Source organism: Lepidochelys kempii, chromosome 12 (genome assembly GCF_965140285.1).
Source record: "Lepidochelys kempii isolate rLepKem1 chromosome 12, rLepKem1.hap1, whole genome shotgun sequence".
Lineage (NCBI taxonomy): Eukaryota > Metazoa > Chordata > Testudines > Cheloniidae > Lepidochelys > Lepidochelys kempii.
This window is the reverse complement of record NC_136391.1, coordinates 16,760,502-17,038,528: the sequence shown is the minus strand read 5'-3', so window position 1 is coordinate 17,038,528 and position 278,027 is coordinate 16,760,502. Positions and strand designations below refer to the sequence as shown.

Below are 278,027 nucleotides of genomic sequence, written 5' to 3'. Positions count from 1 at the left end.
GAGTTTTTACCAGATTCCAGGAATGGATGTATTTTGCTTTATTGTTCAGTGTCCTAGTCCCAGTGAGGAGAAGAAAAAATATATTAATTTCTCTGGAAGAGGAGATTTTATTAATGGCTTCTGTGTGGTTTTCTTTTTTGGACAATGTTGAGTTTGTCCACAGGAATGATTTGTATATTTACAAAGTGTGAACTAGCAGACTTTTTCTTAATAAAATATTTTTTGCAGTAAAAGTTAGAGAAATTAGTGTTGAAAAATTAACTTGGTGGTATTCTTCAAGAATGCTTTAGTTCAAACAGGAATTAATTCGGGAAAGACCTGTGTTATGCAGGTCATCATTCTGCATCCTACAACTCAGATACCTCTGTGCTAGTCCCCTCCTGTCTGCAGTTTCTGCAGGCAGTGAGAAGCAGTAGCACAACCCATGCTATCCATGCCCCTTCTCCAGCCTTCTGCCAGATCTTCTGCTTCTGCAAAAGCAGTCAAGTGCCTGTTCACTTGGCTCTTGATCTTTCTTTCCATTTTGTTTGGCAGTAGCATGCAGCCTTTCTTTCTTCTCTCTCTTCTGATTCAGATATTGAGCTGTGCAAATATGGAGCTAAATCCAAGCAGTGTTCTGTTTGTGAGGGCAGCTTTTAAAGGCTCTTTGGAAAACTAATTATGCCCTGCCTGTTCTCAGCCAGTTGACACTTGCACTGAATTGGGTAGGCATGTTGGGTATTGTCTCCTCTCCCTCCCCCCATCCACTCAAGAAGCCATGACTTCAGCACAGAAAAGCCCAATCTGGAGACTTTGAGCAGAACAAAAAGGAAAAGAAAAGATATAATAAAAACTAAAAGATATTTTTCCTCTGACTCTGACACCTTATCCCCTACTGAGGAAGGGGAGCTCTTGGGTTCAGATTCTGAGTAGGACATTCAAAAGATGCAACGAAAGTTTTTTTCCCCCTGAGATCATAGAATCCTAGGGATAGAAGGGACTGCAAAGGTCATCTAGTCTAACCTTCCTGTTTGAAACCACGTGCATCCACAGTGTAGATCCAGCCTGAGCAGGCACTAGAGGACAAGCCCAAAGGCAGATACCTACCTTGTAAATCCTTGCTTGAGACAGAAATCCTGCTGCACCCATCCTTTGTGGATGTAATCAGAGAGGAATGGGAAACCCGGATAAGAGTAAATGCATAAGCAGGCATGCACTTAGATATTACAAGTTGCAAGAGCGAAAAAATGCCATTATAAGCATGCCAAAGGTCAATGCTGTAGTGGTATCTCTAGCAAAATATAGGGTAATCCCATTTGAAAGGGATTCTTTCCCAAAAATCCAACTGATAGAAATGTGGAAGCCACTGTCAGAATGGTCTTTTCAGCTTCTTTGGCCATCCATAGAGCATCCCTGATGGCTACGTTCTTTGCAAAAGCCAGTGTCCTGGCTTGATACCCCTAAAGCCATGAAGGACAGAGACTATCCTGATTTTCTGTCTACACTTAAGAAAATTTCTCTAGCAACAGCTTTTAGAGGCAGATGCCACAATGCATGCAATGTGATTTTTCATCCAGAGCCATGGATACAACTCATCAACCAAATGCAACATCTGGCTTTGCTCCTGGAAGGTTGATGTTTGCTCCAACAAATTCTGTGATCATCTAAATTCACAGGCTTTCTCCTCTTTGGATAAAAACTAGACAAAATAGTGGCAGAAAGAGCTGCTAAACTGAAACAGTCGTTCCCCTCCCCTTCCCACTCACTACTTTGAGAAGGGACGACAAACCCAGCAACAGACAAAGATGCTCCTTCCGTCTGCCTCACAAATGTACCAGAGGAAAGAGAGCAGGTATACTGGGGAAATCCCTGGAACTGGGGATCAAGTGAAAAATCCAGAGTGGATCCACCGTCTCTTAAGAGCCCACTATGACAACAAACGATCATGCCTCCTCCCAGGCCTGAATCTAGGAGGTGGAATTTCCCACTTCTCAGGGCAGGTCTACACTAGCAGCGCTACATTGGTGCAGCTGCACCGCTGAAGCACATCTGGTGAAGACACTCTATGCTGACGGGAGAGCACTTTCCCGTCAGCATAAATACTCCACCTCCACAAGAGGCAGAAGCTATGTCAGCAGGAGAGTGTCTCCTGCCAGCATAGTGCCAGTGTGGACAGCACTTCGGTCGCTTTAACTTGGATCGCTCAGGTGGGTGTCTTTTTCAGATCCCTGAGCGACATAAGTTAGATTGACTTAAGTGGTAGCATAGACCTGCCGTAAGGAGAATGGTCTCAGTCAACCACAGACAGGTGGCTGAGGGAGGTAGTGAGTTGTAAATACTCCCTTGAACTCAGGGCCCTGTGCTATTTCTCTTTCATCCAATCCCCTTTCTTGAGTGACCCCATTCAATGTGAGTTGGTGTTAAACAAAATCTCGCATCCTTTTCATAACACAAGAACTAGAGGTCACCAAATGAAATTAATATGCAGTAGGTTTAAAACAAAGGAAGTATTTTTTCACACAACACACAGTCAACCTGCGGAACTCCTTGCCAGGGGATGTTGTAAAGGCCAAGACTATAACAGCGTTCAAAAAGAACTAGGTAAGTTCATGGAGGATAGGTCCATCAATGGCTATTAGGATGGGCAGAGATGGTGTCCCTATCCTCTGTTTGCCAGAAGCTGGGAATGGATGATGGATCACTTCATGATACCTGCTCTGTTCATTCCCTCTGGGGCACCTGGCATTGGCCACTGTCGGGACACAGGATACTGGGCTAGATGGACCTTTGGTCTGACCCAGCATGGCCGTTCTTCTGTTCTTATCTCCTGAACATAGGAGCAATAGTAAGGATTCCTTCAGAAGAAAGATTCTTAGGACTGCTTCATTTTCTTCATTGTCCAGAAGCAAATAGGGGGTGATGGGTATCAGAGCCATCCTGGATCTCAAATGGCTCAACAACTAGATGAAGAAAATGGGATGGAGAGACTAGCATCCCTGTCCCAAGGGACTTCCTCATTTCTGTGGACTTAGCAGATGCATATCTCCACATTCCCATAAAATCATGCCACCACAGACAGCTCAGATTTGCATATGGCACAGTTCACTACCAATACTAAATGATCCTATTTTGCATTTTCATCCTCCAGGGTCTTTGCCAAGATAGGCAGGCTCAGATTTCACGGTAGTCACTTGTATCCCTTCCTAGATGACATCCTGATCAGAGCTCCAACCCAACTAATATTGCACAGTGCCAAAATCAAGATGCTAGATTTGCTTCAAGCACATGGATTTGTGATAAACACCAGGAATTGCTGCTTGACTCACTCCTCAAAAATAGCTCATATGGGAGTGGAAATAGACACTTTTGTGGTAAAGGTGTACCCATCACTGGTCGATTCCACAAGATCCGGAACCTGATATCCATGTTGGTAAAGTGTACAAGGCTGACTGTAGCTCATTGTCTGCAGCTACTTGGCCTCTTGTGTTTGTGTTCAGGAATCACCTCATGAGCAAGTTCCCATATCAGGTGCATTTAGGCCTTTTTCCTGAGAGTATGGAACTGGTCACTGGAAAGCATGGTAATGGTTGCGAACTAGGTGCTGATCTCTCTGTAGTGGTGGACAATCACACAGCACATCTGCAAGGGTCTTCCTATAGGCCTTCCAGACCAGGACGTACAATCAGTGCCAGCCTGACAGGAAGGGGAGTGCACCTGGGGCACAGGAACTGTGCAAGGTGCCTGGAAACCCAGGGAAAGTTACCATAGCAGCATCCTGTTGGAGCTCAGAGCTGTCAAACTAGCCCTACAGATGTTCCAGAGCTACCTAAAGGGTGAATGTGTTCTGGTCCAATCCAGCAGCAGGATCACTGTGGTGTATATCAACAACCAAAGGGAGAACAAGGAGTGTAACTACACACACAAGTGATGGAGATAATGGAATGGGCAGAGAGGACTCTCCCTTCCATGAGAGTAATACAAATGAAAGGAGAGCTGAAACAAAAGGCAGACTGGCTCAGGTGGTGCAGTCAACAACTCGAATGATGTCTGATTCAGGGGGTCTTCACTCTGATTTCATAGGAGTGCAGTCTTCAGCAGCTGACCAGGTTGCCAATCATAAGAAGAAAAACTGGGTAAAGAACTTCACTGTGGAAGCAGACCCCAAATCCCTGGAAAGGGATCCTCTTCACACAGATGGTCACAAGGCCTGCCCGTTCCCCTTCTGGGGAAGGTGGGTGATCCAGAGGATAAAGTGAGAAGAAGCAAAGGCGATAGTGTGAATTCCGCACTGGCTAAGGATACCATGGTTCTCTGAACTGACGTTGGAACTATCATTGCAGCTGCCGTTGAGACCAGACATCTTTTACCCAGGCCCGTTCCTCCATCCAGACCCATCCAAAGACTGGCTACAACCAATAGCCTGGCTATTGAAAGGGAAGCGTTAGCTCGGACTGTCTTCCAAAGTGATTGGAACTTTACTCTCCTGCAGGCGAACTTCTACACTAACAGCCTACTTCTCCATCTGGACTAGGTTTAGCTTATGGTGTTGAGAACACCCAAAATCCCATGGATCCTGCTATCCCAGTTATCCTGGATTTTTCTTCAGGAAGCCATAGACAAGGGATTTCAGCCCAGCTCCGTAGCATATCAGATGTCATCTGTAAGTAGCGTCCTATTTATAAGACCTCCGGTTCCTTGACAGAGAACCCTCAGGTATCCAGATTTCTTAGAGCAGTCAGGCTGGCTAAACCTGTGATTAGACCAAACTTTCCTAGTGTGACCTACCACTGGTGTTAAAAGCCCTAACAACTTACCCTTTTGAGTCACTGACACATCTTCAGTCTACCTATCCTAAAAAACCCATTTTTCTGGTCGCCATCACGTCTGCTACACGAATCTCTGAACTGGCAGCTTATCTATGCAGGAATCCCACTGTGTGTTCCATGACACGGTGGTGCTAAAAATCCCAGAATCGATCTTGCCCACAGGGAATTAATTTTTCCATGCCTCACAGGAGATCATCCTCCATTCTGTCCAAAGCAACAGCCCCAACAGAAAAGCTGTAACACATTTTAGATGTTTGAAGAGCACTGAAGAGCTGTCAAGCACACCAAATCAACAAAATGACCAGGCTCCTTGTTTGTTTCCTTTCATTCAAAGTGCCAAGGGCTCAGGGTATCCAAGCTCTCACTAGATAGATGGATCAAGCTATACATTGCGAGGCATATAAAGCATTAGGTGCTTCTCTACTAGGTGGCATCAAGGCACACACCACAAAATCTATGGCGACCTTGTGGGCAGAAAGAGCTTGCGGTTCCACCACAGAAGTCTGTGGATCAGCAACATGGTGATCGGTTAACACCTTTATTAGATACTATAAAATGGCCTTTCTGTCCTGTGCAGAAACCTCCTTTAGCAGAAGGTGCTGCAGGCAGTGATCTAGTAATAGCACTTTCATTTGGGGCAATTAACTCTAGGGGCTTGTGACACAGGCCCATTGGTGCTAACTGGCAGAAGGCTCACTGTTCTTTGCAAGTAGCTCCTGTCTCAGACCTGACAAACTCACTGCACCTGTTACACCACTTTCATGGTATTTATCCATGAAGGGTAGTATGTGAGGTCTGCTGAAAGCTTGTAACTTATTGATACCCATAATCATTGCAAGATGTGTGTATGGGTAATATTTAAGGAATAATGTAACTATTTTGACAATTATGCCTGCATGGTCTTGGAGTGCAAGTGAGTCACCAGGGAGTTGTATGTCTTGGTGATGGTCTGTTCAAGCAGGAGGGGATTATATAATGTATTGTTTAATTGCCTACTGTTGCAACAACACAGTAGAGTCAATGGAAAAACATCAGAGATATACTAAACCCATGGAAACCACTTGGAAGTGAAGAAGAACAGTATGACAGTGAGGGGATCGCCCTGTCTGTGAGTAAGGACAAAAGGCTGAGTCAGTATATCATGGGGTGGAAAAAGACACTCGAGCCATTTGCTGATTAGGCACCTTGAAACAGTGGGGTGCTTCATGAAAGACTGCCCTGGCTCCTTGGGGCCAGCAAACACTAGTGAAGTTTGGGGTGAGAATCTGTTTGAATCTCTATTCTTAAAATACATTTCCTTTTGTTTTACTATGGTTGAACTCGGGTGTTGTGTGTGATGCAGGAGTGGTGATCTAAGGTAAAACTGGCTAACTGGAGTGAATTGTTCCTTTGAGAATAGAAGATCTGGGACTTCTGAACAGGGCCTGGACACACCAAAGGGACACTTTGAAGGGACTCTGTAGCTAGGGTGCATCTCTTGTCAACAGTCAAGACTGGTATAGCTCAGAAGAGAGTGCTTGAATGGTTGACAGGCTGGTTGTGTTAGGGAGTTAACATTCAGCTGGCACAGACAAGATTCCCTCAGGCTACAGGACAGTGGCAACAAGGTGCCCTGAGAAACATCAGCTTTGGGTGCCCTGAGAAACATCACAGGGCTCTTCCCTATCTCATTCTGTTTTTCTTATCCACCCCTACTTCTGTTCAGTGCTTGCTGCTTCCCATAACTATCATAATAGTGGGAGATGCTGAGCTTGCAAAATGGTAAATTTCTTACCAGATAATTTCCTTCCTGCTGGCAGTATCTTCCACAATTCTACCCTCTCTGGATGGCTTAATAGCCAAGGAACAGTATTTAATTTGGTAGTTACACTTGTAGGCCATAGCCTACTGTACATAATTTATTACTTGGCATTGAAGTTATTGTTACTAATCACATTGTATGACTTTTTACACAGTTTTGTAATGAATCATGTGGCAGCAGGCCAGAAAAGAGGGGCTTGGCTAGCATTGGCTGTGCTATAGGTTTGAACTGCCTCCAGAATCCGCAGATAGGGAAATAGCCAATATGTATCAGAATTATGGGAGATGTTGCTAGCAGAAAGGAAATTATTGAGTAAGAAATCTTACCTTCGAGATCATCACAGTGGCCCCATCTAGCCTTATCTATGAATCTGTTTATAGGCCCCAGCCTTTAAGATAATGCAACTTTGGCCACAAGCCCAGACCCATTTTCTGCCAGGGACTTTGGTTGATGAGCTCCATGCATACAGAAACCCCAACTGCCTTGGTTTCTTCCACGGTCAGCTGGCTGCAATAGCATGGACAGCAAATTCTTGCCTAATTTTTGTCCATACCCTTGGTGCTAGGTTTTGGTTTTGCAGTTCTTAGCTTAACTGTTACTGGGTTTTCAGGTTTTTGTTTTTTCAGTATCTTTCTGTCATTTAAGCCTAGCAGCCTGTTGTGGCCTTTTCAAGGCTTGATTATGGCTAAGCCTGAAAAATTCATGAGGGAAGAGTGTTACTGAGTTCTTGCCTGACCTGCGCTGTCCTGTCTTCTACAGTCTGTGAAGATAGAAAGGGTCATTTCAAACTTAAGAGGCTTTGTCTTCAGGAGCTGGTACCCTGGATATTTAGGGCATTGACAAGTAAGATCTGATAGGCCTAAACTGTAGGATGCTAAATCAGCCTTGGTAACTGTCCATACTATGTAAAAGCCCTTAGACATGGAAAATAACATGGCCCTTACAGGCCCTAGGATAGCAAAAAGTTAATTGCCTGTGGTCCATGAACATTCCCTTCAGAGCCAAAACAACCTACCAGTATTATTCCCAAAACCCCATGGTCATCTAGGGAGGTCAGGTTACACACCTCAGATGTGAACAAGGTGCTTAGCTCTTTCTTAGCCCTGTAGTGTAGACCTGCCCTAAGTCGACCTAAGTTACGTGAATAACATAGCTGGAGTCGATGTACCGTAGGTCGACTAATTGCGGTGTCTGCACCACTCTGGGTCAATGGGAGACTCTCCCATCGACTTACCTTCTGCTTCTCGTTCCGATGGAGTACTGAAGTCAACAGGAGAGTGATCAGTCGTTGATTTAGCGGGTCTTCACTAGACCTGCTAAATTGACCCCTGCGGGACTGATTGCTGCGCTTAGATCCCCTGGTAAGTAGAGAGAAGCTATTAGGCGGGAGTGAATTCCTCAGGAACTCAGAAACTCCTAGATTGTTTGTAACATGATAGTATCCAGAAGTGTTATGGGTTAGGTGGTGTGGCTGCAGCATCAGGATTCCAGGCATATTCAGCTAATGGCAGGTCTCCGTGGCCAGCTGTTAAAATTAATTAATTAATCAAAATCGCATTCCATGTACAATAACATGTAGATCAGCTCCATGTTGTTGTTTTCAGATTTTACAAAACACTCCCTCCTTGTCTTGGCATCAAAGTCTGGTGTTCAGGTCGGAAGGGCAGTTTTATATTGTTTACTCATTGACCCACCTTCAAATTTAGCACTCTTTGCTAATCTCCCAAAGGTGGGGCTCTGGGAAGGCAATTCTTTGAAAGATTACTACTAAGTGATGTTCCTGTGTCTGTTGCTCCCACTGATCTGCACCTCCTCCTTTCTCTGTTAGAATATAATTTACAGACTAGTTGGAAAGGAGCTGAGGCAGTTGGAAGCCATTCCCCTTCCTAGCCTCCCAGAGGTTTCCATGCAGGTGGGGTTTCATGCACCAGCAGTAACTGTTAGCAATTGTTCTGGGCTCACGACCAGAGAGAAGCCCATCTCATAGGTGAACTTCAGTTATTTGGTGTGTAACTTCCTCTTCAGACTGCTGAAGATGGTTTCTGTCATTTAACAGCATTAGACACAAATAAAAAGAAGTAAAATGTATCTAGTTCTGTTTGATTTAATTTTACAATAATAGGCAGGGGAGGTGCTGGATGAATATCTAATGTCACTGATGTTAGAAATACTGTAAAGATGATAAAATATAAGAAGGCCAAGTGTTCACTTGGTGAACTTTAATGACAGCCTTTTCAGAGGCAATCTTACTATTAAATATCCAGACTGAAAATCCACTGATTGATTGGACTTGTGATAAAATAAGGAAATTAGATAATGTTTCCAATTTATATGAGTGGAAAAAGGAAACGCTAATGAAACTCTCATGCCTCCGACGAAGTGGTATTCACCCACGAAAGCTTATGCTCCAATACGTCTGTTAGTCTATAAGGTGCCACAGGACTCTTTGCTGCTTCTAATAATTGAAAATTGTTAGTTGGGGTACCTATCATCTCAGTTTAACTTGGGTTTATGTTTATTTCTTCTCTGAGCATGGCATTTAGTCAGTGAGCAGTCTTCCATATTGTACATGACTGCATTATCAGGACTAAATGTTAAAACAGTTTTGCAGTTACATCCATACGTCAGTTAATTTCAGAATGATATTTAATCAGTTTGGCTTGGATAATATCTGAAAGAAAAATATCTAGAATTGTTACTCCCTTGTTTTGATTAGTCTGTGTCACAGCTCATGGCAGAATTGCACTGAAAAGTTTAAAGCCTTTTACTATATGGGGTTAATTAATGTGCATGCAATTTCTGTTCCTCATCCCATAAGGCTCTGTTCAGATATACTGTTATAAGAAATTAGTATTAAATGCATTATTTACAGCCTCTTTAACCCTTCCTTTGCCTCAAAGTTAAGCTTTAACCACTTGAAAAAGATGTTTTTTAACTTCGGAGGTAGGAGTTTGGAGTCTGTGTCCCTGAGATTGTCTTATGTATGTCTTGCTTCTAATCTCTTTTATCTCTGCATTTATTCACCCACCCTTCTCTCTTTCTCTCTCTGATTCACATAATTGTCACTGCTTGGTATTTACTTTTCAGATACTTCTTCACTTAGTTGGTGGAGGAACATCAACCGAAGTAAGAAGAACAGGAGTACGTGTGGCACATTAGAGACTAACAAATTTATTAGCGCATAAGCTTTCATTTTACTTATCAAATGTATTCATTCCTGTGAATCTATGGCTGAATCATGTTTTTAAATTCTTAAGAGCCGCCATCACCCCTATGAAAGTGTGCTCCTTTCTGAGGTGAGCTTGTGTTCATTTGGGGTTAAAGAGCAGCAAGGCGTGTGAGTTTTCTGAGCCTGGAGTTTGGATTTTAAGTTGTGGCACCCCTGTTCTCACTTTGGCCTCAGCCGTTGTTTAGAGAGACCTGCTTTAGCAATGCAAATATTTCCTAGAAGTGCCCACGATTCAGATGTTAAAGATGCTGAACTCTATCTTATGTCTTAGAAGTTTGATCATAAATGGTGTTTCAATCAGAAGTAATATCACTTGAGTGGGTGTGTAGTTCAGCACAGAATTGGTCCGTAACAGTAAACTTAAGAGAGTTTTTTAATAGTCCGTTTTAATAGTGCTGCCCCTGCATACTGGTAATTTGTGTGGAAACATCCTTATCTGTCTGTTTTGTGTGTGGAACAGTAGCATGGTTTTGAGGTATGAAGACAGAAGAAAAGGTATCCTAATTTAGATAGCACAGAAGAAGAAACACTGTTCCAGAACATGACAAGGAGCTACTATGAAACCAACTACTGTTACCACTAAAAAAAAAAAAAAAATGTACTACTTTCAGAATAGTGTGTTCTGCAGTGTAGTCTGCTCCCTCCAGCCTTTACCTTCCTCAGTCTTTCCCTCTAATATCTGGTAAAATTTCCCCTTTGTCCTTGCAAGACTTGAGCTGCTTGAATTTTTCCTTCCAAAAAGCACTTTTGCTGAGTGAAAATGATCCTTCATGATCCCTTGGACTGCCATTCTAATCCAAGTTGTAAATTACTACTACTTGTAAGCTTTGAGCCCCAATACAAGCTAAAAGAGCTACCTTGTGAATTGCATTGGCAACCCTACAATGGCCTGAGTCTGCAGATCTTTAGTATGTCACAATCATGAGGCAACCAATACAAAAGAGAGGATCATATTTTCCCTGTACTATTAAAATAATTATTTGTACATTCAGACTGCTCTATGACATTTGCATCCATATCTCTGTGGGCCAGGGCCCAAATCTATGTTAAAGGCACAAATGAGGAAGACAGATTGCAGAGGCAGCAGCTTTTGCATTTGATTTCTGCTGATCTTTCATCTTCAAACTGTAGCCCTTCTTCTCGCTCCCCTGTGGAAGACCCTGCTGCCCTCTTCCAAATCTTCCTTGTAAAGATTATCTATGCTTTTCAATGTGTGTCCTATACATCCCCACTACTGTCACTTTTAGATCCTTCATATGTTCCCATCATCACCTGCGGACTACCTGAACAGCGTGCCCTGTCCTTCCACTGCAAGTTAAGATTTTTATAATCGGTAACCCTGAGCCTTGTTTTTGATGCTTCACTGAACCAAAAATGTTTTATTTAATCAAATACTAAATTTGCGTTGTGTTGTTTTTGTTCTAATATTAAAGGTTTGAATGTTAGAAAGTGTGGGTACCTTCTTTTGATTGACTTTTCTTTTTAAATTCTACTGGCAACATAGCAGAAAGAAAAAATAATCTATATGAAAAATGCTATATGCTTTATTATTTGTTCCCTTGTCTGTTAGCATGACTTGTGTACCAAGACGATAACTGGCTACTATATAGAAGGCAATAGAAAACTCACAAGTGGATTTGTGGGATCCAGCAAATTAAAGGACCCCCTGGGAAAGATCAAGGTGTTTTATATTTAGATAGTGCCCTTCATTCCAATTCAGTTATTGTTGGGGTGGAAGGCAGGTTAAAGAGCTGACTAAATAGTTTCAAAATATATACAAATTTTGTGATTTTTTTTTTAAATACTTTGCCAAGTGAGTGAATGGGGTGGAGGAGAAAGTGAATTTAATCCAATGGAGCTGATTACAATTAAATTCCTTTCCTTCCTACTACTATTCAGAGAGTAGGTAAAATGTGCTTTGGGATGCCCCACGAGTGGGGGAAAAAGGAGGGAATGAGAAGGTTCCATGGCAGTTAAGAGTGGCAGTTTGAAGTAGGAGGGGTCTGAAGGAAGTGTAATTGACTGAGGAAAGATCCTGTGAGGCAGGGAGAAAACAATGGGAAGTAGCATAGATTGTGTAAATGTGGAAAATGGAGGAAAGGGTGGACTTGTGTTTTTAAGGGTATGTCTACACTACGGAATAAGGTCGAATTTATAGAAGTCTGTTTTTTAGAAATCGGTTTTATATATTCGAGTGTGTGTGTCCCCACAGAAAATGCTCTAAGTGCATTAAGTGCATTAACTCGGCGGAGTGCTTCCACAGTACCGAGGCTAGAGTCGACTTCCAGAGCGTTGCACTGTGGGTAGCTATCCCACAGTTCCTGCAGTCTCCGCTGCCCATTGGAATTTTGGGTTGAGCTCCCAATGCCTGATGGGGCTAAAACATTGTTGCGGGTGGTTCTGGGTACATATCGTCAGGCCCCCCTTCCCTCCCTCCCTCCGTGAAAGCAAGGGCAGACAATCGTTTCGTACCTTTTTTCCTGAGTTACCTGTGCAGACGCCATACCACGGCAAGCATGGAGCCCGCTCAGGTAACCGTCACCGTATGTCTCCTGGGTGCTGGCAGACGCCATACGGCATTGCTACACAGTAGTAGCAACCCATTGCCTTCTGGCAGCAGACAGTACAGTACGACTGGTAGCTGTCCTCGTCATGTCCGAGGTGCTCCTGGCCACGTCGGCTGGGAGCGCCTGGGCAGACATGGGCACAGGGACTAAATTTGGAGTGACTTGACCAGGTCATTCTCTTTAGTCCTGCAGTCAGTCCTATTGAACCGTCTTATGGTGAGCAGGCAGGCGATACGGATTGCTAGCAGTCCTATTGCATCATCTTCTGCTGGGCAGGCAAGAGATGAGGATGGCTAGCAGTCCTACTGCACCATCTTCTGCTGAGCAGCCATGAGATGTGGATGGCATGCAGTCCTTCTGCACCGTCTGCTGCCAGCCAAAGACGTAAAAGATAGATGGAGTGGATCAAAACAAGAAATAGACCAGATTTGTTTTGTACTCATTTGCTTCCCCCCAACCCCTGTCTAGGGGACTCATTCCTCTAGGTCACACTGCAGTCACTCACAGAGAAGGTGCAGCGAGGTAAATCTAGCCATGTATCAATCAGAGGCCAGGCTAACCTCCTTGTTCCAATAAGAACAATAACTTAGGTGCACCATTTCTTATTGGAACCCTCCGTGAAGTCCTGCCTGAAATACTCCTTGATGTACAGGCACCCCCTTTGTTGATTTTAGCTCCCTGAAGCCAACCCTGTAAGCCGTGTCGTCTGTCGCCCCTCCCTCCATCAGAGCAATGGCAGACAATCGTTCCGCGCCTTTTTTCTGTGCGGACGCCATACCAAGGCAAGCATACCGAGGCCGCTCAGCTCACTTTGGCAATTAGGAGCACATTAAACACCACACGCATTATCCAGCAGTATATGCAGCACCAGAACCTGGCAAAGCGATACCGGGCGAGGAGGCGACGTCAGCGCGGTCACGTGAGTGATCAGGACATGGACACAGATTTCTCTGAAAGCATGGGCCCTGCCAATGCACGCATCATGGTGCTAATGGGGCTGGTTCATGCTGTGGAAAGCCAATTCTGGGCTCGGGAAACAAGCACAGGCTCGTGGGACCACATAGTGTTGCAGGTCTGGGACGATTCCCAGTGGCTGCGAAACTTTCGCATGCGTAAGGGCACTTTCATGGAACTTTGTGACTTGCTTTCCCCTGCCCTGAGGTGCATGAATACCAAGATAAGAGCAGCCCTCACAGTTGAGAAGTGAGTGGCGATAGCCCTGTGGAAGCTTACAACGCCAGACAGCTACCGGTCAGTTGGGAATCAATTTGGAGTGGGCAAATCTACTGTTGGGGCTGCTGTGATGCAAGTAGCCCACACAATCAAAGATCTGCTGATATCAAGGGTAGTGACCCTGGGAAATCTGCAGGTCATAGTGGATGGCTTTGCTGCAATGGGATTCCCTAACTGTGGTGGGGCCATAGACGGAACCCATATCCCTATCTTGGCATCGGAGCACCAAGCTGCCGAGTACATAAACTGCAAGGGGTACTTTTCAATAGTGCTGCAAGCTCTGGTGAATCACAAGGGACGTTTCACCAACATCAACGTGGGATGGCTGGGAAAGGTACATGACGCTTGCATCTTCAGGAACTCTGGTCTGTTTCAAAAGCTGCAGGAAGGGACTTTATTCCCAGACCAGAAAATAACTGTTGGGCATGTTGAAATGCCTATATGTATCCTTGGGGACCCAGCCTACCCCTTAATGCCATGGCTCATGAAGCCGTACACAGGCAGCCTGGACAGTAGTCAGGAGCTATTCAACTACAGGCTGAGCAAGTGCAGAATGGTGGTAGAATGTGCATTTGGACGTTTAAAGGCGCGCTGGCGCAGTTTACTGACTCGCTTAGACCTCAGCGAAACCAATATTTCCACTGTTATTACTGCTTGCTGTGTGCTCCACAATCTCTGTGAGAGTAAGGGGGAGACGTTTATGGCGGGGTGGGAGGTTCAGGCAAATCGCCTGGATGCTGGTTACGCGCAGCCAGACACCAGGGCAGTTAGAAGAGCACAGGAGGGCGCGGTACGCATCAGAGAAGTTTTGAAAACCAGTTTCATGACTGGCCAGGCTACGGTGTGAAAGTTCTGTTTGTTTCTCCTTGATGAAACCCCCCGCCCCTTGGTTCACTCTACTTCCCTGTAAGCTAACCACCCTCCCCTCCTCCCTTCAATCACCGCTTGCAGAGGCAAAGTCATTGTTGCTTCACATTCATGCATTCTTTATTCATTCATCACACAAATAGGGGGATGACTACCAAGGTAGCCCAGGAGGGGTGGTGGAGGAGGGAAGGAAAATGCCACACAGCACTTTAACAGTTTACAACTTCAAAATTTATTGAATGCCAGCCTTCTTTTTTTGGGGCAATCCTCTGTGGCAGAGTGGCTGGTTGGCCGGTCGCCCGCCCACCACGTTCTTGGGCGTCTGGGTGTGGAGGCTATGGAACTTGGGGAGGAGGGTGGTTGGTTACACAGGGGCTGTAGTGGCAGTCTGTGCTCCAGCTGCCTTTGCTGTAGCTCAACCATACACTGGAGCCTACTGGTTTGGTCCTCTAGCAGCCTCAGCATTGAATCCTGCCTCCTCTCATCACGCTGCTGCCACATTTGAGCTTCAGCCCTCTCTTCAGCCCGCCACCTCTCCTCCCGGTCATTTTGTGCTTTCCTGCACTCTGACATTATTTGCCTCCACGCATTCGTCTGTGCTCTGTCAGCGTGGGAGGACAGCATGAGCTCGGAGAACATTTAATCTCGAGTGCGTTTTTTTTTTTTCTTTCTAAGCTTCACTAGCCTCTGGGAAGGAGAAGATCCTGTGATCATTGAAACACATGCAGCTGGTGGAGAAAAAAAAAGGGACAGCGGTATTTAAAAAGACACATTTTATAAAACAGTGGCTACACTCTTTCAGGGTAAACCTTGCTGTTAACATTACATACATAGCACATGTGCTTTCATTACAAGGTCACATTTTGCCTCCCCCCACCGCGTGGCTACCCCCTCCCCCCTCACTGTGGCTAACAGCAGGGAACATTTCTGTTTAGCCATAGGCAAACAGCCCAGCAGGAATGGGCTCCTCTGAGTGTCCCCTGAAGAAAAGCACTCTATTTCAACCAGGTGACCATGAATTATATCTCACTCTCCTGAGGATAACACAGAGAGATAAAGAATGGATGTTGTTTGAACACCAGCAAACATACACTGCAATGCTTTGTTGTACAATGATTCCCGAGTACGTGTTACTGGCCTGGAGTGGTAAAGTGTCCTACCATGAAGGACGCAATAAGGCTGCCCTCCTCAGAAACCTTTTGCAAAGGCTTTGGGAGTACATCCAGGAGAGCCGTGAATGCCAGGGCAAAGTAATCCTTTCACATGCTTGCTTTTAAACCATGTATAGTATTTTAAAAGGTACACTCACCGGAGGTCCCTTCTCTGCCTGCTGGGTCCAGGAGGCAGCCTCGGGTGGGTTCGGGGGGTACTGGCTCCAGGTCCAGGGTGAGAAACAGTTCCTGGCTGTCAGGAAAACCGGTTTCTCCGCTTGCTTGCTGTGAACTATCTACAACCTCATCATTATCATCATCTTCTTCGTCCCCAAAACCTGCTTCCGTATTGCCTCCATCTCCATTGAAGGAGTCAAACAACACGGCTGCGGTAGTCGTGGCTGAACCCCCTAAAATGGCATGCAGCTCATCATAGAAGCGGCATGTTTGGGGCTCTGACCCGGAGTGGCCGTTCGCCTCTCTGGTTTTCTGGTAGGCTTGCCTCAGCTCCTTCAGTTTCATGCGGCACTGCTTCGGGTCCCTGTTATGGCCTCTGTCCTTCATGCCCTGGGAGATTTTGACAAAGGTTTTGGCATTTCGAAAACTGGAACGGGGTTCTGATAGCATGGATTCCTCTCCTCATACAGCGATCAGATCCCGTACCTCCCGTTCGGTCCATGGTGGAGCTCTTTTGCGATTCTGGGACTCCATCATGGTCACCTCTGCTGATGAGCTCTGCATGGTCACCTGCAGCTTGCCACACTGGCGAAACAGGAAATGAGATTCGAAAGTTCGCGGTTCTTTTCCTGTCTACCTGGCCAGTGCATCTGAGTTGAGAGTGCTGTCCAGAGCGGTCACAATGGAGCACTCTGGGATAGCTCCCGGAGGCCAATACCATCTAATTGTGTCCACAGTACCCCAAATTCGAGCCGGCAAGGCCGATTTAAGAGCTAATCCACTTGTCAGGGGTGGAGTAAGGAAATCGATTTTAAGAGCTCTTTAAGTCAAAATAAAGGGCTTCGTCGTGTGGACGGGTGCAGGTTTACATCGATTTAATGCTGCTAAATTCGACCTAAAGTCCTAGTGTAGACCAGGGCTAAGGCACAGGAGTGGATGGGAGGAGTTTGTGTTCCACTCCCAATTTGGACAGTCTTGCTGCTGTGTGACCTTGGGCAAGTCACTCAGCACCCTCTGTTCGTCACTCTCCCTATCTATAGCACCTAGCATATAGAGAGTATGTGTTGTAAAGTATCTTGAAGTGCTCCTCATGTCATAAAAAGAAGAGTACTTGTGGCACCTTAGAGACTAACCAATTTATTTGAGCATAAGCATCCGATGAAGTGAGCTGTAGCTCACGAAAGCTTATGCTCAAATAAATTGGTTAGTCTCTAGGGTGCCACAAGTACTCCTTTTCTTTTTGCGAATACAGACTAACACGGCTGCTACTCTGAAACCTCTCATGTCATAATAATTGACATTGTGAAGTGAGGAAAGAAAGAGGCTTGGAGAAAGAGCACAGAGAGAAACACTCAGAAATCCCCATGAATAGATAAGTGGGTTCCTGTTTCTCTCTGGACAGATGTGTTTGAGCACATTGGCCTAGTACCTGCAGTATACTCATAGTTAGAAGTTCAGTAGTGGGACCTGTTTGCAAGATTCTTTTAAACTGCAAAGCAGAACTCTGTTAATGACTTTGCCTGCTGAGCTCCCCATATGTTTCTTCTGTCAGAAATGATTTAACATTTCAGGAAGGTGACCTTCCATAGTAATCACCTCATAAATACTGAGATTAAAACTGTACTACTTAAATTTTGAAATACAGTTAGCACTTTCCACAACACTGCTTAGAAGCAATGCCTGAAGTGGGCCATGCTATCCTTATTCCCCTATAGTACCTTACTCCAGAATCTGACCCTGAACAGTTAGAATGCTTAGCCGAACAAAATCAACATAGCTTTCCCAGAGCATATCACAATCACCATCCTGGGCAGGTGGTCTGTAATATAGTATATTTCTACTGCTATAAGCCAAGTTTTCCTGTTTTCTCCGAAGCCCTCTGCAGTCTACAAATACAATCACAATTTTGTAACCAGGTCATGATATACTCATTTGACGTAGTTACAACAAAATTGTGTCCACACAGCAGCTTTTATCATAATACAACCAAGTGTCAACTGTACTGGGTTTTCCACAGCTCCCATGCTACTGAGCACTATTTGTATGAGTGCGTTGGGGAAAACCTGGACAACTCTCCCATAGTGCCTCAGCTGCTGCTGCTATTAGAGAAGATTATGGGTGTTCATTCCATGATGTTTCCTCTTGCCCCCCACTTCTCCTATTCAGATTCTGAGACTGATTATATAATCCCCATAATCTTCCCTTCTCACAGATATCAGGTTTATACTTCAGATTACTGAGTCTGTCCGCTTTGGGAGTTTTCTGCTTAAAAGCAAAGCAGGTCAGAAATGCTTATAGAAGACCGAGAAATCAGTGACAAGGGAGCTACATTTCAAGAGGTTTTTGTCCAATTATACTACAGAAGCAAACCACAGAAAAGCCAGTTTCTGGGCTGAGCAGACACAGCTTTACCCCCAGTAGTGGCCAAGAAACCTGAGAATGACAAAGTTCACTTTCAACTCTGGTAACATTTAGAGCATCAAACCACTCCTGTGAAACAGTATCCCTGCTACTATGAATTGCATTAGTAGATGAGAAGCTGCACAGCAGCACTGACTATTGCTCCCTGGCAGAGCTGTTAGGTGTGGGGAATGTGACGCTGTGTTCATGGAACCCAGAACTGTAAGCCACTGTGTTAGCTCTCGGCTTCAGCAAGAGTGTAGTCTGCAAGCTCACGACTCTACCATGTAAAGCCTTTCCTTTGTCTTGCAAGTAACAATACATGAACCCCCCATTCCTGAGTTCCCCAGAGACGTCTGTCTCTAGTGTCCAGTCCCTCTCACTGGCCACTCACAGAATTAGTTAAGTTTGCAGCCTCTAAAGATACACAGCACACATACCATCCTGTTTGTTTAGCTGAGGTTGAAGGTCTTATTTGTAAGGTTATCCATACTGAGATGGTTTACAGTAAAAACTAATCACAAATTTATTCATAAAAAAGAGCTTTACATGATACTCAGCAAGAAAAAACAGGCAGGTATGATTACAAACAAAACAAGATTCACTTTCTTTTTAGCATGTTACAATCTTTATTTAAGCAGTTTTTTCACATCAAATTACCAGCAGCTCTAGCCCTCCAAGGCCAGGGGCTCCGACTTTCACAGTTCCCGTTGTTTGCTAAGTGATGGACAACTAGAATGCCTTTTGGTTCCCCTTATGTTTCCCAAAGTCCATTGTCTCTGCCTCAAGGGCCAGGAAGACTTTCTGGGGGTGCAGACTCTGTCCTCCAGTGTTTTCACTAAACCGTCCTCCATCACTTGTTTGTTTGATTGCTTTGTTTATCTATATATAATTGTACTTTCATTGTCCTCTGCCTGCAGTCAAGCTAGTCATCAGACTGGTCAATTCACATTCCTTTGTCTAGGGCAGGCTTAATTTATGCACCACTTCCAAAACACGTTTTATAAATATATTTCCAGCACACATACAGAATTATTTACAAATAATCCATACATACATCACTCAAAGATATGCCTGACGAGCATGTCACCAGATACTTATGATATCTTAAAAGGTATGTTTTGGATACATATTGTGACAACTGTGTGTTGGAGATAGTGATTGTATTAGGTCTGATATGAGTTACAGTATAATGGGCCCTCTGCCCATGGGCATTTAGGGGCTCTTAGGGTCTTATGGAAGCTCACAGTGAGTGTAATAGAGTTAAGTGAAAAAAGCCATTTTTGATTTCCATGAGGTCATTGTGAACTCAGGATGAAATTGGAGGGATACCTGCTGAAACCTACCCATTCCATAACAAGTTTTGTTAATTCCTTCTCACCAGTAGTACTCAGCACCTTCTATTACAGTCCATGGCCTGGACTGTAATCCATTCTGATTTATATAGGACCTGGCAAGATGACCCTACTACCCCTCCTAGATCCTCACCCTCTGTCATTGATTAGGCAAGTAGTGAGCACAGACTTCAGCTTTTATGCTAAACTCTGTTTTTATTGTTACCCCTCCTGTTAATCTGTTCCATCCACCTATTATGCCCTCATACCTAGTTTGTAAAATCTCTGTGACATGGCCTGTTGCTTTTGTTACTTCTCTGTACAACGCCTAGCAGAATGCGGCTCTGACCTTTATTGAAATTCCAAGGCACTACTGTAATATAAATAACTAGCCAAGTGTACAGTTTGGAGAGTTCATATTTTTTTTTAAATAAACAAAGCGAATAAGAGAGCTTAATATATCACCTACCTGACCACCCCCACTGGCTGCTGCACTTTTGACCTCATAGAAGAGAGAGGTCATGGGGGAGAATGTGTTAGTGACAGTGTAATTTAATTAGGGGAGTGTATTCCATGCATACAGGTCAGGGTGGAAAAAAATGTACGCTTTTCCCACTCACACATCAGCGAAGAGGCTGCTCATTCCTGATGGAGTGACCTAGTGAGATAAGAGACTGGAAAAGTAAGGAGGAGCTAATTTGTAAAGATAAAATATGGATTAGGAGTTGGTTTAAAAGAGGGAATGGCACAACTGAACTGATGAGCTAGGGAGATAATTTTTGAAAGTAACCTTTTAAATTGATTTAAAGTGGGGGCAAGATTACAGTAGTCCAGGCTAAGGAGGACAGGGTTGCACTAGTCCAGACAGGAGATGAAGAGGATGTAGATAAGAACTTTGGTAATCTGGATACAGACAAAGCCAGATCTTAGAGATGTTATGAAGGAAAAAGTGGAATGATTTCGATATGGCCTGCAGTGAGGATCCAGAGAGAGGGCAGAGACTATTGTGGTCTAACATCCTGTATCAAGTCATACAGTCACACAGAGTAGATATATTTCAGATGCCTACTCTGATACCATATTCATTTGCTTGTCAGTTTATGCCTGTCACCAACCCCAGTCTGTCATTTTAGATTGTAAACCCTGCAGCCTGGGGGTTGTCTTTTTATCTGTGTTTGTACAACACTCAGCATAATGCAACTTTGATCCCACCTGAGACCTTTGGGCACTCCCACAATGTGTGTTCTTGATGGCTTCTTCACACAATGCATGGTCCATCTGTGTAGCTCATTGCCATGGGATGGTTTGAAGGCCAAAGTATAACTGGGTTCAAAAAAGCATTAGATAAGTTCATGGAGGATGGGTTCATCCATGGTAATTAGACAAGATGGTCAGGGATACAACCCCATGCTCTGGGAGATCCTAAACCTCTGACTTCCAATAGCTGGGACTAGATGACAGAGGAGGAGGGATCACCCAATATGTTTCCTTGTTCTCTTCATTCCCTCTGAAGCATTTGACATCGGCCACTGTTGGAAGACAGGATACTGGGCTAGATGGACCATTGGTCTGACCCAGTATGGCCGTATGTGTTTAATAATCAGGGATCCTAGAAATCTGCTTAGCACGGTAAAACATGGAATTTGCATTTTTACAGAGAATCTTTAGTTTTTACATTTTGGGGAAAAAAATAAAAACATATACAGTAGAACCCCAATTATCTGATCTAATTAGGATTGGGGTCAGATCAGATAATCAAACATTTGGCTAATCCAGGAGAAATGGTGGGGCTCAGGTTGTCAGCTTAAAAATTGTAAATATATCAATACAGCATTATGTTTAACTGTTGAGTTGGCTAGGGGAACTAAAGTTCAGCGTTTCATTTTAATTATGGAAAATGTGGATTTGGGGTATTTTTTGTTTTGTTTTTTATCACAGAAAATTAGGATCCCAGTTAACAATAAGTAGGCCCACTACCCAAAGGAAAGGAATTCAGGGAAGTGAACTTCCTGCTTCACTCCCCACCCAGTAACAGTAGGGCAGGCAGTACTTGCTGCTTCTCTGCCTCTTCCTCAGTCTGCAAATTGATGCATCCCAGGTTTCACAAATAAGGAATAATTGTCGCCATTGGCTTTCTTTCACAGATGTAAAAATAAACATCAATCAGAAACATTCAAAAAAGTGTTTGTTAAAATACAGTTGACATGTCATGCTTTGACAAATTCAGAAAATGCCTCACTTATGTACATTAAAGTTAAGGCTTTAACTGGTTTAACTGTTCGTTGCTCCAAAAGGCCTAACTTTTAAGCAGTATTGGTTTGTTTGTTTGTAGCATGTGATGTTCTCTCACTTAAGATACAAAAGTGAGAGCAAATTAAAGATGGGATGTGAAGTGAGAGAACACAATATTGTTATAAAAACTATTACATTAACACCAGGATTTGTATGGAATTCTGCAATTCACTGTTATAGTTGTAAATGAAGCGCACACCTTGTGGAATATTGGTATGTTACATAAAAAAACGTACTTGAAAATTCAGTTTCTCTCAATAACTGATTTTCAGGACAGCTATTCTCAGGGGATTTATAAGGAATATAGAGCCTTGTACCTGTTGTTGCAAATTCAAATCCAGTTCAGGGTAGTACTGAGTTATCTGATGGCTCTTTTCTGGCATATGTGAAATGAGCAGTCCACATCATAAAAACCATGACACTTGACTGGAAACCCTTGTGGCAGTCTCAACAGAGGCCAAGGATTGAGGACTGACCTGCTCTCTCACTCTTAGAGGACTTCTGCATCAGGATCAGAGCTAAGGCACATTGATAAGGCTGTGTGGGAAAGCTTTTATTGTCTGTTTTTGTTCTCTGAATGAAACCCTAGGGCTGTCAAGCGAGCTCCTTTCAGAAGTCCTAAAATTCATCCCAAACACCTGAATTCTGCACCAATCAAGAAGTGATTTCTGAAAACTAATTACACTTTAATATCATTTTGCTTCTATATCTTTTCCCCTAATTGGTTTTAATTTTGTCCTGTAATAAACGAGACAAGCAATCAATTACTTTCTGGTAAGGTAGTATGAAATGTCATATGTTTAAGGCCCTACTTAATTCATGATGATATGGAAATTGCAGTGTGACACTGTACCCCATATTCTTCACAGTGATATTATGATATAATTAAGGCATAATTATGATGCAATTTGTACAAGACAGGTTGTGTATCATTGGAAAAGTTATGATTTGCTGAATATCATTATCCTATTTGTATGCATGTATCATTTTTGTATCTGAAATTATGAATATAGACTAGGGATCTGTATTTCAAATGGGCTTCCTCTGGAAAACACCTACAGCCAGCCTTTCAGGTACAACAATGAAGAAGCCAGACGGGGCTGATGGCCCATCAGCAAAGACAATGGACCCTGGAAGAACTTAACCTTCCTGTGAACTTTCAAGACAGCCTGTAAGTAATGGCTGCTATAACTCAGCAAAATATGCAAGGTCATGTGACCAGACCACATATCTCTGGATTCCATCTTGGAATGTCAATATTTTTCCACAAACTGGTCTGGGAACCATGTTTTGAAACAAAGGGGTCCCGCCACATGCTAAAGCTATATAAGGCAGGGAGTGACATCATTGATTGTTCTTCACTCCCCACACAAGAGGACTCCTGGAAATACCTGAACAAAGACTGAACTGGGGAAATTGCTGGACCCAGGCTAAAGGGATTTCTAGCCTGTCTGTGAAGACCTGAGAAACCAAAGCTGTAAAGCTAATGCAGCTTGTGCCTTAAAAATCTACAAGTCTGCTTGTACCATCAGGTAGGGTGAGAATCTGCTAATTCATACCCAATCTATCTAGTATATTAAGCTTCGTTAGCGTTTTTGTTTATTTGTTAGGTAATCTGCTTTGATCTGTCTGTCATTTAAAATCTATCTTTGTAGCCAATACATTTTTTATGTTTTAATCTAAACCAGTGAGTTTGGAGTAAAGTGTGTGGGAATCTTAGCTCAGAGGGGTTGTTGCATATTCCTCTCCACACTGAGGGGGGGAGGAACTCTATGAGCTTGCATTATACAGTTCCATGTGAAGCGCAAGACAATATAATTTTGGATTTATTCTCCAGAGGGGGTGCGTGCCTGGGGAGCTGAGTGTTACATTGGCTTTAGCCTTTCTACTTTTGGTTTGTGCAGTGGCTAGGCAGAGAGCTTGCATGTAACTGCAGCTGAGTTTGTCCCTATCTGTGTGTATCCCAGTGGAAGTGTAAAACCGGGAGCAGGTCAGCTGCATGTCACAGCAGCATAGTTTGAGAGGAAGCCCAGGTTGGTGCATCAGAGGGCTCAGTGGTACCCCAGTTCCAGGTGGCACCTCAGGGGGAACCCATCACATGTAGATCCCGCAATATTAGACTTCCACTGCAATTTTGACAGTGGGAGCCCTGCCATGTGTGGGGCTGACAGTGGGAGCAGGGGGGGTTAGCTAACAGCAGGAGCCCCTGCTCTCAGCCCTGGGTGGCCCACAGTGGAAAATTGCAGAAAAGTAATAATGGACCTTATTACCGCAAATAATGTCCATTATTATTTTTCCATGATTTTCCATGGCTTTTCTGCAACTCAGATGCAATTTTTGGACAATCCTCTCAGGATTCAAGTAGGGTCTTGAATATGTTTAATTTGTATGCTGTTAAATAGTTTCCTGATAGACTGTTATTTTTACATCTTGTTGAAGTTATGTTGATAACTAAAATATATACGTAATCAATCAAGAAAAATATTTATTATAGGAATTTTCACATACAGATCTTTTTGAAAGTTTGGCCTGCGTTCCTTTGCCTGTAATATTAAAGAAAGTTTGACATTGTTAATAGTATTTCAGTGACTCAAGTTGTATAACCGGAGAGCTTTGAGTCAGAGACCCTTCTAATTTGTATGAGAAGCATCTTCTATATAAGGCAAGCAAATCTGAGCTGTTTGTTATGATTTCCATCGAGGAAAGGAGCTACTAGTGGCCTGGAGCAGGAGTGGATGTAGAGCTGGGGGAAGGAAGTCCACTACTTGAGAAACAGTAGGAGAGAGAGACAATGGCATCTTGCTTTAGAAAAGTACCAGGAAAATGATACAATCCAGTAGCCAACACTCTGGCACTGCTGTATTATTTATGACATACAGTGCACCACATTTTATTTAAACGGGAGTTTGGGAGCTCCTTGCATTGTGGGATATAAGTACTGAGATGCCCCAGAATAAATCTCCATCACATCTAAACAGCAGACACCATTTTAAGTATTCTATATACTGTTATAACTTTTGTGATTGCTAAAAGGATTTTGTTACCTCACAGGGGCATTTGTGAAGATAAATCCATGCATGTTTGTGAGGCACTTAATTACTATGGTAATGGGGGGCAGTATAAGTACTTAGATTTATATGGATTGATGGGGATTTCATTGGTGGGAGTTCCATTTTCATGCTACTGATTTGCTAAAAATTCTCCTCTGGGACTAAAACTTTCCATTCTTCAGCTTATCCCTGAGATGAATGGGTTTTTAAAAAAACTTTTAAAGAAAATTATACTAGCAATTTTTGAGTTATTGAAGAGTGAAAAACACTTTCAGCATTTTTATTTATTTAATTATTGCTGTAATTGGTTAACTTAAAAATGGCTGATCCAAAAACAAATTCTGCGTGCTATTTTTGCAAGTAAATAATCTTCGTTGGCAGGTTGGCCTTTTACTAGGTTTGAGGGAGAGGTGGAGAATAAAAATTGTGATTCAAAAGTCATTTCTGAGCATGCTCAGTTGGTTTTTTGTATGGGTTTTTTTGGACACCCTAATGAAGTCTGCTCTCTTTGTGACATCACACTTTTCAGACATCCTGGCCTCACTTTGCCAGGCATAAGGATTAGTGCTGGGACACCTTTCAAATGATGGATTTTAAGTGTTTTATTAAACATACACAACATGGTTTTTCAGAAGATTCAAATATGCCCCAGTCCTGCAAAGACTTAGGGCACATCTACACTTGCCAAGTTACAGTGCCGCTCAGAGAGCGCCAAAGGAAAACCGCTGTTGTGTGTTCACACTGACAGCTGCCTGTGCAATAGCGTGTTCACACTTGCGGTGCTATTCAGAGTGGTACACTCTGGGCAGCTATCCCACAGAGCACTTCTTTCTCTTTTACCGCTAAGACTTGTGGGAAGGCAGAAGGGGTTGCGGGGCATCCTGGGTCCTGTCCCAATGCCCCGTGATGCATTGCTTTGCATCCCAGAAATCCCTGTGCGTCCGTCCGCATTTGGCGCCATATTTCAACGGTTTGTGTACTGCGCACCCTGCCCTGCCTCTTTCTTGCTGCAGGAACGGATCCCGAGCTGTTGACCAGAATGCTACTCGCACTGACCAACATGTCACGAGTGGCAGTGGAGTTATTCCTTAAACTCTAAAGGCAAGAGGAGTGTGACATTGATCTCGCCACATATACTAGCTACAGCATGAGAATGCTTGTGGCATTCACGCAGGTGCTGACCACAGTGGAACGCCTGGGCTTGTGAAACAAGCACTGAGTGGTGGGATCACATTGTGATGCGTGTCTGGGATGACGAGCAGTGGCTGCAGAACTTTCGCAGGAGGAAAGCCACATTCATGGGACTGTGTGATGAGCTCGCCCCAGCCCTGCGGTGCCAGGATACAAGAATGAGAGCTGCCCTGCCGATGGAGAAGCGGGTGGCGATTGCACTGTGGAAGCTGGCTACTCCAAACTGCTACCGATCAGTCACTACCAGTTCGGAGTGGGAAAGTCGACCGTTGGAGTCATGTTGATGGAAGTGTGCAAGGCCATTAATCGCATCCTGCTCCGAAAGACCGTGACTCTGGGCAACGTGCATGAGATTGTGGATGGCTTTGCCCAGATGGGCTTCCCTAACTGCGGAGGGGCGATAGATGGCACACACATTCCAATTCTGGCACCAGATGACCTAGTGACCGAGTACATTAATCGCAAGGGGTATTTCTCAATGGTTCTTCAGGCACTTGTGGATCACCGTGGGCGTTTCACAGACATTACCGCAGGCTGGTCCGGAAAGGTGCATGACACATGCATCTTTTGGAACACTGGCCTGTTCAAGAAGCTGCAAGCAAGGACTTTCTTCCCGGGCCAGAAGATCACCATAGGGGAAGTCGAAATGCCCATCATGATCTGGAGAAACCCTGCCTATCCCTTAATGCTGTGGCTTATGAAGCCATACACGGGTCAATTTGACAGCATCAAATTCTGTTCTGTTCAACAGGCTGAGCAAGTGCAGAATGACTGGAGTGTGCATTTGGCCATTTAAAAGCCCACTGGCAATGCCTGTATGGGAAGCTGGACATGGCCGATGGCACTATTCCTATGCTTAAAGCCGCGTGCTGTATGGTCCATAATATTTGTGAAGGGAAAGGTGAAATCTTCACTCAGGGCTGGACCACAGAGGCTCAGCGCCTGGAGGCTGAGTTTGAACAGCCAGAGACCAGGGCTAATAAAGGGGCACAGCGCAGGGCCATCAGGATCAGGGATGCTTTGAGGCAGCAATTTGAAGCTGAAAGCCACTAATATTTGTTGCTATGCTCAGGATTGCAGTGCTCGTAATGCTAGGAGGTGATTGGTGCACATGATGCAAGAAGGGGCCTTAACATAATAGTATGTTACTTTTCAGCGCTCTTTTTGCTTTCACTTAATAGACTAAAGATTGATTTCAAACAAACAATTCTTTTATTGAAAGACAACAACCAGAGGAGAGAGTCAAATGAAAAAAATCATCAGCAGGGAGCGGAATAGGGGAGGGGGTAATGGAAAACTTCAAGAGGAGGAGGGGTCCTGGGATGGCTACAGATTTATGTATGTCCAGGGATCATACCCAACCTTCTCCTTTGGAGTACGATGCAGCAGGTGCTAGACTTCAGCAGGGCCAAACTGCAGAGGGATGGGTGTTGAGTGCAGTGGGTAGTGGGAGTCCACACTGCTGGACTGTGGGGAGGGAGGAGTGGAATGCTGTGGGTAGAGAGTGGAGCCAGGAGGTTGATAAGTGTGTGTTGGCGGTGTGTATGGAGGGCACATGGGAAAGAGTTTTGCAACAGCGGCTGCAGGGGAGGGCGGGCGCAGAGCTGCTCGGTTTGAAGAGCTAGTATCGCCTGGAGCATGTCTGCTTGGGGCTCCATAACTGTTAAGAGCTGCTCCGTGGCTTCTTTCTGGTGTGCCACGTTCTCCTTTCATTCCCTCTTCTCACTGTCCCACCACTCCTTCAATTCCTTTTTCTCGGTGGCAGAGTGCATCAAAATCTCATGCATAAAGTCCTCCTTAGTTCTTCTTGGATGCTTCCTAATTCTTCGCAACCATTCTGCCGCCGATAAAGAGGGAGATTGTGCTCCCAAGATCATCTCTGTGAAGTTTAAATGCAACATTTTACAGAAGCAGTATTGTTTGCAACACTCAGAACACTGATTCAGTGATTTAATACACAGCCAGTACTCCCACACCTGTCACTAACTGGCTGACCCCAGGCAAGTACACATAAGCCACAAGACCCCCAAAATGGTGAGTAACCGCAGGGGCAGGGTAAATCACTGTTCCCGGACCCTGCTGTACACTAGGACGTGGTTCTTGGGCACTTGGGAAAGTATGCATCCGAGGAAGTGAGCTGTAGCTCACGAAAGCTTATGCTCAAATAAATTGGTTAGTCTCTAAGGTGCCACAAGTACTCCTTTTCTTTTTGAGAATACAGACTAACATGGCTGTTACTCTGAACACTTTTCACAGGCGGTGATCATTATGGAAGATATCTCATTGCTGAGGGTGAGCAGGGAATCAAGGGAGGATCTTCTCCAAGCCTGCGGTTTTCTCCCAGGCCCCTATGCGGCTAGCCTGTGTGCAGCAATGGTCCCTCCCACCCCCCGACAGCACTGTGGTGTGAGAAAGTTACCGTTAATGGGGCAAGAAACAAAGCAGCTCTGCTGAAGAACCTGCGGCAGCGGATTGCCCAGTATCTCCAAGAAAGTTTTCTGGAGCTCTCTGAGGGAGATTCCCGTGAAGTGAGGGAGTGTATCAACAGCCTGTTCTGCTGCTCAAATTAGGCATGAGGTGGGAGACAAGCCTGCTTTCTGCAACCCACTTGCCCCCAACAGCTCTCTTCAGCAATTCACCAAATCAGATCCACTTATCAGAGGCCTCCTCTCCTGTTTGCGCTTTGCCAAGATCTGACTGCTGTGACTGGCTAGGCTCCTCTGGGGTAGAAAAGAGCTCCTGGCTGCATGCATTTCTGGCTTCCCATCCTCTGCCTCTGGTTTACCCCTCCCACTCTTCATCCAAGATTGCCTCCTCCTGGCTCGGTCCACTCTCGACTGGCACGAGCCAATGAGGTATCCACAGGGGCCTTCACAGTGGAGGTGGGGTCACCACTGACTATCACATTCAGCTCTTTGTAGAACTGGCAGCTCGTGGGCACAGTATCTGAGTGGCGGTTTGCCTCTTGTGCCTTGTGGTAGGCGTTCCGCAGCTCCTTCACTTTGCCCCTGCACTGCAGTGTGTCCCACTCATGGCCCTTTTCTATCATGCATCTAGAAATCTGTCCACAGGGATCATAATTCCGACGGCTGAAGTGCAGCTGTGACTGCACAGCCTCCTCTCCCCAAATGCCAGTGAGGACCAGCAGCTCAGCACTGCTTCAAGCGGGGGCTCGCCTGGTGTGTGGAGCAGGCATGGCCACCTGGAAAGATACCCTGAGACCACTGCACACATCACCGAGCAAACAGGAAGGGGACTTTCAAATTTGCAAAGGAAGGTATGGGGTGGGGCTGACGGTTGGTGACCTGAGGGCAGGCCAGTAGAGTTCAAACCAATGGCCAGAGAGGTGAGAACAGGCATTGTGGGACACCTCCCGGAGGCTAACTGCAGCACTGTAATCACCACGGTGTCTACACTGGCACCACAGTGCTCTACCCCCGGTGCAGAAAGCTCTACGCCTCTCATCGGGGTGGAGCGATGCATCTGCGTAGTTTCTGCGCACTAAATGGCTTGGCAGTGTGTACACCTCAGGAGTTACAGTGCTCAGAGCTGCTTTACTGCACACAAACTTGCCAGTGTAGATGGGGCCTTAGGCACATGCATAACTTTACACGTGAGTGTAAACTAAATCAATTTGGCTTCACTGTTTGCAAGATTGGGGTCTAAGCTGCAATTTGTCATTGTTATTGCTTACTGCCCTCTTATGGGTGACCTCAAATAATTTATTTTTCAATTCGGCTTGTGCCCATCTTTTTTTCTTCATCATATGTAAAGAGGCTGGAAGGAGAAGGCAACTTAACAAATAAATAAATAAATAAATCCTGCCTCTTTTTTAATTTTTTAAATAATTGAAATACCAGAAACATCAACTCAGATCTTCTGTGATTTTGTTGCAGAACTTGTTGGGGGTCTCCAAAAATGTATATTGTTAGCGCTTGTACCTTAATTAAAGGGATATTGAGTATTTAAAAATGGCTTCCTTTCACCAAGATGTGCTATGCTCAAGTCCCTACACTAGCTCCCAATCAGTTTGTGATGCCAGTTTAAAGGCCTTGGTCCTAATTTTCAAAGCAGTTAATGCATCAAGCCCCAGCTACATCAGACAAAATATTGATCACAGTAGCTGTGCTCCACTGCAATAATGTGGATTGCAAAGCCCAGGACAAAACATGAGAGCTGGGGACAAAGCATTCTCTGTTGAGGGGATCCAGCTATGGAACAATCTTTTAGAGGATATCATGTGAATCCAGAGTCTAATCATCTTTAGGAAATGTTGCAAAGCCTTCCTCTTTGAGAAAGCCTTTCCAGCGTAAGTGACATTCATAATTTAAACACCCCTTTTATCCCAGACCTCTCACAGCCTTCCCACCAAAAACAAAAAAACCCAAAACCTAACCCAAGCAGAGATCTGAGGGAGAAGTGCCAGTAATTCCATTAAACATCTGATGAAGTGAGCTGTAGCTCACGAAAGCTCATGCTCAAATAAATTGGTTAGTCTCTAAGGTGCCACAAGTACTCCTTTTCTTTTTGCGAATACGGACTAACACGGCTGTTCCTCTGAAACCCATTAAATACACTAAGGACTTTGCTACTGCTACTGATTTTATGTGGAAGGTATTCAAATACTATAATGATCAATGGTAGTATGAAATTCTATGATAGATATTAAGTAAAAAACAAAAACATACAGTTAAGTCTAAGTAAAAACCCTTTCTCCTTCTAATTGCTCAATTTTCATTCTCTTGGCTTTGTGATATTTCTCTCTAATTCTCCAGTCTTTATAGGCCAAGAGAAATTTGGCATCCTAACCATCTTTTAGCCCCCCCCAAACATCTGTAGCACACTATATGTCCAAACTAGACATGTTCACAACTATGCACAGACTTTCCAATACAGTTTGGAGTAGATGCTTTAGGGACCCTATGATAGGAACTGTAGTCTAGAAAACTAGAGGGCAGTTGGTTCTTACTCCCATTCTGTTTCCCAGATTCAGTTATGCACAGCCATAATCTTACAGGTTAGACAAAACTTGAATTTCTAAAGTAAAAATAAACCAGAATAACCTCTCCAAAAAACGTTCAGGCCTTTTTATATGTCATAACAAAACAAAAAAAACCCTATTTCCCTCCCCACTTTTTTGCAGGTCACCTTTAACCCAGTCTTGCAAAGAATGATCTCCAACGAAAAATAACAACAGCAAAGGTGTGAACTCTACTCTATCTCAGGCCTTATCTATGCTAAGAAAATAATCTATTGCTAACAGGTGTCAGCAACAAGGGCAGTTGAACATGGTTTGGACCGTGAAGTAACACTTACAAGGCTTAAGTGAGGGGTCAACTTAATTGCATGGTTGGGACCATTTAATAATAACATGCCTATGCAATGCTCCCTCCCTGCAATTTAGCACTGTAATATTCTGCATCATTAATAAACTGGTTAATTTGTATGTGTTCTTCTGCATGGACTCAGAAGTTTATAGTTCACATGCCATGAGAGGGCCAGATAATTCAATTTCTACCCTCACTGCTGCTGTGTAGTCCCATTTGGCCCTGAGTTCAGATTTGTTATAGTATTTTAGGAAGTAGAAACATAGTGCTTTCAAAAATCCACCAATCTGCATGTATTTTATGGAATTTATTATAACAATTAAAGGAAAAATATAATGAAATAACTATCAAAGCACATCTTCCTGTATTATCAAGAATAGCAGGGTTATAACTCAGTAATGAGACTGGACAATAGGAAGGTAAAAGTAAATATTTTAAAAACGATTAAAAACCTTTAAAACAACAAAATACCTCTCCTTACTAATAAGGTAATCAAACTTTCTTTGTACTATTTATGCAGTTTGTTTACTTTTTACATTTCAATTCCTCTTTGTTTTTAGTCCGATTCACTTTCTCATTTTCAGACACTATTGCACACATGGCGGGGTGATATTTAAATCCAAATCAAGATCTTGATGCTGAGACTGGATCGGCCCACGTGGCCCCCGTCTGCTCAAGGAGCCCCATTGTGCAAAGAACCATTTGGGCGAATCCCAATAGTGCAAGATTAGGCACTATACCTGTTTTCACTGCAATGAAACGTTTCCTGGAGGGCTTCCTGTTCACGGAATCTGATTTGGCACCTGAACGCCCTAACAATTTCGCGGGTCTCGCGTCAGGTCGGAGGATAGTGGTTTAATGTCTGATGACTGAATACTGAGCGGCTCAAAAACACAGCCATGGGGGAGAGGCTGGGAGGGCAGGGGGCCCGGGGTCGGGGGAGAATGGGGGTCGGGGGTAGCGATGGCCTTGCGAGAATGGGGTGAGGGAATGGGAGAATCAACGGGGCTAGGCGCATGAAGATGGGCAGAGCGAAGAGCACCAGGCGGGAGAGGGGAGAGTTGGGGGACGAGGGCTGGGAGGCTGGAGAGTGAGGCGGCAGGGGGGACACAGCCCAGCTTGCTGGAAGGGGGTTTCACGTACTGGAGGGCCCACGAATAACGCAGCTCCCCGCCCCTTGCGGCCGCCACCGCCTCCCCTTTATTACGCGCGGCCCGCAGGCTTGGGGCCCAGGCGGGCCCCGCCTCGCTCGCCGCGAGGGGCGGGGGCTGTGTGGAGCGCAGGCAGGCAGCAGGCAGGCGCAGAGCTGCCTTTCCATAGGAGCCGCCATTAGCGCTGGGACCCGGTGACAGGGTCTTGGCGACGGCGGCCGGCGCGGAGCGGGAGCGGAGGCAGCCGGGGTTGGTCCCCGTTTGATGGATCCCCGGATCGCCTGGTTCCAGCCAGAGCAGCTCGGCCCCTCGAACCGCCTGTGGATGCAGATCTGGGAGACCACGCAGGGGGTCCGCAACCTGTACTTCCAGCAGCAGCGGCTGCAGAGCGCTCCCGCCGGGGTGGGCCCGGCCTCCCCGCCCGGCATGTACCGCGTCCCCCGGATCGACCCCCAGCCCGACTTCCTGCCGCTCGAGAACGCCAACAACCAGCACAACCACAGCCGCCACCAGGCCCCGCCGCCCCCGGGGCCCACCGCCTGGGCCCGGCCTGCACGGGGGGAGCCGCCCGCCGCCTCGGCCTCGGCCGCCGGCAACAAGAGGAAACGTGACAACAAGGCCAGCACCTTCGGGCTCAACTACACCATCCTCCTGGGGCCCCCCGAGCAGAGCGGGGCCCCCGCCCCGGGGGACGGGCCGGCCGCCAGCGACCAGGCCCAGCCGCTCTTCACCGACACCCCTTGGAAGGGGAGGAACTACAGCCCGGGAGTCGTGGGGTAAGCGCCCCCGCGGGGCCCTGTGGGGAGCGGGGCAGGGGGCGATACGGAGCAACTGGGGTGGGGGAGGCCTAGGGGATCCCAAGGGGGCGGAGGGCCCCGCAGGGCCAGGGAAACACCGCACACGTGAGGAGAAGCGACCCGTGTGGGGCCCAGCCGGCCGGCTCTGTGGGGCATCTGCTCCCATGGCGCCGCCTCTCCTTGCCCTGACGGGACGCACATGGGGTGGGAGGGAGAGCAGAGCATGCTCAGTCCCCATCTCCCGCTGTCACAGACACACATCTGTGGGGGTGGGGTGGGGCCTGTTGCAGGCCCTCCTGCTGTCATTGCACAGACACCCATATTGGGGGGGGAGGGGGCACGACTGTTCTATAACCACCTTCTACTGTCACACATCAGGAGCATCTTTCACAGGCATTGCTTCTTGCTGCCGTTGCACAGATGCACGCTCACATGGGAGAGGAAGGGGAGGCATGTTACCTACTCTGGCATCTTCTCTTGCTGTCATTGCCCAGAGGCAATCTCACATTTGGGGGAAGGAAGAGTTATTTCAAAGGCATTTCCTCTTGATCTGTTTTCTCTTACATGCCATGGCAATAGGCTTGTTAGAAATATCTGAGAGAATTATACAAGGAAAAGTGGAGGGGTATATTGCACAACCAACATGCTATACACCAATGAGCAGGAGTCATTGCCTTTTCTGCTCCCAGACATATGCAGGATAGGACTTTTGGGAAGCATATTGTAGATGTGAGGTTAAGGACCCTAGTGGATGGAAACCTTCTAATTTGATTGCAGACATTAGCAGGGGATAGTATCTAATTTCAGAGTATGTAAAGAAAATCTTCAATTACAGCAAAACGTATGCAGTTCTGGAAATGCCCAGGGAGGTGTCTGTATGAATACTAATGTTGCAGACACGCCTATATGCAGGAGAGAAGGATCACCTTGCAGACTCTTCTTGTTGTCACTGCATGCACTCGTGTTGTGGGTTTCACCCTTGGTTTAATTAATGAATGTCTGCAAAGCACTTTGGAGATGGGCGGGGGGAAGGGAAGCTTTAGTATATACATGTTTATTATTTGTAGAAAAGCCCTTCCTAATGTCAGTGTGAGTGCACATACACATGGGAGGGGTGAGGCATATTTCTTAGACATCACCTGTTGTGCGTATGGTACATGGTGGGGAAACTGTGAAACAGCCTGCCGTTGCATGCATGTATGTACACTCGCACCAAGGAGATGAGCATGTTTCTCAGAGTTCTGATTCTTCACATATCTTCTACTAAATGTGAACATGTATTCAAATCCACTTGGTGAGACATTTTGCACCAACCTCTTGCTCTGATTGCTTTTATGTCCTGTTGTATTAATACATCGGTCCATGTACTTCACAGACCTTTCCTTCTGACACTGAATATACTTACACAGAGAGTATATTTTGCTGAGGTCTGATGGTACAGATACAAGAATGTCATTTCTGCAGTGCTCTCCAGCTGACACTGTTTCCCTCTCTGAGAGGCAGAACACACAATCTGGGGGAATGTCCGTGTGTGGTTTATATAGACTTCTTCTAACTCTGTGTAGTGTGCATCTGGATGTCTTGTATAAATTGCCTTCTATGCTGTATATGTATACTTGGTACTCTGTCTAACACAGCCCTCACCATCTGGTGATGGGTGAACATATGGTGGGTGGGGTAGATGAACAAACATCACCTGCTGTCACATTCCCATTTTCTATATGAAGGTGACAGTATTTGCATAGATCCACCTAATGTTGTATGTGTGGGTTTAGGGTGAGAGATCTGGGGAGAACCACTTGAACACTTTTTACTTCACGCACCCATTCACATACTCTCTTAATGGAGATTGTATGGTGATGGATGGCTTCTTCTTCTTCTTCTTCTTTTTTTTTTTAGCTTGTATGTTGCAAAATATAGCATGTGACTTTGGATAATTGTCTTTGTAGTTAGTTGCAAGATAGGAGCATGTCAGTTGGGGAGTGTCTTTGGCTAGTTCAGCGATTTCCCTATTTCAGGTTTCAGAGTAACAGCTGTGTTAGTCTGTATTCGCAAAAAGAAAAGGAGTACTTGTGGCACCTTAGAGACTAACAAATTTGTTTGAGCATAAGCTTTCGTGAGCTACAGCTGCATCTGATGAGGTGAGCTGTAGCACATGAAAGCTTATGCTCAAATAAATTTGTTAGTCTCTAAGGTGCCACAAGTACTCCTTTTCTTTTTCCCTATTTCAGTTCTTTGCACAAAGTGAGGTTTGGTTGCATGGTTCATGTGCTGGATGTGATGTGAATGGCTTTTCCTGAGGCCAAGTTGCACTTACTTTGAGCAGCCAGCTGTTGAGCTCAGGTGTCTTCCAGAGGCTTATTGAGATGGGCCTATATTTTCAGAAATTACTAGTGCTTTTAGGTAGCTCTATTTTTGTGTGCCCATCTTGAAATGTCTCAAAGGACCCTGATTTTCAGAAAGTGGTGAGCATTTGCCTTTTCAAAATTTCAGGGTGTCTCAAGTTGGGCACCTAATATTGCTGGTCACTTCAGAAAATAATAACTGTGTAACCAGAGGCTTCCTACTCTCCTATCAATTCTTGTATTGCCCTCTACTTCTAATTTTAGGCTATTTAGTTAAAATTTTACACTGTAAGGGATCCTGTTTAAAGTTCTGCAGTCCTTACAGAATGAAATCTTCCATAACTGTTGTGAAGAGTTTTAAGTGCTGGATAGTTTTAGCTGGGAATGGACAGTTTTTTAAAAATTATTATTAAATTACTTGGTCAGAACGTGTCAAATGCTTAATTTTGGAAAATAGCTTTCTTTGCGTTTATTTTCTGCTCTGTCATATGTTTAGTTTGAGATGGGAGGGTTTTTTAAAAATATTTTTCTGCTTGTAAATCCAATGTAACTTTTCCCACTATTGAAGATCCAGAAAACAATGGATGAGCTTCAGTGAGATATAAGGAAGTTATTACTTAGGCCTCATGGGTGACATCAATCATAAGAGCAGAGCTCCAGTTGGATAATCGGTGTCACCAGAACCCCCAGATGGAAGTAATGTAACTGCAACTCAGTGCAGATTGTACTTTTTGCTATATGAATTAGGAGAGTTAGTTGGTTTACAATTTAATTGCTAACTAGATCAAAGGTGTTTTAGTTGCTGTCAGGGATTTAAGGAGATGCTGTCAGAGGTATACAGGCTCCATGTTGAACCTGTCCTAAAAATAATTCTTTGTACAAAAGGGTTCCAAGATTGAAAAAAATCACAGTTTCTTATTTTAGCAAAGATAACTCCAGTCAAAGCCTGGCCATTGGGTTTGCTTGTGATTATGGTACACAAATTATTGACATGAAATTAGAAAAGCCCTGACATTGATGTTCTAAAAAAGTATATGTAATTTGAAGGTTTCTGTGTATTTTTCACTTTTGTGTTAGTTTACTTAGTGTGAAGTTATGGAATACATAATCATAATTTTCAGAAAGATTAGATCTGAGTTATTTCCAAAACTCCTTTACTTACACAGTTACCACAGTTGCAATGTGATATTTACATTCCTGATGGGGTGATAACAATTGCATGTGTAACTGTTTGTGCAAAATGGGTGTACAAGTGTGAATACAAACAAACACGTATGGATCTAGGGTTTCAACATTCTGAAAATCAGGTCCATAGTTCTTACCTTCAAGGACAGTATGGGTAGACACTTAATAGTATGTAATAGTGATCACTGAAGTTTAAAAGGCTAAATTAAATTAAACACACATGTTGAAATATTGACAATACTTTGGTACACATATTGTTTATCTCTTAGACAGTCATCATGTTCCATCAGGTATATCTGTGTTTCTGTTTTGATCTTGGATTTGGGTTGAGAAACATAATATTTGTGTTAAAATGTTTTACAGATGTAGTGAGTTTAAATGAATATTAAAATGATACACTTGTGACCTGTAATATTAAGATTCAGAAATTATTGTGGTGTGTCTTCAGTGTACATAATTTCATACAATTTTTTGCATTATCAAGGCTTAAATATTAAGCATTCAAAAGTTAGTCAATTCTAAAAGTTAATGCTGCTCTTGCAGGGTTAAGTGAGCTGTAGTATGCATTCTGAGGTATATGGTATATGTTGCTAATAAACAATAATATATTAAAGCTTGCATTTATCAAAGATAAAGGGAATAGAAAATATCACATGGCCACATTCTTTTATTCGTATTTTCTATGCTCTGGAATCCTTAATTTGGCAATTTCCTAACTGATCCTGTAAATTTCTTGACATTAAAGTGACCTGTGAAATTAACAAGTTGCTTTACACCAAAGATTTACCTTGCATATCTTATCTGCTTTTCAGACTTTGCCAATGGTGATGTTAAAAAGAATAAAATCAAAAACCCGATTGAAAAGTTGTAATCCATATATGTGTGAGATTAGTGGCATATACTTGATACTGGCAAAGACTACTTAAATGAATTTGCTTTGCCACAGTACCCTTAGCAGAGTAGTATATTGTTTTGAGCTATAGTGGCAAAATAGCACTAAAGTAATCTTGGTGATATATATCTTTTTAAAGTATGAAGAAAATTAGATATATGTTTTGTAGATTTCAGTGAGTTCTAATCAAGACAAGCTAAATCTGGAGTTTCTGGCTTATACAGTCTTAAGTGTTTAAAAAAACCACACATTGAAACATATGAGAAGTGTATTTTCCTATGTTAGCATAACTGAAATGTCTCCGCCAACATTTCAGATGCAAAAGAATGGGGGGAGGGAATTAGACTGATCATGGAATTCATTCTGAATTTCAGAGGCTGCTACCACACTGGCGTTCAGTGAAGCCGGTAAAATGTTTACAAAATGAATCTTCTCATCCTTCTAATTCAGTATCTGATGTTATAATACAATGGCATAAGAACTAAGGCAGAGAAAGTAAACGTCTGAGTTGGGCAGAACTGTTAGAGCATATTATACCCATGCTCTACTCTAGATTGACTGAAAATACACTTCTGGATGAAATACAAGTAGCTGGTCTCTATGTATGGTTTAGACTTAAAAAGATAGTGCTCTGTTACAAACGCTGCTCAGTAATGTTTCTCAAAGCTGAAGATTGTGAGCCAAATTTGGACTTCCTCAGTAGCTGTTCTGCGCCTTCAGAATTCACTCTATTCTAAATTCATATAACCCCAAGAGTGGCCACATTTGAGAATGTCTTGCAAGACACATCTTTGTCCAGGCTTTCCACACTCAGTTCTGAAGTTTTGGATGCTTAGTTGACTGGTTAGCTTTTTCCTTTTACACACCAGAGGTTTATGGTGTGTTGCAGGCCTCACCCCACCTATGACTCCTCAGTTGTCTCTCAGCTGATGGTATGAGGGTAGGGACCAGGTACTAGCTTGAAAATCACCTAGTCCTCATAAAAACCAGCAAGTAGCTAAACTGAGGTGGCAAATCGCAGGGAGTAGGATGGGTCCTGCAGGAGTCCCAGGATCAAAGGAAAGAACCCAGTTCATGATTCTCAGGTGGATGGCCTAAAGAGCGTAATCCCACAGGGAGCAGGCTAGAAGGGAACAGAGCAGCTCATCCTCATTCCCAGGCAGACAGCATGCAGAGTGTAATCCTGTTGGGAGTAGATCCGTGAAGAGATACTGCATCAAGGGGAAAAACACATTTGATATATTGAATGTATTGTTTGTTTTGGGCAAATAAAACTGAAGCTGTGAAGAGAAGAGAAGTGAAATTTTGTTGCTGGAGAATGTTCTTAGGTGCACAAGCCAGTGAGTTATATGGCGTATTTGTTCTTTGTTTGGAAATGTTAATGGCTTTCAATTTAAATGATGTTAAATGCAGTCAGGTAAAATGGAGAGTGACATGAAAATGTGAAGCATAGTAACACTATTAAAAGGGAATAGAATCATAGAATATCAGGGTTGGAAGGGGCCTCAGGAGGTCATCTAGTCCAACCCCTTGCTCAAAGCAGGACCAATCCCCAATTAAATCATCCCAGCCAGGGCTTTGTCAAGCCTGACCTTAAAAACTTCTAAGGAAGGAGATTCTACCACCTCCCTAGGTAATGCATTCCAGTGTTTTTCCACCCTCCTAGTGGAAAAAGTTTTTCCTAATATCCAACCTAAACCTCCCCCACTGCAACTTGAGACCATTAGTCCTTGTCCTGTCCTCTTCTACCACTGAGAATAGTCTAGAACCATCCTCTCTGGAACCACCTCTCAGGTAGTTAAAAGCAGCTATCAAATCCCCTCTCATTCTTCTCTTCTGCAGACTAAACAATCCCAGTTCCCTCAGCCTCTCCTCATAAGTCATGTGTTCCAGACCCCTAATCATTTTTCTTGCCCTTCGCTGGACTCTCTCCAATTTATCCACATCCTTCTTGTAGTGCGGGGCCCAAAACTGGACACAGTACTCCAGATGAGGCCTCACCAATGTCGAATAGAGGGGAACGATCACGTCCCTCGATCTGCTCGCTATGCCCCTACTTATACATCCCAAAATGCCATTGGCCTTCTTGGCAACAAGGGCACACTGTTGACTCATATCCAGCTTCTCGTCCACTGTCACCCCTAGGTCCTTTTCCGCAGAACTGCTGCCTAGCTATTCGGTCCCTAGTCTGTAGCTGTGCATTGGGTTCTTCCGTCCTAAGTGCAGGACCTTGCACTTATCCTTATTGAACCTCATCAGATTTCTTTTGGCCCAATCCTCCAATTTGTCTAGGTCCCTCTGTATCCTATCCCTGCCCTCCAGCGTATCAACCACTCCTCCCACTTTAGTATCATCCGCAAATTTGCTGAGAGTGCAATCCACACCATCCTCCAGATCATTTATGAAGATATTGAACAAAACCGGCCCCAGGACCGACCCCTGGGGCACTCCACTTGACACCGGCTGCCAACTAGACATGGAGCCATTGATCACTACCCGTTGAGCCCGACAATCTAGCCAACTTTCTACCCACCTTATAGTGCATTCATCCAGCCCGTACTTCTTTAACTTGCTGACAAGAATACTGTGGGAGACCGTGTCAAAAGCTTTGCTAAAGTCAAGAAACAATACATCCACTGCTTTCCCTTCATCCACAGAACCAGTAATCTCATCATAGAAGGTGATTAGATTAGTCAGGCATGACCTTCCCTTGGTGAATCCATGCTGACTGTTCCTGATCACTTTCCTCTGATGTAAGTGCTTCAGGATTGATTCCTTGAGGACCTGCTCCATGATTTTTCCGGGGACTGAGGTGAGGCTGACTGGCCTGTAGTTCCCAGGATCCTCCTTCTTCCCTTTTTTAAAGATTGGCACTACATTAGCCTTTTTCCAGTCATCTGGGACTTCCCCCGTTCTCCACGAGTTTTCAAAGATAATGGCCAATGGCTCTGCAATCACAGCCACCAATTCCTTTAGCGCTCTCGGATGCAACTCGTCTGGCCCCATGGATTTGTGCACGTCCAGCTTTTCTTAATAGTCCCTAACCACCTCTTTCTTCACAGAGGGCTGGCCATCTACTCCCCATGTTGTGATGCCCAGCGCAGCAATCTGGGAGCTGTCCTTGTTAGTGAAGACAGAGGCAAAAAAAGCATTTTTTTTAGCTCTAGACCATAGAAGAAATGATGATTAGAATTCAGACCTTCCTGCTTTCTGTCATAACTGGATAACCCCATCACTGCTGTACTAAAGGATATACCCCAAAATCCCCATAGATGAAGGAATTTTGAACATCTGGTGACATAATTTATGATCCATGATTTCAGAAGATTACTTTGGAAGTTCATTATTATTTATTTTTTGTAGGTGTGCATCCTTTCTTTAGGAAAGGTGACCAGAAGGCTTACAAACTGAATAGTGGGTAGGTGGCTATGATGGCATCATTGATCATAAACAGTTCCATATCTTGTGCAGCTAACGTTTTTAACCAGATGACTTAAAAAGTTGTTGGTGATTAAACATGGTTTGATGTTGGATTAGCTTGCATGTTAGAGGTTTGGAAGTCCTTCATTTTTAGTAGAAAACAAAAATTGTAATAACTTAAAAACCTGTAAACTTTTACAGGTAACTAACTGTTTTTCTCAAATTAAAAGCAGTTGCATTGTTTTGCTGAATGTGTGGAGAAATTGATTTCATAATATGAAAGTTGCAGTTGAATGTACTGCATATGTTTTAATATATGAGAATAAATTGTTTAAACAAATCCACAAGAAATAATTTGAGCTTCGTAGGAAGGCCTCATCCATTTTTGGTAACCTGACAAATATGTATTAAAACGTGAAAATGATGGTGAGGGAAAAGAGCAAGAATGTGTCTGGGTCACAAATCCTTTTCCTTTATACATCTGACAAGATCCACCATCACTTTTGATTTTGTCGCTTCACTGCTATTGGAATTAAAGTGAATTATAGCTTGTTTTGACTGTGTAGATGTCTCAGGGCTTGCCTACACATACAGCACTGCAGCAGCGCAGCTTCACCAGTGCTGCTGTAGGACTTCACTGAAGATACTGCTGTGCCAACAGGAGAGCATCTCCTCTTGGCCTGGTTAATCCACGGGGGAGGTAGGTCGGTATAACTATGTCACTCAGGGGAGTGGATTTTTCACACCCCTAGTGATGTTGTTATACTGATGTAAGTTTTATAGTGTAGACCTGGCCTCAGTCTATTAACTGTCTTTGCAGGAAGTCAAAATCAGAGTTTTGCTCATAACCTCAAGAGGCATGTGGTGGTGGTTCCTCTATTTCAAGAAATGAGATAAAACAATTATGCTTTGGGGCAGGATTCAAAATGTAATGCTAAAGGCAGTTTGAGAGACCTTTTTGAAGTATACTGTAAATATTATATAACAATTTTTTTTGGACATGCAAAATCTTGGAGTGCCAAAATGTTCAACATGTTTATATGGATGACTAAAGGGGACTCTGAGAGCCCTGCAGGTTTCTACATATGCAAAGAAACCATGGTGTTTTTTTGTTGTTGTTGTTCTTGTGAAAAAGTACTTACTTTTTATTTCTGTTTTCATGACTTAGGCATTTCATCCCCTGGGGATGGTTCTAGGTAAGTGGTGTCTTAGTCTAAAAGAACAACAAAACACCAGGCATTACTTTGTTCTTTTTTCAAATAAACTTTTACATATTAAGCAGTGTTTTAAGGGCACCGCTCTTGTGTACTTTGGTGATTCCTCAGACTTCTAAGTGTGGACTTTTTTTTTTTTTTTTTTTCCATAGCAATATATGGTCTGGAAAGGGGTTTTAGGATCTTCATTCCTTGAATCCCTTCACCCTGAATCCTCTCTTACTATCATGTTAGGACTGTATCTTTGTCCTAGTTTTCATATGGCACATTAAGACAAAGTCCAGCTCAAAGCCTGTCATATAATTTCAAACCCAGGCAGCTAAATTAAAATGTACGAACAGGCATACTAATTGCTAAAAATTAAAAATTACCTGATCTTTTTTTAAAGAAAAAGAAACCACTGAAAAATAATTTAACCCATAATCATGTAATATTTAACTCCTATTTAGTTTAGAAATAATAAGGTAAAAGTCAGGACTCACTGGTTCAACTCTGAAGCCTTTTTTAAAGGCATCTAGTAAATTTTAGGAAGATGTACATGTGATTTTTTTTTTAACTGACAAAACATGCAGTTTTGTAATATTTCATACTTGTTTTTAAATGCTTCTTATCCTCCTAATTAACAGAACGAGAATAAATCTTGACTTTTCAACATTGGATAGTTAAATGTGTTCAAAAACAACTAGTGTGCCAAAAAACTGTAGAGTTGGCTTTGATGTTAGCTTTTGTTTACATATGCACATGGTATAGAACTCCTAGCTGTAAGACAACAAAATGAAGACCCTTTATTATATTTAAAAAGCATTATAATAACACCACTTTCTTGTTCTTAATGTGAAAACTGTTGGAGAGCATGTTTTAAATGCATGATGGGTTCTTAAATTAGATAAAGTCTTGTAATCTTAGATGACATGTCTCAAGTAAGAGACAAGGTGATGAGGTAATATCTTTTGTTGGACTAACTTCTGTTGGTGAGAGAGACAAGCTTTCGAGCTTACACAGAGCTCTTCATCCGATCTAGGAAACATACTCCGAGTGTCACAGCTAAATACAGGATGGAACAGTCTCTCTAATATCCTGGGACCTACGTGGCTACAACAGCAGTGCATACATGTCTAACGTAAGTTGGCTGCAGGGAAGGGGAATTTTGTCGTGCCTGAAAATGGTTTTCTTCTGATTTATTTGCATGTTGCTCTGATTTATTGATTAATCTGCATGGTTTAATGTGTCTCTCCTTGGGAGGGTGGGAGGATATCCTGATGACCAGGAGTGCCGCCTTGGCATCCTTTCTCAAGTTAAATAATTTTACAGGAGGAGCAACTTAGACCTTAAATCATCTTGAAACTTGAACCTCCAGTAGCAATCTTTCCCAAGAATACCATGACTCTTCTCACCTTAGAACAGGGTAGATACCCGGACTGAGGCAGAGGAACTCCTACTCCTTAAGGTAGCATTCCTCCGGTTCAGTACAGGAGTACTAGCACTTACACCATCTGTAGTTACCATAAATGTTGTATATTGCTGGGCCATGGTCATGCAGGAGCCTTTGCCCCCGAAAGGTGCTTTCTGGTGACCTAGATGTTAATCCTGTTAGTAAATACATAGCCTGATTAGAGTGAATCTTTAATCCATGGTTTACTGATCACTCTGACCACCCAAGACGTTTCCCTTGGTGCAGTCAAGTGAGCCCTAATGCTTCTGGTACAGGAAAGCCCTTGCTTGGGCAAGGTCACTTTTTAAAACTTGTCACTAGCTTTCGAATCCTTTATGGAGGCTTTAGAAGCAGCCAGTGCTTTCTTGGATGTTTCAAACAAAACACAGTCTATCTTTCTGAACTCTGTAGATGTGTGTGCAACAAATTATCATATACGTGTATCGAGACAACAATTTTGTTTTCTTTCTATGGTTGGTCTAAAATTGATACATAAATTATCTCTGAAAACTGTGTTTAGTTTTCACATGAACTTGGACCTTTATGGTAGAATGACTTTATCCTTGTAGAGTCAGATACTTTTGGTTAACTGAAAATGCATGAAGGTTACTAAAGTACTGAACTCAACCTAATGCAATGGGGAAAACCGTCTTAAGCTGAATAATGATAGAGTGTTGGGTCAACATTTGAGCTAGGCTTAAAACCACTGGATGTACAGCTGGATTTTTCTCTAATTATTTCTCAGGTGTTTTAGTTGGACTGTTGAATTAATGTATTTCGGTGTCTATGCAGAAAACCTCTTATTGACTTAGCTTGATGTTTACTTTGTGGTTTGAACTTCAGTATCTGTTCTTATGGGAAACTTTCTCCCTTGGTATACCTGTTGTGCAACTTGGGCTCCTGCTGCTGCTGCATGACACTACATGCAGTCATCAAGGGCAGAGCCCCACTCTGTTCCTTCTTTCTGCCTGTGATTTTTGTCTCATCTATACCAGAATAGTTACTTCTCTCAACCTTTGTGAACTGTATGTAGTTAGTCTGGTCTTTAGCGTTAAGATAGTAAGTTTTAGCTGTATAAAAATAATTTAAATAATTTTTTTTGGATTTGATTTCCTCTTTTGGAGTTTTCTATTCAAGGTATACCCTGGTCACTGGGTTTCAAGCCTTCTTGCTTCAGTCATGTGCTAGCGAGCGACAGGCACAATAAATGCCTGAAGTGCTTGGGGGAAGCACATGAAGGACCAGTACCATATTTGCAGGGAGTTCAAGCCTTGGACGAAGAAGGGTAGAGAGGATAGGCTGAAATTCCAGCTGGTGGAGGTGATGCTCCAGCTACTCTTGGAGCCATCCTGATCTGACTCTATGCCAAGTACTGTGGCTTCAGTGAGAAGTGATCTCCAGCTTTAGTGGAATTCCAGTACTGTTTTCCCTTGTCTGAAGAGAGGAAGACATACAAAGCTTCCAGAGGGGCACTGGCCAGGGCAAGGTCTCCATCCTCCAAGTCTGGTAAGAGGGTTGAGGGAGTTGAGAAGAGTGCACCTGAAACCTAACCACTCCTCCAAATTGGTGCCAAAGCCTAGTTGGCTCTGGTTCTGCAAGGGGCACTGGCTCAAGCTCGGTCCTGGAGGCAGCACTGTCAACTTTTTTGGCACCACAGCAAGAGACCGACTTGGTGCCAATTGCCCCGGACGCATTTGTGGCAGAAAGAAACCTGCTCTCCCTCTTGGTGCAGGTGTATCCTTCCTTACAGGAGTCTGGTCCCTCAGGACTGCTGCCACTTATGCCTGCAATTCAGCCTCCTGTACCACAGGAGGACAGGAAGCTCCTCGGTACTATCAAAGGGAAACCTGATCACTCCCATCACCCAAGACATTGCCCTTGGTGCCTTTGTGGTGGCATTACTCCATTAAATGCCAGGCTCTCAGCACCAATCCCTGGCACTCACTGGATCAGTCCTGCTGTTGTCAGAGGAAGGGGAACCTTGTTGTTGGACTCAGAGGTGGGATCTTACGTATCACAACTGCAAAGCAGGACCCACTGGTCTCCATACAGATTCTCTCTTCCCACTGTGACGCTTCAAGGGACCTGCCATGGGAATGTGTCCAGAACAATGGTGCCCTGCTCCATATCAGTGTTCATTTTGGAACTCTTAGGGTTTCCCCCCAGCTTCCAGATCTTTCCCACATCATGCATACTCAGTGCCCTCATCTAGATGGGCTTAGTCTACACACTGAGAAGCTCTGTCCACACCGTTTACCACACAATTGCTACTGGCAGCACACAGACATTATCACTGCTGTTGAAGTTGCACTTGATCAGTCCAAGTGTAAATTGTTACATCTCTCAGTACTGTGCCAACTTGTGGATGTAATTGCTGGTTGAACTGCTTCAGCAGTACACTTGCCCGATCCAGTGCAATCTCTCAACGCTCTTGCTTATCCTTCAGTTACAGATTTGGAGGCTTAGAGTACTGGTTCTATCCCATGTCAAGATGACTGCACACAGGCTGAAGAGCAACTGAGGTGGTATTTGGCTGGTCTGTCTTCTGCTCAGCTATCTGCACTAGCTCCTGAGCCCCCAGAGCAGCAGAGGACGAATGGAATGAAAATGATAACTTGTTTGTCTCATGGCATATCAGCTGCAGGGGGGGGAAAAGGGCAAAAACCCAAAGGTTGGTTGGTTAGACATGCACAAATTTTCCAAAGTGTGCGTATTTTATTAAGGTTGCCACAGCTTTCCACTCACTACCTCCAATAGCATCTGAGACCTGAAAAAGAGTAGAAATAGATCACTAACACTACAGTGAGTAACAAAGCTTGCACTCATCTACCGTCTTACTCCTCCCCAAGAAGAAGTACATCTCCCCCTTTCTCCCCATGTCCCAACTGCCTTCAGGGGAAAGGGAAGAGCAATCTTCAGTCCAACCATAAAACCAGAATGGAGAAAAAATAATTGTTATTGAATAAATGAGTGAAATGGAGCATCTTATCTTCTCAAAGCACTGGTGCCTTTGTATTGGCAGTGGTCACCAGATCTTCATGTCCAGATGTGGTCCAGCAGTTTGAACAGATGTGTATGACTTGTTCCTTGTGCACCTGCAACTGTGAGAGTGCAGGAGAGTATATCCCATGACTTTCAGTGCACGTGTGTTTCTCCCCTTGCAGGATAGAAAATCGTGAAGCACCTGTTGGAATAAATAAATAAATGTGAACAGGTGCAATAAGTTTTAGTTTATCGCTGTGTCTACTTTAGGGAGGCTATTGTGGGAAAATACACAGATCTTGCCTACAGATTCCAGGGTTGCTGAATGTGGATATGATGTGCATATCTGTAATACAGACAAACTGCATTGGTGCAAGTTGCAAAAATACAGTTCTCTGCTATCTGTTTTTATATATATTTTCTAATGTGGCTAGCATAGTGGCGCTGAAGTGTTGTCAGATGATTAAGAAGAGGAAAATAATCTTTGCTTTGAGATTAGATTTTAGAGAGGATCGGCTGACTTTACCTGTTATGTATTAACATTGTAAAATATGTCTAAATAGAGCACTGGATGCAAATAATATATGTATGATTAGCAGTTCTCGTGTAATAAACAGTTCCAGTGTGGCTTGTTGGTATCAGAACTTTTGCTTGTAACTTAAATTGCATATGGTGCCTTGTTAGATTTGAAACTTCTTGTAAAATCATCTGATAGCTTTTAATCCTTTATAAAAATCTTTGACTGAACATTTTAATACAGAGAATCCAATTAGTGATTTTATAGGGACTCTTCTGTAGATCACTTTAATATTTCAAAATCTAATGCAGAAAACATTTCATAAAGCTTTGACCATTGCCTTGGTTCTCCAAGTAGCAAAACAGTATATCTGATTTTACTTGAAAAATTTTCATTGGCTACCTGTACAAATAGCTGTTAAAAGGACGTCCTACTGAAATAATTGTTTTCCTGCTAATTAAATGTGAATTATTTGTAAGTTTGCCCTAAATTTACTAAAGCTTAAAAGGATCAAAATTGCTGTGACGGTCTTAGTGCAAAGGCTGAGTCTAGTTTAACTTGCTCCACGAAGTAAATGCCGTCTGATGTTTAGTTTTTTGTTGTGTAATCACAACTCAAAACAGAATTCATTAGTGAAGTTGAGACTAGCAGCATTCGTCAAACTTTTGGTCCTTATATAGCTGTAAAGCAGATCTACTACACAATCATACATGAAGCTGTTTGTTAGTATGGGACAGTATATTTTGAGGTATGACACGCTTTAATTTATGGTAGTAACCATCAAAGCAATAGCATTTTTTAATAGCTTTGGGAAACGGGCTTTGGCATTTTAATTATGAACAGCCTAACCCCAAGACTGTAGTCACTTACTCATTTCCAGTATCCCAATAGACTAGCATATTTTTGAACAATTTTACTACAGATTCCTATCAGCAGAGATTTCACTGGTGCTACATTTGAGATCCCTTTCCTTGAGGGTAACTGGACCTCTCAAGCTAAACCAGTCATTTGTTCTTGTTTAGATATAATACATGCCAGACAGACTTTATGTACACTCTTGTGATCAATAATGAAAACACATCTATCCAGAATCTTTTTATCACTAATCTTGATAAATGGTTTTAAACCACTCCCCCCTTCCTCCCCCACTATAAATGTGGAAATGGCCACTAGAATTTCCTGGCAGAGCTAGATCATTGGAAATGGTTTGAAGGGTGTCTGTGTTCAGGCATAACTGTTGCAGCATAAACTGAAGTAATTGACAAACTGATCACTGCATTGGGTGCCTTCCTCTTGAGCCTCCAAAACAGATATCTGTAGCTTAGTAAGGGTTATTGTTGCTTTTTCTTGAAATAAGAAAAGGAGTACTTGTGGCACCTTTGAGACTAACAAATTTATTTGAGCATAAGCTTTCGTGAGCTACAGCTCACTTCATCGGATGCATCCGATGAAGTGAGCTGTAGCTCACGAAAGCTTATGCTCAGATAAATTTGTTAGTCTTGAAGGTACCACAAGTACTCCTTTTCTTTTTGCGAATACAGACTAACACAGCTGCTACTCTGAAACTTTTTCTTGAAATTTGATGGTGGTTTAAAAGAATCTCTTTAAAGGACACCGTCAGAAGTAATCCCACCCCATCCTCAATCTTGCTCTTTAAAAGAAAAATGTATATGATGTTCCATTCCACCTCCCAAAATAGGGGCAACAAAAATAACTTCCTGAGTGAGAGTTGTAATGTTACAATAGCAGTTCCTCACTTTGGTATCCCATTCTCAATACATACAAGATATAATAGACCTGCGGTGGACATAACCTCTCTAGCCTCAAGGAGTGATAGTGAATCCTCTCTGGGCTTATATAACCACAATAAGCACAAGTACTGCTTTATCTGTACTGGTATAATTTGAAGTATAAAGGTTTGTATACTGATATATATCTATAGCTATTTTTATACTGGAAGGGAAATGAGCAATATGGGCATAAGGCACCTCCTTACCAGTATAGCTGTGTCTACATGCTGGATTCTAATTGTATAACTATTTTGGTGTAAAAAAAAAATATCTCAATCTTAACTGACAGTTTTTATACTTGTACAGAAGCTGCGTGTACTGCACGACGCCCAACTGCAAAACCACCAGGTAGTCTTCAGCTAGGATTTTTAACTGTTCCAGCTCTAGATTTGGAGAGTTGATATTTTTCAGTATCAAGGTAGATCTCTTTTAGAAAGGCATGTCAATTAATGCCCCTGTTCCCCGCCCTCTGACCGCCCCGACCCTTATCCCCACCCCTGCCCCCTGACCTCCACCCCGAACTCTCCTGGCCTCTATCCAACCCCCAGCACTGCCTGGAGCACCGGTGGCTGGCGGCACTACAGCTGCGCTGCCTGGCTGGAGCCAGCCATGCCACTGCGCAGCACCGAGCACCAGGTCAGGCTGGGCTCTGTAGCTGCGCTGCCCAGGAGCTCGCAGCCCCACCACCCAGAGCATTGTGCTGGGGGTGCAGTGAGCTGAGGTGTGGGGGGGGGAGGGGACGGGACAGCAGGGGAGTGGCCAGCAGCTAGCCTCCTGGACCAGGAGCTCAGGGGCTGGGCAGGAGGGTCCTGCGGGCCGGATATGGTCCGCGGGCTGTAGTTTGCCCACCCTTGAGGTACGCCCATATGTTTAGGCGTGTATCTCAGATTGGAATCAAAATGCTGTGCAGTTTTCTTGTTGGCTTTGGAGAGTTAAATGTGAAAGAAGGAAGAAAATGAAGGACCAAGAAGGAAGAAAAGAAAGGACCAAAAAACACCTAATTATGGACTCCGCAATGGAATTTTTCCACTGCTGTATTGAAAGCTTTAAAGATATGTGAAGTTGCATATCATCTACCAAAGAATGTTAGCAGAAGTGATATTGTTTAGATGAAATGATTTTTAGATTTGGTGATCTGTTTTGTTTGAAACATCAGACTACAGAATAAATTTTAAATTTGACTATTGTATAATTGTTTTCTGCGACAAGACTAGTTTTTATACCCATCAAATCTGTGATTAAGGCTACGTTTTAGTCACAGGTATTTTTAGTAAAAGTCATGGACAGGTCAGGGGCAGTAAACAAAAATTCACAGCCCATGATCTGTCCATGACTTGTACTATATACTCCTGACGACAAAATCTTGGGTGCTCTGGGGCTGGGGGCGTCACGGGTGCTGGGGAGGGTCTTGGCATGGCTGGCAAGCTCCCTACCTGGCTCCACACAGCTCCCTGAGAGTGGCAGTATGTCCCTTGGCTCCAAGGCAGAGGCACAGCCAGGGGGACGCCGTGTGTTGCCCCCACCCTGAGCGCCGGCTCTGCAGCCCCCATTGGCCGGGAACTGTGGCCAACAGGAGCTGTGGGGGCAGTTTCTGTGGGTAGAGGCAGCACACAGAGCTGTCTGGCCACGCCTCTGCCTAGGACAGAGCTGAGGGACATGTCACCACTTACGGGGGAGCCCCCCAAGGTAAGTGCTGTCTGAGCCCTCACCTCCTCCTGTGCCCCTACCCCAGACCTGAGCCACCTCCCACACCCAAACTCCTGCTGCTGAGACTGGCCCAGCAGCAGCTGGTGTGGCTGGCTTAGCGGATGCCCAAGCTGCTCAGGCAGCCCCCAGGCCAGCTGCACCGGCAACTGCAGAAGTCACAGATGTCACGGAATCAGTGACCTCCGTGACAGTCTTGCAGCCTTACGTATGATTATTCAGTATTTAATAGAAATTTCTTCTTTTCAAAAAGAAAGCAAGAAAATAAGTTGTGACTTAAGTTTTAAACTCAACTCGGAAATTTTTTCTGAACTCTTTCTAGAAGAGAAAGCAAATATCTTCAAGAATAAGTTTATTCTTATCCTGTCAGTGAAAGATAAGGCTTTTGATTCACTGAAGAAATTTGCCTGCATTCTTGAGTTGAAACAATCCTGAATGTACTAAATGAAGACAACTTTCATCCTGATTGAGGCACAGCTGATTCTAAAATAGTCTGAACAGTACTTCATATCTTTTTCGGAATAAAAATGGTCCTACAGTTCATGTTTTCCCAGGAGTCTTCATTAAAACTCCAGGAATGAGACTTTAGTTCAGATTTTAATCCTGTCTCTCCTTGACACTTGCCAAATGCATACCCATCAAGCAGAATTTTTGCTTATTTTGTTCCTCTACCACTTAATTAGTTGATTTGAAAAGTTCTAAAAAATTGTGAATAATTGACTGGTTCATTTTTATGCTGTTTTGGGGGTCATACTACTTGTTCACTAATATTCATGTGATAGCCAGTATACATGAAAACATACCTGCTACAAATTTGTGAATAATGGCAGCCCCCCTCTTCTGTAGTTAAGAGAGAAATGTTCAGTAGAAAGCAGAAAACATACTGAATAACCAGTCACACACCATGAATAGTAAATAGTTCATCAGCTGTTCACTGACTATCTAGAATAACTTTCAAAGGGCTCCTAAATCAGTTAGGTACCTCCAAAAATTCTACTTGGTCTGGAAACTTAATCATCTGAACTATTAATCAAATAACATTCTGAGCTGTAAGGATTGTGAATCTCTTCTCCCCCAAAATACCATATTGTAGCCTCTAGCTTTCCCATGAAAAACTGGGTTTCCTTTTTGAGGCATCTGATTTTTCACCCATTTAAATCCATAGTAAAACTTCCTTTGATTTCAGTGGATACAGAGTTGAGCCTTTTGTAAAATCATTCTTAAAGGTACAGCTAGTATAAAAATAATTTTTTAAAAATCCTTCCTAACAAATAAATGTCCCAAGAAGGGATTTTAACAAAATTTAAAAACCTAAATTGTGTCTTTAATTGAATATAGGGTTGGCATTCAGTAACAAGGTATTTCTGCTCCTGTGGATATCACATCGCCCCTGGTTGGTTGGTTTTTGTTTTTCCTCCTTATTCTGCACCCCGAGACTTTCAACTGGTCTGCTCTTATTGAGGTCCAGAATGAGATGAGTAAATCTGAATCCGGTTACCAGATTTGCATAACTACTTGAAGCTGAAAATTGATAAGGATATGGCTATTTTCTACAAAGTCAACTTAATCTCTTAACAGGCAGGTTTGAACTTTTGCTCAGCCCCAGGATTCTGGTGAAGAAAAAATACTCCATCTATAATCCATATCTTCAGTCGTTTTTCATGAAAACAGTACAGCCCTTGATGTTCGTGCTAACTTTCACTGATCGCAGTGCTGGATTTACAGTACAATTTTAGTAATAGGTGAATTTCTAATATATGTGAATATAAATCCAATTAAAAATACAGTAAATAGTACTGTGAAGAGTGTTTTATTATGGCTATATAGCCGTTTCTTTGAAGAGAAATGTGTCTGGTTGCACCGCCCCTTCTCTGCCCCCTGCTGGAAGCACTGCCACCTGGAGAAAGAGTGGTCACCTGGAAAAGAAGAGCAGTGAGGTGAGACCACTGAACAGACTGTTTTTTGTTGTGCAGGTTAAAAAGACCAGGCATCTGTTTCTGAGTTGAATTTGAGTTGAACAACTAATTATTACTGCATTAGCAAGGGACTTGCTGCACAAGACTCCTTGCTTCCAATGAGTTTTGACAGTATAACAATTATTATTGCAGTGTAACAATTTCTTTTAAAAACAAAAACAACCAAGGCTTTGTTTTATATCCAAAGTAACTTAATGAATGAAGTGGCAATTAAATAGTAAGAAAATACTGTCATATTGCAAGAACTAATTTGTGGATACTTTTCATCTTTAAGCTAAAGATTTAGAATTCCTCTTGAGACACTTGCAAACAAATTCAGCATTCTCTTTAATAGTCCAGTTAGGGTACATCTACACTGCATGCTGAAAACACCATCCTGGCCACTATGGATGTAGAAGCCTTCTACACCAACATTTCACACACAGATGGACTACAAGCCGTCAGGAACACTATCCCCGATAATGTCACGGCAAACCTGGTGGCTGAACTTTGTGACTTTGTCCTGACCCATAACTATTTCACATTTGGGGACAATGTGTATCTTCAAATCAGCGGCACTGCTAAGGGTACCTGCATGGCCGCACAGTACGCCAACATTTTTATGGCTGACTTAGAACAACGCTTCCTCAGCTCTCTAATGCCCCTCTCGTCCCCTAATGCCCCCTTGCGCTATATTGATGACATCATCATCTGGACCCATGGAAAAGAAGCCCTTGACGAATTCCACCATGATTTCAACAATTTCCATCCCACCATCAACCTGAGCCTGGATCAGTCCACACAAGAGATCCACTTCCTGGACACTACGGCGCTAATAAGCGATGGTCACATAAACACCACCCTATACCGGAAACCTACTGACCGCTGTACTTACCTACATGCCTCCAGCTTTCACCACACGATCCATCGTCTACAGCCAAGCTCTATGATACAACCGCATTTGCTCCAACCCTTCAGACAGAAACAAACACCTACAAGATCTCTATCAAGCATTCTTACAACTACAGTACCCACCTGCTGAAGTGAAGAAACAGATTGACAGAGCCAGAAGAGTACCCAGAAGTTACCTACTACAGACAGGCCCAACAAAGAAAATAACAGAACGCCACTAGCCATCACCTTCAGCCCCCAACTAAAACCTCTCCAGCGCATCATCAAGGATCTACAACCTATCCTGAAGGACGACCCATCACTCTCACAAATCTTGGGAGACAGGCCAGTCCTTACTTACAGACAGCCCCCCAACCTGAAGCAAATACTCACCAGCAACCACACACCACACAACAGAACCACTAACCCAGGAACCTATCCTTGCAACAAAGCCCATTGCCAACTGTGTTCACATATCTATTTAGGGGACACCATCATAGGGCCTAATCACATCAGCCCCGCTATCAGAGGCTCATTCACCTGCACATCTACCAATGTGAGATATGCCATTATGTGCCAGCAATGCCCCTCTGCCATGTATGTTGGCCAGACTGGACAGTCTCTACATAAAAGAATAAATGGACACAAATCAGACGTCAGGAATTATAACATTCAAAAACCAGTCGGAGAACACTTCAATCTCTCTGGTCCCTCAATTACAGACCTAAAAATGGCAATTCTTCAATTTAAAAAAAACTTCAAAAACAGACTCCAATGAGAGACTGCTGAATTGGAATTAATTTGCAAACTGGACACCATTACATTAGGTTTGAATAAAGACTGGGAGTGGATGGGTCATTACACAAAGTAAAACTATTTCCCCATGTTTATTCCTCCCACCCCCCGCCGATTGTTCCTCACACATTCTTGTCAACTGCTGGAAATGGCCCACCTTGATTATCACTACAAAAAGCTTTTTTTTTTTCTCTCCTGCTGGTGATAGCTCACCTTACCTGATCACTCTCGTTACAGTGTGTTTAGTAACACCCATTGTTTCATGTTCTCTATGTATATAAAATCTCCCCACTGTATTTTCCACTGCATGCATCTGATGAAGTGAGCTGTAGCTGACGAAAGCTTATGCTCAAATAAATTGGTTAGTCTCTAAGGTGCCTCAAGTACTCCTTTTCTTTTTGCGAATATAGACTAACACAGCTGCTACTCTGAAACCTGTCGGGAGTCCAGAGCACTTCTGACTTATGGTTGTATCCTTGTGTTACTTAATTTTCTGTCTCTTGGCTTTTTAGCTTGCACCATTAGCAGTTAGCAAAATCAGACATGCTAACGTTTTAGAGGAAAATGGGATGTGGGTATTTTTTTCATAATTTGGTTGGATAAATGACAATGTCAAACAAATACAACTACTTATAGAAGGTCCCTGATCAGGGTCAGGTGATGCATCAAACAGTTGTTGTATATAGATCAGTTGATATTCTGCATATTATTCTGTTTAATATATAGGTGTTCTTACAGAATTGTTGCTACTTGAGTTAATAGGAATGTAATGTCCATTAAGAACTATAGGAGACAAATCTGTAACAAAGTAATCTTATTTTAAAGCATGAGAACCGAACTTTGTCACTCAGTTTACTGTTTACTAATCAAGTAACTGCATTAATAGACTGCTTTTTCCCATAACCTCTGGAAACATTCAATTTATCATTTTTTTCCCCCTTTTTTAAATTACAAACAGGAAGAGTTAAGTTATCGCGCTTTTTTTTAAAATTCTGGCAGACTGACTGTTTAACTAGCATCCTCTTCCTTTGTCACTGCAGGCTGTACTTAACAGTAAATCTGTACATTAATCTCTGTACTCCTGGCCATTAGCTCGGAATCTCAGTAGTAAGTGGTAATGTGACCCAATGACTGAAAAATCAGATGTTACCTAAAAAGCTCTGTTGGCCATGGAGTATTCAGACTAGAGTTCCCCAGTGTGTGCATCTCACAGAAACTTAATTATCATGATAGGGTTATAGTGCTAGAAGAACTTGTAAAATATTACCAACAGACTGAATTGCATCAGGATTTCTAAGAGGAAATATTAGTGGTAGACTAGGAGACCTTTTGAAAAACCAAATGATTAGGTAAGCAAATACCTCTAAGTAGCAGATCACAAACAGTAAATTGAAGGGTGTGTGTTTTGGTCTCATGTTGAAGATTTTTGAGTGAAGAATGCAAGTGGGGAGAGGAGGAAGGAGTAAGACAGTAGGAAGACAAGTTTTATAGTAACAACCAAGTGAACACTGAAAGAGCAGATTTGCTGTTAGAAACACTCTGTAGCACTACCTGAGGAATAGAATGTCATGCATAAGCATGACCTAGTCATGCTAGTGTAAGAGACTAAGAAATTAAACTAATTATACAAAGAACATAGATAAATACTAAGTCAAAAATAAAGAAAATATTTGATCCTCTAATCTCTTGTCAGTTTTAGTAATCTACGATGTTACTTGTAACAGAAGAATATTAAAATGTTTCAGGCGGATGAAATTTGAGTTACGTATCTCTTTAGTCATAATACTTACCGTTCTGTCCCTTTCGGATGTCCTTCATCTATTTCATGACACCTGTGGTATGGCTTCCATTGTGTGTGGGGAGACAGGGGCAGTGGGGGAGGCGAGGAAGACTTTTCACCTCCCATCTGAGGACCTCAATTTTGTAAATCATTCCTCTTGGCAGTCCATCAGAGCTTCCAGGAAAGATGCATTTGTTTTTACAAATAACTTTTTTTTTTTTTAATTTCTCTTTGAAACATCTAGCTGCTATTATAATGGTCACTGTAGGAAACAAGTGAAATAAACTCATCAATCCTATGTCAGGGATTTATTTAATCTTTCAGGAATTCAGTGACTGTTTAAATTTGGTGGTGTTGACAGAGGAAACATGGTGAAAAATGGGCTTTAGTTTTCTGGTTAGTCAGGAGGATGTTGCTACGTGCTAGTGCAAATGGATACACAAATTTCCTGGACTTGTGTAATGAGACTTGTGTTTAAACAGCTATACGAAGCATAATTTATTAAAACCCCACCCAAAATGTGGGGGGGGACTTATTTTAAAATAATGCAGCTGATCAGCTGACTGCCAACTTCATTCTATCCTGTGTTCTGTTGAATGTGTGTACACAACTCCTTTTTAACGGTAATAGGAGAATACAGTGCTTAGTGTGAACATTTCTGCTTAGCAGTGGGCAAACAGGTACGTATAACTGAGATGACTCTAACTACAGACAACTGTTTGTTAGTTCACATTTGTTTAAATGTCTCAGTTGATTTTGTGTGGATTAACAAATCGCTTGTGCTGACACAGGCGATGACTCAGTGGTGACAAGGGACTAACCGAAAAGGTTAGCTAAAAGGCTTTTGTTTAAATATTTGGATACTGTGCGTACTCTGAACTCCTTATTAGACTTTCTTGAAGATTTAAAGCTTTATATATCACGCTGATGTTAACATATTTAGTGGTGCTATTTCTTTCACTTTTAGTGTGAACAAAAACAGCTTTGATTAATTTCCATATTCTTTGGAAACATGATATAAGCATATCCTATATTTTGTAGATTAATGTGTTTGAAATTAAACTTCCATAAATCTGAATTTACTTTTGTTGAAGGCAGACAATAGTTTGTTTAAAATTAATGTTCAGTGTCCTTGAAATATTTCTAAACCATTTGAGATAATAGCAGCCTTTTTAATTTTCTCCCTTTTTTAGTTAACTTTTATCTTTTTTCTTTCTTCAGTCTTCATGAAGAAATCATTGATTTCTTCAAGTACATGTCTCCCAGACCGGAAGAAGAAAGAATGCGAATGGAAGTGGTGAACAGAATAGAAAACGTTATTAAGGAGCTCTGGCCAAATGCAGATGTGAGTAGGACTTGGCATGCTCTGACAAAAAGCTTTGGCTCTGGGTCTTTGTAAACAGCTTTTTTTTATTTGTTACACTATCACTTTTCCCCTGATTACAAAAATAACTTTATGCTCAAATTGTGATATAAAAGATATTCACTATTTCTATGGCACCATACCTGAGCTTAGCACTTTAGATATATATATGAACAAAGGCCCTGGTCAGGGAAGCTAAATTAGACATACTAGCAACAAAGGAAGGGTATGAAATCTAACCAGAAGTATATTTGGGTGTGTGTTACTATGCATCTCATTAGTTCTTGCCTCCCACTCTTAAGTAACGTTTAAAAAAAAAAAAAAGTTAAGGGACGAGTGTAGAAGAACATGACTGATGGGGGAGGCCTACCCGATTGCATTGAGGTGGCTTGTCCTGCTGGAAAAGAGAAGCTTATGTTCATACAGGTATAAGAGATAGTGTAGGAAGGAACATGTGACTTAGATCAGGGTTTCTCAGGACAGGTTTTTTTGGTGGCCTCAGAGTGTGTCCACCAACTCTTGCTCGTGGCCGCTCACACTTTTTCCTAAAATACTTGTTAGCTTTAGGAAAAACAAATAAATATGCACATATACATGTTCAAAATCATTGTAATTTATTTATTGCTAGCTTGTAAGTCTGAGGTTAAAAGTGATATTAACAAACATATAAATATCACTTTTCATAGCGTATTTACTCAGACCCAACAAACCTGGGGACAGATTAAGCCCTGGATTCAGGGGTAGGGGGAGACTACAGGAGCCAGGCGTGATTGGGTTGGGGGAGACAGTTGGGAGCCAGAGCCTGATGCTCCGTAGCCAGAGCCCAAAGCCCTGTGGCCGGAGGATGGAGCCCGAAACTGCATGGCCACAGCCTGGGGCCTGCCACTGTGCAGCCAGAGCCAAAAGCTGGAGCGCGAAGCCCCATGGCCAGAGCCTGCCACGCCACCATCCCAGGGGTGAAGCCCAAAGCCTGAGTCCCACTGCCCCGGGAAGGTGAGTAACTCACCAGCTGCCTGCTTCTCCAGCGTTGTGCCCCAGCTGTCTCCAGAAGGGGAAGGGCCCGATCCCTACTTGTAGCCCTAGCAGCCAGCACCAAGGCAGTGCATCCAGGAGCAACAGTGGTGTAGATGATAGTGTAATGCTGTAGCTCATGACTAAAATTATTGTTGTTGTTGTTCTCATCTTGTAAAATCTTTGCGTGTGCTTTCAGATTTAAACTGTTGACTCTGTTGTTTAATTTTAAATAAAGCATTACTACAATAAATTAACTCCATAGAATGTAATTTAGAAATCCAATATCGTTTCACTTGCCCCAAGGATATTAGTTGGTAGGTGTTTTACTGGGGGAAGCTTGAGTGGTGCCTGGTCTCTGTCCATGGCTCTAGCCAGTGCTATTCACATTAACTTCACATGTAAGTTTGTTTGTTTGGTTTGTTTTTAAAACCCTATAAGTCTCAGATGTGACAAATCTAGATACAGTGTAACTTGAATTTGAAATTAACTAAGATTAACTGTTCTTGTATACTTTGACACCAAAACATATAACCAGTAAGGTATAAACACTATGAACAAGCATGTGCTGAAACCATTTATGAGCACAAACAATAAAATAAAATGTGTTCCCATGAATGAAACTTTAAAACAAGACATGGCACATACATTGTATGCTTCCCCACAGCAATAAAGAAAGGGATAAAAAGTTGATTGGGTAAAACTATGTATCTTAAATTGTAACTTTATTTATAGACTTCAGCAATTGTCATTTGCTCTCTTATTTGAGGGGCATGTGCTTAGAAGGAAACATTCCTAATAAGTGAGATTTGTTCTTGGCATCAACTGGGTTCCACCATGAGAGAGGCTTTAATTACACTGAAACTGAACAACATTTAGTGATTTTAAGTGAAGGCATTTAAAATAAAATAATTTGACAAAGTGAACATTTAAATCTTGCTAGTATTGTATAAACAAAAGTTGTCATACAATGAAATTCAGAGGAAAGCTTGTCACATTATCCTTAACTGTACTTGGATATTACACAGTCCTCTGCGTTGGTCAGAGAACAGTTGACGTTGCATACCTTGTACGATTATGACAATACCATAGTTGGACACAAGATGGGAAGTAGTAAGCTTAAGTCTATTTAAATTGGCAAACATAAGATTCACTGTTTTAAATGTTGGGGTGGGAGGGGAGAAGAATATAAACTGGCTTGCAAAGGGTTCCTATTTTGCATTAATTGTGGGTGTTGTCAGGATTTGTTTTTGTTAGAATAAATACCTCTGGATACATTGCATGGTAAAGGTTCTCTCAGAAACATTAGCATTGTGTTAATGCAGTGGTTTTCAAACTTTTGTGCTGGTGACCCCTTTCACATAGCAAGCTTCTGAGTGTGACATCCCCCTCTCCCCCCAAATTAAAAACACTTTTTTATATATTTAACACCATTATAAATGCTGGAGGCAAAGCAGGGTTTGGGGTGGAGGCTGACAGCTTGCGACCCCCCTTTGGGGTGGAGGCTGACAGCTTGCGACCCCCCCCCCCATGTAATAACCTCGCGACCCACTGAGGGGTCCCAACCCCCAGTTTGAGAACCCCTATGTTAATGTCTGCAAAATCCAAGACCGAAGGAAGAAGTCAGTAAGGCTTGGTCTATGCTAGCAACTTATGTAAAACTGTTGCTCAGGGGTATGGAAAATCCTGTCATACCAGCAATGGTGTTATACCAACCTAACTCCCAGTGTAGTGATGCTTTTCTCTAGTATTATTATTTTTAAAAATAGTTTCTTACACACTTAAGTATTTTAAAATGAGAGATTTGTAATGGAAAAGCTGATGGAGCGAGAACTCTGTCTCAAGCAGCACTTTAATTAGAAATAATATTTATTCTGATACTCTCTTCTATCGTGAATATTTTAGGCCTATTGCTGCATTGCTCTATTTCTAATCTTCTTTTAAAGTTAAAGATGTAAATACTTGACTTTGCCAAACTCCTCTGTTTTATGGTCATGTTAAATATTTCAAAAAGAAAAGGAGGACTTGTGGCACCTTAGAGACTAACAAATTTATTTGAGCATAAGCTTTCGTGAGCTACAGCTCACTTCATCGGATGCATTCAGTAATACCTAAAACTACCAGTGGAGGGTAGCAGTAGTCAAACTTTTACTAGTCACTCGATTAGATAATTTGTTCAGAAATGTAAAAGGTGCATTCTAATGCCCTATTTCTCTGTTACAGGTGCAGATATTTGGAAGTTTTAAAACTGGTTTATATCTACCTACTAGGTTAGTACCTTTCCAGTAACTTCTTATACATTGTTCAGGCATGTTTTGAAATCTCTTCCTCTGCTGTTTACCTTTATCCCCCATTGTTATATGCTGCATTTGTTCCACCCCAGGAACATTATTCTATGCTGAGATAGAATAATGTTCCTGGGGTGGGATATGTACTTGTCATCCTACTGTTTTCCTAACTACTGACTTATATCATGTATTTTGTATCAATATATATATATATATATATTCAAAGCTGACTTGTATACAGGCATTTTTATAGAGTACCTGTTTCAGTGACGTTTAAGATAGTGTCTTTTTTAAAAGACTGCCTCATACTTTAAAATGTCTGACCATCCCTGAAAACTGCTCAAGCCTAAAGGAAAATATTATACTTTTATTCAGCCCTCCCAATCAAATACATTGTAAAAATATAAAGAATGGTTGATTGATTATATGAAATAGGACACATCCACCTGTTTAGATCCTGCTTGCAATAATATAAAATGTGACCCCTTTGATCGTATTATCAAGAATAGATTTAGTTTTGTAATTCAGCCTAATTACAGGATTAAATCAAAGTAAAATTTTAGATTTCTCCCACTTCACTGTGATTTTTCCAGCATGTGATACCTTTTAAACCTGACATTTGAGGTCAAGTATTAAGGTATTGATCATATTAAAAGAGAAGCTGAATCCAATTTCTAGAAGAAGAAATTAAGCCTATTACCTAGTCAGTTTGGTTGACGTAAATGATTGTAGATGTCTTTGCCCATAAAGATAGGGGAATACAGCCTTTTTTAAGAATCCAGGCTTTTTTTTTTTTTTTTTATTTAAAGATGTATACAATGAGCCTAACAAAAGAGGAGGCTATTTTTTAGCTAACCAGTTAAACCAAAAGAACTCTTAAAGCTATCAGCATCTACACTAACCAGATGCTGAAGATGAAGTGTGTCTATTTAGTCCCACTCAAGCTTCTATCACTGAGAAATCTAAAGTAGCTAACAGCGGACTTAGTTAAATCCATTACTAATTTCCATCTACAGAAAGTTCATCAGAAGATCGCATTAAGATCTTGTATTAGGAATATAAAATAATTTTGCCAATTAAAAATGTAAAATATAAGTAAGCTTCAAGCCCTAATGGTTACAGGATAAAGTCCTATCAGCAATTCAAAGGATGTAGTTTATACTTTAAAGACCTTTAAAAACATTTTTTTCCAGGGAACATTTCAGAATGAGTAATTAGTTGATTCCCAAACCTTGCTACAATATTCTTCTCTGTTCACAATTCTTGTTTCTCATCTCCTGTTAGGAGGAAAATGCTTAATAAAATTAGGAACTAAATTAAAGCAACTTCTTCATATAATTAATTGGCTTTGGCTTATGAAGCAACAAGAAAGAAATCAAACTGAGTTGTTAAATTTCTGACAAGTAGGCCTCTCAGAAGCACAGGTCCCCCAAGAAAACATGTTGCCTGCTTAAATTTGGCTTTGTTCTTTCTTCAGACTATTTGGATTAATCAAAAATAGATTAGGTGCTGATAATGCAAGAAAAATATGCATCGTTATTCACTTGTCTAATAGACTTAATCCCCTTGCTGTTCCAGTCTTGATGCTTGGCATTTGTTCTGAGCCCTTCAGTGGTTCAGATTTTGATTACAATTTGTAAAGTTAGTTCTTATTCACTACCAAAACTCCATTGTAAGAATTTAATTGAAATCTTTCTCAACACTTGATGCAGTGGTCAGAGGCACTTCTGTCTTGCTTGCCTTTCTTCCCTGTTTATTGTTGTTGCTCTGGAGCTTGCCTACTTTGCTATTCAGAAGAATTCCAATGCTTGGAGTATTTGATTTAATAAAACAGAATTTAGGCTAGCATGGTATACTTTGCCTCTTCAGTCTACTTTATTAGTCTCTAACAAGCACACCATTTTCTTTTGTTTCTTTAATTTTTTTTATTCATGTTTAGTTACACAGTTAGTCTAGATCTGAGGTTTTTCTGATAAACACCCTTTGCTGGCCTTTTTTGATTCTATTGTTCTAAAATAGAATCCCTTGAATATCCAGTTACTTCAGTGCTGAGGATTAATTAGATAATTATTGTTCATCTGATGGGGGTCAAGTAGTGTTGTCCTGCAGGTAATATGTATTCTCAGAGCGTTAATATATATTCTCAGGGTGTTAATATATTGCTCTCTCTGGCCTGGTGCACACTACAAACATTTGCTGCTTCCAATCTGTATGAGCAATGAGTTTAGCACTCATTTAGCTGCAAGCGTAGATCAGAACAAAATAAGTATTTTTTTTCTGAGACGGTTTTAACCATAGTTTTCTGAAAGGTGCTGAATGGTGCTTGTTCCTGGTCAGTTAAACAGTATATAGTTGGACTGGTGTTAAACCTGTCTGTTGCTAACACTGATTGATTGTGTGCAAATTCTAAAGTTCCTAACGTGGTTTCTGTAAATGTACAAAATTCTAAAATCTGCATGAAAATAACTTCTGAAATAATGTAGATTTTCCCAGTATTTCTCTCTCCCTCCTGCCATAGTTTATTTGGCAAGCCAATTTATTGGTGAATAATCTGTCTAGGCCTAAATCCCTCCCTCTTTACCCAAATCAGGCTGGTCTAGTGATTGGAAAGCAGACCTTTAAACTACAAACCAAAAAAGAAGTTTGGAAAAATATAAAGCTCAGCTTATTCAAAGCCTCCAAAAAAGTTTTCACTGTTTTTAAATTGTAATGACTCTCTTGGACCCTAATAAAATTACACTGTCATCTAGACATCTTTAAATTTTCGATTAGATGCTCATCAAGGCTGTGATTACCGTTGGATGCTATCCTTACTGATTTCTGAAATCTGTTCGTCTGAGGACACTGCTAGTTCATTCACATAAAGAAATAATTGTTTTTCTTTGAAACTTGTAGTGTAATACTGGATAGTTAACAATTAGTGCTGTCAGTTTGATCCACTCCTTTTCATGCACACATCAGAGAAAAATAATCCCCTGCAAATCTCATCTACAGCCCAAACTGGGCTCCTGTGGATCTCCTCTCTCTCCTGCAGCTAAAGATGCTCTGACTGTTTAATTCTAATCAGGACTAGCTATCTTCATATTCAAAGGAAAACTACTGAGACTTAGTTAAAACACCTTAAATAATTAAATACTTACTTAACCTTTTTCAAAACTCTGCTTCAGTATTTATTTAGTGAATAGGTATGTAATCTCTCTTGGTGAAGGGTCCCATCTTTGACGGGGTGGGGAGGAAGCCAGTTTGATGCAGATGAGGCTGGAAAGCAGTTAAAATCCAGAGGTTTCAAAGTTCTATATACTTAGAAATTACACTTATTAACGTAGTCATTACATCAACTGTTTTCATACATTAACAGCTCATAGTTCTTCTGAACACTATTTCCATTGTTTCTTAATGGAAAGGTAGATTCATTTGTCCCACTTCACATTATCAAATTGTCAAGATGGTAGCTTGCTGTCTGATTTTATTATATTTACAGTGTGGTAACTGTGTTGGTCCCAGGCTATGAGAGACACAAGGGTGGGTGAGGTAATATCTTTTATTGGACCAACTTCTCTTGGTGAAAGAGTTCCATCTGAAACCTGAGGTCACCTGAAGAATAGCTCTGTGAAACTCAAAAGCTTGTTTCTTTCACCAACAGAAGTTGGTCCAGTAAAAGATATTACCACCTTGTCTCCCTTAATATATTTTAGACATGTAAAAAATAATTACTCTGATGTTGTATTTTAATTCTTATTTTCCTCCTGCTTAAGAGAATTTAGTGAGCTGTTTTACTTATTTTACTTTCTATTGGCGTTTTCCCAATCATACACTTTTAAACACCTCCCAAACCTAGCATCAGTAGGTATTTTAACTTACTATTTTTATGTTCTCTCTTGTAATTTCAGTGATATTGACTTAGTTGTGTTTGGAAAATGGGAGACTTTGCCTCTGTGGACCCTGGAAGAGGCTCTTAGAAAGCACAATGTAGCAGATGAAGATTCAGTAAAGGTTCTAGACAAAGCAACTGTAAGTCTTTTGCCAATTTAATATCTTCAAGTATACTTCTACTTTGTAAAATAGTATCATTTTACTCAGATTTTGCTTTGTGATGTTTAGAATCAAATCTGCTTATTTAGTGACAATTTTATTACTCATAATGTGTCTTGTAATTTGTTTAATTTATGGACAGATTTGCTGTGATATTTGTGGGTTTGTCTAAACTACACTGGAAACCTGTGGACCCAACCGTGTGGAGTTGATGTTTGAGCCTGGTCTTAAGCTTCCATGCTGCATTGTAAACCTGGGCTTACAGTTACTAGACTTGGGTCTCATAGCCATACTAATGCATCCATACTTCATTATACAGACCTTCTGACTCGGTCTGTGACTTGAGCTGCATCCACGCTGCAAAACGACAGAGCTTGGACCCCAAACCACCACAAAACTTGGGCTCTGACCCATCCCCTTAGCAGGGTCCTAGAACCTGGCTTCTGAGTGCTTGCTGGCCCAAGACAGACTGATTTCTATGTGGATGTAAAGGGGGCTTGGGCTCAAACCTGAGTGGGAGCCCAGAATTAGTGTGCAGTGTAAACCTACGCTATGTGTCTCTTTCCTCTTCTCATTAAGAATGTTTGCATGAAATCGGGGATCTTTAATTGTTGTGCACTTGTCTCCCTCTGGTGTTTGCTCTTCACAAGAAATTGTACTGTTTTGACTTCACAACTGTTCACTTTACAGCATTTTAAAATGTTTCAGAACAATGTTATGCATAACAGATTTTTAAATTGAAAATAGTTTCAGTATGAGGTAAAAATCATTCGCAATTCAATTAAATGTATAAGAAGGGTTGAGATCTTAAATTCACAGTGCTCCTGCAATCTTTCTCTCCTCTTTCTCTCTCCCTTCCTTCCTTCCTTCCTTCCTTCCTTCCTTCTACAAATCTATAAAACAGTTCAAATTTGCTAGTGTAGGTATTTGCACATCATCTTTTAGTAAAGAAGCTAAATATATCTTGGAAATTTAGTAGATTACTTTTCCCTTTCAGATAGTTAAATATTAACTTTATCTCTTTCTCTTTTGTCAGGTACCTATTATTAAACTGACAGATTCCTTCACTGAAGTAAAAGTCGATATCAGCTTTAATGTACAGAATGGGGTTAAAGCAGCCCAACTCATCAGAGATTTTATCAAGGTTTGATAATGCTTTATACTAACACTATGGAGTTGTACATTGATAATTCACTTTATAATAAGAATGGGGTAAAGTAAAATGCAGAATCAAATATTCAAACACTCTACTTCTTTATCCTTTGTCATTCTGGAACCAAAATATTGCCACTCTTAAGGCTCAAAAAAAGTGAAGAACATGTTGCTGTCTAAACAATCTGGAATTAAATATTCATGGAAAGTATACAGAGAAATTCTAACTATATGTTTGCAAGAGAAGGTGCATTAGCATCAATATTAAATGTTGTGTCTCATTGAGAGTTCAGTTTCTTTATTGCTCATACAGCAGATAACCAGGCTCTATTAATCAAAGATAGATCAGCATAATATAGAGAAGCTTATACATTACCAATTGCAGCAGTTACATCTTCACTCTGTTCCAAATTATGAGCTTAACTGTGCTCATATTTGTTTCCCCTTGTTTACAACACATTGGACACACCTTTTCTTTTTCTAGGTTTGTACATATTTCAGATATTAGTAGACTGTAGAGTACAAGTAGCCTTAGACCATTGAGACATTTGCAGTAACTGTACCTAGCACAACGTTCATACTTGACAATTTTAACAGAGCACAAATCTTGCTTCTGACTGATTCTGCATGTACAAAGAAAAAAGTTTACAACAATTTCACTGGTAGTGAATTTCCACAGTAAAGCTTAGCATGAGTACAAGACATTCTGGTAATACAGTTCATAATTATGTAGCTTAACCTAAAGAAAACGTATTCTGGCTAACTGTCTTTACTACTTCAGTTATTCTAGTTATTCCTGCCTGCAATGATTAATACCAGAGGTTGGTGCAGAAAGCCAAAATAATTGTCAGGCTTGTATAGTAGTAGTAAATATGGCATTCATTATTTAATTGAAAAATGACATTTTAAGTCATGAAAATGATGAGAACAAATCTATTGCAGTTATTTTTGTTTTTTGACTTAGTCTACGGAGTCTAACTGTCTCTTTAATAGGTTTGTGTATTAAAACCTTGTGCAAAATCTTTGAACTTATTTCCTTTCCCCTTTCTCTTATTCAGACCTTTAGACATACATGGTAAGCCTCTTTTGGTAAAGCCAAAAAAATATATGCTAGCTTGCCCTGTCTGTTCTATGTAGATACACAGAAAGATACACTTCAGTCTCATTGAGTGTTGGCTCTTCCTTCTCTAATGTTAACTGCTTTATTATATTTTCTTTCTTTAATCAAAACTTGTTAACCATGGTCAACAGTTGAAGTGGATACTTTTACAGAGACTGACCTTAAGTATTTGTATGCAGTGTTGTAGCCATGCTGGTCCCAGGATATTAGCGAGACATGGTGGGTGAGGTAATATCTTTTATTGGACCTGCTTCTGTTGGTGAGAAAGACAAGCTTTCAAGCTTATTCCTGTGTAAGCTTGAAAGCTTATCTCACTCGCTAACAGAAGTTGGTCCAATAATAGATATTACCTCACCCACCTAGTCTTTTAAGTATTTGAATAGTTATAACCTCAGAGCAAAATTTGTAGACCTTTCAACTCAGTAAAACTTTTCGCATGAGTAAGGCAAGCAGGATTTAACCCTTTATACTGTCAATTTTTAGCATTGTTCTGCTGCAGTAACATCAGGTTGCGAGCCAAATTTTCAGACCTATGGGGTTTCAATAGCTGATGAGAATGTTAACCTTACCTTTCGCTTGCTAAGGCTCCTATTTTACAAATGCTTATGCATGCGCTTAACTCTGAAGCATGTGAATAACCCCACTGGCTTCCACGAGGCACTTCTTACTCAGAGAACTGAGAGTCAGAATGTGGTTCTGCTGCTCATAAACATCATTTGACCTGTTCTCTAGGAAGTCAGGGTGACACCTCCAGTACCTGGGTCTCCACAGCTACCAGAAGAACTCCTGCCTTGTCTCTAGGTACCAAACAATCAGTATAGGCCTTGAAGAGTCAGTCAGTTTCTCCTGCTGACCATGGCAGAAAGGGGCATCGTTCTAAGGCCACACCACAGATCACCTTCCCTGGTACTGTCAAAGAGGAGACCAAAGAGTTGTCATACACCTCTACTCCGATATAACACAATCCTTGGGAGCCAAAAACTCTTACCGCGTTATATGTGAAACCGCTTTATATCAAACTTGCTTTGGCCCCCCTGCTCCTTGTCCCTGACCGCCTCCTCCAGACATCACCCCCAGGACCCCAACCCCTGTCCACACCCCCGCCCCCAACAGGTCACTAGCAGCGGCGGGAAGCGGAGCAACATGGCCCCAGCCCCCCTCCACTCCGCCAGCTCCCAGCTGCGGCGCTCCACTTCCCTCCACTGGTGAGTGCGGGGAGGTTGGGGAAAGGACACCCTTTGCACTCACCGGCGGCGGGAAGCGGAGCGCTGTGGCTGTCAGAGTGGAGCAGGCTGGGGCTGGGCTGCTCCGCTTCTGCCGGTGAGGGGCGGGGGGAGGGGAATCTCTTCCCTCAAACCCCCTCCCCTGAGCGACATGGCTGGGGCTGAAGCGAGGGAAGCAGAGCGGGCTTCTCCCAGCCCCCCACTAATTACCCAGGCCACTCTGGGCCTGCAGGGGCCCCAGAAGTGCCCCCCCCACAGCTCCTGCCTCCCAGATCCTGGGGTGCGGGGGAGGCCTGCTTTACCGCGTTGTATGTGTTATATCTGGTCGCATTATATCGGCATAGAGGTGTACTTGTCACTCTACCACTGCTCTTCCTTCAAAGCCTGATCCACACTGCAGATCAGCTTTACTGCCTGATGCATGCTCTTTTGCACACGACTCATCAGCGTCAATCTTCACAGTATCGCTTTCCTCTGTGCGTGCAGTCTCGTTACAGTGTACATTTATAATGTCTAGAGACTTAGCTATTAGGGCCTAACTATAATTTTCTTTTCTCAACCTGACTCAGATAACATCTATAAGGCCTATATCTGGGCTGTAAGTTGAAGATTATGGAACATCAGCCTCTTTTGGTACAGATAACCGTATCTCATGAAAGATCATCCCAGGCTTTTCAAAATCCTTCTCTTCAGAGTTTAGCCCTTCTATTCATCTGCTTCCTCTTCATCGGGATATTTCAGGAGCCCTTTTCCCAGGGTTATGATTCTCTTCCCTGGATCAGTTCATGAGTGGGAGCCAGAGGAGGAGATTTCAGGACACTCTTCTACCCACTGTAAGAGACATGAGTCAAGAGGGGTTCAACTTCCTGAATCTCTCCACCTTGGCTTCACATGCTATACTACTGTGGTGTGCAGATCTGGCCTTATTGGCTACCATAGAATTATCAAACTCCATTTTTGGGACTCCGATCACCAAGACCCCTTTCACCTAGAAATAAACTGCCTCATTTTGCTGGGCCTTCTAGAACAACACAAGTACTTCAACGGGGTCAACTTCACAAGCTGGAGCAAGACATTCAGAGTAGTGGTGATCATCAAGAGGAATAGGCAAACCCTTCTGTACCTGTGGTGATTTCTTCATCCTTACTGGATAAAGCAGTTGATCCCTTTGTCCCATCCACTGTTGATGATTTTAAGGCCTACTGAAGTGAGTGGCAGACATCTTAGAGATCCCTTCAGAAGTTGTCCAAGAAAAGTCACAAACTGTTTGGTATCTTCCACTCTGTGGCTCCAGGCAGACTAGTGATGCCCATGAATGAGGGCATCCTTGAAATGGCCAAGGATCTGTGGCAGGCCTCAGCCACTTCTAAAAGACAGATGGTCTTTATCAAGTCCCTTCAAAGGGATTCAAGTATTTTTACACCCATCCTATTCCAGAATCTCTGGTAATAGCTGCAGAAAAACAAAATGTGGCTGTCCTAAGTTATTCAAGTGATGAAGAGCCAAGAAACTGGATCTGGTTGGAAGAAAGATCTACTCTTCTTCGAGCTTCCAAGTAACAAAGCAAATTACTATGCATTGTTAGCAAAGTGTGGTTACTTCAATTGGGACAAATCTTCCAGTTCATGGACAGACTTCCACAGGATTCAGTATACGTGGACTTTAATTCATCTTCTGAGGGTCAACTGATTGCCAAGTCTGTATTACAGACAGCACTAGATGTGTTTGACACAGCTGCAAGGACAGTGGCTATTTCTGTCACCATGCACAGGTCGCTATGACTGCAATCATTTGGTACTGCATACCAAAAGAAGTTGAGACCTCACAATTGAGGACCTGTCATTGGAAGATCATGGCCTTTTTAACGTCAAGACAGAGGAAGCACTCCTCTCATTCGGAGACTTTAGAACAACACTTCAGTCCCTCCATCTCTAGATTCCAGCTCAGAGAAGGAGACAAGGTAGACATCAAACCTTACCTATGCAAACACCAGCCTCCTTGTACTATTACCAGGAACAATCCTCAGACTCTCCCAGGAAAAGACCTTGCTACTGACCTCCTCTACTATTACAAGCCACACAGTATCTAACCAGAAGCAGCAAGTTTGACACCATGGTCGAGTTTTGGACTGATCTATATGAGGTATACTTCTCTGTCCCCCATTTGGCAACCATCTTTCTCTATTTTTGGAGTGTTGGAATGGAATCACTACAGACTGCTGGATCCTGGAACTCATCAACAAAAGCTATGGGTTCCAGTTTCAGTCCTTAACATCTTTTCATCCTCTAGCCCTGTCCCTCCTTGGGGACCCCTCTCATGAAATACTGCTGAAAGAAAAGGTGGACTACTTTCTACAGATCGTTGCAATGGAGAAGGTACTTCCTTATCCTGACAAAGGAAGGAGAATGATGCCTCATTCTAGACTTCAGGCGAATGACATATTCATCCGTTTGGTTCAGGATGATCATTCTAGCTTCTATAATACATACCAGTGTTGAGGATGTAGACAGGGTGAGATTTGACCTGCAAGATGCCTACTTCCATGTGTCTAATGAGCCCACAGAAAGTACCTCTATTTCACAGGTGGAAATGGGCACTACAGGTACAGAATACTATTATTTGGACTTCCCACAGCACCAACAATTGTTACCAAATGCTTCTAGCTAGTGGCAGCCTATGTATGAAGACAGAGCCTCCACATTTATCCATACCTCGATAATTGGCTGATTTGGGCTAACTCCTCCACAATAGATCACCAGAGAGTACAAACAGTTCTCTACCTCTTCTCATTAGTCCTCAAGATCAATCAGTCTGTTCTCATGCCCACTCAAACAATGATATTCATAGGAGCAGTTTTTGACTCCAGGTCAGTGAGAGCTTATCTCCTGCTGGGGAGATTTTGCACCATGGTGTATTTCATTTCAAATGTATACAGTCAACTGAGAACCGTAGAGAAGGACTCTTGGGTTGTTGGGCCACATGGCATCCTCACACTTGTGATACTGTATTATGGATTTTGCCCTCTGCCTCTTCAATGGTAGTTATAATCAACCTGGCACTTACAGCATGAACATGCAGGTTGTAGGTCCCTTAGAAGTCTTGTCCTCTCTACACTGGTGGAAAGACCCGCAAAAAGCCTACCAAGGCATCACATTCACGTTCCCGTCTCTCACCAAAACTCAGTTAACCGATGGTTCTAAACAAGACTGGGGGCAGTCCTAGACAGTCTTCAGAAACAAGGTTGGTGATCCCCAACAGAGTCTCATCTATACTTGGACTGGAATGTGATATATTTAGCATGCATATCTTTCCTGCCCCTTCTCCAGGGGGCTACCATTCAAGTCCTGATGGACTACAGTAACACAGTATGTCAACAGAAAAGGTAGAGTGACATCATCTGTTCTCTGACAAGAAGCGGTTTCATCTACAGGACTAGTGCATAACAACACTAAATCAGTCTCATAGCTCTACACTACCAGCTACTCAGAGCAATCTGGCAGACTAACTCAACAGTAAGTGTTTTACATGTCATGAGCAGACTTCCAAAGACTTGGTCCTCAATCAAATCTTCCTCAAATGAGGTTTCCAACCACAGACCTGTTTGCCACCAACTTGAATAAGAAATGCTTGGCATTTTTGCTCCCAAGGACACATGAATCCAGGCTCCCATTTGGATGCATTCCTGATCCATTGGAACGGACAGTTGATGTATGCCCTCCTGCTAATCCCATTAGTCTCCAGAAGAGTAAGTCAGGACAATGGCTGGCTAATATTGATAGTACCAGCATAGGTACATCAGTTCTGGTACTCCGATCATACACATAAACCCCTGGTCTGTATATCTGATGCTAGCTGGTTATGTGCTATAGTCAGGAGCCGCTCCATAGAGGTACAAGATATATTGCTTCAAAGCATAAAGGCTTCTACAAGACAAATGTATATTTCCAAATGGAAACTGTTTTCACTCTGGGATGTTCAGCATGATCTTCAATCCATGGACATCTGTTCCTGTTATGGACTAGTTACCCTTGAAACATTCGGGACATTCAGCCAGTTTGGTTAGGGTTCATTTAGCCACAATATCTGCTTGTCACTCTCCAGTGTATTCTGACATCCATCTATGTCTACTTTCTTGAAAAGATGTGATCCACACACTTTCCCCAGTAATGGACTTTCCCCTTCCTGAGACCTAAATATTGTATTCCTGGACCTAATTAATCTCCCCCCACCCCTTTGAACCTTTAGCTTCATACTCTTTATGCCACCCTTCTATGAAGACAGCCTTTTTAGTAGCTGTTGCCTCTGCTCAAAGGTTGAGCAAGATTCAGGTGTTAATAGTGGAACCTCCTTATACTATATTTCACAAAGACAAGGTTACTCTTGGACCTCACCAAACATGGTCTCAGACTTCCTTTTGAATCAATACATAAACCTTCCAATGTGTCTCCCTTGACAGCTACAAAAACAAAAACTCATTAAACACATGAAGGACCAAAACTAGACATGCTCTGTCTTGAGGGCCCTCTCCAACTACCTCCGTAGAAAAAAGCCTTTCTGTAAGTCACCTAGACTATTTGTAGAAACCTGGGGACGGGCCTGGAGGGTGGACTGTTATGACCCAAAGACTTTCATGAAATAGATATTGGATGGCATTAACATCTCCTCTGAACTAAATTAATTAGCTCCACCCTCTCATATTAAAGTACACTCTACTAGGACCCAAATGATCTCCTTGGCATGCTTGAGAAATGTCCTTATATCAAAAAGTTGCAGGGCAGCAATTTGGAACTTTAGTACATACTTCTGTCCAGCACTACTCACTAGTTCCAGGTACTAGATTTGATGCCTAGTGTGCTGGGGGGGGGGCGGGGTCCTGCAGTCTATTTAGATAAGACCCCTGAAACCCAGCTCCATAGAGAGAGAACTGGTAGCCAGAAACCCAGACTGGGATCCCTGCAGACAAAACACCTCTTAAGAACCAGTCACTGTAAGGTAAGTGACTGTACTTTCTGAAATAGTTCGTAGATTTAATGGCTTTGTATTTAATAGGTACTTCAATGGGCTACTCCAAAGGTGTTAAGTTATAAGTGTCTGCAGGATCGAGACCTCAGTTTGTTTTGGATATCAGCTGAGAAGTGGGGAGCTTTGTTACCTGTTAAGTGTCCTACTACACATTGGAGAGACTTTCCCTTTGTTCTCAGTGCATATTTGTCTAATCTTGTAAGAAAAGAAGTATGTCTGTGTGTTTGATTCAAACAAAACCAGCTCATTTCCTCTCTACTGTTGTATTTATTGAAATAGATATTAGTAATAGAAGACCACTTCCCCTCATTAATTTAAATGCAAAAACTGTTCTGTCCATAAGCTGCATTAAATCCACCTCTTCTCCGTTACATGTCCAAAAAATGCCAAAAGATGTCTTTTTTTGGCCATCACTTTACCATTTTATATAGTGAGTCAGTGTTTATATGTTTATCTTGGTCTCAATGTTTATGAACAGCCAATTTTGGTGTAGTTTTCACAGCAAATGTGTACATATGTACAATATTAGCCTAACATCCGTGTTGTTCTTTTTCAGAAATATCCTGTATTACCATATCTAGTTTTAGTATTAAAACAGTTCCTGTTACAGAGGGACCTTAATGAAGTATTCACAGGTGGAATTGGTTCTTATAGTCTTTTTTTAATGGCTGTCAGCTTCCTCCAGGTAAGTTAAATGAAATTATTGATGCCATTAGGGCAAAAAGGATTTGTTTCTTGTTTTAAGTTACTTAAGCATTTTAACTTAAAATTATTTTTTGTTTTTACATTTTTCCTCAAATTTATAGTATGGTTCTACTCTGAAAAGTGACTGTAAAAATGGCATCATAGCATTGCAGGTCTGTCACTCAGTGATTTGCCGATTAAATTTGCTCAGTTAAAAAGTCTTAAAATAATATAAATATTCCCCTTAACTGCCAGCTGAACCTCGCTCTGAAAATCAAGATGTTCTTTCCTGCTCATGCAACATCAGAAACATTACCAGTGAAGGCCAGACTCTGCACTCTATGCCTGTAGACCTCATTGTCTACAGTTGAGTTGCACAGTTGTAAATGAGGACAGAATTTGGTTCTACAATTGGAATTTAGTTTAAAAACTTGGTGAAAATATGACAGATTATAATCCAGATCTCACATTCATAGCTGTGTTTTGCTTTGGAGGGTTTAACAAGTATAAAAAGTAGTCTAAACATTTTTATCTGAAGTTGGCAGATCTGATTCTTAGTGCTACTACCACATGCATGTGTGCATGCACATGGTTCTGTTGACTGAGTATCTCTTTTTATTATATAGCCACTTTTCAGAATAGAACCACATTTAAGGTAATTTCTTGGCATTCCTTTAGCCTGAAATTCTTTGTTTAAACTCTGGATTCATTCTGAACAGCGGTAGTACAAGAGACATCATGTTATTCTGTTGGGGACCACCTTAGAGGTATGTCTACACTGTATACCACTAGCATATGCATAGCTACACATGACAGTGAAAGGCTCTGGAAGGTAGCAGGGAAAGGTTCCGGCCACAGTGAGTTCCCAGAGCCTTTCCCTGCTGCCTCCTTCCTGCCAGAGCCTTTCTCCGCTGCTAGAGTCTTTAGCTGCAAGCAGGGAAAGGCTCTGACAGATCCATCCTGGTGGAGTCTGTCCCTGCTGTAGGGAGCTGCCAGATCCTTTCCCTGCTGCTGGAGTCTTTTCCTGCGATGGAGAAAGACTCCTGCAGTGGGGAGACAGTGGGACACTGTGCTGCTAAAAATAGCAGTGTGGCCATGAGAGTTGCTGCTTGAGCATATAGAGAACCATGTGGAGTATAAACCCTAAGGTTCTGGCATGTGTGTATATGCTACTCGCTAAAGCAGTGCCTCACTGTCTCTACCCTGCTGTTTATACCCATGCTAGGAAGGCATGCAGTGTATGTACACTGCACACTGCTGTAAAGAGTGTGCAGCATAGAGCTGCTCTAAGAGTGAGAGGGTAGCTTAAGTCATGACCATTTCATTTCTCTCTCAAGAAGACGCAAAAGGGAGACCGTTCAGATGGTGGGGTTTTTTGGCATGGAATACAACCATAAATTTCATTAACACAGGTGATTAACATCCATCAAAGGCTAACCATATATCTCACTAAAACCCAAAAACAAATTACGTGGTGAGGGGAAAAATTGTCTTCAGTGGTTTAACATCCTTGATAACTATGAACCTGAATCAATCCAGTGGAATCAGTTTGTGATTCATGCAGATTTATGCTTTAAATTAGATGAAAATTCCTAAGGAATAAAGACTAATGTAGCCACCAACAATGCATATTAAAGCTGTATTCCATTAAGAGGTTTGGACCATATCACAGCCATGAGTAAAGCACAAGTGGTTTGTTCATGTTAAAACCCCCAAGATCTAATAAAAGTATTAATTGTAAATACTTATGGTATTGGCAGGATTAATTTTCTTGTCCGCTTCTCTTCCTTTCCTCGATCTTGTCTTCTCTGTACACGACTTGGGCATTTGTCAGCTGTACGTAAAATATGTAGGTATCTAGGATAATTGTGTACTAATGCTTGCATAATGTTATCAAGAGGTTTCAGGTGGCATTTTAATGCTTTGAGTAGAGGAGTGTATTGTAATGTCCCAGAATCCCAAAATGGCAATATAGTATTACTTTTCTAAGTTGCTTCTATATTTCTTTTATTTAAAAAAAAAAAAAATCCCCACTTCTGTTACAATTTAATTTTCTATTCATTCCTCCCATTTTTCAATCCTGGGAAGATATGTTCTTATACTGCAGTGATGATGTATCTTCAGTTTCCTATAGCCCAAATACTTTTAATCAGATTGAAACTAAAGCATAACATCTTCAAGACTTTTAACATTTGATTTCACACCCACAGATTGAAGCACTTTGGTATATCAGTATCAGATATATCATTCATGGGAAACTAGGCTTACCTCCATACGTTTTATCACTTTTTTTATTTAATTAGCACAGCATACATTATCAGATTAACAATTAGCTGCAGATATCTTTATAATACCTGTTCATTTTGGGTTATACTTGCTGTATATTTTCTATGAGTATGTGACTCATGGTTTTGTTTCCTTTGTCTTTGGTTAGTTATCCCAAACACTTACATGGGATCACCTGTGTTATTCATTTCTAGAGGATTCAGCTAATTGTAATAAAATATTTTGGCACTAATTATATAATGCACAAATATCTGTATAGCAATATTATCGTACTCATGAGAAGTACTGCAGAAATTTGGAATATATCACGTTCTGGCTTTTCCATATATGTTTTAACTTTGAATAAATGATATGCTTTAATAGTAAATATATTTTCATACATTCATAGTAGAAGACTAGCTTGACAATCAGGCTTTTTAGTCTGTTCCCAGAGTTGGAACCCCACAGCAGCTGTGAAATAGTGATCAACTAAAAGAATATTCTGGGTATTAAGCAAATGAGCTGAGCAAGCATACATCGTTTTAAGAACATTTAGTTACCCTCAACCCAGATCTCGCTTTTGATGACTAATGGCATTTTTGTGATCAGTAAAATGCATTGATATCCACTTAAGTTTTTACATATTCTAAAAGGCAACTTCAGCCAGTTACTCATACTTCAGAATCCATACACAGTAGTGTATGGCCCATGTTTAGCCAGCTGGCCAGGCTAAATTATGCCTGTGTTCCAAGCACACAGGTCTGGGAATTGAACTCCAGAGCTGTAATCCATGCTCTGACACAAACTTTTCTGGTTGCCTTGGAAATTCACGTAGTTTCTGCATCTGTAAAATTTGGGGGATGCTTGCTTGCCTCACAAGAATGCTGTAAAATGCTTTGATACTGTCAACTATTAAATACTTTAAACAGCTTAAGTCAAGGAAGATAATTGCATATAGATAGGTTATTTCTGGTCCATAAAAAGGAATATAAAAAACTTTTGAAGTCTGGAATCTTTAAGACAAGAGAAAACAAGTTTATTTTTCCTTGTTTAATAGCTACATCCCAGGGAAGATGCCTGTATCCACAGTGCCAACTATGGTGTCCTTTTAATAGAATTTTTTGAATTATATGGACGTCACTTCAATTACCTGAAGACTGGAATCCGAATAAAGGATGGTGGTTCATATGTGGCTAAAGATGAAGTGCAAAAGAGTATGCTGGATGGCTATAGACCATCAATGCTATATATTGAAGATCCACTACAGCCAGGTATCATAGTTTAATATGCAAAATGTCAACTATGGCATACTGAGTAGGCTCAAAAATTTAACCCAAAGGAGTCAAACAGGAAAAGTAATTTCTTTAACTATTTTTTTTAAAAAAAATCCTCATTCAGTTTTTGAAGACTGTGTTTATGAATTCCAAGAGAAAATGCTCATTTTATTTATAAAGCATTCCAGAAATAGGGGTTAGCCTGTCATCTCTATAGAACCAACAGGATACTATGGCATGAGTTAAAGTGACCTGAATACCTAGTTTCAGAGTAGCAGCCGTGTTAGTCTGTATCCGCAAAAAGATTTGTTAGTCTCTAAGGTGCCGCAAGTACTCCTGTTCTTTTTTCTGAATACCTAGTGATTTCACTGTGTGTTGTTACAACATTGATTTTCCATTAATAGGGTTCAGTTTTTGGTATAATTGACAGTGACTAAAGAATGATTATTGCTATTACAAAGCCTTATTTATTTGAAACCTCATGTGGAAGATGACACAAAAATAGGTGCATTTATTCTTTATACAGTATATGCTTTCTTTTTCACATTGTGTATGGATTTTCCAATTTTGACATCTACTTGTATCATAGATTCCAGTTACCTCTGGGGTTTTAGATTCCTTTGTGTCTTTTTCTCAGTTCATTAATGTTTGAATTTTATCCCACACAAGAAATGATTTAAGGTGGGTCAGAATTTCAAAGAAAGCAAATCCTTTTTTTTTCTAAAAGCTCATTTTTCTGTGAGCTCTTACTCCAGTGTTTCAAAGTCAGTAAGCATTGCATAGAATTAATGGATTATCTATGTATTTATTTTTAAGGTAATGATGTTGGGAGGAGTTCATATGGTGCCATGCAAGTGAAACAGGCCTTTGATTATGCATATGTTGTTTTGAGCCATGCTGTATCACCAATAGCTAAATATTATCCCAACAATGAAACTGAAAGGTAAAAGTTTAAATGTCAAGTCAAACCATTAGTTACATATATTCCTGTGTATTTAAAACTAATCCGTGGTTTTGCTTTTGTTTTTGTTTTCTTTACAGTATATTAGGAAGAATAATTAGAGTAACGCAAGAAGTGGCCTCATACAGAGAGTGGATATCAAAGCACTGGGGAATGCAGAGTCGGACTGAGTCTTCATACAATGGTAAGATTTGGCTACCCAGCGTGATGCTTGCTTTGCAAGCTTTTTGCATGGTCAGCAATGTAAAAAAATGTTGCTGCCTTTGACCCAGACCAGTTAAAGGGCGTAGGTCTAAATACGAACAGGGCATTTTACATCTCCTCTTTAACTAAAGAAGCAGTTTCTGTCTATATATAAGAAACCAGAACAATTTAGTTTTATACAATAGTGAGAATTGCCTTAACATAGTCTACCCTGTTTTGATGTGACTGCTTCTCCCTCAACGCTACTCTTGCTCCTTATTTTACCACTTTTCACAAAAACACCCAGGGCGAGATTTTCAGAAGAGCTCTGCACCCAATAATTCCCATTATGAACCCAAATAAAGAAGCCAGATTTTTTTGGACTGTTGAGCACCCAGGGGATCCCATTGAGGGAAAAATGGGAGCTGTTGGGTGATAAGCACTTTATAAATTGGGTCATTTTATTTAGACTCGTAGATAGCTGAGCATTCTTGAAAATCTATCCCAAAACAATCCTATCCAAGACAAGGAGAGCTAACTGATAGACCCCAAAAATGCTTTTTCCCTTTCGAACTTTCATGTAGTTGGACTATGCATAGTTGGTGGCAGTTTTTCCTCACATACGGTAGTTGGGTTTTTGAGTGTGAGTCCAGTCCCGAAGCTCTGACTCATATGTGCAGTTCATTGACTTCACTGGGACTACTCCTGAGGAAATGCTGTGCTATATTTGCAAAATGCAGCACTTAACAGAAATTAATACTCTTTCTTCCATTTACCCTTCCAGGTAATGGAGTAACTTTGATAGTAGATACTCAGCAGCTGGACAAGTGTAACAATAATCTCTCTGAAGTGAATGAAGCACTGGGAAAATCTAGAAGTAAAACTTCAGAAACACTCAGTAAACATTCTTCAAACTCTTCATCAGGTCCATTGTCTTCCTCATCTTCTACTTTGTCCAGCTCTAGTGATGTAGTAAGTATTAAAAGTTTTTGTTTGAAACTTGATTAGATTTTTTTCTCTTTTTTTGTATATGTACACAGTGTAACAATATAGGCATAACCAATCATTTCCTACATATCTCAGATGTATGTAAGGTGAAGCTCTTCATATAACTCCTATTGATTCTAATAAATTGTTTTGCCAGAAAACACATAACTGACATAATGTACCTCTACATCTGTATGAAAAGTGCTCTCCCTTATATGAGTACAATCACATTCTTTGCCTCCTTTTCATCTGTAAAATACCTGTGTTTCAAAAGAGATAGGTAGAAATAAATATAATGTAGGAAAAATTCCAAAACTACCTGATAAACACTTGTTTGAATACTCTCCATTTTTATTTCTTTAATCTGGTTTAATATACTAATTTAAAGATCTCATGGAATCAGTCATGCATCAATGTATTTGCAAGCCAGCACCCATTTGTTGGTTGTTTTTAGAGTCCTGGATTAAGAGGATTAATATTTAGCAGGACCAGCATGTTTATCTCCTCAATTTTGTCCACTTTAGTTTTATTTAAAAAATATAAATTTACTAATACCTATATTTGCATGAAGGATTCTGACGGAACACCATGCAAAACCTCTAAACAGTTGAGTTGCCATCAGTCTACTACAAACAGAGTGGGGTCACAAGAAATAGCACTGGAATCCTCCCAGTCCAGTGGGAAAAGGCAAAGCAGCCAAACAGCTAATACATCCAACAGCACAAACAAATCGCAGGTTTGTGAAATGTTTAAAAGAAATCTTAAACGTTTTAATTACTTTAATGGTATCTGTTATCCTGAAAGTATGAAGACCTTATGGAAAGGACAGTTTGTGGTGAAAATGTGGAGCCTTTCTTTTTTTTCCTGCTGACTTTCATTTCTATTTTTAAACCACAGTAGAGTAAGAGGGCTATTTTCCTCGTGAGGTATTGCACAAATAGAGTTTTGCGTGATTACCCCCAGAGAAAATGAGCCTGACATGTTAGCTGTCACCTGCTTTTAGCTGTACTATAAGGATTTATATTCAAATTTAAGACCTGCCTCCCAAATTACGAGTTTCTGTTTTTTTATTGGAGAAATGCATATTTAATTAGTTTAGCATAAAGATCAAACTCCCCCCCCCCCCCAAAAAAATTATGATAAAAAATAATTTGACTGACAATCTCAAACACCAAAAGGCGAAGTCCCTCTTGTTAAACAGTAGTCCTGTGACAATACAGTAGTCTGGAAAATCATGATTTCAAAGCAGTGTTCGATTTGCACAGCTTCAGTTTCTGGTGACGTGTCATTTTTTACAGGAATATAGTTAGAACAGCTTAAATATTAGTCTGGATCTTTATTCCTGAATGGTAGTGTTTCAGAACTATTTTTCTACTTATTTAGATGTAAATATTTTTACAGACATCTATTAAAGATTTCCAGCGAATACTAAATTAGACACTTTGCAAACTAGGCCCTATGTATCTCAAAGGGTGAACCATAAAGCACATTCTGTGCATTGTGATGTGGGTGAATGTTGCCCTCTCCTTGTGCAAGAAATACCATTGGGTGATCCTCATCACTCCCATTTTCTTGACTCTGAATCTGTTTCAGTAAGGTATAGTGCAACTGTTACAGTTCTGGCTTGCATGTAGCACACAAGAAAAAAACAGTCTTATCCTTTTTAAAACACAGGGACTAATACTTCACTTTGTACCTTGAATTAAGTTATGTAATCCTGTCGTTCTTTTAATTGTATTATTTAAGGGCTGGAGCCCAGCATCTTGTTTGTGTCTCTTCTGAGGTTGCTGAAGTGAAAGAGAACTTCTGTGCTTCAGGCTAAGCACAGATGTGATTCTTCCCTTCATGTCAAGCTCTTTTCAAATGCACTGTCTCTTGAAGCTGTAGTGTTTTTATTTATTAACCAGTAATACAAGTGTTGTAACAGCCATATTCTATTTACTCTAATGTTGATTTACCATGTCCTTTTTCTTTTACAGCATGGATCAGCAAGGTTATTTCGCTCTTCCTCCAGCAAAGGCTTCCAGGGTCCAACAAACGCAAACCACGGTACCTCAGTGACAAACAAACAGCATCAAGGCAGTAAATCACATCAGTGTTTCCATGTCAAAAAGAGGAAACACAAGAGAGACGTGGCCCTTTCTGACCTTTGTAGATAGTTGCCTATTTTATGACTGTTCTTCTGTGTGCAATGATCTCATGCTACAGAATAGTTTGATAGTGACTCCTTGGATCTCTTGTGGAGCTTCAGACTGTTCAGACATTGATTAGCAACTGCATTTTTTTCCCAGCTCGCCACGGAATGGATCGTGAAGATTAATCACTGCAAAAAGAGGAAAAAAGCTGATCATTTGATGTCATATGCTACAACAGGGTCATTTAGCATATAAAATCTTGAATGTAAAATAAATTTATCTCCCATCAGCTCATGCTGAACTGTAGAGGTAGTATTCAGTGTGTTTGGCAGATTACAAACAAAACACAAAAAAAGGAAAAAAAAAAAGGTGAAAAATTGTATTTTGAGGGAAACCCAGCCTTTAAAGATGAAAAAGTAATTCGTGCATGATTTTTTATTATTTTTGCATATACCATTTTATTGTGTGTATATATAGATGACCATATAGGAAAATTGACATTTGTAATAGTGGATTTGTTAATACTTTTTACATAACATTACTGTTTAAATTGTAAACAGAATTTTTCTCAGGATTAGTTTGGAAAATCTGAATTGTCGTCATAACATCTATATAAAGACACTACTAGTTATATTGCTCAGAATTGCTTTTCCTTCACATTGAAATGATTTAATAGAACATTTATGATCTTCAGAAGTTGTTCCTCTAGAAAGAAAAAGGTTTATGGTGGCAAATGAAGTCTCATTTGTATAAAGTGTACATGTACTTTTGTGTAAACACTGACCTTTTGGTCATCTCTGACAAATAACCTTCACCTTATTTTTTAGAGTTCCGTCGTCTTAGGCAGTGGGGGGTTTTCAGTTTGTCTGTCATCCTCTTCCCACCACCCCGCCAGCAGTCTCCCATTTTTAAAGAAAAAAAGCCAACTCCATTTGTTATAAATGTTTGCATTCCTGGGCTGCTCCAATCCCACTCCTTTTGTTTGTGCCTTTTTTCCCTCAAAGTCATTTTTTTTGGTCTTTAATATATTTTTGCTAAACTCATGTGGGAGAGAATAACTGTTAAAGCTATAAGTACATTTTCCTATTAAAATATTTTTTCTCATTCCCCTTTTAAGCATTTTTATATTGACACTAATAAAAATTAGTCTTCAAATAATAGAAATATAGTTTGTATTGCCTTAAAGACCCAAACCTTTCCTAGCCTCCTAGTACCACTTCATTGAATTTGTTACCTTTAATCAAAAGTTTTAACACTGTCTGGTTCAGTTACACTTTAAATTTTGGTTGCAATAAATTAATGCCATGAAAGCAAATTAAATGTATGATTACCTTCACGTGTATAGTTTGAAAAAGAAGTTGGGGGCACTTTAATGATAGAATGTTAAGTGGCATTTACTTCAACATTTTTTTCTTTAAAGAGGAAAGAGTTTGTGTTCAGCATACCTGCATGCATTTAATGCAGCTGTCTTGGAGATGATGTTTTTATAAAAAGTACGGTTAGCTTTTAGAACTACTTTTTTTATATACATATACAAAACATTGCAGACCAACCTGACCTTTAATGGGCAGTGATCAGTGCAATGACTTTTTAAATGAAATAATGCTAAAACAAGACCCAAACTAATGTCATCACTGAAATAAACATTTTCAACAACATATTGGTGTTTTACTTCAAAAAGGAAAATATATATTCCAAAAGATGGAAATTCATAACATTTACTCATACAAACATTAAGAGCTTAAAAAGTGATGTTAATTTGACAATGTTTTAAATTTTAGATTCACATTTTTATTCTGATCAGATAATTTTTATTAACAAGATGTTGCGCTTTTGTTCATAGAAACTAGTACACGTTGTACCACATTATGCATAATCACAGTATTTATTTTGTTTTAGATTATTGTGAATGTGTAGATTTATGTTCACCGCTTAGGGAACAATTATTTATAAATTATATTAATCCAGTATTGTTAGCTGCTATTAGCAAAACTGTTCCAAACACTTAATACTTGCAAAGATCTGTATCGCATTTACCACACTGAAGTGTTTTTAAAAAGAATCACCCTCATTGTTGAAAGCAGATTAACTCTTAGGGTGCAGATATTAGTGTTCCAGTAAGCATGTGATAATTTTAAGGTGGTGGTAGCGGGAAGATAATCTTGATTCCGTTGGGAATCTTAGGATTGCCTCAATTTATGGTTTTCATAAATTTAATGGAAAATAGCTTTTCCAGGACTGCAAGTTTCTTTTTGGTAAACAGTATCTTTCTAAAAGAGAAAAGAAGCATGAAGGAAAAATTGAGGTGTATTTTACATTGCCTCAAATGACCAGCATTGTATTCATAAAATACTGTATATCTTGCAAATCTTTATTTAAACAGAACAGTTGAACTGTTCATTTTTCAATCTGAAGTAAAATACTTTCAAGACCTTTTAGTTTGCCTGCTCATTTGTCTTGTATATTTCATCTCTGTATTTGATTCAAGTCTAGTTCCTTTTTGAGTTTCAGTACTTTTGTGAAGATTTTGTGAATATATGAAAAAAATAAATGTTTAATCTAAATACTCTAGTTTATCAGCATTCTTGACGTTCACACATTTTTTTTCTTCTGCAATATTGTAGATAGAACAGGTTATTTAAAAGCTCCTGTTCATAGTATGATTTTTTTTCTCATTCATTTTTCCTGATGTACTTCCTCTTTGTATGACTGCTTCTTCTTTGAGTGATTGTATATGTCCATTCCACTTCAGGTGTGTGCATGCCCAGTGCACTAGCATCGGAGACTTCCATCTGCAGCACCTGATGGTGGCACACGCAACCCCTGCTGCTTCATGCTTGTGTGTGATGGTTTAAAGGGCAGAGCCCAACCGCCTTTAGTTCCTGTTTACTGCCCAGGACTGTTGAAGCGTTCTGCCTTACTGTTGCAAGTTTTACCTTGTTCTTAGTGTTACTAATTGATAGTTGAATATGAGGATATTTTTAATATTAGGTTTTCTTTTACTGGAGTACTTTGTGTACTTTTCAGTTCCTGCTGTTTGGGTACTGGTGCCTCAGACTCCAGACTTCAAGCCTTGCGATGGAGGCCAGAAGCCAGTGCTGGTTAATGACACTCCAGGTGCCTAGGAGAAACTCAGATCTGGGACAGGTGCTAAATCTGCAGGAACTTTAAACCAAGAACTATAAAAAGGACAGGGAGATCATGCCGAAGCACCTTCTGAAGGAGGCAACCCTATGTCATCCTCAGAGCCTCCTTGTTTGGGGCACACACTGAGCATATTTGCTTTGATTAGGAGCACTCCTCCGGTCTTGGCAGAGGCTCAACATCAATCTTTTCCAATACCGAAGAAGAGGCACCGGAAGACAGCATCAAAGAACACAGCATCCAGAACATTGGGGTCCCCAGCACTGAAGTCCAGCGAACATCCTGGAAAGGAGGGTAGAGTGCATTCGATGCTGACCAATAGCACCTCAGACAGGTTAGCTGACTCTGGCCTTTGTATCTGTCTTGTTGAGATCAACCTCTACGGTGCAATCATTTGGCTCAGCCGTGCCATCTTTGTTAGCTCAGCAACAGCAAGAGACTATGCCAATGCATTCAACCCCGAGGCCATATGCCATGGCATGCAATCTGCCAAGTTTCAGTACCAGCAATGCTGGTGAATCAAGAACTGTTTAACCTGCTTTGGATGGTCATTCACGAGGATTTGCAGACTACTGGAGTTCAGCACCTGGTACCATGGGCATCTCTGGGCACTCTAGTAGCCTTATACAGTGTTGCTGAAAGGCAAGCCGGCAGTGATTTCACCAATGCCATCCTCTCTGGACCGCGGCATCAACAGGAGCTGCACTTCCTTGGTCAGATGAATCTGGTTCATCGTCAGAGTTGGAAGTTGGCACTTGTGCCACAGCTGCATCACATTAGCCATGTATTTCAGTAGCAGCAAGAGACCCTAGTCAGGACTGGTGCTCTGCTGTGCTAGGTGTTATACAAAGATATAATACAAATACAGAGATGGTCCTTGTATCAGAGTTTAGTTTTGATTGAAGCTCTCAGTTGCCCTGAAACAGATCAATCTATTGTACCAATGCATGATCCTACAATTTTAAATACAAAAAGAGGGGAAAACCAACCAGTAGGTAGACACATACTTTTTGAAGATACTTCAATGCCTGTTCTTTTATGAACCTTTCAAAATCCAGAATAACAAAGCTCTTTCTGTTTTCTTGCTGCTTCAGCTACCAAGAACAGCTAAAGTATTTAGAAGAAAAAATAAGAAACATTTAAAAAATATTCTTTCATAGGATGTCAGACTATTGTTCCTTTTAAGTTTAACTTCCTTACTGGTTGTTTTAAAAAAAGTTTGAGTATTTTTACAAGGATAGAACTTATATAAGCTGTTTGTTCTCATACTCATATCACTCTTGTAGTGTTTCTAGGAAAAAAGCCTGATTCTTCTCCATACAGAGTGCTTATTTTATAAAGAAACTAATTAACCAGCCAGTAAACAAAATTTCATTGAGCGATGGTCCTTGTTGTCTTCCACTGAGGATATTATGAATGCGCACAATGTATTCTGAGCTGGAGAACTTGAAAGTAGCATCCATTGGTCTGCACATGCACCCTGGATTGCCTCATGGTTTTGTCTGAGCTGATAAAAGGGTGGACCGACTGCGTCTCTAATTTCATCTCACCACCGCATGGTTCGGATCAGAACTTTCAATGTCCTAGTCTGTGATTCACTTTAAAAAAAAAAAATTAAAATTGTACCTAGTTTTAGAATTTTGCAATTTATAGTGTTTTATGGTAGTTTTACTGAGTAGGATAGATAGTTTGGGTTTTTGTTTTGTTTTTTTTCCCCTGTAATCCATGCGGACTATGCTGAAGACCCCAGGCTTTAAAATCTGTGCCTCCTGCCCAGGTTCCTTCTTGGTCAGCAGTGAACATCAACGCTGCCTCTACTACTTGGGAGAAGCCCACATTGTATCCAGGTGCTATATCTGCCAGTCCTTCCCCAGCTATACCCGAGAGGGCCAGGCTCTCCACCTCTGGAACTGTGGTGCAAGATACTGTCTTCCTGAACTTCACTTTCTATGCAGGCTCCTGAGGATTTACAAGGCTTGCTTCTTATTTTAATGATTTTTTTCTAACACTTCTTTTTGTTAAACCTTGTGGGAGGTAATTTGTAGAAAAACAAATGACTTTAGAAAATATCCATGTGTCAAGTTCTTTGCTACATCTCATATTTTAAAAATGGACTCTTCCCACTTGTATGTGTGGCATTCCTTGTGATTCTGAAATAGATCACACAATTATGTGATCAGAAGTTACTCAGCCACATCCCAGTGATAAACTGGAAATAAAAATACCCAGTAATTTAAGATGAGAATTGACATTACATAAAGTGTGTTGACTCCAGCTTTAGTCTCAATAGATTGACCCTTCTGCATAAAAGTGGATAACTAACTCTAGAGCCAAAGGTCTTTAACTGATAATTCTGCATTGCCCTTCCACTCTGTTCTGTGCTATCTGTACAATACTATGAAATCTTTGGTTGACATTCTATGCTACACTTTGTTTTTCCATAGACTGCTTTATTTTCTGCTTTTCCATTTTAGTCCCATCATCTCTTATTAGTGCATCACTCTCCACTCCTACAGCTTACTCATGTCTGCCAACCCCACTGTGGTTACTCTGAATCTAGTCAGATTGAGAGGCAGAAGCATACCAACCATTTAATCTTGGGTCGCCTTAGACCATTGCCAGATCTTTCTGCAGCGAGTGGACAGCTCTAAATCTTCTGTATTTCAAAGTCCAGCTATTGTAATTTATTCTTAAGAGGGGCGGATGACTTTAAGTTTCTAAACGATCTTTTGGTATGGGGTGTGGGTGTTGCATTTCTGAGAAACCTCCGTGGATATGTTTGGCAGGCTCCCAAATGGCTGCTAAGACACACAAGTAAGTGAAGAGATCTAAGCAGCACCTCAGGAAGAGTTCAGCCTGCAGAATCTCCTCCATCTATGTAGCTATGGCTTTAAATCACAAAGTAGGAATGGCAGCCAGGCATATGCTGGGGAGAGATTTGCGTTACTTCATGATTTTTCTTCTAATGTGCAGGTTTGGCCCACGTGCATATTTTCTGTTCAACTTGCATTGCTGTTGGAATAGCTGGATAGATCTTCAAATGCTCTGCTCTGTGAAATCATAAACACCTAGCATTTATTTACTTAGTGTTGTTATAGCTCTGGGTGTATTCAAGAAAGAATCTAAAGAAGCATGGCTGAGCCCCGAATTTGTCTGGTTGTGCTCCCAAATCTATGTGAAGGGGAGAGTGGCTACATCTGTTGCATCTTGGGCAGAGTTGGAGACTTGGAGAAAATTATCAGGTAAGGCACGAGTTTTGTTTTTCAATCCTGCTGTCAAAGCTTTTAATCACTGCATGTTGGAAGGGAAGTCTTGTGTGTCACAACCTAAAGAAGCTACGTTACATGGCACAGGCCTGTGCTTTGGGAGCCAAAGGTTATGAATGCTATTCCCAGTGCTACATATGTGGTTTACATTACAGGATGTCTGAGAATGTGTATGTTATGCAGCACTGGCTCATTAAAGATTACTCTGGGCAACTTCCAGCATAAATTTAGAATACAGGTCAATGATGAGGTATGCACCCCACTGAGGCCCTGAATGGGTTAATGTGGACCTTGGAGGCCAGTTGTGTTACCTGGCTGCACTTGAAGGGAGAGCCATGCTTGCCTGGGGCATGAAGCCCATCTGGGTAGGAGCAGGCTAGTTACTGTAAAGAGAGTAAGTTTGTAGCAGAAAGGAGCTGCAGGGAGAGTGTCTGCAGTCACTCTTTGGCAACAGAGAGGTGGGGAGGAGGAAGCCCAGGGGAAGGAGAGGAGAAATACGTTCAGGGAACCTAGCCCTGAAAGAAGTGTCAACCTAGGGAAACTGCAGGGAAGAAGGCTTGAGAAAGTCTGGGTAGGAAGGAGCCCAGGGAGTCTGCAGCCAGGAGTGGGACCCACAACAGTGGGAGGGCCTGGGTTCCCCTATTTGCCACTGGCAAGGTGGCATGAGTCTGGAAAAAGGGACAAGGACACTAGAAAGCCCCGAGGCAAGGGTCTGAAGAGCAGAGACCTAGAGTTGGGGTCAAAGATCCTCTGATGAGGACATTGGACTGTTTTTGTGTGAGTGTTCTGTTACCACAGAAGAGGTGGACTAAATTGTGACCTGGCTGGTAGCCCAAGTTACTGAAGAGAGACCATCGCAGTGAAGGAGTGACTGTCACCAAGGGGCACCTGAGTTGAAGACAGCTGCTATGCCACACCTAGCCAAGAGGAGATGCTCCTGCAGTGAGTGAATTCCTTTACAAGGCTATTTAGGATCATGGCAAGTGATCAGAGATCTTCAAACAATGGTGAATGGCACATGAAGAGCTCTTATGGTAGCCCCTCTCCTGAGCCCATGGTGTGCTGTCCAAATTTTCCCTCTTCATCTTTGTTTAAGGATATAATGCAGGTCAATTTTTTTAATACTGGTGTGAGTCTTATACTGCAACTCCCTTTCCTCATCTGTTAGATTTAATTGAGGATTATCATTATTTTATTACTGTTGATTCTCTGAGTCTATTTTAAATATGAAAGGTCTGAAGTACAACAAAACGGGAGTTTTTCAGGGTAAGTACAGAGGCATTGAGCAATAGGGAAGGCAGACTTCTTAATGAAGAATGTAACATAATTTCTAAAACATTGGAGATGCATCATTTCTTCAAGCCACATCACTGGGCACTGATAGTGCACAGACCTTTTGCTTGGTCTGTAAGCTTCATTTTGTAGCCAAATAGTGTTTCCACAGAACGTAAATAGCGTATCTGAAGAATGTTTTCCAGTTATCAATGACCTAAACACTGGAGTTTTTTACTGTATTTCCATGCGAGTCATTTTTCAATGGTTCTGATTCATAGTTTAGTCTATAAGTTTAAAGTTCTGGTGCCTTGGTGGTTTTTAAATATAGACCTAGGCAAACATTGAGAGTGAATTGGCTAGGATTTAAAATCCAAATAGCCTTCTTTACTCTGTATCCCATTGTACCTAATCAGCTCAGCCCAATGTTTGTGGATCCAAGAAGATCAAAATTGGGTTGTCAGCAAAAAGGGGCTGTGAGCTGCTAGCTGTACTGCTTAGCATTCCAGCATTAGAGCTAAACCCAATCAGTTTTAATTTGAACTGATGTCTGTGGTAGCGTACATTAACTAGTAGAGTACGATCAGCAGAAAGACCCTCAGCCTAGAAGCCAGTCTTCTTCTTCATTGGCAACTTTTCTTTATCAACTGCCATCAAAGCTGTTCAAACTAGCAGGGGCACTCTATACCCAGGCAAACTTGCCAAAGAACCACATACCAGGGGACTCTGAGCAATCAATCTGCTCATTTCCCAAACCAATTGGAAAGTTCCCAAATTCTGCAACAGATTCAAGGAGCTGGAAGTTCCTGCCATAAATACTTTCTCTATAGGATTGGCAAAGAGCCTGACATCATGATTCCCCTCCCCAATCCCTCATCTGAAGAGTCCTTTTAAAAGATTTTTCTTTATAAACTCAGGCAGTCAAAGTACTCATTGCCCCAGCATGACCTCTCTGGTCTTTGGTATTACAGCCTCCAGCACTGTGCATCAAGGCCTCAGGTTGCCCGGCTTACTCCCTTCCTTCTAACTAACTTCTACTTCCTTCCTACTCTACTTCCTTCTAACTAACTCCTTAACTTCTAACTAACACTGTGCATCAAGGCCTTCACCCTAAGCCAGAGAAACATTCTCTAATGGCCAGGAGACTGAGAATCCAGACTTCAGGACCATCATATCAACTAGGTATCTAGTCACTTCCCAAAAGTCTGGGATGGGGTGAGGGAGAGTTTGATTGTGCTCTGATAGAAAATCTCCCCCCACTACAACTCCAATCACCTCTGTCTTAGAATTTTTCAGGCAGATTTTGAATTTTGGGTTGTAAACTGGCATGCTCAAGGGACAAACTTCTGCTCTTGAGATAATATCTCTCAGGACCATGGTCAGCTACTGCACCTGAACCTCAGATCCCTTCACCTGACAAGCTGGAAGCTCCATGGCTAAATCTTGGAGAGCTGGTTTGCTCAGAGCAGGTTCATCAAGTCCTGTTAGGTAGCAGGAAGCTCTCCATCAGGGCTACTTACCTCTCCAAGTGGAAGCGGTTCTCTCTCTCAGCTTCCCAATGTGGAGTCTTCTTGCTTCAGGACATCCTTGAGTACTTACTACATTGAAACCTCAAGGTTTAGCTGTCTCCTCAATCAAGGTTCGCCTTGCAGCAGTATTGGCTTTCCACCCTCAGCTGGACAACCAGTCAGTTTTTTTTTCCCCATGAGGTGTCTATCCGTTTCCTCAAGGGCCTAGAAAGATTATACTTCCCAATGCAAGAGCCTGCCCTCTCTGGGACCTAAACCTGGTCTTATTGAAACTTATGGGTCCCCCATTTGAGCCATTTACAATCTGCCCCTTATACCTTTCATGGAAGGTGGCTTTCTTAGTGGCCATTACTTAAGCTAGAAGGGTCTTGTAAATCCGTGTCCTCATGTTGGAACTGCCGTACAGTCGTCTTTAAGGATAAGGTTTAAATACGTCCGCACGGTAGCTTCCTCCAGAAGGTGGTTTCCCACTTTCATAGCAATTGGGCAATCTTCCTACTTGTTTTCTACCCGAAACCACATGCAAATAGGGAAAACAGCAGCTTCATTCACTGGGCATTGGATGTGCCCTAATGTTCTGTATAGAAAGAACCAAACCATTCCATAAATCCACCCAATTGTTCATAGTGGTAGCTGACAGGATGAAAAGTCTCCCCATCTCAGCTCAGAGAATTTAGTCTTGGATCACATTGTGCATTCGCACACGTTACGAGCAGGTGGGTATTCTGCCACCAGCCATCCTGACTGCCCACTCCACGAGAGTGTAAGCATCATCAGTGGCATTCCTAGCACAGATCCCTGGTCAGAACATTTGCAGAGCAGCAAGTTGATCATCAGTTCATATGTTCCCTGCTCCTTATGCCATCGCTCGACAGTCTAGGGACGATGGCAGATTCGGTCGAGCTGTTTTGCAGTCAGCATATCCATGAACTCCGATCCCAGCTCCTATGCAACTGCTTGGGAGTAACCTACAGTGGAATGGACATGTACAACACATCTGGAACAACAGTTATGGAAAGGTACATAATTTTGTTTGTTTTAATTGGGCCGTGCCCGCATCACAACCTGAGAAAAGGCTTCCACAGAAAAGCTAGGTAAGGCTGCCACTTTGTGGACCTTATGCATCTTATAAGGCATGTCAGCCTTGCTTGTGGCAAGTGGGTGCTGAGTACTGATGCTTTGTAAAGGCCTTTGCCTCCAGAGCTGAGAAGCCAGTGAGTACTGTTCATCCGGGGTGTTAAAGGAGTAGGAGTTGGAAAGGGAAGACTTTTTAAAAATGTTTGTTTATTCATTTATTTTTACAGTCTATATTGAATGATTCGTTACAGAAGCTAAATTTAATCTAGAACCTCCCCATGCCTTTATAGCTGGATGCTGTTAATTAGCTGTTAGACTTATTATTTAGAGGAACATTGAAAAACTCAGTCTATATTCTATAGATCTGTATCTAATTGAGGTTTCTCAGAGGGAGAAGAAATCAACTGAAGAATGTGCAGAAACTAGCTTGTAAAAGGGGGGCCCGCTGGGTGGTGGTAGAGGAAATCTGAAAAGTTGGTCACTCTGTCTGGCAAGTACAAACAGCAGAGGGAAACCCATTGATCTAGACGGGTTAATGCTTTGTTTGTAGAAAACCAATTTACAGATAGGAAAATGTCCTTTTTGTTCAAATTTATGGATGGGACAGGGTTTGACTCTTCACCCCATGGGTGCTTAACTAATCAAATAGTTCTGATAAATTCTTACATTAAAATAATCAACACTCTACTGCAATTCTCTTCTTCTCTGGTTCAGAGTTTATTCACGGTAGTAGATTATTTTCAGCTCTTGCTATTGCCAAAACATTCTTGCTAAATTGATTGATTGTTTATGCAGACTTGCAATCTAGCACCCGAATTACCTCTCTGACTCAAAAGCTCCTTCTCTCTTTCTTTAATTTCTTTTGATATCTGCATAAAGGAGATTGCTGTGTAAGATTACTGTGCAAATACTTTCTCTTGCTTTTGATTAGAACATGGCTGCATTTGATATTGTATATTGTGAAGTAAAAGACCTGAATTAATAATTGCTGTTTATATTTCCTTTCCCCCATTTATAACTTCCCAAATCTGCCATTTCTTTGCAATTCTCCTTTAACAGCCTATTCTCAAACAAAGTATTTGTTCAATCCCACAATATCTAGGAGACTGTTAGGATTTTTTCTCTTCACTGGAGTGGACCTTCAATCAAAATCAACTGTGGTTGCCTGGCAATCAGTAGGTGTGAGAAGACCACAGCATGTTAGAAAATCTATAGATGGCTAATCCAGCAGCAGCTGGAAAACTCGACTATATTTCTTTCCTCCACCAGTAACTGTGTATGCATTTTCTTTTCAAACCCTTTGGTAACACATTATCATAAATTAGCATTAGTTCTGTTATAATAAAATAACTTTTCCATCAAGATTTCATTGACACTAGACCTTTCTTCCTATGCTACATGTTATCAACTCATGCTAAGATCATTTTATTATGTTACCTTGTTTTGTATAATAAAGTCATGGGAATCTATTTATCAGTCTAAATACACATCATTGGAGCATCCTGACACCTCTAAATGAATTAAAAACTAGATCAATAAAAAGCTACCTATGTACAGATACAGGAAAAAAAACTACTGCATAATCTTATGATACAGTATTACCAACTGCAAGCATTCAAACATGAGTCAGGCCCCCAACAAATCATGAGATTTTTAAATCTCAGGATTTTTAAACCAAACAAGAAAAGAAACACATTTAGGGATTTTTTCTTTTCTGCTTGTTTCTGAGGTTTACGATGCACATTCATTCATATTTTCAAGCTATGCTGTGTAACCATGATGGCTAGAACTTTCTTTTAATGAAAGGAGAGTCTCTCCTCAAACCAAATGCTTCCAGGAGTTGCAGCCTTGGGGAGACCATCAAATATTATGAGACTCTCTTGATAAAAATCAGAGGAGTTGGAGACAGCATGAACACAGCACTATTGCCAGTTTTAAGGGATCAAAAATTGAAAGTCAGACCCCCCAAAAATCATGACATTAAAAATATGTATATTGTGGGCTTTTTTAGGCCAGTCCCTTGATTTCTGAACAATTAGTGTTGTCCATTTTTTCCCACATGTATTGGATAAAGTGATTTTTTGGCTCCTGCTGCAGGAGCTCTCATCCCTAACTCTGCCCGTCTCCTGCCAAGCAATTAATCCTTTACCTCAGTCCCCCCCTTGGTTCTGTCCCCACCCAGCCCCTCCTCAGTTCAGTTGCCCAGCCCTCATCAACTGCTACTGCCCTCAGTTCACCCTCCCAGCACTCACCCCATCTTTCTGAGTTTTTACATGATACCTTACAAGGCATACTTTGTAAAAAGATTATTACAATGGTGTGTAGGGTGTGAATACAGGGGTATATTCTGTTACACTCGGCCAATCTTAACCATGAGGAACTGGGCTTTTCATGGGAAATGTAGGGTGCCTTGCGGGGCTGACAGCCCAAGTCCCAACTGCCCAAACTGACAGCACAAGGCCTGCCACGCCTAGGGCTGACCATGACCCTCACACAATACCCTCACAACCCCCAGTTTGAGAACCCCTGTGTATTAGAGCCCGCTTCTGTATTCCTTGCACATTCAAACATCCCTGTGATGAGGGGTTCACCCCACACTTGTCCTGAAGAGGTTAATTAAGCTAAGAAAGGGGACAATTAACCAGACAGGCCACAGCGGTTGAGAGCATGGAAGCTGAAGAGTTAAGAGAAAAGGGAAGGAACTTGGTTTTTTTCCTGTTACTCATGAAAAAGTCACCGTCTGCTTATCTTACTACACGCTGGTAGTTTAAGTTTAAAAAAAAAACAACTTGGTGCGATGATAGCATTTAAAAATTATTTCTGTTGAGTAAAAGAATGAATGTTTTACACTACAATGGCAATTTGAGGGTTATTTTTGAAGTACAAAACAATAGAAAATAACTGATTCTTGAAATAACACTAGTCTCATAGCTTTTCCTGCATTATTAATTTCTCTTATCAGCGCTTAGAAGTAAAATCTCTGTGGAAAAAACAATACTTTACCCATGTTCTCCACACTAATTAGAGTATTTGTATCTTTAAAGAGTCTGTGCAATGTTACTTATTGAAGAAAAATGATCACCATCTATTTTGGAGAGCAGTCGTGGTCACTAGAAGAATTATTAATTAGGATATAGTGTTGCAGTTTAATTTTATGGTCCCATTATTAGAAAGTGAGTCTCCTTTCATTTTTTGTCCGTACTGAAATCCTGATTGTTTCCCCTTCCCCACCCACTTCAAGTCTTCATAGAAAATCATATTGTTCACACCCATGTTCAAGCTGGCCATTGGGCTGTGCTTCGACCCTCAGAGAATATGCAGTTTCGACCTCATCACAGCTGGATGGAAAACAAGAATTCAGTTTTGCAAAAAATCTTGGGGCTTAGACAATTGTTTTAAATTCAAAGTGGAACAAACCTGAGACCTTTTCAATTTTGGGAGGGTAAGGTGAAGGAGAGAAACACCCACCCCACGTTGATCAGTAGCACGTTGGTGAGGGCAGTCACCTGGGCTGTGGGGAGACAGGTTCAAATCCCTGCTCCAAATCAGGCAGGGCACCCCTTTTAAAACCTCTCCGTCAGTTTAGACGAAACTTTCATCTGGAAGTTCTCACTGGTTTTGACCAGAAATTACATCCTAGACCTGAGAAAGAGACCACCCCCTACCCCCCAAAATAAACAATATTTCAGCAGTTAGGGCACTCACCTGGGCTGTTCCAGGACCTGCTCCAAGTCAGGCAGAGTGCAGGGACTTGAAAACACCCCGCCCACACCCACACCTGCCCCCCCCCACACACTTCCATTCTGCACCTCAGAAAGTTTATTTGAAATCAATGCTTCTGTGAAAAGTTTTGGTTTTGATTAATAGGTATATTCCAACAAAAACACTTTGTTAAAGTTCTACATCTTTAAACAGCTGTTCATGAACTGGAAGTATTTATGCCTTGATCTTACTTCCAGCAAGACCGTTCCACCCCCAGTTTCTCCTCCTCCTTATGCCTTGTCCAAATAGGAAAGTTCTACCAGTTACACCAACATAGTTACATCATCATAACCCCTCATAGATACTCTCTTATCCCAGTATAAGAATGACTTTTTTCAGATGATCTCAGCCCCTTTTTTTGCACAACATAAGATAAAACCAAATAAAGACACTTTCATATTGGAATAAGAGTGTCTATGGGTGAGGGTGGTGGTGATCATATTGGTAAAATATCACTTTAAATTCACACCTTAGGTTATATATAAACACCTTTCCTATGTAGACAGGGCCTGTGAATCACCTCTTTTAGAATTGCTTTGCACACACAAGATACACCGAAGAGCCAACAACACCTTTCTTATCAGCTCAATTCCTGTGACTGTAATTTCAGAGACACCTAGGCCCTTTTCTTTCTCAAAGAACTATGTGTGAAATCCTGGCTCTGTTGAAGTCAATAGGAGTTTGCCATTGATGTCTATGGAGCCATGATTTCATCTGGGTTTTTTTTTTTCTGGCATAATTTTTCAATCTCTGTTTTTCAGTGCTTTGAACACTTGTAATTTGTTGACAAATACAACTTAATGGACAGTAGGAGGAATAATTTGAAGTACTCGTACACATTGGTGGGTTCTACATGAACCATAACCCTTCAGGAAAGAAGACTTGAGGTGTCATAGACTGTTCAGTGAAAACTCAGAAAGCAGCAGTCTAAAAGCAAATAAAAGATCAGAAGCAAAACCAGAGTCAGGAAATGAAATAATCCAAGGCATAGAAAGATGTCCATATGAAGAGAGGACGGAAAGAGTGTGCTTCAGTAAAAGCTAGCGATGCTAAATTCCTCAGGTTAATTCTGTATTGTATACATTATTTTTTATCAGTATTAAATTCTATGCCCTTCAGTTATGTGCCCTTGCTTTTGTATTATAGAGGAGGGTAAGTAGAAGAGGCTGATTTACCTCATTCATAGTATTAATCTATTTGTATATCTCTATCCTATTCCCTCTTATTCTTGGTTGTTGAGATTTTTAAAACAGTGCAGGAGATTTTGTCGCACATCTTGCATGTACTGCTGAATCTCTTCCCTGGCTTTGAAATTAAAATATACTTGGGCCTCCAGCATCTCCTCCTTGCCCACAAAAATCACAAAATCACCTCATTTGGCTCCTTTTTGGCAGCATCAGAAAAAAGACCAAGGGCTGAATGGAGACTGAACAATCCTCTTATCTTTGGAAGTGGTCTTTCCATTGGGTCTAGGATACTTCAGTGTGTTTGACGATGGACATGGCACAGAGCAGGGGCGGGCAAACCTTTTTGCCTGAGGGCCGCATCGGGTTTCAGAAATTGTATGGAGGGCCATTTAGGGGAGGTTGTGCCTCCCCAAACAGCCAGGCGTGGCCCGGCCCCCGCCTCCTATCCCCCACCCTGCTTCTCGCCTCCTGACGGCGCTCTCCACCCCCCAGGACTCCTGCCCCATCCATCCCCCCTTCTCCCTGTCCCCTGACTGCCCCCAGCCGCCCCATCCAACCCCCTTTCCTGACTGCCCCCCCAGGACCCCTGCCCCGTCCAACCCCCCTGTTCCCTGCCCTCTGACCGTCCCAACCCCTATCCACACCCCTGACCATCACCCCGAACTCCCCTGCCCTCTATCCAACCCTCCCCCCCGTCTCCTCCCGCGCTGCCTGGAACACCGGTGGCTGGCAGCGCTACAGCCGTGCCATGCCACCACGCAGCACAGAGCACCGGCTCAGGCCAGGCTCTGCAACTGCGCTTCCCCAGGAGCTCGCAGCCCCACAACCCACAGCATGGTGCCCGTGGCACAGTGAGCTGAGGTGCAGGGGAGGGGGGCAGCAGGGGAGGGGCTGGGGCCCAGCCTCCCGGGCCAGGAGCTCAGGGGCCGGGCAGGAGGTTCCCACGGGCAGTAGTTTGCCCACCTCTGGCATAGAAGCTATAGAGTCCCTGCTTCAACAGAGGTTGGAGAATAGGTGCAAGCCTGCACCTTGTTGTATTGACTATTATCTTTTGGGTTTTTTTTTTAAACTGTGAAAGTAGAATGAATTATATTGAATTATAATTCATTAAAGAAATGCTGCTTGAAAGGTTTGTTGAAATATAGTTGTCAGGAAGAGAAACATTAAGGAGTGTGAGACAATGGGTCCTCAAACTAATTAACTTAGAGCTCCTACTGAGCTAGGAGATTGGTAAACTTTAGTATGCAAATAAGATATGTATGTATATTTGTCAGTTTCTGCTTCCTTTTGTCTCCTATGTTAAATTGGCTTTAGCTTATCTGTATAAATAAGTTAGTCTGAGCTTTTGCAGGGGGCTCACATATATCTGGGCGCATTGGCAAAGCGCTTTGCTAATAAACAGAGTGGTCTGACAAATTCAGTGAGTCTTGTATCTGACTTTGACAATTTAAGACTCACTGAATATGTCAAAACCAAAAATGTCTAAATGAATCTCCAAGAAGCCAGAACCTTTCATGAGCACTATAAATTCACACACAGGGCTGGACTCCTTGCCGATATAAAATCAATGTCATTCTGTTCATTTGATTTTTGTAATGGAGCTATGTTGAGATATACCAGCTGAAGATCTGGTCCACTTTTTTTTAAATGATTTAAAATAAACTAATCAAAGCTAGGTAAGTTCACATTATCTAATAAGGAGAGATTTCACCAAGAGTTTTCTGCAATATGCTAATTAGATCTAGGTTCCTACAGCTCATCTGACTCATTATTAAATAAAGGTATTTTCCACTGGAAAAAATATAGATAACCACGTTGTTTCTTTCTGATTATTCTACATAGCTGCAAAAAAGCTAGTGTCTTGTTTTAGTTTCTATGATGTGTTTCCAGCTGCTACCTCAAAGAAGATTTTAGAAGTGTAAATCAAAAACTGTTTGCAGTATAATTTTGTCATTCTGTGTGAAAATAAAGAAATCTGTTCTGTTCTTTCTGTTGCTTAAATCCACAACTTCTTTCATTTTGTCATAAATTTTGCCTCAGTGTTACGGAGCCAAATGGAAGGTTAATTTTTCTCTTCTCATTTCTTCCTCCTGTGTCTGTGTCAATTATTCTCTTGTTTAACATAGGCTTGTTTTAAGGAAACTAAAAAATATCCTTCCATAGTACCGCATAAGAAGGTTGTTTTTTTTGTTTGTTTGGTTTTTTTTTTTAGGACAGGGAAGGACTAGTTCTTCAGCATTTAGCATTGCTGACAAATGTTCAGATTTCAGAAGAAAATGTTACATTTTAATACAGTCAAAACAGCTTTAGCGTAGTCAATTACTGCCAGAAAGGGATGACATACTATTTGCAAGTCTCTCTATAGAACGAATACTAATTAGGGATCACTTTGGATCAAATTATGTAGTCCTTACTCTGGCAAAAATCACATATACATATAAAAATAGAAGGGATTATTCAAGTAGCCAGGCAGCCTCTCTCAAGGTACAGCCCATGAAAGAGCAAAGAACTAGTTCAATTGTTTTACCTTTTAGCCTGTCCATGAAAAAGAATGTTAATGAGTAGGAGGGAAGATAGGGAGAGTTTCTGGTTCTTAAGTCCAAGAAAGTCAAACAAAGCATCCCAGTCAAGGACACTGTTAGAGAACAAAATATTAAGATCCAAACATGACCCACATGCTCAACACTGTCTCATCCACTTAATGGTGTGAAAACTGATTCTTTCTAATCAACGCTATAAGTGTGTCATGTTGTCTTGCTGTAATAATCCATTAGTGCACCTTTGCAGCCTCGAACAGATCCATCATGCCAGTGAGGGACAGCAGGGGCATGTGTCCCATCTATCACTCTTCATGATACTAGGTGCACTACAAAGAAAGAGTGGGGTAGGACACATCTTTCCTAGCATGTTCTGCTGTGATGCTGCATGACTTCAGATGAACACTACAAAGAGATGTCTTGAAAATGCATTGTGCAATTTAAGAGCACATTATTGTACTTATTTAATAATAACCACCCCCACATGCAAAATATTTCAATGCACAATGCATTTTCAAATCCCCTCCTTGGATCTGAAAACATGTTCTCAGAAATTGCAACCCTGTTCCTGCTGTGCCAACGAAGTGCTGCAGCAGAGCAGTTTGCAATCGAAGAACATTGCCCATGTTTGTTTGCACAGCAGCCCTTTTCAAACTCCTGTATAGATCTGTTTGTAGAGCCATCAGAATAATCTAGGGGAAGCACTTTAAATAAAATCTGCATACAAACAAGTGTGCAACTAAAATAATGTGGAAGTGGACTTGTTGGGACCAAATTCTCCTCTCAGATAAGCACTGATTACTTTTACTGAAGTCAATACCAGAGCTGTGCCTGTTCTGAAGGCAAACTGAACCCACGGTGATTTAGTAGGAGTAGAGGTTTCCTTTTGACTTTTGATGATTAATATATTTTTCCATTTCAGCTGCTTTTTAAGTTATGGACCTTTGTCTCTTTCATGTTTTAATCTTTGGTGTTTGGCATTCCATCAGTTTAAATTTGAACAGAAATGTCTGTAAAACGGAGACTTTCTGTATTTTTTCATTCTTACATTTTTTAAGTGACATAATTTGCATTTGGAATAAAACAGCATCACAAGAAACCTAGTCTGAATTTTAAAAAGTAAAACTTGCTGGTGTTTGATAATTTTATTTTATTAGTGTATTACATTAAATGTAGCAATTTCAAAAAGCATTTTTAAAGGAATTCTAATTTTAAAAATCATAAGTTAGTTACAGTTGCTTTTAATGAACTCTGAAAACATGAACATTAAATTTGTTTATCTCTTCCATATGCACTCTGATTTAATTATTGTAAAGTTGTAAATTTTTAAGATACTTGCTTAGAGAAACAAACCTTGCCAATAATAACTTTGTTCACAGAGGCAAATTAAAAACTTTGTTCACAGAGGCAAATTAAAAACACACACACACCACTCTATCCAAAATTTGGCCCATGTAATTTCCGATGAGTTCTGGTGACTAAGGGCCTGGTTTTTAAAATAAACACCTAGGGCCAACAACTGCACTTTGCACACTGAAATACAGTTACACATTTATACGGCTGTTGGGGGTGGAATGCTTTTCCTATGCAAACTAAAGGCTAGATTCCGCCACTCTGATTCATGGGGGGTAGTCCCTTATGCTGAGTTCAACAGGACTACTGTTACCTGTCAGCTCTGTGTTCTTGGGGAACCAGGGTGCAGTATCCAGCATGTCTGACTCACGAAGGCCCCTCCACCTCTGCTTGGACCAAAACCGATCAGAAGAAAGACTTACAAAAAGCAATGAAAAGGCAGTGGGAGACACACCTAAACCCTCCGGATAAGGGTGACAGGATTAAGACAGCTCCCCTAGCCTCATTTGCATTGAAAATGGGAGAGGGAGGCATCTCCATTAGCATACAGAATGGAGAACAGAGATTCCAAGGCAAGAACCACACGGAACTCTGGGACCAGAAAAGCAGGGAAGCACTGCATGATGGGGGATCTTTGCTCCAGCTCAGTAGTTTTCAGACCAATTCTAGTAATAAATCCTTTATTGGTATTCAAAATACTGAAGCTGCCTAACTGTATTGTGAGCTCCCTCAAATGAAGACCGCCCGTAGCCAGGAATGATCAGTTCCTTTAGTCTAGTCTGAACAAAACAACTTTGGTATACTCCCTTGAGACATCAATTTACCCATAAACACATCTAGTGTTCTCTCTTGAACCACTGTTGTTTCCCTACCTACCCAAACTCAACTAAGTGTTCTGATGCCTGGATCCAAAATCTGCATCAATTCGATTGGGACTTCATCTTCTCCTGACTGATGATGCTGGGGGCTCTGCCTGTCTCCAGCACACCAGACCCTCCGCTATAGTGGTGAGAACCCAACTCTGTGTTTTTTTTCCTACTCTAGGTATAGCTTTCTAACCTTGACTTCTGTGATCAGGTGTAGTTTTCTAAACCTGACTTTTGTAATCAAATTTAAGCTAGATTTAATATTGTAATTGTTTTGTTTGTTTGGCTCTCCTTGTATGGCTATTACCTGGTGTAACGATGCTGCCTTTGGTGGGACGCTTCTGAGAGTATCCGGACAAATTGCTTAGAGCAGGGCAGTTACAGCCCAAGGCTGGGGTTTCTCCACTTCTAAGGCACACCAAACCAGCCAGACAGAGGGGACTTTGGTTTTAGCCTACCGGCTAACCATAAGTAATACAAGTACTTCCTTAGACACTCTAGTTTCCCAGTATCATCACCAGTGCGACTTGTTATGGAGATGAATGGTTATGAAAACCAATACCCCAGTAAAAGAAAAAAGGTTCTTCCGATCCCAAAGGACCAAGCCCCAGACCTAGGCCAATATACAAGTCAGATCTTACCCACAAATCACGCTGTTGCCAATCCTTTAAAATCTAAAGGTTTATTCATAAAAGAGAAAGGATTAGATGAGAGCTAGAATTGGTTAAATAGAATCAATTACATACAGTAATGGCAAAGTTCTTGGTTCACGCTTGTAGCAGTGATGGAATAAACTGCAGGTTCAAATCAAGTCTCTGGAGTACATCCACAGCTGGGATGGGTCATTCCATTTTTTGTTCAGAGCTTCACTTTGTAGCAAGGTTCCTTTAGAGGTCAGAAGCAGGATTGAAGACAAGATGGATGAGATGCAGCAGCCTTTTATAGGTTTCAGAGTAGCAGCTGTGTTAGTCTGTATTCGCAAAAAGAAAAGGAGTACTTGTGGCACCTTAGAGACTAACCAATTTATTTGAGCATAAGCTTTCGTGAGCTACAGCTCACTTCATCAGATGCATATCGTGGAAACTGCAGCAGGCTTTATATATACACAGAGAATATGAAACAATACCTCCTCCCACCCCACTGTCCTGCTGGTAATAGCTTATCTAGTCTCTTGCCATGTGGCCTCTGCTTTCTTTGTCTCAAAGACAAGCTATCCAGCACATGGCACAGAAAAACCTTAGAGTTTTGTCCATAAGCATGTCCCTGCATGCCTTGCTGAGTTACAAGGTGTATCTGCCTTCTCTCAATGGGTCAGTTGTATAGCTGATGGTCCTGAATGGGCCATCAAGCAGGCTAGGCAGTGCTGATACCAAATTGTCTGGGGTGTCACTCAGAAGCATAGCACAAGTTTGAAATACAGACAGTACAGAGCCAATACCTACAACTTTAAATACAAAAATGATACATGCATACAGATAGCATAATCATAACCAGCAAACCATAACCTTGTCTTAGACACCTAATCTGACCCCTTTATACAAGATTTGGTGCCACTACAGGACCTTGGTTGCAACAATGATCTATACGGTTCATGTCAATAACGTCACACCATAATTACATCAATAATTACGTCATAATAACGTCAATAATTACGTCAATAACGTCATAATTACGTCAATAACGACACACACAATAAATAATTTTTATGGTTAAGCTGGTTGCTTCTCTCCCTCCCTCTCTCTGGCTTCCCCATTTGCTCTGCAGCAATGCTCCTCTTACCTAAGCTAAAGATCCCTGTAGCGGCCAAAAATCCTGTGGGGTTTGCTCATGCAGTGGGTTACTACCAGAACAAATGTACGGTGAAAGTGGGGACAGGGACGTGCTGAGCTTGTGGCATAGGAGGGTGGCAGCTTGGAAATGCTGCTCGACCCAGCCTGCTGAGTCCAGGGGCATGTAAGGGTGGCAGCTTGAAAGTGCTGATTGACCCGGTCTGCTCAGACATGCTCTGTTAATATGTGTGTGTGTCAGGGGTGAAAGTGAGCCGGTACGGACCGTACGCAACCCACATTAAAGTGCTGTCCCCTGCCCCACCCGTTGGTGGCCCCGCAGGTACAGACCCTACTGGCAGGGCCGCCAATGGGGGAGGCAAAAGGGGCAGCAACGTTAAAGTGCTGCCATGGCAGCGCTTTAAACAGGCTCCTTAAAGCAGGGTCCTTTTGCGCCGTTGGTGGCCGGGGGGATGGGAGGGGCAAAGGGAGCAGCTTCCCCGGGGGCCAGCGATTTAAAAGGGCCCAGGGCTCTGGACACCGCTGTTGCTACTGAGGCAGTGGCTGGAGCCCCAGACCTTTAAATCGCTGCTGGAGCCCCGGGCGGCGCAGGCCAGGCAGCGTGGAAGGGCTGGCTGGGGGTCGCTCACTCCCCGCAGCCCTGCCCCTTCTGCCCAAGGCCCCAACACTTCCCGGGGCCGGAGCCGGGCCTGTACTGGTAAGTCTTCGGAGTTACTTTCACCCCTGGTGTGTGTGTGTGTGTTCATCTGATTCTGGGGCTGGAGGACTCCAGCCCTGGGGAACCTAAATCCTGCAGGAGAGCTCCATTGGGAGGGACCTTGCAGAAGGGAGAAGTAGAACTCAGTATGAAAACACAAGTGACACAAGCAGTACACTGACTGATAGAATTACAGATACCCGCCCCTCCCGAAGAGTAACCCTACTAAATGAACTGTCATAAATATAAAGAGAAGGGAAAACCCCTTTAAAATCCCTCCTGGCCAGAGGAAAAATCCTCTCACCTGTAAAGGGTAAAGAAGCTAAAGGTAACTTCGCTGGCACCTGACCAAAATGACCAATGAGGAGACAAGATACTTTCAAAAGCTGGGAGGAGGGAGAAAAACAAAGGGTCTGTGTCTGTCGGTACGCTGCTTTTGCCAGAGATAGACCAAGAATGGAGTCTTAGAACTTTTAGTAAGTAATCTAGCTAGGTATGCGTTAGATTATGATTTCTTTAAATGGCTGAGAAAAGAACTGTGCTGAATAGAATGACTATTTCTGTCTGTGTGTCTTTTTTGTAACTTAAGGTTTCGCCTAGAGGGATTCTCTATGTTTTGAATCTAATTACCCTGTAAGGTATCTACCATCCTGATTTTACAGAGGTGATTCCTTTACTTCTATTTCTATTAAAAGTCTTCTTGTAAGAAAACTGAATGCTTTTTCATTGTTCTCAGATCCAAGGGTTTGGGTCTGTGGTCACCTATGCAAATTGGTGAGGATTTTTACCAAACCTTTCCCAGGAAGTGGAGTGCAAGGGTTGGGAGGATTTTGGGGGGAAAGACGTGTCCAAACTACATTTCCCAGTAAACCCAGTTAGAGTTTGGTGGTGGCAGTGGATATTCCAAGGACAAAGGATAAAATTAATTTGTACCTTGGGGAAGTTTTAACCTAAGCTGGTAAAAGTAAGCTTAGGAGGTTTTCATGCAGGTCCCCACTCTGTACCTAGAGTTCAGAGTGGGGGAGGAACCTTGACATGAGCGTACCCCAAAGTAATGAGCAAATCTGGTAACACTACTCATCGCATGAGGTGCCAACCACTAAAATTGGCAGAATGTTGCCATTTGAAAATCAAGCCCTAAATGTATGTCAAGTATAGTGACCTTTGCCTGGAAGATAAGTCAGCAACAATAAACAAGTAGAAAAAAATGCATGAGGGGACAATCTCAGAGTAACATCTACAATGAAATGGCGTTTGCATATTAACTAGCATGACTCCATGTTTAGCATTTCCTCTTTTATATTTGTCAGATCTGTCTGGCTAGCACACTTTCTTACGGAAACTAGTAGTAGCCACACTCAACAGTTATGTGTATATATAGTTTTTGTTTGTAAAATGGTTTAGTACCAATGATAGAACTACCCAAAGACAACACTATATTGATTGCATTGGCATTTAGAGCTGAGTTTACGATGGTGTATGAAGACAGTATTTATATATATGTATATATGGTACTGAATAGTCTGTCCACTCTCAAGCGCCTCAGAATTTTGTTAAAGTGGTAAATGAAGTCCATCTGTTCTGAAATAAGGCCACTTATGATCTCAGCACAGCAGTATACTTTCCATTTCCTGCATTTCTTTAATCTTGTAATCTAATCCAAGTTTCAGTAAAAGAAAGGAGTTCTTTTTAACAACGTCTTCACTGTGAGATTTTATTTTTCCCTTGCAGTGACCGGGAGACTATAAAATGGATATTTTTCGTTGTTATTGAATAATACTGTGCACTTATATAGCTCCTTCTGGCTGAAGGTTTTAATCTTTTTCTAATGCTTTTTCGACATGATGTATGGAAGTATAATTAATCTCATTTTAAAAATGGGGAAGCAAGATACAGCAAGGTTAAGTGACTTACTTCAGCTTGCATATGAAAACTGTAGAAGAGCTGGGAATATAACTAAGCTTATTAATGCCCACTCCTGTGCTTACGCCACACAATCACTCTTTCTCCTCTATATCCTTTTAAATATTCCCCTAAATAGGTAAAAGTGGATCATAATTTCTTTCCAAGACTAATTTAATTCCAGAAATGTTTTAATCATTGGGCAGCCTCAGAAAATCCCTGGCTCTTTATTTGCCCACCAACTCTTCAATGAGACTCAGAGAATTCAGCCAAAATGTTGTGTGTGTGGTATGTGAGTTCTGTATTAGCAGATTCATACTTTTGATGATAAGCTCAGATACATGATACTGGCCTACAGTACTTTTATCTGCTGGCTAACATTAAGTGTACTTTTCAAGAATGCACTACTGAGAAGCCCAACTTCTGCAGCGTGGGAAGCATAAACAGAAGATACCTTATGCACCAAAAGTACAGTTTTACCTTACTAACATAGTTTTGCAAGTATCAGGGGGTAGCCGTGTTACTTTGTATCCACAAAAACAACACGGCTAACAGATTTATTTGAGAATAAGCTTTCGTGGGTGAAAAATTTTTAAGAAGTGGAGTTTTAACCCACAAAAGCTTATGCTCAAATAAATCTGTTAGTCTTTAAGGTGCCACCGGACTCCTTGTTGTTTTTATGGTTTAACAAGTCCCACTGTGTTTTGTGGTTTTCTTCTTATCTCTGGGGGGGGGGGGGGGCGTTGTCTATACCTTTTCTGCAGCCTTAGGCAAACTCACAAGTATCCACTTTTCACAGTCTGAGAGCAATCACTCCTGACTCGTAAACATTTTGAGATAGCTAATATTTTGCTACTCTGTATGCCCCTTAAGGGTCTGATCCAATGCCCAGCAAAATCAGTGGAAAGACTCCCAGTATGGCAGAGCCAGCCTTGCTCTGAGTCAGTTACCAGATGTCCAAAGTCTAGCTAATTAGGGCTGCAAAATCCACTGGAACACCAAAATAGTGCCCACTGACTGGACACTTGCATAAGAGCCTTGTGAATGAACAAGCACTCCTCTGGCCACTAAAATAGAAAAGCAGGCTCTGATTTCATCACAACCCACCCTGGTGACTTGTTCTAATCTCTTAGAGAGATCCCAGAGGATAGGTTTAGCTAAATTGCTATTCCACATGGATGGCTCCCATCATGAGAGTCTTATGAAGGGTTCCACCTTTCACGCCTCCTCGTCAAAGTTTATATATGGAACTACTAGAATGGTTAGTGAGGAGGCATGGTTTAAAGTGCTTTCAATATACTGATTATACTTGCTCTATTTCTTCATTTTGTCTGATTCAAAGAGTGCATTTGAACACCATTCTCGAATGTCTGGAGGAAACTGGGGACTGGCAAGACCATACTGGCTGAGGCTCAGTCCAAAGACTGAGGTGATGGTAGATTAAGAGAAGCAAATAGGGGACGTGGCAAAGATTGTCACTCTCTCTTAGCAAGAATATCTGCCCACAATTAGTCAGTTGAGTTTGCATTTTAGGCACCGAGTTTGTCTAATAGCAGATTGAAGTCTATTGCATAGCAGTAGTTACTAGAGCTGCTTTTTTCCTTCTGCATCTAATCAGGTGTTGTAACCCTTTCTCTCCAATGCTGACCTCACTAGAGCCATTCATGCTCTGTCACTTCAAGTTTAGGTTGCTACAATATGCTCCAAACAGGGCTACTCCTTAAATCAATTCAAAGCTGCTGCAGAATGTGGCAGTCACTTGACAGGAGGTATATTTTACAGAGCACATGTCAGCGCATCAATGGTTTGCACTGGCTGCCTGTTGGTTTCCAGGGAGGTGGCCCATTGATTTCAATGGGCTTTGGATCAGGCCTTATACTGGAGATTAACAACACAGTATAACTATTATTTTATTACTCGTAAAGCACAGGCACCATGATTAGCCCAATGCAAGACAAAATGAAGAGTCCCTGTAAATCAATATTGTTTCAAAAAAATTGAAAAAAAATCATGAAAAGAAATAAAAAGCCCAATTTAGAAAGGTTTATTTCTATGATCCTTCAAAAGTCAGGAAGCATTGCGTTGCACAAGGGTAGGGTGACCAGATAAAAAGTATGAAAAATCTGGACACTTTTTTTTTTTGGTGGGTTATAGTTGCCTTTCTAAGACAAAGCCCCTTAATATCAGGACATCTGATCACCCTGCAAAAGGGCCCCAGAGGCTAACATGAACAGTAACCTTCCTGTCACTTTTGCAAGCCCAATACCCCCAGACTATACAGAGGAAGGTGGTATATAAAGAGTCACATTTGTTATTTTGCAATCACACGGCACTTCCTGGGGCCCAGTCCCCTTTTTTATTTTCACGGTAAAATACATACCTTTCCTTTGGGAATCTTCCCTGGACTGCTATGATGTCCAGGTGCAGGGAGTGTGTTAATTTAAAAGAAATGCAGAAACATTTACAGTTTGTGGAGCAACATTAAATTGGTAAGGGATCAAATGAATATGTCCTTTTTCAGGGTTCTGTTCCCCGCTCCCACACAGACTCACTGTGTGGACTCGAGCAAATCTCTGAGGGCAGCATTTTCACTCCTCTCTAAAGTTAATTATTCTACCTGAGCTTATTTCAAAGTCACTGTGCATCTTCCTCCAGCTGAAACCAATGGGAGCTGTGGGTGCTTAGCACTGCTGAAAAAGTAAGCACCATGGAGTCTGGGCACGCACAATCAGTGGCCAGTTTTGAAAACATTGGCTGTAAAGTCTCTGTGCTTTCAGGGTGTGACCCTGTATTCAGTGGGAGTGAATGTGCCCAGCCCTGGACAGCCCTTTGTTTTCCCAGCTGTAAAAGGGGAGAACAAAATATTCAGTGTTTTCCCAAGGGTATCATCTAATTTATTGGTAAAATGCCTTGAGACCCTCAGCTGGATATCACTAGAAAGGGGCTGTGTTACTGTTTCCACCTCTACTTTCTGTGACTTTGGACATGTTTCCTGAGCCAGCTGACTTCTGTAATAACAAAGGAGTTTTTGAGAAGCCCAAGTTGATGAAATTATATATCTTATCAGCCCCAGTAGAAGAGTTTGCAGAAACAGGAGAGTGAGAGCAGGTTGCAAAGGTCTGTAGATAAAGGAGCCTGTGTTTAATACACTCTGGAGGGGGGGGGGGGGAGAGACACAAAACAGCATGAAGGCACTTCTCCTTTTATGTGTTTTTAGAAGTGAAGCAAATCAAAACAGAAAACAAAGCGTTGGGATGCATAAGGAATAGGACAGTAAATAATGCTGAAATAGAATACCCCATATAAATCCAGGGAACACTGTGCTCAATTCTGGTAACCCTATGTCAAAAAGGATACAGCAGAACCAGAGGGGATTCAAAGAGGAGCCACAGACGCGATTCGAAGCCTGGAAAAACGACATGTGAAAAGGCATGGGATTGTTTAGGTTCAGAAGGCAGCTAATAAAAGGAAGATACGATAAAGGCATACGGGAAAGAGAATGGCAAGGAGGCGATGAATTGGGTGGCCCTGTTCGCTCCATCCCCCGTGAACAAAGGTCAGCGGGTGTAACTGCAAAGCCGCACGGAGCCGAAGAAGGAATGGCTCTTTCACAGCCAGCCTGCGGAATGCCTGGCAACCCGGCATCGCCGCCTCAGACCAAGAATGTAGCCGGCTTCCAGGGCAGGCCACTGGCAGGGAGAACAAGGCAATGCGGGGGAGGGGGAGAGAGCCCGGCGGTGCACAGCCAGGGTGAGCCAGAGAAATCTCTACCCACAAACCAGCGTCTCCCGCAGCCAGCTGGGGCCGGGCGGGCACCCCCGCGGCGGGCAGGCCATTCGTCAACGTCGCGCTGCTGGCTTCCCTGCGGCTGGCACTGGCTGAAGCATCTGGTGCCGGCCCGGGGGCACGGGACAAGCTGGCCCCGGGATCTGAGCCCGGGCGGTGAGCCCGAGGTTGCTAGGAGCGATGCCTCGAAGGAGGCGGCTCCAGGGACTTCAGTCTCCCCCCTTAGCAGGCCCCCAGCCCGCCCCTGGGGCTGCCGCCGTGCCCCGCACCCCTGCCGGCTCCACCCGTTCCCCCCGCCCCTCCAGCCCCCGGGACGCCCGCTGCTCTTCGCACGGCACCGGGCGTCCGCCTCCCAGCGGCCCCCTCCGGCTCCGGCTCCGGCTCCGGCCCCGCCCCGGGGGCGAGCCCCTCCGCCCGGCCCGGCCCGGCCCGGCCCGCGCCGCGCTCACCTGGCTGGCGGCGGCGCCGCTAGGGGGCAGGGAGCGCGCGGCGCCTTTCCGCCCCGGCTCGCCCAGGAGCCAGACGGGAGGCGCGACCCGCTGCAGGTGAGTGGCCGGCGGGAAGGGGCCCCCGGGTCCCCAGGCAGCGCAGCGCAGCGCAGCCCGCCGCGGGCTCGCCGGGCGGCAGCGCCCCGCAGCTTTCGTGGGCGCGGGAGCGAAGGGCAGGCTCCGGAGCAGCCAGCGACCCTCGCGTCCTCAAGCGCCTGGCTCCGCGCCGCCGCGGGCAGCCGACCCCTGCCCCGAGCCCCTGGAGCTGCCCCGGGGGACCTGCCCTTTCACAGCACCCCGCTGCTGGTCCACAAGCCGGCTCCTGGCCACTGATCGCTCCGTTGGGCCAGCCCCTGGGAAGGGGTTTGTAGCACCGCCGGCTGGAGCCGCTGAAAGGGAAGGCGAAAGGGTCTTTTTTATCCTCTGCCAGCTAAGCGGCGCTCGGAGCTGTGTGTTTCCTCCGCTTTACCTGCCCCCCTCCCTGGTGCAATATCTTCTCTAAAACTCATCCTGGGGAATAGAAGTTACTTTTGGGTAATAGGGCGAGTTGCTAACTGGACTGAAAGCCAGCCTCTTCCTAAAGCAAGTTCAGTTTGCGACAGTTGTGTGTGTATCCCTCTAGTCTCTTCCATTCTCCTGTTCCCCAAGAGTTGAAGACAAGTCCTCCAGTTCTGGGCCCGGGTTCTCCAAACACACCCAGGCTTAATTTTACTATGCTGAGTAGTCCCTCAGTGGGAGTAAAGGTAAGCAAGTGTGTAAGTGTTTGTAGGATCAAGGCTTTAGAAATGAGACTTTGAGCTGACCTAGGTCAGAATCCCTTTGAATTTCATACAAAGTTCTAAAAGCGGTAATGACCGAAATATAAAATATTTTAAAACAACTTATAGCTTTACAGTAACCCAGGCACACATGGAAGTTAGTGAGTCAGGATGTCTCACCATATGACAAATAGCAGACAAACTGCACCCAAGGAATCTGAATAGAGATGATGTAAGACTTGCCAGAACCTGTTTCTGAAGTTGATGCACTTGATGTTAGCAAATTATAGTAAAACCAATTGTGACAAAATTATGTGGTGAAGCATGATTGAGAACAGAAAAATGGAGTGAGCCAGATCATACGTTCCAATATGCATGCACAACTCCCATTGAAGTCAGTGAGAGTTTTATGTGCATACTGGAGAGCAGAAGTTGTCCTGTGTGTTTAAATATTTTCTGTGTTAGAAATTCTCAATCCATAATCAGTGATGGATGGGCCTTTCTTTGTAGAAGAGGACAGCAGCAGACAAACAATATTATCTCAGCATCTGAGAGTGGAAGTTATGGTTTAGCTGGTAAATCTTACTTGGGTCAGGAAGTTCTAATAAAACACTGAAGATACAGAACCTTTTGGTCCTGATCAATGTGTGTTTGTAAGAGGTTTATGTTAACCGAATGGAGATATTGAAATCTATGGCAGGAAGTTCTACAGACTACTTTCTGCAAAGACTTACACGTGTGCTTAACTTGATTGTATTGTGAGTAGTTCTATTGAAACTGCTTGCAGTGTGTGAAGCTAAACAGCTGTGTAAATCTTGACAGGATCAGGGCCTTAGTTAATGTTGACTCATTTAAGGTATAAATGATTTTCCATTAAAAGCAGTTGTCTTGAGGGGAGATACCACTAATTACATTTTTACAAGCTATAGCAGCTTCTGATAATAAAAATGTCCTGCTTTTGTAGATGTGAGGAAATCTGGTAAACTCAGGGGTTGATGATTGTTCCTTGATTACATGGGCCAGATGATTGAAAACATAACTTACTGGCCTTGTGTTTTGCACAGCAGAACAACATGAAGCCAGGAAGCTGTCTTAACAGTAGTGGAGTGTTTGGGTGCCTTTTTCTAATATTTCCACATAATGTGGCTTGACACATCACTGAAAGAGGTATTAGGAAATCAGAGAGAAAACTTGCAAACGTTTCTCAAGAGATTGGTCAATGTTTGGTAGGCCAAAAGAATCATACATCTGTGATTCACTTCTAATTTCAGTGGGAAAGTTTTACACTATGGAGACTTATGTGACTTCAGCTTAATAACTGGCTAAAAACATTCCAAAATGTTTACCAGGGCAATCAGACTCTATTATTGGTACTTTTTATTTGTTTGAGATAAATCAAGTACAACATTTTGTAATGGCATATTGTCATATAGTTAATACTGAAGACAGGGATCTCTCCAAAATCTATGAAGCCTAATGTTTATTTCATAAGTAGGTCTCTTTACAACTTTATGGTCTTTGGAAGTAATTTAGAATCTATTGAAGAAGCCAGGACTTGGTCAACAGGAGTGCTGACAATTGGAAAATACATTTGAAAGCAATTTTGAACTGTTTTAAAATAAATACTAACTACGATATTTGAATTTGGCTCAGTAAGGAAAAATCTGCTGTTTTTCAGTGAGATGTAAATACTAAAAACATTTAGACAGTGTTTTCTGATTATGATTTGCTACAAGACAAAACACTGTTTTTTCCTGTAACAGGGACACTGGAAGATGAGCAAGCATTTTGAAGATAATTGATTAGAAAGAGAAATAACCAAAGGTTTTATTGTGTGTACACACACAGACTAGCAGTCTTAATACCCTGTTCTGTAGTTCAAAATACGGAAGTATACTCTAAAGAGGGGATATGCACTTAAGGCCAGCACCGAAATACAAATTTAGAAGACCTACAGCTATTATGATAAAATATCTTTTGAAGATAGGTAGACACTGACAATATCGTAATATTCTTATTTATGTTTTAATAACAAATACTGAGAAAGAGAAAAGAAACTTTCTAAGAGGCTTAAATTATGACCTAAATCAAAATGCCTTTTATTTAAGGCATCCTAGTCTAAGAGTATTGGCTTATGAACTTTTTATTTATTTAAGAGTATTGGCTTATCAACTTTTTATTTGCTCTTTCCATCTCCTTTAATCATAAGATTAGATTGGTATGATGTCTGCTGTTAAAACCCATGATGGATTACACTTTGTGTGTGTGGTGACACAAATGGTTAGGTTTTGAAGATATTTACTTTGCAATGATTGCCATTAAAGTCAACAGGGGCCAACAATCACCATGTGTGATACTGCAATTTTCCATTGTACTCAGAATGGAAAATAACAGTGATATCCAGAATGCCACTGTCTGGGCATAGTAGGTTCATGTTGACTTCCACTGTATGTCATGTAGCATGCCAGAGGCTACTGAGAACAGAAATCAGGATCCGTGGGCATTCTTGTAAAACAGCCATTGCATTTTTAAAATTGTTCCTAATAGGGCTGTTTATTAATCGCAGTTAACTCACGTGATTAACCAAAAAAAGTAATCATGATTATTTCCAGTTTTAATTGCACTATTAAACAATAGAATACCAATTGACATTTATTAAATATTTTGGATGTTTTACAACATTTTCAAATACATTGATTTCAATTACAATGCAGAATACAAAGTGTACAGTGCTCACTTTATATTCTTATTACAAATATTTGCACTGTAAAATGATAAACAAAAGAAATAGTATTTTTCAATTCATCTCATACAAGTACTGTAGTGCAATTTCTTTGCCATGAAAGCGCAACTTACAAATGTAGATTTTTTTTTTTACATAACTGCACTCAAAAACAAAACAATGTAAAACTTCAGAGCCTACAAGTCCACTCAGTCCTACTTCCTGTGCAGCCAATCGCTAAGACAAACAAGTCTGGTTACATTTACAGGAGATAATGCTGCCTTCATCTTATTTACATTGTCACCTGACAGTGAGAACAGACATTTGCATGGCACTTTTGTATCCAGCATTGCAAGGTATGTAAGTGCCAGATATGATAAACATTCATATGCCCCTTCATGTTTTGGCCACCATTCCAGAGGACATGCTTCCATGCTGATGATGATCATTTAAAAAAAAAAAAGCGTTAATTAAATTGTTACTGAACTCCTTGGGGGAGAATTGTATAGCTCCTGCTCTGTTTTACTCGCATTCTGCCATATATTTCATGTTATAGCGGTCTCAGATGATGACCCAGCATGTTGTTAGTTTTAAGAACGCTTTCACTGCAGATTTGACAAAATGCAAAAAAGGTACCAATGTGAGATTTCTAAAGATAGCTACAGCACTCGAACCAAGGTTTAAGAATCTGAAGTGCCTTCCAAATCTGAGATGGATGAGGTGTCGAGCATGCTTTCAGAAGTCTTAAAAGAGCAACACTCCGATGCGGGAAAGATGAAAACCGAACCACCAAAAAAGAAAATCAACCTTCTGCTGGTGGCAGCTGACTCAGATGATGAAAATGGAGATGCATCGGTCGCACTGCTTTGGATCGTCATCGAGCAGAACCTATCATCAGCATGGACGAATGTCCTCTGGAATGGTGGTTGAAGCATGACTGGACATATGAATCTTTAGCACATCTGGCACATAAATATCTTGCAACACCAGTAAAAACGGTGCCATGTGAACACCTGTTCTCACTTTCAGGTGACGTTGTAAACAAGAAGTGGGCAGCATTATCTCCTGCAAATGTAAACAAACTTGTTTGTCTGAGCGATTGGCTGAACATGAAATAGGGCTGAGAGGACTTGTAGGCTCTAAAGTTTTACATTGTTTTATTTTTGAATGCAGTTATTTGTTGTACATAATTCTACATTTGTAAGTTCAACTTCCATGATAAAGAGATTGCACTACAGTACTTGTATTAAGTGAATTGAAATACTGTTTCTTTTTTACAATGCAAGTATTTGTAATAACAAATAGCGAGCACTGTACGCTTTGTATTCTGTGTTGTAATTAAATCAAGATATTAGAAAATGTGGAGAACATCCAAAAATATTTATATAAATGGTATTCTATTATTGTTTAACAGCATGATTAAGTGCACAATTTTTTAATCGCACAATTAATCGCATGATTGAGTTTTTTTAATCACTTGACAGCCCTAGTTTCTAGTGAAGTTAATGACAATGGGATTAATAGAAAACAAGAAAGATACTTAGGGACTGAATTATGGACATATTGATACCCATATGGCGTGTGCTAAGTGAAAGACCAGGTGATAATTTGGAGATAATTAATTTAGATGCTAGCCTAAATAGAAAACAGATAGCAGTGTCTCCATTTAATACATATGTTTGTGTGACTGGGAGTTATACATTTATCAAAAAAGACACTATATCTTTGGGAATTACAGAAAATCCTGGGGTTTCCCACTCTGCCTGGCTACAGATTTATTTCTTGAGTTATATCTTTGATTTAGGAATAATATAATAGATTTTAAGGCCAGAAAGGACTATTATGATCATCTAGTCTGACCTGTATAACACAGGCCATGGAATATCACTCAGTGATTCCTTTGTCAGTTGCATACTCCTGGCTGAACTGCAACATTTCTTTTAGAAAGCTATCCAGTCCATTTTGTAGTTGGGAATGTTTGCTTGCTTTGGGGTTTTGGATTTATATATAAAGTATATAATATATATAAATATATAATGAATGTGAGACTTCACTGAGCACCTAGGGAACTTTTATGTTGAAAGTCTGTTGTGGTGGTTTTAGATTAAATGCTTGTGTTTTTACTCTGATTTTATTTTTAAAAAGATTGTTTTATTGATTATAGGTGTCCAGGTACCTGTCGCTGGGGAGGGATATAAAATTATAAATAAACCGATACTGGAGAAACAGGTTTCTTTTCTTGTCATTTGCTCTTCAGAATATCAAGGGCTGTCTGTGCTGCACAAGCACGTAGACTGATTAAGAAGTGACAGTAGTATATAAGTAAGCCCCTGCGTTTGCAGATTAAACCAATTTTTTAAAATAAAAATTCCTGGGTTTTGTTTTTCACTCTACTTTTGTATCATTCAAATATATAAAAATACTTGTTTTATTAGGAAATCACAATACATTGCATGAGATAGCGTAGGGCCTTACCAAATTCACGGCCATCGAAAAATGCATCACGGACTGTGAAATCTGTGTCGTTCTCCCCCCCCCCCCCCGCCCCGCCCATGAAATCTGGTCTTTTGTGTGCTTTTACCCTATGCTATACAGATTTCACGAGGAAGATCAGTATTTCTCAAATTGGGGCTCCTGACCCAAAAGGGAGTTGCAGGGGGTCACAAGGTTATTTTAGGGGGGGTTTCAGTATTGCCACCCTTACTTCTGCACTGCTGCCTTCAGAGCTGGGTGGCCCGAGAGCGGTGGCTGCTGACTGAGAGCCCAGTTCTGCAGGCAGCAGCACAGAAGTAAGGGTGGCAACTCCACACCAGGCCAGCCTTACTTCTGCGGTGCTGCTGGCAGCTCTACCTTCAGAGCTGGGCTCTTGGTCAGCAGCTGCCGCTCTCCAGCTCTGAAGGCAGCGGCGCCGCCAGCAGCTGCTCAGAAGTAAGGGTAGCCGGACCGCAATCCCCCCGACAATAACCTTGTGACCCCGCCCTTCCCCACCACTCCTTTATGGGTCAGGACCCCGACAATTACAACACTGTGAAACTTCAGTTTTAAAGAGCTAAAATCATGAAATTTACAATTTTTAAAATTCTAGGACTGTGAAATTGACCAAAATGGATCATGCATTTGGTAAGGCCCGAGATATATGTATTATGATAACACATTAGTCTGTGTGTATATGCAAAGCTGCCTGTTGAAGTAAGGCTATGTATTAATCTAGAACAGGGATGGGCTAACTTTTTGTCCAGAAGGCCGCATCGGGTGCGAAACTCTATGGAGGGCCGGGTAGGGAAGGCTGTGCCTCCCAAAACAGCCTGCCCCCCCCCATTCGCCCCTCCCACTTCCTGCACCTTGATTGTCTGTCTTCCTCAGAACCCCTGCCCCAAACCGCCTCCCCCCAGGATTCCCACGCCCTATCCAACCCCTCCTGTTCCCCGACCCCTGACTGCCCCAGAACCTCTGCCCCATCCAACCGCTCCCTGTCACCTGACTGCCCCCTGGGACCACCCCACCCCTAACCGCCCCTGCTCCCTGTCCCCTGACTGCCCCCCGGGACCTCCTACCCAACCCCCCCACCCCACCGCTGCATGCGCCGCTGCTGCCCCCTTACCATGCTGCTCAGAGCAGCAGGAGCTCACAGCCCCGCTGCTCATGTGGCTGCGTGGCTACGTGGGAGGGGGAACAGCAGGGGAGGGGCCAGGGGCAAGACTCTTGGGCCAGGACTCAGGGGCCGGGCAGGATGGTCCCACGGGCCGTAGTTTGCTCACCTCTGGTCTAGAAGATTCACACAATAAACAAACAGGCACGCACGCAAGCTCTGAAGCGTGTGTGCATCTGAACATACTGATGAATCTCACGCCCACCATGTACACTTTTCAAGCTGTAAGCAGATAACAGTTTAAAGATTTGACATACTAAAATGGGAAGAAAATGAAAATCTATGTCAGAATACGTTTCAGAACACAAGAAAGTATTCAAAAGTTTTAAAAAAAAAGGAGAAAAGGATGAAGTTGAGTGTATGCGCTACAAATGGTGTGACCCAATTATTACATGTAAATATTTATAGGCTAATAGTTCGATGTCTGCAACATTAAACTGTTTGGTCAAATGAAAAGTTTTATTTGGGATTAGAGAGAGATTGTTTTATTAAACTCAGAGGTGGCATTGTGTTTTGAGTTCTGATTTAGTTCTGCCACAAGCCACATTGATGAACAGAATTCAGAGCATTAATCTACTGAATACTCCCCTTCCCCTGCATCTTTCCGTCCACCAAAATAAATCCTGATATTGACCCAGAAAAATTATAAATAGTTTTTTGCACTGATTTTTTACATGTTTTTGTTGTGGTGGTAATAAACACTGATAAATCCCTGGGAAAAATTAAATAAAATTAAAACTGAAAATGAAGGGCCCTATGAATGAGAAGTACCGCATACCAGCGGTGGGTATTTTCTGGCTCTCCTTAACTAGTATTGAAAATGGTTTGGTTATTGTGGAGACGTAACACCTGACACAACCCTGATGCTTCATTCTGGGTTGACAAGGAGCAAGGTTTTCCAAAGGTGGGTTATTTTTCTATCCACATGGGGATGTGGATCCAAGGGAGAGAACATGAGTAGAGATGCAATGGTTAGGATTTTCAGAGGAGATTTTAGGTGGTAGGTGCAATTCCTTGAGGCTTCTTCTGAAAATCCCAGTTTATGGGTCTGATTGAGCACACCTTTACTTCTGCGCATAATGCTTAATACTGCTACTATTATTTAGAACAAGATTTTGATACCTGTACTCTCTCAGTTGCACCTTACTTCATGAATTGTTCCATTGACTTCAGTGTGGTACACTTTTTAACATGGGTTAAGATATTAGAATCTGACCCTTAGTGACTAGTCCCATTTGAAGTCACATGAGGACTGGACTCTCGTTGATCTAAACTAGCTTTACTATCCTCCCCACCTTCCTTGAGAAGGTGCCCAGTCATTACTAAAGTTCTTCAGGAAAGTTCTTTAAACATCTCAACTGTAGTATAGTTTCAAAAACTGAGTATTTCTTCTAGGGATTATAAGTGGTGGACAGTAAATATTAATGAAAGAAACAAAGGATCTGTTTTTTAAAAAAGATAAAAGCTACAAAGATTCAAGATGATTATTTGGTAGGTTGACAGGATATTACAGCTGATAAGCTTGTATTTTTGCCTGTTAGTCAAATCGGATCATAATCTATTAAAATCAGGAAGTGCACATTCATCCTCAGCTTAATATATTTTCAAAAATAGAGTAATTTGTAAGTAATACCTCCATGAAACCCTGAAATCTAGTGTTCACTGATACATACATTTTACTGTTCGAAATGGGGAAAAAAGAGGAAACATTTTGAGTATTTCAAAACTATTCAGTAGGGTTCTTAATGGGAGATATGTAGCAACATACGTTTAAAAATTCACCATTCTAGCTTTTCCTGTGCATACAAGTGATACTGAAGATACTAAATCTTTATCATACTTGAATTTATTGATCTTACTGCTTAGTAACCATATTGTAGGAATCTTTTTTTTCAGGAAAGTGTTAAAATCTGTATCAAGTTTGGATATTTTTGTAGGTTTTAGATCCAAACCTGTGAAGACTTATGAACTGCTTAACTTTGCGCTCATTGACTTGATGTGGCCAAACTAAGCACGCATGCAAGTCTCTGTGTGATTGGGGATTTATTAGGAATATATCTGTATTTTGAACTCCATCTTCAGCTATATTGCTTATCTTCTTTCTAACTGCGAAGAATGGAGCTTTAAGTAGGTGAACAATTTGCTGTACGCTGACTTTGAAATATGTGGGGAATTGATGTAAAGACATTACAAGCACTCATCTATTGAATGTAAGAATCCTTTACGCAATGTTTTGCAGATCCAGGCAGCTGCCTGTGCAAGTTATGACTTATGTTGGTGGACTGTATTCAGATGGAATTTAACTTCAAAGTTAAATTGTTTAAAAAAACAAATTTTCAGTCACAAGCCAGTGAAAGTTCATGGTGAGTTTCACATTTTTTTAGTATTATCCTAAGTATTCAATTTTTTTTTAAAAAAGTGGCACAACTTAAACTTGACTGTGCCGTGTACACTAAAACTGATATTTCAAAATATTGGACACGTTTTCTATTACGTAACATAAAAGGCTGAGCTGTTGAACCTTATAATTCAGGTGAGTGGCTTTTTGATTGAAATTTTATTTGGGTTGCCTATATTGTTATCAGTTGTTTTGTTGAATTTGAGCAGTAAACTTCCTTTATTGAAATTTAAAATGTAAGTGGTTTAACATACCTGAGGTATAAATGAAAATATGAAACTGTGGCCCTGATTCTGCAGTGAGCTGTGCATAGACAGAAACCTCTGCTTATGCAGAGACCCACTGAAATCACTGGGGAGTATATTACAGGATCAGGGCCTTTTATCTGTAAATAAAATACAAAAATAGACTCTTCTGATTGATAAAATGCTGTGAAGGTCTTTGATCTGGTTTAGCACTTGCGGCAGTTCTTAGTTAATTTTCAGTCTCTTGTTGCCTTAGCTAAAAGAGAAGAGCTTCCCCCCATGCTTACTGGGTCATTGTGGTTAATTTCTTGATCAGTTTGGAAGTTCATTGTTAAAGTTCCATATGCGAACTTGTACTTCTCTGTCATTGAAGAGTTCCAAAAGAGGTACTTCCCAAAACATTTGGAGAGGGGCATGTTTCCTATGTTTTTGGAACATATGGAATGTAAATGGAAAATAATAGCGGTGTTACCATATGTATCACAGTAGAATTATAGACAATAAACAACTGGTACTGGTTAGATACATGTGGCAAGTCAGTATTACTGTTAGGATTAATATTTTTGTTTGTTTACACCTTTAAAAAAATTAACTCAAAACTGCAAACTGTGCAGTTAACTTGTGTACATAGCCACAGGTTCCTATTGCTGTGGCTTTTCTTCTAGCTCCCTTCTTTTTGGGCGGGAATATACTTAAAAAGCTGCAGCTTCACCTCTGTCATGCGTTAGTAAAGATTCTGCTATGCCAGCGGGAGGGCTTCTGTCTGCACTAGGAGTTGTGCTGATATAACTGCATCGCTCCGAGGCATGAATTTTTCACATGCCTGAACGATGTAGTTATACTGAGATAAGTTTGCTGTGTAGACCTGGCCTTACTAAGCCCACCTGTTGCATTGCCTTAAATTGGACAGAACGCTCTTCAGAATATAGACTCTCTCTCGTGTGTAGGGCCCTACCAAATTCACGGACATGAAAACGGGTCACAGACCATGAAATCTGGTCTTTTGTGTGCTTTTACTCTAAACTATACAGATTTCATGGGAGAGACCAGTGTTTCTCAAATTGGGGGCCCTGACCCAAAAGGGAGTTGTGGGCGGGGGGAGGTGTCGCAAGGTTAGTTTAGGGGAGTCACAGTATTTCCACCCTTACTTCTGTGCTACCTTCAGAGATGGTCTAGAATTCCTCTATGAGTCAGATCCCAAAAATTAAAACACTGCGAAATTTCAGGTTTAAATAGCTGAAATAATGAAATTTACGATTTTCAAAATCGGATGACCATGAAATTGACCAAAATGGACCGTGAATTTGGTAGGGCTCTAATTATGTGGTTGTAAGAGCACTGATTTGGGCCTCTGGGCGATGATGCTATAGGCACATTGAATATATAGTAATGTGCCTGATGAATACACAGCTGTGTGGCTGGTATAATTGTTTTGTTCAATAATACTTCTAACACTTTTCATGTGTCGATGATTACCAAGGCAAGTATCCTCTCCATTTCAGGCATAAAAAGTTAAGTAACTTGCCCACAGTCATGCAATTATGAATGGCAAAGTCAGGATTAGAACTTGGGTCTCCCAGCCCTCAGTTCTTGCCCTATCCACAGGATTGCTCTGTCTCATAGCTTGGTAATGGAGTTAAGATATGTGTGTTTATGTTGCAGGGTATCCTTCAAACAGAAACCTCCTTTGTTTTAATACAAACCAAACATTCTCTTCCATAATAGTTACTGCAATCCAATTGTCATAGGCTATCACTGGGTTATATTGGAATCCTAATAGTTTATTGTGCATGGGTTTTTCAGTGATTTCAAACAAACAAAAAGCAACCCGATTCAAGGTACTGTTTCCTTCAGGATCAATGGCAAAAACTCTTCCCTCCCCATATTACTGTGCACTGGCTGCTGTCCCCTGAGTCAAGAGAGGGCTGTGTTTCATTGCTACTACGTGTACGTATGAGTAGCTGTAAGGCATTTCAGGATGCATGTAATTATTATTCTGTAACTAGAAATGAGGATCAAAGACTGTGTTTTATATGGCCCACTTTCTTTTCTTATGTGAATAAATGGCAGATTCTGGGTAAAAATAAAAATGACAAAGGCCACCAAAATTATAATGAAGCAGTTAAATAACAGGAACTTCTTGTTCCTGTGAACCTGACTGAACATACTCCTGGCAATGAAGAATCAATGTTGCACTGAAGTTTCCATATGCTGGAGGTTTATAGGGTATATTTGCTGGTCATACTTAAGCAGCTTTCTGTACCCTTCTACTAACAAGTTGCTGAAGCTGAATTCGAAGATGACCTTGCTATGTATTCAAATGCTCACTAACCTATGTGTTATGTATTACTTTTTGCTAAAAAGTAATACAGTCCCTTGTATCATTTTCTCTTACAAGAGCAATGTAGATAACTGCCGTTTAGCATGTGACTTGTACAAGTCAGAGTTTTCTAATTTGCAAGATTGTTATAACACTTTCTGCAAGGGAATCACGTCATGGCTTTGTCAGTAATTGAACAGGACAACATTGAATCTTTTCCTGTGCATCTAGATATATTGAACACGTCAAGACACCTAGTCTTGTTACCCTGCTGTATAGCCCAGCCAAACCCGTGTGGGCAGAGCTGGCAGAGGTGTGCCTGGAAATTAAGGGTATCTGGTGGTGGTGGTGTGTAGGGACAGCTGCATTGATGGATCTATTCTGTCATGAATCCACTGGATAGTTACTCCTGTGGAGTGGGAGCATACCAACAGCAGGGGGTTTTAAAGTACTTCCTCTGCTGCTCCTCAGCCAAAGTGGTGGGTTAAAGAAGGATTTTTTCATGCTGCTGTGCAGAACACCAGTGGAAAGCCTGGTCCCGCTGGGAAGTGGTTTGAAATATCTACCATCCAGTATACTTGTTATAAATTTACTGAAAAAATATCCCCTAAAATGGCTTGCCTAAATTTCTTAAGACTTTACAGAAAACATCTCCTGGGACCTATGACAGGCCAAAAGTAGTCTGTGTGTTGGGGTCAGAAACAGGGCTTGAGTGTATGAAAGAGTACAAAGGGTCAAACAGCACAGCAAACTCAATCAGCAGCCATGTAAGAACAAGAACACTTTCATGCACACCAAAACGTCGGACTTTTTTCCACTCATTGGAAATGTAAATAAACTGAAAGGCGGTTGACTAAACGAGGCACGTTGTTAGCGTTTCCTCAGCGACATTGTATTGTCAGGAAACTTGCCAGTTGCCTCTTGGCAATACGTTGTGGCATCATTGGAATAGCAGAAAGTGCTACTGAGTCAGACATGTATCAACAGCCTTTTGCAGGTGTGTGAATCACCATGGGACTGTCAAGAATTTACCAAGAGTGAAGGAATCATCCAATGCCCCACAAAACATTCTGTATTTCTCTGAGACACTTAGTTAATAAAATAATACATTCCTGTTTATAATACTCCCTTTGTAAAAGGCTGGTGTTCAGAGCCAAGGGCTTTGGATCTAATAGCAATAGAAGTAATGTAAAGAGTATTTTGTAAAAGTGACTTTGATTAAGCTGGGAGGTCTTAGAGTACATGTCTTGTATCAGGAGCAGCCTTATCATAAATGCCTAAGATAGGCTGACAAATTTGAGACTACATGTGACTGATGATTATACTGGTCGTGATTTTAATCTCTCTTTTTTAACCAGTTCAAGGGTTTATTGTAATGGTATTTAGCAGCTCATGGTCTTCATTTGCACTGTATTTGCTGGATGCTGGGAGTTTGTGTCCAAATTATTGTTAATTTATATATATTGTGCTTTTATATAGAATTTATTTTTGTTATGCTGGAGGCTTATTTTCAAAGAACTTTGGTGAATGATCAGACCCCACCTAGTGATGAGTCACTTTAACTCAGACATACAGTTTTCCATCCATATAACCTGCATGATGAAGAAAAAAAATAATTCCAATAAAATGGCAAGGTAAACCACAGAAGATTGGATACAGGTAGGCAGAAGTCGGAGGGCTGGATCCAAAGCCCACTGAAGTCAACGAGAGCCTTTCCATTGACTTCAGTTGGCTCTGGTCAGGCCTTATGGTCCTGATTCTTCAAGGTGTTGAGTGCTTCATGCAAGGTGCCAAACACGGTTAACTCCTTCAGCATCAATTGGAGTGGAGGGCACTTAGCACCTTGTACAGAGTGAGCCTAACAGCTCACAGGATGGAGGACTTTAATGCTGAAGCAAACTTGAGTTGGAGGCAGTGAGAGGAGAAAAACATTTATACAGAGAGAATAGTTGGTGGGTTGTGTGTATGTGTGTCTCCCATCAATCACTGCTGTAGTTAGGGTGACCAGACGTCCCAATTTTTAGGTCTTTGTCCCACGTCCCGACTGATGCACGATCGGGACACAATTTGTCCCGATATTGCAGCTTTGGCTGCTCTGGCGTTTTCTTTCTTTTTTTTTTGCTTCCCCCGTGTGTCCCGATATTTTCTCAGTTTCATCTGGTCACCCTACCTGCAGTTGAAGTTAGATGGGGTTTAATAAGAAATATGTCCTAGCAGCAAAAATATGTCCTAGCACAGATGCAGCTTGAATTTCCTCAGGTTGAGTGGGAGTTTGGATCTGGGTTTTGGTTTACAAGCCTGTTTCTAGCCTAATAAGATGCCTGCCTGGTTTTGCACTTTAGCCCTATTTTATAATGGCTTCAGTCTATTGCAACAGCGTTAGTATTTAGCAAATATGCAAAGAGAAATGTTGAAAAACATGTGATGGGTGCATATATTTGTTTAAATGTTGATAGATTTGAAAGTTTTGTTCCAGGGTGAAAGCCCTTCTTTAAAACAGCTTTAAAAGAGGAAAATCAGATGGATTGATTCAGGTACTTTTTATTTTAATCTATGTAAATGCTTAGCATCTTGTTATATTAACTATAGGCGAAAAATGGAGTATTTTCATAGGTAGTCATCAGACATGACCCGTGCAGTTTCCAACCGGGTAATCAATTTAATGGATTGACATTTGAGAGAGACTATTTCTGTGGAATAAGGTGTTATAGGTTACTGGCATGACTCATTTTAGTTAGACCTCTGGACGAGAGGTCAGTGTGTATAGATAGTGTGCACTTGGCACCTGCTGGGAATACGAGCACCTCTGACAATCTGGCTCTCAATGGGGGGAAAATGAGTTCATGAGAAAATGATTTCAAACAGTTAATTTTACAGTAAATTAAAATGTTGGCTCTAATCTCCTTCCCCTTTTCCCTCCTGATGCTGCCTATGAAAGAGGACTATGTCAGGCATACATGGGGTTGTGGGGTCAGTATGTGGGAGGACAGCAGCTCTGTGGTATGTTCCCCCTTACTCACAGAGGGGTTCTAGAGGACTGAGGATGCTGGTCCAAAGAGGCCTGTTAGAAGCAGCAGTAAGACCGAGTTAGCTGAACTGAGCAAAGCCCATCTCATTTTTGTCTACATCTTGGGATCAACACTGGTACAGCTACCCCCACTGATGGCTGAATTGAGGCTATTTCTGAGCACAGTATCTCTTCCTCTCTGAAAGTGGAACCTGAATGTGAAGAAATTCAGTTTTTCCCCTAAATCAGCACGATCTAAAAGTAATTTCAGATGTTCATGAACTTGTTTAAGTTTGGCCTCTTGGGGCCCAAGTCTGCTCTTTTATACATCTGATGTCAAGCCATGTCCACACTACCACCTTTGTCAGTACAATTTCTCTCTGAGGTGTGAAAAAAACCACGCCCCTGAGAGACATAAGTTACACAGACAGAAGCGCCGGTGTGGAATAGCTACCGCTGCTCATGGCAGTGGCTTTATTATGTCAACGGGCGAGCTCTCTCCTTCTGACATAGAGTGGCTATGTGAGCAATCTTACAGCAGTGTATCGGCACAGCTGTGCTGCTGTAAGCTCACTAGTTGTAGACATGGCCTCAGTCTCGCTGAAGTCAACAGGAGTCATGCATATGTATGAAAGGGCAGAACTGGTTCTCTTTGGAATAGCCTAGAAGCATAAATGTGGTTTTGCTGTGAGAAGTGGCTCTGTAAAATGGCACCTTTTTTACTCCGGGTTTGTATTCAGAGGCACAACCAAATGAGGTTTGATGTCTGCTGGCGCTGCAGAAATGCCACTCTGAGCAAGTGGAAGTGAACCGGATTGTATTCCGGTTCAAGTATCATCAACAGAATTGTCAGCAAAATTCCAATTCTTTTCACAGATGAAAGAGTTTGTGTATTTAACTCTGCCTGTACAGCAGGAAACTAAATGTAAAAAATATTTCAGTGTAGCCTTTTCAAACTGATCTGTATTTTTTTTGACAAGTTCCTGATGAGCATCCTGTTTCAGATTTAGTCATTTTTATTTTTAGACTGTGCTCCGCTTAGCATGTGCATAGTAACAACTGCCAAAAAAATCCCTAACCCTCCCACCCCTTAGGATATTACAAACAAAAAAAAACCCCTCTTTGTCCCACTGCAGTGACAAATGTGTTGATTCATAATTGTGCTGCAGGTTAATGAAATGCATTGTGTTTGGATGTAACATTCAGTTTTTCAGTGTTCTTTGCCTGCATGCGTTTGAGATTTCTACATTTTGTAAAGTAATTAAATTTAGGAGTTACTCTGAGATTGTGATTTAAAAAAATATATATTTTTTTAGCTTCAGCTTCTAAGGGAAGTGGAAAACAATGCAACTATCTGAAAAATCAAAATGAGATTCAATGGAATATTTGTATTTATAGTCCAACAAACGTGCATAGTGCTGGACAGACAAAAGGTCCATTCGCCAGAGAGCTTACACGTTGTTAAATTACGTATATATTCAGAACTCACTTACTGTTTTAGAACACCCTGTGGCAGTATGGGTAGATTCCTCCAACAGCACTGGTTGAGGGGATTAGCTGGATGATTCTGGTATGATGATGACCAGTGAGATAGTTTCCATGGTGGTATATAAATTGGCTTACAGTGGAATTCACAGATAATGTACAGTAGAACCTCAGAGTTATGAACAGCTTGGGAATGGAGGTTGTTCGTAACTCTGAACAAAATATTATGGTGGTTCTTTCAAAAGTTTACAACTGAACATTGACTTTATACAGTTTTGAAACTTTATTATGTAGAAGAAAAATGCTGCTTCCCCCCACCCCTTTTTTTGTAGTTTTCATTTAACACAGTACTATACTGTATTTGCTTTTTTTTGTGTGTGTCCCTGCTGCTTCTTGATTGTGTACTTCGGTTTCCAAATGAGGTGTGTGGTTGACTGGTCAGTTCCTAACTCTGGTGACAGTAACTCTGAGGTTCTACTGTACTGAAAAGGATGATTGGGGAAATCTTGTTTTTCTTCATGTTAGTGTTGCAAAGCTCTTGGTAGATTTAAAACACATTGTGGATTGATTTGCACTGGCCTTGGCTTCACTTGCTATGAGCGTTTACAAACCATATCCAGCCAGAGTTCAAATGTGGTTGCAGCCAAACTGTTTTCTCAGACTAGCCCTAAATACTGTTTTTGAACATGGGATTAACCTATTTTGGTCTCCATCCACACAGCCTGGCCAAACCATTTTATAAACTGGTTATTAAATAATGTCTAACCGTAACCAAGTGTGCTTAGAACAATTAGAATAGCAGAATAATTAGACAATTAAGGAAATAGTAATATTGACACACTAATTGGACAGATAACTCATTCAGGCTTTAACCTATGTTCTCTATCCAGTGATATTCTTAAAAAATAACTCTAACATCTGGATATCTTGGACTGGTTCCTTTGTACATCTAACATATTGCTCTTGTACATGTCCTTCTAGCTTGAAATCGTGCCAGTCCCCCTGTATGTAAAACTAAATTTTTGGAACCAGATTACGTTTTTGGAGTTGTGTTGTTCCAAGGTGCCAGGGATATTTCATTGTGCTCCCCTAGTTTTGTATAGATGAGTAGCTACTGCAAAGTCCCTGTACTGTGAAAATATAGCCTTGCAGATTTCAGGGCAGAAAATTAGACAACAGTAATTTAGTATTGGTTATTTATGTTTTTCTATAATGGGGGAAACTTTTTACAAAGCAGTGACCTGGGAGGAGAGAGAGTTTTAATTACTGTGTTGAAAAAATCATGAGTCAAGACCCCAAAATCATGAGTGTCTTAAAATCCACAAGATTTTAGAAAAAATAATGTTGGTACTTATTTACCTTCTCATTTTTTGAGCCTTTATATAGACTCGCTCAAGGTTTTCTCCACCCCTCTGAGACCTAGAAACTTACCCCCCCCCTTTTTTTTTCTTAAGTAAAAATGTCATCTTTAAATAATCACCCCAGGAGCTGGTGCTGTAAGAAAACTACCACATATTGCAAGACGCACTCTAAAGCCGTTGGCGTCTCCAGCACTGCCCTTGTGAACGATGTTGATGAGTTTGTGTTGGCTCTTTTCTTTCTCCACAGAGAAGTCAACTGATTTGCAGGACGTGTTGATGTGACACAACGCTGCTCCATCTTCCAGCCTATGAAAATATCTATGCAAATGTATACAACTTGAGTGGTGCATGAAACAGAAACATTTGGCAAGGGCCATGTACTGTAGCATGTGAGATGTCTTTGTATGGATACTGCTACTCTTTTGTACTCGTAACGTAGCGCATAGTGGGAGTAGTTTGAGTGTATCTGAGCTCTGAACAGGAACTGGGGCTGTGGCTGGTCATGGGTTGTGGTGCAGAAACAAACATCTGTTTGTGTCAGCGTATTTCATATCTAGCATTTTGCAGTAGTTCCTGCCAGCGTAGTGCTATTCTTTTATTCTGGATTTACCAGCCTGAAACAGTGAAGTTATTCTGGGCTCAAAAAGATTTCCATGCACTCTGTTTTCTTTAATATGGCTTCTACTGAATCCTCCCCAGCCTCGCTGTGCTTGTACCAAAGACAACTGCAGAAGTCCTTTCAGTTTGTACTGTGGTAGATCAGGCCTACTCCAAAACCCAGAAGCCCACACAGAGGGATAATGAAAAGGTAAAATGGGAACTAGTTCCATTGTTTTCAGTGGGGCTGGTCATGGAGCAAGGTTCTGCATAAAGCTAGGAGGATCAGAACCTAGGGCCTGGAACTTGCACTGGATAGTGTGAGGTTGGATGTTACTCATACTATGAGGAGCCCTGTTGAAGTCAGTGGGACTCTGGAGGGGTTCAGTAGTAACAGTTGCAAGATCAGAGCCTAAATGTCTATTCCTCTTGGCACAAACCACATGCAGAGACTGGAGTTTACAGTTATCTACAGGTGTTTGTAGCTGTGAGCACAAATGCCTTTTTTTTTTAAAAAAAGTCTGTGTATATATATTGTATTTAATAATAAATGATATATCATTTATATTATTGTTTTCTGCTCACCTCACTCAGAGAACAGATTTCTTGTATTTTCAAAAATATTTTCCTGTGGGCTGAGGTCAAGCATGGAAACACCAACACAAAAGGAGAGGGTTTTTTTCTTTAATAAAGAAAACAAAAAAACACAAACAAATGAGCAAACAAAAATTAAGATGAAAGTTAATTTGCTCCCTTAACTATAACATTTGCTACTGTAAAGGTTATGTCTGTAAATCTTCAGTAATTCTGTATTTGGTCTGGATCATTAAAGATGTTGATTTGTATTCATTGTGATACAGCATGATTAATTTTTAACCATGACAACTGTCGTGTGTCATCATTATCTAGTGTCCACAATCCATGCAAATATCTGTGTGGAAATTTACCTTTATCTTTTGTGCTTGGAGATGGGAGGTTGCAACACAGCTTTTACTATCCTGCTATCTTGTAAGTAGGGTTGCATATATCTATTTTTGGAGTGGAGATCCCAGTTTGATTTTAGTTATATATAAAAACTTATTTAGCTGCTTTATATATATAAACTTAATTTTTATACAACCAATAATGATACCATATATAAATAAAAATATGGTACTATTATTGGTTGTCTAAAAATTAAGTTTTTACTTCAAATGGCTTCCTTTGCATTTAATATCCTGTGCTGATGTAGTAGAGAGTTTTTCTCTTTTCAACATCCCAAGTTTACTCTACTGGTTTCTGTAATATTGCCATTGCTTTCAGTAGAGTAATTCTTTCAGATCTTCTGCATCTCATTTTTGGCTTCCATCTCCATCTGACAGTCTTGTGTGAAATAAAATATCAATCTTTGGTTGTCATTGAGCACATTCAGACATTTTAGTGTTTTGCTTTAAAATTAACACCTAGTCTTAAAAGCATTGAGTTCTTTGTAATTTTTATATAGTAAAACAGGTTTTGAAAGTCCAGTTGGATTTAATATCCATTTATTTTTTTCAAATGTTTCTTGTGCCTCAAAAAGCTTAAATGGATTCATAAACATACCTTCATGAGGTAGTAGCGGCATGTGTGTATGCATTTGTGTGTCTATGTACGTATAGCAAATGGCAACCCACTTTCAGTCACTTGAAGAGCTGGTCAGACACCATCAATTTGACTATTATATTTTCCCCTGAAATCTTTTACATTCGTGTGTGTGTGAGTTCAAAACAAATGACATTTCAATTTGATGGAACTATAAATGACATCTCATGCTAGGCTGTGAAGTACATGTAAAATTCTTGTAACTTGATGCTTACCTAGGGATGCTATATGCAAAATAAATGCTATAAGTTTTGAAATCATGTTAAAAACTGTTGATAACTTCCACTTTGTTTGTGGGCAAAACTTCCATTAACTTAAATGAGAGAATGACGTAGACCAGCATTTCTCAAATGCGGCCACCATGGCTGCATGCGACCACCAGGGGCTTTTCTTGTGGCCACAACCTCATGGGCTCTGATAGAGGGTGAGGGGCAAAGTAGTGGGCACCCTCTTCCCTGTTGTTTCTGGATGCATCGCCTTGTGTTGGTTGCTGGGGCTGCCAGCAAGGTGGCTCTGCCCCCCTCTGTAGACACCTGGGGCACAGTGCTGGAGGAGCAGGCAGTTGGTTAGTTCCCCACCTTCCCAGGAGTGTTGAGACCCAGGCTTTGGACTCCAGTCCCGGGGTAGCTGGGGTTTAGACTCCAAGCCCTGGCCGTGCAGCTTCATGGTCCGTCCCTAGGCCCCATCCCCAGCTGCAGGGCTTTGGGCTCCAGCCCCCTGGTGCCTCCCTTTGCCTCCCGCTTCCCCATTGCCCCTAGCCCCCGCTGCTTTCCCCAACCCCCCATCCAGGGCTTAATTTGTCTCCAGGCTTGCCAGGGCTGAGTAAGTCTGCTGTGAAAAGTGATACTTGTATGTTTGGTAATTCACTTTTCATAACTGTTTTACTAGCTAACAATAAATAAATTAGAATGATTTGGACATGTTTATGGGCACATTTATTTGTTTTTCCAAAATTTTATTAAGTATTTTAGGAAAAATTTTAAGAGTGTTGACCAGCAAGAGTTGATGGCCACACTCTGAGGCCTCCAAAACATTTGTCCTGAGAACCCATGAGTTGAATAGCACTGTTTAGCTCAAAGAATCCCAAAGAAATTTTATGAACTAAACAGGGATCTCTGTCTCCCTCCCTGCACTAAAATGCAGATACTTCTGGGATGCAACACGTGGACAATTTAAGAGGTCATACTGTCATAGTGCAGTTTAGGCCTGGAAGTGAAGAACACTCTCCACTTGGAATTGCAAGTGTAATTTCAGGTAGGCAGAAGAGAGAAAACATTATGTAGAGGTGAAAGCATAAACCTGGCAGTCAGGAGACTTATATTCTGTTCCTGGTGTGACTTAAGGCAACTCAGCCTCTTTGTGCCCATGTTTCCTTATATTAAAAAATGGGGACAGTAATTCTTTATTCACTGATCTTTGGGATCCCTGGATGGAGACAGAAGGTGTTATAGAAATGAAAATATTATAATTTGCCAGAGGTGGAATTTGTCCAGGATACTGGCATCGTGACCTTATTCTTTATGAAAAGTAATGTGGGTTTTTAAAATAAGCACAAGTGGTTAGGTGAAGTCTCAGCTTTATGTGCCATGTGAAAGTCACCACCTACAGCAGCACAGTGCCTCCACTCTAAGGCACTGATTCAGTACCCATTCAGAAGGAAGAGAGCTACTTCCAGAATCACGGAGACCGCTCAGTGTAGAAAGATGACCTAATTCTGATTCTGTCTCCCAGACTGTGGATTATTCTAATTCACTGCCCCAGCATTCACAAACTGAGGATAAGCTATTCTCCATTCAGGAGCTCCCTCTGTTCACTCCCCTTTCTGTGCTGCGTATATCCATCAGATGCTAGCTTGTTTTCAAGGCTGTATGCAGTGACTTTTCATTTGACTCTGCTCATCTCTGACTGTTTTTTTCCCCAGCCCTTTTCCATCATCTCTCGTCATTTAAGTTATTTTTTCTTTTCCTTTCTTTGGCAGAGCGGTCGACTCTGTCTGAGTCATTGAGTAACCATTTATGTTCTGAGTTAAAATAGGGAATTGCAGAACTACCCTGACTGCATGCTTGGCAAATCCATAATACTGGAGTTTTCTCCGGGGGGCTGGTCCTTGTTGCTGGTCTTTGTCCAGCAGCTTTTTGAACGGTATCTGGTCTCATAGGGTAAACAAGATCTGAGGAACTGGTAGACAGATTTTCCGGGAGAAAATCAACTGAAGGGGAGGTTACAAGGGTTTCCTCTTTAGATTTCTGTTGAAGCTTGTGATTTGAACTTTTTAATTTATTTCCCACCTTAATCACTGAATCACCATGCATTCGCCACAGTTTGAATACTACTTTTGAATTGAATGTCCATACAAATGAAACTGTCTCTCACTTCGCCAGAATGTTGCTTTTAGTGTATATTTGAGCAGTGTAATTGCCCTTTATAAAGGGATGAATTCTTGATGATGATTCATGTGGTGGCCAGACTTGTACCTAGCAGGCCCGCTGAAAGCAATTCTGGGCCCCAGGGCAGAACAGTCAATGGGTCCCCATGCATGCACAGGCTGCGGATGCGGTCCACCTGACATTTGGGCAGTGCTGCGTATGCGCTGGCTGGTGCCCAGCGAGGTGCTGGGCGCACTGTTCTGGCATGGCCAGGGCTTCCACATGCCCGCCCGATAGGGTTGGCAACTGTCTAATTGCACAAACCCAAAGACCCTTGCCCTGCCCCCGCCCCATCCCTTCCCTGATACCATGCCCTGTCCTACCCCTTCTCCGAGGCCCTGCCCCCTGCTCAGTCCATCTCACTCTCCCCTGCCCTCACTCACTTTCACCAGGCAGGGGGCTGCGGTGCAGGAGGAGGTGTGGGGTGCAGGCTCTGGGAGGGGGTGAGGGATGCGGGGTGTGGGCACTGGGAGGGGGTGAGGGAGCAGGCTCTAGGTTGGGGCAGGGAGTTGGGGTGCAGAAGGGGACCGGGGGGGTCAGTGCTTACCTCGGGCGGCTCCCGAAAGCAAGCAATGGGAGCTGCAGAGACGTGCTCGGAGTGGGGGCAATGCGTGGAGATCCCCACCCCAGAGGTCGCGGGGACAGGCCTGACGCTTCCGGGAGCGGTGCAGAGCGAGGGCGAGCAGGAAGCCTTCCTTAGTCCCATTGTGCTGCCAGAGGCAGCCGTGTGCCCCTGGGCACTTGCCCCCTTTGCATGCCCCCCCCTTTGGCAGGCCTGGTATCTAAAGAAGTTGTGGCTCCCTTGTCATAAGGTTGGAAGGAAAATCCTAATTATATCCCTCACCCCAAGCTACACATCCTATTAAGTTGTACTGATTTGCTTTACTGTAGCAAAACCAAACTTTCTTTTCCAAAGCACTATGTAACAAACCCCAAATGAAAGAACTGGTCTGTCCTGTAATAGCATTTTTGATGTAGGCTCTGATATGCTGCTGTTCCGTACGTAAACTCCCCAGCTCTTGATGTCAACAGGAGAGTTGCATGCACAGTAGGGATAGCAGAATATCAGTCACGGCCTAGGTGTGGAATGTTTTAATTGTTATTTCACATGGTATTTTAAAGGCCAGAATTGTTTTTTCATAAATTTTCCTCAAGGGATAATTTGTGAGCCAAAGTAAGACCAATTGAAATGCAGTCCAATGGAATTATGAAAATGCCAAAAATGATGTTTACTGTTGTGTTAAGAACAGTCTAAATTATCTGTGCATAATAGGTAATTATTCAAACTTCTATACCCCTCAGAAGTGACTTATGAATATTAAGCTCGCCCGTCAACACCATTTTGGAAAAAGTGGTGTTATCCCCATTTTACAGCTGGGGGAAAAGGAACACTGAAGCTGGGACATGACCAAGGCCACACTTGAAGTCTGTGGCACTGGCAGGAATTAGAACACAGCTCTCCTGAGTCCTTTGCTTTAACCACATGGACCATTCCTGCTCCATATGGTCTGGTGGCTTCTGAGGTTGTTAGACCTCATGTGTGTGCCCAGAATGGAGAGATTGGATTACCAAGAAGTTCATTTGGGAATCAGTTACACTCTAACCACAGGATGTAGTTGTTTAATAATTCCTTGAGGCGTGCGTGTGTGTGTGCGCGCTTGTTTTTGGGAAGGGTGGTGGTTTAGGATTTGATCCTGCGTGGTACTGAGCAGTTTCAAGTGGGACATTAAATTATGTACTTAAACAGTGTCCCCTTTCATGAGAGGCTGTAAGGTGTAGTGGATAAGGCAATGGACCAGGAGTTTTGAGAGTGGGTTATGTTCCTAGCTCTGCAACTGATCTTATGTATGACTGACTCTCTGTGCCTCTGTTACCCCGCTCTTTGTGTTGTCAGTTTAGACTGTAAAATCTTTGGGTCACAGCTTGTCTTTTAGGAACATAGGAATTACCACACTGGATCAGATCTGAGGTCCATGCAGTCCAGTATCCTGTTTCTGACAGATACTTCAGAAAAAGCAATAAGAATCTTGCAGTAGTCAGATGTGGAATAATCTGCCATCTACGTTAGGCCACATCCTAATCTTTTAATGATAAGAGAGTGATTTAAGCCTGAAGTTTGAGGTGTAATATCCCTTCCAGAATGTTTGTCAAGTAATAACTATAACTCTGAGGCCTTGTCTACACTACGAAATTAGGTTGAATTTATAGAAGTCGGTTTTGTAGAAAGCGTTTTTATACAGTCGATTGTGTATAAAACCCCCACACAAATGCTCTAAGTGCATGTAGTCGGCGGAGCGTGTCCACAGTACCGAGGCAACCGTTGACTTCCGGAGCATTGCACTGTGGGTAGCTATCCCACAGTTCCCGCAGTCTCCGCCGCCCATTTGAATGCTGGATAGAAATCCCAGTGCCTGATGGGGCTAAAACGTTGTGGGTGGTTCTGGGTACATATCGTCAGGCCCCCCTTCCCTCCCTCCCTCCGTGAAAGCAAGGGCAGACAATCGTTTCGCGCCTTTTTTCCTGAGTTACCTGTGCAGACGCCATACCACGGCAAGCATGGAGCCCGCTCAGCTCACCGTCACTGTATGTCTCCTGGGTGCTGGCAGGCACAGTACTGCATTACTACACAGTAGCAGTTTATTGCCTTTTGGCAGCAGACAGTGCAGTATGACTGGTAGCTGTCATCAACGTAGTCCAGGGTGCTCTTTTAACTGGGCGCCTGGGCAAACATGGGAGTGACTCAGCCAGGTAATTTCCCTTTTAAGTTTCGTCTCATGGCGATTCAGTCCTACCGGCAGTGCACTGTCTTTCAATCTGCAGCCAGCAGAAGATGATGGCCAGCAGTCATACTGCACCGTCTTCTGCTGAGCACCCAGGAGATGACGATGGCTAGTGGTCGTACTGCACAGTTTGCTGCCGGCAAGATGTATAAAGATAGATGAAGTGGCTCAAAACAAGAAATAGACCAGATTTGTTTTGTATTCATTTTCTTTTCCCTCCCTCCGTGAAATCAATGGCCTGCTAAACCCAGTTTTGAGTTCTATCCTTGAGGTTTTGAGTTCTATCTTTGAGGGGGCCATCCTGTTTCTCGCAAAGCCACCCCCTTTGTTGATTTTAATTCCCTGTAAACCAACCCTGTAAGCCACGTTGTCAGTCGCCCCTTCCTCCGCCAGAGCAAGGGCAAACAATCGTTTCGCACCCTTTTCCCTGGATTGCAGTAGCAGACACCATAGCACAGCAAGCATGGAGCCCGTTCAGCTCACCACAGCAGTTAGGTAAACACCTCGCGCATTATCGTGCAGTGTATGCAGAACCAGCACCTGAAAAACCAGGCGAGGAGGCGATGGCAGCACGGTGATGAGGACATGAACACAGATTTCTCTAAAACCGCGGTCCCCCGCAATTTGGAGATCATGGTGTTAATGGGGCAGGCTCATGCTGTGGAACGCTGATTCTGGGCCCGGGAAACAAGCACAGAGCGGTGGGACCGCATAGTGTTGCAGGTCTAGGATGATTCCCAGTGGCTCTGAAACTTTCACATGCGTAAGGGCACTTTCATGGAACTTTGTGACTTGCTTTCCCCTGCCTTGAAGTGCAAGAATACCAAGATGGGAGCGAGTGGCTCACAAGCGAGTGGCAATAGCCCTGTGGAAGCTTGCAACACCAGACAGCTACCAGTCAGTCTGTAATCAATTTGGAGTGGGCAAATCTACTGTGGGGGTTGCTGTGATGCAAGTAGCCAACACAATCGTTGAGCTGCTGCTATCAAAGGTAGTGAGTCTGGGAAATTTGCAGGTCATACTAGATGGCTTTGCTGCAATGAGATTCCCTAACTGTGGTGGGGCTATAGACGGAACCCATATCCCTATCTTGGGAGCAGACCGCCAGGGCAGCCAGTACATAAACCGCAAAGGGTACTTTTCAATGGTGCTGCAAGCACTGGTGGATCACAAGGGACATTTCACCAACATCAACGTGGGATGGCCAGGAAAGGTTCATGACGCTCGCGTCTTCAGGATCTCTGGTCTATTTAAATGGCTGCAGGAAGGGATTTACTTCCCAGACCAGAAAATAACTGTTGGGAATGTTGAAATGCCTATAGTTATCCTTGGGGACCCAGCCTACCCCTTAATGCCCTGGCTCATGAAGCTGTATACAGGCACCCTGGACAGTAGTAAGGAGCTGTTCAATATTGGCTGAGCAAGTGCAGAATGGTGATAGAGTGTGTATTTGGACATTTAAAGGCACGCTGGCGCAGTTTACTGACTCGCTCAGACCTCAGCGAAACCAGTATTCCCATTGTTATTGCTGCTTGCTGTGTGCTCCACAATCTCTGTGAGAGTAAGGGGGAGATGTTTATGGTGGGGTAGGAGGTTGATGCAAATCGCCTGGCTGCTGAATACACGCAGCCAGACACCAGGGCAGTTAGAAGAGCACAGCAGGAAGCGCTGCGCATCAGAGAAGCTTTGAAAACCAGTTTCATGACTGGCCAGGGTACTGTGTGACACTTACGTTTGTTTCTCCTTGATGAAAACCAGCCCCCTTGGATGACTCTAATTCCCTGTAAGTCACCTGCCCTACTGCCTTCGATCACAGCTTGCTTGCAAAGGAAATAGTGACTATCCTTTAAAAAAACATGTATGCTTTATTAATTGATTATAAAAATAGGGAGATAACTCACTAGGTAGCCCGGGGGGGGTGTAGGAGGAGGGGAGAAGGGAAGGAAAAGGCCACTTTAAAACTTCTTGAATGACAACCTTCTGTTGCTTGGACTGTCCACTGGGGTGGAGTGGTTAGGTGCCCGGAGCCTTGCCCCCCCCCCGCCTCCCTCGCGTTCTTGGGCATCTGGGTGAGGAGGCTATGGAACTTGGGGAGGAGGGAGGGCGGTTAAACAGGGGCTGCAGCGGCAGTCTGTGATCCTGCTGCCGTTCATGAACCTCCACCAGACGCTGGAGCATGTCCATTTGATCCCGCAGTAGCCCCAGCGTTTCCTCATGCTGCCTCTGATCTTCCTGCCGCGATGTCTCCTCATGTTAATCAGCCACCGTCCTGTACTCTGCTATTGTGTCCCTTCACACAGCTCTTATCAGTGCTGGATGACTGCATGAGCTCAGAGAACATTTCATCGCGCATGCGTGTTTTTTTTCACTGCCTTATCTGAGATAGCCTTTGGGACGGAGGAGGGAGGCTTGAAACATTTGCAGCTGCTGGAGGAAAAAAGAGGGAGTGAAGTATTTAAAAACATACATTTTACAGAACAATGGTTATACTCTTTCACAGTGAACAACACTGTGGGTATTCACATTACATAGCACATGTGATTTTGGTACAAGGTCACATTTTGCGTCTTATATTGAGTGCCTGCGGCTTTGGTGTTAGAGATCACACACGCAGGGCCGGGCAACAGAATTTGGCTTGCAGGTGGCCATGGTAAGCCATAGTCTTTCGGCTTCTGCAACCTTCATAACAGCAGCCCCCTCCTTTCCCATACCAATCAAAGCCTGTTGAGTTGGCCATTTAGTGCTGCAGTTTTCCTGTTAACGTGCAGCAGCAGAAACCAAACTAACCCCCTCCCTCATCCAATTCTCTGGGATGATCGCTTTTCCCCTCCCCCCACCGCGTGGCCGGTATCAGAGAAGATCCCTGCTAGCCAAACGCGAACAGCTCAGCGCCAATGCCCCCCCCCCACCGCGTTGCTAACTGCGGGGAGGATTTCTTTTCAGCCACAGGCAAACAGCACAGTAGGAATGAGCACCTCTGAATGTCCCCTGAATCAAATTCCCCTATTTCAACCAGGTTACCATGAACGATATCACTCTCCCGAGGATAACACAGAGAGATAAAGAACGGATGTTGCTTGAATGCCAGCAAACGCCGGGACCATATGCTGCCAGGCTTTGTCATGCAATGATACCAGATTACTTGCTACTAGCATGGCGTGATAGTGTCCTACCATGGAGGACAGAATAAGGCTGATCTCCCCAGAAACCTTCTGCAAAGGCTTTTAGAGTACCTCCAGGAGAGCTTCATGGAGATGTCCTTGGAGGATTTCCGCTCCATCCCCAGACACGTTAACAGACTTTTCCAGTAGCAGTATTGGCCACGAATGCATCTCAAGACCTCAGGGCTACTTAATCATTAAAAAACACTTGCTTTTATAACATGTATTATATTTTAAAAGGTACACTTACCTGAGGTCCCTTCTCCGGCTTCATTCGGTTGGTTGGGTATTTCAGTCAGGGTGATAAAAAGATCCTGGCTGTCGGGGAGAACGGTGTGCTTTCTCCATGCTCGTCGTCCTCCTCATCTTCCCCATTTGCAGAATCCTCAGCCATGGCAGAGAGTACCCCATCATTGGAGTCCACGGACAGGGGTGGGATAGTGGTGGCGCCCCCCCCCCCTAGAATTGCATGCAGCTCAGCGTAGAAGTGGCATTTCTGGGGCTCTGTCCTGGAGTGTCCATTTGATTCTTTGGTTTTCTGGTACGCTTGTCTGAGCTCCTTAAGTTTCACGTGGCATGTGTGTTGCGTCCCTGTTCTAGCCTCTGTCCCTCATGGCCTCTGAGATATTTTGAAATGTTTTGGCATTTCGTCTTTTGGAACGTAGTTCTGATAGCATGGATTCCTCTCCCCATACAGCAATCAGATCCAGTATCTCCCATTCGGTCCATGCTGGAGCTCTTTTTTGATTCTGGGACTGCATGGTCACCTGTGCTGATGAGCTCACCTGGCCAAACAGGAAATGAGATTCAAAAGTTCCCCAGGGCTTTTCCTGTACACCTGGCCAGTGCATCTGAGTTCAGAGTGCTGTCCAGAGAGGTCACAATGGTGCGCTGTGGGATAGTTCCCAGAGGCCAATACCTTCGAATTGCATCCACACTAATCCTAATTCAAAATGGCAATGTCGATTTCAGCGCTAATCCCCTCGTTGGGGAGGAGTACAGAAATCTGTTTTAAAAGCCCTTTATGTTGAAAAAATGGCTTCATTGTGTGATGGGTGCAGGGTTAATTTGGATTTAACGCTGCTAAATCCGACATAAACTCATAGTGTAGACCAGAATTTAGTATTCTTGTTATCCACAAAAATGTCCAATCTGTTTTTGAAACTTGCTAAGAATGTACTATGAAGTCTTAACTACTTCCTATGGCATTGAGTCCCAGAGTTTAATTTCATACCATGTGATAAAGCGTTTCCTTTTTATAAATTTTGAATTTGCCATCTTTTAATTTAATTGAATGTTCCCTTGTTCTTGTGTTGTGAGACAGGAGGCCAAAACTCCTTATCTGCCTTCTGTTATACCCTTCTTATTTTAAATTCTGTAATAAGGACCACTGTTGTTTTGGTAAACAATCCTGATCTTTCTAATTTTCAGATGATAGATTTTTTTCCTTAGTTCTAATAATTCTTGTTGCTCTTCTCCATCTGATTCTGCAGTATTCTTTTTGAGATGGTGGGGATAGGGAGTACATTACACAGTACTCAAAATGAGGGGAGAGCATTGGTTTATATTATGGTATTATAATACTGTTAATTTAGAGTTTTGTAAGGAGTATGACTACTTTAATTTTTCCTTCTGGTGTGTATTACTTTTCATATATCAACATTTAACTTCATTTGCCACCATATTACCCAGTGACCTAGCTTGGTTAGGTCTCTGAAGTTCTTTACAGTCCTCTCTGATTTTGGACAACATAAATAAGTCTGTATCATCTCCAGATTTTGCTAACTCATTACTCACTCCCATTTCTAAATTATTAATAAACAACATCGGACTTGATATGGAACTTTGAGGTACCCTACTGGTAGCCTTTTGCCATGGTGAAAATTGACCATTTAATCGTACTCTTTATTTTATCTTCGAGGTGGTTTTTGATCCATGACAATACTTAGCCTCTCACCCCATGACTGCTTAGTTTCTTTATTAGCGTCATGTGAGAGATCTTATCAAAGGCCTTTTGAAAGTCTAAATAAATTATGTCAACAAGTTTTTATCCACTAGTCTATTGATGTATTCAAAACAACTCTAATAGATGAGTGAAATTTTTTTATTTGCAGAAGCCATGCTGGTTAGATCTTATCATAATCTTCCAGGTGCTTCATTATTCTATTTTTAATTATTATTTCAACCAGTTTGTCAGGTACAGATGTAAAGCTGGCTAGTCTGTAATTCCCTGGGTCACCCCTTGTGTCGTCTTTTCAATTTTAGGGACAGCATTTGCAACCTTCCAATCCTGTGGAATAGCAGGTGATTTTAATGAGAGGCTATATTGTTAGCAGCTCAAATAGAATCATAGAATGTCATCTAGTCCAATCCCCTGCTCAAAGCAGGACCGATCCCCAATTAAATCATCCCAGCCAGGGCTTTGTCAAGCCTGACCTTAAAAACTTCTAAGGAAGGAGATTCCACCACCTCCCTAGGTAACCCATTCCAGTGCTTCACCACTATCCTAGTGAAAAAGTTTTTCCTAATATCCAACCTAAATCTCCCCCACTGCAACTTGAGACCATTACTCCTTGTTCTGTCATCTGCTACCATGGAGAACAGTCTAGAGCCATCCTCTTTGGAACCCCCTTTCAGGTAGTTGAAAGCAGCTATCAAACCCCCCTCATTCTTCTCTTCTGCAGACTAAACAATCCCAGTTCCCTCAGCCTCTCCTCATAAGTCATGTGTTCCAGTCCCCCAATCATTTTTGTTGCCCTCCGCTGGACTCTCTCCAATTTTTCCACATCCTTCTTGTAGTGTGGGGCCCAAAACTGGACACAGTACTCCAGATGAGGCCTCACCAATGTCGAATAGAGGGGAACGATCACGTCCCTCAATCTGCTGGCAATGCCCCTACTTATACATCCCAAAATGCCATTGGCCTTCTTGGCAACAAGGGCACATGGTTGACTCATATCCAGCTTCTTGTCCACTGTAACCCTTAGGTCCTTTTCTGCAGAACTGCTGCCAAGCCATTTGGTCCCTAGTCTGTAGTTGTGCATGGGATTCTTCCCTCCTAAGTGCAGGACTCTGCACTTGCCCTTGTTGAACCTCATCAGATTTCTTTTGGCCCAATTCTCCAATTTGTCTAGGTCCCTCTGTACCCTATCCCTACCCTCCAGCGTATCTACCTGTCCTACTTCATACCTGAAGTCTTTCAGAATTCTTGGATGTATACCATTTGGCTCAAGTGACTTATTGCTTTTTAAATTTTCAGTTTGTTCCAGTGATTCTTCTTCTGATAGCTCAATCTCTGATGATACCTCATCTTTATTTCTGGAAAAGATCAGATCCAGGGTGGGTATTGTTGTTAGATATTTGGTTGCTTGTGTGTATTTTCCCTGTGTGCTGCTCCAGCTCAGTGCAGACAGCCAGCACAGCAGACCTCGAGCGAACTGCCCAATGACCACAAGATCCGTTAAGGTACGAAGGCACCAGGCTAGGTTTATTGTCGGCGAAGCATGGTAATAGCACCTGGCAGACTCTACAAGGATACTAAGACCTCTATGCCGTGACAATGGATGCAGCTTGGTGAATGGTGGGACTTTCCGTTCCCATGTCAGCTGGACAAAGATAGTCCCTCTGAGATGAATCTTTATACACTGGCCTGATACAAAAAAATTACGTACTGCCTTTGCCGTAGTTACTGCCCCCCGATGTGGCTGGTTATCACCCATTACCTTGTACATGTTGGTTCAATAAAAACATTTTTATTACGTACTGTCATCCTGACTTTATCCTTTAGGAGGGGTCAGTGTGTTCCTGTTATCCTTGGGGAATGTTTTTGTACCACCTTTGATATTGAGATGTCGTGGTACCTCTTGATATTGGGCAAACTGGTTGAAACAAGAGTAAAGAACAAAATTGTCAGACACATAGATGAACATAAATTGTTGGGGAATAGTCAACATGTTTTTTGGTGAGGCATGATTTCCTTTACAATCTACTAGCATTCTTTGAGGGGGGTCAACAAGCATGTGGACCAGGGGAATCCAGTGGATATAGTGTATTTAGGTTTTCAAAAAGCCTTTGACAAGGTCACTCACCAAAGGCTCTTAAGCAAAGTAAGCAGTCATGGGATAAGAGGGAAGGTTCTCTCACGGATTGGTAACTGGTTAAAAGATAGGAAACAAAGGGTAGGAATAAATGGTCCGTCTTCAGACTGGAGAGAGGTAAATAGTGGTGTCCCCCAGGGGTCTTATTGAGCCCAGTTCTATTTAACATATTCATAAATGATCAGAAAAAAGGGATAAACAGTGAGGTGGCAAAATTTGCAGATGATTCAAAACTAATCAAGATAGTTAAATCCCAGACAGACTGCAAAGAGCTACAAAAGGATCTCTCAAAACTGGGTGACTGGGCAACAGCACACGAAAGCTTATGCTCAAATAAATTGGTTAGTCTCTAAGGTGCCACAAGTACTCCTTTTCTTTGTGCAAAATGGCAGATGAAATTCAATGTTGATAAATGCAAAGTAATGCACATTGGAAAACATAATCCCAACTACATATATAAAATGATGGGGTCAAAATTAGCTGTTATCACTCAAGAAAGAGATCTTGGAGTCATTGTGGCTAGTTCTCTGAAAACACCCACTCAGTGTGCAGTGGCAGTCAAAAAAGCAAAAAAGAAAGTTGGGAATCATTAAGAAAGGGGTAGATAATAAGACAGAAAATACCATATTGCCTCTATATAAATCCATGCTATGCCCACATCTTGAATGCTGCATGCAGAATGGTTGCCCCATCTCAAAAAAGATATATTGGACTTGGAAAAGGTTCAGGAAAGGGCAACAAAAATGATTAGGGGTATGGAACGGCTGCCGTATGAGGAGAGATTAATAAGACGGGCTTTTCAGCTTGGAAAAGATATGACTAAGGGGGGATATGATAAAGGTCTATAAAATCATGAGTGATGTGGAGAAAGTAATTAAGGAAGTGTTATTTACTCCTTCTCCTAACACAAGAACTAGGGGCCACCAAATGAAATTAATAGGCAGCAGATTTAAAACAAACGAAAGTATTTTTTCATACAATGCACAGTCAACCTGTGGAACTCCTTGCAAGAGGATGTTGTGAAGGCCAAGGCTATAACGGTTCAAAAAAGAACTAGGTAAATTCATGGAGGACAGATCCATCAATGACTGTTAGCTAGGATGGGCAGGTTTGGTGTCCCTAGCCTCTCTTTGCCAGGAGCTGGGAATGGGCGACGGGATGGATCACTTGATGATTACCTGTTCTGTTCATTCCCTCTGGGGAACCTGGCATTGGCCACTGTCGAATCTCTGTGCCTTACTGTAATACAAATAATTAACAACAGCATGTTAGGTGAGGGAGGGTTGGGCTTCAGTAATTCTCACGCTAAATTTATACAAAATGCTTCCATGAAATCTGTGAGGGTAAATCGTGTGTGTATTCTTTAAAATAGCCTAGACTGACAGTGTTGCTTAATTGTTGGTGTTTCTTAAATAAAATCATAGCAGTTCATAACCTTTGGAATGTGAGCTAAGTTTTGCTCACTAAAGGATTAAAAATGAACTCTCCAGTATCTAACCTTCGACATGAAATTGCAAACAGTAGGTTGAGTGTAAACAAGGCTGTGATTTCAGTTCTTGTGCCATGTGGAAAAGCAGTAGACACTGAGATTTAAAAGCATGTCAGCAACGCTGGATACATTGAAACCTATCAGTGCACTAGAGATAATACGAGAAAATCACGGAGTGTTTCTGGTGTCACTCTGAGGTTGACTGTAAAGGAAAAAACGCACGTTCAAATTTAAACTTCCTCTGTTTAAGAGACTGGATTGACAAAATATTGCTCCCAAGTGATCTGTACTCTGTTCAGGGAGTCAGGTAATGCAGATGTATCTAGGAAATGAGCGTATAATATATTACATTTGTGGGCAGGAAGCTGAATAGCTCAAGGAGTTCAAATGGAACAAAAAATTGAAATGAAGCAAGGAAGATATTGAAGCTCAATGAGTTACAAGAAGCAGGAGCTGGATTGCTCCATAATGCTGTGCTTTGGTTCTTTTTAAAATAGCTTAAATTATAGAATGTGATGGTCCTTTAACTTCTCTTGTTCTCTCTCGTGTGCATATGGCGTCGAGAGAGCTGCTGGCACCCCAAACCCGTCATCCCCGGCCCCACCCCAAAGACCTCACCCCCACCCTCTGCCCCAGTCCTGAGCCCCCTCCCACACACTGAACCCCTCATCCCAGTCAGAGCCTCCTCCTGCACCCTGAACCCCTCATCCCTGGCCCCACCCCAAAGCACTCTGCCCCAGCCTTGAGCCACCTCCTGCACTCCAAACCCCTCATTCCCAGCCCCACCCCAGAGCCTGCACCCCTAGCCAGAGCCCTCACCCCCCCCCCAGCGCTGCAAGTTTCAGCACTGTAAAGTGCCACTGTAGATAAGCCCTGGGTTTTTCTTTTCAGTTTCAAGTTGTTTCAGTGTTTTCCCATTACCTTTAATGGTCCACCATTGTCTGTATCTGGCTGGACAATGCTAAGTTCTTGGAGCTGGTTTTGTGTAAACACCTGGCCTGGGAGGTGCCTTCCCTGCCTGATTGCCTCACCACACTGCTGTGAGGTGATGATGCAGTTGCACTATAGTTAAAATTACAATTTTCTACATCTATATACATGCATACATTCATGGCCATAACCTGTATACATCTCTCTTAATGATCTCAAGTTCAGGGCATTACAAGCTTTCATAAAAGATCTTACTTGGCATATGTTTATACACCATAACATTGTCTACAATCGGTTGACTCAATTGCTTATTTTTAGGGTTCAGACCACCCTTTTCTCCCATTGGGGTGGCTGGACCTTGACTGTCACACCTCCTCTTGTGAGTTTGTTGGTGGAGTTTTGTTCATTGGCCATGACATAAACTTCACCTCTGTCCCCTCTTTTCTGGACAGGGTGTCGGGTAGCTTGTTCTCCAACCCTCAGCATGATTGATCTCCATATCATATTCCTGCGAAGCTATGCTCCAGCGTGGCAGTCTGAAGTTTGGTTCCTTTTGTTTCATGGAGAATTCTTTTGTAAAGTATTTACAATTACTGTTGCTGAGAATAATTTTGTATCGATAGTTGAGCGGGAAAGTGTATAACTTTATCAGGATATGGAAAAAGTATATGTGTTTGAGGACCTGCTTTGGATGTTGACCAATGATGTGTCATTAATGTGCATATTTAATTTTTTTTATTTTCCAAAGTGTTTTGTGGTGTGTATATATTTTGAAAATACTGCTGAAAGAATAGCATGTATTTTTGTTCAGCGTTAAGCTTGTTATGGTAAAATATACTACATATACACACGTGCGCACACACAACATTTACACTTGATAAGAACACTATGCCCAGCGCTGTTCCCGATAAACCAAACGAAAAACCACGTTTTAGCACGTAGAGACAGACATAAGGTAAATATCAACATTTCTATTCAGAGTCATTTTTAATGAGCTCTAGTTTAAAAGTGACTGTTTCTTCAAAGACTAAAGAAAATCATTTGAACTTGGTGTAAACGTAACAAGTCTCAAGCCAAAGTTATGGGGGTGCTAAAATAGGGATTTATCACAGAAGTTGGCTGAAACTACAATTGTACAGAGGCAGCTGCCTCTCCATAATACTGACGATAGTATTCAGGACGGGAGTCATGTTATCGTACTATGCCAGTCCTATGTAAACTGCCCATACATACTTTCTTCATGACTCCATCCCAACTTTTGTATAGACTGGTTTAAAAAACAAACAAACTCATAGAACTGAGATCAGTTCTGAAGTAGGCTTGTGGGGAGCTGTCATAAATATAAAGGGAAGGGTAAACATCTTTAAAATCACTCCTGGCCAGAGGAAAAACCCTTTCACCTGTAAAGGGTTAAGAAGCTAGGATAACCTTGCTGGCACCTGACCAAAATGACCAATGAGGAGACAAGATACTTTCAAAGCTGGAGGGGGGGAGAAACAAAGGTTCTCTTTGTCCGTGTGTTGTTTTTGCCAGGAACGGAAAAGGAATGGAGTCTTAGAACTTAGTAAGTAATCTAGCTAGATATGCGTTAGATTCTGCTTTGTTTAAATGGCTGAGAAAATAAGCTGTGCTGAATGGAATGTATATTCTTGTTTTTGTGTCTTTTTGTAACTTAAGGTTTTGCCTAGAGGGATTCTCTATGTTTTGAATCGGATTACCCTGTAAGGTATTTACCATCCTGATTTTACAGAGGTGATTCTTTTACTTTTTCTCTTCAATTAAAATTCTTCTTTTAAGAACCTGATTGCTTTTTCATTGTTCTTAAGATCCAAGGGTTTGGGTCTTTGTTCACCTATGCAAATTGGTGAGGATTTTTATCAAGCCTTCCCCAGGAAAGGGGGTGTAGGGTTTGGGAGGATTTTGCGGGGAAAGACGTTTCCAGGCGGGCTCTTTCCCTGTTATATATTTGTTAGACGCTTGGTGGTGGCAGCAATAAAGTCCGGGGGCAAAAGGTAAAATAGTTTGTACCTTGGGGAAGTTTTAACCTAAGCTGGTAAAAATAAGCTTAGGGGGGTTTTCATGCGGGTCCCCACATCTGTGCCCTAGAGTTCAGAGTGGGGAAGGAACCTTGACAGGGGTATGCTTTGAACTAATTGGAAGATTCCACAGCTGGTAACCATGCAGTGCTTGAGTAATTCTCTTTGTATTTTTTTAAATATTTTAAACAGTTATTACAGCAAGTATCTTTAAAGTATCATTCATGTTTTGAATAAAAAATAAACTTACAGGTCAGGATAGCAAATACATCTCATAACTGATTTTGTTTGACTTGACTTTTTCCTTTTTGTCATTTCCTATTCCCTTTTTCTTCCCTCCAATGTATTGTTAACACTATTGACATAAATACCATGTAATTAAATTTGTGTTTCCAAAATGTAGTTAATACCATGCCAGTGAAAGTTCAGTCAATGACCCGATGTCTTGATTAGATCTGGTAAGGATCAAATAAGTTTGGAAATGTGTATTGTGAATCAGACAGATGTTACAATTGGTCCAGTATAAGCCTAGGGTTTATTAATACAGACACTATGTATCCTGTATTCAGTTGTAGTTGTGTTAGAGAGACAAAATGGGCGAGGTAATATCTTTTATTGGACCAACTTCTGTTGGTGAAAGAGATGAGCTTTTGAGTTTACACAGAGCTCTTCTTTAGGTCATCTACATAGTTTGGGATTTCTATAGATTTGGGATATTAATGGTTATATACAATTTGTTAATTTCTGTAGCTAGTAAAATATCCCTAAAGTTAACACTTAATTACTGTGTTGTCTTGTTCTTTTGCTATCTAATCCAATTCTCAAATCTCGTTGGACAAAGGAAAGGTTTGCTCTAATAAAGTAACAGACTAAATGTGCTGTTGAAGAATAAAGAGAAATCTGCTTTATATTAAAACTTGGCTAAACAAAGTTTGTGTTTTTTAACGTTACTGTTTAATATGGATTAGTCACTTCTATTTGTAATTTTTTGTCTTAGGTTCTGTAATTGCAGCAAAGTATTGGCCCATTCAATACTACGTAAATAACATTCGGGTAAGTGTGAAAACCAGCTGCTGTTACAGCACCAACGTGCAATGCTCCTTATGTAACTTGTTAAATGTTCTTCAGTCAAAGTGAAATTGGCCTGCAAACTGTTGCTAGGGAAATAGGTGCCTGTGGTTAGTGCTGAATGCAGAGTGGTTTGTGTGACTTGCAGATCAGAAAGTGGTTTAAAGTACACAGGCTGCATGTCGCTTTATTTCCTGAAACTCACCTCTCTTGATGAGCAGCAAGACACAGAATGCTAATGTTCCTTTGTCTCTTGAAAGCTGTTCTTCACAAACATACATAAAACCTTTTTTTTTGTTCTGTCCTGTAAACTAAAATATTTTGTATATTTCTCACACTTGCTACTTTTTTCTTTTCAGTGTCTTTATTTGCTGTTAAATACTTGTTGGGTCTGATCCTGCAAACACTTTTTTGCACATGAGCAACTTCCCCATTTGAACATAAAGTTGTTCACATGCATAAGTGTTTGCTAGAGCAGGGGAGCTAGTGAACGTTGCACTTTCAATTCATCATAAAAATTCAATGTACTGTAATGAGACTGGGTGGAATCTTGGCCCTACTATCACTGAGAGTTTTGCCACTTATTTTAATGGTACCAGGGTTTCACCCAATAATATCCTTTTCCTAGAGGTAATTTAATGTTACAAGTAGAGGTTGCTGCATTAGCTCCCTTAGGAAACTTTGAATGTCTCAACCTCGGGCTTGGTCTACACTACCAATGTATGTTACGTTGGTATAACTACGTTGCTCAGAGGTGTGGAAAATCCCCACCCCGAGTGATGTAGTTATACCGACCTAACCCCTGGTGTAGACAGCGCTCTGTCAACGGGAGTGCTGATGGGAGAACCTCTCCCGTTGGTGCAAATAGCGTCTTCACTAAGTGCTGCAGCAGCGCAGCTGCTCCAAGCTGGGGCGCTGTAAGCATAGACAAATCCTTAGACACCCAGCTCTTTTAGGATGTTTTGGAGAACCCACACTGAAGTGTTACATTGATTTGGAAAGATTTCTTGTTCCTGGAATGACCGAGCAATCTATCACTGAAGCTTTAACAAAATGCCTGAAATGTGGTCAGCCAAATAATGGCCACTTCACCTTGAATGGTCAGTTGAAATGTGTGTTAACTACTTATGCTAAACAATCTGTTCTACCTTGTATGTCACTGTGACACTCTGAGGGCATGGCTACCCTTGCAGATGTAGAGCGCTGTGAGTTAAACCCGCCTTTGGAGAGCGCAGTAGGGAAAGCGCCGCACTCTGTCCACGCTGACAGCTGCAAGCGCACTGGCGTGGCCACGTTTGTGGCACTTGAAGCAGCATTGGGAGCGGTGCATTATGGGCAGCTATCCCACAGAGCACCTCTTCCCATTCTGGCGCTGTGGCTTGTGGGAAGGGGGCGGGGGGCATTCTGGGTCCTGTCCTAATGCCCCGTGATGCATCGGCTTGCATCCCAGCAATCCCTGTGCTTCCGACCATATTTGGCGCCATCTTTCAACGATTTTTGTACTGTGCGCTCTGTCTTCCCTTTCAGTCTGCGGGAATGGATCTCGAACTGCTGAGGAGTATGCTGACAAGTCTTGCCAGCACGTCACGTTTGGCAGTCGAGTTATTCCTTATCCAAAGTGACAGTGAGGGCTCCGATGATGATATCGACTCAAGTAATGCATATGACATGAGATTGCTTGTGGCATTCATGGACATGCTCACCACCGTGGAACGCCGCTTTTGGGCTCAGGAAACCAGCACTGAGTGGAGGGATCACATTGTCATGCAAATCTGGGATGACGAGCAGTGGTTGCAGAACTTTCGGATGAGAAAAGCCACTTTCATGGGACTGTGTGAGGAGCTCACCCCCGCCCTGCTGCGCGAGGACACGAGATTGAGAGCTGCCCTGACTGTGGAGAAGCGGGTGGCTATTGCAATCTGGAAGCTGGCAACTCCAGACACCTACCGATCGGTCGCTAACCAGTTTGGAGTGGGGAAGTTGACTGCTGGAATCGTGTTGATGCAAGTTTGCGGGGCCATTAATCGCATCATGCTCAGAAGAACTGTGATTCCGGGTAACGTGCATGACATTGTGGATGGCTTTGCACAAGTGGGTTTCCCTAACTGCGGAAGGACGATAGATGGCATGCATATTCCAATTCTGGCACCAGCCCACCTAGCCTCCGAGTACATTAATCGGAAGGGGTATTTCTCTATGGTTCTCCAGGTGCTTGTGGATCACCATGGGGGTTTCATTGACATTAACGCAGGCTGGCCCGGAAAGGTGCATGACGCACGCATCTTTTGGAACACTGGCCTGTTCAGGAAGCTGCAAGCCGGGACTTTTTTCCCAGACCAGAAGATCGCCATAGGGGAAGTCGAAATGCCCATTGTGATCCTTGGAGACCCCGCTTACCCTTTAATGCCGTGGCTCATTAAACCCTACACAGGGAGCCTTGACCACAGCAAGGAATGGTTCAACAACAGGCTGAGCAAGTGCAGAATGACTGGAGTGTGCTTTTGGCCGTTTAAAGGGCCACTGGCGCTCTCTGTATGGGAAGCTTGACCTGGACGATGACAGCATCCCCACAGTTATATCCGCTTGCTCTACCCTCCATAGCATTTGTGAAGGGAAGGGTGAACGATTCAGTCAGGCATGGAACTTGGAGGTTCAACACCTGGAGGCTGAATTAGAACAGCCAGAGAGCAGGGCTATTAGAGGGGCCTAGCGTGGGGCCACAAGGATTAGGGATGCCTTGAGGGAGCAATTTGAGGCTGAAAGCCACCAGTAATGTCTGGTGCCCTGCACAGGAGTGAAGTGCAGTGGTTCCAATGTTAGTAGGAATCTGTTTTTGCTATGCTGACTTGCAGTGCCTGTTTCTTTCCTGGGCTAAGGTATCTTTTACTTTATGCAATAATAAAGAATGTTTTCAAAGCCAAAAAATCCATTTATTGAAAAGGAAATTCATTTATTGAAAAGAAACACATCTGCTTGGGAAACAGAAAGGGCAAGGGGGTGGGGAACGGATTTGTGTATGTCCTGTTATCGTACTCAGCCTTCCTGTCTGGAGTGCTGTGCAATGAGTGCTGCACTTCAGGATGGCTACACTGCATGGTGATGGGGGTTGAGGACAGAGGGTAAGGTTCGTAGTTTTCAGAGCTGGGTGGTGAAGCTACAGGTGTTGGGTTCTTACTGCCACCAGCTGCCTCTGAATGTTGGAGAAAGTGGGTTGGAGGCAACATGGGGGCACAAGGGAAAGAGTTTTGGGACAAGGGCTGCAGGGTGGGGTCGGGGGCGGTAGTGCCTGGCTACAAGTGCCTGGATCGAGTCAGCTTGGCGCTCCATTATGCTTATCAGCTGATCCGTGCTTTGCTGGCAGAGCACCGTGCTTTTGTGTATCATGGGACTCGATATTATGAGTTACTGGAAACATGGGGGAGCCACAATAGTTGTTAGAGAGACAAGGGGGGGTTGAAGTAATATCTTTTATTGGGCCAACTTCTGTGGGTGGGAGACAGAAACTTTTTGAGTTTACACAGGTGTAAACTTGAAAGCTTCTCTCCCACCCACAGAAATTGGTCCAGTAAAAGTTTTACCTCATCCGCCTTGTCGCTCTAATATCTTGGAAACCAAACAGCTGCAACAACACTGCATACAACAATAGTTACCATTCAGATGCATATTCAAAGTGTCTGAATAGCTAACCGAAGTCTGAGAGCCAAGGATCTAGTCTATGGGTATAATTAGCATTTGAGTTCTTTGGCTGCATAGATGGAATTGGCTTTTACACACTATCAAGTAGCTTAGCAGCACAGTATTTTGAGATTTAGAATAAATCCCTATGGGAAAAAGCCAGAAGTGGGGAATGGTGAGAGTTAGTGTTTGGTAGAAGGGTCTGTCTAACTTGTTCGGTGTTAAGTGTAAAATTGCAGGGACGATGTTTGGCAGCATTGCCTTCACTGATCCTACTAAACTGTAGCCGGAGGGGCCACGGGGACCACAACCCAAAAGGGGAAACGGAAATGTCGGTGTCCTATGTGGTGCATGTGTTCCAGTGCTACGTGGAGTTTAGGGTGAGACGCTGCTCTGGAACTGGGGACTGACAACTTCTCGGTGAGGATCTCTCCACCTTAATCTTGGCCTTGCCTGAGCATGTTGCTGTCTCTCTCCTATTGAAGAAGAAACTGGGGCTCCATCTTCAGTTTCACTAGCTCTCTTTGTAAATATACCTGCCAGTTCTAGGCACGTTCTTTGTTGCCTCTTCAGTTGTGCTTGCCCAGCTGGCATAGGAGTTTGTAGCTGCAGTGGGGCAAAGCAAATTGTATATTAAATCCAGATCTCGTAGTGACTGGCCCAACCCAATGGATACATTGAGGGCTCCAGAGATTCTTGAGCTGCCTGGATGTTTAAATAAATCTAAAAGATGTAAGGACACCTCATCATTTTGCATACAGTATCTATGCAAGGAGAGGTGGCCATATACTGGGTTTACTACACAGTTGCAGGAAGAAGGAGCAAGGAGAGGCAGAAGGTAGTTTTGTTATGGCCACTGAGCCTAAAACAACAGTGCCATTAAAAGAATGATGCCAAAGAGAGAGTGTATTCAGTTATTGTGGAATTGGGATGGGTGCAGGGCAAGTTATAACACTCGGTGTCTCGTTGAAACAATGTCATTTAAAATGAAGAAAAGCTAGAATTAGAAAAGAAGAGAGCGGGCGCATGGATTACGTTGTGGTGGATGTGTGAATACCCACCCTTAGCAATTATATGTACTTTTAATGTCTCTTTGTTGCTAATTCTAGCATTTCTCACTTTAACTGGCACTTATGTACACCTCTGCATTAAACTAACGCTAGTGATGTGCCGCCATGTAAAAATAGCGATATGACCAGAAAATAAGTCATATACAAAGCTAGTGCTTGGCTACAGTGAGATACCACTGTTTGTTTCCTTCTTTCTTTAAGTATAGGAAATGTAGTCTCTCAGATACCCCTCCTGGTAACTGTTGGTAAATACTTTTGAAGACTTACACGCTATATTTCTACTACCTTCAGAGTAACTAAACTTGGGAATCTAATCCTTCAGCGAGAATAGTGTTGTTGCCAGAAAGACTAAGTGTTGTCAATAGAAAGTTCTTCCAGTTCCCAAATTAACATTAGTTTGTAAAGTGAGGAAGTATTTTGAAATAACACTAAAGTTAACGTTTTACTGTAAATTCACAGTTATTAAGTTTTCCTGAGAAAATAGGAACTGCACAGAGCTTTGTGTCCTGTTGCACCTATTGTGGGGAAAATAGCCCTCCAAAATCACATGTTGTAAAATTTTAAAATTGATCATGCTGGTTTGTCTGTTGTGTTATGCTGTGAAATCCTGTCTAACTGCAAAACTTCTGCTCCTTAGCAGAATGGCTCATGCAGGAAAGCGCGCTCTTGTGCCACTCGATTTTTCACCTCAGAAGAGAGAGAAATACTTGCTTAAGCGGAGGTTGTAGTTTTACTTTTACTTTAGTTTTGACTATAGAGTACAGATGTTGTGGTGTAACATATATTGCATGGTTGTGCTTTGACAAAGGAGCTTGAGGGCGGAAAAATTAAAATGTCCCTCTAAATAAATGCTACTCCATTACAAAGCATGTTAAAACCACACTTGAAAAACATTTACTTCATTTTTTGGCCTTTGTAACAGTTCACCTCAGAGGTGAATGTGTTCCATACTGATGGAAGGATTCTTTTCGTATATTGGAGTATCATTTTCTTTCTTGTTTTAGGACTGTATAAACAGTGAGCAGGCTTTTTCTATCTGGAATTGGAAGGTATTTAATACCTTGATGATACAAAATATGTATCTGAGGGCTTCCTTATGCTAGGAAGCTTTTGAGTCCCTGCCTGCAAAAGCTTACAATCTGATTTGAGATAAGATGCAACTAGGGCCAATTGAGGAGGTGGGGGTGGTGGTGGTGGAGAGGAGGGGCGGCAAGAGGGCCATTTGGCCTGGGCCTCAAGCTCAAAGGGGGCTTCAAATTTAGACACTCGTTAATTTTTTGGTATTTGATAAGCTTCGCAACTTGTTTTTATGCGCATCCCTATTGGACCAGAAAAGCATTTGTTAAACAAAAAAATATTCAAATTATGTCTCACTCTTTTTTTGGTGCCTTATTTTATTTTCATGTGTCGTCATTTTTTATTTTTATTATGGCTAGGGGCCTCAAAAGCTGGAAGAGGCTCTGGCCTCTCTGGACCGCTGAGAGGGCCTGGAAGTAGGATGCTGCTGATGTGCTTATGGTTATTCACTACACAATGTGGTGGCTTCAGATAATTCAAAACTACTTTTAAAGATGAGAAGTAATCCCAGTCAGTCTCCTTTCTCAGCAAAGTGGCACTTCCTTGCAGACACAGTAAAACCATGTTATATTGATTTACCATGATGTCTCTCTTTTGGGGATGTCTTCACTGCAGCAGGGAGCAAGCCTCCCAGCCCCGGTAAACAGAATAGCGCCCGTGGGGCTGGAGCTAGCATGTTAAAAATAGCAATGTGGCTGTTCCGGTTGGGGCTGGAGCTTGGGCTCTCAAGCTATGGGGTTGGATGGACTTGACAGCCTGATCTTCCGCTCAAGCCTGAATGTCCACACTGCTATTTTTAGTGCACTAGCTTGAGTCCTGCTAATGCGAATCTGTCTACCTGCCCTGGGAGACTTGCTCTCCGCTTCAGTGCAGGACATACCCTTTATGGTTTATGGGAGTTGTTGATTCATCTCACGGCTGACTCACGATTCGTGCTACATAAAAACATTCAAAAATCAAATTGTGGGGTCAGGTCTCCACAAATAGGAAAACCATGGAATTTAAAAAATAAATACATTTTGGGTTCTTTTTATTTATCTACTTGTTTTTGAAACTTTAGGGTGCATGTGGTCATGATTTTCTTTGCAACCATGAAATTCACCTTATTTTTCATTTGAAAAAAAGGTGGTCATGCATTCACATTAGTCCGGGAGCTGAGGCTTTCTGAAAAACACCAAATATCATGATACTTGTGATTAAAGAGTGAGAATTGGCAACAGTTTTTCAGTACAAGAGGCCAGGATCTGGACAACCCAGAAATTGGCTCTCTTGGGTAAAAAATAGCTCATGTAGACATTGCAGCAGCAAATGACTGTCCCTTTTCTGTTGTCTACTGTATTGACTCTTGGCTCTGGCTGATTTCCATTCGTGAAACTGCCAGCATAACTTGTCTCATCAGGTTCCTCTAGCTCAGCGGCTGGTGAAAGAGGGTGCTTTGCTGTAGTACAGATACGGTGATAGCGTAGCCTAAACAGACATTTAAATGGAAAGAACAGTTTTTGCCGTTGGCAGTAGGCTTGAATGCTGTTGCTATTGCATTATGGCTTATTGTTCAGCTTCGTTCTGTTTTGCTCGTTAAATTTAATTTATTGTGCCTGAAAAATGACTTTTAAAAATGCTTGGTTCTGCTGTAGCAGTTGGTGCAGCTACAGAGATGAGATACGTTGCTGTTTTACACCCTGGAGTAGTGGCCAGATTAGGCCACTTTACTCCTGAATGAAAGGGTCCATGTGGCAGGGAGGTGGTGCATTGACTTCACATCTTTAGTTGATTCACCTTAACTTTCCTGAGCGTCCCCATGTTAACATGCCCTTTGTATTGCAGCCTCAGTGATCAAACGCCTGCTTTTCAATGTCTGTATCACCTCTCCTTCCCCTGAGTCTCCTTCCTTTCAGTGTGCCTTCTCCCTTCATTTTGCTTTCCAATTATCTTATCCCAGGGGTGAAAGTAACTTAAAGGACTTACCGGTATTCCAGAGTCCTGAGCAGGGGGCGTGGCCTTTAAAAACCCTGGCCCTTTAAATCAAGATTTAAAGGCCCCAGGGCTCCAGCTGCGGCTGGGAGCCCTGGGACCTTTAAATCACACCCAGAGCTACCAGCTGCAGAGGCAGCTCGGGGCTCAGGGGCGATTTAAAGGGCCCCGGGCTCTGGCCGCCGCTACCACAGCGGAGCTCCGGGCCCTTTACATTATCGCTGGAGCCCTGCCGCCGCTACCCCGGGGCTCCAGCAGCGGGGCTCGGGTGGTGCTTTAAAGGACTCAGGGGCTCTTGCCCCTGCGGGGAGTCCCAGGGGTTCGGGGGGTGCTTTAAAGGGTGCAGGGCTCCCTGCAGCGGCCGGAGCCCCTGGCCCTTTAAATCAGCACTGGAACCCTGCTACCGCTACCCTGGGGCTCCAGCAGCGGGGCTCAGGGGGTGCTTTCAAGGGCCTGGGGGCTCTGGCTGCTGTGGGGAGCCCCAGGGGTTCGGGGGGTGCTTTAAAGGGCGCAGGGCTTCTCGTAGTGGCCAGAGCCCCTGGCCCTTTAAATCAGCGCTGGAGCCCTGCTGCCGCTACCCTGGGGCTCCAGCAGCAGGGCTCGGGGGGTGCGTTAAAGGGCCCAGGGCTCCGGCCGCTGCGTGGAGCCCGGGGCCCTTTAAAGCACCAGCCTGGGGAAGCCGGTCCGCTCCGGCCCGGCGTACTGGCTCTTACCGGCACGCTGTACGGGACCATACCAGCTTCTTTTCACCTCTGTCTTATCCCCTCCTAACTAAAGCCACCTTTTAAAAAAGAAACTTGGCACTAACACGATGTTTGCTTCCATTCCATTGTTCGCTGGGCCTGTGTGTTCTACCTCTGCTCTCTGTCTGTCTTGTCTGTTTTCGCTTGTAAGTTATTCAGGGCAGGGACTATCAACTACTCTGTGTTTGTATCGTATCTAGCACAATGGGGCCCCATTTTTGGTTGGTCCTTAGGCCAATGCTACGGTATTTCTCCTCTAATAAACTTGGTCGTTAATAATAATGAAAGTCCACCTGCGGAAATTTGGGGACAGATGTTGAGGTGCCAAGCAACTGCCCTCCGAAGTCATTGTGAGTTGTGGGTGGTCAGTTGTGGACTATATTGCTATTTATTTTGATAGTCTGGAGGTATTGTAGACAGAGAGAGGAGGTTTTGCATTGGAGCACTTCCCTGTTCTCTTGCTCTTTTCAATCAGGCCAACAATAAATGATCTCTAATTTGCCTCAGGATAAGATTTATCTTCTCACTCCCCTGTATGTACCCCTATTCCTCTCCCACATTACAACCACACTTCACTGACTAAATACCCAGTAAATACCTAGTCCCACCTGAAGCTGCAGTGGTTCTCCAAAAATAGCTGAAATGTAATGAGAGAGTTGTGTGTGGTATGCGCTGCACTCTGGCTCATGGAGACTTTTAACTTCTCAGCCATGCTCTCATCCTCTCGTCACAGGAGGAAGAGTCAGGTTATTTCCAGTTTGTCCGGGTCTCTTATGGTAGAACGGTGGTCCCCAAACCTTTTCTCATGTCCCCCTGACTCCTGTCCGCTCCCCCTTCTTGCCCCCAGAAGCCAGGGCCAGTAGTAGGGTTGCCAACCCTCCAGGATTGTCCTGGAGTCTCCAGGAATTAAAGAGTAATCTTTAATTAAAGATTATGTAATGTGATGAAACCTCCAGGAATACAGCCAACTCAAATTGGCAAACCTAGCCAGGACTGGGGGCCATGGCTCTGGGAGGGGGGAATGTGGACAAGAGTAAGGGGGCTGAGGCATGGGCTGTAGCTGGGGGTGGGGTCCCAGGTGTGGAGCCGGCAGCCAGGACCCAGGCCAGTAGTGGAGCTGGGTGGCGTTCCCTCCCTGCCCCCCCACAACCTTCCTCCATGCCCCCCTAGGGGGGTGCGCCCCACAGATTGGGGACCTCTGAGGTAGAATGTTGTGCTTCCTGTTTTCATTACTGAGAGAGGGAATCCTAAAGCCTGCTTAGAAATCAGGATGGGGTTGGGATTTACTGGAGCAGTATCACATGAGAGAGAAAGAGAGAGAGATTTATTCCAGATGCATTTTGGGACATTGTATTACATTAGTCTTAATAATTTTCTGGTTTGCTGTACCCCTAACACTCAGGCTGTGTGTACACAGCTGTGCCTCTAAAGCCTTGCCACTGTAAGGCACGCAGTATAGCTGCTCTTTGTCAGCCGGAGAGAGCTGCTGCTGGCAAAATAAAACCACCCCCGATGTGGGGAGGTACCTTTGTCGGCGGGAGAGCGTCTCCCGCCGACGTAGCGCTGTTCACACCAGTGCTTTTCATTAGTAAAACTTTTGTTGGTCAGGGGAGTGTGTTTTCACACCCTTGAGCGACAAAAGTTTTACTGACGAAAGTGCAGTGTAGACATAGCCTAAGGCTTGGTCTATGCTAGCAACTTATGTCAGTATAACTACGTCATCCGGAGCAATGCAGTTATTTGGACCTAACTCCCAGTGTAGAGAATGCTACGTTGACAGGAGGGCTTCTCCCCCAACCTAGCAACTGCCTTCGGGGAGGTGGAGTGCCTACGCGGATGGCAGAAGCCCCTCTGTCGGCATAGGTAGCATCTTCACTGAAGTGCAGTTGTACCTTCTAAATATAGACAAACCCTAAGTGTACAGTGTGCAAAACCACCATTTTTTTGTCTTGTTGAATATTCCTGTCCCAAAGTAATTTTTACTAATTAATGTTTCTAATTTAGGGGGAAATTATGTCAGTTCTCTCCTAATAAATGCAGTTTTTCATATCAGGGATTATCAGGTGGTAGGTGGTTTTGTTTTTTTTTTTAAACCAAGAATTTTCTAATTGAATCTTGGCGCCACAGCGCACATTTCTCTCCCTCCCCCCCCCCAACCCTGCGGAAGTAAGAGATTTTTTTCTCACATCTTTCCACTTCAGTGAGTTCTGTATTTCAGAGTAATGAAGGGAGTAATTGTTTTTTTTATTAGACTGGTTGATCACCAATATAAGGCTGATTTACTATAATTGGCCAAAGTGGCATTAAAACCAGCAAGCAAACTTGTGAAGAGAGTCTCTGACAGCAGTAACTATTAACTTTTATAGGCAGTGATTGAGGGCACAGTGTTCGACTTGCGTCTTTGGGCCCAAGCATTCTGAAATATTGGACCAATGGGAGAGTAAGCAGGAAGGGGCTTTGCGAGTTGACCTCAGTTTCTGACAGCGTCTCATCTTCATTACCTGAAAAGAATGGAACTGAGGTGGATATTTCCCCAACATCCTCTGTTGTGTGAACTGATGCAAAAACTCGTTTGCCTTCTCTGTGATATCCTTATCTTCCTTAATTGCTCTCTTTACTCCCAGCTAGTCAAACAAATCCAGCAATTCTCTCTCAGGCATTCTGCTTGGAATAAATTAAACTATGACTAGATTTGGAAAAATCTATACAATGAAAAGTTGGCTAACTATTCAGGACACTGTGTTTGAAGAAGAGAATTTTAAATAGGTCACTGAAAGCTTAAAAGAATAAATGGGATATTGATTTGTACAGTGGTAAGATCAGTTTCAAACTGGCTGTGGACAGAAAAATCTATCCATAAGGCATGATGGGAAGTCTGGTAATCATGAAATAATCTCACCCCTTGGGCTTTGAAAGACAAAAAGCACAGCTGAATTTTCCCTTTGGTATGAAGTTTCATGGCAGCCTACAGTTTGCTTCTTATCAAAATCAGTATTATGAAACGGGTATTTTTCTGCTGGGATAAAAATTGAAGTTAATTGTAAGGCTGAACAGACTTTATCATTTGAATTGTGAAGTTTATGCCCAACAGCTTGCTTTAGATTACATGGATTCTTCCAGTAATCCATTCCAGTTCGGTTTGTAAACTATTTGTAGATTACAGGTTTTCTTGGCAGTTTCCTGACCCACCCTCTAACTAGTATTCCGTCCTGCTTACACTTTAGAAATGTTCTCATGACTGTTTGTTTGGTTCACCTCCCACCCAAGCACATCACCAGCTTTGTCTGTAATGAAGCTGTGCCATGGTTCCCCTCTATATTTCTTAAGAAGCTTTCCAACATGGTAGTAATGAGGGAATTGCGACTGAGGCCCTTGGTGGCAGATTCCTGTTGAAATTGAGATTGAATTCTGCTTTCCTTAACTAAAATGTCCCCATTTTTCTTCTCTCATTGGAAAACATTTGCCACATAAAGGCACTGTTTCTCCCCCCTTCCTGTCCCCCTCCCCCCCCGCCGCCTCCACTGCTGACCCTAAGCAGATGATCAAGTTTAGGTCCAGTACAGGCGCATAGTCCCTTCTCCTCCCCTTCCCCTTTGTGGGTGTGAGGAGGGGAACACTAGAACACACAAACTTGGATTTGTGATGTCCTGGAAAATCCTTGTGAGGCATTGGATGTAACGTTTCCCAGGATCACTGTGTAAAAACTGAGTCAGAGCAGTGGGTCTTATTAGCTTGGTTTACACTAGCAACTTACGTTGGTATAACTACGTTGCTCAGGGGTGAAAAGTCCATTGACTTCAATATTGTGGTTGCTTCCTAGAAATCTCTTCCCTTTCCCCTGTCTGATAATAATTTCTATCTACTTCCACCGAGGAACCCCCATACTCTATTTTTGTCCCTTATTCATAATTATCAGTTTACTTAAAGCCTATGATGATAAATACAAAAATCAGGAAGTGTTTTTTAAGTAAAGATCATATGCAATAGAGAAACTGACCATTTTTGGGTTAATGACCATAATATATATTTATGTAACTACTGTCATCTGGAATGATCAGAACGTTTTGTATAAACTACTGTACGTAAGAATACAAAAAAATCATTTCACTCATTATCACTCTGGTATGTAAAACAGTAGATGTTAATAGCACCTAACACGGTAAGGAAGAGAATAAAAAGAAATATCTTTTATCTATTTGAGTACTACAAACTCATGAACGCTTTAGATTTGCTGTGTAAATGCTTACAAAAACTGCATAGGACAGAGTACAGTCTTTTTTTTCTTAGCTATTTTTAATTTTATTTCTACAAGCCTGTAGTCATCTGCTTCTGCTAGTTGCTAACGGAGCAATTTTCAATTAACACTATATATAATTTGAATACTTCCGATTTTAAGAGGTATATGGTGACAAGGGTCTCGAGTTAAACAATTTTTTAGAATTACAACTGTGAATATCCACAAAAGCAAGTTATATTACATGTGAATGTTTACTTGTAACGCGTTTAGTAGTCTCACAGTTGTGGTTCTTAAAATTTAAACACATATCCTAAGAATCTTGAAAATGTCCCATGATGTTTCATCCTGTCCTTTAGTTCACAGGCAATGGTGGTCTCAACTACACTTGTTTTGTCTACACTTCTGCCTACTTGTGAAATATTAAGTTTAATTATAAGACATACAAATATTTTGTAGTACTTGGACTTTTGAAAGGTATTTGTTTTAAAAGGTGGTATGAGGAGATGAATATGCTCTTAATGTGTAGGAAAATAGAAATAAATACTGAGTTTCCTAGGTTTCAGAGTGGTAGCTGTGTTAGTCTGTATCAGCAAAAACAACGAGGAGTCCTTGTGGCACTTCAGAGACTAACAAATTTATTTGGGCATAAGCTTTCGTGGGCTAAAACCCCCACCTGATGAAGTATGTGCCCACGAAAGCTTATGCCCAAATAAATTTGTTAGTCTCTAAAGTGCCACAAGGACTCCTCATTGTTTTTGAGTTCCCTAGGAATGCCTTCTTTAATGAGTAATTAGGTTTGCTTCATATGTGATTGTGAAGTGTCACGTAGGTAGCCATTCTGAAGGAATGAAGCAGGTTAACTTTTTTTAACAAAGCTTCTTGTCTGCACTACTGATAGCAGGTAGCCACTAAATACAAAATAGGTATTCCTCACTACGCAATTTCGGATATGATTACTTAGGGTTGAGGTAACTGCAGGATGGGGTGCAAATGATAACTCTAAAAGGAGGAGCACATCCTGTTGTGAAGTCTTTTTAACACAATTGTTGCTTTCTGTGATGAGCTGCTACTAAAACAAATTCTGTATTGCAAAAATAAATGTTCATAAACTGATTCAGTTGTGGGTTTTAATAGCTTGTAGATGGTTACTTTTTCCTGAGGTTCACAGTTCATGTATTGATGTTCCTTTTCAATTAATTTTATTACTGCCTGTATGGGTTCCTGGATTTCTTTTGCTTTAACATCTGCTTGTGAGTAATTATAGTAGATAATCTTTATTATGGAAATAAATAGAAATTACTAAAGACGTTTCAGAAACACTGTAGTCATTACATTTGGACAAAACAAAAGAAAGGAGGAATGGAAATTTAAAACCATACTGTCTACCTTTTGAAACTATGGCAGCTAAAAATGGACAAACTGGTTCTGCTTTCTTTTGTGTTGTAGCTATTGAAAAAAATAGGTCAGCAAATCCTGCTTTACTTTGGTTCTTGTTTTCCTCTTTCAAAGATGAGATTTCACAGATTAGCTTTTAGAACACAAACAGAATAGTTTTGGGTGAGTGGGAACAAATTCTCAGCGGGTAAAGGCCCAGGCCCAGATGAAACAATGTGTGCACAGAAGTACATGTGTGATTACCCAGGCAGTTACTGTGAGTATGCACACAAACCATTCAGTGACTTCAAAACAAAGAACCAAACTGAAGCCTTTTCAGGCTCCCATTCTGAAGAGAGTTAGTTTGGCCAGTACCTGTCCTGTGTGTATAGCTCAGGTAGGGAGCTCTTAGCCCTCCCGTTGTCTGCAGAGAACTGCCTCAGGGAGGGAGAGAAGAAATACCACCTCATGCCCAGCTCCTCTCAGAAGGGGCGGATGGGATTCTTGACCCACCTGCACGTTGTGCTTCATCGCCAGGGGAGCAGAGGTAATGTGGTGGTGCCCCTGACCACCAGGTCTCTTCACTATCCTTTATTATGGAGTTGGAGGTAGCACCTGGAAAATGCCACATGCTCTACAGGCACAAGGAAGGAAGTCAGAGTCCCTGTCCCTAAGAGCATTCTGCTCTTGCCTGATCTTACTCTGATTTTCCACCCCACCAACCCTTGCTCTCTATCTTGCCTTGCCCTGCATGTTTTGTTTTGGGAGAAGCTTGTGAGGATCCTCATTGCTGCCACAATCCAAGAGTAGGCTCTTCTGGGGTAGGCAGCCACCCATCTCCTGGTGTGACAGCACCTTAAATACTCCTTCCATTCCTGCTGTTCCTTTTTGGGCACTATGTGAAGGCAGAGATTCTGGAGTTTTCCCTTAGCACAGTGCCGTGTGGAGTGTATATGTATATAGTGCTTAAAGTGACAGTGCAGGGAGACTGGGAAGAAGGTTTTCAATGGGCCTTCTGTTGCTGGATTTGGGGGGAAGGGTGTGTGTGTGGGGGAATGGTGGGCCTCCCACTCACTCCCAAACAAGATGTGAGTGAGAAGTGGGTAGCTTGCCTGCCCCCAGAAGATAATGGAGGCTGCTGAGAGTAGACCACCAGCCACTGCTTTTGACCTCAGATATGTCTGATAAGGTGGGGAGCCCAAGCCCTTTTGGGGTCTGGAAGGCATCTAGGGAGCAGAAAAGGATGAAGGGGAAATTGGTGGATGGACATCCTCACCTGTCCCCTTGTGGAAATAGCTAGGGGACTTGGATGGAGCCTATTCAATTATTGTTTTAGAATACTGGCTTGCACAAAATGTGAACTCATCTTTGTTAGTTTCAAAACAATATCATGAGAGGCTGCTTGAGAAACCTCAAATCCCAGGGAGTTCACCCTTGACGTTGTGTGAGGGAGGTAATAATTCCAGGGTCAAAGGAAACTAGAGATAGCTCAGGATGGCTGACCAGACACACAAATTGATATTTTAAGGCACTGAATATAATCCTAATCTCATTGATTTCAGTAAGGCCAGGATTACATCCACTTTGTATAGACTGCTTCATTTATGCCGGCCATATTATATACACGCAAGGCAGTGCATTTCATAGTTGGAGGTGGCTGAACCCACCCCCCATCCCCCCAAACGTTTTCTTGCTAGAAATGAATAAGGGGGCAGAGAGGGTCAAGAGCCACATGAGTCCTTTCAAGGTTAGTCACGCTAGCTGGGAAGAATGTTTGGTGTGCAAAATTTGGTGCAACAAATTGATCAGCTCAGCACACATCTGAATCTATCTGAAACGCTGTATGGATCCACTTAATGAAATATTAGACTGTCTTGGAAAATAAGGCTTCAGGGGGGAAGAAGCACTCTGTTCAGTAGCTCAGCAATATTATGAGAGGTGGCTGCTACCTGCAATATAAGTATCGTTCAGTAATAAATTGTTAGCTAAAAGAAAAGGAGTACTTGTGGCACCTTAGAGACTAACCAATTTATTTGAGCATAAGCTTTCGTGAGCTACAGCTCACTTCATCGGATGCATGAATACAGTATGCATCCGATGAAGTGAGCTGTAGCTCACAAAAGCTTATGCTCAAATAAATTGGTTAGTCTCTAAGATGCCACAAGTACTCCTTTTCTTTTTGCGAATACAGACTAACACGGCTGTTACTCTGAAAATTGTTAGCTGTTAGTTGGTTATATACTGAGCATTTTGTTCACTTTTGATTTTCACCAGGCTGAAGAGAGACAAGGGGTAAGAATTCTTGCTGCTTTGGAGGAACATCAGTTAAACTCCTGAATCATGTTATCACACCATAAATTGATTCTGCTCTTGTCTCAGCCAAACTTTCTGCTTTTGCATTGATAAACGAATTGATCTGCATGGTAAGTGTTCCATACCAATTTTCCCTGTGAAGTGGCTCACATTTTCCTATATTTCTTGCAGCTCATTTAAGATGAGTAAAGAGGCCTCTTTTCATTTCAGAAAATGACTTGCTGAGTATTGTCCTCAATTTCACGTTTCTGTTGGTCTGTCCATAACTTTTGCTACCCATGCTCTGCAGTGTAGTCAGTCTATTCTGTGACTGGTGAGTCCAGGCCCAGGCTTAAGAAAAATTTTGTGGTGACATGAAGCACTATAGATGGTTTTAATAAGTCTGAGAACAAATGGGATTGAATCTGTACCCAGCAGCCTGATTATAGTTTTACCTTTCCATTTGTTGCAACAGACCCCTCCGTCTTTGTAACGTGGAGACGCTACAGAGTTTCAGTGTTGGCTATTCTGACTTTGCCTACGCTAGAAGTGTTACAGTGGCGCAGCTATAGTGCATCTGGTGAAGACGCTCTATGCTGATGAGAGAGCGGGATAATTACTCCACCTGTCCAAGTGATGTTGGTGGGAAAGCGTCTCCCACCGATGTAGCGCTGGTGTGGACAGTTCTTAGGTCGCTGCCACTTGCCTTGCTCATGGAGGTGGCTTTTCCCACCCTGAATGACATAAGTTAGATCAACGTGATAGTGTAGACCTGCCCTGTGAGTGAAAATGTAGGCCAGTCAGGGATAATCAAACCTCCATACTGAGTGAGATACAAAGATTGCAGATTACCGAGACTGATGTTTTAAAATATGAAAAGAGACTAAAAGAATTTCCTTTTAAGAACTTAGGTGAGCATCCTACAAATGGAACCTTAAAAAAATCAGGAGAACTACACACACACACAAGGTCCCTCCTGCATGTGTTTACTGTGGCTCTATTTAGTGTGCTTGTTGCTGTGTCAATCCCAGGATATTAGAGAGCCAAGGTGGGTGAGGTGACCTCTTTTATTGGACACACTTCTGTTGGTGAGAGAGACGAGCTTTTGAGCCGCACAGAACCCTGAGACTATGTGCTGCCTACTTACGCTAAACAATCGTTCTATTTTGCATGCTGGCTGTGACTCCCGGAGTACCTTTCCCAGACTCAAAGAAGAGTTCTGTATGGCTCGAAAACTTGTCTCTCTCACCATCAGAAGTTGGTCTAATAAAAGATATAACCTCATCTCCCTTGACTCTCTAGTATGGCTCTAGTTGAAGCAAACTGGTTTCCATTAAAAATTTAGTCTGATGCTACTTGTATTGGTTCCCATTGTAGACTCGGAGCCGCCAATGTGATGTGGCCGTGAAAAAAGCGAATACGGTCTTGGGATTCATCAGGCGAGGTATTTCCAGTAGAGCTAAGGAGGTGTTAGTACCGTTGTACAAGGCACCGGGGAGACCTCATCTGGAATACTGTGTGCAATTCTGGTCTCCCATGTTTAAGAAGGATGAATTCAAACTAGAACAGGTACAGAGAAGGGCTACTAGGATGATCTGAGGAATGGAATACCTGTCTTATGAAAGGAGACTCAAAGAGCTTGGCTTGTTTAGCCTAACCAAAAGAAGGCTGAGGGGAGATATGATTGCTCTCTATGAATATACCAGAGGGATAAATACCAGGGAGGGAGGGGAATTATTTACGCTCAGTACCAATGTAGACACAAGAACAAATGGATATAAACTGGCCACCAGGAAGTTTAGACTTGAAATTAGAGGAAGGTTTCTAAACATCACAGGAGTGAAGTTCTGGAACAGCCTTCCAAGGGGAACAGTGGGGGCAAAAGACATATCTGGCTTCAAGACTAAGCTTGATAAATTTATGGAGGGGTGGTATGATGGGATAGCCTAATTTTGGCAATTAATTGATCTTTGACTATTAGTGGTAAATAGGCCCAATGGCCTGTGATGGGATGTTAGATGGGGTGGGATCTGAGTTACTACAGAGAATTCTTTCCTGGGTGTCTGGCTGGTGAGTCTTGCCCACATGCTCAGAGTTTAGCTGATCACCATATTTGGGGTTGGGAAGGAATTTTTCTCCAGGGCAGATTGGCAGAGGCCCTGGGTTTTTTTCACCTTCCTCTGCAGCGTGGGGCACTAGTCACTTGCTGGAGGATTCTCTGCACCTTGAAGTCTTTAAACCACTATTTAAGGACTTCAGTAGCTCAGACATAGGTTACGGGTTTGTTACAGGAGTGGGTGGGTGAGATTCTGTGGCCTGCATTGTGCAGGAGGTCAGACTAGACGCTCATAATGGTCCCTTCTGACCTTAAAGTCTATGATTCTATTAATCCTTCCCCCACTAACTTAGGGAGCAGGTTCTATGGATGTAGCAAGCTTTACTCTTCTGTTCTGGATTGGAAAGAATCTTGTAGCCTTGTAAAGGGAGTCTTTCTTTTCCTTTCATTATCTGTGCATCCATTATGTGCTATAATCTCAGTGGCCTAGTTTCTTTACTTGGCCTAAATTATCACCACACTAACTGGTGTATACAGCTGACTATAGAGCACACACAGGTCTTGGCCAAGTCGCTGTCACTGGTACTGTAAAGACTCTCTTGCACTGTTCTGTGGTGTGACTCCTAACCCTCCCTACTGTTTTGTTTTTTTTATACATATGTATTAACCTAGAGGTTAGTAACAAATTATTCCTGCTCCAGTCCAACCCATTTAAATACAGCTTTTCTATCAGCTGCTACTCTTGTGATGGAGGGATGGGACACGCTCAGCAACGTGGCTTCTTCTCAGTGGCCTGGTGGTCAGGATTTGGCATGTCAGCTGCAGTGGAGCTTGGGTTTGATTTACCATCAAACAGCCAGTGGTGCTGCTGGGAGGTTGGTTATTTGTGAATATTTTACTGTGACACAGGTCCCAGGTTCAAGTCTGCAGAACCATGGCTGGAAAAACGAAAGCTCTCAAATTGATGCTGATATACAAACATCTTTGGATGTATAAACAAGGGTGTAGTGAGTGGGTGTGGGGAGGTGATTTTACCTTTTCATGTGCCATTGGTGAGACCAATAAAGGAATACTGCATGCGCAGTTCTTAAAAAGGTGTTGAAAAACTGGAGAGGATAAAGAAAAGAGCCTCAAAAATGATTCAAGGACTGGAGAAAATGCCTTACGGTGTGGGGCTTAAAGAGTTCAAACAGTTTAGGTTATCAAACAGCAGATCGAGAGGTGACTTGATGACCGTGTATAAGAACTTTCACAGGGAGAAAATTCCGGGTACTAAATGGCTCTTTAAACTAGTGGAGAAAGACCGAACAAGAATGACTAGCTGGAAGCTGAAGCCAGGGAAATAAGTAAGGCACAGATTTTTAATAGTGAAGGTGTTGAACCATTGGAACAAACTATCCAGGGAAGTGTTGGATAATTGACCTGGATGCTTTCAAATAGAGACCGGATGCATTTCTAGAAGTTATACTTTAGCCAAACCCTAGTTATTGGGCTCAATAGAGTGGTAATGGGGTGAGATTTAATGACCTGTGATATACAGGAGGTCAGTCGAGATGATCTTATGGTCCCTTCTGTCCTTTAAAGTCTATGAAACTATAGGTGTAATTTACTAGACAACTGTGTGTGTATATGTGCATATGTGATAGGAGGATGCGCAAAGGAGGCAATTAGGCCTTTGATCAGCAAAGCACTTAAGCATCTGCTTAATTTCAAGCTTATGCTGAAGTCCCATTGAGTGGGAAAAGCTGTTTGTTTGTTTGTTTATTTCCTGGTTCAGTAAGTTTGAGAAAAGAATCATAAACTGAAAATATAGGAGGACTGATGAATTGCCCAGCAAAGAAACATAACCAGAACTTTGAAAATGTGGAGCATCCAGGTGGATTTTTTTTAATACTTTCCATTGGGCTTTAAGAGGGATTATTGTAAGTAGCCATGACATGATATGTAGGTAATTTCCTAGTGTCAGGGCTGAAATTGGGATGAATAATGCTAGGGCAACAACTCATTACTTTTAATTTTGTTGAGTGGAATCTAGTGTTTACTGTAATTATCTGTGCAAATTCCATATTTCTGAATGGGAGAAACCTCCCTCAAAATTTAGTGTGAAATACAAACCACTCTAACTAGAGTGGTACCTATAAAGGATTATGTATGAGTCATTACAGCAGGGTTTGTGTTGTATTTCCTCAGACACTAGAGTAATTACTGAAATTATTGTACAATAAACCTGTTTATTTTGATCGTGCTTTACAGCCCCATTCCACAATCTGGCTGCTCAGTAAAACTAATTTATCACCTGTACCTGTAGTGAGTGTGTATTAATAATGTTATTCATTCCATGCCAGCTATAGTGTTCTGAATCATCAAACTTATACTGGAAATTTTAACAGATCTCTGTTTGTAGAAAAGTTGACATAAGCTGCTTACCATTAGCAGAGAGAGAGAGAAAAATGTAAAAATGATAAACTTTTTCACAGTGTGTACAATCTCTGTCACGTTTGCTGTTCAGAGCACATTTTATCAAAGCATGTAACCTAACAGAATTTTTTTTAAAAAGGGGGTAGGGTGGGGTTTCGATGCACATGAATAAAAATAGTATCTGCTGTATGCTAGCAGGCATTAAAAACAACCAGGGCTATCTGTACTCAAGCTTCAGATCATAAACTGATCACTAGCAGTTCAGAACACATTGTGTGGGAAATTTCTGTCAGTTCCATTATAGGAATTGTCACCTTCACTGAGAAATACAGTATAAGCTATAGTTGGAGAAGGCATATTGGAGTAATTGTATATTGCATCTCTTCTAACAATTGCGAGACTCACAAATGCACTTATCTACTCTCTTGTGTTGAGAAAAATCTGTTACCATATTTCAAAATATTTGGCCTGATAAATTGTCGTTCTTTGACAAGACCAAAGGAGGGCAGGGGCAAGGCACAAGACTCAGGGCTGAATTACCCATTATCAGTTTATTCTCAAAACCAGTTGTGCTGTCATTATTTATTTGGTAGCTCAAGAAAAAGTAGATGTGCATTTACAGATTTATATTTATAGATTACGACTGTGAGAGAGTGAAATGTGGCATCGTGTGCATATATAAAAAAATCACTTCCCTGCCCCCCTTCAGTTTGATTTTGAAAGATGCCTTCAAAACTACATCCACAGAATTTGCAAATGGACCAATGTGTATATGCAAATAAGTATCTGTGAGCTTACTAATTTAGAGGCTTTTTAAAACTTGTCCCTTATAGTAAACCAGGTTTTGACAATTACAGTTAATAAATGTAATTTGTTTTTTCGTAAAAATTACTTCCTTTCATTTGCAAAGTGTGTGTATAAATGTTGTTGTTTTATGATGTTTGATAGGAATCACTTTTTTTATTATTCACAACCATTCACAATCCAATATATTCTGTTCTTCTACCTTGTCCTCTTGTTTTGTAAGTAATGCAGATTTACAGAACATTGTGGGCAAGTGCTCAACGTGTTTGCCAATGGGAGTTTCATACTTGCTACAGTTGCAGGATTGAGCCTTCTGCTTTCACCTGAGGCTAATGTCTGGAAAATTCACTTGTTAATGGGGAACGTTCTAGAATTTCGTTATATTGGTGTAGTCTAAATCTTTTGGTATGGTTTAAAAATAGAAAAAAGCCCCGGCACCATCTCCAGTTGTAATCTGTCCACTGTGTCTGCGTGTGGTTAAACAGTTTGTCACTTGAAAGTAACTGATTTAAGTTGGCTTTTCAGCAAGTTTTCTTGCATCAGGCCATACCTTTTGGGAGAAAAGCCAAGATTAGAACACCATGGTGATGGTAATCTAACAGTAAGAAAGCTGTAATTATTTTATCAAGTCCTAATAAAACATTTTTTGAAATCCTGTTTCTCACACTTGACTGGCTCTTTTTAAAAAAGTCTCCCCTGTCATAGAATGAACTATATTCAAGCAGCTATTTGAAAATCATCAGTCATTACTAGTTAACAGTGTAACTTATCCCTTAATGTTCATTGTTACCTTAACATGGCTGTTGCCATAGAAATAGTATAAATTAGATGTGAAAGACCTTTTTTTTGGTTTCTGTTTTTAAACAGATCTGTGCTTTAAATATTAGTGTAGTAGGTTTTGGTTTTGACAGCTATACTTTGTTCCTATTTTATTTTTTTTTTCATATTTTTAAGGAGGTAAATTTAATTTAAAGAAAATTTAAGTTAGGGTTTTTTTATTAGGTTGCAAAAATCAATGGATTACCAACAAGATAGTGTGAATAAAAATGAAATTGTCTGTACGTGTTGGGCCATATCATACTGCCAGTTTTAGGCAGAAATTTCCATTGATTCAGGGAGCTCTCCTTAAAAACTGATAATCTAGTATGTCCTGTAGCTTTTAACAAGAAGAAACAAAGCTGCTTCAGTCTGAGTAAACTATTACATATTTAAGGTTCCAGGGAATTTTTCCTGAATAGGAATGCAGGATTGGGTCCTTCAATTAGCAAGAACTGAAATCAGTTCTTAGCACTGATCAGGAATATTTTAAAGTACTGATTTCAAATGACCACCACTCTTATATTGAGTAGTTGCTTCCTCTACGAGCTGTTAAATCTATTCTAATGGGACTGCGAGAGGAGTAAGAAATCACTTGTAAGCGTGGCAAAATCCAGCCCAAAGGGACTGTGCGTTTTACTTATTTGTGCTCTTTCTGCTATTTAAGTGAAGGTACTGTGATTTATGCACACATCTTTAAATCCATGTTATGCAGACTTGTAAAATGGGGAAACTCTCTGCAAAGAAATCATGGTAGTGTTTTGGAAAGTAAGTAATCTGATCCTTGGAAAGACCCATTTTGTTAGTTTTGTGTGGGAAGAAATAATTTGGGGTACAGAGGCGAATTTCAGACATTGTTTTGGCTTTAAACAGCCAGTTTTTAAACATGAATAGATTATGTTCCTCATTTTTTAGTATGACCAATACATGATTCTGTTATATAGTTAATATCCTTTTGTAACTGAATATCAAAGTCAAATATATTAGCCTATCAAATATTAAATATGCAAGAGTAGTATTCTACTGCACTGTTCAATTTATTCTGCCTATTTCAATCTCAGAAGAATTCTGCATGTCTGTATGTGCAGTCAGTTTCAAAATTAAGCTTTTATTAGAGGTGGGCAGGGCGGGGGGAGCAAACTTCTACATAGCGTTGGTCACTTCTCTTGCCATTTTTGATTGCTTGGACCATCTTCCCCTACCATTCGCAATTGCATAATGTGCCTGTGGCATCTGCAGCAATTGCTCATGTGGGAATGTAACATTAGAAAAGTATTAAATATATTTTTAGCTTCTTTTAAGTGTTTCAATGGCTAGAAAAAGGTGAGCCAGCACCATATGTCCAGCTTTAGCAAGTGCTCCATGGATCGTTTGAGACCCACTGCTTTAGAGTTTGTATGTTATGTTAAATAGAAAGTAATAAATGTTGCAGGACTGTTATGCCTAATTCTCATGGCCAAGGAATATTTTTTATCCCCTTGTTAAAGGTCATTTACAGTGAGGCTTTCTCAGAAAAAAAATCCATCCACTTAACTGAAGCCTTATTTTTAATCATGCTTTCTCTCCACAGAGTTTATCCCATGAAAAAGCACCCGAAGGGAATTGCTGACAGCTTGTGGAAGGGAGTTACAGTGATTGTAGCAAATAAAACCTCGACAGCAGCAGCACAAGTATCAATCTAGCTAGAAAAAACTTGCATGGAGCTGTTGAAGAGTAGGATGTGGCTCCGCAGAGGAGGACTCTTCCCTTTCGTTTATATTGAGATCTGAACTTTATGCTCATGAGGAGACGCGCAAGTGCAGAATGTGAGTCACTCAGTGTGGTCAAGCAAGTCAGAACCAAGGGCTACCTTAGAAGACAGAAGTGCTCTTGAAAGAAGGATAGATCTATCTTTGCTTTGTTGTCATCACTGGGAACTGAGAGAGAAGTCAAAGCCAAACTGGAATAAAATGCCAGCTAAGGGCAAATACTTCTTTAATGAAAATGAAGACTGCAAGATAACAGATCCACTTTATGAGAAGTATCGCTACACGAGCCAGCAGCATCCGATTCTTCTCCTGCTGCTCTTCATTGCAATTACTTTCTGTAGTACGCTAATTATAATATTCTTTGTCATGCATGTGAGTATAACCAGGGTTCTTAGTTTGTACTGTACATTGTGTGAGGTCAGAAGGAACTTGTATCAAACTTCACAGAAACTCACTGGGCACATGTTTCATTGGGCTTGAATAGTGTAACCCTTACTTCAGGTTAGTGGTAGCTGTGTCCATGGGAGTACCAGCGTTTTGTGTGTGTGTAAATTCTAACTTCAGATTCAAGAATATGAATGTTTTTAAAAGTACAGCAAACTAAAATGTGAAATAACAGATGGGTTCCCTGGTTATGATTTCTAGTGATTGATTTTGTAGGTGGCAGTTTTTAGAGTTTAATTGTTTGGAAAAAAACTATTATGGAAATTCTTTTGGGATGGAAACAGTAAAATTGTTAAGTTAGCTGGGAGTGAGATCACTTTGCTATGTGGTAGATCCAAGTTTATGGAATTACTGCTTGTGGGGGGTTAGGAAAAATACATTGTGCCAAAAACTATATGTGAACAGGCTACCAGAATCATTTGCTGGCTAATTAACTAAATAGATGTAGGGTTTGGAAAGAGTGTCTGCTTTTCTTAAATAGAACCAAAGAGTCAAATTCACAGGTAGTAAAAAGGAAAAGATGGGTGATAAAAGGGCTGGTAAATCTCCCTGTCACTTTTTAACACTCCTCTTCAAGTGCAGGTTGAATCAGGTCTTCAGAACTGAGGACCTAGACAGCGTACCCATGATTTGTTGTTCTTCTAGAGGGAAGTTTGTTGAATTTTTCCAATCATACTCTCCCTCCCTTCTTGTTCTTACAAATAACAGTAGTAATGACTTAACAATTTTCTTTAATTTTAACATAATTTAATAGAAAAACTATGCTCTGTAAGTATTAGATATTAATAAAAAATGTTGGTGTAATGGATGGCATTCCCCAATATTAGCAGGTGAAAGTACAGAAATAAATTGGGGTGTTTTTTCTTTTAGTTTTAATAGGGATTTTTCTGTTCCTAGGATTTGAAAACCTGCATGGTCCCACATATAAAATGACAGAAAGGACATCTGCATAAACATTGCTGTAGGAATAGCTTTTCATCTCTAATGTAATATGGTGACATCATAGTGGCATGAGTGACATTAGACACACAATTCGGTTTTGCACTTATTAAAAGGAAAGTACAGTACTAATATAACACTTTTGTTCTGCTTTTAGCAGGGACCACGTCATCATCTTGCTTTCATTATTACAGTATGTACTGCTCTTGTAATATTTGCAGTCATGTACTTGCTTGTATGCATTGAATCCTTATTTCGGAGATGGCTGAAATTATTTGGGATTTTGATTTGGATCTGCTTCCTGACCATAGGATATGTGTCAGTTTTTGGAAGGGGAGATAGCTCTTCAGTCTATGCATGGGAACAGGTATGTACTTCTAGTTTGATGCACTTACATTTAGAAGTGGTAATCAGTATATATTTATTCTTAAAATTGCAATTCTATAATATTTATTTAATTCGTTTTAAGTTTACTTCTTCCCCAAACCAGTTATATTGGATTACAGGATAACACTTTTTGTTAAAGTCTGTCTGTCCCTGATCCTGCAAAGACTTATGTGCATTCACATTGGCTTCACTGGGACTACTTCACACAGTGTGTGTAAAATTAAGCATATGCCGAAGTCTTTGTAAGCTCTTGGCCTTATGCTTTTAATTTAAATTACCCTAATAAAAATGTTTTACTTGTCATGAATGTACTTTAAAAGTAAATTATTTCTTCCATAATTCTCAGTGTTTTGATTCTCAGGGTGCTGATTGGGGTCCTGACTACAAAGTGGTGTTCAAGTAATTTAAAAAAAAACAACCCCTTTCTAGCTGGGTGTGCTGAATGAAAGTGTTTTAAAATCCAGTAGAGAGGGTGAAGTGAACAATAAGAACTAATGACCCATCCGGGCATTGCGGGGTGCGGCTGGAGTTGATGACTTGGTGTCTGCGACCAGAAAACTGACAATTTTATGAAGCCAAAAAGTCATAACCTGTAGGAAACTCCTCCTAAGCTCTGATAACATAAGCAGAGCAGGTTTTGTTTTTTTTTTAAGAAATGAAAAATGACTTTTTATCTAATGATACTGACCCTTCCCACCCACCCGTCCTTTTCTGAATAATGAAAAGTAGAAATGATCTACTAGACCATCAGAATGTGATTTCCATTATGACTGATGTCCAGCCCAATGATATGTTGACTGCAGAATTCAGCTACTGCAGCTGTACAAGAGTTAAAGGTAGCAGCATGTATACCAGGGGTGGGCAAACTTTTTGGCCTGAGGGCCACGTCGGGGTTGCAAAACTTTATGGAAGGTCGGGTAGGGAAGGCTGTGCCCCCCAAACAGCCTAGACCCCACCCCCATCCGCCCCTCCCACTTCCCGCCTCCTGACTGCCCCCCTCAGGACCCATCCAACCACCCACGCCCCCACTCCTTGTCTCCTGACCGCCCCCTCCCGGGACCCTACCCCCTATCCAATCCCCCTGCTCCCAGTCCCCTGACTGCCCTGACCCCTATCCAGGACCGGCAGGCTAGAGCTCTGGCGGTGTGGCGAGGTGAGGTGATGCTGTGGTGGAGGGGGGAACAGCTGGGGAGGGGCCAGGGGTAGCCTCCCCAGCTGGGAGCTCGGGGCTGGGCAGGACAGTCCGGCGGGCTGGATGTGGCCTGCGGGCCGTAGTTTGCCCTCAAAATCATTCTACTTAGTAGTGAAATTTTAATACAAAATTTGTGGGGGGGGGGGAAATCTCATCTCAGACATGGGGGAAATTATTTTAATTGTTCAGGGTTGTTGGGTTTTTTTGCTCCTGTAACTAAACAGGGGTCTGGCTTTGCTTCTTTAAATGCTGCAAGACATAATGTGGGTTGATACCTTTGACTTTTTTTTTTTCTTTTTTCAATGTGAAGACCATATTATAAGAGGTCAGCTGGAACAGGAATTTTCTGCCTTTCACCTTCCGATGTGACTTTAAGTGGTATCTTTGGTCACAAGTGAAGCTTGTGTGTTTCCTTATCTGGTCTTCGTTTGTCCATGTTACAAAACCATCATATGGTATTTAGAATTTGCCATGAGTGAGAATCTCCCCAAAGGAGGCTGATGTCTGGAAACCACAGAAAGCTGGGGTTGAAGTGAAGCAGGAGAGCTGAGTGGGTAGTCTTGCAGTGTGTCTGTCACAGTACTTGACTCAAGTATTATGAGGCCCCATATATAGGTACCACAGGCTACAACAGAAATCCATAAATATGGATTTAATGATAGACTTTAATAGTGCCTTCTGAGCCATTATGCTTTAGCAGGCCAATGGACATTTGTAAACTCTTTAACTGTGCCTTCAAATGTATGTTTATATGCAGTAGTGATTACTCTGTTGTATCAGCTCCATGAAGGATTATTTGATTTTCGGGTCAATAAAATATCAAGCAAATAAACACACGTAAGCTGTTTTGGTATTAACATTATAATAAGAACTTAAAGCACTTGGGAAGTTTGAAATTGAAGGAGGTGGCTCCATCCTTGCTTTGTACTGTTCTTGATACATAATTCAGATGTAAGTTATGTCATATGATGTCTGCAGTATATCTGCAGCTTTACCAAAGGAGAATGAGACAAATTAAGGGTCAAGTGTCCTCTTTAAGCAACTGGTTTGGCTACATTTGTATTATAACTTTATCCAGTTTCCTCAAAGCTTTTATGAACACTACATTCCTTGTGATTTTAACTGTTCCATTGAAATGCCAGTGCTAGAGGATGCAGCCTGAAGAAAAGTCAGAATGCTTATGTTTTCCCCCTTGCTCTGGCACCTAATAACAGATTTGCCCTTTTTCTCTTTAAAGGTGCCATTCTTCCTGTTCATAATCTTCACAGTTTACACCATGTTACCCTTTGGGATGAGAGATGCTGTCATCATCAGCATCCTTTCTGCAGTGTCCCATATTGTAGCCCTAAGCATTACAGTGACACGAAATCCTAACTCAGGCCAACAAGCCATTACATTTCAGGTAAGGAAATGCTATTTGTTAGAATATTCAAATGTCATAGGCAGCATTTCCAGTAGAACTGGGCACAAACCGCAAAGTTCAGCTATGGATGCAAGCTTCTACTTAGTTCAAGGGTTTGGGTCCACCTCGTACACACCTCGTCTTTGATCATAGACCCTTGGGAGATAGGAAAAGTACAACTTTACGTGTAGTTTAGTTGCTTTCATTCCATGGTTTTAGAAAGTATGCTGCAGCCTTCAGGGAGGATTTTACATTTGAAAAAAAAATCACTCAAGTTACTTGAGTGTATTTAGTAGCAGAACAAGTCTATCAAATGAAATCCCTTTTTGAATGAATGAAATATTTTTATTAGTGACTGGAACAAATGCACTGGCGTCCCCTAAAACTGAATGCTGTACCTTTTTTGTGATAAAATTGTATCTAGATCAGTGGTTCTCAAACTGTGGGTCGGGACCCCAAAGTGGGTCACAACCCTGTTTTAATGGGGTTGCCGGGGTGGCTTTAGACTTGCTGGGGCAGAAGCTGAAGCCTGAGCCCCACTGCTGAGGGCTGAAGCCCAGGTTACAGGTTACCTGGGGCTGAAGCTCTTGGGTGTTGGCTTTGTCCCCCAGCCCGAGGTGGTGAGGCTTGGGCTTTGGCGCTGTTCCCTGGGTGGCAGGCCACTCCTGGGGTCATGTAGTAATTTTTGTTGTCAGAAGGGGGTCGTGGAGCAATGAAGTTTGAGAACCCCCGATCTAGATCACTCTGAAAAAATGTGGAGTTCTAGAATCACTGTATTCATGTCCTCATTTTGCACACTTCTCCAAAAGGAAATAGCAATTTGTTGAATAAACGTGTGACATATATTAGTCACATTGCTTAATATACTACTGGAAGTCACTCTGATACCATGGTGGTGAACACAGTATAAGACAGTAGAATAGAATATTAGCACTCAATACTACATGTGATTGGCTGTATAGTATAGAATACAATAGTATAGTAAGTGGCACCATTTGACTAAAAGACACAAGATAGACTTGTAGCCAAAAGGCAGAACTGTGATGTCAAAAACTGAAGAAAATTTTGGTAAGTTTCATTCTGCAAATTACTTTTTGTGTTTTTTATAAAGATAACTCGTGAAATTCTAGAATTTCCCGAGATATTTTCCATGAGAGAGCTAACCCATATAACAAATTAATATGAGAAGCAGTAAATTAGCAGATGAAATAAGTATGTAGTAGTAAATATAAACAAGATATCAGATTATCCTCAAGTAATCTAATGTAGTTATAACATGGACATCTGTGATTTGCAGCTGTCCTTTTGTAGATCTTCTTTTAAGAACAATCTTTTTGTTTGCAGTCTGCCTTGGCTATGCTTATCAGTTTTTCCCTGTGATCTTATCTCTTACAGCTGCAATATGTTTTCATGCATCATGTGTTTTGATTATGTTTTAATTTTCACAAACAAACATTGTTATAGTCCCTCCCCCCCACCTCCATTGCTACTTTATGCATATTTTCCTTTTTGCCCCTTTTAATTTAATTTAAACTTGATTAGCACAGTCCAATGCTAGCAGCTTTGTTAGGATTCTAAGCACATCATCCTTGTTTCATTATTGCATTTAAAACTAATTAGATTTTCTATTGCCTCTCACAGCAGGGGGAAACATTAATTATTGGCAGAATGTCCTACTGCTGTAACCTTTTGGCTATTTCATTGTCAGGGGGACATACCATTTGAGTTTAGCACAGTCATCCTCTATTGAAAGATAAATTAAGTCTTTACGGGGCTGCCATTTAGGATATTTTCAGTTACTAAGGGAAGGGATGATCTGTTCCTTCTAAAGGAAAAGTTTTTTGATTGGTATTTATTGTATTTCCCCCGTCCCCCCCACTCATGAAACACGTGAGCCTGGTGGGGATTTTGCACGAGTGAGGGGGAGTGTAGTTCAGACAAAAAGGCATTTTGGAAATTGACAAGCTCTTTTCGCTTAGAGCCAACAGTCATTTTACATGTCTTAGGGAACTATATGGGAAAACACTTACTACAGTTTCCTTCAATTTATTTGCCTTGTGGATGACGTGTGCTTTAGATATCAGGCTTGTTTACAAGAACATGCGTCACATATTGTTAAACTGAATTGATTATTAAAAATATATTTCTTTCCATTTGTACTTTATACGGTTAAATCACTATGTCAGTAATACTAGTGGCCTTCATTCAAGGACTTGAAGTGAATATAACTAATTTGGGGGCACCCTTATCAAACAGTGAAAACCCCTATTAGTGTACTCCTTCCCGGCCACTTTCTTTCTATTCCAAAGCCAGGAATCTACTGTCCTGTCACAGTTTTGGAACAAAGGTACTGAAATGCAGCCCTGCAGCTGCACATGATCACTCTACTGTAATTAAAGAGAATGTAAAACACAAACCTGAATTTGTTTCAACGTACTCAGAAACAAGCCAGCGCTTAGCACCGCTCCTTTCCCTCGCCAGGAGGAGCAGAAATCTTTTATAGTGTATTTTTGATTAAGTGCCAGAATAAAAAGTGGGTGTATGCATGTGTCTGTTTTGGAAAGTGAGGGAAAAGATGTGTGTTCCCTAAACTGCTGGGTTGGTGGGGTGGAAGAGGTAACAATCTGACAGTTCCTAACAGCATATGGTATGTACCAGCCCCACCTTGTCGGTGAGTTTCCACAATCATTTGGCAGGCGCCACCTCCAATCTATCCTTCCACTTTGAAAAAAAGATAAATAGCGAGAATAAGGAGGGCAAGCGCTGTGATTCAGGCTCTCTGAATATTTTATACATGCATGTCATGTCTCAGTAAATGAGGTAACTCATGACAACCTTATTTCCTTCCCGGACAAATGCTTGTGGTAGAGTGAGGTCACTGCTCTTTCTAACATTTGATACTCATTCCATTGTTAGCAGCAGATCTGTTTTCAATACACTAATCACAGTCCAGAGCAGCCCCTGTATATTAAAAGCTCCCACAGTAATGGAATCAGAGTCTAATCTAAATGACTTCACTAACTGTACTTGGCATATGTTTTCAGAAGTGGTAGTGATTTCAGGTGGCTCAGGCCCTGTCTACACTTGAAATGCTGCAGCATCACTGCAGTGCTTCCTGGAACTCCGTAAATCCAGGCTATTTCAGAGCAGGGATCGAAGGGCATTGGAGAGGCCCAGAACTCAGCCTGCCAGCTGCCTCTTCTCTATTATTTCAAGGGGAGTTTAGTGGCCCTGCAAACTGCAACTGTGGCAGTGTTCATAGGGAGAGAGAGGATCTCACCCTTGAATAATTCCCTGGCCAGCATCTGCTGCAAGCCTTGTAGCTTTCCCATGTTGTAGCAAAATAAAATAGACATGATTGATCCTGTGGCTTCTGCCCACACTTTTCTGAATAGCAGCAGTGAAAATTTACCAAACTTTTGTTAATTTCACAACCCTTAAAGGCTAGACAATTTAAAAAAAACAAACCAAGATGCTTGCGTTCTGCAAAAATTATTGGTTTAGCCCTATGCTTCTGTTGCAAGCATGGAGTTTGGGGGGAACGTTTCCCACTTGTCATTGGCTAATGGATTTTTTTCAAGTCCAATCGGTTGGATTGTACCTGTCCAAGAGTCAAGTGTGGTCCAGTTTCAACCTTATAGCTTGCCATCAAGAGGATTTGTCTGTTAGCTCCTATTGTTGGTTCAGTATCCTCCTAGATAGGCCAGTTGTTCTTTGATCTTTAGATGTTACAATTAAAAGTGTAATTGCCTTTTTCTTGAGTCATGATACCTATTAATTCTTCATCAAAATGCATCCTCTTGACATGGTTAATTTTCTTTTATTAGTTATTAAATCATGCCCCTGTCAAACAGGGTCACTTGACCTTCAGATATTTTGCCAAAATAAACTTACCTATGATTTCCTTTATTTTTTCCTGGTACCTTCTGTTCAGGTAAACATGTAATTTTAAATTACTACCGCTCTGGTATTGCTAAATGAGTTCAGATAACACCTGTCCCAGAAAGGGCTTGTTCACATGCAAATAAAGTCCATGCTGGGAGACCGTGAAGAGTTCTTAGTTTATAGATTGGAATAGGATACAAAATTAGATAAGTACATATACTGAAAGGATTAAACCTGCTATAAGCTGTCACATGAGCTTTGGTTACTTAGGGCACAGTTACACTAGAGAGTTTACCGATGCAGCTGTGCTGCTGTAAGCTCTCTGATGTAGCTGCTCTAAACTGACAGGAGAGAGCTTTCCCATCGGCTTAGCTACTCCAGCCCCCACAAGCGCCAGTAGCTGCTGGTGGGAGAAGCTCTCCTGCTGGCATAGTGCTGTCCACACCGGCGCTGATGTCGTCGTAACTTATGTCGCTCAGGGGGGTGATTTATTCTCCCCCCATAGCGACATAAATTATGCTGACATAAGTTGGAGTGTAGACCTAGGTGAAGGCATATTCTGGTATTGTGAGACTGATTCATTTGAGATGAAGAAATCAAGGCACGCATTTTCAGACTTGTACATCTAAGTGTATGACTGGACAGAGAGCCAGTAGCACCTTTGTGCCCTTCCCCCCATATCTCTCCCTCCTAAACACCATGAACAAACATGCTGTGTTGGATCAAAACTTGCCTGCTTCCTGAGGTTTGGCTTTATTAACCAGGTGGCTCCGGGGGTTTTGGGGGGTGTTGTGAGGGCTATAGTCACCTCAAAATGTCCCTTAGATCTTCTGTAGCCACCCTGTAGCAGCTGCCGCTCTCCCGCTGCCCATCTCTGAAGGCAGAGCAGAGAGAGGTGGCTGCTGGCCTGGCGCCCAGCTCCAGCAGCAGAGGAGAAGAAAGCCTGGGCGGGAGGCTGGGATGCCTGAAAGCACCCCTGGCCCATGTCTCTGCCCACTGGGCAGGCGGAGGGTCTAGTGTTCCCCACAATGGCCCAGACTGACCTGCTCCAGCCCGGACTCCTGGGCCCTGCCCCCAGCGGTCGCTGCTCCCTGAGGGCTCTGTGGCCCCAGAACTGGGTCCCCCTGCCTGGGTAGCTCTTGCTGGCTGCGAGCAGACAGTGCCCCACACTGCTCGGCCATGGGGTGGGACCACAGAGGGGGCAGAGCCATGGAGAAGGGAGGGGCCTCATGGCAAGGGGGGAGCAGACCACTCAATTTTCTGATCCACCTGAGCGCCCCGCCCCTCCCCCCCTGGAAGTGGCTGACGCCACTCCTGGGGTAACTCAAAATATAAAAACAAACTGTAGCCCAATCCCTGCCCCCCAGACTTGGCTGTTGTTCCAAGGGTTCCTTTCAGACCCAGACCCTAGATTCATCTCTCAAAAAGGCGACTTCCACTTCTCATCAATCCACGCTGGAGTTAATGAGCCACGGCTGTTACAAGGAGTCAGCAGCATTAGTCTCTCCTTGTTTGAACGCTTACCAGGGTGCATTCACAGAAGAACGCAGCTAGTCTGAACAGTTTCTGGTGTGTCCATGTCTGATGAACACATACATCAGGATGGTAACTTGCATGTGTATACATGCATGTACTTTTGGCAGAGGTATGTGCCCATGGAGTTTGCTGTGCCTAAAACAGAGTCATAGTTGACAGCCAGAAGGGACCATCAGATCATCTAGTCTGACCTCCTGTATATCACAGGTCAAAGCACTACCCAGCACTTGCACGCTAAACCCAGCAACGGAAATGAGACCAAAGTATTACAGCCCGCAGGAGACTAGACTAGTATGTGCCACAGGGAGAGAATAGGAGTGACTGAGGTGTGCTGAGGCCGCTGCAATGTCACGAAAATGATTGAGATACACCCAGATCATGCTGGCAAGTGACCTGCACCCACATACAATGGGAAGACCAAGACACTGCAAGGTTACTACTGCCCGTCTGATCTCGGGTAAATTCCTTCCCAACCCCACATATGGGGAACAGTTAAACCCTGAGCATGTGAGCAAGAACCTGAGCGTGTGAGCAAGAGCCGGCCATGCAGCCGAGAGAGAGAATGCTTGGTGCCACCTCGGAGCCCGGGCTCATTCTGCCTTATATCCCATCCCCAGTCAGGGCCATTGTTGATGCTTTAGAAGAAAGAGACCACCCTCCCGCCCCCCCGCCGAGTGCATTGTGGGTATAGGGAAATCCCTGCCTGATCCTTGCAGTAGTTAGCTGAAAACTTGAAGCATGAGCTTTTAGGAATATAAGATATAAACTGGAAGTGATCCCTAGGGCTGCCTGCCCCCTACTATTCTGAGCAACCTTGTCATACAATTGAACTCATAAATTTGTCCAGCTCTCTTACAACTAATGAAGTTAGCCTCCAAGCTGTTCCAGAACCTCTCACCTCTGATGATTAGAAACCTTCTTCTAATTTCCAGCCTGAATTTGTTCATACTAGTTTGCTTCTCTGCTAACTTTGCCCTTTGGCTTAAATAGCTCTTCACCCTCCCTGGTGTTGACCCCTGTGATGTACTTAGAGAGAGTAATCACATCCCCGTGTCAGCCATCTTTTTGTGAGGTTAAAGAAGATATACTCTTTCAGTCTCCTCTCATAAAATAGGCCCTCCATTCCCCTGACCATCCTAGGAGCTCTTCTCTGCATTTGTCCAGCCTTTAACATGGGTGACCAGAATTGTACACATTCTAGTATTCTAAATGAAGTCTTATCAGTGCCTCGTACAATGGCATTAATACCTCTCTCTCTACTGGAAATGCCTCGCCTGATACATCCTAGGATCAGAGATGCCTTTTTCACAGCTGCATCATATTGGGAACACGTGCCCCAGTGGCAGGCACATGTCTGCAAACATGGGCCTTAACTTATGTGACTGAATCCCTCTTGTGTTTTAACGGACTAACATGAATGAGTTAAATAGAAGTACTCATGTTATTGAGTTAGCGTGTATTTAACACATGCAAGTTGGCTAACACAAAGTTTGGTGGTGGTTTGAAAAAGCTTGTGTGAAAGGATGGGAAAAACTTGAGCTTTTTCTTATGTTCTGGACAAAAACATTTTAAGTTTCTTCAGTATAGAATATGAATCAAATTCTTCTGCGGCACTTTTCTTCTCTTGCAGTTACTTGCCAATGCTGTAATTTTTCTTTGTGGTAACCTGATGGGTGCATTTCACAAGCATCGGATGCAAGATGCTTCATGGGATTTGTACAGATACACTTTAAAGTGCATTCAAGTCCGAATGAAACTGAAGATTGAAAAGAGGCAACAAGTGAGTAAAAGCCTCTATTACATGAGTTATGTGTTTTCTTTTGGGTGATGTGTGTCTTTTTTTTCTAAGTTTGTGACTGATGCATACTGAAAGGCGTGGTCCAATCTCTATGAAAACCACCTAATGTCAAAAACAACCATGCCACTGACAATAGAGAGGGGGAAATTAAAGGGAGAAAGCTGCTTTGTGTGTGGTTTGTCTTAGTCCAAAAACGTAGAAAAAATGACAAATCTGTACATACTAGACGTAGTATTTGAAACCAGAAGTTGATTATCAATCATTTACCTATTTTCCTAAAATAATAAAATGTAAAATAATCTCAGACAATTCAGAAGAAAAGTAATTCTTAGTCTTCAGATTTGTATTGATGAGAAACCTTTTTAATTAAATTCAGCAACGATCCTGCCTTCTTTATGCAGATGTTGGATGTTTGAAATTCTGTAGTCTTATTCTTTCTTGGAAGAGCACTTGAAGATGTTCTTCTTCTTCTGCTAATGCAGAGACGATAGAAATCTATTTTTAAAGTAGCCAACCAAGTAAACAATTTTGCAGTATTATGTAAAATAAATACACTGAAAACATCTTGTGAGTGCCAAATAATTACTTGCTTTGCATTGATAGAAGTGAGTAACATTAAACACTATGAAACTTTGACATTCATACTGATGTAAGATGTAATTTTGTATAATTCAGTCGTAAACTAGCATTGATGGCTAGTTACTGTAAAGCTCTAACAGCAAGAGCAACCCCTTATGATAGGCAGAGAATTTTTTTTTCTATCTGGGTTTGGTGTTTTTCTACCTTGATCAGCTGCTCTAAAGGCTCTTTCGTTCCTACCTCTGTGTGCCCATTTTACTTACCCAGACTCAGCTGTTGCAGTCTCCTCTGGCTACTTCACCAAGCAAAGACCATTATTGCCAGACTGTTAGTCTTATACACAGCACGCTTTCTTTTCCCCTCTTGTAGGCTGCTTAACAATGTTTTTGTGTTTGTTGCATATACAGTGAGGCCAATCCTGAAAACATTGATCCAAGGAGGGCTCACTGCTGACTCGTTTTTAACAAACACACCCAAGTGGTTTTTTTTGCAAACAGTGTTTCAGGATAAAATGAGGTTTCGAAATTGCAGATAGGGGAAGAAGAAGAAAACCTTTTGAAATTTTATAGCAATGGTTGGATTGTTGGGGTGTTTCTTTAAATGTGTGTGGGAACAAATGATCTAGAAACACGGGTTTTCCCCTTGGGGGTTGCAACCGTTATCTTGAGGTCACAACTATCCTGCCTTTCCCATATTGCTAAGTGGAAGGAAAGGTCCCAGTATGGAAAAGGTTGAGAACTGCTGATCTAGAGCAGTGGTCTCCAAACCGGAGTGCGCGGCAGCAGGAGTGCCACTGGACGGCACTCTGCCGTTCTTTTTCTTCGGCGGCAGCTCTGCACGTCCACGGCTGGTGTTCCCCTCTGGCGGCGTGCCTGGGGCAGGTCTTCCGGTCTTCTTCCATCAGCGGTGCGCCTGCAGCAGGTCTTCCGGTCTTCACCCCAGGGGAGCGCGAGCCAAAAAGTTTGGAGACCACTGATCTAGAGTGCTGCATGTGTATGGTGATCTCAGCTCATAAACTGTGAGCTAAAAGGAGAAGGCTGAAAAGACAGAATTGGCTGAATTGGAAAGAAGACACCACATTACTAATGTCCAGTCTGCCCTTTATTGCCTATCTTACCAGATGAGATGACAAAGCCCTAAAAAAAAAAAATCTTGCTATAAATGCTAATTTTTTTTTTCACAGATAGCTAGGGAAGCATCTAATCAGCTTCCACTAGTATCGAGCTTTCTGTAACCCACTTGACTGAACCTGCTGTGGTAACTTGCCCTTTTCTTTTCTTTTTTTTGTCCTGGTGCCCTACTTGTAGTTTTGCAGCCTACATGTAGTTTTCCTTGCCCCCTACATTGTTTGTCAGATTCCCCACTTTCCATTTTCCTTGCCCCACCAACCAGGAAGATGTGAGAAGGGCAATTTAATTTCTGAACAAATGACATCGACCGGTAAAGTAACATTATCTCACATTAAAGAACTGTTCTGTCATGTTCAGTATGGTTCTGTTGTCACCCTAATTGTTCACTAACCTCAAGTCTCCCAAAATACCAGGGAAGGGAGACTTGGGCTTCTTTTTCCTTGGGGAGGCAGTGGAATGTAGGTTTCTCCGTAACAAGATCAAACTATATTTCTGTCTAATCCTCCTGCACAGCAGAAGGAAGAGGAGTTCTTGATGCTTCAGAAATAAGGTGACATTTTCCCCACCATCCATATTCATCACATACACATAACTATTTATGCAGTGTTGTACGTGAGAGAGAATCCTTCTCCCTGCACAGGCTACAGATTGGTACCCAGAACCATTTGTCAGCCTCCTAAACTCCCACTGCTGTGGCTTTCCATCTTCTGCTGTATTTTCTCATTTTAAAAATGAAAACAATATTTTAGTGAAATTCGACTATATTTTCAAAGTGATGGGGTGCAGTAAGAATTCCTGGTCATCGACCTTGGTCTACCAGGCCAAGGAGGCTAACTTAAATCCACCCTTTAATTGCTTCAGCAAAGGGATTTCTGCAGTCTGTGGAGAAGAATGTTGGATCAGTTCTGAGTGTGCTCATTCTTTGAAGGATCTTATGATCCTTTTTATTCCAGGTAAGCTCTTCAGAGTATTGTTGGTTTCATTCCTCTGCAGGGAGCAGCAGATGACTTGAAAGCAGTGATACACCTGCTTTTCTTTTATTCTTGTCCACTGACACTTGTTCCCCAGTCAGAGGTGTAATTTCATTAACGTGTGTTTGTTTGGGCACATGGGACAAAGCTTTATTGATCTCCGATTAGCTGAGCAACATTAGTAATTTCTGAGGAAAGGATTCCATTAAAAGGCTCTACCTCAATAGCCTTGAGTAACTCAGTTGTGTTAGCATTTTGGCAGTAGACTTTTCTATTTAAAGTCTCCTATCCAGGATTTGAATTAATCAGGTGCTTCCTCCAGCAAGGAAGGCAGTTTGAACTCTTAGCACATGATGTGAAGAATTTGATGGTTTGAATATTTTATAGTCTTACTTCTACAGAGTGAGCTTTTGAGTCTGAACGTCTATCGAAAGATGCTGGAAGCCTGCTGATGAGGGGGAGACTGCAAAAAATGGAGAGAAGAATGTTTGTTTCACACTGACTGGGCAAGCTGTGCTAGAGACCCTGTTTAGTTCGTCTTGAGTGCATACCTCAGGTGATAGGTCTGGCTTCCTGCATCTCACTCTGGGCGGAGCCATGTGGTTCAACCACTCTGGGACTGGATCTCTGGACTGCAGCCCCTATGCCCCCACTTCCCAACTGTATTAAGCTAACAGTATAAGGATTTGCGGGTCTAGACTCCAGGTTTGTGGGGTCCTGGGCAACTGATGACTCTACTGGAGAGCCAGGCAGAGCAGCATCCCAAAATTACTGCAAGGTTAGACACAGCAGGAAGCTCTGCCTGAAGAGATGAGCGACAGAACCGTGCAGCTGCCTGATTGGTCAACACCAACTATTTAAACAAGAAATCTGCCCTAGGGAACCATCTGAGCAACAATGCAGACTCTGGCTTCCTACTGCTAAAGATCTCTCCTTTTTGCCTGATTGTGCTCCCAATTCCTGCCTTTTACCCTGGCCCAGCTTGACCTTAGTACCTGACTCAGCTTGGTAACTAGCTTGCCTTCAACCCTGGCCCAGTGGACACTACTGGGCCAGCCACCAAACAAGCCCAACTGTGAGCGGTATCTGTAAGAAATTTCCCTCCAGAAGCCTGTGACAGAATAAGGTTGCAAAAAGAAAAGGAGGACTTGTGGCACCTTAGAGACTAACCAATTTATTTGAGCATAAGCTTTCGTGAGCTACAGCTGCATCCGATGAAGTGAGCTGTAGCTCATGAAAGCTTATGCTCAAATAAATTGGTTAGTCTCTAAGGTGCCACAAGTACTCCTTTTATTTTTGCGAATACAGACTAACACGGCTGTTACTCTGAAATAACGTTGCAGTGACACAGAAGCAGCTTCCTCAAACAAAGCATTTGTTCACCCAAAGGTACAAAGCACACAGAGCAAATGTATAAAACAAAACAAATGTCTAAAACAAAAAAGGCCTATACATGCATATCCCCTTACTTACCCTGAATTTTTCCTTGCAAGCTTTGGTAGGTTCCACTCAGCCCAGTTACCTCCATCTCCAAGTTAGGAAAAACAGACAGCTTGATGCTGTTTGTGTCTCTTTCTGTCAGTATGGGTCTCTGTCAGCATGTTGACGGCTCACTCAAACCTCCTTTCTGCGTAGGCCATCATCTTTAAGGGTTTAGTATACTCGTTGGTGGAAGAGTAAACTTTTGCTAACCTGGAGGGAGCCAAGCAGGGGCATTCTCCAATTAATAGCTGCCCACGTTGTTCCCTTTGTCATTGTTTCAATTGCTGTTTGCTTCCCCCGTACAGCCTCCTTTGTTGCCTTCAGGCAGGATAATGTCAAACGGGTAAACTGAGGTGCATGTAATATTTAAAAAAAAAATGCATACACTCATAACTCTCGAGAGCAGAAAAAAGAATCCTTTATTGAAAGCCTGAGCTGCAACACTCAGAAACTGCTAAATTAAGGAGACTTCTTTTTTAATCTTCCCCCAATAATTTTCTAACACACTGAGATTCCTAACATGGCATTTCAAATAACTTTACATTATTAAATCTTTTTTCTTCTCAGGAAAGCTTGCTTTTATCTATACTGCCAGCTCATATCTCAATGGGAATGAAACTAGCCATCATAGAGCGACTGAAGGAAACCAATGACGATAGGCAAATGCATGATAACAACTTCCATAGTCTGTATGTGAAAAGGCATCAGAATGTTAGGTAAGTAAAGAAACTTGACAAATGGCTGCATTAAGACATGCTTCTGCTTTTTAATACTTGGTCTATTTACTGATGGTGAGGAGTGTCATGGTTGGGATTAGACAGGCTGAATGAGGAGTTTATGTTCAGATGCTCTGAACACATCTGCCAAGGTGAGAGGAGGGAAGAGAACTGGTTTGAAGTTATTTTGCCAGATTTGGGATTTCTTTTTTTCATTGTAATGGTAAAAAACCCCAATTACCTACCCTCTTTAGTTGTCCAAATCCACATCCTGGACTGGGTAAAGTCAGGTGTTTTTTTTTTTAATGTGTTTTCATGCCAGAGTGAGCTTGTTTGAAGACTGTGGGCCCTAGACTAGCATGCTGTATTTTAAACTTAAATAAAAACAAACCCAGAGAGAGAGGTGCTCTGTTAGAGATCTTTAGTATTGAACCACAGTGCAATTAAATCTCCATATTATTATGAGAAAACAAAGATCATTAAAATGTGACTAAATAGTGTGTCCTTGTCCAGCATCCTGTATGCAGACATTGTGGGATTCACTCGTCTGGCTAGCGACTGCTCTCCAAAGGAGCTGGTAGTGATGCTGAATGAGCTCTTTGGGAAGTTTGATCAAATTGCAAAGGTAAGTGTTGCTCTTCATTATGTGAATGAGGGTAAATGCCACTCTTAGAAAACTACTAGTTCCAAGCTCCTGGGAGTGAGTCCTCCTGCGCTGGGAAGTCTGGGTGATGCAAAACACAGGATAGGAAGTATTCGCTGGAGATTCTGCTTGGCCTGACTTTCAAGCTAATAAAAATCCCAGCAAAAGGCAAAATTGATTTAAAAATCTCTAAAAGAACCAGGAAAGCTATTTGAGTGCCAGGAGGAGGGTTTGTGGTATGAAACCAGGATAGTTCTCTGGGATTCCACTTTTCAGCTCTTCTGCTGAATCACTGTGGATTTCTGGGTGAGTTCCCTAACTCTTCGTGTTTTGCAAGCTTTGGTAGGCTCCACTCAGCCCAGTTACCTCCATCTCCAAGTTAGGAAAAACACCGGGAAAATGGGAGCAGTAATACTTATCTGCAAAACCTCACAGGGGGTTGCAATGCTGAATTCCTTAACATTTCTAAAATGCTTTGAAGTCCTCTAAAGAGCACTGTATGAAGTGCAAATATTGGGATATTTTAGTTATGTAATACAGTAATAAAATTTGAACATTGGGAACTGTACAATATAAAACAATGTAGCATGAAAAAGGGGTTTGCGCTATTTGATTAATTTTTTTTAGAGTGGAATTATATTTGCAGTATAATGTAGTGATTGAGTCACATTATAGAATATTTTGTCCTGTTTTCCCTGTAATTAATCATTTGTGTATATACAATTTGACCTTAGGCTGGCAGAATGAATCATTTTAACATCTGCTTTTGATATACTTTTATGAAGCAAATGGGTAAAGAATTTCAGACCAATCTACCTTTGACTATTGTGCCAAAAACGTCAAATTAATATAGCTAAAGGGGAAACTATGTTGGTAAAAATACTGCTTGTGATAGCATGGGCTGTCTGCCAACGTTCTCAAAATTACTTTTGTCTGTACCTATGATAAATATGGAACAAATTATAAAATGTGGATTGCAGTGTCCAGCAAGAACATGCCTATTAAAACTGAAGGCTCAGAAATCTGGAGAATGTATGCAAATGACTTCTTGCCCTAACTTGCATAGTTGATAAACACCTCTTTATATACAGACGTGATCTCAAACGTCCTGATGACCAGAACTTAAGACTGTAGCATAGAATGAGCTTTACGTGTTTAGGAACTGCTATGTTCCTGGCTAACTCTGGCATCTCCCTGGTTTGCTATTCAGCTAACTCGGCTACTCCTTTAAAACTGTTCCACTTGCATCTCCTTGTCCTGGACTGGGTGGAAGGCTGTTGAGAGTCCTATCTAATGATTTTCCAACTGTCCGTGTTATGGAGCTAATATAGCTTCAAAAGAGTAAAGCTGCATTTTATTTTGTCCTGTAATGTACAAGAAGTAAATGCCAGCCACGTTCTGGTTCTAGAAATTTATTTCTGATGAAGAATAAGGAAAGACCAAAGCCTGGCTTTCAGAACTTCCAATCCTTGATTTTTTTAAAGATTGTGGTTTGATTTATAAACTGAGCATATTTGGGTATATGTAACAAACTGAAGCATAGTTAGAAGAATTTAATGGGGTTGGAAAAACCTCATTTAGTTTGTAAAGTTCTAAAGCTTTCCAGGAAGTAAACAGGAGAAGTTGTAAATTCTAGAATAGGGGATTATGCTGATGTTAAAGTATTGTGTAATTATGCTATAAATAATTGAAAGAGAAGAATCCTTAACAAAGTAATTAAATTAAATCTTGATGGATGTGGGTAAATTAGATTGTTGAATGTACTGTATCCCTTGTGCTAAAATAGCACACATTAGAGCCTTGTAAACAATAAATGATCTTTTCCCCACACTTCTAATTTTTCATATAGTATTTCCAGGAGTTGAGTTGTAATTACAGCTTTGCAAGCTCTGGAGAATACTAACCTTCTTATTTGAGCTATATTTTTGTATGACAACCCTTATGAACACATGGCTTGATACAACTGTTACTTCAGTTGCGTGGGTTTTTTATGCCGCAGGATAAAAATATATAAAATCAGTAAAATAAGCATAGATTTTTTTAAAATTAAAATGAATTGAAAGGATAACTATGGGCATTGTTTGTAATGGTTCTTTAGGTTCAAAAAAAGTAACAGCTGAATTGCCTTTATAAAACAGATTAATTTATTTTTGTATAATAGTTGATAAACATCTCAAAATACTCTACAGCTGATTTATTAATATATTTTATAGGTTACCTTATGTCCTGTGATTCGCATCTGTCGATATGAAGGCTCAGCTGAATACATATGTATTTTGGACTTCACAAAATTGTGGAAATGTTTCAATTAAACTTTCTCCAGTGTTGTTTTGCCTGATTGCATTCAAACATTGCCTGAAGTTTTTGTGATATTTTGTGAGAGCAGTAATATGGACGCATAAACATTCCCAAATAAATTGTTGAAGCAAAACCTATTTTCTTGCAAAATGGTGCAGAAATGTCAGGAAAATAGTAGTGATTTTAATTTCATAAAGACAGGTTTCAGAGTAGTAGCTGTGTTAGTCTGTCTCCGCAAAAAGAACAGGAGGACTTGTGGCACCTTAGAGACTAACCAATTTATTTGAGCATAACCTTTTGTGGGCTACAGCTCACTTCATCGGCTGCATAGAATGGAACATATAGTAAGAAGATATATTTATACATACACACAGAGAAGGTGGAAGTTGCCATACAAACTGTAAGAGGCTAATTAATTAAGATGAGCTATTACCATCTCCTGCCTAACTTTTCTCAAAGTGACATTAACAAGTGATGTCTCCTGTTATGTACTCTGGGTATGTACTGATGCATATAAGCAGTGCTTTTTTCCTGTTATGTTTCTTTCTCCTTATTTTTCAGGAAAATGAATGCATGAGAATAAAAATTCTGGGAGACTGTTATTACTGTGTCTCAGGCCTACCTGTGTCCTTACCAGTTCATGCCCGGAACTGTGTGAAAATGGGACTCGACATGTGTGAAGCTATAAAGTATGTATTCTGTAAAAAGGACCTTTTAACCTATAGACACTCAGAAAATAGACAAGCACCTTAGAAATGTAGGGCTGGGATTTTTTTTTTTTTTTTTAAAAAGGTCATGAAGCCATTGGGTAAGATCGTTCTTAGTCTTTTGTGTGGACAGTCTAGAGTGGATTCACTAACTATTGTATCACTTACACTATTTCATTTTGCATGTGTCAAGTTCGAATGGCTCCAGCCTCTTTTCTATAAACAAAGTATGTATTATGAGAGCAGAACATCATGGGTCTCCATGGCTTATATAGGAAGGAGATGAAATCAGAAGAGAATAAAATGCTGAATGAAATACTTTAAGGCCAATTTATTATTTTTAGTTATACATGATTTATCATAAATCCATAAGACCAAAAATAGCAAAGTCTGCTTGATGATGATAGTATTCCTTTGGGGATGCCTGCCTGGTGCAATCAGAGGGGTGTAATTTATAAAGCACTTTGACGTGTTGTGCTTAAACTGCCCCATGTAGACCCTGCTGGAGGGTCTACATTAGCATGAACTAGACACCTTTTAGAGCATGCCAGCAGGATCTACGCAGTGCAGTTAAAGCACTCTGATGTGTTGTGCTCTACAAATCACACTCGTCTAATGCACTTTGACAGTGCTATATAGACAAGCCCCCTTTATTTTTGGTTTAAAAAGAGTTGTTTCCACATATCTAGAGCAGTCACCATACCTTTTATTATTTCTATTGCTTAGCACACAAAATGTATTGAGGAGGAGAAAAGGGTAGTGTACCAGGCCTGGTCTTGCATTCCATGTGTGCAGAAGGAATGCAGATTTGGATGCACAAGGAGTGCAAGGTCAGGTGTCAAGGTGGTAATGCAAAGGTATGGTTCCCTTCCCACAATAATGTGGGATTCTGTAACGTTTCATTCTAAGGTTACACAGTGAGAATGGATTGACTAGTTATTACGTTCCAGCACCATCTTATGTTCAGGCTTAAATTTCAGCGGTGAAGGTAATTAAACTATGTTGTTGCTTATATTAAAGAGAAGAAAGTTGGCTAGGACAACTGAAGTTACTGCCAACTCTTTCAAATACTGCCATGCGACCACCTACAGCCTCTATTAACCCCAGCATGAATAGAAAGGACATGTGTTTAAGAACACTTCACAACATTTAAACTCTAGCAGCAGCCTAACATCCACATAACATAAAATGTTTTTTTTGGGTGTAAATTACATTTAAGTTCCTAGGATTTAATTCTCCTTTCTTGTATATTTTAGCTGTGACAGTGCCAAGGGGTAGCCAAAAGTTGGCTTAACTTTGTACCCATTGACTTCAGTAGGAGCAGAGTTAGACCACTTCGTAGGGCTTTGACAATCCCATCCTAAGTGCATGTTTCTTTTCATTATGAAAATGAGCCTTGTGTGTATTCTAATCTTAATTGCTGTTCTGAATCGCTGTGCTGTGAGCTGAGAATCAATCTATTTGTCTACCCTGTATTCAGGAGACCATAGTAACGGTATTATTCTATGCAATAAAATTAGAAAAGCTTCAGATGCACAAATCAGAGGAAGTCTCCATAAAATCTTAGGATACTTTTAATAAATCACCACATTTTTCCCCCCTCCTGTCTTCAGCAATTCTAAGTTTCACACCTGCTTTTAGTGAGTGGAGGAAATCAAACCCGAGTAAGTAATGTATATATGTGGGGCAGATAGCTTATATTCTGCTTTTTCTCCCCTCTGCCCCTTTCCCCCAAGACAAGTGAAAGAAGCCACTGGAGTGGACATCAGTATGAGAGTTGGTATCCATTCTGGGAATGTGCTTTGTGGCGTGATTGGACTCCGGAAATGGCAGTATGATGTGTGGTCTCACGATGTTTCCTTAGCTAATCGTATGGAATCCTCAGGAATACCTGGGTAAGAATATTTGTTTTGGCTGTTTCTTCAGTTCTACAGTGATTATTTTTATATTATTTCAATATTTCATTATATTGTGTTGGGCTGCTACACTTATTTTAAATAATGAAGGTTTGAAATCGGCAAAAATGTCTGTCCAGTTCTACTGTGAAAAATGTTTGTCTCTAAATAATTTCTCACCTAATCCATAGAACTCTGATCTTATGTGAGATATAATGCTCTTATATAGCTCTTGACCTTTCTTGAATCCCTGAAACTGTGTTTTATTATATGCTAACTGACTTGATTCAAGTTGTACATTAAGATATATTATATCTGTATTTGTGAATTGAGATGAAAACACATACACAGCTTCTGTAGGCAATACAAGGCTGTATATTTACTTAGTGTTTCTACTGATGATTTAAATCAAGTGTGAGTGATACATTTATCTAGAGAGAGATCCAGAAAACCGAGATAAAAATGCAGCCTTATGATGTATAAACAGTAGGTTGTGTGTAGTTTGTCTATAATAATTAATAATAATAATTAATAGCACTTTTGATCTATAGATCACAAAGCACTTTACAAAAGAAGGTAGTAAGCATGTTTATATATTTTTATAGTTGGGGGAACTGAGGCAGAGGTGTAAAGTGACCTGCCTGACATCACCCAGCTGGGCAGTGTGGAATGTGGGAATAGAACGTAGGTCTCCAGACTCCCAGTGCAGTGGTCTATCCATTAGTTCAAGCTGCCTATCTGAGATACTTACTAAAAATAACATGAAATGTAAATATTCTTTAAAACACAACCATTTATTATTTCCCTTATTCAGAAAGAATACCAACTTAGTGTTTTTCTGTGTTGCAGTGTATGTAATATTTGAAATTGTGATTATAAAATACCCCAAATTCTGTTTTTAAAAAACAAAACAAATAAAGATGTCCTGGGCTTGCACACACTCGTATTATTAACTGTTTGAATTACAGTAGGACCTAAATGCCCCAACTGAGGGCTGGGCCCCTTTGTGCTGGGCTCTGTACGTACATGTAGTAAGAGACATGCCCTGCCCAAAAGAGTTTAAAGTCTAAACAGACAAGAGAAACCAATATTGAAGAGGGAACAAAGGCATGAGGAAGTGCAGTGACCTGTCCAAACTACACAGCAGGTGTGTGGGAGGGCTAGAAATGAAAGCCTGGTCTCCTGGCTCTCAGCCAGTGTCCTAGCCATTGAACCATGCTACTTCTGTCTAAAATGGATTAGAACAGCAATTTTATTACCTTGAGTCAGATGCTTGTGTAATCTAGAGATACACTTATGGGGTTTTAGTTTTGTAATTTACAGCATTATCTCACAAGATGATACTTTATAGCTGCTGCTCTCAAGAGAGAGTGAGAGATAGAGCATGCACTGTGGACAGGATTTATCAAAGAAAACTGTTTTTTTTTTCTGTTTTTTTTTTCTCCAGCCTGTACAGGACCAAGGAAGTTGATTCTGTCCCTTCCCTCTTCCACCCCAAATGATTCTGTAATTTTCTGGGGCTTTCATAGCCTGTGCAAATCTATCAATGTTTTGTGGAATGACAATTTTATATAAATCTACGATTGCCATTAAAAAACCCTTAAAGCATAGCTCGGTCTTGAGGGGTGGTTCCTTGTTACCACCTGCCTGAGTGACTACAGATTGCTCAGCTTAGAGTAGTAAAATAGGTTTACTAATGGAGAAAGAGCCCTGCAGACTCAACAGGGAATCTGAAAGTTGAGTTGTCTACTGGTGAAGGTGGCTGAGCCAGAATGTAAAGTAATTGCTTAGTTACCAGTTGTGGCTGTGATGTGCCAGCCGCAGTAGAATCGAGCACACTGCTTGTGTGCTCTGTTGACTCTGCAATGCTAACAGGAGTACAGAATTGTAAAGATTTTTTTTTTTTTTGCCTGTAAAGCAAGCTAGCATGACTCCAAATACAGTGAGGGAGTCAGAAGGTGCATTTTTACAGTCCATTTTAGGACCATAACCACATCATAAAGCTTTGATGGCTCTGTTCCCTTCTACAAGCGTATGTTTAATTCTCTGTTTAATATCACGACTGGTTTGGGTTGGCCCGCTGGTGCTGAAATAGCACCGTGTAATACTGCACTTTCTACGTGTGCGTAGCACTGGGTCGTCATGGGGTTCAAAATTTACACTACTTGACAAAAGGGGACATTTTGTGTCACAGGGGTTATGGCGTAGCCTCACAGGGAGGCTGCTTGTTACACAGCTCCTGTGAAGAAAATCACAGCGTGAGTGAGATTCCCATAAACACACAGTGTTGGCTAAGTTTGCTGTCACTGCAGTCAATGGAAGTTTTATTTCATGGGGAGTAGCTAGGCAGACACTGAGCACTATGGAAAACCCCACACTATAACAGAATTATATGCCAAATTGACTATGTTTGTTCATTTTACTGTAGGGTGTGGAGTTTCTTTTTTGTTTGGCTATCTGATTTTTTTCTCTGTACAATGTAATAGCTATTGCAAATGATCTGCAGGTGTATTTGGTTATTAGTTTACTGGTGAATTTTTTTTTAAAGTTCTCAATTTTCAGTGTCCCTGTACAAATGCAGCCAAAAATACTTTGAGGTGTACCCAAATAGCCATTTTTCTATGGAAACATGAGCTTCTGACCTAAAGCAGAGTTATTTGTATCATAGTAATGTGACCTCATTTCTTTTCTGTGCTTCTGAATGATTTTTTGAAAGCTTTTGGTGTTGCTGAGCTGGTTACTGATGGCCATTTCTGCATGTGTCTGAAAGATCAGAACGTGTTTTACCGTAACCTTTGAAACGTCACTCTTGTTGTAATTTAGCTTAATAGCTTTTTTTGTTCATCTGAAGACCAGGCTGACTTAAAAAACATTGACTAGTTTAGGCCCAGCCCTGCAATCCTTACTGCGAGTAGCCTCTTTGTCTTCAAGGCTGGGTGAGGAGGGGAGAGTATATTTACCCTTTTGTGGAAGTGACCAAAAACGGCATTGAGGCTGCAGTTGGCATTATATGCCTGTCCCTTTTTCAGTGAGGCTCAAGTAATGTCCATGAGCAAATAAAGCTCCCTTAATCATTTCAGAAATTGTCTAAATATTTCCTTTCTTGTTTCTAAATATATAGAAAAACTTTTATGACCAGCTCTTGTTGTGACCTGACGATTGTAATCTTATAAACAATATAGTCCGTATGATACTGACCTTTACTTTACAATGGGAGTTTAAGTGAAGGACAGAAGACATGCTTGCATCAAGGTCTGAAGTGTGCTGCATTTATTCTGTAGGCTTAAAAAAGCATCTGATGTTGTTAATCGTCATATGCAGCTGAGCAAATTCTTCAGTCAAGATACTGTCTAACAGATGTTGCATTTGAATGCTTCCAATCTATTGGAAATCCCTAAAGAATTTGCTGAATGGGAGACTGAATCTAAATAAGCCCTGGTTAATTTTGGGGTGTCACCTAGCATTTTACAATTGCTACTGGACACACATAATGATTTAGGGCATCTTATAAAATTTCATTTTAGAAAGTCCTCTTAGGCTGGTTAAAGCTGAGGTAAGAATTGCAGCAAAATAGTCTCATAGGCCAGTTACCAGTAAATAAAACAGAAACATCTCTAGTCGCTGTGGGGTCAGGTGCAGTTAGGGTGACCAGACAGCAAATATGAAAAATCGGGACAGGGGTGGGGCGTAATAAGAGCCTATATAAGAAAAAGACCCCAAAATTGGGACTGTCCCTATAAAATTGGGACATCTGGTCACCCTAGGTGCAGTCAGGACTGGGTTCAGCCCTCCCTGCTCCAAGGCATTCTCACCTATTGACTCCCAAAGAGCTACCTTTCCTCCTGGGAAATCTGATTGGTCAGCAGTCTCCAACCCTTCCATTGAGCACATGTGCAGGGAAGGGGAGTGGGGAACTGCCCTTAACCTCCTCCTTGCTGTAATTGGGTAAGCCATCAGAACCCTCTCACAAACTCCATTTTAAAGTCAGTGACTGGGTTCTCTTCCCAGCTCTGTATTTGATTCATTGTGTGACCTTGGACAGACTATTTAACCTCTCTCTGCCTAAATTACTCCATCTATAAAATAGGGTAAATCTGTAGCTACAGAGAAGCATATAAGTGAAAGGATCATAATTGTTATTTTATTATATTAATACATTTAATTATTTGGAATGTCTTTTATTGTGCAATTCTATAGAAGGGGTTTGCACAAACACCTGATTCTATGTGATTACCTGGTGCAACGAAATATTCAAGACAAGGCTCCTGTGATCAGAATGAATGCATGGGAGTATTAGCAGATCCTGTTCAGAGACCTGCACTGTTGCTGCTGTGCTTCTGATTTCTCTCTCCAGGAAAAAAAAATACATGTTCAGAATTGCCCTCCTTGTTGTTAAACCTTCCATGGATTTACTTCAGTCCACTTTGCTGATATTCCTTCTGCCTGTCTAGCACAGGACTCATCCCTCCACACAGTTTTAACTATTGTTTTGTGTGCGAGAGAGACAGCGCATTCTCTGAAGCTCCTGTCATCTGGAACAACCTTCCTTTGTCTCTTTGCCTTGTCAGTCATCAAATCTTCATTGATGATATTTCTTCTACCTTGCCTGCACCTCTTAATTTCTCTATCCCTCTGCTATTTACTTTCATGTATTACTTAGTACCAGGACGTGTTTTGGGATACACATGGTATGAAAGACGCAACACAAATAAAGTTGTATTGTATAATGTACCATGAAGGATCATAAATAAGCAATACTGTTTGAACTGCTGTCAGGATCCTGGAGTCATCTGCCAAAGCTGTTGAAATGTAAATGAGTTGCTTAAACTGACCTTTCCGTGAATGTTTAGGCCTTTTGTTCTTTTTCCCCACTCTAGTCGTGTACACATCACTGAAGCAACGCTAAATCACCTAGGCAAAGCTTACGAAGTGGAAGAAGGGAATGGACACCTGAGAGACCCATACCTTAAAGCAATGAACATCAAAACCTACTTGGTGATTGACCCAAGGGTATGTGTCTACATTTAAAATGTGTGTGTGTGTGTGTGTGTGTGTGTTTTAGTTCAGGAATATTATTTGTGTGTGTGTGAGAGAGAGAGAATATGGGTCATCTGTGTGGTTTGAATGTAGGACCTCTGGATCTAAAAGCATGTGCCTGTACTGTTTGAGTTAAAGGTCCAGTAGCTTGAAGGCAATAGCTGACTTACAAATGTCTTACGTGGGCCAGCTACTAGAGAGGAACAAAAATGCATGCGTATCTATTATTTGATGTGTGTGTGTCATGCAAAGCAGTTTCAGGATAAAGGCTTCGCATAAAGCTAAACTATATAATAATCCTGAATTTCAAAGGAAAAACTCTGCCATAAAGTCCATCTCAAAAATGTCTGAAGCTCCTAAAGCAAATAATTATGAAATTGATCTGCCTGTTCTCTTTGAAGGAAAGCTTGTTTTAAATAGCGTTCAGTGTAGGACATACAAGTAGCTTCACCATAGATGTCTCAGTAGCCAAATGTTAACCATTCATTTATTACTGCTGTCCCCAGAAGGGGATGTTCAAGGGTGATGGTCACACATGAATACTTGTTAACTACTGAGACTGTCTGCCCAACAGAGATCCTCTTTGTTCCTTAAAGCCTTCCTCAGTCCTCCTCTTGTGTGCCAGAAGTGGAAAATAATCCATATCTACAAGGGTTCTCTAGTGTGATTGATCTCTGAATTAGTGCCAAGCTGGGGCTTCATCACCATTAGCCCTTCCTCAATAGTTCACGCTATTCACTATCTTTCATTATTACCCCAATACACTCCATTGCCGGATGAAGTGCTAGCGTTACAAATGAGACAAAAGGATGCATCTAATTCTCCTCCTATAGTTCATGCTTTTCTCTGGCTATCTGTAAACAAGCAAAATAAGTCACTTGGGTGTTTAACAGTTTTGAGAGTTTTATGAGGAAAAGCGAATAAAGAATCAAAAGAAGAGAATCTGGGGCACTCCTGTAATACCAGCTGAGACTGGGCTCTGCTATGTCACATCCAGAGCTTGGCTTGTGAAGTTTATTGCAATGAAACCCAACAGTTCCTGTATTTCATTGGGATCCCCGAGCGTGGATTATGTGCCCTTGCAGTCAATCCTGAGCTTCCCTGAGTATGCTAGTGCAGTTGGGGCTGGCTCAGCACTGCAGACAGAACAGACATCCATCTAGGGTAGCAAAACGTTAATTAACTGTTGATAGCAAAACTGTTAATTAACTGGATGACTGTGAGTGAACATTTGCCATTTTGCTTATGGAAGTAATATGCCTAGAGCTTGGCTTCTGTAGCTTTTTCTTGTACACAGACCCTGTTGACTGGTACCACTGATCCTTCTTTGTTATGCCCTCGGAAATATGAAAGTTTTGTTCCTGTTGAAACCCAGCTCTTGCTGTTCTTATGTTCCCCCGATAGGAGTTCTGTGGCTCAGGTAGTAGAGACTCTGAAGAAGATTTTGTTATCTTTGTTGTTTTGATTAGGCTTTCTATCTAGGATGCTTTTATATAACCTCCATGAGTAACTCACTCATTTCTGTATTCTGGGTCAATAGCCCTGGAAGCCATTCTTTAAACACTGATCATACTGAAGTGCTGCAGTTTGCTATTAAATTCCCATTTAACAGATAGAAGTAAGAAAAATGAATAGCCAGACCAGAGCATGCAGACACTTAGAGCATCCGTCAGAAACTTTCTAAATCTGCTAGGAGCCACCTTTCTCCCCTCCACCACCCCCCTCTGCCCTTCCCCCAGCTGTTGTTTGTTTTTAGGTCCTCCTGCTCTGGTTACTTCCCCTCTTTTCTCCCCCTCATTCCTCTAACTCAGCTGAAATCTACATGCACCTTGGGGTGGAGTTACCACTTGGTGTATCTTGTGGTTGAGCTGAGTACCTTGGGAGCAAGAAATTTATGCTGGTGAGTGAAGCAGCTGCCCGAGTCCCCAGTCCGATGATGTTTCCTTTATCTTTCAAGTGTTGTCATCGATGCTGTGAGTAGAAATGAAGAGAGAGATCTGGGGAGTTTGCTCCCCTCTCTTATAGCAATTCTCTTCTCTGAAAATCCTCTCCAGCTGCGGCTCAGGAGACAAAGTCTGATTGCACGGGAACTTCCAGCTGTTCCTTTGCCAAGTTGTACATTTCTTGCTCACACCCTTTTTCCTGCCAAAGAATGGCTGCTTAGCTGGATGATAGTCCATTTCATTTTGTTGACATTTTGTTGGCTGAGGCGTCAGTTTGCCTTTTGTCTCTGAGGAACTGGTTTGTGCCTGCTTTCTTGAAATGGGAACGTGTCTCAGGAATGTCATACAGTAGACATGCAATTTTACATATAACATTGTCATACACATTTTACCAGGACAATAATGATCAACAGATTATGAGTTTTCAAATGATCTCTCATAAGGCATTTTGTACAAAATCATTTTACAAAAGAGTTTTGTAAAAATGGTGAATGTGGGGATATGAACTGTCACGGGCCATTTTTCAAATTTGTCTCTTCAGCGATACTGCCAGAACAGGCCATTCAAACTGTCTGTAATTTAAAGAATATGATCTTTGCCACCCACCATGCAGTTAAACTGGTATTCTGAAAAGCGTTTTGGGGGAAAATAAAAACGCACCATAGAATGTTCCAGGTTAAATTTTCTCAGTCTAGACAAGCCCCAAGTGAAAGTATATTTTTGTTTTTTGTCCCTAAACTGCTAGTCCTGAAAAATCCACTTGAGATCTAAAACCAAGCTGGGTCCTTTCTCCCTTATGCGTCATCAGTAGTAAAGAGTCTGTAGTTAAAATTTAGTTTACAGTTAATACCTCAGCCAGAATAGAATTGAACTCCCTCTTCCATAGCTCTAAATTATATCCTTAGTTCTGCTTGTTTAAGTGCCATTGATTTCTCTGAAGGTGGTACTGAGAGCAGAATTTTATCTTAGTCAGTAAGGCAAACAGATAGGACTGTGAATATACAGAGCTGGATGACTGCTCTATTGGGTAAGAAAGGTGCCTTTTTCACAGATCACATTTCTGACCATAATCATGCTTTTTTACGGAGACCAAAATATCGGTGTGTGTTCAGCGAACAATTGAGAGTTCGAAATTCTATGAAATGTTGAATAAATAACAACCTGCTTTTTCTCTTGCATGCTTGGTGTCTAGTACTTATTACCATACCTAGATACACCTCCCGACAGACATGTTGTATACAAATACAATGCAGTTGTCAGATGTGCTATTTTTTAAAAGGTACATAACATTTCTAAGGTAATGTAATCTCTTTCTCTCCCCCACCACCACCCCTCCCAGCTTTATGGGGAGGTGAAGTTGTTTGTGTGGTACTTATTTTTACAACTTCCAAATAATCACAAGATAATCACACAAGAATGGCCACACTGGGTCAGACCAAAGGTCCATCTAGTCTAGTATCCTGTCTTCCGACAGTGGCCAATGCCAGATGCTTCAAAGCGAATGAACAGAACAGGGCAATCATCAAGTGATCCCTGTACAATCTCATTGATTAATAATAGCTTGAAGCAGTATGCAAATTTTTATCTCCCTGTAATTAGTAACTATGGGGCCATGTAATTCCCTTTAAATCCAAGTAGCCAAAGATTGGAAAGAAAAAGAATTAGCAGAAAACAAATCAAATGATCTTCTTTAGCTATTTTAAATTACAGACTGGATACTACAAAGACATGCAGGTGATCGGGTGCTTTACGCTATTCTGTGATTAGATTTTTACTGGCACACTATGCTGTGTGTATACTCAGCGGGATCTGATATACCTCCATTAAAATGGGTCTTGCACTCCTGGAGATGCCTAAAATGTGAGGATATGCTTATTCATCAGTGCACTATCTGAGATCTGATGCTGTTATTACACAAGTTATTCCTAATGTGTTAGCTGCTTTTGGTCACATGAAAGGACGTTATGAGGCTTTATATGTTCCTTTGCTACACATCCATGGCAGAAGGACATAATCTCTGTTGCAATCCAGGGTTGAGCTTCATAGAACTCTGTCCAGCTTCCTCCCAACCATTGTGTGGGTCCCTCTGTGTCATGTACCCAAGACCTCGTGCTTATGGTCTCATTCTACCTTGACTTTCCTCTGACAGTGAGGAAACCCCTTCATCTATCTGCAAGGCTCTGTGATCTCTGATGATGCTACACATGGTCCAGAAAGCGAGAAGGTTGAATCAGAGCAGTTTTCAAAGCAGGGAACCTCAGGCAATTTAGAGACTAACCAATTTATTTGAGCTTAAGCTTTCGTGAGCTACAGCTCACTTCAGCTCACGAAAGCTTATGCTCAAATAAATTGGTTAGTCTCTAAGGTGCCACAAGTACTCCTTTTCTTTTTGCGAATACAGACTAACACGGCTGTTACTCTGAAATCAGGCAATTCAGTTTGTTATGATTTGCTTAAACTAGAGTTAAACGAGACCGGGGATGGGGAATCAAGGATGGCACTCTGGCTGATGTATGTAGTGCCATGTCCCTGGAAACCAAGGTCCTACATATTTGTGTGGCTCTCAGGTACAATCCAACAGAGCTTCAGAGTGCTGTGTACTTTTTTTTTGGTATGTAAATGTGTGTGTCTCTTACTTTTAGTCAAAACAGCAGACGTTGAATAATCATCTCCCTAAAACACGAGTGAACGATGGGCTGAAGATGCGCGCCTCTGTCCGTATGACACGTTATTTGGAGTCCTGGGGAGCAGCCAGGCCCTTTGCCCACCTGAACCACAGAGAAAGTGTCAGCAGTGACTCCTCAGCTCCAAGTGGGAGACAAAGAAAGGTGATGGTTGGATTGGCACTGCATGGTGTGCGTGGGTGGGTGGGTGGGAGGGGGGTGTGATGCCCAGTGCAATGCATACACACCCACAGCCTTAAGCAGGAATAGAAACACTGAGTTCAGGGAGAGGGCACCAGAAAACAAAACAGGGATAGGGAGTAGGAAGCAGGAAGGCAACATACACACACACCAGTGATCATATAACCACACCATGGAATCAACCCAGAAATGAATGGGCCAGTGCAGATAACTGAGCACAGGATGAATGGAACGGTTAATCATGTAACAAGAAGATTGCTGCATCCTGCACCAGCTTCAGTTTCTGGATCAGTTTAAAGCGTAGCCCCAGTCTGGAGGGGGCCACGACTGCTTTTCCCAATGGGAACCTTAATTATCTTGACAGTGCTAACGTGAAAGAATAAAACAGGATTTATTCTCCTTTTCATACTCCTGGAATTTCAGAGAGGATTTTAAAGGTAGCAATTTAGGCCCTGATTCTGCCAAGTAATTAAGCCCATGCTTAACTTTAGTGCACATGTAAATTCTATTGATGTCCGGCTTTATTTTAATTAAGTGCTTTGCTGAATCCGGGCCATGGGAGTGCAATGACTGTAAGTAAATAAATCAACCAACCATTAAGCTCATCTTACTGAGAGAGGTGATATTGTCTCCAGTGCATCACAGTTATCCTCTGTCCTTTTTGTATCTTATCTTTCACCTGAGGACCCACTAGACCCAAAAGAGATCTCACTTTAATGTCTCCTCTGAAGGATAGCATCTCTAACTCTGCAGCATCTCCTTTCCCCCTCACTGCTTACATAACACCAAGTTACGGTATGGTGTTTGAATCTTTGGTCTTCTGGTGCTGAAAAGTAAATGAAAGAGATGCATCTTGCTCTCAGCTAACCCATACTTATATGCTAATCAAATACCATGTAATGTTGTACACAACACCTCTGCAGCTCCTCTGTGTCTGCTTGCCTACTGGGGAACAAAGTGCTGCAGTATGAGTTGTCAGTTGAGTTCCTCCCACTTGTGCTGTATCACTGTGTCAAACTAGCTTTCTCTTATCAGCCATGTAAAATATTTTTTCCAGTTTATGAAATGTATAACTCACTCACAAATCCTCTTGTTTAGGAGATACCTTTGCATTCTACAGGTCGTCAAAAGACTTCAGATAGGTAAGTCCAGCACTGTTGTTATGTACTGTGTGGTCCCATTACAATTTGACATACTGTAATTATGTGACTTTATTAAAACAAAAAAACCCAAAAAACCCTAGATTGGCAGGAAGACCTATTGTGGTAGGCACTGTACAAAGAAGTAATAAAACAGTACCTGCCCCACTCTTTCACTCTAGATCAATTTCAGATACACTGCACCTGCTTCTGTTTAGCAAGAAGAATATTGGATCTTGGTTGAAGAATAACTTGGTTGTAAATTAGACGTGTTTAATCATAAAATCATGGAATATCAGGGTTGGAAGGGACCTCAGGAGATCATCTTGTCCAACCCCCTGCTCAAAGCAGGACCAATCCCCAATTTTTGCCCCAGATTCCTCAGTGGCCCCCTCAAGGATTGAACTGACAACTCTGGGTTTAGCAGGCCAATGCTCAAACCGCTGATCTATCCCTCCCCCCAAAAGTGACACGGGAGGGGGTCTCTGGGAACTGAACTCAGGTCCTAGGCTAAATATCTAACCGCTGGACTATCCTCCCTCTAATACAGTGGTTATATGAGCCTGAAAATCCTAAAACTAGTTTTGAGCTCTGCATGGTTTACTTGTTCCCGACTGGTTGCCCTACTTGTGTTCTGGTGTGACCTAGTCATCCCACAAACTTGTCAGTGACAGAATTTTTCCAGGCAGTCATTCTATACCCCCTCTTTATTCTCATTCACAATAGCAAGCTTTGGCCATTTCTTTATACATACTCTGTTAGATGAAGTTATTGTATGGTTATCCAGCTTGCAGGGTACATCATATCAAGATGAACTGGTGTCTGAGACATTTAAAATATCTCATGGTTGCATATACAGGCCGCATATTCATCTTCAGTAGAACAATTCATAAAGTACAATTTTTAAATCTTGCATTTAATCACAAGATGCTTCTTAGCTGCACTTATGCTTTATTAGGTTAGAGCTGACTCTTTTTGAATGATGGATATTGCAGCTAATGTCTCTCATGAATAACCAACCACACCAAATTTGGCCTTTGAGACTTCTCATGAAAACTTCTTTAGGAAGAGATTTTTCACTTTGACAAAAAGCTGCCTTCAAAATAATTTTTGTCTTGAATGATTAATTTGATTATTGTTAATCTGCTAGAGCTCTTGTATTACATTATGTGTGTTACTCTCTGTGTTAGTCTGCATGGATCTAGACAAGAACAGTTATGTACCTCTTCACTTGTAAACTATAAGTGAGTTCCTTCTTTCTCCTTTTACTTCTGTACTTGTTCTGTCACTCTGGATGCCCATATTTCCTCACTGACTCCATATCCTTCTTTTTACAGGAAAGTAAGTGAGATGCTGTTTGTGTAAGGAGGGAGGGTAACTTTAGAGAAATTTATACTTTTGTGTGCTGTTCCTTTTTGATTTTCGTATTCACAGTAATTGAGAATATTCCCAGTAGTTTTTAAAAAGTTTTGTTTGAAAATTTTCAGAAAATTGACATATGGCAATTGTATTTTTGCTTTGATAAGCCCTGAATTTGGCTTCAGTGTGTAATAAAGTATTGGAATTATTTATATTTGTTTTAATAGTTTCTTGGGTTTATTTTGGAGATCATATTGTTGTTCTGATATATTTTTGAGGATATTTGTAATTAAGTGACAATGATGAATAACCTTTGCAGTATGTGACAGCTACACTGTGCATATATTCTACAGCATGTTTTGGAAGTCTGAGTAAAGATACATCACATTCATAAGCCAGAAATTGATTTGATGCTTAATATCTTCTGTCTCTCTCTCTCTCTATTTAGAAATACGTCCCAGAAGGGAAGGATGGAAGAAGATATTTATGATGAAATGATGTCGACCATTGAGGGTCTCAGTTCGACTAAGTGTGTACTTTTTAAAATTGTTTTTCTAGGTTTTAAAAGCAGCTCTCCTTTTCTCCAGAGAGAACCTGCATTGCCAATTTTAAAGCTACATGTAAACATCACCTTTCAAAATTTTTTTTGTTTGCTTGTGTGCCGTTTGCTTGTTTTTAACTTGAGTACAGTGGGAATTCTTTTGCATTAAAGTACAGCTTAATAATATAGTTCCATTGTGAAATTCTCAGCCAGGTTACAGAAAAATGTTCATTTGTGAGAAAACAAGAAATTGTAACATTTTAACTGTCCCAGCACATTACACAATAGTGGGCTGAATACAGGTCACAGGAAATGTGGGAAGGTCAGAGGGGTGAGGCAGCTGGGGCACACATGTAGGCAGAGGTCAGGAGCACATGGGTAACTGCTGGGAGCACTGCAGATATGACTCCCATGGCTGGTTCACTGAGGGTACATGGAGTATCAGTGCTAATAGCAGGCCCAGCAGTTGGCACAATATATCTGTAAAAAGCATATGAGGGCTGCATTTTATATCTTTTAAAATGAATTTTAGCATAGAAATGCCTATGAGCTATACATAGAATGATTTCAATTGGGAGGGAGCCATCCATCCCTTCCTCTGGGTTATGGCAAGGCTGATATACTTGTACTCAAACCATCCCCAATAAATGGCAGGTATTTGCAGGGTGAAGGCATGGGTGACCGAGTATCTCTAATCCATCTCTAACACCTCTCTTTACCCTGTCGTATTTATGACAGGGTACCCAGCCAAGAAGGTTTCAGACTGGATTCCTTTTGTACTGATGACTATACTACCAAAGGGATAACTAAACTGGTGCAAATCCATGAGCTGCAACCATGAGATAACTAAACTGGTGCAAAACCACTAGTGCAAAACCACTAATAGTCGAAATGTAAAGGCTCTTAAGAGTGCTTTGCCAGCTGTTCAGAAAAACATTATGCCATGCTAAACAAGTCATTAGCTATGTGAACAATGGAATCCAACCTGAAACATACGATTTTTGCATTCTGTTATGTTAGTTTATTGCATACATTTTGTAAAACCTATTTCTATTTTAATGCAGACCATGGTGTAGTAACTCAGATGACTTCTGTGGATTCTCACTGTTTTTTGTAGAATCTGGATTGGAAAAAGAGGTTAGTAAGAGATTAAGTAATCTTTTTTGTTATCCTAAATTACCATTAAAGAACTATGCCTACATAGGAGCTGGGAGCATGCTTCCCAGTCTGGGCAGACAGACATGCACTAGCTCTGCTTGAGTGTGCTAAAAATAGCAGTGTGGACGTTGGGGCACAGGTGCTGGCTTGGGCTAGCTACTCATGTCCGAGCCCAAGCTCTGGGTCTGAACTTGGGTAGCTAGCCTGGGCTGCCATGTCCACATGGCTATTTTTATCACGCGCGTGTCTATCTGCGGGGACTGGGAGCTGCAGTGTAGACGTACCTTCATAGAAACATGAAAGGACAATTGAAACTGAAAGTATGTTCGTTCCTATATTGGGATTCCTGAGGTGACTGCAGCCCCAAATACATCTTAGGTGACGTGATGTAATGGAGATCTCTTGGTTCACTTGGCTTATTCCCTCCTCCTTGGTAATGTTGTTAATATGGACTAAATGAATTAGGAAATAATCTAGGGTTAAACCTTGGCCCTTTAAAGTCAATGGACGTTTTGGCAGTGGGTCCAGCATTAGTCTGAACATCTTCATTATAAAAAAGCAATGAGGTATTTAAAAAGTGTCTTTACATACATTGTAGCAAATAGGACTCTGCTTTCCATGATCATTTCTTTATGCATCAGTATGATATTTGGTAGGTACCGTATATACCCTATATGAATGGTAACATTATCCTTGATCCTTAAAACATCCTGAGTCATAGCTTAAATGGAGGCAGGATTAAATTTCAAATACCCTTATGTATACGGTATTTTACCATTCTAGTCCTCGCCTTTTCCCAAACTCAGGGGGACCCACAACCCTTCCCCGTACCCCCGAAAAAGAAGAGCCTTCACTGAACCACTCCAGTCCGAGGAGAGCCCTGGTTAAACCCAGAGTGATTCACGCATATGGACACATTCATGAGGCATATGTGTATATATAGTAAAACTTGCATCAAGAGCCTTCTCAGTTTGAGGCTGCTGTCGGTGTCCTCAAGGTTTCAGTTCAGTTTTGGGTAGCATTCAGTTAAATGAACTTCTCCTAAAAGTTTTTCTTCTGGTATCTTGTGTGGTAGTTCAAAACAGATTTCACTGTGTGTGTATTAATCTACTCACATAGGACGGGGCCCCCAATCACTATGATAATATAAATAGTCATATAATCAACTCTTATAGTGTTAGTTTGGAAGCTGTGCTGACTTACATGTTGTGTACAGATCCGTTGTGCAGTTACTGCACCTTGTTAGGTGTCCCCAGCTGGTTAGAAACTGATTCTTTTGGACTGGGGTCTTTTTCTTCAGTGATGCCTAACTGTACATTTTATCTGGTTGATTGGTTTCTCTTCACATTCTTGGCTTAATAGTATGGTGCAAAGATACTTTTGTGGTAGAATTAAAAAATACAAGTAGTAGATTACAAAAACTAACTCTAGAATTATCCTTATTAAATGATTACAATCTTTGTTTCAGTATCGCACCATCCCCATCCCCAGACTGAGGAGTTACTTTGTCTGTGCCGGTATTGTGTTGCTCTGTATATTTGTGATACAGATGTTTGTCATGCCAACGTAAGTGTGTGGTGTTTTGCATTTCTTTACATTTTAAATGGATTCTCTGGATAAAACATTGCTTGCATGTGAGCAACACCTTTAGCTCTTACAGATCATCCTGAAGGGCTGAAGCTAAGGCTGTCTACACTTAAACCGCTATAGTAGTGCTTCAGTGTAGACATGCACTACTGTGATGGGAGGGGTTCTACTGTTACTGTAGTTAATCTGCCTCCCTGAGCTAGGTCAATGAAAGAATTCTTCCATAAACCTGGAGCTGTCTATGCCGCGGGTTTGATAGGTTTACGTACATCTCTCAGGATGTGGATTTCTCATATCCCTGCATGACGTGGCTGGGTTGATCTAACTTTTTAGTGTAGACTTGGCCTAATAAGTTACATACACAAATACATATTCATTCTTAATTGTGACATGCTCTTTGTTAGTATAGTGCATTCATAGGTAGTTTTGCACCTGAGCCAGGACAGCTGCATTAACCTAAGTGCATAGTGTTTCCTTAGCAGTGTGTTTTAGCTGTGCTCAGTATACAGAGGGAGAAGATCTATTAAGTAAGGAAGTGCATTTTAGATTGTTTTTCTGATCATCACCTTAATGACTGAAGATGAACAAAGGAGAGTAGGGTTAGGCAGTTTAGGAGGGTTTGAAGCCTGAATCTGATGTGGAAGGAAAGAGAAAATCAATGAAGGCGTTTGATTATGTAAGTGACTAGCTCAATGATACAGTGTAATCTTCGGGGACTACTGTACATTCACATTGGGAAACTACTAGACGTTCTTATTGTTGTATTCATTAGAAGAAATTAGTTGTAGCAGTGGCATCTTGTGTAGACTGGTGATAAGATTTGCGGAGGCTAGAGAAGACGCAGTAGATCAGTAGAGATGGCCCAAATTTTGACAAAGATTTAAGCAGTCAGGATGGAGACACCTTCAGAGATGCCTGGAGGAGGAAGACCAGATTTGGTGAGAGTCTGGATGATGGGGGAGAAGGGCAAGACACGTGTAATTGGCTGTGGAGCACTAAGGAAACTCTCACCACAAATATCTCTTGTAATGATAATGTCAGGATTATGAATTAGGTTAGTAATATTAGCTCTAGTATTCCTATCCGATCGTGGATACCATTATAATATAGTTGCTTAATCTGATTCTAAGGCCAGAGAAGATTTGTTAAATGGCTCTTTGTCACAGCTTGGAGACAGCTGACTTTCCCTGGTATTTTAAATTTTCTGCCGTATCTGTTTTTCTCTGCTGTGACACTAATGATGCTGGTGTGGTTTATCCATGGGGTAATAGCACATGATTTGAATGAGAGAGTGGAACACCTGAAAGTGAATCTTTGCCAAGAGAGGGCAATAAACGTCCACGGAAGGCCCTTCCTCATGATCATGTAATGCCAAAAGAACAGCAACGATATTTATTTTAGTTATGGGAAACTGCATTAGTGAGTGTTGCTTGGTTAGTTGCAATTTGACTATGATAATATGCATAACACTTCTGTTTAACTTTGTTCTCCTCTCTCTGTTTTAGAACCGCAAAACTAGGACTTTCATTTGGAGTTGTAGCAGTCATAATTGTGCTTATTTTGTGTGTGTGTTTTGCTGATAAATGCCTGGTAAGTAAAAACATAGGCCAACATTTTCAAAAGTGGATGGCTAACGTTTGGCATCTAAATATAAATTACCTGTTTTTCAGAGGTGCTGAACTTTCGTAAGGGTTACAGATACTCAGCACTTCCCACAGTGAGGACATTCATATTAGATGCCTAAAATATAGATTTAGGGACTCAATGTCCAGCACCCGCATTTGAAAATTCTGATCATAATTCTTACATGCAGCTGTAAACACACTTTTAACTGGATTTTTAAAAAGTCCTTTCTGTTCTTGCAGTCATATTTTCTGGGGTTTTTACCCTATGTAGTGGTAATCCTGGGTATGGATCCTGTAGTTTTCTGTGCTGAAACTGACATTCAAGTGAAAGGGAGTTTTGAGTGCATATTGATTTTAGGACTTGATTGACTATAAGAATTCATAAGCAAATAAGAAAAATGCAAATTCATGCATGTTGTAAAGGTGGTGATTCCATAGCTGGCTGAAGGGTAACGCTCTTAAAGTTGGACCTAAGTAAACCAAGAATTCTAGAAAGTAAAATGACTAGTATTTGAATTGACTGTGTTGTGATGCACAGGTACATTACCAAATGTATGCAAACAGTGTTTTTAATAAAATTAAAACTGGCTGTACAAAAACAGAGTGCAAGTCCTATGATGTAGAAAAAGAGACAACATCCTCCAGTCCAGCCTCCCCATCACCCACCCCCAAATCAGCCCTCTGATTTGGAAATGCCTGGGAGAACAGGGGAGCATTACTGTGTGTCCATAAGATCACTAAACTTGGCTGTGGTGGACCAAGGAGGGAAGTGAATTTTAAAGCTTTGTTGAGAATTTCCTGCCATCAGCCACTCCCAGCATGGCAGATCTCAGCTACCATGAAAACAGATGTGGAAAGAGATAGGTCTCTTAGGTACCCAGGGCCTAAGCCAGTTAGGGTATGTCTACACTGCAACTAAAACCTGTGGCTGGCCAGTCCCAGTTGACTCAGGTTTGCAGGGCTTGGGCTATAGGGCTGTTTAATTACAGTGTATAGACCTTTGAGCTTGGGCTGGAGTCTGGGATCTAGGACCCTGCGATGTGGGAGAGTCCCAGAGCTTGGACTGCTGCCTGAGCCTGAACGTCTGCATCACAGTTAATCAGCCACTTAGCTGAGCCCTGCGAGCCCCAGTCAGCTAGCACAGGCCAGCCACGAGTGTCTAATTTCAGTGTAGACAAACCCTTAGGCCAAAATACTGCATTCACTGCACCCTGATACATGAATGGTAATTTTGTTACAGGATTAAGTGGCAGACCCTTCTTGAATTGCACATGTTGTATTATATATTCTGCTGAGCCACAGGAGGGAAGAAAAAGGAAGAAATCCATAACCAACATTGCATTAGGCTTGATTTTGGCAGCCGAGTACTACAAAAGGACAGTTTGGATTCAGTATCCCAGAATAAGAAGCTTTTGCTACATTGGCATAATGTTTGCATTCTGCATAGATGTATGTGTTAGCAAAGAGATTTTTTTTCCATAATAGGAAGTGCCGGTTTGGGGTGTGTTTGATGTATGATTGGTTTATTTTATTTGGTCTCCTTTAAGTTGTTAATTTTTCTTTTATACTTAAAACTAGCAAATTTTAGTGTAAACATTTTAATAATAATTTCTCTAGCATGTTTCATTAGGTGACATCAGGCTGTTTTGAAAACCTAAATTAACTGAGTCACAGAAAACATCCCAAGTGGAATAAGAAAGTATTTATCTCCATTTTATTAATGGGGAAACTGAGGCACAGTGGTGATTTTTGTCCAGTGTCTTTCAGAGTCAATTCTAGAGCTAGGAATACAACCCTAGTGTCTTGGCTCTCTGTCTCTTGCTCTAACCATTAGAGAACAACACTTCTCTGTTTAAAACAGAGATAATATTTTCTTGTTGTGCTCTGGTGATTGTTTAATACTGTAATGAGACTTTTGTGTGTGCAATGGACAAAATGTTTTTTCTTGTATCTAGAATTACGACTCTTGGCACACTAAAGCCTATATGTAATGCATCTTGTTAAAACAAACTTGTTTCCTTTACAGAAATGCTGCTCAGAACAATGGCCTTCTATGCGCCACCTTTGTGCTATTTCGGATAAGGTAGAAACAATGCCTCTAGTGAGACTCCCTTTAGCAGTCATCACTATAGGTGCGTTGCTGATGATAGCCATTTTTAATTTGGTAAGTACTTGCATTTTTCTTCATTCTATGCATTTCTTTCCTTTTATAACCTTTGCAGACTTGACCACCCCACCTCTCCTATCTACCATGTTCTTGGCCCTGTTTTCTGATGTTTAACTCTTCACTACTTGCTTTTAACATTGAACTGATGTATGTTGAGCAGAGCAGCATGCTGAGGAAAGACACCCAAACAATTTGTAGAACCAGAAATCCATATATCACATCACATTCTCTTTGTTTCAGGCTGCCAGTTTATAGTATCGGCTGGTTATAATTACTATTGTTGTAAGAGAACTGCAGCTTTTTTATAACACTAAATTATTTGGCATGAGTGGGTAGTGGTTTTATGAAGTAGAGGCAATACAACACGTCTTCATTTTACTAGCTAAGGTCACTGAGGGGGAAACTCAAGGAACATATGAATCGGAGCCTGTTTTAAAAAAAGCCATTATGGTATATTGATGGTCCTATTCAGGAGTGTTTACTCAGTCGTTACTCCCATTGTGGGAGTTCAGATTAAGTAAGGACTACAGGATTTAGGGTCTGATTCAATTCTCATTGAAATCCGAAGCGAGTCTTTTTATTGACTTCAGTGTACACGTTGTATTGGACTTTCGGCCCATAAAACTGAAAAGCAAAAACCTGTTTAGAAGTCACCAAAATATTAATTAATAACTTTTCTCACTTGGTCACCCAGCTCTGAAAACAGGTTCACTTTTGAAAACTATGTGTCAAGTTTTGACATGACCTTTTCTTGCAACCCCAGATCACTTTGACGGTGTGCCACGTGTGTACAGGGCATCCTCATTGATATTTGATATGTAACATTTATGGTACAGTAGGGCCCAGAGGGCAATCAGACCAGGGCCCCGGGGTGCTGGTGCTATTATTTGTAACAAATGACCGTCTCCCCACTTTCCCGCCTCCGCCCACTAATCAGCTTTTATATTCTTTCTTGGCAATGAATCAGCCTCCTGAAGAAAGTAGATCCATAAACGCAACTGGATCAAGTGATGAGGTTGTCACCTTCGTGGTGAGTAGAGCACCACTTCCATTTCCTAGATAAAAACAGAGACCTGGAATGCTCTGTGTAATATTGACAGCTAGCAGGTTCTCTGTAACTTCCCTTCCCTTTATGAAAATAGAGCTTTTAATGATTGACAACACAAAGGTTAACTCCTGTCAGTAAGCATTTCTAGCTGCTCGCTCTGACAGATGTAATTCCCTGCGTTACAAGGGACGGTTTTGTAGTTCATCTTTCTGGAACTACCAGAAGTGTAGAGTACTCCTGACGCCAGTTGAAGTCGTTAGTTGTGGGCATTCACAACCTTTTGAAATTCAGGTGTTCTTAGGGGACCAGTTTGATACAGTACAACAGAGTGTACTATTACTATCTGTTAAACTTTACATAGAATCCTATTGGGCAATTTAGTTTTTTCACAGAATCATAGAATATCAGGGTTGGAAGGGACCTCAGGAGGTCATCTAGTCCAACCCCCTGCTCGAAGCAGGACCAATCCCAAATTTTTGCCCCAGATCCCTAAATGGCCCCCTCAAGGATCGAACTCACAACCTACTGAACTATCCCTCCCCCCGAGGGACTTTTGTTTAGTCTTGTAGATTTTTTCAATTTATAGCCCAAACAGACAAGAATGTGCTTTAAAGGTGGGAAATATTTTAAAGAATAGTTAGTACTTACTTAAGAACTGACCCAATTCCCATTGACCTCCAAACGGAGTCTGTTTATTGATTTCAGGGGCATTGTATTCAGCTTTTGGCACTTAATGTTCAGAAATGAAAGTCTATTGAAGAGTCACCAAAATGGAAATGAATAAGTTTTATCACTTGGTGGCCCAGCTCTGAGCTAGGTCCATTTTTGAAACATATGCTGCAAGTTCTGACATGACCTTTTTGTGCAAGCCCTCATCGCTCTAATGATGTGCTGTTTGTGTACGGGGCACATCCCATTCTGCTGCTAATCAACTTTTCCATTCTTTCTTGCCTGTGAATCAGGCTACTGAAAAAAGTACAACTGTGAACTCTACTGAATCCTGTATTACGAATGTCACCTTGCCGGTGAGTAGAACACCTGTTTTCTTCCAAGATTAAAACACACACCTCTCAAATGCTGGGTTTAATATTGACAGCTAGCAGGTGCTTGGTATCTTCCCCTTGCTCTTTAAGAATATAGCTTTTTAATTATTGAGTGCACAAAGCTTCACCTCTGCAAATCCAGCTGTCCTGTCTATGATCGATCATACTTTTTGCCTGCATTAGGTAGAATCTAAAGAAGATGCTTTTATAGCTTCTCTTTCTGGAAATTTCAGACTTTAGAAAAGCAAAGCTGGCATTTGAGAAAAGTAGTAAGAACACAAATGGTGGGTATGACTGAAATATTGATTTAGGCTCATTTATTGCACTGCAAAGTGTATTTGGGTATCCTGGTAGCATCCTGGGAAAGGGTTTAAATGGTACATGGATATGCACTGACCTCTTGCATATATGGTGTGTCTACACTGCAGCTGGGAAGGTGCTGCCAGAGTACAAACCCGTCAAGAGCCCCTGGTACATACTGGGCACCTAGCTTACCCCCAGCTACGCTGCTACTCTTCGCATGCTGGCTCAAGCAGAGCTGGCATGTGTCTGTCTTCCTGCACGGAGAAGTACTTTCCGTGCTGCCGTGTTGACATACCTATAGTGAATTTCACTCTTAAAGGCCTAATGGAAACTTTGAGTGCTCAGCACCTTTGAAAATGTGATCCTGGGATGCATAAACAGGGGAATCTCAAGTAGGAGTAGTTATTTTACTTCTGTATTGGCACTGATGCGACTGCTGCTGGAACGCGGTATTCTCAAAGAGCTCAATCTGTTTAGCTGAACAAAAAGAAAGGTGACTTGATTACAGTCTGTAAGTATCTACCCAGGGAACAAATCATTTACGAATGGTCTTCAATCTAGGAGAGAAAGGTATAACACAGTCCAAAGGCTGGAAATTGAAGCTGGACAAATCCAGACTGGAAATAAGGTGTACATTATTGTCAGTTAGGGTAATTCTCCACTGTAACAATTTACCAAGCATTGTGGTGGATTCTCTATCACTGACCGTTTTAAAATCAAGATGGGATGTTGCTCTAAAAACGATCTGCTTTAGGAATTATTTTGAGTTAGTTCCGTGGCCTGTGTTATACAGACGGTCAGACAAGATGATCACAATGGTCCCTTCTGGCTTCTGAATCTACGAAAATCAGGCCCAAGGTCTTTTAAGGGGACACGTTTGGCCCAATCAGTAATCACATGCTAGTGAGCAGCTCCTCAGTTGGTGTAAATTGTGATAGCTCTATTGATCTGCCCCTGTATCTTTGTTATACCTGCACTGTTATCACCGTTACGGTACAAAGCTCGTAGTAATTTGTTCAGTGCCTTGTACATATTTTTTTCTTTTATACTCAAAAGAAACAAAGAATGTGATTGTAAAACTGGTAAATATTTTGAAAGTGAAAGAATACTTAGGATTTGCCTAAAGTCTGATCTAAGGCCCACTGCAGTGAATGGGAGTTTTTCTATTGACTTCACTGGGTTTTGGATCAAGTCATCAAAATTCTTTAGAACGTTAATTAAGCCACCCAGCAAGTAGGTAAATAAGTAGAGGTAGTATCTTTATTTCACAGATGAGGAAACTGAGACACTGAGAGACTGTGACTTGCCCAAGGTAGCAAAGGGAGTCACTGTCAAAAATCAGATTAGAACTCTGAGAGTACATCTGCATTGCACAAAACCCACACCGCAGTGAGTCTCAGAACCTGGGTCAGCTGAATCAGGTTTGTGAGGCTCCTGCTATGGGGCTAGCAATAGCAGTGGAGATGTACTTGCTCAGGCTGGAGCCTGTGCTCTGACACCCAACGCCTTGCTCAGTTTTGGAGCCCAGGCTTCTGCCCAAATGGCAATGTCTAAAATGCTACTTTTAGCTCCAAAGCACAAGATAGAGTCAGTTGACCCAGGCTCTGAGACTCACTGCTGTGGGGTGTTTTTTATAGTGTAGTTGTATCCTGAAGTTCCTGGTTCCCAGCCTTGTGCTTAAGTCACTAGACTACATTGTCTCTCTAAATTAGTCTTGATATTCAAAACATTAATAGAAATCCACTTTTAAAACTAATAAGTTATAGAAAACAAAGCCTCTTGTCAAAAGCGCTTCGCTTTCATTTGTACCAGGTGTTGCTTAACTGGTTTTTATATAATGATGTTTTATGTTGGATAAATCAAAGGGTAAATTGGTAAAAGCCTAAATTCTGTGTTTTAGTAGATTTTTCTAAAAAACAGATTATATCTGACAACTGCTTTAATTCTTTACTTGATCTAAATTATGATAGCCATGAAATTCCTAGCCTTACAAGCAGTGAAATATACTTTGTCCTAAGAGTGTGAATTATTCAGCATCTCATTAACTTCTTCTGTTACAGTATTATACTTATTGCTGCATATTAGGGTTTATTGCTTGCTCTGTATTCCTTCGGATGAGCTTCGAACTCAAAGTTCTCCTTCTGTCCATCGCTGTTACTGTGTACATCATCATCTTTAATACCCAGCACAGCTTGAGTGCAGGCTGCTCCAATTACAGCAATTCCACTCAAAGGTATGCTCCGAAGTCCCCAGTAATGGACAATAAATCTCTGGGAAAAGGGTTGGTAGATTCCTTCACTTTCATTGGAATTTTGAGGTACTGCAACACTTTGAGCCAGAAGCCATTAGGACATTTTTTTATACATCATAATCTTAGAAAAAAATTATTTTACCAGACTTCCCATACAAATTGTACCATGCATGAGTTGAGATGTGGGACATGAAATCTCTGGGAGACTGGTTTCATTTTGGAGATTTTAGAGGGGAGTTTGAAAACTGAGCTTATAAAGGGAAGCTGGCCTCAACCTATAACTATGAAGAAGACTGTTCTCCTCCATAAAACTGCGGTATTCTCCATAATACTGAGTTATTCAGCCAATAGATCTGCTTTAGCTGGTTTTTAAGTGAGCTTACTATAGCTGCTCATTTCACACATTTTAAAATAGTCTTTAAAAATAAACTTCACAATGTAATAACCCTAAGATGTGTGTTACTTTGTACTCCACTTTCCATAGGGAAAGAATGGCGTGGCAAAGTCTAGGGCACTTTGTCTACATTGTACATGAAAATGGTAGGACATTTATATTCATGGAATATTCAATATTCGTCCGGAGCTGATGGGGAATGAGTATTTGTGGAGAACGTGCGTTTGCCAAAGCAACGCTAATCATACCACTTTTATCAGCACAACAGTTAACTGTTGTTAAATTACTTTCCTGATTCCAAATACTTTTAAAAACCAAACATTTAACTCCTCCAGCCTAACTGAACAGGGCAAAGCCATAAAATGAATTGCGTGTATCATAAATTGCGGGTACCACTGGTGTGCTCATTTGCAAATCTTCTGGGTACAATCTCACAGTTGTTTCATAGTGTGGCAGTTATCTGAGCTGTGGGATCAAGCCAAAAGATAGCTTGAGTGTGCTGAGACTTCAGGCTGGTCTAACACACAAACTGGAACCAAAATAACTAAACCACTTGTAATTCACATCCGATGAAATGAGCTGTAGCTCACGAAAGCTCATGCTCAAATAAATTGGTTAGTCTCTAAGGTGCCACAAGTACTCCTTTTCTTTTTGTGAATTCACACTTAGTTATTTCAGTGAGAATCTGTGAGTGGATGGGAAGTGTGACATGGAATACTCTTATTCCAAAATAAGTGTGTCCACTCAGACCTGCACTGAAATATCTAAAGGTGTGAACTATAGCAGATTGATTGATTGATTTCAGTTCCAGTTTTCTTGTAGACAAGCTCTTAGTCTCTTTGCCCATCACAAGCAAGGAAGCTGTTTCCTACTTTAAGCCTCTGTGGTTAGGTCTTGCTGGGCAAAAACGGGTGTGATTTTCAAATGTGTTAGCTCAATATGATTGAAAAGCCCCATTAAGATGCAGGCGAATAGCTATGTAGACAGGACCCATAAGCAGAGGGGCTATGTTAAAATTGGGGGACTGTCACTTGTGTTATTTCTGTTAAAGAGTACTTTGGAACACAAGGGGGTTCTGTTTCGAAACATCCAGAGATTCCAAAATATTCAAAACGCCAATTGTATGTTGCTTTTCTGTATTCCAGGCTTTTCATGAAAGATCCAAAACTGATGACTAACTTATACCTGGCTCTGTTTTACGTAACTCTGATCCTATTTTCAAGACAGGTATGGATAAAAAAAAAAACAAAACAAAAACCCCACAGTCCTTTTCACTCAATGATAATTGAGTTAAATAAAAGACATCTCTTTTCTATCTCTGTAGTTAGTTCTAGACACCAAAAAATCATTTTTATAGTGTTTGGGAAAGGAGGGAAAGATTTTTACACATTTTTCAATATTTTGGATTCTAACTCTGAAGAGACAAACTTTTAAAAGTGGCTTCTGATATTGCACTCACAAAATTGGGCACCCAGAATCTACATTGTCTAGTCACTTTTAATCGTATTTATAAATCATCTTCCACCCTTCTGGCAGGGTGGTTTGGGACTCTGCAATATTCAAAATAAATATATTTCTTAAACTAATTAAACTATAATTATTAAATTGAATTATAATGAAAAAAATTCAGATGTGCTTTACAATGATTTAGATAATGTTTAGTATCAGGTGACAAGACCACCTGACCTAGTAGTGTCACAGTTATGTCCCAGGATGCCTCCCAGGAGGGGGAGAGATTAGTATCTTCAAAGTCTTGTTGTTCCTTCCTAATGGCCCATCAAATCTGGTGGCCCGTCATCTGGTGGTGTCTTCCAAATACACACGCAGTTGTAATTGTTACCTAGTCCATATTCCTAACTTTAGATACAGAAATGGTACATGCATACAAATTGGATAATCCCATTCAGTAAATCATAACCTTTCCAATGATATCTTACATGAGTCATCTTGCATAAAATACAGATATGACATAACGGAGATGTATCATAAGGATATTTGCGTAAAGGCTATTGAGTGTAACGTCACAAGGACAAGAAGCAGTGGGCTTAAATTGCAGCAAGGGAGGTTTAGGTTGAACATTAGGAAAATCTTCCCATCTGTCAGGGTGGTTAAGCACTAGAATAAATTGCTTAGGGAAGTTATGGAATCTCCATCATTGGAGATTAAGTGCAGGTTGGACAAACACCTGTCAGGGATGGTCTAGATAAGATTTAATCCTGCCATGAGCACAGGGGACTGGACTAGGTGACCTCTCGAGGTCCCTTCCAGTCCTCTGATTCTATGTGCAAATTGGACTAGTGTACATCTGATGCCAGTTGAGTTGCATGCACAAATGGCTGTTGGCTTGTGAAGATGTGACTTCTGTTTTCACAAACAGGTGCTTGTGCAGGTTTTAGTGACAATTTCAGTGGCCATTTGGGTCCGAAGTGTCCTGACAAAACTTGGCTGTCACTTTTGCACTTGATTTGAAACCTGTAAACTCTTACCTCAGAGCTCTGCGGGTTTATTTTACTGTATAAATTCTTGTTTGCAGATTGAGTATTGCTGTCGACTAGATTGCTTGTGGAAGAATAAATTTAAAAAAGAACATGAACAATTTGAAACCATGGAGAACGTAAACAGGCTCTTGCTGGAAAATGTTCTTCCGGCACATGTTGCTGCTCATTTCATTGGTGACAAATTAAATGAGGTATATTTAATCTACTGTACTCGTAGGAAGGATGATAAATGAGACTCCTGTGAGAATGGCACCTCACCGCCCATGAATGGGTTACAAGCTACTGCTTGCTTCCTCTGTTCCTCCCTCTTCTTGGCTCACAATACGAGAATCCCATGGCCTTCCCAAGCCCAAGGAGCTGCTACCCCCATGGCATTAAGAGGACTTCAGTTTAAATGAATGCTTTGCTTTTAGCACTGGCAGGAGTGGGGCATGGAAATCCACATCAGAAATTATCATTTTCTTTGGCACTGATAATTGGTTCAGAAGTGACGTTAGGACTCCCAAAGACCCCATTTGACAGAGCTGATTCATTTAATTCCTATAAGGAGCTAGCTGAAGGGCAGACAGTATCCACTTGGCAGCACCCTGATGGCAAATGATAGTGACGCTTCTTAGACCCTGCACCTCACTCTGCCAACACCTCCATAGTGAGTCACTGGATTGACTGAGCTGGCAGGATGGGGGCTATTGTAGCAGAGAGGGCAATCACTGTGCAGAATGCAGTTGGGGGTATCTGACTGGATTTCAATTCTCAGCACTTAAAATTCTGATTTTTCTAAAAATAGGAAAATATGGTCCTTCTGTTAATTTTGCTGAGTTCCAGTGGCTTAGCTTGGTTCATTTCTAGTCATAGTTGTATTTAAAGGTACTAAAATCTGAATGCAATTTTGGTTACACACTGTGGGGTTACAGGGTAACTGTGAAATTACTTGTGACACCTTAGAGACTAACAAATTTATTTGAGCATAAACTTCGTGAGCTACAGCTGCATCTGATGACGTGAGCTGTAGCTCACAAAAGCTTATGCTCAAATAAATTTTAGTCTCTAAGGTGCCACAAGTCCTCCTTTTCTTTTTGTGGATATAGACTAACATGGCTGCTACTCTGAAACCTGTGAAATTACTATTGCTTTCCAACAGGATTGGTACCATCAGTCTTATGACTGTGTGTGTGTCATGTTTGCATCAGTACCTGATTTTAAGGTGTTTTATACCGAATGTGATGTCAATAAAGAGGGGCTGGAGTGCTTGCGGCTGCTGAACGAAATCATTGCTGATTTTGATGAGGTATTTCAGTTTCAGGCAAACCTAGCTTGGATTTACATGATTACAATATACAATGTCTTTCTAGAGCGGTGTTTCAATGTAGGAACCATGAAAAGTGAAAAAAATTTAGTAAGATGAACCAGGATTCTCAGTTCAGCCTTAGTCTTGGAGAGTGAAATTCTAATCATTTGCATCTGATGTACTCATGTAGTTAGACCATCTAACCCTTTAATAGTACAGTATAAACAAGACTTAGTGTTTTTCCTCATGATGCAAATACCGATCTGTCACAGATTTTATTACTGGTTTGCAGGATTTACTACATTTCTATAATGTGTGCCCAAAAAAGGGGATGGGTGGAGGGAAACAGCAGTAAAAGAAATCTTCCACGCTTTGTTATTTAAGAAGTATGTTTTCTGCAATAGTGACATAGTGTATCCGGAGATAAATCTTATGAATGTGGTAGGGAACACAAGATCGCTGGTGAGAACACATGGGGATATAAGGCATTAAGGTCTCAAATTATAATTTAGTTTCTTTCTTCCAAACAGCTATTGTTAAAACCTAAATTTAGTGGTGTTGAAAAAATCAAAACAATTGGAAGCACTTACATGGCAGCAGCAGGCCTTAGTGTTGTACCAGGCCAAGAGAACAACCAGGTATGATACCCTTTGGAAATACAAACACATTTAGAATTCTAATTGTCCATATCTATGTAGGGGACAGAGTGTAGTGAGATGGAAAGGAAGATGAAAGTTATCAGCAGTCATAATCTCAGGTATGGAAGAGGAGGATGGGAAATATATTCTGAGGCTGTATTTTGTATCACATTATAAATAATATTTCTAAAATGTTCCAAAATTAAGGCTATAATTCCAATATTTGGGTTCTGGTGTCGAGAACAAATACTGTGATTTAAAATGTCACCAAGATGTCGTATGTGATGGAATTACAGCCCTTAATGCCAGACCAGTGAAGCTGGTGTCAGCTTATTTCCTTTAAAATCAATTTGCTGTTTTCTTGTTTACAACTGCTTCTACATTAGTCTGTGATTCAAAGCACTGGGAAACTTGTTATTTTGACTAACTTTCATTTATCTGTGGTTCTGGTCCTAGACAGCAGATATTAAATCCAAAACAAACATAGTTTTTCTTTAAATTCTCAAGAATCTTTGCACTTGAACATTCCTGGGGATGCAACAGAATAGTTTGAATGGTGGGAGTATCGAGGGGCTATTGATACCAAAGAACTAACAACCTCAGCCATGTCTGATTTGGATTCAGGATTTGATGGCAAATTGACTAATATAATTGTTATCTATGTAGAGAACATGATATAACAAACTCAGGTAGCAAAAATCAGATCTAAATTTCAAACACGCTCTAGCTAAGAGGTGTTTAAAACCAGGCTTTTGGTTCAGGCCCATCACCAGGAGGTTTTGGTGTGAGGAGTGAGAATACATGTGCTGTACGTACAGGGCACTTAATTTTAAATCTGCACTAAAGTCTGGAAAGAGATGTAAAGACCCAGGTTTATGAATACTAAGCAGAGCAGGCTCTCCTTTTGCCAGCCAGACCCAATTTACTTTAATAATCATTTTAATTATTGTGCATGTACATCTGAACTGAGCTGTGATTGTGCCATGGTATCTTATTTCACCTGGGGCTTGACATGGATTTGGCCTCCAGTCTTTATAAATGGATATGTAATTAATTGATAGTACTGGACTTCATCAGAAAGCAGCATTACAGTGACCACTCATGCTGCAGTAGAACAACACACAATAACTGAACTGCTTTGGTGCTTATATCATTGTTCTTTGAGACGGACAGTTGCCATTCATTACACTGAGAGCTTGACATGGTCTTGCATATTAAGGCATTAATATCCATTATAAATTACCTAGGACCAGGAGAGACAGCATGCTCAAATTGGGATCATGGTGGAGTATGGAATTGCCTTGATGAGTAAACTAGATGGCATCAACAGACATTCCTTTAACAATTTCCGCCTACGGGTTGGTAAGTTCAGTTTCATACAGGATGTGAATGCTACAAGCTTTGCAAAAACTAGAGCTGCAAAAGGATTATTAGATGGTCAAGCCACCAGTCAGTGCTGAATTATTCTTGACACTGAACATTATGAATATTATGGTAATAAGCATAATATAAATACTAAGAGACAGAACACTGTCTGGTCTAGCTTTTAAATGCGCCAAGCCGTGAGGTTCCACATCTAACCTTGGACTGTGGTTGTAGTCTCATCATCCTGATATTCCTGCAATATTCAGGGATGTTTCTGGTGCTGGGTGTGGGAAAAGGGGAAATAATGCTGCAGCTGCAAACAGGGAGGAGAGGGAGAGTATGGTATGTTTGCTGGTTGGATATGGGGGTGATGAGAGAGCTGGATAGTGTGCTGCTGTTGGCTCGTTACATGGCAATTCTAAGATTGTTGTTAGACTGTTAATGTTCTACACGAAGTGCAGGAAGGGTGGACTTTTGCTTAAAGCACAGGTCGGTGAGATAGGAGATCTGGACGACATGCCAGCTCTGCCACAAACTTCCCGTTACCCTGGGCATGTCACTTCCTCTCTGTGCTTCCTTATCCCCAACGGGTGCAGTGAGGCTATATTCATTGCTGGTTATAAATCACTAAAGTGGTCCTCTGCTGGAAGGAGTTACTGAAGTGCAAAATTATATTAACTCTAAAGGCATGTACTTTTATTTCTGTAGGGATAAACCATGGGCCTGTAATAGCAGGTGTGATTGGTGCTCGTAAACCCCAGTATGATATCTGGGGCAACACTGTCAATGTCGCTAGCAGGATGGAGAGTACTGGTGAACTTGGAAAAATCCAGGTACAAAGACGGGCATTCAGATGTTTGTAAAAAACTACTTTTACATTTTTATTGATTAATGCTCAAAGTTAATTTCCGTGGTGTTTTACAAGAATTTCACTATTTCTGTTTCACTCAGGTTACAGAAGAGACGAGCAAAATATTACAGGAACTGGGATATTCATGTGAATGTAGGGGACTCATTAATGTCAAAGGAAAGGGAGAACTAAGGACTTACTTTGTGTGTACAGATACAGCCAAATCCCAAGGTATTGGACTGAACTGAGTCTGTAACGAAGTTTGTCAAAATGTATTTTGAGCCACCACTTCCCTTCTGTGAAGTCTTAAAATTTCCTTCCTTATGTAAAGGAGATTATTCCAAATGTATGTGTACTACTAATGGTCCCTCTGCATCTCAAGGTAGGAGAGTGACCTGAAAATGCCTAGAAGCAATTGTGGACTGCCTGTTTCTGGGATAATTTCAGGATTTTTCTGGAACTGTCTTGCAGCATTTCCTAGTATTTCCTTGCCTACATTCAGGGAGATTAAAGGTCTTAATAGCACATGCAGATGCACTGGTGAACTAATTTCCCAGTTAGAACAGACATTAGGAAAAACTTCCTGACTGTCAGGGTAGCGAAGCATTGGAATAAATTGCCTAGGAAGGTTGTGGAATCTCCGTCATTGGAGGTTAAGAACAGGTTAGACAAACACCTGTCAGGAATGGTCTAGTTATTATGTGTTCCTGCCTTGAGTGCAGGGGATTAGACTTGATGACCTCTTGAGGTCTCTTCCAATCCTATACTTATGATTCCACTGCCTCATTCTTTGTTAGATCTGCTAGCAGTGTTGCACTTGTCAGAGACCTTAAGAAAAAGTGACAGTACATTTGGAACATTGATATATGCATGGTCTTCAGTGCAAAGCTGTTTTCATGACAAAAGACCGCTGAATAAGGGGCGGGGGGAGAGAGACACAAGCAAACTACAGTTTAATATATGGTGATTATACTCTAGCTCCTTTTGGAAAGAGTAACTGTGCAATAATTCACATTCCCCTGTCCCTTGATGACTTTTCCACAAACTCATGCCTCCCCCTACATTATGTAAAGCCTTTCTTGATCAGCAGTTGTACAGGAAATGATTTTTGTCTGAAGTTGGTTCAAAATACTGCTATTATGGATGCAACCCATGTTGTTCTCTTTACCCTGCTTTTCACTATACCAAGGGACAAACCATATTTCATTTCTTAGATGAGATGAAAACAACTGTTTTAGTATGTACTGGAAGTAAGCCACTTTGACCTTCAGAATTAGTCTTTTGACTTTGAAGAAATCCAGACTATTTCCAGAGAGTGAAAGCCCATTTAGGGATGTGCATGTAGCAGTGAGACAGTAACTGTGAGTATTGCATTCACTGCAATCATGCCCTTTGACTGTGTATATTTATACTGTGTTTTGCAATGACTCGTTTCTGAGTAGCAGCTGTGTTAGTCTGTATTCGCAAAAAGAAAAGGAGTACTTGCGGTTCTCTCATTTGGTTTCCATTGCCTGGATGAGGCCAGTCCCTCAAACTGCTGACTTGTTTCTGAGGCATACAGAATTGCTATCCCAACTTTCTTCTTGTCATTAACATCATTTGCATTTAATATATTAGTCAGGATCTGGTGCTTATGAAGGTGAAGTATAAACTGCATTGGCCAGTCAGGCAGGATACCAACAGCTGATGTGCAAACTTCCCTTAACAGATCTTTCAATGCACCTTAATTCTGGCCTGCCAGCTATTCTCCTGCTCAGACCTTCTCTTGACAAGAAACAGCCACTCAAATTGTGTAGTGTTTCTGTGATAAAGGCAAATACAAGACCAATTCTCCCCCCACCCCCCGAATTTGTGACCTGAGGCAAACTTGAACCTAGGTGGCACTTCCCCCTTCCGAACTAATCACCTATGCCTGTGTTCTCAGTGCTGTGCATGTTTCTAAACATTTGACATGTCTGATATTTTCAGAAGTTTGTCAATGTTCAAATGTTTCCTTTAAAGTTTATTCAGGTGAGTGTAATTAGCTTTAAATTTTAACTAACAACTTTCTACCATACATAATCATGTCAAGACATACTACTACAAAATTTTGGTTATGAGGAAGATAGTGTCTCAGAAGGATATCACCTGGTGTTCAAGTATAAACATTTATCAGGAAAGGCTTTTTTTCCCTCCATTCCCTGTATATATTGTGACTAGAAAGTGAAGTGGTTAAAATAAATTCAAGTATTTATTTTGTTCAGTATAAAGTGCTATGTTCAGATAATTTATTACACCACACACAAAGCAGCCTTTGCTAATATTTCAATTTTAGTATGAGGGCATATGACTCCAAATAGTCTCTTTAACAATCGTTGTTGCCTGCACCACTGCTGTTTTCTAATTACTGTGTAATTTCTTGGAAAGTGCCTGTGCTTCATGACAGGAACAAATCTGAGTAATGTCCTACTGTGGATTAAAAACTTAATTTTTAAAGCCTTACTGAGGGTGGTTGGTCAAAACTGCTTTTGCTGCAGTCTCCTACAAAAAATAGTATATTAGACAACTTTAGTTTGAGGTTGGCTGTTTCCTTTCTGTCAACAGATTCATAATATATTTAATACTTAAACTTTGTGCTAATAAAAAAAGGTCAGTGTAATTTAGTTTTCAGTTCCCTATCGCTTTTATATTGTTTGTGATAGTAGACATTTAACAAGCATGAGTTTTGAGATGTTAATTTATTTTGTTTTTATAAGAAGCTTGAATGCTTCTGAATGGAAGGCTTCATTCAGTGGCCTTTGCTACAGTACTTCAGTTTGACAGACCATACTGCCTCAGTATTTTGAATCATGAAGTTTGCTTATGGACAGAGCCAGTTCTGAAATTATGGCACTGTCCACAATAGTGCTAGAGATTTAGATGTAATTAGGATTGTGGAACTAAACCATATCTAACAACATTCTGAACTGCTTTGTATTGCCATTAAAGCTAATATGCTGCTTGGTCTCAATTATGGAAGTGGTGTAAAGTATTTTTCAGTAGCTTGTAGCTCTTGGGCTGGATGAAGTAGGGTTGTCTTTCTGCTACCAGTTGTATTTGCTATATGATCTTAAAGGGACATTATCAGTTTAAACTCTTTGAAATTTTGTAGAGTATTTAACAGCACTTTGTATCCTCAGTTCACCTTGTTATATGAAAGACTCACCCACAGAAACATTGAAAAGTGAGTGTAAGGCCATGAATATTGGCGGGGGGGCGTGCGACACCTTGAGCGACTTAAATACTTTTTTAAATGATTAGATTGCGTGCATGAAGGGTCATTTCTTTGGCTAAAGTCTTAAATGGAGCTTTAGCAATACAGAATGCTTTTACCAGAACTGTGAAACTTACCTATTAGGACTTTAAAAACAAACAGTCAAGTCTTTAAATACAAAATGTCAATTTATCTAATTTACAATTGATTGTATACTGTAACTTTTAATGATGGAGTAAGTTATCTACTGCACAGAAAGAACAAAACTTTTTTTTTACTTTAAAATAAAGACTTTTCTGAAACTTGCTTTGTAATTATTTAGAATATAACATCTAAAGCAGATTTGTACATAAGCCTTCATTTCTTCCTTCCATATTTCATTAACCTGTTATGCAACTTAAGCCTAATTACAACTAGACTCTTCTCTTAAATGCACAGAGTTCAAGATAGAAATCTTCACTTGAAAGTATGTAATCATGGTTGATCTTTTGAGAACTGGAGAGTAATTTCTCTAATTTATCCAGAATGGGCTGATACCTCTATCATCTCCTAATTTAGAGTATTTGCATAGTGCAATAGAACATGTAGTAACTGCATGTCTAGCCATACAGCATTTCTGGTAGAGCTGTCAGAGTAGAGCACTTGAACATACCAAAGTAAATTCACACAATCACTTAACTTCAACCATCTACCGCCCATCTCCACTAACTGCATAATTGCTGATTAGGTGCAGTTCAAGCATTTCCTTGTCAACATGGTAGGGGCTGCTGGGAATCTGAGAGGACAAATTGTATTCCCAAAGTAAAGGGGAGTGGATAGTGGACATTCAAGAGAAGCTGGGGAAGAAAGGGGCTTGGGAAAAATCTGGTGGCTGTGAGAAGGAGTAGGCCCATGATATGTGGTGACAGTGCAAACCTACCTTGGGAAAGGAAATGGGACATGCGTAATCAAAGTGATGCTGGGGGCTTGCAGGTCTCACTCATCCTCAACTTAGTCACCAAAGATAGAAGCAAAGTAGACTAAGGATCAGTAGAGAATGGCAGCCATTAAAACAGTACTTTTCTTGTCTTTCTCCTACACCAGCTCAGCTATTCCAACTGAGTTAAAGCTCTCCAGCTTAATTAGCAGGTATTTCCTAGGTGACTATCTGAGCTGGGTCCACAGTCGGGGAGTTTGAAACTTCGAGTGGTCAAGCCCTCTTAAAGGTTTATGGAACCTTTAGGCAAGAGATTTGTTAATGTCACTGTTTAATTACCTTACTCAGAAGAATAATGCATCTTGGCTAGGCATTCTTAACCATTTGTCCTGATAGCTGCAATAATTAGCAGCAACATTATAAAAACTCTAGTTGGTTGAAAGTGATAAACAGAGCAAGGTCATGAAAGAAGCCTAGGCTACATTTATACAGCCTCAATATAGCATCTTCCACTAATTTATCAAATTTTATCGGCTTCTATTTAGAAAGCTGTTTTTCCTTTGCATCCATAAAGGCTATATACTTATTTAAAAGAAAGTCTGCATGCATTCAAGTGCACCAGATCTGAAAGTTAGTAAATGGCTTTGGAATACTGCTGGATAAATAGTGGTACAGACAGATTATGTAGCCACAATTATGTTGGGCCTAAGGCTGTAGATAGCCTGACATATCCCTTGAAAATGATGAGTTAGTCCATCCAAATTCACGATTAGATGTGTATGCATTAGAAGTAACTGAACTCTAACATGAAACCATCATGACCTTTGATTGAGTTTAACAAGTTCCAAAATTTAATAGACAAAATATTTCCTCTAACTCACAATGTACAGATGTTCAGTGAATACATCCTGAACAAAATTTAAATCTAGTTCTTTAATAGGACCAAATACAAATATATAACTTAAAACAACTGAAGTTTCAAATTCCAATTGGACCAGATTCATTTCCACTGAACATGGCAGCCTTTTTAGATTCTTGACCATCTGAAAAAAAGTTATTCCACACAGATTGGTCAGTCCAGTTATCCCATTCAACTTCCCTTAAAGTAGTATATATACAATCTAATTCCCTTACTACTCCTGAAGTCAATTTCCTATGTCAGCATGAATCAATTTATGCAGTGAATCCACTTGTATTAAGGAGCTAGTAATTATACTAGGACATATTTCTTGCTCTATTCCTGTTAATTAACCAGATAGGGCATTACTCTTGCAGTGTACATCACCATAAATATCTTTTATAAATGTACTGATCTCAGTAGTATGATTAATTGATGTCAGTTTTTCATTTAAGAAATATGCAAAACTGCTTGAAAAGTTTGCTTCAGAATAAAAACTATCAAGAAATGGTTTTACTCTGTCAGTAGCACAGCTTAACTAAAACCTGTTACAAACGAGAGGGATGGCGTGTACGGTATTGTACGCTATAATATTTTATGCTATTCACTGTTTTTTAAACAAGACTGACCTAAAAATACTAAATGAAATTGAAAAGCTAGCATTTAATGCAGTGTACATGTTGAAACATCTGCTAATTCAAAAGAGTCAGTTTCTGTTGCAGTGTCAATATCCATGTTACCTTGTATAGCCTAGGCCATAAAAAGGGAGGTATGTATTTAAGGCAAACAAATGCAAAATAGTATAAATATAAACATTGCAGTAGAAAACTTAGTCATTTCATGACTGACTTGCCAACCATAAAATGACATTACTGAGGCTTAAATCCTTAATTCCCGTTCTTTTCACTATTTTCAATATGTGGCGGCTTCATAACTGAGCACCCTTAAATGGAAAACTTAAAGGAAAAATTCTAATGCATAGATGCCAAATTAATATTAAAAATGCTTAAGAGTCAATGCATTTTTTTCTACATGTGGTGTTTTCATCTTCAGTCAGATGTGCAAATGCAAAAATTGCAACATACACAGACAGGGAAAACTTTTTTTACTCTACTAATTTAAGTGGTTGTACCAATTCTACACACTTCTCTAAACAACAAAGTTACCTTTGGGCTGAGAATAACCATGTCAAATTTCCACCCAAAAAGTATTTAAAAAAGGGAGAGAGACCAGCAGTTGGGACTCCACCTTAACTTCTGCAGTTGCTACCAACAATACTACGATGACTTGCAGATGTAGTTTTGCTCTTGTACAATGCTAAATACACTCTATACTCACCATCTGTTAAATCCACAAAGCTGGCTTCAGTGTCAGGTACAGGAACTGAAATTCCCATTGCTTTTCGGATTCCATACGTGCTTACAATGTCGCCTGGAGTCACTTGTTGCGCAAGTTCTTTTAAATTATTGGTCACTCTCTCCGCTAGAAAGTTAGAATACTGTAAATTAATTTGTGTTTTTACAAATTGCCCAGAAGAGTCTAAGTCTGACTTTCAGCACAGCTGTAAATAATATTTAGCTTTGGTGAATTTGTAGTTATATAAAAACTAAATAAGCTCCTATAATAGCAGAGACATCTTACTGTCACTCAGACAGTTAAATCTAGTGGCTCTTTGCTTCTCCTGTGTTGCACTTGGCATTGCGGGGGAGCAGATGGGCATTAATCACACAGTAAAGGCACTAGGAACCAGAGGGAGAGAAAATGCAGCATTTTCCTTGCACATTCCAAAGCTGTTACTTACCAGCAGAGAGTGGGGTGAGCTGGAGAAAGGAGGAGGAGATGAAACAGCTCCTTACTAAGACCCCTTTGAGAAGCAACAGAAGCTAGACAGATTTAAAGCACACGGTAATGCTGCTGCAAGCATCATTAACTTGCTCCATATCATAAGGGTCACAATGTAAACAGCTGGTGGAAAACCAATGACGAATGACCATGTGGCGCTCAGGGCACTGATCTTTGGGTTTGAGTATTTTGCCTTCGGTTCTCAATCCTGCATGTGAACAAGAGGCCATGGCTATTGCCCCTTTTCACTTTAAATGCAGTAGTTCTCAGATCCCACAGCTGTAAAGTACATCACATCAGCTATTTTTTCCCCCTCAGGAAAGGGAGGATTTGGTCTACTTTAGACTTGCATGGAGTTGGTAAGATGTATGTGGCTAATGGAAGAGGAAATGCACTACGAGAATGCACAAGAGCTAAAAGCCTCTCAAACTGACATGACGTTTTAGAATTAAGCTATAATTCTCAAATATTTACTTGACCTTAGCTGACAAACAGAACGCTTCACATTGTTCAACTGTTTAGATACATCGCACACAATCACTCAAGAAGGGAGTTACTTTTACAGATTAGTAATTTCCAAATAGGGAAATGAAGCAGAGAGAAAGCTTGCTTTAAGGCAATATCAGAGTTTGGATTATTACCCAGGCCCTCTATTTTGTGCTTATAGCACACTGAGAATTTCATACTAAAATAACTCAATCCTCAGATGTACAAGTCTTTAATAGTTGCTTTAATAAGCAACTAAAAGTTAGAGTTCTATCATAACTTGTTAACATCCAACAATCCAAGGTGGTGCACTGCATATCAATTACTATCTCAGCTGAAGGAGCTGGAATGCCACTGTCTGAGACAGTTATTCAGAAAGAAAATCAAACAGAAGCCACCTGATTCATGTGCTCCTTGGCCAGAATTGACAAGTGGGGCCTCCAGGTGTTCTGACTGTCCTATTTTAACACAACACTCAACAAATTCACCTCCAGTTTCACACTAAAGATAACAGTTTAACCAAAAAGTCACTCTTAACACCCAATGTACAAATTTACTAGGAAGTTCTTAACCTGTAATAACTTTATACAAATTCCAACTGACCTAATTGTTTTCTAAACATCAATTAAATGTTATACTCACCCAGATGCATTTCTTTGTAAGATGGACCCAAAAGACAAATCATATTGGGAGGTGGTTTTGTACTCAGTCGTTCATTTTGAGCATCTTGGAGCTCTCTGAGTAACTTTGTGGTTTCATCAAGTTTCTTCTGGAAGATTTCAGCCTCTGATTGATAGAAAAGCCCGTGTCAGTGAAAGGAGGAGATTTTATATATATATTATACACACACACAGAGAGAGAGAGAGAGACACACACACACACTCATTCACATGCTACAGCAAACCAATTACAGGATAATACAAAATACAATGTGCCCAAAAATAGCACTTGCATTCCTAATTGCAATAGATTACTCACCTTCAGAGTCAAATTCCTCTACATGAATTCCAAAATTTGTTACTGCTTTCAGTGCTGTAAGCCTATCATTACTAGAGTCCAACTTGTTGGCCGCATCTGTTTCTATAATCTGCAAATAAGTGTTTAAATGAAGATTTTAAAAAATGCTTTTGCAGTCGTCTTCGTGTATGCACAAGTGCCTCAGTTGGCACGTGACCAGGATTCATCACCTAATTTGGTCTGCTGGTTGTATCAGTAGCTTTCCCGGATTGGGCTGGGTACTGACTGGGAGTGCAACGCAAACGCTGATGCATGCCACCGCTTTTGCAGTGTGTAAATTAGAAAACTGTCAGATACTGGGGGACTGACTAATTTAGATTTACCCCATTTGTTCTTCACTTCAAAGCAACAACAATCTTTTACTGTTCTATAGTTAACTATTCCATCCCATTTATGTATTTTCAGAGTTGCAAGTATCCAGAGCTCTGGGCACACACATAAAAGTAATGTAACAAACATACAAATTATGACCAGCCTCCAAATATAAACTCCTCCTGAACCCATCCCAAACCAGGACTCTCCCACAACCCGCATTCCCCCCCAAAAGCCATTAAGCAAATAAGCTGAAGATCAAACAATTTGGGCTCTGGAGCACCAACAGATGATGAAATTCCAAAGTACAGTCCATTCGCTGAAAATACTGGCTCCAGCCCCCTCCCAACTGAACATCGGGTGTTGAGTTAATTGGTTCAGTAACGCAAGACGACAGGCAATTTGAGATAACCAGGCCCTAAGCAATTTGGGGCACTGGAGGTTTAAAATCTGTATCTTAAAATGACACACGTTGTACAAAATTACTGTAGTATGTTGCAGGTACCGGAAAATATTGACTCCTGTAATCAAAGTTCTGAATGACACACAGTAACAAATATAAACTTCTACATGTCTCATTCTGTGCATTGTAAACGTGGAAGATTTTACTTAAGAATAAATGCTTCAGGTTTTTGTGTCACACAGATTGATATCAAAACCAATCAGATCTACATTCTGATGTGAGATTTACCTTTTGGACTTTATCCTCACAACTTGAAATACAAAACAGTTACAAAAAAAGCATGCAGTTTTGAATGGTGGTACACAACATCTGTTTATATAACTGCACACATTTCTCCAGCTTTAAGCTATTTTGCAGTTAGGAGCAATGTTCCCTCTAATTTTTGACAGGCTGTGTGCGCAAAAAATTTCTTCAGAGCAAATTTTTGTGCACGCAGGGTTTAGGTTCACACGCACAGCTTAGAGGGAACAGGGGTTAGGGGTTAAAAATGCCTTTTGGAGTAGCTGCTTGGAAAAAGATAGAAAATATCACCTCCACATCTTTTGTTGCATCGCTTCTCCCATGCTGACCTTCTGCATCCACCATTGGCTGAAATTATGAGAAAGTATTTAGTATGACATTTAAAATGAGTTCCTATTTTAAAGTACAAAGCAAAACCAGAACCTTACAGTGGGATATTCATAAATGGAGGGAGACAAAACAGTGTTATGGGTTTTCATTGGTAACAAAAACTACACAGCAGTTTTTAACGGAGAGAACATTCCTTATTTGTCTTGTACAAGAAATTAGCAGTAAGGGGTTTTCCTTCTATTAAGTTGTTTGGAGCAGGCTAGTGTAATTACTATAATGACAATCACTTCAGTAAATATTGCAAAATGCCTTCCATTATCCTTTTTGCAAATGTTTCCTTTTTGAACCAAAATTTTCAAATTTTCTTTGCATGCATGAAAGTTTTTTGTTTTGGGGGGGGTTTTTGTGGAAAATTCCTTTCTAAGTTAGAGACTGAAACACATGTTCTAATCATATTTTTCTTTAAGTCTAAAGCAAAAGTGACTGAATCCTGTAAGTGGTCTTAAGATAATGTCTCTGGGGTTAAAGAAAAAATTAAAACTAAATAAATAGTACTTCTGGGCAGAGGTTCACTGCCCAGTGTCCATGAGTATGAAACTGACTAATTTGCAGCCAAAAATTATCTTCAGTTATAAGGGCAGCCAACAATTTTTCAAATGTTGATCAATTTGTTAATATCTCAGAGCCATGAACTCCCCATTCCTTTCAATGGTGTGAAACTCTAAAACCTAATACTTTAAAAATGGGAACATAGTTAACTAGACCAATTTTTTTATTTTATTTAAAAAGGCTTTCAGCTCACTCTGGGACTGTGGGCAGCATTTTGTTACCACACTTCCTTCCTGCCAAATCAGCCCTTCTGCTTGGTGAGAACATTCAGCATGAGCACTTGCTAAAACTTCACAGGGATCAAGGAGGATTAGATGGGTAAATAACTAAGTATTTAATTAGCAGAATAATAATACCCTACCCTTTTATTCACCTCAGGAAAGACTCATTCTCCTAGGCTAATCAGATGGGCTGCTGCTAAGGGTACACTAAACTTTTAATGAAAATTGAGCAAAAACCTCCTGCTCCCAAAAATGAAAAACTTTACTCCCTTACCAGTAAAAACAAAAGAAAATTGTGGGCCGACTCTACAGAGACCATTACAGTAAGGAGGGGGCAAGGACATGGTTCATTTTGCAAGTTTTCACTTTGTTACAGAACTTGAGGGCCAGATTGTCTCCTAGATTGGAAAGAAGAAGAAAAAAAAGCACAAGGAACAAAAGACATGCCACTCGATTTCCACCTCAACCTTTTATCAAGAGAAGGTGAACCTATCAGTGTGGTCAATTCCTGACTCTGCTAATATCATTGGTTCTAGGGCACAATGCCAGAATGAACAGCAGTCTCAGAGTCTTTCCTGTCTGCAGAGCTGAATACCCCCAGAAGAGCTTCACTAGATCTGGGGATGCACCACAATCAGATCCATTATCCTGCTTATGGAAATGGAAGTGACAGTGATTTAGTCCTATATTTTCCTATTCTAAAGACACAGTTGTCATAATATAAAGCTGTGATAATGGCTAGTTAAACCCTGCAAAAAAACTGTTTCCAGCCATTCACCAACAGCAAAGGCAAGAATCCTCCCCTCCCATTCATCTCAGAGGTTTGTGCTTAACTGTGACTATTTAAATATTATAAGGAAAGGACAATCTTTTTCTTTAGAAAAGTAGAATTTAAATTCATTAATAGTTACATCAATGCAACATTAGGGCTCAAAGTTACAAAACGAGAATGCACTTCCTGCATGTTATGACATACATTAAATACATTCAACTGCCCATTTGCAAAGCAACAGTTGCACATCTGTACTATTTCAAACATGGCCTAAGTTAACATTGTTACAGGAGCCTTCTCTTCTGCATTTCCTGGCTTTTATTTTAACTGTCTGACTTAATGCTGCATTAGATCTTGTTGTATAAAAATTGTGTTTGGAATGACTGCATACAAGTGGCAAAATACACAGTGTGTTTTGCTTGTGCTATAGTTCACAGAAGAGCAAGTTTAGTTTAAATCATTGGCTTTTTGTACTTTCTCTCTGTAAAGCCAGGTTCACCTTAGTATCATGAATTGAACCACACAGACAGAGGGACGAATAAAACTAGAACCGGTAAGTTGTCAAAGCATCTAGAACTCCTCTAATGCCTTTTCTATATGTCCTAATGATCAAATTTTAAAGTTCTAAACATCATGGGAAGAGACGAGAACCATATTGTATATTTAATCATCAGCTAGCAGGCTCAGTTCTTCAAAAGTTGTTATGCATACAGAACAGACTACACCTCTGCTTGGTGCCCATCTTCTGCACTCAGGAACTATTCTGCTTATGGTAAGTTACTACTACTTATAAAAATTAAGTTTGAAAATGCTCACCTGCAGAGTTTCAACTGTTCACTGTGGAATTATTTATTTAAAAAAGTAATTGACAAGTCTTGTGTCAATTTATGCTATGAAGCCATGTTTTAGGAGTCCATCATGTGGTTTTATATAAAGTTGGGTAATAGTTACATACTATAAGGTTATAAAAGTTACTGCGTACAACAATACATAAAGCTGAATCAATTTTTGCAAATCAAGCTGGCATAACTGCATTTTTGCCTTTGGAAAGCAGTCAGTGTTTGCTACTATCTCTTTCCAGCTTTTTTTGCTACAACTATCTTCTGGAAAACCAAACCAGTTGTCAAACTTATGAGATTTGCTTCAGAACGAGAGTCTAATTGCACAGTCAGTCAACTTTCTGCTTCAATCTACTTAAGTGACTTTGCTGGACAATACCCCCAACTATTACACGTTGACTGTTTTTCCCTCCCAGTATTCTCTATAACAAAGAGTTTAAAAATGCAAAAGCATAACTAGAGGTATATGAAATGATCTGAAAGTGAATTTTACATCAAATTATATTCTCGGCTTCACTTTCAGTGGAGAATGAAAACCAGATTAAAACATTTCATTCAGTCTATGAATTGTTTTTGAAAAGATTAAATCTTTTAATAATTGTAACTCATTGCCTATAATGGGATGTGTTGTGGTGACCAATGGGAAACTCCCAAGCCCTGAATATGTAGGGTTTTATTCCAAGGACTTGTGTATGAATGTATGAGAAAATATCCTTTTTGAGCTTGAAAGGCAGAAAACTTGAAGCTACTCGAGGTGAAGTCCTTTATTTAATCCTTAAATCAAACAGTTTGACAATTGCAACAGCAACATCCAACCGCAAAAAAAATCTGCACCATATCCTGGCAGAACTACTTTAAGGCCTTATCTAGCCTAGGACAATAGATCATATTTAACAATGGGTTAACAAACATGTTTTAACAGTTAGGACATACAGGGTTTAACACATTTCAAAACCCATTCATTTGTCAATCATCGACTTGAGGGTGGATGCATGTTAATTAAAACGTGATAGGATCTAACTAGACTAGGAAAATGGGTCATGTTCAAAAACATATTAGCTAAGAGTTAGAAATGCCAGTTTCTAAATCACATCAGCCCAACTGGCTTCAGAACTTTTAATTTTCGTTCTCTTCTAGAGATAAACCAAGCACCAGAAAGTTCCCAAATCACAATTCTTACCGTTTCTAGTTCTTTCACAGATCTAGAATATCCCCCTTTAGTTAAAACATCCAGCAAACCATCAGCCATTACACATGGGTAGTCTTGAGACTTTGCCAAAAAATTCTGAATACTGAAAGGTAATTACAAAGAAATCAATTTCACATCAAGCATGGATGACAGAAAAAACCCTGTAAATGGTTAGTATGTCAAACCAACATATTGAACTTTGAAAATGCTGATATTAGAAGATTGGCAAGGGATTCAGTCTAATAGGTTTACTTTTTGTTTAAATAGCCAAGGCTTTTGTGGCCTGTGGACTAACTTAGAGTCCCAATGTAGCCTACAATGCAACTGAATAGTGCTTTAAGCAGCAAGTTCTCAAACGGCAATTAGTTTTGCATGTTTGATATTCATTATCGCTGTTGCACTTGTTTAAACAATTCAGGTATTTGAAATGAGCTATAACATGGAGTATTAACAACACTAGAAAGTTTTCTAATTTTCTTTCAGGAGATGCTTCTAAAGCACATCAAGACAAAGGTGTATTCATAACTGTATCAAATAAATGCTCATGGAGTAGAGGCATTAGAATCGAGGGTGGTTATAAAAGACGTGAGACAATTACAGTAATTTTGCTCAGTATAATAAATCTGATCATCATTTCAAGCACTATACATTATATTTGAAACTGAAGTTTGTGTAGCACTGAGATGTCCCATAGCTACCACCATGGTTCATGAACTGACATTTGACACCAGTAGTAAAGGTGCCTCATGTCTAACACAATAAAATCAGGTTCCTTAGAAGTACTAAAAAGTACTCTATCTAAACATCCCTAGCCATCAACACTAGTCTTCAGTTTCTGAACAGTATTAAAGCAGGATGGCACACTTTCTAAGATTTCAAAAACGCAATGGTTTCACCAGGGAAATAACTGCAGGGGAGTGTATTTTCATTTTTTATGAACATCTTTGTACACTAAGCAACTATCTAGGGACTTCTACCAAGCATATCACCATTGCATCTGAGTGCAAAAATACCTTTAAGTATTTAACAATATAAGCATACAGAAATATAGTTAACTGAAAGAAAGCTATTAAGTTCTGATGAAAGTGAAACCCAGATTATTTTTGAAGTCACTCATTAACTATTTTATATATACAATTGTGTGTGTGGGAAATTAAGTTGTATTTTAAAATTAAACATGCAGATCCCCCTCAGATCTTCTGCATATTCATATACTTTGGATAGATAGCTTTAAAGATTAGCTCTTAGAAAAGAATTTTTTTTTCCCCAGTAAACCACACTTGCAGTCTTATTTTAAAGCAGTTGTGGAATTACACAGTGTTGGATTATGGCAACGGCAACTAAGCAAGTCAGTACAAAGATGACTCATTTATTTGCACAGAGCAATCAAACTGGTTAAAACATGTGAAAAGCTATCATAATTCATGGCAGTCATTAAGAGCCTGAAAAATACAGTTTTCCAGTATCAGTCAGTGTTATCTTTGCAATGGAGTTTTTGATTTCATGCACTTCATGGATCAAGAGTATCAAACTCCCTAAGATTGCTCTTCCCTTGCTAATGTCACAGGTGCATTGTTATTAAAGGAGCTGTGTCTTAAAATAGCACCAATTTTAAAAGGTAGAGTAGGTGAATTATGAGTAAGTACCAGAATCTAGTTTGGTTGCATTCAATATGCAAGACACAGCCTTAACCATCAATATTTGACTACCACAACTGTTTTATTGAAATTACTTCAGAAACTTTAACTTAAGATTAGTTTGTTTTACTGCTAAAGGTAAGCATACTAGATGAAATGGGATCTCTTCATCACAAAGGAGAATTTGATGCTGTAACTGCTACTGATAGGGAAACAGGCAGGGGTGAAACTGAGCCAGTACCAGCCCATATGCAGCCCACGTTAAAGCGCTGCCTTTCACCTCCCCCGACAGCATCTGGGGGGCTCTGTAGCAGCAGGGTCGCCCACAGGGAAGGCAGGAACATTAAAGCACTGCTGCAGTGTTTTAACATTGTTGCCCCTTTTGTCCCCTCCACCCCCCGGGCCACAGATGCAGGGGGCCAAAAGGGCAGCTGTTGGAGCCTCGGGCCCTTTTAAAGCGCTGCTGGAGCCCTGGGCAACAGGGGCCACGCAGCACAGATGGGCTGGCTGGGGGAGACTGACCCCTCAGCCTCGCCTGAGGCACCGGCCCCCAGAACCGGTAAGAATTTATTATTACTTTCACCCCTGGAAACAGGTATATTTACTTTTTCCTAGATATGCATAGGTTACAATAAACAATATTTAACGAAGTCTGTACAAACTCTACTTACTCTCAAGATAACTTCAGTAATTGTCAAACTGGAATACAGATCTTTCTTACTTACCTGAAACATTCTGGATTAGAATCTTCCCCGTACGTTGAATAGATTAAGTCAGAATCATCCTTGCTGATGTTTGCAAATGTGGAGTCATAGGCTGGAGCATAGGAACTGTAGGGCCCATAATTCAAGTATACCACTGTTGAATAATACAATATCACTAATTAGTCTTATCTTACATGTGCACAATATCAGATTCTAACATTAGGAGTAACATTCAGTGTTCTAAAGTTGTCCCAAACAGGGAACCTTTAAGCAATGCATTTCTTACAAGTTTTTACTAATTTGTTGCATCAATTTAATTCCAAGAGTTTCTTACATACAAACATTTTATCAACTATATCTGGTTAAAGCACTAGAATACATACAGAAGTACAGTCCTGCACTGGCAGGTATACAGACCAAATGACTTAAAAGGGATTTTCCATCCCATTTCTTCGTTGTGTAGAAGTTATTTGGCTTCTACGTGATACAGTCCCTACATAAAGCTGAATTCTCCAAACATTAAGGGCATGATTTTCTAAAAAGCATGATGTAAAAAATGCATGCCATCACTGAGTATGTACAAATCTGTATTTCCACATAGACTTTAAGGCCAGAAGGGACCATCATGAGCATCTAGTCTGTCCTTGTGTACACTGGAGACCACAGAACCTCTCCCACCCACTCCAGTAATAGACCCGTAACATCTGGCTGAGTTACTGAAGTCCTCAAATCATGGTTTAAAGACTTAAAGTTAAAGAGAATCTACCATTTACACTCGCAAGTGATGCATGCCCCATGCTGCAGAGGAAGATGAAAAACCCCAGGGTCTCTTCCAATCTGATCCAGAGACCTCAGGGTCTCTTCCAATCCTCAAATACGGTGATCAGTTAGACTCTGAGCATGTGGGCAAAACCCACCAGCCAGACACCTGGGAAAGAATTTGTTGTTGTAACTCAGAGCCCTAACACGTTTCTATCTCTAATGGGAAATACCTTGCCTGATGCATGGTAGGACTGCATTAGCCTTTTTTCATGGCCACATAACATTCCAGCTCATAGTCCCGTGATCAACCAATACACCCAGTACACATGAAAAGGAACAACTGTGCTGACCTAATCATTTGCATCTGTGCATGTAAGTATGTACATTTTTGCACGTGCAGTTTTGAAAATATTTTAGATCTGCTTAAGTAGTTGTTTGATAGATAATATATGAAGAGGATATGTAATATTCTGCTTCAAAGAACAATTGAGAATACTACAATTTTGCTCTAACAGCTGCATAAAACCCAGTTCCAAGCTGTTTGGCTGGCTGTCGTGAGGTTTAAATACCTAGCTTAGATGAGCTACTGCTGTTAAGAGAATAAAGGTTTAAAGAAAATATGTAGCATTCACCTGGAGTAACTTTGTTCCTTTTGTCTTCTTTGAACCCCTGTAATGTATTAACTCCTGACTGTAGTCTTCCAGCTGTCATACCTAACTTCACAGGGCTGTAACCTGGTTCTACAATACAGCACATCACAAAACAGAAGTGACCAAGGAATAGTTAACAACATTAAACAGATGCAAAATGTCCAACTTAATATGGGAGTTCAGAGCACAAATTCTGTCAGTCTGCAATTTCCAAAGATTTAAGATCAAACTATACAGATACCAAAAAAATAAAAAAAAAATCAGGTGTTCTCAAAATTGCATTAACTCCCTGTTTGAGTGAGGCCATTGTGAACAGATGCACATCTGCAAAAATTTAAGTACGACAGACCCAAATAATACCAGTCTCTGATTATGTATTTAATGTTAAATATGTTTAAACAAACATTTATATATTTACAAGTAATACTAGAAAGAGTTGCTGGGTAAACAATTACCACCACCTTCCATAGAAAATTCACTGCTAATATAAAGTTCTTTCCCTCCTCCCCATGCTACACTATCTGAGATAGCATAAAAAAAGAGTTCACATAGAATGTAACATAACTTGGATCCCACTTCTTCATCCTTGCCAAGTTCTGCTTGGTGCAGAAACCGGGGAGGGGAAGGGACAGCGTTGTGTCACCTTTATACTTCCTCCCATTCTGGGGTAGTTGGGGACTAGTGCAGCACTGGCACAAGTTAGAAATAGCCAAAAACTCTCGCCATGCCCCCTTTTAGCTGGAAATGTTCCCTAAACCACATGGCAGGGAGGGGAATGGCACTGCCCATCTAAGCGCAGATCTACACTATAGCAGGGACTGACACTCTGAGATCAATCCACGATGGTCAACTAAGCAGGTCTAGTAAAGACCTGCCCAATCGACTGCAGATCGCTCTCCAGTCAATCCCTGTACTCTACCCTGACGAGAAGAGTAAGCTAAGTGGACAGGAAACACTCCGTGGTATAGAACCCACAGTAACTCGACCTAAGGTACATCGACTCCAGCTATGTTATTCACGTAGTTGGAGTTGCGTAGTATAGGTCGACTTACCACGTTAGTGTAGACACAGCCTAAGTTATCTAAGGATTCCCTAATGGCTTGTTCCAGCAGGTTTGCAGCTCCTCTACACCAATGGAGACATATAAAATTGGTGGTAACTGAAGCACACACCAAGAGTAGGTCTAGCCATTGATAATTAACATGCTCAACAGACAAACATACCTCCTGCATTAGGGTCAAATGGATTAAGAAGTCCCAGTGTTGTTGTACCATCTGGTTTTCTTCTTTCAAACTCACACTGAAATCAAATTAAATTATTAAAAATATTTGATTTTACAAACAACTTTGGATTCATAATATTTGAACTGATAGGAACTTAGCTTTTGAGAGTTTTAGATGGTATTATAGGGAAAAATTTCAGTGATGCATATTTGTAGTGAGGAGTATTAAGAGATCAGATTTGACCCACAAACTTAAATGTTACAGTAGCTTTGCTATGCTTACACTTACTCTTCAGTTCATACCTTCACAGATGGCCTAAACCCAGGGTATTCAATCATTTAAATGGTAAATGTCAAAATTCAGGCTTTTTTTTTTTAAAAATTGTCTACAATTTGTAACTCCTCCAGTTACCAATTTGTGAAAATTTCTAATTTCATTATTAATAGGGCAAATAGAAATTGTTGTTGTGAAAGACTGAACAGATTTATTGCGTTAGATATGACTAATATTCACTTGAAAAAGAGCTCTGTATGGCTCAAATGTTTTTCTCCATCAACAAGGTACAAGGGAATAATATATCTACGAGGCTGCATTCAAATATTTGGTCACAAATGAAATGGGCTGTTTGTGTTAGTCTAGTGTCTTTAACACCAGTCTTCAGCACAAGATCCCTGTATCATTGGATGCAGTTAGCAGTCTTTGCTTAGAATGGACTATTCTGAAACAATGGTTTTTGCACGCTAGGGTTAAAATGTTTAGTGGTTCTGCACTGTACCATTTACTATAAACATCAAGTGACTCAAAGTTTAATCTTTGATTAAAACTGTTTCTAGCAGTCTTGCATGACTGAGCTCTAAAATTCATTCAAAAATTTTATTTCAACTGAAGTCAAGAAGTGTAATGGCCCACAGTAGAGATCTTATTTAGTTCAACAAGTTCAGGAAATGTTCAGCTAAAAAGTACTTTTTTTTAAACTTCCTGTGTTTAAAATGTTAGATTTAAATCAAGATTAGACACGAGTAAATCTCAATGTAAATTATAGCATTGTTATACCCAGAATTTCAAATGCTACACAATGTTAAATGGGCATTTCCCAAAGAGTAAACAAATTGGTTTCGAAATCCACCGAACTATTCACCTGACTGTTCGCAAGTCTTCTTGTTAACTTTCCTCCAGATTCTCTAACGATACGATCAATCTGCTCCTGCTCCCTTTCTAAGTTATTATTCCTTAATTTTTCTTCGAGTAGATCTTTGTCTTTCCTGCAAATAAATACAGTTCCTCACATTATCTGCCTCAAAACGAGTGAAGTCACTGAATCACAAGTATTGGCAAAGGTTCAATGGAGAAACAGTCTGCGTCAGACTATTACAGCAGAATGTCAAGTACCTGGTACATACAAAGGAATTCAGTATGAGCAGGTTTAAACAGGAGAAAATATGCATTAGAAAGCTCTCTCTAAAGCTGGTTGGTAACTTTTCGCCAAAATGTTTTTTCACTGAAAAATGCCAGTACATCAAAATAAACTTTGCGGGAAAGGGTCCATTTTGACACATTTTCCGACTCGAAAAAGTTTCAAAATTGTCAAAGGGGCCCATTTTGACATTTTCAAAACAAGAAATCTTAGGAGTTTGGTTTGGATTGAATTTATACTAAAAAAGTTAAGTCAGAATTGAAACAAAATGTTCTGATTGATCCAAAATGGAATTTTTTTCAGGTTGTTGGATTGTAAAAAAATGTTGAAATTAACTTTGTCATGATCCAGGACGGAAAATGTTTGAAACCTCAAATTCTTGCTGGATGGGAATACTTTTTCCCGCCTGCTCGATCTATAGGCCAGAGTGGACTTACACAAATAATTTGGTTCTCTGTGTGCTAGTCTCTCTACAGCTGTCTTCACACATGGGTTTCTCCAGTTAGAGATTTGCCAATTTGGAGCACTGCCATGCTTTGCAGCTGCATTCCCATAAACTAAAAGGAATCGTTTTGGTACATTTATTACAACAGTCTAAACTCTGATTTCCTGGAGCTATGTTGTCATATCTTGAGTACCAACATTCATAAGAATGAAGCCGCTGATTGGCAAATATTTTGAAGTATTTGAAGATATTTCAATGTAGCAGAACTGCTGCTGTTACACGCACTCTCTGCAGCGTTTAAGACCTATCTGACAGCAAAAATAGCTAGTAGTTGCCAGCTGAAATTCTCAATAGACTACATATTGTTAAGTGCATCAAAACGTTGAAAAGTCATGCTTGCCAGCTTGCACCAAACTGGCATTACTTGAGTGAGAACAATTAGACACAAGAAAGCCCACAAAATCTTGAAATAAGTTAGTCTTGGTGCAGAATTACCTTGATAATGCAAAAGACCTTCTATAAAAAGAAAAAAACATATTCATGATTATTTTGGCCAAAGAAAGGGCTAGAAGAAAAAGGAATGGAGTTAAAAAGCAAAAGTAATTTCCAGGAGTCTAGGAATCAGAGTTTCTTGGTGCATAAACAGTGCCAGAAATGCAACAGGCCATGTCTACAGATGTCTAAAAGCACTTTCTTTCAATGGAATTAGAGTGGGTAACTTTAAATCATTACTTAAACAATACTTTACTTTTTATGTTCCTTGTTGGGGGTTTTGAATGCTTTGATGTCAGCTTCCATAGATTCTTCTTTGTCTTTCCCGAGAACATTGTCATCCTCCCCATTTGGCTGTAATTCCATCTTATCTTTTTGCTTTCTGCTCTGCTGCAGGTCTGCCATGAAATCTATACTCTGTTTTAGGCTCTGTATTCTCTCCTAAAAATATACAAGGCATGTTTTCATTTCACATCTCCAATTAACCCTTTCATAACTTGTTCACAAAGATTTAAGTTAAATGCTTTTCTTTCAACACTATCAACTAGAAAGGACAACTTGGATCATTAGATGGTTAATAGTTTAATATGGACACTGTGTTTAAGAGGTGATCTGGCACCAATACTGAAGCATGACACTTAAAATAATGGAGTGAGACTCAGGCAGGGTCAGGCTTCGGTCCCCTCTCCCGGGGTCGTGTAGTAATTTTTGTTGTCAGAAGAAGGTCGCAGTGCAATGAAGTTTGAGGACCCCTGCTTTAGAGCAATCTGCAGAGATATCAAATTGTTTCACTGGATCCTGTGAAAAACATTACTTCTAGCTCTCTCATCTTGTCTTCCACAAAATTATTGATTAAAAGGGATACGTGTTACCATCACTAATGACACTGTTTGACATCCTTTCCTCCCTTCCATATCCTACCCAGTAGTGTCTGAATTTCTCTCCTTTCATGCTGCTTGTTAAGTCGTGTTCCTGTCTTATCTCACTTTTGCTCTTTATTCCTCCTTTTTTTGAAAGGAGCAAATAGCATTTTACGTTGAAAGGCTACAGAGGAAAACCTGCATGATTCTAACGGATTTCCTTTTGTGGTCACCTTTATATGTAAACAGCAAATGTACCAAAGTGCTATTTTGAATGCTGACATGAGATCTGAGGGAGGAGGGGCAACACTGTAGCTAGAGTAACTGCAAGATCTCATGTACACTCTAGAAAACTGAGTATGAGATATTATCAATAGTTAAAATCAAATACATGTACAGTGCCCCCTGCTGTAAATAAGGAATTCTCTCCTTTAACATGTATCAAGTTCAAGTGAATGGATTGCTTTTTTGTATGAAAGATACTGTACTTGTCAAATTAATGCCTGTTGTAAATTAAAACGGACAAGCACTATTTCAGCACAAATGGTTTCAGAGTGTTTAAAATTTTTCATCCATCTTTTACAGTGGTAAATAGCTTTTGGTGGCTTTGGGAACTCTGTATTCTTCTAAATATAAAAGTGAAGTAGATACAAAGCAAAATAGCTTTTCCTAACTATTCTATATGCAATGCACTTTGTCCTTTATTATATGAAATACAGAAGTACAAATAGGGGAGTCGGGAGGTAACTTTACCTCTGTATTGGTACTGCTGAGATTGATACTAAAATACTATACACTTCTGGTTTCCCCATTTTTAAAAGAATGTTGAAAAAAATGGAGAAGGTAAAGAAGAGAGCCACAAAAATGATTCTAGAGCTGGAGAAAATGTCTAATGGTGAGACCTGAAAAGCTCAATCTGTTTACCTTATTAAAAAAAAAGGGGTGTGTGTGTGTGACTTGATTATAGTGTATAAGCACTTTCCCAGGGAGAAAACACTGAGTACTAAGGGCTCAATAGTCTAGTGGAGAAAGCACAACAAAAGCCAGTGGTAGGAAGCTGAAGCCAGACAAATTTAAATTGGAAATAAGGCACAATTTATATATATATTTTTTTAACAGTGAGGGTGATTGACTACTGGAACAAACTACCCAGGAAAGTGGTGGATTCTCCACCTCTTTGAGTCTTCAAATCAAGATTGGATGCCTTTCTGGAAGTTATGCTTCAGTCAAACATAAGTTATTGGGCTCAATACAGGGATAACCAGGTGAAATGTAATGGCCTGTGATATACAGAAGATCAGATTAAATGATATAGACCTTAAACTCTAAGAAAATAGATCCCATATTTAAAAAAAAAAATGGATCCCACATATTTCACAGCAAAAGCAAGACTTCTCACTAAGTTCTGACCAATGAAACCAACATTTATCCAGGATTTAGTATTTGTGTTCCATATACAAATTCCCTACAATTGGAGTGCCTTATGAGAGAACAGTAAACGGTTTTCACCAAAAAGTAATAACGGAGAAATTATGTCAAAGAAATACTATGGTTCCTTCCTCACTGTATCAGGCCCCAAATGACAAATCTTACACCCTTTTACAATATTATTCCTGTCCATCTTGAAAAGAAAGTTTGAGGATCTTCATGCAATTATTAAAGTACAAAAAAAAACTTTACTCTTTCAATACACTTAACATCCATATATCTCAATGTGCTTTACAAAAGATGGTAAGAATAGTTTCACCACTTTACATATGTGAAGACAGAACAGTAATAAACCAGAAATAGAACCCAGGTTTTAAGTACAAGTCCAGAGCCCTATCCACTACTCCTTAATGTTACCATGTTTACTGTTCCAAAAACCAAATAAATCAGATGGAGTGCAACCTGTTCTGTTTCCCAATTAAAGCCAAAAAAACCCAGGCCAAACAAAATTTATTTAAATTTTTCATTACCTGGCTAAGTATTTTCATCCCTGAGTGCAATAGTTTCTTTGCAGCTTTGTAATAAATAGTCTCTGGTTTGTTGTAGATCATGGCATTAGTGCACATCAATCTGAAGTTATCCTGTACAAAAAAAATTAATGAATTTTGAATGAGAGTTAAGTTAGACCATACAGGATGCTATATTAAAATAACTGGCTGTAATACAAGTGGTGTCTTGAGCTGAAGGTAACGAACAGCTTCAAAAAAAGCCTGTAGCAATTTCAAAGATGTTTAAGTAATTAAATATTAAGGTCAAACTTTTCAGAACATATGGATAAATGGTCTAGATCCATATGTTGACACCCACATAAGCAGTCTGATATGAGATTTGTTGGGTGCTCAGCACTTCTCAGAAAAAATCAGGCCATTTATTTAAGTACTTACTTATTGATGTAGGTCTCCATTTTTAAAAATCTTGGTTCAAATCCTTAAAACAAACTTTTAAAATATATAAATACTCAACTGAATTGCACTTAGTCATTGAGGTGTCAGTTGTGTCTTAGTATTTCAATGAGAAAAAGAACTACAGAATCCTAAACTTAGGAAAGGGTATCCCAAAGACTGTTTAACAGAAAGGATGAACTATGTCAGACTTTCTCTACATAGATGTGCTAGACCTCCCATTCAACCATCTACACAGAATGTCAAAGCTGAAATGAAAACTGAAGTTTTGGCACAAAATATCTTCCACTATTAATCAGTGCAGTTATGTGTGAAAGGCGAAGAACCCAAAACGGCAGGGAGAAATAGATTCTGTAGATCTGTGTGCCAGACTAATCTGAAGCAGCTGAAACAACAAAGGAATGTTTTCTTCAGCTTCAAAGCTCTGAGTGAGAACATATATTTGGAAAAAAAATTAAAAGTTAACAGTAATCCAGATATTAGCTGCACAAATTGCAAACATGTTATAGCCAGAAATTGCAACTGAGGGCTACATTTAAACCCAATCAGGCAGGTGAAGGGCTACAGAGTATTTCTTCTTACCAATGAGCAAAAAAACTCTGATTCTGCCTATATTGTTTTCACATCTTGATGAATAAAAGATGTTTTATATCCTCAAAATTTTCCAGGAAAGGGGCACAAACTGGAAAGTTAGCAGATCTTAAAGGTGATATGTAGCTTAGAGTTTTGGAACCCAAACTCGCATTCCTCATTTGCCCTAAACTGCTGGGAGTTTTGGTGTGCACGGAATACACAATCATGCCCTGAGGGCTCAATTTTGTCAAATTTAGCTTCAGTGACTGCTGGCTCCTGGAAACTAATTACAATTCCTCAGAGGAAATCCTCTTTGGCAGTAACAGGAGACCTGAAGAGACATCATAGCACTATAACCCCTTCCCTAGAGGTGGGTTCAACTTTGCTCACCCCAGTTATGTCAGATTTATGGCTATCTGTCCCAGGTGTTTTGGATCACTGATATTCTTTGGGGGTGATCCTATGTCCCACAAGCAATTATTCTGGGACATTTACGAACGCCATATTTACTCTGAGAAGCCATGAAATATCAGTATGTCAATGAGGCCCCTGAGTTTAACATGGACTATCAGAAGTAGCATCTTTAACCAATTTCTTGATAATTGTGAATTCCACTGAGCACGAGAGTTCCCCAGATATACCAGTAAAAGGGCAGGTTCTTCCCTAACTCACTAAATACCTTCAAAGACACCAAGGCCTGCAGATTGGAGCTCATCTCTTCTTGAGATGACAGGTTTGCTCTTGAGGCCAAAGCACTTTGACAGACATTTGACTACCTCTTTAATATTAATGGGAAGGTAAAGGCAATGCCAGGCATAGACAGCTTTCCCTGGAGATCACACGGTTATACTTGTCAGACAGAAAACAGCAGTCAAAGGGCCATATGTGTATTATGTTTTTCTTTTAAAGACTTGCCATTTCGGGGGGTGGGGAGGGGAGTAGGAAATCTGATGGAGTAGTAACAGGTAGGCAAGGATGACAAGTTCATTCATCTCAATCCTTACATTTTCTGTTTATATTCAGTCCATTGTAAATTTTGCAGTTTTATTCTGAAATAAAGACGTCAAATGGAATGGTTTTCTTCTGACTTGCACATTTTTTGTTTATAGGACTATATTTTGGGCTGAGACAAGGTGGGTGATTTAATATCTTTTATTGGAGCAACTTCTGTTGGAGAGAGAGAGAAAAAAACTTTCGAGCCACACAGAGTTCTTCAGTTTTGATACTCGAAGTACCTTTCCCAATAAAAGATATTACCTCACCCACATCCTCTCTCTAATATCCTGGGACGAACATGGCTATAACTACATTACATATTTTGGGTTCTAGAGGAGCTGTAAATATTTAACCCAATTAGTACAATTCTGAAAATTCATTGGGTTACACCCTACAAGCAAGCAGTAAACATCAGAAGGGGAAAAAAAGTCCACTCAGACCAATGGGCAATCATTCATGAAACTGGATTCCAGTTATACCATATTAAAATACATATAACTTGTTTCTATATTGTATTCTAACCAATACTATACGTATTTGTTTTTGTCATCCAGATTATTTTTTGAAAACAGGAAGTAATTTATTTTTTATTTTCAGAACTTGTTTGCTCAACAGAAAATATTGCTAAAGGCACATGTGGTGATTTCTGCCAATTTCATATATTCATAGAATATGAACATTTAAGGAAAACTGAATAAAAGAGGGAATAACCCTGTACAATGCAATTGCTCGTTCCTCCAAGTGTCATCATTTAATCCCTCTCTGTAGCAAAAATATAATTTATAAGCACCTTTAATTCTTCTATGGACTGGTAACCATTGTTCTTGATCTTCTCTTTCATGGTACTAAAATCCATTGGGTGTTTAATGATCATGGAGTAGCCAGGAGCAATAAAGTCAGTCACAGGAAATGAAAAGAAAGCATTTGGATCCTTTCTGTTAAGATATGAAAAGATGCACTCTTTATATTTTATATTTATAACAAAGAACATAGAACATAGAGCTTAGAATTAAATAGAAGAGAGAAGACTAAATTAGATATACTGTATATCTAAATCTGAGTTTGGAAGAGTGGGAGAAAACCTGAGAATTTAGGGTGGGTAACAAAGCTCTCTCTTAACCTGATTCCCCATCATCTGCTATTTGTATGCCAGGCAGACAGTGACCTTCTCTCCCAAATTCAGAGTTAGATGGAGAAGGCTTAAATTAAGATAATTTATGCTTGATTTGGTCCTTCCTGCAAAACTGTAACCAAAAAAACCCCCAAACCCACTGTCATCTGGAAATCTGAATTTCTTATTCAAAAGATGCTCACTGTATGCTTTAGAAAATAATTACTTTGTATGTGCATTTACCTTTTTACTTTAAAGATTAAGAGAGACTACACAAATTCATATTCGGTTAAATGAGGTTGCAAATTTGACAGAATGCTAATTAAAAATTGTTGCATTTCTCCGAAAGCAAATATTTTATGACATACAAAAGACACATTTGTGTTGAGTTCAGTATATTTGCCATGCTGTTTCCTTTTTAATAGTCTTTAAAACTTAATAATTGGAGGTATTAAAAGGAAGTGTAAGTCTGAGGAGAAATTACCAAGCACTGTGACATTCTGCTATTGGTAGTTAAGTTTATAAAATAGCCCTGTAAATTCCCCTCACTTTTGATTATTTGTATGCAGCTGTAACCCTAGAATGCATAAGTAATATTACCAACAAAAAGAGGTTCACTGTCAATTTATGTCATCTTTATAAAATATCCTACAAATTGCCAGCGAAACCAAATAAAATGCTGACATTTGAATGCTTGATAGTTTGTAGTTCTGCTGCTGCCAGGCAAAATATTTATCAAGCACTTTAAAATTGACCAAGCTTGTTAACAGGCCACATAGCTTAAAAATGTTCAAAGCTACTGCTATACCCTTTAGTAACTAATGTTATCAATTTCCTTTTCACAGTCCTGCTAGAGCAAGTACTCACCTCTGCAACTGTCTAACGAGTTGATTCAAAGCTTCTTGAAGTGGTGACTGTTCCACTTCTGGGGGGAAAAAAGTAAGATGGGGAAAAAAAGGAAACAACTACAAAAAAAAATGAAACCCCCACACCCCAAGATCTGATTTTACAAAACTGCTGTACATTAGAGCATTCTGTCAAATATTAACTTTACTACCCTAAATGCACTGCAGCAAACAGAGTAGGGGTTACCTTTCTAATTAGCTTTTATTAAGCATTGTAGTGATGCCTGTATACAAGCAACGAGCCTCTTTTTGAAAATGCCAACACAGTAGCAGTATTTCAAAGTTCAGCTACTTTTGGATAGTATCAAAGGTCAAATCATTTGATATGAAGATGAGAACAAGTAAAAAATTCAAGAAAATTAGACTTTACTAAAGCTGAATACTAGCCACCATTTACAGGACATTGTATTTAACGAACCAATTTCAGCTTTTAAAGCATCTCAACAAAACCAATTAATTCTTACCTTCTTGTTTTGCTAAACTACTCGCCAGTGGTTTCTCTGGTGGCAATTCCAGTCTCACAGGAGTCTGACATTTCAGTTCTCTTTCTCCCTCGCTTTCAGCATGTTCCCGATCTCGCTTCTTTTTATCTTCCTAGAAAGAGAAAGTAAGCAATTTCAGTGATGCTGTAGAAACTGCATTATTGTTGACTGACTAATGCTTTGTTCAGATTACTTAAGACAGGAAACAAAGGACAGGAATGCCAAGACTTCACATTTCTAAAGGCACTGTCTCCACCTGCTGGAAGATAGTTATTCTGCTATCTGAATTACTCTGTCATTTAAAGAGTCTTTTTACTGAGTGACAGGAGCAACTTCCTACACAGAGAATTCTCCCCAGGGTACCCTCATCAAAACGTCCCCCTCTCCCCCCTCACAAAAAAACAACCAAACCTTTAAAGCTAAGATTAATGTTAAGAATACAGAAACTTTTGGGAAAGAACACACTAGTTTATTACAAGCCATTAGAAAGCCAGAAAATTGAGTATTAGTTATACTCAAATCCCCCGGCAACCTTAAATCTGCTTCCGTTTCAATATCACCTGTGCAATCATGCATATCTGGGATGTAAAGTTACTTGTCTATTTGAATTCCACAGTCTGGCAACAAACATTTTATAATACTATGAATCCATTCCTCTGATCACTTGTGCAAGGTAAGGGTAAAGTGAAACTGGAGTAACTTTTGGATATGGAGTAGAGCCCTTCAGCCGTACTGGGATTCCGTGGGTTCCATAGGACTTGCTGCCATAATAGCATGAGTGGGTAAAATGTAATTTGTTGCGGGTGGGATTGGGTGGGGAAAAAACACAAAACAAAACCCACAGATTGCGGTAATTTGAGAGAAAACCATAAATCTCTCATCAGTTTACCACATAAAAATTGTGTTTGAATTCTGTTTATATTAAACCATAGGCTTTTTATTTTTTTAGTAGCATAGGGGAAATTTCTCTCTTTTGTGGGATCTAAGATTTTTGTGGGTGGGAGTGGAATAAAAATGCAAGAAACAATGTGGGAGTGGGTATTGCAGGGTAGGACAGGAGTAGGATTAAAAGAATAGTCCACCCACAGGGCTCTAATATGACAGACCAAGGAACACCTTTGCATCATGCCAAAGAAATGGACTTCAGTGAGGCAAAGTACCTTCAATTTATATTAGTTCATCAGTATCTGCAGCTCATTCTGTTGAAATGATTTTGATCTCAAGTTCTATAATTCAAGAATTTAGGTAGATCAGTGGGTCTCAAGTGTTTCTCTACTGGTACCCAAAACAATAGGGCTAAGATGTGGACTGCCCCTTGCCCTTATAACCAGGATCCCTCCCACCAACTTAACAAAAAGGGCATGGCAGGATGCTTGACAACACAGAGGATGTGGGGCTCTGTATTAATTTATGAACACTAAATATGCTATGCTACATGACTGCCAGATTGCTGTAAGGGAGTTGTTTTTTTGGTCTAAGGAGTTAAGTAAAAAAAAGGGGTTAGTAGGAAAAACAAGCAGGAAACGAACCAGTGACTAAAGAAAAGAAACCTAAGAGGAAACCTACCTAAAGGTCCTCAAGGCAACAAAGGCTGGACTATGAATTGACTATTAATTGCCTAGCTGGCTCCCACAAGATTAAAAGGTTTATTTTGCCAGGGTGGGAGACTAAGATCAAAAGGACACCAAACAGCTAAAAAGTTCTCTAGACAGGGAGAGGGTAAGTTGTCCAGGGATGTCAACAGGGACACAAAGAGAAGATGCAGAGGGAGTATGAAGAAGTTGGATCTATGTGGCTAACATCAGGGGATGTTAAACTCTAGGTATAGAGACTTGTATATAGATTATTTTATTGTTTTAAAATCCTTGTTCTCTTATACTGTGAAATGATCCTACTGGGAAGATTAAATAATACTGTGTTTTGAAAAGGCTGTATGGCCACTCTGTATAAACCACTGACCACAGGCCCTGGAGGGCAGAACTGCAGGTCCTGAACCTAAGCTGGGCCTGCTGAGGTAATCATGGTTAATATGCAGGGGTCTAGAATTCAGATCCAAGAATGGGGGAATCTCATGATTTCACCCCAAGAGAGATACAAACTTGAGGCATGTCACCTGTGATGGACCACTGACCCAGAGAGGGGATAGCATTGCAGCTTGCCCTATACCATGACAGATAGGGCAGCTGACCCCTGTAGTGGGAAGCTAGAGAGCAAGAGGAAAGTATAAAGAGATCCCAGCAGAGCAATGAGACAAAACAAAATATTGTGTCCCTGGCTGCAACAAAATGGCAAATTCTGTGGCCACAGAACTGCAGTTGACAGGGTGTTGATTAAGATGAATGATGCAGTTCACTTCTCCTGGCCCTGGTCTACACGGGGGTGGGTGTCTCGACCTAAGATACGCAACTTTAGCTACGTGAATAGCGTAGTTGAAGTCGATGTATCTTAGGTCGACTTACCTGGCCATGAGGACAGCGGCGAGTTGACCGCTGCCGCTCCCCCGTCGACTCCGCTTCTGCATCTTACGAGCTGGAGTTCCGGAGTCGATGGGGAGCGTGTTCAGGGATTGATTTATCGCATCTAGACAAGATGCAATAAATTGATCCCCGATAGATTGATCACTACCCGCCAATCCGGCAGGTAGTGAAGACCTGCCCTTAGAGTGACTGTTTCAGGCTGTCAGCAGATTCAGACAGGCATAAATTCATCAGTTTACACACTGTTCATATTTTCTATATTGTCCACAACTATAAGGGCTAAAAAATTTTTTTAAATGAAAGGTGTAAAGACTTGACCTTTCAGGCTGAGTACCCCTAGAGCAGATGGTATTTTCCCTTGTTTACTAAATGTATAGTTTAGTCAGGTCTTTATATTGCTTTGGATTTACTCATTAAATGAAAATGAACAAGAAATCATGCTTTGTTTCATTGTTATGCCAGACAATATTTTAATGCAGATGAGAAAAATAATTTCATATATCCAAGACCCATATTCTTCTGATCTAATTAGTTTGGGAATTAGAGGACAAATCAGCAAAACGTTCATGTTTTGAAATTTAAATTACTCAGATTGAAGCACACATGGCATCCACCTTTGTCCAAATTACTAATAATCTAGAGGCCCTGATCCTAAAAATCTCCCAAAAGTGGCAAGTCATTTCATGATTTAACTGTTCTTACACCTTACTGACTTAGATATTTGGGCAAGGTGAAGCTTTTAGCACTAAAGTACATAATGTAACATTAGCTACCTTTACTTTTCTCTTTCTTTTTTCTTTTTCCTCTCCAGGAACCTGTTTTTCTCCTTTCTTTCTCTTTTTCCTTTTCCTGTCTTTGTGTTTTTCATGTTCAGTTTTGTCTTCATAGAGGCTTGAATCATGTCCTGAGCTTCCAGTAGAGAGTTCAGTGACTTCATTTCCACCCACTTTTAGTACCAGCTTTAAGGGTTTTTCTACATATTCTTAAAGCATCAATGAAATGAGAAATATGATTAAAGCATAGAAAACAGAGAACATACTCTTATTTAGTCAATTTGGATAGTGTTCCAATATTTATTTCTGACATTACAAAACTACTCCTGAACAGGTCTATAATTAATCAACAGGAAATTACAATTAGAATCTGTCAAATTCAGTATATGGACCAAGGCTAATCAAAGCTCATGTCCAATGGCTTCTATGAGAATCAGTTTACACCAGGAATGACCCCCTCCTCCTGCCAAGTATTGCACAGTTGTCTCACATTGTGGATGTTTTCCCTTTTCTCATACTCACAAGGTGTTGGCTACTGACAAAGGCAAACTAGATCCCGGAGAACAGTTTGGTAAAACTGGCACTCCTATCGGTCTTTATTAAAATTGTTACATTTCATACATATTAGGCTAAACCAAAAATAGTTCCAGATAAAACTTACTAGAGTGTTTTACAGTAGAATCATTTTCAGATAACACATTCCAAAACAAAAATGCATTTTTCCTGAGTCTAAGTCCACTGAAGTCCAAGGGCAGACCTCCCATCAAATTCAATTGGAGTGAAGGTACACAGGCCCAGATCAAAAGTAATCAGGCACCTCTCACACCTTATTTCCAAGTGGTTTTTTTCCCCCCTCTCTTTTCTCTCTCTTCAGTGAGAGTCTTTACAACTACGGTTATGTCTACACTGCATACCCTACAGCGGCATAGCTGTGCCGCTACAGCAGTACTGCTCTAAGGTACGCATTGTAGCTGCTCTTTGTCAGCAGAAGAGAGCTCTCCTGACAACAAAATAAAACCACCCGCAACAAGGGTTAGTACCTTTGTCGGCGGGAGAGCGTCTTTTCATTGGTAAAACTTTCGTTGGTCGGGGGTGGGTTTTTTCACATCCCTGACTGACGAAAATTTTACTGATGAAAGTGTGGTGTAGGTGTAGCCTTACAATGCTACAGTGGTGCAGCTGCTTCAGCAGAGACATTACCTACCACTGTAGCGCTTCGGCACAGACACTGCCTACACCAATGGGGTATGGAGGGGGGGAGGTAGAGGGTTGCCTCACTGGTGTGCGTAATCCACCTCCCCAAGCAGCACTAGCTAGATCAATGGAAGAAAATGTTTGTATTGTCCCTATTCAATGCCCACTGTTTGCGACCCTCCAAAAAGGTTACGATGTACTTGCTATCAACCTGAGCAGGTAACTAACTTCCTATGTCTCAGAACAAGTTGGTGGCATAAACAGGCTGCTCTGTAACAAAACCAGGACATCTACATTTTTGAGCTGTCTAACCTAATACACAACACATGGAAAATCTGTTCCCTGTGGTATTTCTTCAAGGCTTTTTAACAGAAATCCAGACCTTTTCAACCCAGCCCAGGCACCCAGAGCTCCCGAGGGAAGATGCGCTGAACCCAGGATATTACATGTATCTGCAACGTGGAGTCTGAATGAATCCACGAACCATAGAGAACAGACCAGCCACCCCAGTATCTCCCCCATCACAAACACACTCCCCCACCTCCCCTCTTACTACCCCCACCAATTTCACCCCCCCACCCCTACTCCCCACTTCCCCTCTTACTCCCCCACCCCTACTCCCCACTTCCCCCACCCCCACACACTCCCCATTCCCCCCTTACTACCCCACCCCTACTCCCCACTTCCCCACCCCCACACACTCCCCATTCCCCCCCTTACTACCCCACCCCTACTCCCCACTTCCCCACCCCCACACACTCCCCATTCCCCCCTTACTCCCCCACCCCTACTCCCCACTTCCCCACCCCCACACTCCCCATTCCCCCCTTACTCCCCCACCCCTACTCCCCACTTCCCCCACCCCCACACACTCCCCATTCCCCCCCTTACTACCCCACCCCTACTCCCCACTTCCCCCTTGACAAACACACTCCCCCACCTCCCCTCTTACTATTCCGACCAATTTCCCCCCAAACACATTCCCCATTTCCCCACCCCCACTTACTACCCCCCCACACACTCCCCCTTCCCCTCCACTTACTACCCCCCCAATTTCACCATCTCCCCCCAAACACTCCCCATTTCCCTTCCCCTCGACTTTCTATCCCTCCCCCCGTTTCCATCCCCCACTACTCCCCCAAACAGTCCCCCACCCCCTTCCTCCCCCCACCTGTGTCCCCGTCCCCACCCGGGAACGCTCCTGTCTCCCTTAGACGCCGCCGGTCTCGCTCCCCGGCCCCAGGCGGCGCGTCACCTTCATACGGGTGCTTGTCGGACTTGTGCTTCTTGTGCTTCTTGCCCATGGCGCCCCGCGGCCGGCCCAGCGCCCGCTCCCCAGCCAGCTCCCTCCGTCACCCCGGGGACGCCGCCGAGCCGTCCGCCCACCCGCGCGCGCGCGGCAAGAGGGTAGCCGGCAGCGGAGAGCAACCGTGAGCGGCGCCCCCTGGCGGCCGCAGGGCGCAGCGCCCTCCCCGTGCTCTGTATGCTCCGCCGGCCCAGCGGCTGCCGTGGGTGCGAGGCAGCGGATCCCGCCGGCTGCGGGGTGCACTCCCTTTGGGGTAGTAGGCGGGCCCTGGCGTCGGCTGAGTACCCCTAGAGTAGATGGTACTATTCGCAGATAGGTGCCAAATTTCTAATGGCCCAGGCCCTGCACCCCAGGGACGGCTCTGGTCTGGGGGAGGTGGATTAACTATGCCGAGGGGAGAGAACCCCTGCTGTTGGCACTGGTGCCGTCTACACTGCAGCTGCGCCACTGTAGTAAACAAGCCCGAAATGTGGCTTGGCTCCTGTCAACATTTATCTATGTGCTGAAATTACCCAGGTGACTATTCCCAGTGAGCTCCAGGCCATCAGCAGACAGGTCTTGCTGCCCATCGGAGTTCAACAGTGTCTATGTCTTCAGTGATTCCTAATTCCTACTCCTGCCTCGCTTTTTGCTATTCCTCTCCCCCAAAATATTATAAGGTTCTATTCTGTGCTTTTCCCTTCTACAGTACTTGCTTTTATTGCTGTTGGCATTTCACCCTCTCATTGATCCCGCACATGCTGCCACCATAGCTGTGTTGCTGGATCTACTCTCCAGTGCCACCTGGAATTTGAGTTAGGCAAGCTACAGGGAGGTGATCATAAAGGTGTTGCTAAGAAATCGATTCTGTTCCACCAGGAAAAACCTTTCATTCTGAACATTACAAACTGGTCCTATTAATGCTCGTCAGATTTGTTAGATCATATACCACTTTTTATAGACGAAAGGATTATTTATTTTGATTTTAATTAGACATCTGTGGGTGGGTGACAGAGCACCAGCAAATGGTTAATTTTTAAAGCCTGCAGCTCTGAGGAGTTATAAGGTAACAATCCTGGCCAGAGGCAATGAGAATTTGGTTGGATGATGTGATACTTTTGTGTTTCACTGGCTAAATTTGTTGTTATTCAATATTCTACCAGGAGAATTGTGTGGGTGGGGGCCTGGAATAAACCACAACTTCCCTGCTTGATCTTATTCCAGTAGTTTGAAATTTAGCTCCAATAAAGGCAGTTGTTTTTCTAATTCACATCTGGACTTTTTAATACTCTTATTACAAACACAACAATATGTTCCTAAGTATATTTCTGTGGGAGGCAGAGAGTTTTTGTCTGGGTATAAGGCCATATGTAAAAATACAAGTCTAGTAAATGTTTAAAGGACATGTTTCATAAAATGCAAACAAAAATGTGTCTGTATCCTCTGTTCCCCCTAGGGGACTGGTAAACTTTCCAAAGTTTTTTTCATGTTACATGGCAAGAACATTTGTACAATTGTTCTTCTGAATTTTACTGACTAACCCTGTCCTGAATCTACTGAAATTTGAGAGAATTATAGCATAGCCAAGTAAGTCTGACTTGTTGCCAGCCTTTGAGAGTGCAATATACCCTTTTAGTTGTCAGTTTTATTGCCACATCCTGCATCTTACAAGTAGAAATTTTATCTGTTGGCACAGACACTCACAGCCCGAATAAACCTTTGCTTCCCTTTATCTCCAGGTCTTCTTCACACTCTCAGCGTAACATTCCCTTTCCTCTCCAAAACACTGAGAGCTCAGTGGTGCCTTTAAAGCACAGTCCCACTTTGGGGGGATGTGGAAGAGCTCCAGGATGGAGCGTGTGTGTCAGAAATCCCTTGTGCCAACCCTTGTGTTTGCTTTACAGGAAGCAGAATGTGCTCCCCTTCATAACTCACTGCGTGTTGGTTGTGTGGAAGCAGTGGGGAGTGAAGGAAAGGAGTTATGGTCCAGCATCCTTCCCACACACTATGCCTTTTCAGGTGGCTAGTAATGCTAGCAGTGCTAGCTAGAGAGTAGTCTTTGCCGTCTTTGCCTTCTGCTGAGAATGGTTGTGCTTGGCTGGTATGTTTTGTTGCAGAGAGAAAGGGGAGAGGATCCGTGACCCCTGCATGCCAACACAGAGGCTGGGCATGATCTGGAACAAAGCATTCAACAAAATGCTAAGAGGGTGGCATTATAAGTATTTGAGAAGTAGGGCACTACCTGAACACTTCAAGTCCACACAAGAGATTCATATTATGTGCCTTTTCTCATTGAATTGGCATCTATCCTGCTGAATATAGACTCTGTCCAACCGAAGGCTTGTCAGATTAAATGCCCAAAGCTGTAAGATGCTGAGCAACTCCAGTTCCATCACATAATCGGTAAAAGTATGTTTGGTTTCCCTAATGAGAAATGAAGGCTAGGTGGTCAACTTGACAGTTGGAGATGGTTAGGAGGCTGACTAAAGATCTCTTACACTTAAAAGAATGAAGGGATCTATATTACTTCTTGTTTTGGGGACAGGAAAGGGTAAATGTAGCCTTGGGTTTCATTGGAAAGTCCCTCATAGTAGTACGGTTGTTATATCAATGGGCCTCAAGGGACATGTTTTCTTCGACTCAATCTTCAACATCTCGTCCTTTGAAAAGCCATGACATTATAGGACAGTTGCCTGCGTTCTGATATAGCTTTCTTAGAATACTCTTTGTGGTGGTTTTGTTGGACAAATGGAGCAGCAACTTGAGGAATGATTTCTACAAATCTGAAAGGATCTTTTGAAATTGATGGCAAGGTTTAATAGCCCAGCATAACGCACTGAATTAGGTGATTAGGATTGGTCCCCAAATAAAAACTCTGGATCTGAATCCCCCAAACTCTGGGTGTGTTAAGAGTCCATATAGGAAATTCAGATCTGGATTTCTATCTTTATACTAGACAGATCCAAAACTCTGGGAGTCTGCTTTTCTGTTGACCTGCTCCTTATGTATCCACCACACCAGTGCAAAGTGGGTACACAATGCTAAGTTCTGTTTTGATAGTGTTACATGCACCTTACACAGGTGTAAGTGACTACATAAGATGCTGGGTAATGGAGAGTCAGGCCTAAACTCAGCACTATTTAAAACTCTGGAGTATTCACAGTTTTGCTAGCTCTTGCAGTTTTATTGCAAGTCTCACATTATCTGGGTGCTCGGCAGTGGTTAATTAACCCAGAAACCTCAGGAAGTGCCAACAGCTTTGGGCTGATGAGCACCTGAGGAGGATAGTGGAACCCTTGATGAAGGAAATGCCATCAAAAGGCGGATGAGCAAATTCACTCAGTGTTTTTCACAACGACATCCACGCAGGACAAATTGGGTCTTCCAGCTGTGGCTGATAACCAGTCTAGGAGTGGAACCATGAAAGGCAGGCAGATGGAAGATGTCTGCTGCTCTGGCAACTCCTGCAGCATAGCTGGTTCCAAATGTATTAACTCCCATCCCTTCTTTGGTCCAAACCAGTGATATCAAGAAGAGGACGCTAACACATGGGCAAAGCAGCGCCTCCATATCAACTTCCCAGGCTATTGCAGCCACATCACATGGAGAGGACACTCCATCCTTGCTGGCAACATGGACACAACACAGAAGGTGGCAGTAATGGATTATAAGCTCTCACTTGATTGGCAGAGAGGAGGGCACCATAGGTCACCTTCGACGGTGGGAGGAATCACTGTGTTCCATTGGTCAGCTACCACCCGCCACAAAGCCAGGCAGCCCCCGGACGGTAGGTCCTGACCCGTCACAGTCTGCCTGCCTCATGGGGTGCATGGGGCTAGACTAAAAGTTGAATGGCAGATGGAAACCTTGCACCTGGCAAAAATAAGAAACCAAGAACTTTCTGGCTTGGCAGCTGGAATGTCAAGACCATGTGTCCGGGATTGACAGACGATGACGATCTACAGTCCACAAGCAGCATACAGAAGTCAGCTTTGATAGACTGTGAGGTGTACAAACTCAATGTTGACATTGCAGCACTTCAGTAAACAAGACTTGCAGATGTTGGTTCTATCCAAGAGGCTAATTACACCTTCTTTTGTGAAGCAGTGAAGAAAATTGTCTGCACAGTTTCGGTTTTGCTGTGAGAAACAAGTGGGTAAAGCTCCTATAAATATCCATTGGGAAGTCACAGAAAAACATCTCACTTAAACTTCAGACGACCGTCGGCTCTGTGCCTACGCATCAACACTCAAATCTAGCCCTGAGGAAAAAGATACATTTTACAACTCTTTGCACCAAGTCATCAAAAGAATACCATCAACTGAGCTACTTTTCCTCCTTGGTGACTTTAATGCAAGAGTTGGTGCAGACAACAACTCATGGCTAGATTGCCTAGGACATTTTGGCATTGGCAAGATGAATGAGAACGGCCAACGACTTCTTGAATTCTGCGCCTAAAACCAAATGTGCATTACCAATTAATATTTTACAGGAAAAGATCGTCACAACGTGTCATGGCAACATCCACGATCAGGCCACTGGCACCAATTAGACCTTGTTATCATCAGGAGGAAAGACCTAACCTTAGTGCAGAACACTAACATGTTCCACAGCACTGACTGTGACACTGACCACTTCTTGATTATTAGTAAAGTGAAGATTCCAGCCAAGAAACTACATAGAGCAAAACCTAGGAGCAAGTCCAAAATCAATGCTATTAACACAAAAAAACAGAGGAAATGCCAGGAGTTTGTGCAGGCTTTTGAACTTAGCATGCATGGGAAGTCATTACCAGAGAAGGTAGAGGAATTTTGGGAAGATTTAAGAACAATAATCCATGAAACAACTTTAGTTATATTTGGGGGAAAGAGACCATCAAAAAAGGACTGGTTTGAAGAAAATGAAGTGGGATTTTTACCTCTCATCAACATTAAGAACACAGCCTCTCTGGAATGCAACAAGAAGCCAACAGAGAGTAGCAAAGTAAGACTTTGACATACAAAAACCGAGATACAGCAAGCAAGCAAATGCTGTGCAAATCATTACTGGATCAATCTCTGTGAAGAGATACAGACAGCCTCAGACACAGGAAACCTCAAAGTCATGTATGATGTCCTGAAGAAAGCTCTAGATCCTGCTGTTGCCCCTCTCAAATCGCACAGTGGTGAAATCATTACAGATAAAAGCAAACAGTTGTCTTGTTGGGCTGACCGCTATTCAGAGCTATACACACAGGAAAGAAACATCACCAGCGAATCACTGGACCAAATACCAACTCTACAGGTCCTGCCAGAGCTAGATGTGGATCCCACTGTAGAAGAGCTAAGCAAGGCCACTGATTTGCTATCAAGTGGCCAGGCTCCTGGAAAAGATGGCGTCCCAGTGGAAATCCTCAAGTGTGGGAAAGGCAGCCTGTTGCCATATCTTCATCAGCTGCTACTTAAATGCTGGAAAGATGGTGGGGTACCACAAGAGATACGTGACACAAACATCATCACTTTGTATAAAAATAAAGGCAAAAAGAGCGACTGCAACAACTACAAGGGTATCTTGCTACTAAGTGTAGCAGGAAAAGCTTTCGCAAAAGTCATCTTAGTGCCCCTACAACAGCTGGCGAATCGTGTCTACCCTGAATCACAGTGCAGATTCAGGGCTGGAAGATCAACTATAAACATGATATTTTCTCTGCGTCAACTCCAAGAAAAGTGCAGAGAGCAAAACCGACCATTTTACATCGCCTTTGTGGACCTAACCAAAGCATTCAACACAGTCAGCAGATACTAGAAAAGATAGGATGTCCAACAACCCTTTTAAGTCTTATACGTTCATTCCACAACAACATGAGAGCAACTGTTCAGTTTGATGGGTCCACTTCAGTCAGCTTTGAGATGAAAAGCAGAGTGAAGCAAGGATGTGTTCTTGCCCATACACTCTTTGAGATCTTCTTCTCAGTACTCTTGAACTGTGCATTTAAGAACATGAAAGATGGAGTATTCTCCACACAAGAGCAGATGGCAAACTCTTCAACCTGACCCGATTTAAGTCAAAGACCAAAGTCAAAAAGGTGCTAATCAGGCAACTTCTATTTGCTGATGATGCTGCCCTCATAGCCCACAATGACGATCTATTACAAGAACTCATGGACTGCCTTTCAAGTACCTGTCAGGCATTTGCTCTCACCATCAGCATCAAGGAAACGGTTATATTAGGCCAGGAGGTTCTACAAGATCCTTAAATTACCTTAAATGCAAATCAGCTAGAAGTAGTCCAGAAGTTCAGCTATTTAGGTTCTACAGTGACCATCAGCCTCTCACTGGATGAAGAACTAAATGTTCACATTGGAAAGGCTGCCACCACCTTTAGCAGACTAACTAAAAGAGCATGGAACAACTCTAAGCTTACCATCAACACCAGAATGCTAGTGTACCAAGCTTGCGTCCACAGCACTCTCATGTATGGTGGGGAAACATGGACAACTTATGCTCATCCGGAGAAAAGGTTGAACAGTTTCCACCTACGTTGTTTACACCACATACTCAGCACCAAATGGCAAGATAAAGTCACCAACACAGAAGTTCTTCAAAGGGAAAATTTACCAACTATGATAGCCCTGTTCAAGCAAAGGTGACTGCGCTGTCTGGGCTGTCTGAGTGAGTTGGAAGACGGACCCATACCCAAGGACATGCTATACGGGGAGCTATCGGAGGGAACAAGAACAACAGGACGTCCCAAGCTTTGCTATAAAGACACGTGCAAGCGAGATATGAAGGAATTTGGAATTGATCCTGACCAATGGGAAATCTTGGCAAGTGACTTTAACAAGTGGTGCTATAGTCTCCATCAGGGTATCAAAGTCCATGACAGGAGCTGGCTCCTACAGCTTGAGGAGAAAAGAGCCCGTAGGAAGCAACCAAGACACAGACATTTGCAATAACTGCCAAAGAGCATGTAAATCTCAGATTGGCCTCTTCAGTCACATGAGACATTGCCAACCATCTACATCATAGGCTGCAATTCCCACAGTCTCTTGCAGATGAAAGGATGCCAACACGTTATCTGGTATTTTTTCTTAAAGCCCCAGCTGCATTCATGTGATTGCATAGGAATTTCAGTTTTCATTTAAAAAACAAACAAACAAACAAAAATGTGTGTAGTCCTTATAGTTGTGGGGGAAAGCTTGAAAACATGAGCCAACTGCATCCTAGAGGCTCAGATGTCAAATAAAATTAATCCAGGTTTTATTTTATTAAATCTCATGCTTTTTAAGCCAATCTAATGATTTGGGGGGACTGACTCATGAGTTTTCGTTACATGGATTGGTAATACTGTTCACAATCCGCGCCTTGTGACTTGGGCCCACCTGTACAGACAATGTATGTTTAAAAATTTCCTTTATGTAGCAATAGTCCTTGAAGTGTCCCGCCATCCTGCTTCTTCAAATTCACACAGCTAGTAAAATCATTTAAAGATTGTATTGGTTCAGAATATGGGGCACTCCATTTTTATTCTTTGCTTGATGGTCTTGAGTAGATCCCCACATGCCAAGAATAGATGGGTTAAAAATATACAAAGGTACAAAACCTCTGACATCGTCTTTTGTGGTGGTCTTCCTCTGGACTCCCCTTGTCATGTGGCTGTGCCTTAGAGAAAGTGAGCCCTAACCTTGCAGGTTTAAAAGTTTTAGAAAATGTTTGAATATTGGGGTATTGGTCCAAACTGAACTTTGATTTAAAAAAAAAAACATTCCCTCCCCTGCACATTGCTCTGAATCTTTTTTGTTAAAAAGCTTAAATCACAAAAGGGAAAATGTGTTAATCTCTGCAGCACATCTCTGCTGATAATCATAACACAAGTCTTTGTTCTCCTAGCTTTGCGATTTAAGTTATGTCAGCATGCAAGGGTTTGATTCAAAATCTTGGTTTTGATCAGATGCAGATCCATGTTCAAGTGCTGAAGGACTTTCATTTTTCCTAGCAAACTTTGCTTGACAGGCAAGATGTTTGAGTTTGCACATTGATTTTTTTTTTTTTCAAAAAGAAACATTTATTGATCTGTACTTGCACTGAAACTGACAAACCTGAGAGAGGCTGAGGGCATTTGTAGTGTACAGTTTTTTAACAGTGAAAAACAACTCTGTTTCATGAGAAGCATGCTTTGACTCCAAATTCAGTAAGACTTAGTGCTGAGAAGTTTTCGAATCTACTGTCGTTAATCAATATTGAGTGCAATCTGGATTGTAATATTGTATCATGCCACTTCTCTATTACTAGTAGAAATACCATTCTGTAATTTGCTAAGTCATTAATTTCTGCTTGGCCAAATGTCATGGATTCTTCTAGTAACTCCTTTTACCAATTAGTTATTAATTACTTTAAGATTTTTTATATAATTTGTGCAATATACTGGCAAACACCAAGCTTGCCCTACTCCCATTTTGGCAAGCAGTTGTGACATGTTTGTCCTGTGACATTCCTCACTTGTATGCAAAAGTGTCTGAGAATGGTAATTACAAAATGAAATTACTGAAATGCCGTGTTCCAAGGCATGTAACCACATACAAGATAATTATTACTTTTAAAATGGGTTCAATGGCTGTAAAGGATGTTTGAGTATGCTTTTTTGGTGTGCATGAGTTACTGAACAATATTGCCTTCTCGTGACTACCCCATAAAAAGGCTAGAGGACCTACTGCTGTTCCTACCAACTACAGAAACTTTCCTTTGGTTCAAGCTGTAGGAGTTCTGGCTCCCGCTGGTTTGATTTATATAGCAATTGTGTCTATCTACAACATATGTGTGACAGGTGTACAGTACTAGGCCCAGAGGCCACCTACCACCCTCCATCCCAGAAAGAAACAGTAGAGAAGTCCTCCAGGCTGCCTATAGTGGCTGCGGGGGAAGCACCCAATTGGAGGGAGGCTGCAGGGAGAAGCCAATCAGGGCCCCACAGGGATATCTAAAAGGAGCTGCAGTATCAGAGGAACTGGAGGAGTAAGGACTGTGTTCCTGGCTGAAGCAGTGGCAGGATGATGGACAGATCAGTTGCTGGCAGGGACTATGGGAGCAAGAGATAGCCCTCGCTCCTAGGTAAGCGCCACCGCACACCCTAACCCCTGCCCAGCCCTGAGCCCCCTCCCACACACCCAAACTGCTGCTGCTGGCTCAGGGGCTGCCTAAGCCAGCCCCTGAGCCAGCACCAGCTGCTCCAGAAGTCACAGAGGTCATGGAAAGTCACGGAGTCAGTCAACCTATCCTGAAGGGTGACCCAACACTCTCACAAATCTTGGGAGACAGGCCAGTCCTTGCCTACAGACAGCCCCCCAACCTGAAGCAAATACTTACCAACAACCACATACCACACAACAGAACCACTAACTCAGGAACCTATCCTTGCAACAAAGCCCGTTGCCAACTGTGCCCCCATATCTATTCAGGGGACACCATCATAGGGCCTAATCACATCAGCCACACTATCAGAGGCTCGTTCACCTGCACATCCACCAATGTGATATATGCCATCATGTGCCAGCAATGCCCCTCTGCCATGTACATTGGTCAAACTGGACAGTCTCTATGTAAAAGAATAAATGGACACAAATCAGATGTCAAGAATTATAACATTCATAAACCAGTCGGAGAACACTTCAATCTCTCTGGTCACGCAATTACAGACATGAAGGTCGCTATCTTAAAACAAAAAAACTTCAAATCCAGACTCCAGCGAGAAACTGCTGAATTGGAATTCATTTGCAAATTGGATACTATTAATTTAGGTTTAAATAGAGAGTGGGAGTGGCTAAGTCATTATGCAAGGTAGCCTATTTCCCCTTGTTTTTTCCTACCTCCCCCCCCCGACGTTCTGGTTAAACTTAGATTTATGCTGGAAATGGCCCACCTTGATTATCATACACATTGTAAGGAGAGTGGTCAGTTTGGATGAGCTATTGCCAGCAGGAGAGTGATTTTGGGGGTGGGGGGGTGAGAAAACCTGGATTTGTGCTGGAAATGGCCCACCTTGACTATCATGCACATTGTAGGGAGAGTGGTCACTTTGGATAAGCTATTACCAGCAGGAGAGTGAGTTTGTGTGTGTGGTTTTTGGAAAAAGGGGTAGGGGGTGAGAAAACCTGGATTTGTACTGGAAATGGCCCACCTTGATTATCATACACATTGTAAAGAGAGTGGTCACTTTGGATGGGCTATTACCAGCAGGAGAGTGAGTTTGTGTGTAGGGGGGGGAGGGGCGGAGGGTGAGAAAACCTGGATTTGTGCTGGAAATGGCCCAACTTGATTATCATACTCATTGTAAGGAGAGTGATCACTTTAGATAAGCTATTACCAGCAGGAGAGTGGGGTGGGAGGAGGTATTGTTTCCTGGTCTCTGTGTATATAGTGTCTTCTGCAGTTTCCACAGTATGCATCCGATGAAGTGAGCTGTAGCTCACGAAAGCTTATGCTCAAATAAATTGGTTAGTCTCTAAGGTGCTCTAAGTACTCCTTTTCTTTTAGTGACTTCCATGACACTCTGTGACAGACATGCAGCCTTACTTATAATCACTTAAAATCTATCCTTTGTCGTTAATAAACTTGTTTTGTTTTCTAAAACTCAGTTTGTGCATTCTTAACTGGTGGGGGGAGGGGGCAAAAAGCTGTTCATATCTTCCTCCACATTGAGGGAGGGGGCAATTTTCGTGAGTTTATGCTGTACAGATTTCTGTGCTGCTCAAGACAATACAGTTTTGGGTTTACGCTCCAGAGGGTGTGTGCATTTGACTATTGGGCAATCGCTGAGCTGAGTCTTCCTACACAGATCTGATCTCAGTGTCTGTGTCTTTCTGCAGCTGTGTGTGTCCCTACCTGTGTGTGTGCTGGAGTTGGCTTGAGGGACTAGCACAGCATGACAGGGTGAGGGAGCCCAGGCTGGTGGAATGGGCAGGCTCAGTGGGGGATAACCTGTCACAACCTTGATTGTAGAAGAACCTTCACACAGACTATTGACTAAATTGTTTATAACAAGCCAGACATTTGTTAACTTGCTGGTGAAAGAATGGCTATGCATTTTCTATAATCTGGGTATAAGAACTTGATTGCAGAATTCTGAGACAGTTGTTATGGAAAAGCAAAAGTGCATTTAACAAATGTAGGTTTTTGGCCTTCTTAAGGGAACGTGAAATTCAACTAAGAAGGAAAAAGAGAGATCTTTGAGGGTCTTGATGCCTCAAAGTGTGGTTGAGAGGATGGGGAGTTTAGTAGGACTCCTAAGCATTGTTTTTTGTTACTTCAAGGCTTGATTTACACTCAATCTAACTATGTAAATTGAGAGAGGGTTTTTTTATTAACCAATATAGTTATAATGGTATAACCCTTAGAGTGGAAGCAGTTATAAGTGTGTAAAATGTGATAATACTGGTATAGCATGTTTATAGTTTCTTTCCCAAACTATAGTATGTTATACTAGTGTAAGCACATTTATACCAATATAACTGTGCCCACACTAGGGCCGTTGTATCATGTTAACTATACCAGTATAGTGTGTGTGTATATATACCAAACTAGCAGTATAGTCAAAGGGGTACAACTTTGTATTTAGACAATGCCCAATAAAGTGAAATAATCTAAGGGGTTAAACTACTGAGTTTTCCATGTGAAAAGGTGAGCCTTTGCATCCTCCTGCTCTTGAAATATATAGTTTGCCTTTTCCACCTGCCCAATGGAGAACATATATAACCTGGTTACTACTAATGAGCTTGGTAACCAATGTAAGCTCTCATTCTTGTTAGTTTTACTATGCTGTGGCAATAATTTCAATCTGGTGCATATTTTACAGAGCTTTATGTTCTTTAGTTTAGTCGGTGTCATAGCAACTAGTGTGAGAGTACTAGATAATAAATGAGTCGTTATCCTTCTTTAAATAGAGCTGATGTTTGAAAATATTAAATAAAATCCAGGTATATCCTTGAACAGCCTCTTTTGCCCTTGGATTAAGTGAGATTATTTTGTATTAAAAACTATGGATAACCATAATTGGTTTTGATATATTTTAGTATATATTTATTTAGCTAGACATCAGATAATGCATATTATATGGGGTTAATTAATCATTACACATGCTTTAAATTGCTCTTAAGTCTTCTAAATCAAGAAGAAAAAACCCCAGTGGTTCAGCAGTTTGAGTCACTGGCCAGTGTATGGAATGTAGCTAATGTAATTTTATGAGTTAGTACAAATGTGAACAACTTTACCAAAGTTACTTTTGCCTTACTTACACAAATAGACCCAATAAAATCTCCTTAGACTATACAGGGGAACAAAATGTGGTGGCTGTTCTCTGCCCTATCCCCTGATAACCTTTAGCCGAGTGATTAGGCCATTCAGCTGTGATGTGGGAGATGCAAGTTGAATCCCTACTCTGGAACAGACCTGAAATGGGCTTATTTGATTCACTGAAAAGTTCCATCAGATTTAAATTGACTCCAAATGACTTTTTTCTTTTTTGGAACTGCCATCAAACCAAAAAATCAGTTGTTTGCTCAGCTCTACCAGGTACTGCAGCCCTGGGTAGGGAAGGGAATTCAATGGAGTTCACGCCGCTCTTCTAGCATCCCCCCAGACCCAGAACTATGCAGGGGAGTCTCTTTCCGGGGTACTAGGATTCAGGTGGCATCCCAGCTCCCTCCGGCCACGTGGCAGTGAGGAATAAGCCAGAGACTGAAGCTGGTAGAGCAGTTGCAGACAGCAGTTCAAATAGGGACCAAGGGATACTGACCGATGCAGTCATCAGACTGCTTTCTGCAGTTTGTACGCTGAACATTCTATCCCCTGTGCTGATTGGCTCTTTGCTCCAACCCCTCCCTCACTCTGTCTCTCCCCTACCCCGTCCCTGCCTTTGTCTCTCCATCTTGCTAATCCTCTTCTAATATAGCCTCAATGAAAGGGAAAAAATTGGAACTCCATTGCATTGTTCACTCGGCTTTCTGATAGACTTTCCCCCAACCATTGTCTGTCTTGTCTGTTTGGATTGTAAACTCTTATTTTATGTTTGTGCAATGCCTGGCACAATGGGGTCCCAATCTCAGTTGGCCTCTAGTCTGTACTGTAATAATCATGATAACAAATTCCTCAAACTTGGCTTGATATTTAACTTTCAGTGAGATCTTCAAACATGACATTTTAGCTGTTTTTAGAATACCAAAATTCTGATCCAGACATATGGAAATACTGAGCTCGAACCTCAGTTAGTGCAAATTGTCATAGCTCCATTGCGCAATGTCTATTTATACCAGCTGAGAATTGGGCCCATTATATTTTTCCTCATGCTCAAATAATTCTAAAATTCTTCAAGGTATGCTACTCAAATTTTCCAGGAAAAACCATATGAAAAGAGGATTAATTATTTTTTAAAAACCCATGCCCCTCTCCAGTGAGCTTATTGTTTTATGCAGTGATAAGAACCTATTGTTTTATGCAGTGATAAGATGGACCACCAGGCTCATGGACCATTTGTGTGTATGTTATTTTCTTAGAAAGATAGCAGTTCAGCTTTTTTCTTTATTTATATTTGCATTCTGTCATTAAAGGAGGAAAGTGTCCCCATGTATCCAAAGAAAACACATGGTAAACAGAAGGAAAAATGAAGAGCTATTAGGCCACTTGGTGGTGTAATATGCAAAGGAAAATGGATTTGTCATGTGCAGCATAAACTGAGTTAATGAAATGTAGATGAGAAACTTGGCTTTTTATTTCATTTAACTCATACAATAATAACATTACCTTATTTTACAAAGGACATGGTGCTTGTACAAACAATTATTTGGTCAGGAGAAATCATTAGCTTAGAGTTTATTCAAAAGCAACATACAGTTGAGGTAAGATTAAAGATCAAACTAAGATCTGTCATTTAGTACATTGTACACTGTGAGTTCTCTGAATCTTCAACTGCATGACTTCTGTCCTTAATGATGATGGCTAGTTCTTGAGTCCTTACCCACTTTGGTCTCTCTGTTTCCCTTTACTAATGGAAGTAACAGGTCTACCAATAGTCACTGAAATTACTGGATAGTGACCACTATTATGTGATAGTGAGTCCTACCCATTTGTAATGCTGACTCAGGTTAGGTGATTAAGGTTAGGAAATTAAGACCATCCTCTCACTCATCTGTCATGCAATGATTGCAGAGAAGAACAAAGTAGAGTTGAGGTGCGTGGAAGGGAGGAGCAGCAATTTTGTAGCCTATTTCCCTAGATCCCAGGAAAACCCACTACAGCCCGAATCTGTGAGTGTTTGTAAACAATTTGAGACAGGAAATATGTAATACAATGTTTAGTAGGGGTGCCAAGCTCAATTGGGTTGCTGAGTATGTCTGGCTAGGAATAATATTGTTTGCAATACTCACTGTAATAGGTCAAATTCTGCCCTCACACAGGTGTGTGTGTATGTGTATGTATCCCTTGACTAAAATAGCAATTGTGCATATGTATCTGAGGGCAGACTTTGGCCTCGTTTGCAAAAGTCTTGCAAGTGTTTAAAGGTGTTTGTTCTCCTCTGCCTATGTGTTTTAGGTTGCTTGAGATAAGCTGCTTTCTATTCTACAAAATGGAGTGGTATTGTAATTGCGTCCCCTGACCCATTTGTAATTGTAGCATAGATGGGGCTTTCATCATTTAATGGGAATCTTGTGTTGTAGCAGGATTTTGACTGACAATGAGTCTTGGAACAGATATGGTTTTCCTTTAGCGTTGTACCCAAATGTATTGGAATGCTGTGGGTCTGTAGAGTGCCTTGGAATTTTCTATCTGCCATGGCTTGCTCTCTCTAGCCCTACATATGATACAGATTTATTCAAGTTTTTTGTTCACATCTTGGGGTTCTGATGCCGTGAGCTATTTTATTTAGCACCACTCCATAAAGGGTTTATATTGTCCCCCAAGACTCTCATTGCAAATAAAGGCATATCTTGTAGTCAAGCAGCTTGTGAAAATGGAGCTCACCTGCATCAAGCTCAGAGGTGTTGCACGGGTTGAGGAGGGCTGGACTTGTGCCCCAAATATCTATTTCATATGTCCAAGATCTGATATTGCAAATATGGGAGTAGGATGTCCTTTTAAGGCACTGACATTTGGAAATTAGGCCCTATGTCTCTCTCTTTGTAATGCTGAATATAACTAATAGGATTAAAGAAAGGGAGCCAGGATGGCCTTGTAGTTCAAAGTACAAGATATATGGGTTCTGGCCCAGTTTTTGCCATTATTTGAACTGGACCACCTTGATTACATTGAACTCATTAGCACTACAATAATGATTTTTTTCCTCCCTTTTTGTCAACTGTTGAGAATAGGTCACTTGCACCTTAATGAATTGGCTCGTTAGCACTGACCCCCCACTTGGTAAGGCAACTCCAGTCTTTTCATATGCTGTGTATTTATACCTCTCTAGTGTATTTTTCACTCCATGCATCTGATGAAGTGGGTTTTAGCCCATAAAAGCTTATGCCCTAATAAATTTGTTAGTCTCTAAGGTGCCACAAGGACTCCTCATTGTTTCAACATTTCAGTGTTAGCCTGGACATATCACTTCTCCATGCCTCAGTTTCCCTACCTGTAAAACAAGAATGATTTTGGCTTTATAGATGTTCAAGCCTTTGCTGTTTGTGTTATATAATAGTACAGCACTTCAACATCCTTGTCTGGGAGGTGCAGCAGAAATGCAAAATACTATTCTGAACACTCCTCCCCACATTTGGCTGGGCTTGGAGCTATGTTTATCATTTGGAACCAACCCCATTTATTATCATATGAATACTTCAAAACAGATTGGGTGAGACTGGGAATTGGGAGGTAGCTGCAGGCACTAAATAAGAAGAAAGGATGAGAGATGACCTGGCAGACTTGCTGTCTAGGACACCCTTTTGATTTCTGCTCCCCAAGATATCCAAAGATAACTTGTCTGGTATGAGCTGGTAGGGAGTTACATTTAGTCTATGCAGGAAGTAATAGGGCTATCTACATTGATCTTACAGTGCTGCTTTGTGTTTATCTATTGATAGGCTCAGTGCAGTCCATGATCTTTGGTATTGTGGTCCCTGTGCTGACCAGGAAAGCAAAGTCACTTTTGCTCTGCCCATACTTGGTTTGATGAGGGCTGTCAACAGAACTGTAATAAATAACAAACATGTGATTTGATTTATCTGGCAATATTTTGAGGGGAAAGTCACCCCTCCTCCCTCAAAAAAGATTGAGCCCCTTTAGGAGACACAACACTGTTCAGATGGGTATATGAAATCTGTTTGGTTAGACCTAAATTCCTTATGTCATTGCTGGTTAATGTTGTTGTGCCGAAGTATTTAATGCCTGAATGTCTGAGAAGATCTAGATTTGAACAACTCAAAAGGGCCTTGTCAGACTGTATGAGGAATACAATCTAAAATGACAGGTTTCAGAGTAACAGCCGTGTTAGTCTGTATTCGCAAAAAGAAAAGGAGTACTTGTGGCACCTTAGAGACTAACCAATTTATTTGAGCATAAGCTTTCATGAGCTACAGCTCACTTCATCGGATGCATGCAGTGGAAAGTGCAGTAGGGGGATTTTATAAACACAGAGAACATGAAACAGTGGGTGTTAACTTACACACTGTAACAAGAGTGATCAGGTAAGGTGAGCCATTACCAGCAGGAGAGAAAAAAACCTATTGTAGTGATAATCAAGGTGGGCCATTTCCAGCAGGAGAGAAAAAAACCTATTGTAGTGATAATCAAGGTGGGCCATTTCCAGCAGTTGTGTTGACAACACCCACTGTTTCATGTTCTCTGTGTTTATAAAATCCCCCTACTGTATTTTCCACTGCATGCATCCGATGAAGTGAGCTGTAGCTCACGAAAGCTTATGCTCAAATAAATTGGTTAGTCTCTAAGGTGCCACAAGTACTCCTTTTCTTTTTACAATCTAAAATATGTATGGAAGTACATGCTTTCTGATTTAATCTGACAGGATACTCACATTGCTTCTTTAAGTATTACTCAATATTTTTCAATGTTGGTCAACGAGGGCTTTCCTTCTTTGTTTCCTTTAAAACATGAAAACTAAAGCATACAAACTTCTCCAGCGTTTTAACATTTATATTTCGTATATATGGGAATTGCCACTGAATCAATTCAGGAGTTCATCTTGTTGATCATAATGTATCTGACAGTGAAAGATCAGAGGAAGGTGTGAAAAACCATGCAGTAGACAGTTAGGGGTTACATGCTACTAGGGAGAGTTTCCTGCTAATCCCCAGTAGTTGGAGGTTAGTTTATGCCCAGATCCATGAAGATTTACATTCCTTAATTTTTTTTTGTCTGTCTTAATATTTACTGTTATTACCTAGGGCATACTTATTATCTATATAAACAGCCAATATTTATTTGAATCCTACTGAGCTCTTGGCCTTGACACTATCTTGTAGTGATGAGTTCCATAGGCTGGTTTGTGCAATGTGTGATAATGTATTTCCTTTTTATCTGTTTGAAATTCACCCTCTTTCATAATACAAGACCAAGAGAACATTCAATGAAACTGAAAAGGGGGGGGGGTAAATTCAAATCAGACTTATACTAGTGCTACATAACAGTAAACTCTATTCTTTTAGAGTGTAAAAGAGGTAGATCAATCAGTGTTTCCAACGCTTATGACTTTATAGTGAATACTGCAGTATTTGGTGCTTTTTTCCTCAAATCCCAGCTCTTGGAGTCCTACGATTGTCAGAATCTTAGCTTTAATTTTTCTAAGAAAGTAATTTCTGGCCTTCATGGTTGCAGAGCAAAGCTTGAAAGTATGAACGAAAGAGACTAAAAAATCAAAAGGAAATTAAAAGAACCCTAAATATATTTATTAAGCCAATCTCCGTATTTTTTGGGATCCTGACTCATGACAGGTGACAATATTGATAATTTCTTTTTGGTACCTTTTCCTACTTCCATTGAAATAAATGAATGTGAGCTACCTCCAAACATACCTCCTATGCAGTGGTGAAGTAACTGATCTCAGTCTACTATAAGCATGGTTGGTCCGAGTAAAAGCCTGTATGGGAGACCCCTCAAGAAACACCTATCTGATTATACGGTAGGTTGCACTTTAGAAGTCATTGTTGAACCA

The 278,027-nt window shown here is 41.3% G+C and overlaps 3 protein-coding genes and 1 long non-coding RNA gene across 9 annotated transcripts; 2 read left to right on the top strand and 2 right to left on the bottom strand.

Annotated features, from left to right (window-relative positions):
* Positions 1–32,645: 32,645 nt before the first annotated feature.
* On the top strand, positions 32,646–84,416 carry TENT4B (terminal nucleotidyltransferase 4B). 3 transcript variants are annotated; one of them, XM_073307665.2, is made up of 13 exons: positions 32,647–33,351; positions 57,496–57,619; positions 60,872–60,918; positions 64,827–64,947; positions 66,005–66,112; positions 74,042–74,170; positions 76,004–76,018; positions 77,492–77,705; positions 78,525–78,651; positions 78,750–78,853; positions 79,637–79,824; positions 80,411–80,575; positions 81,819–84,416. In XM_073307665.2, the coding sequence occupies exons 1-13, from the start codon at positions 32,840–32,842 to the stop codon at positions 81,996–81,998; spliced, it is 2,034 nt and encodes a 677-aa protein (XP_073163766.1). In that variant the 5' UTR covers positions 32,647–32,839; the 3' UTR covers positions 81,999–84,416. The 3 variants fall into 3 exon arrangements, with proteins under 3 accessions (XP_073163769.1, XP_073163766.1, XP_073163767.1); XM_073307668.2 differs by lacking the exon at positions 80,411–80,575 and having other exon boundaries at positions 32,646–33,351; XM_073307666.2 differs by lacking the exon at positions 76,004–76,018 and having other exon boundaries at positions 32,648–33,351.
* An 18,268-nt stretch (positions 84,417–102,684) lies between these two features.
* On the bottom strand, positions 102,685–110,669 carry LOC140896227 (uncharacterized). Its single transcript, XR_012154470.1, has 3 exons — positions 110,589–110,669; positions 109,651–109,759; positions 102,685–102,937 (listed from the first exon to the last, which is right to left on the bottom strand). It is a non-coding gene; the product is annotated as an uncharacterized LOC140896227 (long non-coding RNA).
* ADCY7 (adenylate cyclase 7) lies at positions 110,604–229,648 on the top strand. 3 transcript variants are annotated; one of them, XM_073307659.1, is made up of 27 exons: positions 110,604–110,684; positions 172,880–173,429; positions 174,598–174,807; positions 177,257–177,421; positions 184,473–184,622; positions 189,370–189,518; positions 190,032–190,143; positions 193,021–193,148; positions 194,903–195,061; positions 199,939–200,071; positions 204,684–204,869; positions 206,004–206,047; positions 207,852–207,932; positions 209,009–209,081; positions 210,571–210,668; positions 212,195–212,279; positions 214,341–214,478; positions 215,449–215,511; positions 216,492–216,554; positions 218,936–219,108; positions 220,666–220,747; positions 222,054–222,209; positions 223,160–223,306; positions 223,837–223,944; positions 225,192–225,306; positions 226,018–226,142; positions 226,261–229,648. In XM_073307659.1, the coding sequence occupies exons 2-27, from the start codon at positions 173,259–173,261 to the stop codon at positions 226,405–226,407; spliced, it is 3,261 nt and encodes a 1,086-aa protein (XP_073163760.1). In that variant the 5' UTR covers positions 110,604–110,684; positions 172,880–173,258; the 3' UTR covers positions 226,408–229,648. The 3 variants fall into 3 exon arrangements, with proteins under 3 accessions (XP_073163760.1, XP_073163762.1, XP_073163761.1); XM_073307660.2 differs by lacking the exon at positions 110,604–110,684 and adding an exon at positions 165,230–165,346; XM_073307661.1 differs by lacking the exon at positions 223,160–223,306.
* Positions 229,649–229,713: 65 nt separating this feature from the next.
* BRD7 (bromodomain containing 7) lies at positions 229,714–260,009 on the bottom strand. 2 transcript variants are annotated; one of them, XM_073307663.2, is made up of 17 exons: positions 259,803–260,009; positions 257,420–257,628; positions 254,152–254,281; positions 253,650–253,707; positions 252,462–252,606; positions 249,671–249,781; positions 247,109–247,293; positions 245,640–245,763; positions 244,502–244,577; positions 243,261–243,368; positions 241,888–242,020; positions 239,517–239,628; positions 235,857–235,913; positions 234,512–234,620; positions 234,176–234,319; positions 232,544–232,687; positions 229,714–231,350 (listed from the first exon to the last, which is right to left on the bottom strand). In XM_073307663.2, the coding sequence occupies exons 1-17, from the start codon at positions 259,915–259,917 to the stop codon at positions 231,286–231,288; spliced, it is 2,025 nt and encodes a 674-aa protein (XP_073163764.1). In that variant the 5' UTR covers positions 259,918–260,009; the 3' UTR covers positions 229,714–231,285. The 2 variants fall into 2 exon arrangements, with proteins under 2 accessions (XP_073163764.1, XP_073163765.1); XM_073307664.2 differs by having other exon boundaries at positions 229,717–231,350; positions 259,869–260,009.
* Between the last annotated feature and the right edge of the window lie 18,018 nt (positions 260,010–278,027).

Excerpts from the sequence above, each read along its gene's own strand:
- TENT4B (XM_073307665.2), top strand. The coding sequence starts at position 32,840 with ATGGATCCCCGGATCGCCTGGTTCCAGCCAGAGCAGCTCGGCCCCTCG. Across the intron at positions 57,620-60,871 it reads AGCTCTGGCCAAATGCAGAT|GTGCAGATATTTGGAAGTTT; the intron begins GTGAGTAGGACT and ends TCTCTGTTACAG. Across the intron at positions 80,576-81,818 it reads ACAGCACAAACAAATCGCAG|CATGGATCAGCAAGGTTATT; the intron begins GTTTGTGAAATG and ends TTTCTTTTACAG.
- ADCY7 (XM_073307659.1), top strand. The coding sequence starts at position 173,259 with ATGCCAGCTAAGGGCAAATACTTCTTTAATGAAAATGAAGACTGCAAG. Across the intron at positions 225,307-226,017 it reads CAATTTCCGCCTACGGGTTG|GGATAAACCATGGGCCTGTA; the intron begins GTAAGTTCAGTT and ends TTATTTCTGTAG. Across the intron at positions 226,143-226,260 it reads GTGAACTTGGAAAAATCCAG|GTTACAGAAGAGACGAGCAA; the intron begins GTACAAAGACGG and ends TGTTTCACTCAG.
- BRD7 (XM_073307663.2), bottom strand. The coding sequence starts at position 259,917 with ATGGGCAAGAAGCACAAGAAGCACAAGTCCGACAAGCACCCGTATGAA. Across the intron at positions 249,782-252,461 it reads AGTCCATAGAAGAATTAAAG|GATAACTTCAGATTGATGTG; the intron begins GTGCTTATAAAT and ends TTTTTTGTACAG. Across the intron at positions 239,629-241,887 it reads TCTAATCCAGAATGTTTCAG|TATTCAGAATTTTTTGGCAA; the intron begins GTAAGTAAGAAA and ends ATTACCTTTCAG.